The 277087-nt window shown below is 42.0% G+C and overlaps 24 protein-coding genes, 1 non-coding gene and 1 pseudogene across 49 annotated transcripts in view; 17 read left to right on the forward strand and 9 right to left on the reverse strand.

Annotated features, from left to right (window-relative positions):
* Positions 1-33031, reverse strand: part of hcn1 (hyperpolarization activated cyclic nucleotide-gated potassium channel 1) — a 54859-nt gene extending 21828 nt beyond the window's left edge. The window contains exons 1-5 of one of the 3 annotated variants that reach the window (XM_085926945.1): positions 32939-33031; positions 32177-32347; positions 23584-23664; positions 14177-14600; positions 209-370 (exon numbers count right to left, since the gene is read on the reverse strand). In XM_085926945.1, the coding sequence (XP_085783071.1) occupies positions 209-370; positions 14177-14581 (567 nt within the window). In that variant the 5' untranslated portion in view covers positions 14582-14600; positions 23584-23664; positions 32177-32347; positions 32939-33031. Of the gene's footprint in view, positions 1-208; positions 371-14176; positions 14601-20275; positions 20635-23583; positions 23665-32176; positions 32348-32810 lie in introns of those variants that run through there. The other 2 variants (XM_085926944.1, XM_085926946.1) reach the window with 2 other exon arrangements.
* A 2001-nt stretch (positions 33032-35032) lies between these two features.
* LOC147047982 (putative E3 ubiquitin-protein ligase HERC1) lies at positions 35033-60981 on the reverse strand. 7 transcript variants are annotated; one of them, XM_085926213.1, is made up of 80 exons: positions 60561-60975; positions 58589-59561; positions 58424-58519; positions 58174-58356; positions 57430-57642; positions 57237-57335; positions 57075-57171; positions 56860-57003; positions 56668-56795; positions 56412-56556; positions 56166-56337; positions 55728-55862; positions 55385-55550; positions 55188-55313; positions 54422-54658; positions 54186-54338; positions 53693-53825; positions 53413-53616; positions 53137-53340; positions 52749-52922; positions 52481-52595; positions 52240-52357; positions 51979-52165; positions 51610-51913; positions 51499-51532; positions 51377-51422; positions 51063-51301; positions 50815-50997; positions 50611-50731; positions 50283-50523; positions 50053-50219; positions 49726-49878; positions 49527-49624; positions 49346-49441; positions 49080-49247; positions 48766-49005; positions 48607-48690; positions 48182-48407; positions 47839-48094; positions 46764-47467; positions 46481-46694; positions 46172-46341; positions 45831-45914; positions 45456-45642; positions 45262-45392; positions 44825-45042; positions 44497-44756; positions 44375-44427; positions 44113-44307; positions 43715-43880; positions 43416-43650; positions 43107-43341; positions 42723-42988; positions 42495-42622; positions 42239-42366; positions 41917-42144; positions 41690-41817; positions 41410-41609; positions 41101-41215; positions 40900-41028; positions 40591-40689; positions 40343-40516; positions 39806-40090; positions 39670-39735; positions 39364-39489; positions 39151-39289; positions 38848-39029; positions 38620-38775; positions 38436-38558; positions 38188-38290; positions 37924-38093; positions 37578-37716; positions 37342-37511; positions 37080-37249; positions 36808-36973; positions 36661-36737; positions 36328-36580; positions 36049-36201; positions 35622-35927; positions 35033-35438 (listed from the first exon to the last, which is right to left on the reverse strand). In XM_085926213.1, exons 2-80 carry the CDS (start codon positions 59528-59530, stop codon positions 35253-35255), a joined length of 14244 nt encoding a protein of 4747 aa, XP_085782339.1. In that variant the 5' UTR covers positions 59531-59561; positions 60561-60975; the 3' UTR covers positions 35033-35252. The 7 variants fall into 7 exon arrangements, with proteins under 7 accessions (XP_085782339.1, XP_085782338.1, XP_085782337.1 ...); XM_085926212.1 differs by having other exon boundaries at positions 44825-45024; positions 46764-47491; XM_085926211.1 differs by having other exon boundaries at positions 46764-47491.
* A 1127-nt stretch (positions 60982-62108) lies between these two features.
* On the forward strand, positions 62109-64065 carry esm1 (endothelial cell-specific molecule 1). Its single transcript, XM_085926637.1, has 2 exons — positions 62109-62513; positions 63536-64065. The coding sequence occupies exons 1-2, from the start codon at positions 62189-62191 to the stop codon at positions 63763-63765; spliced, it is 555 nt and encodes a 184-aa protein (XP_085782763.1). The 5' UTR covers positions 62109-62188; the 3' UTR covers positions 63766-64065.
* Positions 64066-68064: 3999 nt separating this feature from the next.
* On the forward strand, positions 68065-90359 carry arhgap24 (Rho GTPase activating protein 24). 2 transcript variants are annotated; one of them, XM_085926745.1, is made up of 10 exons: positions 68065-68305; positions 71103-71309; positions 74649-74736; positions 84419-84541; positions 86489-86696; positions 86943-87075; positions 87154-87227; positions 87739-87860; positions 87924-89067; positions 89235-90359. In XM_085926745.1, the coding sequence occupies exons 2-10, from the start codon at positions 71118-71120 to the stop codon at positions 89512-89514; spliced, it is 2364 nt and encodes a 787-aa protein (XP_085782871.1). In that variant the 5' UTR covers positions 68065-68305; positions 71103-71117; the 3' UTR covers positions 89515-90359. The 2 variants fall into 2 exon arrangements, with proteins under 2 accessions (XP_085782871.1, XP_085782873.1); XM_085926747.1 differs by lacking the exons at positions 68065-68305; positions 71103-71309; positions 74649-74736 and adding an exon at positions 78923-80587.
* A 2055-nt stretch (positions 90360-92414) lies between these two features.
* Positions 92415-138813, forward strand: ptpn13 (protein tyrosine phosphatase non-receptor type 13). Of its 8 annotated transcripts, none has more exons than XM_085926433.1 (55): positions 92415-92430; positions 94438-94783; positions 95045-95106; positions 97962-98038; positions 98794-98965; positions 99748-99805; positions 99884-99964; positions 110498-110705; positions 115456-115575; positions 118378-118544; positions 119742-119807; positions 119890-120075; positions 120699-120786; positions 122019-122648; positions 125894-125986; positions 126065-126158; positions 127099-127315; positions 127641-127715; positions 127793-127961; positions 128039-128174; positions 128259-128397; positions 128497-128652; positions 128866-129048; positions 129178-129340; positions 129427-129811; positions 130023-130102; positions 130186-130239; positions 130316-130405; positions 130495-130602; positions 130691-130822; positions 131118-131518; positions 131802-131933; positions 132666-132759; positions 132830-132915; positions 133022-133196; positions 133316-133530; positions 133618-133716; positions 133876-134345; positions 134448-134580; positions 134677-134832; positions 134912-135083; positions 135166-135376; positions 135457-135539; positions 135705-135766; positions 135846-136001; positions 136070-136235; positions 136320-136507; positions 136579-136634; positions 136716-136816; positions 136999-137147; positions 137216-137306; positions 137429-137766; positions 137832-138047; positions 138151-138213; positions 138288-138813. In XM_085926433.1, the coding sequence occupies exons 9-55, from the start codon at positions 115461-115463 to the stop codon at positions 138363-138365; spliced, it is 7617 nt and encodes a 2538-aa protein (XP_085782559.1). In that variant the 5' UTR covers positions 92415-92430; positions 94438-94783; positions 95045-95106; positions 97962-98038; positions 98794-98965; positions 99748-99805; positions 99884-99964; positions 110498-110705; positions 115456-115460; the 3' UTR covers positions 138366-138813. The 8 variants fall into 8 exon arrangements, with proteins under 8 accessions (XP_085782559.1, XP_085782558.1, XP_085782564.1 ...); XM_085926432.1 differs by lacking the exon at positions 92415-92430 and adding an exon at positions 92701-92975; XM_085926438.1 differs by lacking the exon at positions 92415-92430 and adding an exon at positions 92701-92975 and having other exon boundaries at positions 136716-136810.
* On the reverse strand, positions 94454-109901 carry mapk10 (mitogen-activated protein kinase 10). Its single transcript, XM_085926443.1, has 14 exons — positions 109796-109901; positions 104271-104342; positions 103904-104073; positions 101923-102052; positions 101650-101708; positions 101146-101284; positions 100876-101041; positions 100212-100283; positions 98767-98949; positions 97469-97593; positions 97135-97161; positions 96447-96510; positions 95721-95798; positions 94454-94664 (listed from the first exon to the last, which is right to left on the reverse strand). The coding sequence occupies exons 1-14, from the start codon at positions 109796-109798 to the stop codon at positions 94522-94524; spliced, it is 1431 nt and encodes a 476-aa protein (XP_085782569.1). The 5' UTR covers positions 109799-109901; the 3' UTR covers positions 94454-94521.
* On the reverse strand, positions 138098-143193 carry ggt5b (gamma-glutamyltransferase 5b). The gene is made up of 12 exons (XM_085926442.1): positions 142940-143193; positions 141924-142051; positions 141763-141855; positions 141500-141695; positions 141152-141312; positions 140949-141095; positions 140752-140882; positions 140440-140627; positions 140278-140374; positions 140070-140174; positions 139878-139988; positions 138098-139800 (listed from the first exon to the last, which is right to left on the reverse strand). The coding sequence occupies exons 1-12, from the start codon at positions 143098-143100 to the stop codon at positions 139654-139656; spliced, it is 1665 nt and encodes a 554-aa protein (XP_085782568.1). The 5' UTR covers positions 143101-143193; the 3' UTR covers positions 138098-139653.
* Positions 143194-147436: 4243 nt separating this feature from the next.
* On the forward strand, positions 147437-161799 carry LOC147047988 (calcium-binding protein 2-like; annotated as a pseudogene). The gene is made up of 7 exons (XR_015067740.1): positions 147437-147958; positions 157860-157890; positions 157970-158125; positions 158589-158698; positions 158806-158880; positions 158999-159071; positions 160226-161799. The product of XR_015067740.1 is annotated as a calcium-binding protein 2-like (transcript).
* Positions 161800-164812: 3013 nt separating this feature from the next.
* LOC147047989 (uncharacterized) lies at positions 164813-173456 on the forward strand. The gene is made up of 6 exons (XM_085925554.1): positions 164813-165257; positions 168512-168936; positions 169181-171038; positions 171587-172195; positions 172419-172533; positions 172746-173456. Exons 1-6 carry the CDS (start codon positions 164917-164919, stop codon positions 172929-172931), a joined length of 3534 nt encoding a protein of 1177 aa, XP_085781680.1. The 5' UTR covers positions 164813-164916; the 3' UTR covers positions 172932-173456.
* Positions 173457-173573: 117 nt separating this feature from the next.
* brf2 (BRF2 general transcription factor IIIB subunit) lies at positions 173574-176224 on the forward strand. Its single transcript, XM_085925555.1, has 4 exons — positions 173574-173875; positions 173998-174057; positions 174130-174451; positions 174842-176224. The coding sequence occupies exons 1-4, from the start codon at positions 173728-173730 to the stop codon at positions 175605-175607; spliced, it is 1296 nt and encodes a 431-aa protein (XP_085781681.1). The 5' UTR covers positions 173574-173727; the 3' UTR covers positions 175608-176224.
* Positions 176225-176260: 36 nt separating this feature from the next.
* On the reverse strand, positions 176261-178850 carry prlhr2b (prolactin releasing hormone receptor 2b). Its single transcript, XM_085925556.1, has 2 exons — positions 178441-178850; positions 176261-176894 (listed from the first exon to the last, which is right to left on the reverse strand). The coding sequence occupies exons 1-2, from the start codon at positions 178848-178850 to the stop codon at positions 176261-176263; spliced, it is 1044 nt and encodes a 347-aa protein (XP_085781682.1).
* Positions 178851-182684: 3834 nt separating this feature from the next.
* On the reverse strand, positions 182685-187682 carry anxa4 (annexin A4). The gene is made up of 13 exons (XM_085925639.1): positions 187566-187682; positions 186031-186057; positions 185852-185939; positions 185421-185515; positions 184731-184844; positions 184558-184648; positions 184401-184480; positions 184240-184296; positions 184068-184161; positions 183387-183482; positions 183258-183316; positions 183057-183179; positions 182685-182924 (listed from the first exon to the last, which is right to left on the reverse strand). Exons 2-13 carry the CDS (start codon positions 186037-186039, stop codon positions 182868-182870), a joined length of 963 nt encoding a protein of 320 aa, XP_085781765.1. The 5' UTR covers positions 186040-186057; positions 187566-187682; the 3' UTR covers positions 182685-182867.
* A 338-nt stretch (positions 187683-188020) lies between these two features.
* aak1b (AP2 associated kinase 1b) lies at positions 188021-202564 on the forward strand. Of its 3 annotated transcripts, XM_085926416.1 has the most exons (21): positions 188022-188904; positions 190536-190654; positions 190941-191049; positions 191458-191600; positions 191791-191912; positions 191983-192064; positions 192755-192887; positions 193037-193140; positions 193380-193462; positions 193537-193697; positions 194101-194222; positions 194287-194616; positions 194763-194890; positions 194969-195141; positions 195214-195303; positions 195381-195476; positions 195569-195676; positions 195781-195945; positions 196489-196596; positions 200630-200651; positions 200844-200947. In XM_085926416.1, exons 1-20 carry the CDS (start codon positions 188742-188744, stop codon positions 200635-200637), a joined length of 2547 nt encoding a protein of 848 aa, XP_085782542.1. In that variant the 5' UTR covers positions 188022-188741; the 3' UTR covers positions 200638-200651; positions 200844-200947. The 3 variants fall into 3 exon arrangements, with proteins under 3 accessions (XP_085782541.1, XP_085782542.1, XP_085782539.1); XM_085926415.1 differs by lacking the exons at positions 200630-200651; positions 200844-200947 and adding an exon at positions 196782-196962 and having other exon boundaries at positions 188021-188904; XM_085926413.1 differs by lacking the exon at positions 200630-200651 and having other exon boundaries at positions 200844-202564.
* A 2459-nt stretch (positions 202565-205023) lies between these two features.
* Positions 205024-212430, reverse strand: antxr1b (ANTXR cell adhesion molecule 1b). Its single transcript, XM_085925645.1, has 18 exons — positions 212261-212430; positions 211297-211368; positions 211145-211216; positions 210976-211057; positions 210848-210881; positions 210644-210723; positions 210381-210449; positions 210227-210307; positions 210087-210147; positions 209775-209873; positions 208382-208451; positions 208204-208282; positions 208006-208101; positions 207851-207895; positions 207687-207779; positions 206436-206600; positions 205792-205872; positions 205024-205429 (listed from the first exon to the last, which is right to left on the reverse strand). Exons 1-18 carry the CDS (start codon positions 212413-212415, stop codon positions 205079-205081), a joined length of 1785 nt encoding a protein of 594 aa, XP_085781771.1. The 5' UTR covers positions 212416-212430; the 3' UTR covers positions 205024-205078.
* Positions 212431-214908: 2478 nt separating this feature from the next.
* On the forward strand, positions 214909-222798 carry LOC147047995 (bone morphogenetic protein 1-like). 3 transcript variants are annotated; one of them, XM_085925874.1, is made up of 20 exons: positions 214909-215098; positions 216172-216255; positions 216410-216529; positions 216599-216716; positions 216791-216969; positions 217039-217144; positions 217630-217754; positions 217842-217957; positions 218175-218277; positions 218334-218450; positions 218512-218657; positions 218753-218948; positions 219042-219167; positions 219710-219873; positions 219945-220125; positions 220191-220316; positions 220601-220728; positions 221144-221357; positions 221451-221701; positions 221796-222798. In XM_085925874.1, the coding sequence occupies exons 1-20, from the start codon at positions 214969-214971 to the stop codon at positions 221928-221930; spliced, it is 2865 nt and encodes a 954-aa protein (XP_085782000.1). In that variant the 5' UTR covers positions 214909-214968; the 3' UTR covers positions 221931-222798. The 3 variants fall into 3 exon arrangements, with proteins under 3 accessions (XP_085782000.1, XP_085782001.1, XP_085782002.1); XM_085925875.1 differs by having other exon boundaries at positions 219713-219873; XM_085925876.1 differs by lacking the exon at positions 221796-222798 and having other exon boundaries at positions 221510-221687.
* trnag-ucc (transfer RNA glycine (anticodon UCC)) lies at positions 219323-219394 on the forward strand. Its single transcript has one exon. It is a non-coding gene; the product is annotated as a tRNA-Gly (tRNA).
* A 126-nt stretch (positions 222799-222924) lies between the features above and the next one.
* Positions 222925-226251, reverse strand: trim69 (tripartite motif containing 69). The gene is made up of 6 exons (XM_085925877.1): positions 225578-226251; positions 224954-225049; positions 224481-224714; positions 223977-223999; positions 223785-223900; positions 222925-223569 (listed from the first exon to the last, which is right to left on the reverse strand). The coding sequence occupies exons 1-6, from the start codon at positions 226187-226189 to the stop codon at positions 223025-223027; spliced, it is 1626 nt and encodes a 541-aa protein (XP_085782003.1). The 5' UTR covers positions 226190-226251; the 3' UTR covers positions 222925-223024.
* A 152-nt stretch (positions 226252-226403) lies between these two features.
* LOC147047998 (calsenilin-like) lies at positions 226404-234246 on the forward strand. Its single transcript, XM_085925878.1, has 11 exons — positions 226404-226498; positions 227126-228715; positions 228822-228881; positions 229910-230072; positions 232335-232459; positions 232906-232975; positions 233061-233131; positions 233201-233308; positions 233591-233695; positions 233755-233817; positions 233893-234246. The coding sequence occupies exons 3-11, from the start codon at positions 228876-228878 to the stop codon at positions 233938-233940; spliced, it is 759 nt and encodes a 252-aa protein (XP_085782004.1). The 5' UTR covers positions 226404-226498; positions 227126-228715; positions 228822-228875; the 3' UTR covers positions 233941-234246.
* Positions 234247-234925: 679 nt separating this feature from the next.
* LOC147047999 (uncharacterized) lies at positions 234926-235825 on the forward strand. Its single transcript, XM_085926793.1, has 2 exons — positions 234926-235043; positions 235363-235825. Exons 1-2 carry the CDS (start codon positions 234999-235001, stop codon positions 235804-235806), a joined length of 489 nt encoding a protein of 162 aa, XP_085782919.1. The 5' UTR covers positions 234926-234998; the 3' UTR covers positions 235807-235825.
* Positions 235826-236812: 987 nt separating this feature from the next.
* LOC147048000 (uncharacterized) lies at positions 236813-239416 on the reverse strand. Its single transcript, XM_085926791.1, has 2 exons — positions 239269-239416; positions 236813-238899 (listed from the first exon to the last, which is right to left on the reverse strand). Exon 2 carries the CDS (start codon positions 238893-238895, stop codon positions 237330-237332), a length of 1566 nt encoding a protein of 521 aa, XP_085782917.1. The 5' UTR covers positions 238896-238899; positions 239269-239416; the 3' UTR covers positions 236813-237329.
* A 283-nt stretch (positions 239417-239699) lies between these two features.
* On the forward strand, positions 239700-245338 carry LOC147048001 (protein phosphatase PTC7 homolog). The gene is made up of 6 exons (XM_085925375.1): positions 239700-240231; positions 241380-241559; positions 241809-242007; positions 242596-242719; positions 242803-242932; positions 243052-245338. Exons 1-6 carry the CDS (start codon positions 240030-240032, stop codon positions 243108-243110), a joined length of 894 nt encoding a protein of 297 aa, XP_085781501.1. The 5' UTR covers positions 239700-240029; the 3' UTR covers positions 243111-245338.
* Positions 245339-245867: 529 nt separating this feature from the next.
* LOC147048002 (TBC1 domain family member 10A-like) lies at positions 245868-249592 on the forward strand. Of its 2 annotated transcripts, XM_085925371.1 has the most exons (10): positions 245868-245885; positions 246397-246548; positions 247121-247220; positions 247381-247488; positions 247564-247670; positions 247784-247898; positions 247970-248035; positions 248103-248292; positions 248362-248516; positions 248712-249592. In XM_085925371.1, exons 3-10 carry the CDS (start codon positions 247176-247178, stop codon positions 249102-249104), a joined length of 1179 nt encoding a protein of 392 aa, XP_085781497.1. In that variant the 5' UTR covers positions 245868-245885; positions 246397-246548; positions 247121-247175; the 3' UTR covers positions 249105-249592. The 2 variants fall into 2 exon arrangements, with proteins under 2 accessions (XP_085781497.1, XP_085781496.1); XM_085925370.1 differs by lacking the exon at positions 245868-245885 and having other exon boundaries at positions 245930-246548.
* Positions 249593-257117: 7525 nt separating this feature from the next.
* On the forward strand, positions 257118-259289 carry LOC147048003 (apelin receptor B-like). The gene has a single exon (XM_085925376.1). It carries the CDS (start codon positions 257133-257135, stop codon positions 258198-258200), a length of 1068 nt encoding a protein of 355 aa, XP_085781502.1. The 5' UTR covers positions 257118-257132; the 3' UTR covers positions 258201-259289.
* Positions 259290-262246: 2957 nt separating this feature from the next.
* Positions 262247-264207, forward strand: nfkbil1 (nuclear factor of kappa light polypeptide gene enhancer in B-cells inhibitor-like 1). 2 transcript variants are annotated; one of them, XM_085925372.1, is made up of 4 exons: positions 262247-262654; positions 262930-263042; positions 263156-263270; positions 263375-264207. In XM_085925372.1, the coding sequence occupies exons 1-4, from the start codon at positions 262381-262383 to the stop codon at positions 263956-263958; spliced, it is 1086 nt and encodes a 361-aa protein (XP_085781498.1). In that variant the 5' UTR covers positions 262247-262380; the 3' UTR covers positions 263959-264207. The 2 variants fall into 2 exon arrangements, with proteins under 2 accessions (XP_085781498.1, XP_085781499.1); XM_085925373.1 differs by having other exon boundaries at positions 263378-264207.
* Positions 264208-264549: 342 nt separating this feature from the next.
* atp6v0a2a (ATPase H+ transporting V0 subunit a2a) lies at positions 264550-271467 on the forward strand. The gene is made up of 20 exons (XM_085925369.1): positions 264550-265150; positions 266362-266440; positions 266508-266605; positions 266767-266904; positions 267109-267206; positions 267284-267410; positions 267494-267576; positions 267645-267738; positions 267806-268018; positions 268096-268246; positions 268329-268468; positions 268531-268688; positions 268759-268849; positions 268936-269054; positions 269131-269341; positions 269425-269544; positions 269671-269787; positions 270117-270234; positions 270354-270525; positions 270628-271467. The coding sequence occupies exons 1-20, from the start codon at positions 264983-264985 to the stop codon at positions 270728-270730; spliced, it is 2598 nt and encodes an 865-aa protein (XP_085781495.1). The 5' UTR covers positions 264550-264982; the 3' UTR covers positions 270731-271467.
* A 403-nt stretch (positions 271468-271870) lies between these two features.
* osbp2a (oxysterol binding protein 2a) overlaps positions 271871-277087 on the forward strand; it is a 7404-nt gene continuing 2187 nt past the window's right edge. Inside the window, exons 1-7 of one of the 2 annotated variants that reach the window (XM_085926557.1) lie at positions 271871-272527; positions 272907-273112; positions 276073-276326; positions 276425-276593; positions 276727-276835; positions 276908-276974; positions 277053-277087. The exon at positions 277053-277087 is cut by the window's right edge and continues 103 nt beyond it. In XM_085926557.1, coding sequence (XP_085782683.1) covers positions 272367-272527; positions 272907-273112; positions 276073-276326; positions 276425-276593; positions 276727-276835; positions 276908-276974; positions 277053-277087 — 1001 coding nt within the window. In that variant the 5' untranslated portion in view covers positions 271871-272366. Of the gene's footprint in view, positions 272528-272906; positions 273113-276072; positions 276327-276424; positions 276594-276726; positions 276836-276907 lie in introns of both variants that reach the window. The other variant, XM_085926555.1, reaches the window with a different exon arrangement.

The raw sequence follows: 277087 nt of genomic DNA on the forward strand, positions 1-277087 counted from the left end.
GGAGGCAGGGGACGGCCTGAGGCGAGCGTTTACATTCTGCGTCGCCTACGAGGCGCTCGGAGGGATCGCGTCACTCATTTTGACCCATCCGAAGAGGCGGGAAACAGTCCCAATGGACACCAAACACGAAAACAGCACAATCCACGCAAACAAATGTGCTAACATTTTTGTACCTTGTGACGAAAAAGAGAAAAAGCATGATACTTACAACCATACCGTTTAGCGACACCCAGCAGTCTGGCGGGAAGTCTTGGAGCAGAGGCACCAAGTACTGGAGGCAACCATCCCAATGGCATAGCAGCAACATCATGCCTATTAAGTTAAATATTCGTACCACAGCGCTTGCCAGGTCATAGGTCATATGGAAGATCTGCAAACAGAAGAAAAAAAAAGCAGACATTTTAGTTAGGTTGCTTCAGAAGCACAAGTGATTCAAAAATAAATAAATCTCAGGTTTGGCCACTTGAGGATTTGCTTGAGTTTGAGCTAGCGCGCTCGCAGATGTTGAGTTGTGCATAATTCAACATGGCCGCACTCCAAAACAAACAAGCTTCAAGAAATATAAATCCAGTCGCATGTGTAAATACTTCAGACGACTTCATTTTCTTGATGGATTACGTAGAAAGAAACAAAATTGGAGTTACAGACTCAAACCCTGGCATCACTAGCCACTATCTCATAATAGGCTCATAATTGAGAGCCATTTTTAATTCCAGGTTAGTTATTCCATAATTCCTCAAACTGTAATCGTTAAATATGGACGTAATGATCACTGATTGGTGCACTTGGATAATAAACCCGTCGCATTCCAGGATCTGCCGGGTGAAATATTTCCTCTAATTGCAATCTATTTTTAAAGTTGATGCTTTTCCATTTCCCCTTAAAAGAGCCCCTTTTAATTAATCACGGCTGAAAAGACGCTAAATTGAGCCTCTTTCCTTCCTTAAGTGGCCAATATTACATTCACCTCCAAAACGGTGCCCAAAAAATTAATTTACATCAAGTGATAGATTAAGACTTTTTTTACACGTGGAATTAGATAAGATACCGACCAATTTATAACACTTGAAACATGGACTTTATATCACTTAAGACAAATAAAATGTGAGCAATGCAGGTGGTTTTGAATCTTTTTGTGACTGTCCTGTAACCTTTCTGCAACAAAAGGACAGCAACCACACACACACCCAGTGAGGAAAAAAAGAGAGAGCGAGACTGACAGAGAGGAAGAAAGAAGAGATGAGAGAGAGAGAGAGAGAGAGAGAGAACAAGAGGGCTGGGCTGATGCTCAGATCCCTCCATGGTTCAACTCTTCCACTGGGACATACAGTGCGCTGCCCCGCAAGGCTAAAATTAGCCACTAGCATATGCCAGAGGAGAGCGCTCGTCTCCAATGCACCCTGAATCTCTTCGACTGTCTTTTATTCTTAATTTAGCAGAACGCTGTCTCTCTCTCGCTCTCTCTCTCTTGTGCTTGCTCACTCCGTTTGCCTTCACGTTCATCACTGAATGATGACTTGATGAGATGGAACAACTGACATAGAGAGAGTAGGAAAAAAAAAAACGAAAAAAAAAACAAAGAAGGAAATTTAGGACAGATATTCCTCAATGTTTTGAACTGAATTCCGAAACAAGAGAAGGTTCTTTGTGATTCAGTGTCATGGCCACAAATCTAAAAATTCAATCAATCCTTGTATTTTCTCTTGGCTAACGTACTTAAAGGCTGTTTAGCTCAAAGAAAATGGCAGTTGATTTATATGACAAAAGTCTTTCCAAGCCTTAAATAGCAAACAGTAAATACAAGTGTCAAAAGTTAAATGCTCATAATGGCCCTCTGAATATATTCATTTTGATCAGGGGTAATTAAAGAATGACTCAGTGGTTTGGAATTGATTGTTGACGCATCTGGTCTGGAGTTGAAGGGGGGAGGTCAAAATTGAGTGCACTACTTAAGAAAACCACTAGAGGCACTAGTTTGTTGCTAAAAATACACATCATCGTCTACATTTTTCTTCGCATAAAGATTGATTTATTGCTGTCATAAACGAAACAAGCACCTTTAAAAAAATATCGCTACCTCCGAAGGAATGCTTCTTCAAACTTGTTATCATTCCCCAAAAAATAAAGCTACGATGTGAATAAAATGGTAGCACCGCTTTGGAAGATTTACAGGTCAATGAAAGGTTGCATATGAGGCGACGAGAGGATTAGCTTGAAAAATCTGCAACATGTTTATCCTATCATTGTTATGTAAATATGTTCAGAAGAAACTAAATAAAAAAATAAATAAAAAAGAAACATCTTTAATGCAAAGAGATTCTCTGTAAAGATCTATTCGGATCAGACCAAAGTTCACAAGTGGGTGTAAATTGAGAGCGAGAGTAAGCTTCTCTTTCAGAGAGATTTTTCACAAACTTCCCAAGGATAGCTTTGCTGGAAAGCCTCGCAACCTGCGGGTCATCCTTCCCCGAGGACATCAAGGAAAGATGTAGAAACTCATTAGCAGCATGTGGAATTTGTTTAGCTTGCGGTTTTCTGGGTTCTAATAATAGCGAGAGTTCTACTTAACAAAGGGTTTTGGATCAGTGGTCTAGGTCGGGCCAGTTTGGTTATGATGAAGGTGTCCATTAAAGAGTTTTCACTTTGGAAACTGGGAAGCATTCATTTGTGGAGAAAGGCTAACGTTGCAAAAGTGATCTAGCTGGGGGGGGGGAGTCGCGTAAAAAAAAAAAAAAAATCAGTTTTTTTTTCATGAGGGTTCGTTAATCGGACAGAATGGTGAACGAGAGGTTAGTATGTCTGCCTCCGTATCATCCCGCCATATGAGCGGTGAAAATTTTCACCTGCAGCTCCACCGTGGTTGTTTTTAAAATGCTCTATAAATAAAGAAGAGACTGGCATAATTCATTATAATCAGTTCATCAAATATTTTTCAATAGTTCATTCAATGAATCAAATCGATATCCTTACACAAATATAACATTGAGAGGGAGCCAAAAGCACGGCCAACACCCCGGGCTGGCATGGGCAAAAATACAGGCTTATAGTGCGTTCGGCTTCGGTTTGACCAGGGGCAAGGGCAGAGGTCAGCATAATCCTCTAATACAGCAGAGACAAAGAGCCAAGATGTGATGTGATAGCAGCAAAGGGTCACACGGCGGTGCAGGCCGGCCAGCTCGCTCCCGTCGGGAGGACTTGCGCCAACGTAACGCATTGTCGGCACACAGTTTATATAAAATATTTTGTTTTTCTTCCCCCAAAAAAGCGAAAAAAATATTGATATAATTGTGGAAGACAATTAGCAAAGCATTCATTTATGCATTTTCAATCGGACATGAGTGACCTCTGCTTGAGGTTAGGGGGGGATTAGCGAGGGACTAATTTAAAAGGATTAAATCCACCATCCGACAGCTATTATGTTGAAGGATGAAAAAAAAAAAGGCTTCCGGCAAAATCTGCAATTCTGATGTTTTAAAGTTGCCATGGGAATTTCATTTTCTTGTATTTGCCTTACCACAAATGGCAGTATTTTTTTTTTTTTTTTAGTACATTTGTCTAATCACAATCATTTGTCAAGCTTAAGCATAAAGCATTGCCAGAACAATAACACAGAGGAAGGCTCGAGAGTTCAAAGCAACTTCCTGTTTGCTTAAGGAAACTACTTAGCATGCAAATGAGTCTGGGAAATAAAGGAAGAGACAAGACAAAAAAAACTCAAACTCCATCGACGTTGTTGAGGCAATGAAGCCCTGAGAGGAAGAAAGAGACTTCATTAAGAAGCAGATGGGTGATGGATGGTGGAAAACAAGACGCTATCTAACCGCCTCAAATAAAAGCGCAACATTAATATCATCTTGAAGAACAGTCTTGAACAAATGTTTGCTTTTTGGCATCCAGCCATGTATAATTTGTGAGTAAAATGTTCTTCAACAGAAATAAAACGAAGAAAGTCATGTTACGAGCGGAAAAATATCATCTACAAAATGGTGGCCATATACCAAAATGAAAGTTGTACTAAGCACATCACAGCGGCGCGGTCCGTTCGCTCTTTCCCGCCGCGTCACCAACTCGCTGTCTATTTTGGTCGTGTGAGCGTGATAACCTCGACACTTGTGTTCTGCCTTCATAATCTGCAGCGAGTACTGTTTCCGTGTAGTTTGGAGCTATTGCATTGGTAATGAGCGCAAGGCGCGGATTAGGTTTCGACACTGGTGGGCGGCATCCACAGGCAAGGAAAACCCGATGCGGAGGTCATAATGGCAGTAAAATCGATTAAAAGTAGCCTTGGGGTGGGCAACCTACGGCCTGTGGAACAGATATGTTCTTTTTTTGTGTGATCCCATGAAGCATTTTGAAACTCGTGATTTTGCATTAAAAACATAAACTTGCTATCGACAGAAAATGCTCATAATACAGAGAAGTTGTATCATTTTACAATTTTTAAAATTACTCACAGTTCTTTATTTTACTATGAAGAAAAAAGGACTTGCTTGGAGGATAATAGATGAATTTTCTTGTAATATTACGACTTTAATCTGTGACCATTTTTCCTCACTAGGCATTCGTGTTTTATTTATGTTTATTACCCCCAAAACATATGTAATCTACACTTTTGTTTGATGTAGCTTCATAAATCTCGTGTCTCTTCGGGCACCTGACAACTCATCGGCACAACGGGAAGAAAAGCGGAGAGGAGACAGATGAAGAGAGATTTGTGTGGACATATTGTCTCAAAAGCTGCCAGCAGGCCCGAGAACAACTGTTTTCCCACTTGACCCATTTTCTCACTTGCAATTGTTACGCAAGTTAGTTTCGGTACGACAGTTTGACAACATCATCATTCCAGGAAGTCAATTAGAGTTCTTTGTGCGTCATACAAAACGTATTGCAAATATACTCGACCTAGTAAGAGGTTCCTCCTTAGCCCATTAACAGACATTTTAGAATGTCAATATTAAATGTCAAATAAAGGTCAAATAAGTCACTTGAGGGAATCTGTAGAGGGGCGGATTTATTTTTTCCAAATCACACCATCTAATGAGGAAGAGCATTATAGAAAATGGATGCTTTGCTGTCTAATGTATGGAAAGTCATTTTATTTTAAGATGACGTTTCAGTACCATTTCCTCCTAAATTCTTATCCGTGACCCAGAAATGTCTCGCCGAACAAAACTTAAGCAAATAAATACAGAAGTGCTGTTTTTGCAAATATGTCTGTCACTGAGACAGAAGAAGAAGGGAATGGTTTGAGCCTAAGTTGTGTTTGTGCTAAGGAGGCAGTCTGGGTGGATTAGTGCCCATGTGAGATCAGGAGGGATTTGACTGGATTGCACAAGATGACCCGCTGTGCTCATGTTAACATCAGGAAGATGAACCCTTCCCGCCATCGTTTACACGGGAACAGAAGCATCCTCCGGGGGGAGTGCATGGGGGTCCCGCTGTATGACTCCAGTCAAAGTGGTGTGGATCTCCTGTCTACCCATGGGCAAAATAAGTTTAGCCATACGTATACATATTTTTATATATATACACATTGTAAAAAAAAAAAAAATGTTAACTTCACCTTAACTTGCCGGTAGATCTGTGTTTGTACTGAAACCCCGATTTAGTGAAATCATTTTTATAATGCGATCATTTCTATCGAATAGCAATTGATCGAATGTTGATCATTACCTTTGCATCAGGGCAACATAATGGCGTTTTGATTGGTGTAAACAGCTAACGAGAATGAATAAATGATGATGATCACAAGGGCCATGTTGGCAGATAAATGGAGGCTGCTTGAGCAAATCAAGCGCAACATTAACTCTTGGGAAGTGAAAACGCTAATAGCTAATAGGCGTCATTACGCGACGGCTGCCGAGACTAGCGCTACTCGTCTTAATCTGATAATAAAACAACGAAAGGCCCGTGTGGGGAATCTGTTTACAGTGCAAAGATCAGTAGGAATGCAGAAACCCCCCCTCGCTAACTTTGACCCCCCCTAGTCTTCACGGGCCAACCACCACCGTCGAACAAAAATAAACCAGATTAGCCTAATCGCCACACTTATCACTTTAGCCCGCCCTACCAAGACCATAGCTGTCATCCATCTGCTTACTGTTGCATGTACACTAGGAAACAGAATGGGTCGGGGTGACTCGGGATATCCCACAGTCAATTAATTCTTCACGATTTATGCTGGTTTGAATGTGGCAACAATGAGAGGTAAAAAAAAAAAAAAAAAGGTTTGCTTCAGATGAGAAAATTCAAATTTAGTAGCAATCTGGACCATTTAAAATGGACTCTAAAATGGTTGGGTTCTTTTCTGTCTTCATTTTTGTTTGCGGGGTTATTGCGGGAAATCCAGATTTCTTGCTCTGAAGTCATACACAGTCGGGGGCCTAACAAGAACATAAAAACGTGCGTTATTGAGCCTGCGAGCACAAACAAACATTTTCCCATGTTTTTCGAAGATGGGGAAAGCCTTCTAATTGGAGATTTATTACAATAATGATGACAAAATGCTATCATTGACTTTAGACACGGAGGGATGGATCCAAAATTAAAAATATATATACGCTAGGTTCAGATGCTAAAAATAAAGCAGCGGCTGCTGGACGACAGAGCAGATGTTGATGGAGTGTGACTGCTGAGGGCCTGCCGAAACACTTCCATCCCCGCAGGCCAGATAACAGAGGAGTGCATCCTTAAAAAATAACAAGCCGTACATGATTGCTTTCGTCCTTCCTGAAAATGTTGATCATTACGTTTCAAAATCAGTTTTTATCAGTATTATTTTTCTTTTGTTCACATATTGCGTAAGACTCTTCCTTCCCCTTGCTGTCTGTCTGTATCTGGCTCTCTCTCCTGACTGCTCTGCTCTTCGAAGCTAAATAACAGGAAACAAGAAACGGATACAGCAAACATTACACGTTGAAGGAGATGTATCGTTAAGAAATCTGTGCGAGATTGCAGGTTGATGAATTGCGCCTTCACGCAATTGTATTTGAGTCGCGTGTTTGACAAGAAAGTGGACCAGATTACCGAGTTAGCTTCTTGTGGTAGCCGCGCACTGGCTAGCTGCCATATGCTTGTCCATTTTGATAAAAGGAACATGCAATTTATATCATATCAAATTTTTATGACAATCTTTGACGCCAAGTTGTCAAATTACGCTGTTATGCTCGGCCAACACTCGGTCACAGAAACTCGAGATTTGGAAAATGTAGCTATCAGTATTTAAAGGGCCTGGCAAAAATGCCAGACTTGAATTGTATGTCTTGAAATTTGACAAATGTGACATTTTTGGCACAGCCACACAAAGGGCACTAGGGTTCAAATCTACATGGCTTCCAAAAAGAGAGGAGGAAAAAAATTGGAGTCTCTCAGGCGGCAAGCGTCTGGGATCTTCCGCCCCTCAGGGCCTAAGAAGAGTGAACTGCCCCCCGTCAGTGAAGCGAGGCAAGGCGAGTGAGAACGCCACTTGAGGCGCGTTATGTTCATCGTCACACAGGCGTGCGCTAAAATGCGGACGACAAGGGAGTAAAAAATAAATAAAATAAACGGACAAGAGGAGTCTCGAAACAGCGTTATACGGTACATGCGCCATAAATGCCATGAGACTGTAATTCTACTTAGTGACAGTGTGTCTTCATATCTTAAAGGGAACACAGCAGGAGGGGGAAACGATGGATTATAACACGTTTTCATAAGGGGGGGAAAAAAAAACAGGCAAATGTTAATATTTCTATTGATATAATTGGCGGAATAAGAAGATTATGCCATCACTGGCGGAGCAATTCTTGAACTAACTTGCACCACCGCCAAAAACAACATCATGTAAATGACACAATGTGCTGAATACATACATAGGACATTCGTCCTTTCCACACACAAATTCACTTATGTATATTAATTTTGGGGGGGATATGAACAAGAGACCATTTCAATTTTGCACAAAAAGTTGAATTAAACAATATGCCTTAACTCAAAACAACTTTGGAATACAGCAATGGCAAAGTATCATCCACCTAAGGCACTAAGTGTGCTTAATTTAGTTAGATTTTATACAAATATATCCAATTGTGCAATCAACAGATAAAATGTTTCCTGGTTTCATGAAACTTTGCGAGTTGACAACATACCGACCATGAGGGAATTTCGATTATACTTTGAAATTTGTTTCTTTTGTCATTATTCATTTTATGAAAAAATTGTCCGCCCTAATACTTTTGACCACAATCAGCTATTAACTTGACAGCGCATTTTAAGCTAAAAATCATTACGAGCGAAGAAATGCTTTGATCCGACTCGAAGTCATGTTGCGGAATTAAATATTCCAATAGTGAGTGAACACAGAAAAGGTTTTCAATTCTATGCGCTGAGCACCAAAGCATAACAAAGGGCCTCAAGTGAACCACTCAGTCCTAAAAACTCAATTATATTCATTCAAATAAAAGTCAACGTAAAACCAAGCTTTTAACCAGTAAGATGACAAGATGCAAACATGGTTGGCGTCTTTTGAAAAAAAACAAATGGCTGCTCGGCTCTCACAGTTGACACAGTGTAAAGAAGTCGATGCCCGTGGAGCTTCTGAGCACTGATGAAAAATGTACGACTGCGAAGAGTGGTGAGCGAGTCACAGTTGCGTAGAAGAGTGCTCTGCACCTTTGGACGGCACACTTACTCCCGTGCAATGAAATAGTATCCCTTTCTGCACTTTAAGCAAGCTTTCAGGACCAAATGGAAAACTTAACCGGGTAAGTGTAGCTACTCAGTAATAATGTCCCAAACACCATCCGATGATTCTACTGTTACATACATTTTTTTTTTTTAAATACCCAAAATGAAATTACCTGGCCTGGCACCTGGTATATTTCAGGGGAGGTGACAAAGCCCTAACAGTCCCCCTTCTAGCTCCGCCAGTGTGTGCCGTGAAAAGGAATTAAGAAATGCCATGAAGCTGCGTGTCGCTCGTTTGTACGTGTCGGTCACGACAATGAAAATGAGTATAGGTAAAGTACGTCATCACATCATTAAACTTGTACCTCCCGGTGAAATCAGACCTTTTGTTTGCTGTGACGCATGATGACGACGCCACCCGCCCACTGCAAACTTCTTCTTAGTGACACATTAAATACACACAAGCAGCTGCAGCAGCAGCAGCAGCAGCAGCCTCCGCTGTTTTGCTCCTCACGATGTCAAAATCTAAGCTAACGCACCAGTGAGCTTATTGATTGTGGAGGATTTGTCCGATTTTGTGCAACTGGTTATTGATTAATTATGTCTGGGTGAAACTAAGGTAAACAGATCATCCACCTATGTATGGCACTATGAGTGGGTTTTAAAAATGGAGATTTTAACAAGGCTTGATAGAATGAAAACATGCGTCAGTCTTGTATTTAAAAAAAAAAAAAAAAAAAAAGTCTTGAGTCTACTTTATCTAATGTACTGCCTCTGACTTGGCGGAAGTTACATGCACGCCGCTGATTGAAGAAACGAATTACTCGACGCAGCGTGGTTCCTCAGGAGATTTCAAACATTGTTTGTATTGATCTATGTTGCCTTTCGATTCAATCGCTGCAAGTTATTCGACTAGCTTGCTGTTGTTTGACTTCAAACTGCTTTTGCAAACAATGCTACTCCATGCAATGTAGGTGGGTAAGGAAATAAATTTGAGTACCAAATGTGGTCTTTTATGGCCTTACACCATCCTCTGTTATTTTTGTTAGCATTTTGTGTACACCTCCCGCTGCTGCTGATTGCAGAAACCGCTCTCGGCGATGTAGTTGGGCAAGCCGACGCAAATAAAGTAGCGCAGGTCTCGACCTCTGTTGCGTTTAATTTCACTTAGGCTAATCTACTGCCGCAGTGAGCGCGCTGCCAATTGCAGGAATGACTACTCAACACAATAAGTTCTGTCAAGGCAACGTAAATGTCGTTTGTATTGATTTATGTTGCCTTTCCATCGACGTTATCTTTCGTAGTGCCTCGTTGGCTATTAGAGGCAGTGAAGGTTGGCAGACGCATCCGTGGAGCCAATATGATGCATTTCATCATCTTACGTCAACCTTTCAATAACTGTCTACTTTCCGGTATGTTTATTTTCGTATAGCCTTTTTTCGTCCGTTTGCGTGCCAATCAAATATAAAATGAGCGTGTTTCACGAAAAGGGGGGAAAAAAAAAAATCTGTTGTGCGACCGAGCACGCACGTGCCACCCTGAGGCCATGCGGTTTGATAGATCCGCACGCAAACATGATGCATCGCAGACTCGCATACACTTCACACACACACACACCGAGACGTCGCATCCAATCACATCGCAGAAGAGGAAACACACTCTGTGTGTCCTGCCGCTAAATGGCATTTGAGCGGACATGCTAATGAGGCCTTGCTGCCTCTTCTAAATGTCACAGGCTGGCATGTGTTATCTATGCATTGTGTACTCTTGCAAAGATTCGGCGCGTCTGGAGAATTAATTGCATCTAGCCGACTCTTTAAATAGACCACCGACTGACCACATGGACTCTAAAAATGCTTAATTTAGTGCTGCCTCGGACTTGATCAAACAAACTCAAATATCAAATATGGTAGTATTTCTTGTTTTACGTCAATCTGTGTCACCTTGCCTTTTAATCTACTTAATTCATTATACGTTCTTATCAGATCACAGATTTTTGATTCCGGAAGGTTGTTTTTTTTTACGTAATCCTGCGGCAGAAGTTCAAACTATGACTACTGTGTACTTTCACAAGTTAACCCGGAGACTTTTTATGTTTGTTGTGCACCAACAACACGCTGTGACTGAGTCATGGTAAGATAGACGATCAGCATCTTCACCAGTGTGTTTACATAAGTATCCGTGTGTGTGTGGGAAGACAGTCAGACAATACTTCAGTGGAGGGCAAATGCAGTCGCTGTAATGCAGTTAGGAGTCATTTAGATACTTGGCTCAGCTAGCTCACATTTTCCCTTCTTGCGGATCAATTGACTGAGCAGCAGTAAATCTCCTAAATAGCGGCCAAAGATCTGAATCACCTTCATCCGACGCAGGCTCCTAAGACATGTTGTCTTGATGCAATTTCAACGCCAGTCTCTCTAAATCAGTCGTCAAATTGGCAACGATAAGTAATCCATTAGCCATCAACTATGGGAAAGTAATTACATCATGTGAGAGATGACAGCAGAGTCAGAGGTGAGAGAGTAAATAATGGAAATCAACTTGTGAAATGCTATTTTATTGGCCAATGGGGTATGCTACGAAAAGAAAAATGTTTTCCTAGTGCAAGATTTAGCATTGAAATGAGCTCTGGATGAATTCTTAGTGACGCAGATTATATTTTGGGGGTTTGAAGATAAACAGGAATAGATTAATTTTGACTTTCAATGCTGGCATAAAATATTTGTCGCGATGACATAGATTTTGGAGTACACAAGAATCAGACAGATTGAGTTTGGAGCTGGGAAAAAAAAATAGTAAAGCTTCTCCCTAGGGGGGCCACCAGACCAACCTGAGCCCATGCGGCTGAGAGGGAATATGGCAGCAGGCTGGATGCTGCTGCTGCTGCTGGTGGCTGCTATGAGCCAGATGTGGCACGGATAGCGTTCGCTACATTTACTAAACCTTTCCGCCCCGAAAATGAAAACGGCAACAAGGGCAGCCATTTTATTGAGGTGTGACCGAGTTAAGGTCATTTGGATCATTAGCGTTTCTTAGCGAAGCAGTAAGGGGGCAAAAGTGTCCTTGAAAGATCAAAAATGGTTTGTTAGTGGAAAATGATTATGTAAATGAGCAAATGCTCAAATTCAGCCCAATCATTATGATTGTACCACACTTGAGCGGTGCTTATGTTATTTTTTTTTTAGAATTGAAAAAAATGCTATTTCAAATCAACAAAGGGAGATATTATGAAAGGCAAGGAGAATGTTGATGCTTTGACGTCTTATCGCTCTGAGCCAAGCATGACCTATCATCAAAGGTGTTCCATTACAAAACTGTTTAAATTTGTCCTCTGAAGGCCACCGTGTCACCTTTGAAGTCCATCTGAAATACACAAAATCAGTTTCCAATGCTTTTCTGTCACTACCTTTTTTTTTTTTTTTCTCCAAATCCTTGTTTGTTTTGCTCAGCGTGCCGAATGAGCAGTCAACCGCTCGGCACGACCTTCTCTGCGTAAGCTGCAATTTCCCTGAGCCATCGCCATCGCCATAATTACGTGCGAGCAAACAAACAAATGAATGATGGGGCACACGCGTGCATGCATGCTGGCGTTCCGCTCGCTAACACCAGCCCACCGGCTCCACTCGGCCTGCAAACTTACAAGCATGACCGACCATTATTCTGGGCGGCGTTGAAAGCAAATCTCTGCATAATGAAGCTCATCATTTGTTTTGGGCCCCAACCTAATGGGAATTGTCATTCAAAACATCATTATTAATTTGAGATTATTCAGTTGTCAATTCATCGAGTTTCGATGAATCGGTAACCGGCTTGATACTAATTGTATTGCAGGCTACTATTACTAGATACTTTCTCCATTTTCTAAGATTACTGTGATGAAAATATCAAAAAAGGGAGCGAACGTGTTTCAGCCCTGCTCTGAGTGCGACTCTTGATGAGGCAGATGGAGCAAAGAGGTGGTGACAAAGTGAGGAAGGGGGTTAGCGGTGAAGGACAGTGACGTGCATGGCGGATGACGACTTATCGTCCACTTCGGAGTGGCTGACCGACCGACTGAATGGAACTGATGACGGTTCACTGCATTACAGAATGCGTTTGTTCTCCCTTTTTTAAGCACAAATCCTAACTCCGTACGACAGCTGAGAATTCTTCCACTCCCCGGTGCTCATAGCAGCTCCTGCGGATGTGTCAGCTCCGTTGATGTGTTGGCGTACAGGATGGGGGGGGGGGATATGACACCTTAATGCCTCCATTTTATTTCTAGCTGTATTCTTAATTTCTGTGTAGAAAACAAACACTTGCGAGGAGAATGTTCATTCATTCCCTGGTTCATTAACGATCATACTTGTTTGCGGTTGTGGTCTGTACCACTTCGCCTTCCTCCCACAGACTCCTAGTGGCTCATCTGGAATGCTAATCGGCTTCCCACATAGCCGGCATGCCTAGCACATGGCAACAACACGTTTCGAGGCAGGGGGAAAAACACACACCAAAATAGTCAGCTGTTGACCGTCCTTAAATTTGATCCTACGTTCATCTTGTTTAAACTAAGTGAGCTACCAAAAACGCAAAACTGCACTTGGAACGTGGTTCAATGAAAAATGTAACCGGTGTTCCGAGCACATACAGACAACTACGATGATCTGTTCCATGATAACATACGACCCACCCACCGCCTACGCAGCTATGCTATACCCTCAAACACAGCCTACGTGACGATGGCAAATACGAATGAGAGATGTAGCTCGACTTGGTTATATTAACATACACATACAAGGATTTATAGAATAGCATGATGCAGCACAATGGCCAATATGCAGCTAAGGTGAACCCCGAACAATGTTCAATGTCTAAAATCTGCCTGTTTGTCAATCAGTGACATCATGATTCCAGCAAGTTTTTCCCTACCCAAAATGATGACCAATAAATTCAGGAAAATGGGCTGCCTGGACTGTTTTTTTTTTTTTTAGCACTTTCTACTTCATCGGTTAGCATCACAGGAGCTTGAAATTGAACTCGCGCCCCAGTACTTTTATCTACGCAGACTCATTTAGTGCTGACGTTCAGCTTGGAAAATGGTTACAGACTTCACGCCGCAGCCTTTTGGACCTTTGGATCAGTGTTCGGCCATGCGCGACGTTTGCGCCATAAGAATGTCAACTCACGATGTCATCTGCATGATGACAACAAACGGTAACAGACAACGGACATGGTTGGACAAGGACAATGAGGATGAGCTTGGACTAGAAAAAAAAAAAAAATACAACAGAGGAATATATGCTAAACAGCAGTGGCCATCCCCTCCAATTAGTCCACTTCAATAAACGGCTCCCTTTTCCCATTGGGAAATGTAAGCCTAATTATCTCGGATGAGATACGCTAACGTTAACACATCTAAAAACGGGTGAATAAATGCCACCACCTCTGCATTTGACAGACGGTATTAGTTTTACATGGACCTCTGCATTGACCCCCCCCCCCCCCCCCTCCCTTTAAAAGGTTGAGTACTCACCTCTTCCCACTGATGAATGTATCGGATGAGTCGAGACAGTCTCAAGAGGCGCAGCAAGCTGAGGATCTTGGTAAAGCGGACGATGCGTAGAGCGCGCGCCGTCTTGTACACCTCTGAGTCGAAGCCTTTCTCCACGATCAAAAAGATATAATCCACCGGTATGGATGACAGGAAGTCCACCACAAACCAGCTCTTCAAGTAGTTCATCTTGATGACCTTAGGGTCCAAGATGATTTCAGAGCTCTCCTCGTTGACAATGCCCGTCCTGAAGTTCATGACCAGGTCCACCAAGAAGATGGTGTCAGAGGCCACGTTGAACACCAGCCAGGTGGTGGTGGTCTGCTCTGAGAAGAAGGTTATTCCCACAGGAATGATGATTAGATTCCCCATCATCATGATGAGCATTATCAAGTCCCAATAGAACCTGCAGGAGACAGGCACATGACACATAGTGTATGTTAGTCAACTATCGAAATTGGCAAAACACTATATTTTGTGGGAGGGGAAATGGCTGAAATATATTTTATAGTGTTTAATGAAAGCCTCCTTCAAAATAAAGGCCACACCATGACGGATGCGTTGACCCATCTTTACTTCGGGCAAATAAATTCCCAGTTTTAATCTTTTTTTATTAACTAGCTAAAAACAAAAACACCACAATGCACTTGAATTTTTATTTAATTTTTACATAACATTCATTGAAAATTCATAGAGCAACGCAAGCACTAAGCCCACATTTGAATCACATTTGAATATAATATTTTCATCAGATATGTCTTTCCTGCTTTAAAATGTTAAATTTGAAATAACTTTCCTCCAGTTAAAATACATTTTCTGAAGGTGGCTCTGGAATAAATGAATTATATTGCAACGACAACTTAGTTTAGGATGATTGCCGTTTTATTATATTACATAACAGCTTCCCTATAATTGGCTTAAAAAAAGAAAATCGCCTGTGCAGTTAAAAAAAAAAAAAAAGTGGCACAATGAACCTGGAAGAGATATTAACATTATTATCCTTTTGGTTTTCAGATTCAACAGCAATTTCCTTTTCATTTTTCTTGTTTTAATATTGCGCAACAGAGGTCGACTTAATAGATCATCCATTTTCAGTACTGTGATTGGTCGCCAGCCAATTACAAGGCACATAAAGACAAATGTAGTCACAATGTCAACTCTATGTTGACAAAAGCAAATTGGCCCATGTGATCTTACCATACTATCATCATTTTTTTTTTGTAGAATTAGGACAACCAGTCTCCATTATGAACATGATTTTTGACTATTTCTTACAGACAATAACTCAGCCCCGCAGGAAGAGAGAGAGAGAGAGAGCCCTCGGTCTAGGCTGGTAGCAATTCACCAGCCCCTCCGAGCGTCCCCGGATCGCCGATAAGGTCTGAAAATAAATGCTTTCAGGCATTCTATCTGGCGGTGACTAAAAACTCCCTTCTGACACCATCCTACAAGGGTGAAAATCGACTAGCTGGCTGGCTAGCTGGCAGGCCGCCTGCTTTTGTGCTGGCAGTCTGCACCGGCAGTAATGGATCTGTTTGAATTCATTAAGCCGCGACCTCGACTTCATAAATACCCGCAGATCGCGTGTCCGATAATTGTCTTCACTTAAAGCTAAACAGCGGCGCTGCAGGCCCTCCGGAATATAGCGGCGCGGTTATTTTTACGCCGGCCGTCACTGACGTGAAGTCTCTTCGTATGCGCGGCCTTGACTCGGCAAAGAACCTCGAGCCGGGCATCCAGGTTATTATTCTTACGACAAATCGCAGCCAAATGGGCCTTGGGCCTGACAGATGTGTTATTTGTCTTTTGCATGAAGGGGTGAAAGGTGTCTTTGGAAGAAAAACAACGTGTACAGTTGTATCGCAATAGAAAAGGGCTTTTTTACGGCCGCAACTAACGATTATCTTAATAAATCTGTCGATTATTCTTTTGGGATGAATCAATGAATCTGATTGAATTGCTTTGCTCACAAACAGTGCGTTATTTCAATTTGAGACTTCTTATGGGCGATAAAAGTCAACATAGATCAGGGAAGTCATGATGGTGCCAACCGATGGCCCTAAAAAAAACAACGAACTATACAACATTTGGTCAATCAATGGGAGGGGGGGGGGGGGAAACTGCCCCCATGTTGGATTGCTGCAAAGCCGTTTGGTTATTCAAGAGCTGGTCACCAAGCGTGATGATGCAGTCAGCCACAGTTAACAGTGCGTGCAGCTCTCTCGGCATCATTGAATTAAGCGCTTGCTTTAACACTTCAGCCGAGATACGCGTAGAGCAATGTGCCATGTGCCCAGTTAGGACTGCAGCGATACATTGAGAACTTACTTAAACATCAAGTCCAATTTGTAGTCGGATAATCAAGATCTACACACAAGCGGCGTAACCACCGACTTGCATTGTGCTGCTCATTTGTCAAGCAGCTCGGGTACGCACCGGAAAAACTTCAGTGGGGATCGATGGAAGCCAGAGACACCATTACCTGGTAACCGTTCCGGGAAAAAAAACAAAAGACTCTGCAGATCATTGCCACGCATGTTTTGTAAATCTCCTTTACAAGGCTTGTAGGAGATTTTTAAGATGCTACATGTACCTTGCAATTCTATCTAAATGGCACCAACACGGAATGAATGGATGAGGTCAACCTGTCAACATTCCGCCTTTAGAGGTAGTATCAGAAACATCACAGAGGCAAAATGTCACCTGTGTAAAGTCTCTTTTACGCTGCCTGTAAAGCCGGAATGTTCCATCTTTTTTGTGGGTTTAAATAGAACGTGGCAATGGCAGGACAGCGGTGTGAAATTTAACACCCGCCTCAATCCGTCAAGTTTTTTTCAATGTCACACCAGAGATGATGACCTCATCTACACATCGAGTTGCGGGGGTAATTTGTGGCTGAGTGAAATCAAATAGAGAAATGTCCCGCCTGCTTTAAGTTCTGTATGGAAGACAAAGACTCATTATTTATGTGTTTAACAATATTTCTGTGTGAAAGGGGCTTTAATCAGGCCAATATTTTGGCGTGAAAGTTCAAACGTGAGGATCACAACATCTTAGTTTTGACGTCTGTGTTGATCTCGGCCGATTATCAATCATCATTACTTTGGATAAATGCCAATGCCTCATTATAGGCCTATTACTGATGAGGGTCAATACTGTGCTATTTTTAGAACCACTAGCAGGAAGGCTTAGCTGGAGGAACAAGTGCATATGTTTGATAATGGGCCCGATACACCCTCTGCCAAGGCCACATCGAGTTAGCTTAGCCGTGAATAATAATAATATTGTCCTGTACGTTGGAGAAGCCATGTAATATTGGAATACTTGCCGAAAGAAATACACTTAGTATGAAACCACCTTCGATGCACTAAGAAGGCTTTTAAGGAACCACAACGGCGCCTCTTGAGGTGCCCATGCAAAGGTATACCGAGCCCTGCACGTGGGACCTCTCCAAAAACCTTCTGAATAATGTATACTACTAACTTGCCATTAATCTTTAAGCAGCCACACTGCACAAAGAATATGCTGTGTGTTAAATTTCAAGTGAAGGGATATACTGTAAGTCTTTATGGATGTTAGGACGTTTTTGTTTTCAGGGCTCAGCATGAAAGAAGAACACAAGACACTGAATGTGAAATGAGAGGAATAACAGAAACGGCCTACTTGAACTTCTCAGCCAAGACTTGGGAGCTAGCTAGCTGAGGAAGGCTATTTCCCGGGCGACTTCCCCCCACAGAAAGTGCCCTTTAGAAAATGTCATGGCGATGGTACGGAAGTCGGAGGGGGAACTGCTTTCCGGATTTGGGCCCATCAGTTGTATGGTGTTGATTTTCAGAATTTTCAGCAAAAAACGAGGCTTAAAATTAAGGATGAACAATTAAAAAAAAAATATATATATCTAGTATCTATCTAAAATACTAACACTAAAAACTGAACTAAAATTAAACATTTAATAAAACTAATAAAAATAGTTCTACAAACTGAGGTGTGTTTTAAAAAAAGTAAAGAAGAAATAGAAATTTGGAAAATCCCAAACTCTTATGACTCCAGTATGGCAAAACACAAATGGCTTTGGGTTTCCAACGAAAACATTTCCGTTATGCTAAAAACCACAAAGACAATTGGCCAAGTTGCACGCTTTGCCCATCTTCTAGCGGCATGGGTCAATCTCCTTACATAATGGTTTGTAAAGACCACTAAGCTTATTGACTGCTAATCCTTGACCACCACCAACGCTGTGCGTACACCGCACGTACGTCTCGGCTTGTCAAGATCGTCAGAGATCTTTGATAAACCTGCTTGCGTCGTATTCATGGTCAACGACAATTTACAGCCACAAAAATACCGACTGGAGGGTGGCAAACCTCCACCGAGGTTGAATAACGAATGCTAGCGAGCCGTGTTGTTTACGTTGACCCCTATGGACAATTTAGAGTCTACCAGTTCAACTCCGAGCTGAAGCACTCCTGCGGGCTTGCTCGCTCTGACTTCAGGACCAAGGACAGATCCCCGAGACAGGAGCAGGCTCCTTAGCATAGCAGAGCTCCAGGGATGACGGTCACCATTGAGCTGAGTCAAGCCGCACGGGTGACAGCACGCAGGACGGGGGCCCGGATGAGTGAGACACGTTAATTGGTGAAGTGGACCGTGAGACGGCCGCCGAGGTGCACCTGATTTCACTGGTGGAGTTAGACGAGGCGGTCGGAGCTTCAGTCAGCCCACAACACCAACACATACTACAACATAAGAGCAAGATCAATATATCTATATATCTACATATATGGAAGTGGGAAAAATTAAAACTAAAATGACAACTATGTAAATATTCAGGTAATCATTTAGAGTATTGTTTAAGCTTGTTCAAGTACTGTGATTTTAGTCTCACAATAGCAATCATATTATGTCTGTCAAGACTGATTACCTTTAGTTTTTAATCAAACTAAGACAGTTGACATGTGCTGTTACTTTGGTAAACAATGACCATGCAATGAGCAAACCAAGAAATGTATCACGTTCAAAAACATTTTGTCATATTTCATGACAAAAAACAAAAATATTTATTGTTGTTTTTGTCATTGTCATGAAAATTGTATCCAACCAATCAATGGAATAATTGATTTGAAAAATATTGGATCATGACAACCCTAATATACACATATAATTTATCTGTCTTAATATGGCTAGAAAAAACCTATTTTGAATAATAATAATTATTATTATTATTCTGATACCATGCGAATAAGATCTTAATTTTACAAGAAAAAAGTTATCGTACATAAATTCGTTTTTTTTTTTTATTTTATTTCGTTTTTGGACAAAAACATTTTGTGAGAAAAAGAAAAATACGGGCAAAACATTTCTTAACACTTTTTTAAAACAAAAGAAAAAAAGTCATCAATAACTCACAATAAAGGCATGCTTGTGACCGGAAGATTATTTCTGGGTGATACTCACGTGTGACTTTTCTTACGGCGGGGCGGACATGTGGATTTTCCCCCCTTCAGGTGTTTGCCCCCTTGCTACCCCACCTTTGCACACCCGTGGTGGATCAAGAGTGTGCTGGACCCAAGAGAAGCGGGGTACACCCTGGACTGGTCGCCAGTCAATCGCAGGTGCCAGCCACTAGCCTATCTTGCTGAGGATGTACTGTTTATGTATTCTGGCCCTCACCCCACTGGTTGTCCACCCTCAAAATGACATCACACCTGACTGCTAAAACTAAAAGAGACGCCACCCCACCCCCCCTCCCCCCCAAATCTCCTTGGTCCGTCGTCTTCCCGCCTGCCTTGCAGCAGAGCAATGTTTACAAGCCACGATGCTGGTGATGGTGCATCGGCAGGTAGAGAGAGTGGTGCCTACACGAGCTGCAATATGTGGCAGCACAAACACGACAGGCGCGCGCACCGCGAGCGCTTGAGCGTGTTTGTGTTGCGTCCAAGGACGTTTGTGCGATGCAGCAAAATGCCGCAATGAGACGCGCGCTTGAGTGCAAGGTGTGCACGAAAGCTCTCAGACCCACGGGTGACCGGAGCCGGGAGGGAGGAGGGAGGAGGGGAGAGGGGGTGCGTTCAGGTGTTTTACCTAAAATCGCTATACGGGTGAATGATCCAGTAGCCGGCCGTCTGCACCCGCTCCTGCTCCTTCTCCACCGCTTTCTGGCTGCCGAACATCCGCAGGGAGAACTTATTGACTCCGGGCTGCATCATAGCCCCAAATTGCCTCTGCATGAACCCGTGTTGCCTGGACGCCGCTTCCAGGTCGTCGAAGCCCACCATGGCCTCGTCGCGCTCCCCCTTAAAGCCCACCGAGTTGCCGTGCTCCTTGGTGTTCTGGCCGCCCGCGCTGTTGTTCTTCTGGATGGAGTCCTGCCGCTGGAAGGCGTTATTCCCGTCCGCCTTCTCCTCCTTGGCGCCGGAGAACGAGTTGGCTTTGTCCTCCATGGCTGCGTGCGCTTAAAGGAGGGGGGCCGGGGAGTTGGAAGGGAGCTCGAGCCGGAGAGGTGCCGCTCAGCTCTCCTGGTGTCCTTCACAGTGCTTCGGCGCCGCTGCTGCTCCTCCTGCCGCAAACACCGGAGCCCGAGTGGCCGAGAGCCCTCCCCTGCTCGCTGGATCAGCTTGCTTGGGTTACCGCCATCTACCGACGGGCCCCGGCCCCGAAATGTCCGCGCGTGCAACACACGCGCGCGCGCGCGCGCACACACGACGCTCGTTTCACTGCGGTTTCAACCTGCACAAGCTCCTGCCTGCACCTTATTTACATAATCATGATGGACAAGAGCCCCCCCACTCCCACCTCTCCAATTCACACATGACGCGTGCACCCATCAGCCATCTCTTAATACGCCCAGGGTAAAAAAAAAAAAAAAAATGTTGGATTTACATTTTAAAGCATGGAGATTGGTTGGATACGCATTCAAATCGTGTTTTACCAACACCAATGTTGCATCAAATAAAGTCAGGCATGTCGGTTTGAACAGGATTTTAACGCGTGATGAGACCAATGTCCACACTTTTTATGTAAAGCCAGCAATTTTTTTTTTCAATGATGTGTTGTGCAGCTTGTGCAATATTGAGTTTGCACTGGTGCACAACAGCGCTGCATCATAATGACTGCTAATATTTCAGTCTAAAATCGAGAGATTCTCTCGTATATTCAAATATGTTTTTTGCCATGAAAGGTTTGCATTAAAATATTCTAAAATACAAGAGTATGTAAATTAATAATAAGAAAAAAAAATCATCACCCCTTCCAAAAAATATATTACAAAAATTTGCTTCAGGTTTTTTTTTCAGGGGCATCACAGGCAGTTATGATTTGCTTCAGAGGGTCTTTATGATTGTGAACTCAAACAAATATTTGATGGCCTGTTACATATCACAACAAATTGATAATGATCTAGTTTTGGAATCACCGGCAATTTACATGGGGTCACTGAACACTCATATAATAACACACCACCTCTGACGATCAAAAAGAATGTTTCGTAGAAGCTAATGTTTCAGGCTAAGGGATAATGCTGCGACTGTCACTCACATCTTTATGAGATAAACTGGTTTGACGATGGGGGAATGTGGAGGGATTTGGCGGTAATAGCGTGCACTGGTAATAAATCAGGAGAATCAATTGCACAAGTCTCACCACACACACGCACACGGAAACACACACACACACACACACACACACACACACCGCCTCCATTTGGACAGGCCCCATACACACGTATTACTAATGTCCTTAATTAGAGGCTCTAATGACAGCGTTGGCCGACAACTCTGTCTTGATTTAACGCATGTAAGTAGTCCTTCATTACAGGACTACATCAAGTTTTGTCCCCATAGGTAGTCATGTTTTGTCAAAAAGCAATTTCCTCCCGTTTGTTGTTTCTTTAAATCACTGATGCTCTTTCACTTACAATTTAGCATGCTATGCTAGATGTTTTCTTTCGCCTCCTCGGAGGCTGTGATCGATGAAGCTATTTTATTTTTTTTTAGAATAAAGCGGTAATAGTCCTTTCATAATAGTAAGCATAAGTAACATCTGATTCAGCGCAGCTGGCTGTCTTGATGACCCGGCAGGATATTAGCTTGGATGTTTTGCATGCTTACTGCTGGATTATTATGTAATGATCCAAATGTTACCCTAATTGAAACAGACATCCCTTCATTTATTTCCTCCTGGTTTTTTTTCCCCCCCTCTTTTCGTTTGGTTGGATTAGTTGGGATGCCAACTGTTCAACCCCTTCTTGTGTAATTTCACTTCTACAGTTCATGGTACCAGTGAAGGGGAAGGGCAAGGCAGGATGGGAGGGGGCAGACTAAAAGAGAAAGATTGCATAAGATTTATGGCTTAAAGTAATACTGATATTGAACAATGTGCAAATCCCCCGATGTACGTGTCAGAGGACAACAAAAATATATTTATACGGTTAAAGAATCTCTTGGATTCACGGAACGTAAGCCTGCATTGGTATAAGAATCGATGGTGATTTGCGTGGAATCGATGATTGATTAATCGTGAAGAAATGGGAACAAAGATGAAGTGAGTCTCCCACTTTTTATGTTTTGACGTAAATAACAAAATATGTATACTTCATGGACAACTTTACTCAAACGTACACTATAACTAAATATTTGAACGTTTAAAAACTAAGGAAAAGACGCAACGAGGTCTGAGAGTGACAATTGCAACTGAGAGCAAACGTGGCCTCCCACGGCGCACAATGTTCCGTCCGCTACCGTCTGATTGGCCAGTCTAAAATTGCATTGTGTCTCTAAGATTACATCCCAGTCATCTCTGCTTACGCTCAATAGCTCATCTTGACATGAAGCATTTCATAGGCCTGCACTGGCAGCTATTACTTATGCCACAAATAGCATCCGACGCCAACAGAACGGCAGCATTGCGTTACAGCCCCGTAGCCCCTCCCCCTTCCATTATTTTTTTCTATTTTATTGTATTTTTTGCAAGTCATTGGATGTAAAGTCAGTTTAGAGGGGCCTTAAATCAATGCATAAATAAAACTATTTTTCTTGACGCACATGACATCTAATTCTCCTGTCGTCTTTGGACTTCCGCCCATGCTGGACTGGCTATTTTAATTAAAGTGTGATCGTAGCTGGGAGGAGAGTAGCGTTTTAATAGGATTGCAGGTTTGGTCCATCTCCAGGCCGAGGCCATGAGGCTATCACGGAGTGCAGGGGGATGAGGTTGGACGGCCACCAACCCGGACAAGAAGGTTGGCACCATCAAGAATTGTCGGAATAATATTTCATTATGATTTCTGTGTTATTATAGATTTGTGATTGCTGTGGAAAGTGTGTTGTGAATGGTGAGCAGGAGCGGAGGAGGCGAGGCTTGTTGCCTCTTTAAGTTACAATTCCAAGACTTACTGCGTTACTTTGTGACCAGAAGTCTTTGTCCAACTCGAGATCGTTTGTCTTCAGGAAAGACGACAGCAAACTGCCACCAGACTGTAGAAATAAGAAACATGAGATGCAAGTTATTGATCACCACAGCAAATTCTACCACAATCTGGTACATGTATGGTTTGCGCATTCATCAAAAGTAGTTAGCATTTAATCAAAAACACACCATGTGGTAACCGCGGTTATTTTTATACTTGCTGATAAATTAATAAATATCTCGCTCCGGCAAAGCACTATTGCTGTCCAAACAAAAATAATACGACAAATGTTGGCCTAAGTGCACGGCTGATCCAATCTGTCAGGCTAATAGCACCATCAAACAATTGAAGCGGGTGCAAAAACTCTCATCCACTCTTCACGGAAACGTCTCAGGTTGCTCGGCGAGATGCTGTTGGATCCAAAAGTGGCCGCGGCGGTATGGCATTAGCCTCAAGGGTGAGGTGGTCAAGTGGGCTCCACGTGTGCTGCAAATTCATTCGAGTGGGCACTGCTAATGCAATAAGCACTGACTGTACGTGTGTGTATGTGGGGAGAGACCTTCTCACATTCTTACCTCTACTTCAAGCTATCCAGTCGCTAAGGGTACTCTAACGACTTTAACCTAAGCCACAACCTAACCTAACGCTGCACAAATACATTAAACCATAAACAGCCCAGTTAAGAACTGAGGAGAAAGTCAAGACTGAAGCGATGTGAGGTCAGGTCAGAACCTGCACTTTCTGGAGTTGACAAAGTCCAAGACCTCAAGGGGTTAAGAGCTTCATGATGGATGGATGGATGGATGGATGGATGGATGGATGGATGGATGGATGGATGGATGGATGGATGGATGGATGGATGGATGGATGGATGGATGGATGGATGGATGGATGGATGGATGGATGGATGGATGGATGGATGGATGGATTGTTATGATAGTCGACATTGCTAAAGTTCAGATGCTAACGTGTATGAAACCAAACCAAAAAGAAAGCTTTGCGTTTCTCCTCGGGTGACCTTACGAAGTGCATCACGGAAGCGCAATTTGTTAACCTGACCTACATAAAAGTCCTTCGATGCAGCTGCGTGCTGACGACAAAGCCGCCAAGATTATATTTTAAGCAGGGAGCCCGTGATTTATCTAGCGCTACATGGTTAACGGGAGCATTAATCATGCCGTGAACTATGCCTCCCGTCTAATCTACAAACAACGCAGGTTGCTATGTTGAAGCCGCCGCATATTTAAATAGGCTGTGTTGTCTTTTTTTTATTTTTTTTATTGTTATTAGGTTGTGTACAGAAAAGAAGGCGCCATCTCTTTCGGCAAAGGGATGCGCCTCTATCTTTAATCTCGTCTTTAAATTCTCGCAATGTTAAAGGTGGTGTTTGTTGGGATGTTGATGTTGGGGCAACTATAAACAGGCTTTGTTACTTTTTCAGGTGGCGAGATCTGTCGAGATGATGAATTGTTATTTCCAGGGTGGCTTTAGATATGCTTTATTTTCATTTCGATTTTTTTCAATTGCCAACAAGATCAGATGGGATGCACCGTGACCCCACTCTTGCGCACGTGAAATCTACCAGGTTGCCTAAGAACTCGAATGCCATTGGCTTGGTCTGTAGTCAAATCTTTACCTGCAGTGCCTCGTGTCGCGGCGCTAGGCAACTAGAATTACATGTAAAGTATCAGGTGTGCCGGGCGCGGTTTGTAAACACATCCCATCTGCGGACGAAACTCGAGTGCTCCCACCTGTATTTGAGCCCATCGGAATGGCAAATGATACAGCGCAATGTCAGGTGTGGACGCATGCGGACACACTTGACAACAACTTTTATACCGCTATAAAACTTCACTCTCAATGTTAGTGAATGTCGACTTTGTGAGCGCTCAGCTGTGCTTGAAGTGCGTTTGCAGGGTAATGTTTGCAAAAAAATAAAATAAAAAATTGCATAATAAGATTAAAACAGGGGAAAAAGGAGGGGTGGAAGTAGCTATATTTAAAGCGTTTGCCCAGCCAGCTGTTCGTCGCGTGTTGCTCCGGCTACTTTTATGATTACGAGGGAGGATGGCGTTAGATAATCTATCATAGGATGTGTCATTTGCCCCGTTGTGAGGGCATGGGCCGAGGCGTCAAGATGACAGGAGGTGGAAAATAAATGAGGGCTTCAGATGAGATCTTTTGTATGCATATTGTACAGTCGTCGTATTTCTCAGCTAATGTTGTTAAAGTCTCAAGCGACACTCTGTGGAGTCTAGACTTTGAAGAGTCTCGACCAAAGGTCAAAGTGTTTAAGACAAACATTTTCAAAACTCAAGTGAGATAAAAAAAATAAAAATAAAAAAAAGTCGGTTAGCCTGTCCTGATGTCCTTCATTCCAACAACATTTAAGCTTATCAATCATGATCTAGCTCATTGCCAGTGTGACAGGAACACAGTCACGTGTCCCGCACAGCTGCTACTGTTGTTGTTGTGCAGTGAGGAGAACATGACTCGGGACTTTTCATGACTTTGTGCCAACATCCAGCTACAATACAAAAAATAAAAATAATAATACCGGGAAAAGACCAGTGCATCATTCCTCAACACTTGATCTCTTTAAAGGTGAAAAGTTGAAGTCGTTCATCAAGCTACCGAATGCTCTCACTGTGAGAAACTCATTTTCTTGAAAGCCTCCCCTCAGCCAGAACATCAGTCAGTGACAGTTTGCTGTCAGACACTTCTCTGGATTCATTGATAGATTTACATCAATGACATTAGACCGGGCAGCTTTTTTTCCACGTGTGGCGCACGTGACCGCCTGACGTAAGCGTACGGGCGATTCCTCCCCATCCGGCATAGCGCAGCACCCTGCTGTAGCGATGTAAAAGTGGGTCTCCAACACAACACGGTTCTAATCAGTGAGCTTGGGCCCGCCTTTGCGCGCTAAAGCTAGACAGATTAATTATCAAAATGGCAATTGCTCCACACAGCTGAAACAATTCGAGAGAAACGTCCAGAATCTGTCTGCCGTAAACACAGACAGAGAACATTTGATGCCTAGCTTGTTTCGTCTTCTTTTCATTCCAGCACCATGCTTTCAATTATATTGACTTTTTTCCCCCCAAAGATAAATATGAATATTTGTTTACTGCAAACATACAAGATCGGTACAATGTTTTGTACACTAATTTTTGTGTTGTCCATTTCTCTTGCTCACGAGTCTATATTAGCAGGTAGAAGGTGTTTAAATGTTTTTGTATTATCTGAAAAATGAGTTAAATGATAAACTTTCTGCTGCCCTTTTTAATTTATTCGGGGAGAAGCGCTGTGGTTGGAACATAGCACACAAATGAGCCCACCAAAACTAAGGACGGGAATGCACCAAAATAGATTTGGTACTAGTCAGCCTCAAAACATAAGCAGGATTTGACGTCAGGTTACCACGTCAAGCAAACAGAGTCACGTCATACCGTTGCTGCGTCAATGTTTGTTTCTTTTACGGGAAAGCTAAGTGAGTCATTTGCGCTGGAATCATTAGCGCAGTATCAAATTGGGGCACCTTGACACTGTTAGCTTTTGTTTTATTCATAGGGATGAGCTCAATGGACTAAGACATGGATTTAAAGCTTTCTACCATGTATCTTTTGGTCCTACATGGAACGATTACGCTTATTTAGAGAGTTTGACCACTTTGGGTAACTACGGACCACAACATTAGATGCAGCATTGATGGCGGACAGCAAACTCGATGCCATAACCGATTGAACACAACGGACTCAATTTAGACTCAAGGCCAATATGATCCCTTTCTGGATGAGTAGACGAGACTATAAATATATTATCGACATATTTGAAAGCTTTGAGACATGTTTCGGAAATATGAATAGACATACAGCATCAACATAATTTTTGAGCGAGCAAGTATGCCAACGACAAAGTGCTTTTGTTTTGGCGTGTTTGTCTTATAAATCCTGCATTCTGGTGCAACAATAATGGACTGGAATGGAAAGAAATTAGATCTGATGTAGTCATCAGGGCAGGATGTATGCCAAGTTCAACATCTTGTTTACTCTCCCTCACTGATCCAATTAATCGATATGTTGTTTGTCCTGGAGAGACTTCGTCTTTAGCATAAACAGAAAGGATTGACAGGCTAAAACCTTGACATTTAAAAAAAAAAAAAGCAGATGTATGGTCATTGTCAAGGATCTTGAATATTTACGATTGTAATAAAGTTCAACGTGACTCGATGACCTTGCAAATAATCAAGCTTTCCGACTTCTCCTTTGAGACTAACAAAAACAGAAAAGACCAGAGCGGTGTAACATGTATCAGGAGATAAAGACACGCTTAAGGCCTCCCACAATAGTGTTCTAAGCCAAAGACAATTATCGGAGACTGTTGTTTCAATAACCTGCTGTCAAGGTGCTGCCACGTCATTTTAAGGGAGAATACCTCATTATCAGTGAGCGCTCGCTGGCTGTTGTTTCGTCGCTAGTTGCCGATTCTAGTGGATACGCTATTGGAAAAGCAATGATGAAACTCATGGTGTTAGCTGAGCCAATCAGGCAACATTCCCTTGCATGACAATGATTAGCTCCTCACTTAGCCTGGAAGGTCACTTGAGATCTTAATGTGTTACCAAAGGCTTTAATCAAAGTGCTGTTTTGAGATACTTGACAATTTGACCATTTTTTATTTTATTTCACTTCTGCCAGAGAGCTGATGAGATCAGCAAAAATTCTCTAAAATACTAAGTATTCACTTGATTAGATATAACTGTTAGCAGAGTGACTGGCTGGCAACCTGTTCAAACCAGTTCTGCTCAAATGCCGCTGGGAAAGGATCCAGCTCATGTTTGACCCTAATGAGGATAAGCCGGAGAGAAAATTGATGGATGGATGGATGGATGGAATCAAGGGATGGCCTTTTATAGGTGATTGCAAAAATTTTTAGAAATAAAAATCATTAGCAGCCTTCAGTTAAGGCAGCTTTCACTCACTGTTAGAATTAGTGCTGTTAGTAGTAATCATGATTAAAAATATTTACACAGCACGCTACTTCATTTGTTAGGCTTTTAATGCAATTCTTCTTCCCTAAAGGAGAAAATGTGGACTAACAAATAACACTGGTCAACAAATTTGGGTTTTTTTAAAGCATAGATGCAAGTAAATCTGTTAAAAATAAATATTTTGAACCCATAGCTAATGCCAGTGGCCACATGTTGACTGATGGAGAAGAACCAGAAGATATTGCAGACAAGCTGTGAATCTCGCCCCATTCCAAAACATTCAGTAGCAAAATTCCGGTCACATCCTCAATTTCAATTTCACGCAAAACGTGTCCTGCGTGCAAATCCTGACTTGTTTCAAGCAAACAAACACTGGACCAGCTAAGATTGTTTGGTGGGTCCACCCGGGCTTAGGCCATGCCTGGAGTGTCTTTACGAAAGCTAGGAGGCAATTAGAGTGGTTTTCTGATGACCTCTAAGTTTGATCCATTTTTGTTACCAGACACCTTCAACTTCTTTGGCCCTTAGTCTTGGAGCTATCTGGCAGCATCCTGTGATGATGCCGCCGCATTGACTGTTGGATCACACTGTCATTTTCTCTCTATTTGAAATGTATCATCAAGCTTTGAGCGGAGTTTCTCTTCCAAGGTGAGGACGCGATGTGTGGTAATGGGTCGGAACCACAGGGGACTGCTACTATTTATTTATTTCATTTTAAGAAAATGTCAGCCTTGTAGGACTGCTGATGTTGCTCACTTTTAACCACCAGAAAGTGAACCGACATGAACGAAATGGAGAAGAGTTTCTGCTTCTGTATTTGATTGGACACTTGGCTTGCTAGCACCAAGAGTCCCCATTCTATATTTGCACAGTGACTGAGGTGCGTAGTCCGGCGACTCTACTACCCATCAAGGGATCAACGGAGACTCGGTAAATACATGACTAAAAATACTTGCCAATCCTTTGGGATTACTATGCTTAGCAAGTGGACACTGCGTATGGCACAAATCTGGAATTAGGCAGCGTAAGGCTGTCAACTGGGCTTCATCAACACCTGAATGACGGGTGAGGCCAAGGTGTGCTCAAATGAGTCAATTCACTTGACTCGTGCCAAATGGTGGCCTGAACTTATTTCTGGAATGGAAAAGGATGCCCACTCTCAAGGACATGATGGCAGCATGAAATGCTTGTTTGTTTCTACCTCAGCAGAATAAGATAACTCATTTATCAAAAAGCTCCGGTCAAAGATGTTACGTATCATTCATCTTAACGCATTCGACATGATGCATTAATAGGACTTTTTTTTTTTCCCTTCCACTTAATAAGAGTGAAGCCCATTAAACAACAACATGGACAGATGGCGTACACCAGATGTTTATGATTACCGGAAATGCGAAATGACAATTTCAACGTCATTAGCAAATAGAAAGCGTGGAGGGAGGGGGAAGAAATTCCTGTTCTTGGCTGTTAGTCAAAGTACACAGGAATGCCCTTCATGTTTTGATCCCATTGAGGGGCGGTGGGATTGCTGTTGATGTAATCACTGCTGCTTAAAAAAAGAGGGGGTGGTCTGGTCGTCCGAGGTCTCTTGTCCAGATGTTGTTGCATAAGAGCTGAATGAAACTGAAAGCGATGTTTAATATTGGCTTCCAAGCCCAGCGGATGTCCACTGCCAGCCGAGGAAGGTAAATCCTCATCCACCCCAAGCCAATGAGTTGTCCGTCCGGAAGTCAGATGATGTATATTGGCAAGCCCGCGACAAAGACGACCCCCCCCCCCGATAGAGTACACGTGTTGCATCATAAATCTGTCGTTTTATAAGTAGTTTATCTCCAATCATCTGCGAATCTGTCCTTCAAACGCTGTGCTTGAAAATGACCGGACTATGTTGAGACCCGAAGACACTCATATTACTTTAGCCTCTCTTACACATTGAGATCATGCAAAAACATATGATGAATCTGTATCAGCGTTTTCTTGTCAAACATTTTGGGTTGTTTTTCTGACCCCCTGAGATATCCTTGGCCCCATTGTGGAACAAAATCTGTATCAGCGTTTTCTGGAGAATTTTATGGTTTTGTCAAACATTTTTGGGTTGTTTTTCTGACCCCCTGAGATATCCTTGGCCCCATTGTGGAACAAAAAAAAAAAAAATCATTCAATTCAGCTATATTATTTGATGCCACTGCGTCACTGCAAAAAGGTAAGAAAATGGCAGCTCTTATAGGCAGTATAGAAAGAGGCTTTAGTTATATTTAACCAAGTGTTAAAAAACGGTGGCCAATGGATGATGACTGAATAAAATAGATTTTTATGACTAGCAGTGTCTGACTGACGACTGAAGGTCAGCTGAATGCGTCGTTAGACTGAATTATGATCATTTCAATGCAAGATATCTTTCATGACATTGTGAATGCTCAATGAACATCTCGTTTTATTACGTTGCCACCCATTCCCACGCGTTCGACCTTAATAAGGAAAAGTGCTACTGAAAAAGGATGATAGTATTATTTAAATCTCAGACTGCTTTGGGAATGTTTGGGAATGGGCATTTGACCAAACCGATATAGCCGAATCTTAATGGGGTTTGTGTCCTCTCTTGTATGTTAAGATAATTCTAATACATCTATTAATTCCAAAACAATCCACTTCATGGAGCCAATATGATGGCAGGAATATAATTTTTCTGCAGTGATTATTTTGTATGATGGCACTCATGGGAAATTAGCTTTGGGTAGCAATAATACATCTTAGGAGAGATCGAGACAGAAAGTACAAATTTAAAATGCCGGATATGAGTATGACAGATTCCCCTCGCCAGAAAATTTAGCAGACTGATTTCTAATCAAGAATCAATTCACTATAATTACTTTGATTAGTATTAACCAATCTATTAGAACATGATGCTGTTTAACTGAGCTGCTTTGTGTCATCTTGGCTTCATGTTTAACTGCTAATGAAAAAAAGTAAATTAATAATTCATTGTTAATTTCCTTAAATGATGGTTAGGGAAATTAATTATTGAAGTCTTCGAAAGCCTCCTGGTACTCCCAACATGGTAATAAAAACCGAAGGGTCTTCAAACTTAACAAGTTAAACAAGTGAACCTGATCCAAGTGCTCTATTGAATGCTTCTAGAAAGGTCCGGCCGGAGATCGCCTTCCTCCTTCAAACGCTGCCGTTGCATTATTTATCAAAGCAGTCTCACCGGCCGCCCCCCACAATGGCCGAGCACCTCGTAAATCCCACTTAAATCCCAAGACACACCTCAGCGCTTCGCTCTTAGGCCAATCGCTACTGACACGGCACGGCTAGGAAAGGTTACCAACTTGGAGGCTGCGGCGGAAGTACGGCACACACTTTTCTCAGGCTATGAGACTTGTTCAAGTTTCTTAAAGATATTTCTTTGTTGACTGAATTAGTCATTCAAAAATGTGAAGACAAAGCCGCCTTATATAGACTGCAAGTTTAAGATCCTCCCATAGATGTTCACATTTTGATCATGGGCCATAATCACATTTATTATTTCCTTCAGCTGTCAGTAACCAAGTGTCATAACAGTAGAAAACACAATTTTTGTACTCACTGCAATTGGCATCGCCGGAGACATCCACGTGACTTGGTTGGTTGATGGACATCATGTTAGCCAGTGACTCCGGCATTTCCTTTTATTGGATTTTTGGGGTCTCTCTGAAGTGGATTTTGTTAATCGTCTGTCAACACGCTGTTCCACTTGGCCCAGATTAATGCATCGTTTCTTGAAAAACAAATAGAATATTTGATCATTGCTTTGAGCAGTAGAATTTCATATATATATATATATATATACATATACATATATATATATATACATATACATATATATATATATATATATATATATATATATATATATATACATATACATATATACATACATACATACACACACACACATACATATACACACACACACACACACACACACACACACACACATACATATATATATATATACTTGTATGTCCACTGCCATATATAAATATATGTATTTCTCAATTTTAGCCTCTCGCCAAGTAGGACTTTTCGTGAATTATCTTTTCGTGCGCACTGGTACGCGCAACACGACCTACCCTCGAGAGTCGGTCTCGCGAGGGAAGTGAAGCGCGCATGTGGCAGAAAATGGACGTAAATAAACAAAGAGTAAATAATGTAAATTTAAGGCGACTTTGGATACTCACTCTAACGCCCGTACACTACTGAGTGCGGCGTTTCGAATACATTAATCAGGAAGCATTCAAAGGAACAACAAATCTACAGTAAAAAGACAGAAACAAAAGTTAGAGGCGGGAATGTCACAATTACTTACAGTAAATGTGGGAAATGAAAGAACAGCACAAATATGGCGAATAAAAAGCACATAATCAAATAAAATAAAAAACGGTACCGTAGCAATTAGCTTGCGTTTGTCCAGTACACTGGATACGTCACTAATTATGCTAGCCAGGTGTGCGCCGTAGCTCCGCCCACCCACCTAATCTGAAGAGTAGCAAAAAACTTTTGATTAATTCACGAAAAGCGATGTAGCGAAATCTCGATGGGAGATACACATTTTGAAGTGCATATTCAAAACACAACATTTAAAAGACCACAAAAAAAAACATTCTGTGCATTTTCAGTGTTATATACAAGTCATTTACATTCAGTGTTATTAATGGATTCCATTTTAAAGCATAAATAATTTGAGGTATCAACGATATTGTCTTTTACCATTTACATTTATGTATATGGGCTTTATCCATAAATATGTATTTATATTATTTATATATTTATATTTAATAATTATAATTATTTCTATATTTCTATATTTTAATGGGTGTTTTATTTATACCATAAAGAATGTGGTTCATATTTAGTTATGGTACTATATCCGAGTGAATGATACATATAACATTTTTTTAAAAATTGGGTGAAATGGAAAATTTTTAGTTTACACGTCAGGGCAATGTGTCCTATCTTCATGGGCATCGTGAAACAAGCACTAGCTAACATGTTGATGTTTTTTACGTTGTATAATCCTTTTTGGTTGACATGACGTACTCTGCTTTTGGAGGCTCAAAAAACAACATGATGCCATCATTAAATACCCTCAAAGCCTTTCATCAAGTCCTGATCTCCTTTTCGCGAGCGTCAGAACATTAGTTGGCAGTATGTCATCAGCGGCTGAAACTGTAGTCTGAAGTCTAAAGTGTCCGAGAGGTGTGATGATGGTCAACGTTCCGTCTATCATGTAAACAGAGATGGTGAAGTGACAGCCGCGGGGGTTTCAGGTAATGCGTCACATCACCGCATTACCTCAGCGACGTGTTGACCCAAAAGTCTGAGTTGTCCTTGTTTGGAAAAGTTCATCCAATTCCCAGTAGGGTGCTCTGATTTGGGGAGGGGGAGGAGATCAGGTAACCGTTTGCACTCAGATTATGAGACTATGTAGGTCGCACCTTTCTTTGACGAATTAAAAATTCAGGATGGAAAGAACTGCTTTGGTCTTTTACAGGAATAAATAGAAAAACAAAGGGTTACCTTCAATAAAACATCTAAAAAGCTGGAAAGCGTAGCTGAAAACAAATTCTATTATCGATGGATAAATATGCCTTTTACCTGTGAAACTTTCTGATAAGTCGGAATCCTTTGGTCAAATTCATTTCTGACTGACTCAATCTATTTCATTACAAGATTCAAATGAATTCACACTCACATTCATTTCTATAACAGAGATATAAAAACAGCTGGAGGCCATGTTGACATTTTCCCCAACACTGGCCTTTACCTGAGATTAGTGCATCCTTGTTAAGATGAAATATGGATGTTATATTTATCTCACACTCTCTTTCAGCTGCAAGAACGCTGACTGCAGGTTGAAATCTACGCCGTCTGTGTCGAAGCAGCTGGCAAAATAATATTAATAAGGTCTTCTCAGAACCACAGTATGATTAAAAAAAAAGAAATCTTACAATCTTAAAAGCTTGAAGATAAATTAACATTGCCTAAAAGAATCACATTGTGACAGAGAGTGGAAAATAAGTAGTTGTCACTATACTGTTACTTTATGAAGGTCGTTGTATTAATTCACGGGGCTGAACTGCCACATTCAATATGATGGACCGAACACAGCAATGGGCCAACCTGCTCAAGCTGTGGTCTTCCTCATATTTGATGTCTCCATCCATTTTCTTCCACATATATCTGGGGTCACATCATATTAAATTACATAAACTGTAATACATTTGATTAATGCACATGTTTGTTATATATGTAATTAATATGGAACGATCCCTATTTTCGACATGTTCGTTTTGGGCAGAATGGTGAACGAGTGGTACTGCGGTTCTGATGTTCATTGTTCAAATTTGCACGTCAATTAAAAAACAAACAAAAAGAACAAGCTAGAAGTAAGCAGTCTTTATTTTACAGTAACACTGCCTACATTGGACAGATACTTAAATTACATCTTAAAACAGGCACATTGATTCTGTGGCTTATATGATAAGAAATAGTCTATATTATATCAGTGGCTTCTCGATTCAAGCACTGCAATAAATACACAATACTTCACACAAAATGCAAAACAACAACACTCACCCATGGGGAAAATAAATTAAAAGTCAGTGCATATAATGGCGGGCTCAGTCCTCAGTGTCGGAGGTCTCTAAGGGCTCCGTGTTGTGCGTCAGCATGTAGTTGTCCATGTCGATGGAGGGACAGTTGTGTATGGAGTAGCGCAGACGTTCGGCCAGCACCGCCTGGCTTGTGTACGGCGGAAGGCGCAGCAGGAAGAAACACGTCTGGGCCGTCGGCAGCCCGTTGACGGGCTGGAGGGACACAGATTTATCTTTAGTTGACCCAAAAAGGAAAAATTCAGGAGAATAATAATAAAGTAATGATAAAAAATATACAATCAAAATGTACATATCTCAAAAATATTTCCCATTTTAGCTCATGTATTTTGTAATAGATTTTTTGGGATCACGCTTTATTTTACGGTTTTGACTCACCCGATCCACCTTGATGATCTGGAACTTCTGCGTCATGTCAGCCGGGTTGGACGGCAGCCGGGACCTGCCGGAGACGAAGCGTAGGAAAAGCACGCGCTCCTCGTTGGTGAACTCCTCCAGACTTTGCCAGAACCAAGCCACCAGCTGATGGCTCTCGGCGATGTCCCGGTAACGGACAAGCTTCTTTAGCGTCTCCACCGACACCTCGGGCAGTCCGCATACAAGCTGCTCCAGCTGCTGGGCGGTCAGCAGGGAGAGGAGCGGAACGGGGATGATGGCCGACATGCCCTCTCTGACCGACGCAACCTGGACAGATGCCAACCACGGACATTACAGTACGATCCAAAAATAAAATGCATTGCTGTTTAATAAGCAGGTGTTAAGAGGGGTTGGTGGGATTCCAGGTACTACTGTCTTTGCTTCAAACCTGAGAGTCCATTTCATGAAGTCTGTACTGCAGCGCTCTCTCCACATATTCCGTGCGGTTGGAAAAATTGAGGGAAATGTTTTGACCTCCCGGAACCACTGGCACCAGTCTGCCGTCTGCACTGTGGGCCACGAACGAATCCAGTGGGATCATCTTCACGACGAGATGCAGTAAGAAGAGAGAGAAAGGAATTTGAGGTTGAGACCAAAACTTTTGTTTCTAATTTTCCATCATTTGAAAATAAAAGGAACAAATGACACACAGATGAAGACTTCTCACCACATGGAAATTCTCCTCTGTAATGCCGCTGTTGTCCAAGTGGAGAATGCCTTGTAAGGTGCGAAAGGTGAGGAGGTCCACCTCCTCCAGGTCAGGCTCTCCCAGCGGCATGGAGCAGAGCTGCTTCCAGACCCACGGCGCTAGATGCAAATCTAAAGGTTTCTTGGTGCGAATGGCCACCGCCATCAGGATGCCCAAAAAGCGAAACTGGACCATGTGATCTTTGGAGAGAGCGGCCGGGTTCAGCAGGAACCTTTTAGGACACAAGATCAAACCTTAAGATTGGACATCCGGGGATACTGGGATTAAGGTCGGAGGAAAGTGCACCAGTACCTGTCAGTGTGACTGCCTACATCCGTAAAGCTGTTGGGTGTACGGATCAGGAGGTCCACCGCAGTAGACTGCAGCTCCTGCTCAAAACCAGTCAAATCAGAAAAGGACACTTTCAACTTGAGTTCCATTTTGTTTGTTATCCCTTACCTGGCACATCTCTGTAATGGTGTCGTCAAAAACTCCGCCGGCATCATCCGCTCCCTCACCGATGAGCTTGACCTTCCATGCTCTGGACGGTAGTCGTAGCTCTAGAGGGTTGAGGTTCACCACTTGCTTGGCAATTTGTACAAAGATGGGCTTGCTGGAACGCCCTCTGCAAGTTGGTTAGGAACAAACACAAAAGCATCAGGAAACTCCTCTATTCCTGCTGACTCGTGTAAACGCGACCTTTCCCCTATTCCCCCGACAATCGTACGTACCTTGTGGAAATACGTTTCACGGTGATCTGCGGCCCGTATGTCTTTCCTTGGGTCATCGTTCTGCCGATGGAGCGTACCAGAGGCAGAGTGTTGACTTTGGGTGATAGAAGACCTCTGAGCTCACCACGGACTATAGCTGTTGTCCCCGAAGTGTACCTCGAAGTAGACACCTGAATGAAAATGAAGGAAACAGTAAGACAAAAGTCAAGAACTGGATACAGAAGAGCAGGTCTCTTAAAGGGCCGATATGAAACATGATTACCATATTCCTGGCATCCAGGTTGAGCAGCCTCCACGACTTGTACATGAGATCAGAGAAGTGATGGAGCACCCTGAGGCGCATGCTGAGCAGATGAGGGTTGCAGCCTTTCAATGTGTTGTACTGGGGAGGGACACACTGCGGAAGACCTAGTTGGAAATTTACAGAACCACCTACAGAGGATTTAGATGTTAATATCAAAGCGGAGGTATTAGCAAGCGAGGAGTGTGATCGCACACCTGAGGTTTTAACGGAGGTAGAGGGCGTGGTCCATGCCGAGCTGTGGCAGCGCCCCGCCGAGATCTGTCGGATGTTCTTCCCCTGGAGGGATGTCACTAGTGTGGGCTCCTTCACCGGGTTGGAATGTCCCAAACCAAGCTGGAAAAAGCATGAGAGGACAGCAAATTTTATGTATTCAACATACAATTTTAAAAATGGATTCAAAACATGAGTGGCCAATCACGTTTTATTAGCCTTCATGTTAGCTACAAAGCTAATGTTGACACCAATTTGGTGCAGAGCTAATCCTGTATTAAATTTAATCTGGCCCTTGGCAGACTTTATAAAATGGGACTGCCCAACTACCTGGCCATCACTATTGCAGCCCCAGGCGTAGACGTCCCCAGTGGAGGACAGGGCCAGGACGTGTTCACAGCCTAGGGCCACGTCCTCTATGAAGTGTCCATCCAGGGCCGGAACCACCTGAGGACACGACTTGTTCTTGAGCATGGAGTCCGGCAAGCCAATCAGACGCTCTGTTGAATGAACAAAGCAAAATCAAAAATAGATTCATCTTTGTTGATCAAGAATGTAAAAAGGATTTTGTCTTTCTTTTCAATTTAGCTGTACCTTGCCCAAATGTGTACACATGTCCATCGCAGGCCAAAGCGACTGAGAATTGTGTTCCACAGCTGACCTTCTTTATTCCTTTATTACACAGCTGCTCCACTTTCTGAACACGTGAACGACAAACACGTAATCACTGTCATTTGAAGGTTTCCCAACTTTGGTATCAGGGACCCAAAATAGGCCACAGCGAAAATCAACTTTAACATTAATACCCAGCCAGAATATGCTAAAAGACATTTTCAACATACCTGAGGGTAATATTTTGCCGTTGAGGAGCCAGTCCCCAATTTTCCGTAATCGCCATCTCCGAACGCCCATACAATCATTCCGTCCGCAGACAAGACCAGAGTGTGATTGAGACCACACGACACCTGAAAAAAGATTGTCATTTAAGTCATCTGCAATGTTCAGATCAAAGCAAAACGTTTTTACCTGTCCTACATGGTAACCCTCCAAAGCGGCTACCCTCTCTGGCAGCATTCTGTTGGATGTTGACCTTTGACCTAGACGTCCGGATTCACCGCTACCGAAGGTAAACAGTTTCCCATCGGATGTCACCACAGCGGAGTGGCGGAACCCGCACGCGAGCTGTAACGAGGAAGCAAGGCTTATTAAAGAAAACGACGACTTGGACTAACTTTCGAATTAAATGCTCTTCACCTGAACGACATCTTCCCCCTGCAATGCCTCAATTTGCTTGGGTCTCCTCTGCCTTTCGGTGTTGCCGTGTCCCAGTTTCCCAAAATCGCCATCCCCCCAACTGAACACCTCCCCTGTCTCAGTCAGCGCCATGGAGTGCCCGTCCGAGCCGCAGGATGTCACCAGCCGGGTCACCACGTAACCTGCACACAGATAGAAATTGTCCGATTTTCTCATATCGTTTTTCAGAAAATCTATTTGAAAAAGATCCATAGCTTCCTTAATACATTTCCCAAATTTGTCCAGTTTAAAACAAGGTTTTACCTTGAAAGGCGCCGATAATCGTAGGGACATACAGATCATCTGAATTTCCTTGTCCCAGCCTTCCATACTGTCCTTCCCCAACAGCCAGCACGCCCCCATTGGACTGAACCATGAAAGTGCAGTTCTGACCGCACACCACCTAAAAGACAGCCAAAATGGAACGTTAGGAACTGCAGTCAACAAAGATGAGTACTCTTGGGAATGTTACAGTACCTGTTGTGTTTGTAGCAGAGAGGGTGCCAAAGTTGGCGCCGTGGGATTGGTCCCCATTCCTGCCAGTTGTCCGTAACGTCCGTTCCCCCACAGGTACACCTCACTCTTGCCTCCTCGCTGCCAGTCCTATGGAAAAATGGGGCATGAGTTAGCGCTTTGGTGTTGTAGCCAGAATAGCTTTCACAGCCAGTGATGTCACATTATTGATGCCCACTCTTTCTATTTTCACACATCTCCAGAGTCCCTTTGACTGGCATCCAGAAAACTATCCCTGCCGCTGAAAACAATTTTATAGGTATTCATTACCTCCGGTCGGGTGGTTGCCCAGGACATCAGTTGTTCATCCATCTTGAAGCTCCATTTACTGTTGTCCTGTATATCAGTAGCCAGTTGAAATAACTCACTTAATGATAGTCGTCTGTGTGTAATAATTGTTTCCTACCAGGGCCTTTGAGATTTCATCCTCATCCCCCTCCTCAAACTCTGGAACTGCAAAGGACTCTGGGAAAACAATGCCGCTGGCGATAGCCTCAGCACTGCGCACGGTGGCGGCGTAGGTGGCGAGCCAGTTCCATTCGGCCGGGCAAGATGGGGTGTTGGGGTTGGCGTGATGCGGTGGGCACGGGTAATGGCACAGGTACTCCTCTAGCGACAAACCGACAGCTAGAGAGGCCAGACTCTGCAGGAAGGCACTGTGGACTAGTTGGTCACCGGCAACTACGTGGGCCTGCAAAGATGAAGCGTTCATTAGACTGGTCTGGAAGAACTGTAGCACCCTTCTGCCCCCTGTAGGTAGGTTTTGGTACTACAACAATTGGTTCTGGGGGAGGAGAGTAGTATTTTGTATAAATGTAGAAATGAAAATCTGGAGGTCAACACACACTTTTAAATGAACAGGAACACATTCGTTGATTTGTATTTGCCGAGAAGTTATGTGACACTGTGCTTGAAAGGTTAAGAGGTCATAACAATTTGTTACCCGCTCGTAGGCATACTGCTCCTGCAGTAGCAGGGGCAGCCTCTCCAGCAGAACTGCTAAACAAGGAGCCCGATGCAGACCCAAGATGCTTTGGCTTCTTAGGACCATGCGGCAAGAGGCCAGCACGTGATTCTGAGTGATCCAGTCGGGGGTGCAGCAGATCAACAAGACATCCTGTGCGGGAAGCAAATGTGATTGACAAGTTGAGCAAAAAAAAATCATCTCAAGTGGTCATGGATTCAAATTACCTTTGACCTCCCGAAACAGGCGACAACACCCATTTTGGGGATCCACGTAGTACTGACGACGGATCCCAAACCTGTAACGGTCTGTAATACTGAACCATCCTGTAAGCACACACACACACACACAACTACAGTCTCTCCAGTAGACCGCGGCTTATCTTTTCCATCCTCGCTATATCACAGATTTTTAAGTGCGTGTCAGGCGATACTAAATTTAACGTTATGTTCGTCTATTTTGGGCGGGTCTTAAACATATCCACCGTGATAAACGGGGGTTTACTATAACTGCAGCGGTGACTCATCCTCTCTGACCTGTAAGGACCAGATGTTGAGCAGTCCTCCTATTCCTCCAGAAACCAGCGCCAGACCACTGGAGCAAAACGAAAGCGACTTCACCGCTGTGATGTGGCCGAGGAGGACAAACACACACTTTGTACTCTCCTGAAACAAAACAACCCTGCTGTTAAAATACTGATATGAATATGATTTAAATTTGAAGACGGCTGAATAGACCATGACGCTGGCGCTTTTATGCTGTCTGGAAGAGCTGTTCAACGTGGTTGGCTGAGTCACAGCAGCACTCGCTTGCGGCAACGTCCACACGTGCACGGAACCGTTCTGACAACCTCTGCAAGGATAAGAGTTACAGTCAAAAAAATTCTTTCTCCAAAATGTGAAATGCTACTACTGCTACCACTGGAATGCTCCTCATCATTAAAGATGCTGTCTTGACATCATGTAAGGTGTTTCTTTTTCACGTTTCCCATGAACCTCCATTTGAGCTAAGTTATCAGATTAAAGATCGGACGAGATGAAACTCACGCCGCCATCATGAGCATGGGGTCCGGGGCTCGGCCTGCGAGGGGACACCACTCAGCGACGTTGACCGTGCTGGAATGGCCGAGGGAGTGGAACGTCATCCAGGAGCCCCCCGAGCATCCGACGATCTTCACCACCTCCGACCTGCCCAGACAGAGCAGCATGTGCCCCGTCGGATCCCACTTGAGGGAAGTGACACCATCCTGCGTGTGCAAATCAACCTCAGATGAAATAACACATTCATTTCTTTTACCTTGACGCAGGGATGGAATGTAATTCACACCTGGTAGATGGGCAGCAATACTAAGGGCTCGTTCTCGTAGGTCTCAGTAGTCGCCAAAAGGACTTTTCCGCTGGGGTAGCCGACTGCAAATGGCTTTTCCTCACTGTGCCAAGCCACACACTGCGGAGCTGAGATAGACAAAAATACAGGAATGTTCAAATATCTTGCAAACACCTCACCAGAAAGGAAAACACCATTTGTAAAGCTTCGTGTCCTCATCTCCTCACCCTCCATCCTGTAGCAGTGAGTCAGCTCGGTGGTCTTCACGAGCAAGTCGAGTTCCTGCATGGTGACACGCAGCCAGCAGAGAGAGCCGTCCAGCCGTCCCACCAGCAAGCTCTCGGTGGGTCGGACTTTGTAAGCTTCGGGCTGATCGAGATGCCACAAGCTAAAGGCAGCGGCCCAACACAGCGCCGTGACCCGTGATGCCTGAGCCTCCGTGTGACAATGAGAGCCTGTAGACAGTCAACGTATCCTCGTTACTTACGATTTATAATCTTAATTTAAAATGTGCTACTTTTGAAGAGAACCCCTGTAATATATGTTTACCTCTGATGTTCATAATGGTGATGTGTTTGTTCTCCGGGGCAGCCAGGAAGTCTCCACCAGTGCTCCAGTACACAGGGGATGACTTGTGATGACATCTGCCTGCCCTCTCTGAGTTCTTGTCTGTTTTACTGCAAAGGCCAAAGAGTCACACACACAAAATCAAAGATATTTTACTTTTAATCTATTTTAAACATCAGGCATCCAAACAGGATGAGTAGTTTATTTAACTTTTATTTGAAAGTGCAACTTTTCTTACCTGGTTATGCAGGAGAAGGTGGTATGCAAATGGGCATTGTTCTCACTGACGCTCCACAACTGCACCACTTTATCCTGGGAGCAAGTAGCCAGCAGGCTCTGTTCACTGTTCCAGAAACAAGTGGCCACCTAAAAAACACAGAAAAAAAATAACAGCCAGGATTTTCTCCCATGATGCACTCACATAATTCAATTCCACTATGTTTATGTGATTTTGATCCACACACACCTTATTATAGTGTCCTTCCAGTCTCCTTACGGGACATTTACGCAGATCGCCAGCGAGGTCGCTGTAGGTTTGGGCTCTTCCGGGTCCGTCCCGCCCGGTTGCGGCCAAAGCTTGCACCAACCGCTGCGCCGCCCACTGGCGGTGTTGGCTGCTCAGCATGGCGGACAACACGCACGCCGCCAGAGAGTTGGCTAGCTCGAGAGGGCCCACTCTTGTGGCACGGTGGGCAGAGGGGCAGGTAGAAGACAGGCCCTGGTGTCCTCCATCTTGGTTAGAAAAATTCACCATTTATTTCTATTGTATTTATCAACCATTTGTTTTGTAAACATTGTGTCAAACAAGCTAACGGGGGCTCGTAAATATAAAACCTAGTAAATGACTCACCATGAGTCTCGTGTTCAACCTTGTCAGCGCTGTAGCAGTGAGCGCCCTTCTCGGTGAGCAAGGCCACAAGGCTCTGCGTGACCAGAAAGGACTCCGGGTGCTCGCCGCAGTCCCTCACCTGCTGCTGCTGTTGTTGCTGCTGCGTCACGGCGGACACCAAACTGACCGTTAAGCAGGTTCGCTGCTGCGCTTCACTATTGGGAATATTCATTCCTGTAGCCGCTGCCATCAGGTCCTACAAAAGGCAATATAGGGTCGTTTGTATTTGAGAACATTAACAACATCGACTACCAACTGTGGCATACTGACGTGAGTGCATATTTCCACCAGCTGCCTGTAGGCGGAGGGGCTCCGGGAGACTACGCTGCCTATAGCTGCTGTCAAGAAGCTAAGACAGCTGGAATCGCCGCGTTCGGAGGATGGCCCCTTGCCGTCCGACCGTCTGGCCACGCAAGTGTTCGCCCTGCCCGCCGCGGCAAGTGTCATCAAACGCACTAGGATGCGGATGTCTGCCAGACCCAAAGAGTCCAGACCGCCGGACGGGCTACCAAAGAGTGAGAAAGGAGGAGTAGCGACATATTAAACCAGAAAAATATCGGTGGACTTACCTGCAAGCGGTTTGAGAAAGGGCTCGCATCACCATGCTGTACGCTAGCAAAATCTGAGCCGTGGAGGTCACCCTTCTTAGCGCTTTCAGTCGGTCGTGAGAGTCCCTCAGAGACATGGCCTGCTGCCCCAGACTCAAGGAGCCTTTCTGTTCCACCACAGCATCCCCTAGTGGCGAAAAAAAAAACCATGTCGAATAATGGGAGTCTGGAAAAGTAGTGTACAGTGAACCCCAGCTTTGGCAGTTTCTTAGGAAGCAGTTACTTGCTGAAAAAAAAAAAATGTAGTTAATAAAAGGACTATGTCAGATATTTTAAGTATTTTTAGTTTTTTCTGTAAATTAGATCTCAGGATGATTCCCATGAAAAAAAGTGCAAATGATTGTATAAATAAAAACTACCTTTGAGATCGTCTCTCAGGGGGTCCACCGAGCTATAGACCATCGCCCCAAGCGGATCGGGCTCGGTGAAGGCGATGGGGTCTGGCACCAGCTTCTTTTCAGTCAAGCCCAGTGGTCTCAGCAGAAGCCCAAAGTCCTCCAGTCCCGTCAGTCTGTCTTGGACACTCTCATCTTGGTGGTTTATTTCCCAGTCGTCTGAGGAAAGAGGCACGCTGCTCATGCAAAACTAAACGATGGAAAGTATTTGAGTAAAAACACCCACCATCAGAAGTGCTGTCCAAGCGGCCAATCAAATCACTCGTCAGGCCTTTAATCCTGAAATAAATGAGGCGACAATATTGAGAAATGTACCAGTAAATATTGTTTCCTTTGTGTTTGCTTTACCGTTCACTCCTGGAGCTCGGATCGCCGGTGTTGGCGGCGAGGTACTTTTCCCTACAGGAAGTGCAGAGGAGGTAAAAGGGAAAGTTGGAGCCACACTCCCCTTTGAACCAGACGTCCACGTAAGCGCCGGTGCTGTCGTAGCCCTTGCGCGCGGCGCTCTGACCACAGCCGGGATGCCGGCGCTTGATGTGGTTGTTGAACTGTAAGGTGAGCGTGTTGCACAGCTCGCACTTCACCATCGGATTGTGTTCTTCGCCGCTCTGACGGGAAAAGATGGAGATTGTTTTATTTTAAAGCTTCGAGAGAAGAGGTTGCATGAATGTGCCACCTCAACTATGTGAAGCGTATCTCTTTCCAGGCTGAAGAAAGGAGTGAGCAGGTCCTCGTAGGTCTCCTCGTGGTACACGTCGTCCATGTAGCCCAGCTCCGACTCCTCCTCCGTGGAGAAGGGGTGAAACTCCACGTACTCAGGCCAATCGCCTGTGTTCTGTGGGTACAGCTGTGGGATGGGGTTCGGTGACGGCAAATCTGAAGATACGGGAATTCCTTTCAATTCAAACAAAGGGTAGAAAAGAAAATAAGAAAATAATCATCATTGTTTAACTGCATCGTAAAACTCTTGTTTGTGCTATGTTGTCAATAGCAACCAGTTTAGGGGAAAAAAACTAGTAAGTTGCTAGTTGAAAATTATTCCACACCAAAGTTTTTTCCCCTCAATGTTTAGGTTCTCTTTTAGACAGTAACCCAGAGTGGCTCAACTCTTACCTGCCCTCCGAAAAGACGTCCTCTGAGTAGGACCTGAACGCCGCCGCCGCCTTGCTGGAGGAGGTCTATTCCTTGTCAGGTGGACATCTAAGAAGTTCTCTCGCTCTATCCAGTCCAAACCGGGCAGCAAGCTGGCGATATTTAAAACAGTCGGTAATGTTTTATTTATAATAAGGTTTTCAAGAATTACTGACCTTTCAGTGGGTTGACTGGCAGGACGTTCCGGGCACTGCACTGTCTCGGGCCCGTCGGAGGACGGTGTATCGGGCTCACTCTCGTGTCTGGGCATCTCGGTGGTCTGCTGTTCATCCGTCACCGGGTGCTCCAGCATCCAGCTAGCCAAGACCTCGATGGTCCGAGAGTCCAGCTCACCTGCTAAATCTACAAGAGGGGATTTTATTTTATTTTTTTAAGTAAATTGAGGTCAAATACATTTTCCTTCGATCGGAATGTTTCTAATCGCCAACAAGGCTGAGGCCTTAGCACGCAAATGAAGGCCAAACCGTTGATGTGAGTGACCATGTGAAGAGGACAAGATGGTGGCACCTCACACAAAGCAATAGTAGTACCTGCTGCCTCCATGGCGCAGTAGATATGTCTCATAGTGAATCCCATTTCAAGCAAGCGGCTGGTGACAAACATTTGAGTCCGCTCTGAGAGTGAGGGAGAAAAAAGGAAAAGTGCACAAACAGAAAGAACTGAAAAGCAACTCCAAAGTGTTTCTGACTTAATATACAATAAGGACAAAAGTGGTAAAGAAAGTGAATGTCAACATGGAATTCTTGCCGGTGTGACAAAAAACATGCTAATTTTGAGGACCAAGCACATTGACAATAAGACCAACAGATGTGTCTCGTAACAGTGTCGTTCAAACAGAACAAAAGGTCGAACGGAAGGGACTTTTTCTTACCCAGGCTGCTTCGGGCCTGCGTGCTACATGGACCAGGTTCCATGAAACTGGTCTGCTGCTCTGTGAAGGCATCGCACGAAGCTGAATTGGCCAGGCTGAAGCAGGGATGCAGCACAGGCGGGTTGCTGACCAGTCCGGTAAGCGTGGGAAAGCGAGTTAGCACCATGTGTCTGAAATTAGCCACGACAAAATATGTGTGTTTAATGAACTGATTATCACATAATGATTTTTATTTATTTTTTTTATAAATATTTAACTCAGGAAGCTATCGATACACTATTGTAAGTAACCCCCAACCCTAACACTCACTGAAGAAGGCTGATGGGTAGGAAGGGGTTGAACTGATCAAGAGCATCCGTCTGCAGGTTGGCCGGGAGTGACGAGGCCAGCTCGGTGTTGGACGACGACGCGGAGGCTCGGTTGGACTGGCCGAAAATGGCGGTGCCTTCCGAGCCGACGCTGTACAAGGAGACAGAGCTGGAGGACTTGGAAATGGGCTGGGAGGTGGCGTGGTGACCTGATTCTGGAAAACAAAATATTGACAATGTTATTTCCGCCCAGCGTAAACTCTCGGAAGGTGGACCTGAGTTACCTTTGCGTTCTTTATCCTCTAGTCCACTCAGAGCGCCTTTGTAGATCATGACTTGAGCTCTTTCCAGGTCTGCCACAGACACTCTCTGTTTTATGGGACAGGGTCGGACCGCCCACTTGACCATGCTCTGCACCACATACTGCAGCACGGACCTCAGCTCGGCGCTCTCGTCCCATCGCTCGCTACCACTTTCATCGCCTTCGTCCTGGTCGGAGCTGGGACTCGATAAGGTGGAATTCGGCTTAGGCCCGGAGAGCAAATGCGACAACTTCTCGCAGCTGAAAACGACGGCGAGGGATTTCAAGGCGCCGATGAGAAGGTAGGAAACTTTAACGGCTCTGAGCTCTAAGGCGAAGGTGTTTATTTTGGTTTGAGATGGTTGCAGCCGTCTGGTTCCCTCCTCTTGGACCTTTACATGATCTTTGACGGACGTCTTCTCATCGTCTTCAACCTTCTTCCAGTCGTTTTCTGCTAAGCACGTGAGATCATCTACCTCGTCCAGGGAGTATTGAATCTCGCCCTCAGACAGGCTCTCTTGCGACAATTTCCCAGCAGTGGCCGTACGAGCCCCGAGCCAGCCTCGCTCCTCCAGCATCCCCATCAGGTAAATCAGATCCAACAGCACCGCCGGTTTGAGGCCTCCCAGTCGCGCCACATCGCAGCAGGTCGTGTCGCAGGGCTCGAGCGAAGCGATGGGAGTGTCGCTGGGTGACCAAGAATTTGCGGAGCTTAGTTATTGACAGAAGGGTTAGCGAGAAGCCACAGAGTCGACACCGGGATGGATTGGTGAATTTACCAGTGAAGGAGAAAATTAGTAAGATCAAGGGGAGGGGGAAAAAAAAGAAAAAAATGGAATAAAATAGTCACAAATGTTGTAAATGTTGATGACATTCAAATACTAGAGATGAGCAATCATTTTGGGAATTCTCAAATTGTATCTGCTAATGAGTGGTGGATATGTACATACTTCTTTTGTAAGAAAATTGTTGGGAGTGTAAATTTTTGTGAGTTTTGAGGTTGCAATTTTCAAATTCCTTCTATGCCCATTCCTATTATTAATCTTTATTTGAGATACCTGATTGAGAGATCGGCCTCCTCCCACTGCAGCTTGGCCAGTAAGCTCCTCTCTTTGAGGACCCCCAGCAGAACGGCCCTGCGCCCGCTGGGCTTGTGTAGACACAACCCTCCAGCCCGGAGACCCCCATCCACGCCTCCAATCAACGCCAACACGGGCCACACTTCAGTACACAAGGCAGCTAGCTTGGACTCAGACAAGTGGCTTTGATGAGGGTCTTGGAATGGACCATTTTGCTCGGAGGTTTGCTCGAGGCCTGTAGATGCAAGTGCCATGAGAAAAACCTTACAAAGGAAGTACTTAAAACTGACGAGAAGTTCCATAAACTGGGCTTGTAACCGACCTGGGGCGAAGCGTCCCAAGTGGTCCTCCTTCAGCATGGGTCCGATGAGCTCCAAGCTGGCATGGATGTACTGGTTGATGTGCGGCGTCCACTGATCGTATTGGTGGAGCCGCCGCAAAAGCTGTATCGTGGACTCGATGAGGGCGGTGTTGTGTGGGCTGCACAGCGGCTCGCCAGGTAGCAAGTTACTGGGCATGCCTCGCATCTGAAGGTCCCCCAGTGTCACCTGTTGTAAATGTAGAAAGTCAAGTTTCCTCCCATGGACAAAGTATATAAAAATATTATATTTGTGCTGTCCAGTCAAATAAATGTCAAAAGTATTTGATTTTCATTGCACTGTATTTGAAAGTTAAATTAATGTAATAATATATAATAATATACAATCAAGGAAATTTAGTCAAAACTCCATCCAAAATATTAGATACCTTCTCTCCTGGATTGCTGCTGTAGAATAAGACACAAGGGTACAGCTCAGAGGCAACCACACCCTCAAAGGCCAATTTTGGCTCCTGGCATAAATATACAGACAAAAAGAAACTTGAAAATGTTTACAGATCAACCGGAGTGACACTACAAAAGCAGACCTTGTCGTTTTTAGCAAACGATACAGTGTGAGCCTCCATGTCCAAGATGCAGGTGATGGTGTCACCCTGGGTGAAGGATGGAAGGGTGCGGACCAGCTCGCCACCATGATACAGGTTGCCGCTGTAGGCCCGATACAACCACATATCGGTGGTGGTGTGGTGGTTGTAATCGCGGACGGGCCAGCGTGACACGCCCACGCACGTGCCCTCGTTGCCTCGATGTTCTTTGGCGATGTGGAACTAAAGGGAGTGAGCAAAGTCAGGATGGGGAAAAATATTCTTTCAAAATATTCTGGCTGGGTAGGTGTGTTTACCTTCCAAATGAAACATCCGGAGGTGATGGCTGTGGTCGCCAGGCCATAACCTTTTCCACCGGTTCCGTGCGAGAGGATGTTCCCGCTCTCCAGGGAGCAGCATGTTATCTTATGAGGGTCGAAGGAAAAATCTCCGATAGGAATACATTCGTCGTTGCTGCCGGAATTCTAACACAAGAAAAGTACAGATTAGAATGTTTGGCAATCTTCTTAAAAAAAAAAAAAATCGTATCACACTCTTGAATTCAGAATTTTGACAGATTTACCTCAGAATCCTTTACCGTCGTCTCTTTATGGGTCATGTCGACCAGAGGCTCCTCCCACATGTAAACAGACATCAGCTGAAAGAGTTCTTTGACAATCTACAACAAAAGTAAACAAAAAGAAATTAAAAAAGTCAAACTGAATGAACATGAAACACGAAACTGCATATTTTCCATGTCCTACCTTCTGAACATATTCTGGTTCAGAACAAGCAGGCAACAGTCGTTCCAAAACATGGAAGGCCAGGAGTTTTGTGCGGAGGTTCTGGAAGCATGGTGATCCTGGTGAACAAGCAGTGTGAATTTATATAGAATTCATATACAGTACAGAAATGTAATTAAAAATAGAATTGTAACTTGGTATCCATTTAGAACATAATTACCTGAAGAGCACTTGTAGGAAATAATGGCCATGAGTGGGTCCACCCACTTGATGAACGAGGAGAGTGTTTTCATCACTCGTGATGACAACACCCGCCTTAGGAATACTAAGAAGTCGGCAAGCTGACATTCGAGCACTCGGCTGCTTTCTGATGCTGGAAAGAGAAAAATATCAAAGAATGGAAATCAAAAGAAAGAAAGGCAAATCATTTGTATAAATCTGCTAAATTAAATTTGAATATATAGTTATGATCGTTAGCTAGCAAGCAAACAACTAATTTCACTAACATATTCAATATCAAACCTACCATAAGCAATAATCACCTCACCTTTTAAGCTCAAGCCATCCTTCACAGGCTCGTCCATCCTCGTCTTTGCTCCTGCAATCTCTGCCGTTTGCTGCTGATGGAATGCGTGCAGTATGTTTTGGAGATGCTGGCACATGACCTCCATGAGAGATTGTGAAATCTCAAGAGGCAGCAGATCCTCACAGGAGCTGAAAGAACACGGCTATTTTGGTCACCATGGCTACTTCCTCCAAAGAAATTGGAAGTCTCACCTGGAAGTGACTGCAATGATCTGCAGCAGGCGCGTACAAGCCAGTTTGACGGCGCCACTCAGGAGTGGACATCCTGACGTGGAGACGGTGAGCCAGCCTTGGTTCATGAGGGCGCAACTGTTGTCCGTCAGCAGGCAGAGCAGCTCCAGGATGCCGCGCTTGACCACTAGCACCAGGTCCATCGGCTGGTAGCTAAAGTTCAGCGCAAACAAGGTGGCCAGCAGGAGGTGTTGACACGAACCTGAAAACGAATGAAGGAAGACATTACTGGCTCATGTTTTTTTTTTTTTTTTTTAAATGTCCACAAAATACATCAACTTTACAGAACCTGGATGTTTTCTTTCAAGCAGAACCCTCTGTCTGAGGACATGCACCACTTGTTGGTAGAAAGCCTGCGCTGCACATTGTAATTCCCGTTGCATGTCAATGGCAGCTGAATGGGTGCCAGCCTGCATGGAGAATATGCACGACTTATTACTCCAATAGTGACTTGCCAACAAAAGTGATTTCAGCATGAGCATCACATGTATACCGTGTAATGGCGCATCTCATAATGGCCCCCCGCGGGGGAGCCCATGATTTGCGTTCCCAGGGCAAAGCAGCCAGACAGGAACTGGAGCTGTACCGACTGTAACAGGGCGGGAAACTGCGGAGAGCCGCTCTTCTCCATCTTGGAAAGGAAAGGCGACATCTGACGGAAAGCCTCCAGGCGCATCTGACCAAAACAAACAGGAGATTAAGCTGCCTTCAAAACCAGCACAAATATTTCTGTATACATACCTCAGCCCGCTGTTGTTGCTGGAGGATGGCAAAGGCTATAGCTTTGGGATCAGCCTCATGACAAGCCTGGGTGGGCACTGTAAACTGGAGCGTGTTGCCACACACAAACTGGAGAGCCTGGTCCAGGATCAGCTGGGTGTTGTCACCAAAGTGGGTCGTGGCCGGAGAGGTCGGGCTGATGCACTGACGCAGGCGATCCCAAGCGTCTTTCATGACGTCCAGAGAGCAGAGAGGCAAGCCTTGGAAGGAAACAAAACACTGCGATTTTAACCAACTGGTTGAGAATATGAATGAATGAAATAAAACACACTTACCCATTTTATTCTTATATGATCCCAAAGTGGTCTTTGATTGTTCAGACTGAATGAGACACAACAATAAACAATACTTATATATCAAACAAAAACATACTTTTTTTTCCAAAAATGATATTTACCTGCTGTCTGAGACCAGAAGACTGTGTAGTTGCCCTGGAATGTCGATTAACGAGAACATAGTTTATGATAATTGGTCTTAAATAGAAATGAAATATTCAGACTGATTTTACCTGGTACTAGTGTTAGCTGCCTGACTCTCTTCCCTCTCACTGGGTTCAGCCCAGGCAGGTCGGACTCCCAGCAGTAGGAAGAGGCAGCGGGAAACGAGTAGACGACAGGTGGCGGGGAAAGGCAAGATCTCCTCCTCCGACTCTCTCCGGTTGTCCCACTGCTGTGTGGAATCAAGTTCTCTGTGGGGGCTGACCGGGCTCTCAACGGTGCCGGGCAGCGCGGAAGTCCCGAAGGACTCGTACACGGTCATGTTTTGCTGCACCTGCATGGCCTCACGGGTTGCCATGAAGGACTCCAGGACTTCTGTATAGACAGGAATGTTGTGTTTAAATCGACAACTAAAAAAAAGGGAGATCTGGATTTCTAACCTGTGAGATCTATTTCATTGCTGCCAAGTGATTCCTCCACTGCATCTTCATGGTCCTGGTTGTGGTTGGCTTCAGGGGGCGGCGGCACCTGAACCTCCCGGCTGCATTGACCTACAGACAGCCGTTCGCTTTCTTTCATCACGGGAGCTCCTAGCTCCTCTAACGCGGGACTCTGACACTGCGAGGTCTGCCAGTACCCAGAACAACAACGTTAAATATATCTGTTTATGATATTAAACATATTCATCCAAAAGGTGGTACCTGTCTGGCAGCGGCAAGCACTTGCGAGGTTCTTGGAGAGTTTTTGTGGGCCAACAGGGATATTCTGATTTTATAGACGCTTTCAAAGACATCTAACAACTTCTTGCAGGGCTCATATCTGAAAGAAAACACAGTAAATACTGTCTGTGTGTGTCTATATGATTGTAAACTGAGCTTTTTTTGACAGCGTTTTGTACATTTGTTGTCCGTGAATGCATTATGAGGACATTGTGTTACCGACCTGTCCTGCCAGCAGGATTTCTCTGGTATGCCCGTGTGCTTCAGAAGTGCTGCCAAGCTGCAGCGACAGACGGCCTCCAGCAAACCGTCACATGAAGATCCTTCACTCTCCCACTCTGTTCTCAACAAAGAATATTTTGGAGGGTTTTTAAAACTATCAATGTTTCCGGTTGGCAGACTACCACTGACCTGAACTGAAACAATGACTTAACTTGTTTTGGGGATATCGAAACCAGTTTTGTTTTTTTACAACTCAAATTACAGCGTACCTCTACCGAGAGCATACTCCTCCATCTTCTGCAGTAAGCACCCGGCAGGCCCTCTGGAGGATCCCAGCGCCACCTCGAGTAACATCAGAGATTCCTGAGTCAAGCTCAGCTCGGACAGTCTTGAATCGCTGCCGCCCAGCAGCACCGCTTCAGTAAGCCATGCCACACTGGAGTCTGGGGGACAAGTATCAGCATTATGTTACAGCATTTTTAAAGTATCTTTTTTTTTTTTTCTTCTACCTCAATAATTACTTTTTTCCTAAAAACAAAAAATGACAAGTATTCCAATAAAAGATGTTGTATTTGTTAAAAAAAAAAGGGTTTTCTTAGTTAATAGGACAACTATGTAAGTGGGGAAAAGGGGGAGGAATCAAAATATAGATCCTACCAAGCTCCTCATAATCCATCTCGAGGCCATTCCGGAGGAGCACATTGCTTAGCCAGAACTCTGAGGTTCTTTCCTGGGGGGAGGGCGGCAGGCCTTGCATCATCCCGCCAAGGCAGCGTCCGACCGCGAGTGCTACAGAGCGCTCTAAATCCAACAGCCAAAGCCATGAGCACTCCTCTTCTTCCTCTTGATGTTCACTCGCATCTAGATGATATGTAACTCGTCAGAATCTGTGTTGACTTTACTGAACAGCGTGTCAGCGCTAAGACCACAGACCTGAAGGGAGTGTTGAGAACTCAACCTCTAGCTCCTGCTCCTCAAGCAGGCCTGTCTCCGGCAGCAACCGGTTAAAACTGTCCAGGTCCTCTAGCAAGTCCAACAAATGGCCAAGCAGAGGCTGGACCGTGCTGAGGGGCAAAAGCAGCAACGAGTACATGACCTGACACAGCAGGCTGCCTGCCATGGAGTTGTACAACACCGCTGGACAACACAGAAGAGGGGAAAGGTTGAATATGATGGATGGATTTCTTTCAAATGGCCCCCGGTGTGTTCTTACTGTGCAGCTTCTTCATCATTTGCGTGTCCATGTAGCTGTCCTTTAACAGCTTGGTTGATCTCCGAAGCGTCTCTGCGGCGCATGAGAACATCAAGTGAAGATGCTCACTAAGAAGTTTGACACTGCTGTCGTCCTAAAAGGCAGCGAGAACAGCAGGCGTCAATGTGTGACATAACGTTAAGGCGACGGCTACAGCAGGCATGATAAATCTTTTTTTTTTTTGCGTAATTTAACATCTTACTTAATGTTATGTTGGGGGCATACCAGATTTTACGACAAAAAACATTCAATTTTTTTAAAGAAAATTGGGAAAGAAATTGAGGATTGAGTCGAAAACCTTTGACAATCAATTCATAAGAGATTACGAGGGAACAAAAATTACCTTATTTTTTCACTTATTAGAGGGGAAGAAAATAAATATGGGATTTTTAAGCAAATAAGAGCGGATTACTTTAAATAAAAAAAAAAAAAAAGCCATAACTGTAAACTGTACCTCGGGGCTAAAGTGGATGTAGCAATGGGCAAGCATGTGTTTGTGAAGTCCAGAGAGAAGCTGGTGAAAGTGCGAGGGAGGTTCAGACTCTCGTTGACTATCATTCAATAGCATCTTATCACTGTTTTTCTCCAATTCCCCAAATGCTCGTTCCTATGTGGACACACGCAACACTGTAGTGAGGCCCACAAATCACCCAGTCATCACTTTCAAAGTGGAACGGTGTTTGTTCATACCGTGTAAAAGCCAATACTGAGCAGAAGGGTTCTGAGAAGAACCTCCGCTAAGTGAAATGGGTCGTATGCTTCGGATGAGGAAGAAGAGGAGGAGGAGGAGGAGGACGGTCGGGCAGATGGGGCGGGCGTCAGAGGTGGTACCAAGTTCGCCACGTCTCCGAAATTGCTGTAGCCCAGCAGGGACGCCATGTGACTTTGGTCTTGGAGGCTGCTCAGGACCATGTCCAACTGCAGACGCTAGCAAATGCGCAAAAACGGTAAACACTATTATTTACAAATTAGAACTGAAAATGAATTTGATCTTATGTTAATACAATATTTTCACTTGGAGGGAAAAAAACGTTTTATTTGTCCATGTGTTGTGTCAGTTTGTGCTAGCGTGTTCAGCTAATACTGTGTTGAACTTTTGTTGACTTATGACTGTAATCTAATAAATTCAGATGCAGTCCCTGGAAGTAGGCGCCTAGGAAAATTTATGCAGAGATACATTCTGGCTCATTTTTCTCTAACAACTCTGAGTCCTTTGCACAAACAGAAAGAGACAGTGGTATGATTTTTTTTTGTCGAATCCAAACTATTCTAAAGAAAAATGATGCCTTTGGGATAAAGTGGACCAGAAATTTCCAACAAGCACACTTCAGTCTTCCCTGAAGGCTGTTTTAGCAGAATACTGGATAATTCCGCCATATTTCTTTCTTGTTGTACTTCATAAGGGTGTCCTACTTGTCCCAATACATTCTTTCATATAGCGCACGATTGCACTTACTTGCCCTTTGGAAAGAACATTTAGACTCTGCGGTCCCTGAGGTAGGAGGGAGAGAAGCAGCTCTGTGCGTTCCCTCAGTGGAGGCAGGAGCAGCGAAGCGCCGATGGTAAGCGTGTTCATAACCGCCTGTGCAGGTGGACACAAAGACAAATGGTTAAGCGCCTTATTCGTACGACGTCATGACAAGTCTGGCGTACCTGCTGTATGGACTCGGGCATGTTGGTGTCTATGAGTCTGAAAAGCAAGTTCCGGAGGGGCCTGCCCTGAGCCCCTAACACCATAGCACCGGTCCCCCCGGCGTGAGCCAGGGACAGATGGACGGACAGCAGCTTCATGCACAGCAAAATAAACTGATGATGCTCCCTGTGGTAACATATGCAGAGAGATTGAGAGCTACTTATGTGACCACATCCAGACTTCAGCGTCATTTTATGCTCAAAGCAAATGTATGGCACTTAAAGTTCCCATCACATAGCTATTTTTTTTTAAATGTTTGGATAACTCTTACCAGGTTTGCAACATCCACTGACATGCACATACCGTTTGGATAAGAATGGCGCCGGGGGGGAGTCATCCCCGATGCCGTCACAGTAGCTTTCGAGGAAGCTGCGCAAGTAAGCAAAGGTGCTCTCCTCCAGGTCCACACAGAAAGGCCTGTGCCATGCCACCAGCTGCCTGGCAAAAGAAACACAACAACACTTACTGACAGATTGGCCCCAACTTAATGTAAATAAAGAGGCGAAGCATGCTTGCTTCAAGTAATTTGTGACTCCCAGAGGAGGTTTACTGACGCTACTATATTTAAACATTCAAGCAAAACGGACAAGTCTACTCGCTAAATGCTAACATATATAGTTTTAGAAAATCTTTACAAAGATATTTTAACTGACACATTTGTCTGGAATGTTCAAAATGCGCAGGGAAAAAAACATGGCTCGATTGTCAGTATCTGTACACGGCACTTAAGAAAGTCTTTACCTGTCAGTCGGTACGGCAGTCCACGCCAGGCTGTGGGAAGTTCCTGCCGTGATCTGCTGAATGGACACCCCCTCCAGGCCAAGCACTTTTCTGGGTTTGGTAACGGGCGTGGAGGTGTGGCCTTGCCCACACTGGCCCATGGTGTTGTTGCCCCAGGCGTACACTTCGTTCTCTGCTTACAAAAAAAACAACACAAGATATGAGAGAAGAAGTCATTCAAGAAATGCTGGCGAGTCTTCATCGTACCGTGCGACAGTGCCAGACAGTGGCTGTCCCCGCATGAGATGTCGATGACCTTAGTGATGCTCAGGTCCTCGATGAATCGGGGTCTTAGGGAGGTGGTCTCGGATGACCCGCACCCTAAACACGAGCCGCAGCCCCATGCGAACACCTTGGATGAGTCACACAAACAAGCGATGATTAGTTTGACTTGGTAGGATGATTCCTAGTTGTTCTCTTCTCTCCTTTCACCAATTGAAACATGTTGAAGGCAGCTTCTCACCTGTCCCGCAGAGGTGAGCGCTAGAGAAGACTGACTTCCAGCGCACACTTTCCTGATGATGCATCCGTGCAGGGCTTCGATGATTTTGGGTCGATATACGCGGTTAGTGTCGCCGTGGCCGAGTTTACCTGCGAGGGCGACATCAATGTGAGGGCACAGCGACAACACCATGTTTGTTACGACGAGCATTACCATTGTCACCTCCTCCGAAAGACCACACGGTGCGTCCGTCCTGCGCTACGGCGATGGTGTGCGAGCTGCCGCACGCCACCTGCCCGACGCCGCTGATGTCCTTCACCAGTGTCGGCGTGTTGCGGCTCTGGCTGTCACTGTGGCCTGCGTGATAAATTTGGAAATCTAGCACAGTGTTGCTAACATGCTACAAGAGTTCAAATAAAGACTCGCACCAAGTCTGCCAAAATCTCCTTCGCCCCATGTGTAAAGCTCGCCCTCGTTGGTCACGGCAGCACTGTGCCTGTAGCCGGCAGACACGCACACGACAACCTGGAATAGAGGTGGGAAATTTTCAAAATGTAGCACTGGCCCATTTCTTCAGAAAGTTTGCTTACTTTTCCTGATAGAGGTCCTTGGATGATTTTGGGGTATTTCTGCGTAGCACTGTTGCTGTGGCCCAGTTTCCCGTATTCTCCATCACCCCAGCTGAACACCTAAAAAAAAAAAAAAAAAAAGGTATTTGGAAAATCTCAAATGGCACAGTCATCCTGATTCATCTCAACATATTCACAACAAATATTATCTTACCTCTCCCTCCATGGTGATGGCCAATGTGTGACCGTCGGACCCCTTGGAGGAAGACACCTTCTTCATGTTCCTGTGGGGCTCCAGCACCAGTTTCTTGGGCATGGACTGGTTGTTGGAGTCGCCTAGGCCCAGGCGGCCATAACTGCCTTTACCGCACGCCTTTACAGCGCCGTCCGCCGATACGGAGAAGGTACAGTACTGGCCGGCCTCGATCTAAAAGAGGGGCATGAACGCAGTTATTTCTGGAAACCTTTAGGGAAAAAAACCTTTAGGGTGCCACTATACTTTTCACAGTGAGATCTGAAGCCCCACTGTCTTGTGGTGACGTTTATGAACAAAGGGTCATTCATTCAATCATTTGTGTTAATACAATTTGTTTTGTGATTGCAATAAAAATAACAATAGTGTGAAGGCCTTCGCCTTCACACTAATGAATCGCATAGAATATTTATATTATTAAATATGGTGGCAATTCAGAGAAAGAGGTGGATCTTAACACTAGAACAGCTGGACGCGTCAATTGTATCTTGATCTTTATTGTCTGGTTACAGCCCACCACATAGAGCTGTGAACCGCTTTGCATATTTAATAATAATAATAATAATCATAATTATATATATTTAATCATATTTGCATATTATCGCCACCTACAAGACTGGAGGGGAATAGTGTTGCATAGGCCACGACTTGTTTAAAGATTCTTTTGGCCTTGGCAAAGGTCTGTTATAGTGTTTAAAGACGCACCATTTGGGCATCGCTGAAGCCCTGCGTGGGTTTGGGCACCAAGATTTTTTCTAGCGTTCCTTCCGCCAGCTGATGACTGCTGTTGCTGCCCCACACGTACACCACGACGGCTTCGCTGTTGGCGCCGGGAGAATCTGCGTCGGCGCTGCAGGAGCACAGGCAGAAGGATGCCAGGTTACAGATCTGCAAAAGATAAGTAGATAATTAGCGCTGGCAAAACTTTTGCTAAAAAAAAAAATTGCTTTTATACCTCCTCGAGGAGACAGAGGGCGGCCTGAGAGAGACGGCAAAGTCCGTCCTTGTCCTTTTGGAGAACTAGAATGTTGATGGCATCGCCATTGAACCCCTACGGGATAAATTGTTGTCACATCAGTGGCTACATTGAAATAATAGTCTTTATTCAACTGTAACCTACCGAAAACTGTCTCATCTGAAGGAGAGTTTGATGGATGAAATCGAATCCCACACCGGCTGCTTGGGAGGAGGAACGCGAAGACATAGAGGCCGCCAAAGCCACCTCTACCCACTCCAGGAAAAACTTAAGCGAGCCTCTTTGCATGGCCAGTCCGAGCAGCAGCTCCAACGCCAGCCTCCGGCCCGTCAGGTCGGCGCCGCCGCTCCCGCTGCTCGCCGATGTCTTCTTTAGGAAGTCGGCCACTTGTGCCAGGCAGTCCAACCCGACTGAGGGGATCTTGCTCTCATTGGCCAGGGAAAGCGACGGCAGGGATGCCAGCACGGAAGAAGCAGTGGCCAGAACGTCGTTGCACAGCATGGACTCTGGTTGTGCTGAAGCCGCGTACCTCCAGTTCTGCTGCAGTAGTGAGAAGAGCAGGCTCAAACCCGTCCTCACGCCCATCTCGATCAGAACATCTGTGCCCGACTTGACTTTGGGCAGCCCCCCAGGCAGGCACGGCTCAGAGGCCAGCTCAAGATGTCCGCATTCCGCGCTGTTCTCTGCGGCCTGAGAGGGAAGCTGAGCACGGAAATTATCATGGTACTTGGTGTGAATGGCGTAGAAGATCCTCTGCAGAGCCACCAGCCTGTGGTGGAGACCCTGCGTGAAGCGGGTCTGCGTCAGCATCCGGCGAGCCAGCCATCGTTGACTTTGCAGCAGCGCTAAAAGATATTCCTCCTTCTCCGCGGCGGCGCAGGACTCGCACTCAAAGTCCGGCAGACGAGGGCCAACGAGTTCCTGGACGGGCTGGGCCAGACTCACCACCTCCTTGTTGTGGAGAAGCTTGTTGTATAGTGCAGCCGCCCCACGCCTCGTGGCCGTCTGCGAGCTGTCCTCGGCCGCCCAGGAACTGTTGAGGTGTTCCTGCCACTTGAGCAACACATGGGTCTGACAGGGCATCATGTCTGATCATTATCTTCACCTTGACGAGCACCTAAAAGACAAGGAGAAACACATGATCTTGAGTGAGTGGATGTGGACGGAGATAAGTAAACTTGAGACTAAAAGATTAAAAAAAATAATAATAATTGCTGTTGATGAGCCAGGGGTCAAAATAGAAGTCTGGGTCATTGGCTTCATGGACCCAAAACACCACCTAGTGCTCAAAAGTGACATGACCCAAGAATACAGAGGGCTTCTTCACTCGGGCTATATCATTTCTAGTCTGGATAAAAATAACCAACAGTGATACCGTCAAGTCAGCTGGCAACCACCACAAGCTAAACTAAACCAGCTACTAAGCGTCTGGACTTGAAATGAAGCAAAAACATTCAAAGTCATTTCTTTCAGGAGCAAAATTTTAAAACCACAACTAATCATTGCGCCTTGAGACTTTCTTATCAGTTTCACCTTCAATAAACAAGGGAACACTTCTCAAGGTCTGACTACTATAATTCATGCATCCATTTTGTAAAGCTCTTGTCTTCAATCGGATTGCGGTTGAATTGGAGCGTGTGTCTGCTGACTGTGAGTGTACACCCTGAAAAATCACTCACTTGGTAAATACAGACAAATAATTTGGGGGGGTATGAGAGCCAAGAAAACTTGGGATTCAAACCAAGAACCTCAGAACTGTAATGCAGACGATGACATTTTCATAGCATTTCATCCCTTTGTAGAAGGTTGGATTTTTTTTGTGTGTGTGTTTTATAGGGTGGAGCACAATCTATTCAATAACTTTAATTGAAGGACGCCTTTACTGGGACGTGGGCCATGAGGAGGGCTGAGACAAGGTGGGTGGTGTGGGGAGCGCTGTTGCCAGGACAACTCCAATAAAAATGGAGCAGCAAATGAGATTGACTGTTTTATGCAGCATCATGAAAAGATGGGTGTCAATGTGCATCCGTGCTAATGACATTAGCCGACTTAATGGTCCAATATATTAGCATGACATGACCCAGCCCCACACACCGGTGACATTGCGGCGACTCACCTCGGTGACACAATAGATAACCGCGTCCCCGCAGTCCGAACTCCTCCGATTCCCCCCGAATGAGCTAACGCGGGGGCAGGGGTGGCTACACTGCGGCTGACGGGGCGAGCCAAACAAGCCGCCCACTCGGCTGGTCGGTGGCTGGGTGACAACTGGCGGCAAAACAAGCCCCTCTGCTCGCTGACGTCCTGGAGACGGCCGTGTGACGAAGGCGAACAACAAGCGCTGACATGTATATTAGCTTCGATACATTTTGGACGTTTAAGCCGCTGACTTGTTCGCTGGCTTGGGAGCACTGCCGGCGGGTCGTCGGCGTTACCTGTCCCGTCAGAGGGAGCTCCTACTCGGACAAAAATATCATCCCCCGGCTTCAGCCTTCTCCTCCTCCTTCTCCTCCCTCACCGCCTTTTCTTCTTCTTCGGTTGAATCAGCTGAAAGCGGCCGGCGTCGGATGATTACTTTACTGCCATCTTGTGTCTCATAAGTGTTTTACACTTGCTGTAAAACGATCATCATTGATAATCATCGTCATTATCATCATTCTGCTGGTTAATTGCTGAGTTTTATTTTAATAATGTCAAATTCATCACTCACCCACCTTTACGCGTTTAAATAACGGCGTAAAAACACAGCAGCAGTGTCTCCCTCCATTTTTATTACCATAGTTTACATTAGACATATTCTACAGACATCACCAAATAAAAAGATCACAAAAAAGTGAGTCATGATTACTGTAAGAACTTTTGCATGAACGGTTACAGTTGTGTGAAGAGGTTTGGAGTGCATCTTCTGCTGGAAGATTTCATTGTTATTCTGCCTGTCACCAAAGTAGGCAAAATACAATGACTTTAAAATAATGAACTGAGGTAAAAGTTAAATAATTACTTGACTAAGAGTAATTTGTATTCAATGAACTCACGTACTTAAAACTGCAGTTAACTCCTGTGTATTGGCAGATTATTCCTCTTTTTCAGCATTTTTCAAACTTATTTTGTATGTTTTGCATTTTTTTTGTACCCCGGTTGTACGTTTTTTGTGGAAAACATGTTGACAATTTATCCACGTTTTCTTCAGATTTTAGGCATCGTACAAAAATGAAAGTAACCAAATTTCCATGAAAAAAAAAGTTGTCCACCCGTGTTCTAGGGTGTACGTTGGAAATGTCTGACTTGCTTTAAGACTTTCTACTGTTTTTGATTTTTCTTCACTTTTGAAATGTTGCACATCCCCAAATGTTGTCCATGGGGGGGGCTGGTCAACAGCACCCTCTGGTTCAGTCCGTGGCACGCAGGTCCGATGACAGCGCAGTTCCCTTTGTCTCCCGCAAAAACAAAGCAAAGATAACTTCTACCATAAGGTCACGTGGATTTGAGTTCCTGGATGGCGACTCCACGCTAATCCCATGCATGCACTTCCACTGCCGGATCTCTAAAAGAGGAGCGGAATGAGGAAATTGACGAGAGCGAAGAGCAAAACAAACTTGTTGGATGCCGTGAAAAACTCTCAGGCTGATGCTCGCCTCCTCACTCCCACTTAAGTCTCAGAGAGAGGCAGCATCTCATCATCAGCATCACCACCACCGATCATCACCATCCTCCGCGCCTCCTCCTCCTCCTCGCCCGCCCGCCATGTCTCTGCTGCTGTTCACGGTGCTGTCCTCCCTGCTCGCCCTTGGCGCCCACGGCGACCCCGGCGCTCAAGCATGGGGGTCCGGCGTCAAGTACGCCGTCAACTGTCCGGACAGGTGCGACGTAGGGCGCTGCGGTCCCACGTTCGGCTGCGCACGCACAGTGCTGGATGACTGCGGCTGCTGCCGAGTGTGCACGGCCGGGCGAGGGGAGCATTGTTACCGCACTGTGTCTGGCATGCACGGCGTCAAGTGCGGACCGGGCCTTTTCTGCGAGTTCTACAAGGACGAGGACGACTATGGGGATGAATACGGCGTGTGCAAAGGTAACCTATCACATTGCACCAAAATACTGCAGACTGGAGCCCGTGTAATGACATATTTTGTTGTTCTGAAGTTAGACGTGCACGATCGCTTTATCTGTCTAACTTTATGTAAATGCACACAGGACACTTCAATCGATTTCTGTATTTTCAACGATTTGATTCAGCATTTTGAAAAAAATAAAATCTTATGTAAAATAGTCTAGGAAATGTTCCTAATATTTCAATGGATTGATTTTTTTCCATCAGTTGATCAACCAAAAGATTTTAGTCCAAATATTCTAACGGTTATAACATTTGATTCAAATTCAACACTCGAGCGACCCTCGTGGAGATAAGCGGTTCGGGAGACGAAAGGATGAATGAATGCGTGAATACGAGCATGTGAACTTCTTAAAAACAATCTAATGTGTTTCAAACTTTATGTTGTACAGAAAATAATGGATTGAACATATAAAGTATTTTAAATCATTCATTAGAAAACCATTAATCTTTTATTATAAACCAGTCTAAAATATTTAATGGTACAATATTTGTTTCAACAATCTTTCAGGTAATATTTTCATTTAAATAATTTATTCAAATATTTTGCTCCCCAAATGTTTCTAAAAACAAATTTAGTCCAAATATATTTTATTTCAAAATATTACAAAGCCATGAAAAACAGTTATCATTTTATTAAAATTTATTTTTAAAGATGGTAAAACATGACCTTTTTTAATGATAATTATAACAGTTTATAATGTTGTCATAAAAATATGATTCTAATATATTCTACAACTATATTGTATTTAAAGAGTTTTATCCAAATCATAGAAACAGTATATGGTATTTTAATATAAAACAATTTATACCAATATTTGAAAATAATGTATGTATACAATATAGCTTGCAGTAAGCACATTGTTGCTCTACCTTAATGCAGGTGAACCTGATACGTGCTCCAATGGCTTCGACATTGATCATTTGTGGTTCAAAAATAAATTAATAATTAACCTTCAGTATTATTTGTTTTCTCTTCCCAGACTGCCAGTTTGGCACCTATGGCATGGAGTGCCGTAAAACGTGCAGCTGCAAAGGCAGCCTGTGTGACAGGGAGACAGGAGCTTGCCTCACCCTACGATTCTTTGCCAAATTGGCCGGCAAGCTCAAGACGGAACCTCAAGATGGAGAAGAGGGTTCGGGAGAGGTTCAGTACTCGGATCAAGCAGCAGCAAATATTTCCGACGCTTCCAAGCGGCTCATCCCTCGCTGACCAGTGCATTCAATCATTCACTCAATCAGTCAGTCAGTGGATATGTAGCATTAACTTATAAATGAACAGACAGGCCTTATTTTATTATCTTCTTGACTGCATGTTGATTTTATTTATATGGTTGATCATATCACCTTTTTACTCTGAATCCTCCAAATGTATAGTGTGCCTTCAAGTGACGGACTAGGATGCATCATTTTTCATGGTGTCGCTGTACTATAATCAGTCATCCCTACTGTATTTGTACTGTATAAAAGATATAAACATGTAAAGACTGGTCTTACAATTAAATCCAAAATGGTCAAAGAGTGTTGTTGTTTGGTAATATGTTTCTGGAAGTGTCTTCTGCTGCAGCAAAACACAAATGTGCACAATGTTTAGTATTTTTACAGAATTTATGCATTCTAGTTTTTCCTTAATTATATATTGCTAAATGATGTGGGGTCCCTCAAGGGTCATATCTAGAGCCACTTTTGTTCTTCCAATATAGATGTTAACCATGGGTCAAGTTATTTAGAGGTTTAATGTTGACTATCAGGACTTTGCATATGACACACTATTATGTCCTTAATACATGAAAGAAATACTAATGGCATATAAACCAAGTAGTGCTGTGAGATCTGCACTCTCAAGTCAAACTGTGGAGCCCGGAGTTTGAAGCAAACATGGCAAAGAAGTGGTGAGCTCTTATGCTGCACATAAATGGAAAAAGCATAATTGGCCCGTAGTAAATAACAATAAATTGATTTACAAAAAAAATCCAGAATATTTGAAGTGCTAAAACAAATGTGAAATGTTTTGGGGGGGGGTTTTGTAGCAAATTTGCAAAACTATTCACAAGTTACTCTATTATTTTGGGTAAAATTTGCAGTAATTTATTTTTTTCTATAGTCCAAGTCTAATATTCAATACAAATATATCTAATTCAAAAAATGTATATACAGTGCTGTCTCACAAAGAGTACCTTATATTTCTTTCTAAGCAATAATGATGAAATTTCTATTATTGTAGGACCGATATATTTTGCTCTAAATAAATGTACAAAAGTATTAGAAACTGCAATATTTTATGCAAAAAAATATTCTCAAAGTCCAGGTGCAGGTGCATTTTGTGAAGTAGGACGTATATATGACAATAAACACATGGGCCTTAGGTCGCCTTATTGGTTGTTTACCATCAGCGTCAGTAATCAATATTTCAGCATATCAACAAAAATATTCACAGTATATTTTCATCACTGTCTATTTCCACTATATCCCAAAAGTACAAAATGACATAGAATCCAACAACGATGTTTAAAGCCTCACCTCAGACTCTTTGAACTCGTACACAAAAATGTTTGTGCCGCGTTCGGCGTGTTTATTTCCTGCACTTCCTGACACCTGTGAAAATGGTCCTTCTTCCTGTTGTTGTTGTGTCTGCCAGGCAGGAATTCAAGAGCAAGTGACACTCCAAAAAAGTAAGGAATTTTTGTCACACGCACAAGCACCAAAAAAGGTCCTGTCCTCTGTCCGTGGGAGTCACAAAAGGACATTTTTCAGTGACCTCTCCTGTCACCAAAATAAATAAGAGCTCATTCCAAACAAATGGGACATTTTGGCTTCAAGATGTCTTCAGCTCAGTTAGCATCTCAATGAATTAATTGAATTAACAGTATTTTGTCGTATGATAACCATAGAACAGGAAGTGGGAATCTGCAGTACAGCAAGATCAATGCTAGTTTTTTTCAGCCTATTTATGGCGTTTTGCATTGTGCATTAGCATAAAGCTAACATGTTTTCATTAAGACAAACGTATTGTTTTGGTTTTTATTCACCACCCATCAAACTGATGCTTATTGCACCATGTATCGCATAAGCTTTGATACGTAGGTCAAACTTAACACGAAAAAGACCGTTCTCGTTACAAAGAAAAAACATTTTTGAAATCAGCCTCACAAATTTGCTGTTGACCCTAATGGAAATACCTTGAAGAATTCCATAGAAAGGTGTCAAATGTGCTTGCAGGTACATGGGAGCAATCAGTGTCGGAGCGTTCTGAACGTTCCCCTCCATTCCCCTGAGAGGCGACGTTCCGAGGCCTCGCATCCAAACAAACAAAAGGAGCCTAACAAGGAAGGAAAATAACAGGAAAGCGTTGGTGAGAAATACCCTTTATGTGACTCCCCGAGCACGTCACACTGCCGCCCATGCTGAAACAAAAGGTGTAAATAACACTGATTTACTGCTAATACACGTCCTGCTATTTCCAGTCCGCCCCGCCTCCACGGGCTGTTTATACCAGCAGCAAACAATATTATGAGAACATTCATTTGTTCTCATTAATGAACCCTTTGGCCTAAAGGTCTCTGATTTGTCCGGGAAATGAAAGTAGAATAAGATGAAATAATATATATAGAGGCAACATATAAGAGACAATGTAAGAAATATATTTAAAAAATATTTAGAAATAAAGAAATCAAGATGGGGAATCAAATTTGATTGAGACAAACCTGGATGAGATGAAATGAAAGTAAAAAGAATGAAATGAAAAATGAAAGTAGCATAAAAGTAGACTAGTGAAGATCATGTAAGATTAGAACGAGTTAAATATGATGGCTAGAATGAGATTATATAAAAAAATACAATAAAAAAATACATTAAAGTTTGAAAAGACACGACAAAACAGGTTAAAATTAAATTAAACTGAATATGAGGGAAGACAAAATTGGACAAACTAAGTATTATTGTATAAAATCAGAGGAGGCAGGAATAATTATAGTTAAAGACAGTGTGAGGTCGAATAGTGGAACTAAAATGAAAAAATATATACATTACGCTGAGGCAAGATATTAGATAAAATACAATTTAATTAATAAAATGAGTCATAATATGATAGAAATAAAATAAACTGAGTTCAGACAAGACTTGTTCAAAATAAAAGTAAAAAAATGCATTTGCCCAGGGTGTGTTCTAATATAGTGGCATATTGTTGTGTGCTTATTTCACACTTTTATTACGTTATCGCCAAATTATTTACATATTGATTTATATTCTGTTTACCAAGAGTATTGATTTTTGGGTGGTCACTTGCTTGTGAGCAGAATTTGTAGGCCTCAGTTCCAAGTGCCCTGTTAGATTTTCATTTCATAAATTTATTAATATTGTGCATTACATGAAAAATACAACACTGCTATCTGCTGGACATGGTGGAGCACTGTGCCCATGCAACTTTATTATTTTGGATGTTAATTAAAACCTATCAAATTGTAATATGGGGAATTTGGATTAGTCTGAATGTGTATCTTTAAATGCATTGATGTAATGATTCAAAATTAATATCACATAGCAAGACAACGAGATATAGTTGAATCCTCGCGAGAACATGCTTTTGAACGCGAACATTAAGATGTAATGTCAAAGATTGCCACAAGAGGGTAATGTTACACCAAAATACTGCAATCCCAAGTAAGGTACACCTGACGAAAACTTGCTTAATTTTAATATTTAAATGAAATGTGCTGATTGATTTCGGCTTTATACACTTTTAATATACGTTACTAATAGAAAGGTAGAGACTGCTTATGGTTTTTTTTAACTTTAAGGCGATAACAAATAAGTTGCACTGGAATCCTGTCCACTGAGGATGACCCCCACAGAAGTCACCGGGGTCCTAACCCTTCCACTTGAAAGGCCATGAGAACAGAAGAACCACAGAGACCCTCTAAATTCCCATAGCCGCCATCTGTGAATATTCATCTCTTGTAATCTCATGTATTTTCTCCGTGAGGACCCCCAACACAAATCCCCCCCCCCCATCCACCCTCACTCACAGGCGGTTCTCATGGGAGTCACTAAATGCATCTCCATTTTGTTTACAATTTGTTATTCAGAGGGTAACTTCATGTTCCACATCCCACATCTTGCAAATATTTTAAACGTACTGAGAGATGACCTCAAAGATCAGCTGTCATTTGAATTGATTGTCAAAATGGCTGCTTTGCGTGCGGGCTGTATGGCGACAGCTCGCGAGTAAACAAGATGCTCTCTCCTCCCGTTGCTGTGTATTCAGCTGAGTTTACACCTAAGTGTCTTACGAAATGACCTCATAAATGTTTGCTTAGCTGCTACAACATACTATATTCACTACCGTAATGATGACAAAAGCCACGCAGGTAAAAAAATAAAACTACCTTAAATCACACAAAAGCTGCACATGATACCTATAAAAATAGATTTTGCTTAGGGATGCTGACGTCATGATGACTTCTACATGTCGGGCTGCAGCAAGTGTGTGTGTGCATGTGTGTGTGCATGTGTGCACGTGTGTGTGTGTGTGTGTGTGAGCTCCTCCTCTTGGAGCGAGACTCTTTCAGCATGCACACATTGTGAGAGTTGAACTTGTGGCCACATTTCTCCACACAGTGAGTCGGGGCAGCGACACAGTAAGATTGAACGTCATCTCCCATTTCTTCCTCCTCCTCCTCGTCTTGTTGTTGACAAGGGCTGTCATTCCACACTGGATTTATCTCGGAGAGCAACACCTGGTTGATTATCTGAAGGTGAGTGATATGCTCTGTTTTTTTTGTTGACGAGTACTTGGTGGTTGTGTGTCTCCTCCTTTTTATGTGTGGGAATAAAAAAAAGGTCAACATTTCATTAAGCTACCTTGCAGAGACGTTTTTTTTTAGTGACAGAAGGGTCTACTGTGGCTGCAGTTTGCAGACTGCACTGCCTCACACTCATGTAGAACTGCTAAAAGGTTTTAAATTTCTCTTGTACGTGCACATTTTTTTTTTAATCAAACTATATTTCTTAGTATATCCACTTGTTGCTTGGAAAGAATTTGCAGGGGATTTTTTTATTTATTTATTTGCAGGGCATACTCATTTGTTCCAAATAAATTCATTTTGTTTGTCCTCTAAATTAAATTTGATTTAATGATCAAATATTGTCTATAAATATAGGAATGCATGTTTTTTTTTAATATATTTAAAAAAAATATTTTGAAAAAATTGTAGTCTAGAAGAGGCAAATTATGGACAATATTTTATATTTGGTATTTTTATTTTATTTTTTTATTTTTGCCCTCTCATATATCTACAATGCACGTTTCTAGACAATCCAATTGTGTCACACTGGACATCTTCTGGCTTTTTGTAGTCCATTCAATGCACCAGTGGATGAAAGTGCACAAATTCCCATCACATAGCTTTTATTTACAGGATTTGTTGCAAGGCTCCAATAGTCCCCCTTCCACCTGGCATCTTCATGGAAAAAGAAAGGCACATGTCCCCCCTAGTGCCCGGAATATGTTTGCAGTAGTCACATCACAAGCTGTGCTGCTGGAAAGCTGCAGGATCAGGTTGCCTGTGTCAGCTGCCGTACTCTGCTGTTCCCAGATCATTTGGTAGTTTGCAAGCTACTTCCTGATTTGAAGCACTACCAATTTGATTCAAAAAGCAAAAGAGAGTAATGATTGCATTATCGCCAAAGGCTGCATTGTAGACGACGAATGGGGACCGAGCACATGTGATCCATCACAGACGCGAACGTTTATTCCTTTCAAGACGTTATGAGTCTTCACATCGCGTGCGCTGCTTGCAATCATGCAGTGACGTCACAGCGTGGGTAGTCGTGACTGATCTCGGACCAACACGATAAATCCATAATTTGTTCTCCCATCAGACGTTAAATCATGCAATTGTACTTAATGTGCTGACCAAGGTGAAAAATCTGTTCTGGTGTTATTTCTGCGACACTTCCACATGAAGTCAGTTCCTCTTTCACATCCGCTGAGAAGCAGGGCCTTCGCTCCACGCCAGAAGGAGCAAACTGTTCTCCAAGCTTTGCAGCTTTGGTAACCGGGGTTATATTTGTCTTTAACACATGTGGGTCACGGGGGCCCCACCGTGCAAGACTCAAAAGGGGGAGGAGAGATATTTGCAGCACTGACAAGCAATATGACGTCCATGTTTTCTGTACAATTTTGCTGTTGGGTGACCTGGAGCCAAATTTGGATTATAATGTTGAGTTCAAAATATTTGATTTAATTAACATCTTTTTTTTAGATGTTTTAATTTTATTGATGATTAAGTCATTATATACAGCCAATGGGCAATCATTAAAGATTAGAATATTGAAAATAAGATTTAATTATTTTAATATTACATGGTATTTCTTTTATATTCATATTTTATAGTATTAAATAATTAATTGTTCATTTTTATATTATACAATTTCATGTGAATAAAGTCTTAGATTGAGGACAGCAATATAATGAGTAAAATTATTTTATTACATTTCATGAGGGAAAAGTTGTATTTTACAAAATTAGAATGCGGAAAAAAAAAATCTTAATTTTTCTGAATGAATATGCGTTTTTTTCGGCGAAAGTGCGTCTGGATATAATTCCGCAAACGTCCTTCATACAAACCGACGTTATCTTGTTTTGGACAGCTTGTGCGGGCCTCTTCTTCTTCACACGGCGCCATTTTGGACCGTCAAAAGAGCTCATTGCATTTGACTCACCACAACCGAGTATAGACCAGACAGACTCTTGCCTTTCTGCCACACACAAACTGACTCACAGTCGTCTTCTCTCACGAAACAAGACGCGACGGAAGGGCACCCTGGACGAGGCTAAAATGAGTCCAAATTAGCCCCTTTCAAATTGCACCTTCAACGCCACAGCCGAGAAAAGGCCTTTTTGTATACAACTTTCTCTCCCCACGGCCACTTCCTGTGGTCACACAAAATTCCACGCTTTCATTTAAGTAGCTTTTTCACAAAACCTTGAGCAGTTCAAGCAACAATCGGCATAGTCTCAGCCAAGAGGAAGTCCATGGATCATCCCTCGCATAATTATTCCCAGAATGAAGAATTTTTTTGTTGATATTCCAAAGGGCAAGGAAAAAAATGTTTGTTTCCAGACTTGTAGAAATGGGCTCGAAACATAAAATGCTCTAACATAAACCATGTTTTGCTATTGTCCTAATATTTCAACTTTATTACACACTTGGATTTGGAAATCACCAAAGCAACACTTAACCACACTTTATTATTTTATTTATCTTTTTATTTGCTCCGTTTGGCACATTGCAATTTGTAAGCACCGCTGGGTTGCCGCATCTGGTCGTCATCTGGACCTTGTGGCTTGTTTGGCCTCACACCAAGCCCAGCTCAGTCATAGTCACGGAGGTTTTAATGCTGAGGTCAGCAGATTTTAACCAGGAGTCACTCAGCATTGCAGACCATGTGTTGATGGGTTTAAAATGAACGTGGGACATTCTGAAGTTTCATTCAACTTGAAACGACAATAGACACGTGTCATATTTCATGATTTTGGTCTCTTAACAGGTTTGAGTCGCCGTGATGGACGAGCAGTCCCATGGCAGTTCCCAGAATGGCGGCTTGAAAACCGGCGTGGAGGCCCACCAGGGTGTCATCAGATGCGGCTGGCTCAGGAAGCAAGGTGGTTTCGTCAAGACGTGGCACAGCCGATGGTTTGTTCTGCGAGGGGACCAACTCCTCTATTACAAGGACGAAGAAGAGAGCAAATCTCTGGTAAGTATCGCAACTCATTCATCACAACATTTGACAAATAATGTGCAGGGGAATCCGATAATCGAGTATTGGTCGATTAATCGAGTAATTTGTGAATCATATTGTTTTTGTTGCCCAAAGAATTTCTCAATAAAGTTTAGCTGCTTTCAAATACATGAGAAATATGAGAACATTTTGTGCTAGGGCTTGTCTTTCGAACAATTGTTTGACAGTCAGTGCATAGAATGTGTGCCGAGATTTCAGTGACTCATGCAAACAACAAGGCGACCTCTTTAGTGACTGTAACCAGGCAGCTGCTACCCGTGAGCATGCAAAGACTGGACTAAACAAAAAACCCAGACAGACACATTTTTGGTTCTCATGACAAAGCAAAATGTAGACTTCAATTCTAATTCTTTCCACGTGTTTAGTTAAACAACAATCTTGTTCTTTTTTTTTTAAACATGTGTCCTTTCCTGAAATAGATTTTTCCAGTACTTTCAATGCATCGTTTACTTATTTGCAAATCACGCTTATTGCGCAGTGAGGGAAAGTTAGCTAGCTAACGTGACTGTCCAAAGGTTTAACACGTTCATGTTAGCACAAAATACAAAATGAACGGCTTATCATTAATGTTAAGTAGGATGCTTAGTCAAATTTTGCTAGCAAGCAGCGGTTCCCAGTCATTATGTTATGCTAGTCAGTTCTTGGCTAATGGATTAGGCATTCGCTTGACAGATGCAGCTTTGACATAATGTTGTGTTTTGGTTTGGAGTCATGACCTTTATTTAAACAATGACGAGCAGACTATGTACCGAAGCATCTTAGGGAATCACTGGCGGCATTTAGGTATTTGACAATAACAACTGGCGAAAAGCCATTGTCGCCTTCAAGAGGTCGTGTTGTGTCCCGCGCGTTTGGGCAGCCAAACCTCTCCGAGCAACGTGTGGAATCCCAAGAATGGCAGCCCGATGGAAGCGCGAGGTCACTAGCATGCGTAGGGTAACGGCACGTGTGGGCTTAGCGTCGACATGCTATCTTGCCTGCCCTCACTCGTCCACTGAGTCGCGCGTCACTCGCACTCGGATTTCACCGCACGCAGACTATAAACAATAGTGGCATTCATTAGCCGCCGTGATCATTGCATATAAATCTCATCGTCGTAAATCTGTGCCAGTGAATTACAGTATTGTTCAGAAATGTGCTCCAAGTTATTATGTATTTTGATGGAAAAGATAACACAAATGAAGTCTCATGTAATGACGAGCTTTAGTACGACCTTGACATTTCGCCCTTGCTAAATGCACTTCTGTTTTCAGTTGTAACGCACAATAAAATGTTAACGCCGCCCTTTGACCTTGGGCGCTATCGTCATCAGCGAACATAGCTCCCATTAGCACAACCGCGGCGTGTATTACATGTATGACATCATCATTCACATCGCAGTCGGCAGAAGTGCGCAGATTTAAAAACACTATTTCCGCATTATTCTTCACACGTAGCCCAATTACAAACTGTCAGTGGGTCTGCGTGTTCTACAACCGATGAACGGAAAAGGCCAGCAGCTTCCTTCGTGTTCTGTTTTCTAAATCACGTTTATGACTTCAGGTAGGAGCTGCTGGACAGCTGTGGGAATTTTAAGGAATGTGCACAAGTGACTTGCACAGAGCTTTCAGAGTACCTTTTGAACAGTTGTACACACACACACACACACACACACACACACACACACACACACACACACACACACACACACACACACACACACACACACACACACACACACACACACACACACACACAGTATATATATATATATATATATAAACTTGGGATGTCCTGGGTTGATCTTTCAAGGAAGTACATCCATAAAAGCATAAACTCAAAAGAGCACTTTGGGCTTAATGACTTTTTTTTTTCTCCTATAATTTTAACAAGGTTACTGAGACACAGAGAGACATGCCGCACTCAAGCGTCCAATGAGTTCTCGTTAAGTCCATCAAAGACGTGGTTTTTGGGAAGGGCAAAGCCACTGCAAGGTTTTTTTTTACAGTCCACAGTGGATAGAAGTTATTGGGCCAGGACGAAATCTTTACTGTGTTTTGAGTTCAGTTGTAATTTTTCGACCACAATATTTTTGACGACTACTTTGCCAGTGACTGTTGAAAAGAGGGATTTAGGGAAAAACAAGAACTCACTGACATCTCAAGAGCTCCCACTGGGTTTGACTTCCTGACTCTGTAAGACTACTGAAGCTGGACGCCAGTAATTAGCAGATACCAAAAAAAAAAAGGGCTTAGTGGTGGTTATCAACTAGTCAGTGGCTAATGACCAATGACTTGCAGTTCAACAACTCTGTTCCTGTTTATGACCTGAATTAAAAAAAAAAACTTGGCGGGATTGATTAGCTTGCATCCTGAATATCATATATCTCAAGAAGGAACATCTCCTGGAGTGTGTATAACAATAGCCGTGCTGAAAGTCAATATGTAGCTATTACAAAATTCCTGACTTGACATTTTTTGTTCTATTTTCTGTAAATCTGGTTTTGGTGCAAACATGTTCACAAATTCTTCAGAATATTTCAGGAAATGGAATGAGATAATTCATACATTCCCATCACTCGGCTTTGGCAGAGTTCTGCCTTCAACTGTCCACGCGTTATGAAAACAGAACATCCCTAGCAAAGTTTCGCCTCCTTGTGTTTGTATTTTGGGGACATTGTCATTACAGCATTCCCCTTCTAAACCATTCTTCCAACATAGCAACAATATACAGACGTTTAAAAAAAATGGTTGGTCTTTGCGGTCCGGCTTGAGCACTGCAAACAAAAGGCCACCACGGGAGATGTCAGTGGGCGTTGTGGTTGAAAAGTATGGAGCAACCAGTACCAAAAGCCACACCCCCCAAAAAGCATCTTGTTTCCTGCCTGGTAAAAGTGCCACCACGATAAAAGTCCAATACAAAAAACATCAGCTCGTTTTTATAGACGACAGCCACATGAAACATCCCGGTTCTGTCCCATTTTTTTTTACAACCTTTTTGCTCTGAAATCACCTCGTCTGGGGCCTCAGGTTGGGTTTCCACTACGTCTCTGTTGTCACAGTTACGGCCCATTAAAGTGTCCAGAACCAGGACTCCCCTCTGATCTTGTTAATATTGTCACTGACCCACAGCTTGGCTTCATTATCATGAACCTTGCTAATGACCTCTATCGATTTTGGCACCCCCGGGGTCTTTTAAAACTCACACGTCAGTCCAAATGACCGTAAAGTAGGTCAAAACTTGAATTCTGATTGTTTGGGCTGAAAACACTCACAGCGTGGGATTGAAATGTTCCGTTTTGTTCTTCTTCCACAGGGAGCCATTTTCCTACCTGGCAACAAAGTCTTAGAGCATCCAAGCAGCGGTGATGAAGCGGGAAAATATCTCTTTGAGGTCATTCCAGGTAGGGAAAAAAACATTCCAAGTCATTTTATTGAATTTATGAAAAAAGTCATTTTAATGGAGTTTACTGACGAATGAAGGCCAAGGCTCATTTTGTTTCCAAGCGGTGCCATAATGGAGAACATGGAATACATACGTCACGGTCAATTGTCCCGATGCTTTCAACGCAGCACGGTGGGAGAAGTAAATGTCAAGTGTTAAACTTCACATCCCTGTCTCAGTATTGCGGAATTTCCTTACAAATAACTTGCGGCTAACCTCTGTTAGGGTTCTGATGCTACCTGAAAAGTAAAACAAAAATGGCCAGGTTGACTTTGTCTATCATTTTGGTATATGAAATGCAAAAATGCCAGGTCAACTTTATTCCTTCGATCCAATGCTGGTGTTTTATTAATATAGAGTAATCATACAACAGTCAGACCTATGCTAGCTTTTTACGCTAGCTGTTACAACATCCCTCGCGCTCTGGTTCTGTTTTGCCAATTCCCTGACACACAGCAACACTTTGACAAGAATTTCTAAAGTAATATTATGGTTGCTATATTTAGCTCCATGAGAAAATATTGTATATGTTAAGTGTATATTGTCTTCTTGTACTTTGAAGCTTTAAAAAACCAACAAAAAAAGAGATAATTGGGGGTGCGTTTTAAGAGTGTTTATGCTTCATTGGTCAGAGAAGTAAAACTTCACGAGGCCACACCCAGTGTCATTTCGGAATTAGGCTGAGTATGGCCCAATACTGCAGTCAGAAACATGTTGGTTTTTTTCAACAAGTGTGAGGCCAACTGAGTTTATACTGTGGTTAAAAAAGAAGTCTTCAGTCTCACTTCCTTCTTTCCAGAAAGTGTGTTCTTTCTATCCTGTTTTGGAATCAATATCACTGGTGAAAGCTCCAATGAACAAATTTGGTCAAATCTCTATTATTGATCAGTTCCCATATGTTGATCAATCTAATGTATTGAAAGTGACGTAATCTCTTTGACAATGGATTTTGCAAAGATGCAGGGTTTTTTTTGGGGCAAGGATTCCCAATAACATGGGCTTCGTCTTTCAACTTCATATCTGAACCTGTTAAAGCTTGAACATTAGTCCAAAACATTTCCACTGCACAGTACCACCTTGACTCAGCTTTACTTGTTTTGGCTTGGAACAGTTAGTTTTGTTTGGAATGGTGTGAAGGAGATGTGCCAACATACAATAGAGGAGAACGAGAACTCTGGTGTTTATTTCTCAGGAAGGCGATTCAGTTGATCTGAGAGGAGACTGCTGACCATAATGCTGGTAGTGTCTAGGCTAGGCTAACATTAGCATGTGTGGGTTATGTTTGTCATTACTAGCCAGCTAGCTTTAATGACATCAAACCTGCTCGACCCTTGAGTCAGAAGCAATGTTTGATGATTAAAAAGAGCAGTAACTGGTTTAGACATAAAAAAGCATCATTAGCTGCCATGTGTCGTCTTTGTCATTTTTTTTTTTTTTTAATATATGATGATTGAAGGCTTGTTTTCCGTTGCCTCCCCACATTCAGGTCCTCGTCGCTCAGCAAATTACCGCGACTGTTTACGCCATTTGGGAAACACGTCTTGTTATGAGGAACTGAATAAAGAAGTCTCAGAGAAGCAGGAATGAAAGGAAAAAGCACAACACATTTATTCCACTGCTTTGCTGCCGTGCAGAACACAGAACGGGAAGTGATGAGGGCGGGAGTGAGGCTGGGGGATATGTTGATGACTTTCCGAGAAGAAGGGAGAAAGTCGTACAGAGATGTCTGTTGTCTCGCAGTTTGATGTCGCCCTAGGCTGGAATCGCTGCATTTTTTATATTTGACTCTTATAGCAAAGTTTTGTCAAAGTTCCCCAAATTCACCTGCGCTCGCTTGTTTCCTCGCCCCCCTGTGTATGCTCCTCTCATCTTTCCTCATCTTCTCCCTGCATCTGGCTACGTGTTTAATGTGCGGAGTTCAAGGCAGGAGAACGTGGTTACAAGGGAAGCAAATATTTAGACTACAATCCCATTTCAGCCTTGATCCCGCCAATAACTGTCTGCGGGGCACCGATGCAACCGTGACATTCTAGTCGTGTTGAAACAAGCTAGCCAGATGTTGAGCTAAAGAAGGAAAACATGAGAAACGCATAGTATGCATACTGCACTTTTTCATGTTACATCGGATCGGAAGATTTTGAATAGATATGCTGCTTTTGCTTTGTTCTGCGTAAAAGGCAAAGTTACTTTAATGGCAGATCTTTGCAGGATGAAAGAGGCTTGACTTTCCCACATATTTTAATGCCGCATTGGAACATCTCACTGATGAGGCTTGTAGTCTTATCTGGTTCATCCATTCAGGAATGTCAGGTATCTGTGAGCAGGCAGTCTTCTTATTGCGACATATTGTGACTCCCCCTCATAATGGAGGGATGGATGGATGGATGGACTTGGTTGTTTTATTTCACACTTCCATCCATCCATCCATCCATCCATCCATCCATCCATCCATCCATCCATCCATCCATCCATCCATCCATCCATCCATCCATCCATTTTCTGGACTGCTTTGTCCCCACGGGGTTGCAGGCTATCCCAGCCGTCATCGGGCAGTAGGCGGGGGACACCCTGAACTGGTTGCCAGCCAATCGCAGGGCATACAGAGACGAACAACCATTCGCACTCACACCTAGGGACAATTTGGAGTGCTCAGTTGGCCTCCCAAGCATGTTTTTGGGATGTGGGAGGAAACCGGAGTGCCCGCAGAAAACCCACGCGGACATGGGGAGAACATGCAAACTCCACACAGGGAGGGCCGGAGGTGGAATCGAACCAGCACCCTCCTTCCTAACTGTGAGGCGGACGTGCTACCCAGTGCACCTCCGAGCCGCCCTCAAGTATGAGGGACATTCAAAATTAAATTATCCAAAAGAACCAATTCTCACTTATCAAGGTCTCCAAAAAGATGTGAGTCATTAGCACAGGAAGCATTCCCTGCTGCGTTGTCCCTGCGGCTTGATGACAAAAGTCCAAAGGTCTTGGCTGTGGTCTGAGTTCACCGTGTCACAAACGCCCCCCCTCCACTTCATTCCTTTCCCATTCCTCGATGCGAGAGGACTTTGTGGGTCACATTGCCGTGCGTAGGCGAGCAATAAAATCTGTTTACGGGGAGAGGTTGGAAAGTCTCTCCTGAGTTTTCGTTCCAATTTATAAGTCAGTTCAAGTATGTAAGCCTCGTTTTCTAAGAGCTTTGCTTGTGCAGGAATGACATGATAGAGAAGAGGGATAAGTAAAGCCGAGGGTGCCCTCTTGTGGACATTTTGGGTATTCCATTTCAGCCTTTAGGCAAAGCAAATGAAAGCATAAATCACAGAGCATTTCCTGCATTTTATACACAGTTGCTGTACAAAATACGCTTCTATATAAAATACACAATATCAAACAGTAGAAACTACACTGTCTTTAAATGTGAGGACATTTTTACATTTTCACAACTATACCGATGAGGTTTGATGTTTTAATTACGTAAGCATTCTCCCTTCGTAATAAAATGTGTGTGGTTCAGATTATAGATTGAAGCGCCACTAAAGTAATCAATCAAGTCTATCAATTACTCTGCCACTGACGTTTCAGTGTCACACCACGTGTGGATGAATAAATAAGTCACTCTAAATGTCTTACACACCCCCACTGAATTTTGTCAACATGATTGAAACCTGAGGTAAGCATAAATGGGACTTTAATTGCAATGACATTTTGCATTTTACATGCAATCATTATAAAAGTATAAAATTAACAAACAATTATTTGTGTACAAATCAGTCAATTTCATTATAATAATACTATGTACTGTTTTTTTAATTAGTATTAATTATCTATATTTTAAATATGGTACATTTTATAAATAGATTTTATTTTCATGCTTATTTTGGTATTGGTCTTGTTCTATATTAGATTATAGATATTTTATTTGTATTGTTTTTATTATTTTATGATATCTTAAATATATACATTTAAGAACAAATCTAAAATGGCTCATAATAATAATAATAATCATAATAATAATGTAAATTACAAAGTAGATACAGATACACATAAAACAAAGTAGTCAAAACCATTGAAATTTGGTTTCACCACAGTGATAATTAATAATTGCATGCCTTGCCAGCATTCCAAGCGACTTTAATGATGTCATACATGCATGCAGTACACAAGCAGTATGCGAGTTAGTGAGCTGCTACATGTTTTCTTGCGTGATGAACTGATTTAATTAGCATTCCTGCAGGGTGTCGTAAATCTGCAAGGCTGAGTTGTGAAAGTGATTTTTTTGGATATGCATGTGAAGTGTGTGTGGTGCACGTGTGAAATTTACAAGCCGGAAAGACACCGCCATATCTGGCAGCAACGGTTTTGTAACTCCAGCCGCTACTAATTAAGAAGGCGGACACGTGGCTTCAAGCTAACCTCACCTCGCATCATGTAGAATTATATGCTATCATATTTTGTGCATTTACAAAAGCACATTCTTTTTTATTTCTTGTTTTTTATTGTATTATTGTTTGCATTTTTAATTTCTTTTTTTTCTTATTTTTTATTTTATTTTATTTTTTTAATTTACTGTATTTTTTTTTGTTTTGTTTTATGATTCCTGCTTTCAGTGTAACAAAAAATGTCTCAGGTCAACACAATACGGTCGAGGGGGAAAAAAAAAATATTTCCTCCCATCCGTGTTCCGAGTGCATCTTCCTGTGTGTCGTGTGAGAAAGTGGCTTCCCTGGGAAGAAATGCTCGACGGGAAGTCCAGCTGGCTTACATAACATCCAAATTGAAGGGTTCACCATTTGACAGTCAGACTCACTGTCACTGCATATCTCTGAGTACGTATCAGGTTGGCCAGGTCACATTTTCGGGATATTTGTCCAACACTTGAATGTTTACACCGACAATACATAAACTGATCCCGTTGCGTAAATATTTAGACGTCTCCCTGTTTCCGTTATATGTCAGAATGCCGATAAGTTATTACGATGGATTAATGTTTTGTCAGTGTTTGGTTGTGAGTTTTGTTTATTATGTTGTCATGCAGCTCCCATTCACGGAGGAGGTTTGTCCTCTACTATATAAATGAAATGGTCCTGGAAGGACAAAATTAAAAGGGACCATTGAGGAGATTGAAAAGGGGCTAAGTGGGTCAGCAAGAACCTTCCTGGGTGAGCAAGAAAGCCCAATTTCTTACCCCGTCTTGGCCTACCAGTAGCAGCGGCGGCAGCAGGCTCGGAAAGCCCGCATGTCTGTATTTATAGAGCTCTGTGGATGAGTCATTTGGCCAAGCTCCTGCTCCTGGTCTGCCAGTTTTACAGGTCTCCACTTTGGGGAGGGCTGCTTGATTTACGAGGCGACTCCCTCCCCGCAGCCCTCGTTCCCGCCCTCCCCTCGCCTGCACCGGCTTCCAGCCTCCCCACCCCTCTTAACTTCCCTCAGAGACGAGCAACCGCCGCTCTCCCGAGGGGGGGGGAAAACAAAAAAAAAAGTTTCTGGGAAGAAAACGACTTCCTGAGCAGAAGGCAGACTACCCCGGGCCTGACCTCGCGTCAGCCGAACGCTGCAATGCAGTTTCTTCCACCATCCGTCGGGCTCGTACGTAAAGCAGGAGCTGTATGAAGACGTCAAGTTGCAAAGAAAGGAAGGGGGACACGAGGCGTGATCGGGCAAAGAAGCACCAGTGTTGTAGTAGAGACAGAAGACGGCGGATCTATTTGTGGCCAGGGATAGGAACCGATGAAGACGTGGGGCCGGTGGGCCGGGGGGCAACCACAGCAGCGACGGGGCTGGTCTACTCCTGTGGCCCATGGACCTTAACTCCAATCCAGGTTTGTCTATGAGTGATGTCTGCAGACAGGTTAACATTCAGCCGGGACTGTTTTATAGCTCATATAATTAGACTTTGGACTATTTAAAGTGACAAGTAGACGGATGAGCGGAAAGAATCCAGTCATATGTGAGGTTACTTTACCGACAAATGATTGTAGACTTTGCCTCCTACTCTATCAAGTGTGTCACGTTCGGAAAAATTGTTGAATTCCATATCCGTTGCAGCACGTGAGCATCCGATATTCCTGCAGCGGACATCTGCAAAACATGTACTGTGGAAATATTTCTATTGTCAGTGGAATTTCCTCCTCCGTGCAATCCGACAGTTCTGATACATTAAATTTAGAACAACAAGTGCGTCCAGCTGGTGTTTTTTTTTTTTTTTTGTTTGCTTGCTTTATGGAAGAGAACCATGAAAAGCAACGACTCCAAAATTCCATATCTTGGTTGATAGCACGTTTTCCAAACCAATCTACAAACCACATGATTGTGTGCGCAGCATGAACATCAAGGGGCTAAGTCAAGTGCCCTGAGGCTCTCCTTTATTGAATGGAGGTGTGAATTTTCTCCACTCTTGTTTGTGAAGTCTGTCAGTCAGATCTGTTTGTTCTGTATCTTAAAATAACATCAAGAGGAGCTGCTCATCACAACACTTTGCAATTATAAGCTCCTAAACCACACATGCGGCTTAAATGCCACTCGAGCGTGTTTGTAGTCCAAGTGTGCAGCTTTAAGAAGTTGCGCCCAAGGGCTAAAAATCCAACCTTAGTTTTAAAAAAAACAACAACATCCAGCTAGCTCATGTGTCATTTTGCATGTTCAGATAGATAAGAGTTTACACTAAAACATTCCAATACTATTAAAAAAATTTATTTGTTAAATTCTGTACTTTATTTTTCCAAACATACGTGATAGCTGCTACCTCCATTTGACTAGTTGGGAGATACAGACAGGACATAAAAGCTACAAAAAGTAAACGCCCCCAACGTGACATAAAAAAATGCCGTCCGTGCCAAAAACCGCCACTGAATGTCTGCATTCATCACCCGACGGTGACCCATTTTTTTTTTCCTGCTCTGATCCAACCGGCGCCGCTTTGCTCGGCTTTGTCAAAGACAACAAAACAAGGATGTGGAGCCACGCCGGCGGCGGTACAGACACGGACGGCTCTCTAGCCAAAGTTTGATTCTCACGTGTAAAAAAAAAAATTAAAAAAAATGATGGCGCAACACACACACACGGGTCGAATCCACCTGCTCTGCTCTAATCCACGTCAGTCGCTATGTGGCAAAATGAAGTTATGGAGCCTGCTGAGTAACAAACGTCAGATTTATCTCTCTTTCCATCACAATAATGTCCCTTCTTGACAGGGCCTTCAGTACCTAAAATCAATCCAGTAGATGAAAATTCGGACTTACCGCTCCTGTCACATCGCCAGACTAAAGTCATTACTCAACAAAACTGTGAAATTGATAATACATACTTCCTCCTTTTTTTTTTTTTTTTTACTGCTAATCTTTTACTTTCCCACGAGGGGGGAACTCAACCAGTGTGCTGAAATGCAACAATTTGTCACAATAAATCAGAAGGTTGTGGGACCTTTTCTTTAAAATAAAAAAAAAAAAAAGGTTCAAAGGAATTCTCCCCCCCCGTAAAAAGGCTCAGACTACCAATTTTTGGTATGCAGGTGTGCATCTGGCCTCGGGTTGTTATCAGTGCTGAAAGGTGATATTAGCAAGTATTACTTAGTGCTCCACGACTCTTCTCACGGGTTGATGTTTTTTTTTTTTTTTGTCAAATTAACACAAAGAGAAGGCTTTTTAAAAAAAAAAAGACAAAATAATATCAAGCAAGCTTTTTAAGTGTCTGGTCATTTGATTCCTTCGCAAGCTTCCGTCCAGACAGTTCCTATTGCTGAAGTGGCGCTTATATAATAGTGTATTTACAGCAGCCTTGGCAGAACACACACACACTCACACACACACAGTCTGTTTTTTGCCCGGCGTGAAAACAGAATGGAGGCTGACCACCCTTGAACGTGATGACCCCCCCTCACCCCCTCCCACCTGGACTGTCCCAGCAGCTGCAAAAGTAGGAAAACCACCATAGTAGATTTCAAGCCTGGATATCATGTTTTCCAGAAAAGATAATTATAACGTTTTTTGTTTTTTTGGGGGCACCATGATTGCATCTTCGCCCTTTAGACGGAGTCAGTCAAGCAGACCCCCCTTGTTGTTACTCATTGAGCATCAGATGGTAATGGATAGCCATTGTAGCTCTATGGGGGTCTGTGTTCTCCGGCAGCCAGCGTCTTTAGGGACTTGGGTAATGTTGCCTCGATAGCGACCATGTCGAACATTGATACCACCCACCTGGGGGGGGGGGGTCTCGTATTAGATGAGAAGAAATGTCCCATTGAGTGGAGACACCCAGAAGCAATAATAAGCAAGCATCCTCAAGTTAAAAAGTTTTTTATTCAACAGATCGACGGATCATTGAATGAAACATGGGAAAGCGAATAGATGACACCATAACGTTGAAGCGTTTGTTTGGAGAAGCATTATGGTGTGAATGGGCCTCCTCTGTTTGCTTATGGGGTTGCGGCTGAGATCTTCCCATTGTGCTAAAGAGAGGCGTGTGTGTTTGTGTGTGTGTGTGTTCGCTCACCAACCCCCTCTGCAAACCTCACCTCCTTGCCTTTCTCTTTCGCACCCTCTCAGATGTGCTCATTCCCCAGTTCGGAGCCGCCGTCCTCAAGTTAAGAATTCTCCAAAAATACATTTTTTTTTTTTTTTCTTTGGTAAGCCTCACCGGATGATGGAAATGGTACAGCATCCGAGCGTTCATAGTTTGCCTTTGTATGGATTGTCTCAGTTACTATCTTCGCCATCAGGTAATGTTAGTTGTGTCATATTATTTTACTTTATTTTTTCTTTTTTAAACAGGTTAGCTGAAATCAAAAGAGTTTAAATTCAAGCACTTTATAATGTCGGATGCTTTGGTTGTTTGTATTGACAGGTGCTGTAATGTATTTTTTAAGTCCCTTTGGTTCAGAAAATCGCAATTCTAATAGTAACGTTCCCCTCATTCTTTTATGGATATTATTATTGTTTTGTTTCTTGGCAAACATTCACAGGCTGAGTTCAGCCAAATGTTTTGGGCTAGCAACATAACCATTTATCAGTCTCCTTGTTTTTTGGGATGCCATAATTTATTCTCCATTTTTGTATGATTGCCAATGTTGTAGTGCTGTGGGAACGCTCATGACTATATTTGTGTTAGATTCTAAAATAATCTTTTTCTGTTTATGGGATGGCATAACATGTTATACTTTTTAGTCACTTTGTCTTCAAATGTGTTTAACATTTGCCAAAATTGTTTTGTTTTTGTTCGATTTTGACATTTTTCTTTCGTCATGTCAAGGAGTAAGAAAGTCCACTTACTAAAATTAATTAATCCTACATTATTAGTCTGCAGACTTGTTCACAATTCAATAAAAAGCAAAACAGTTTTTTTTTTATCTCAATCAAAGTTTAAGAGTGTTTGTTTTGGATTAAAAAAGCTTAGACTTGGAACATATGAACATCTGCACGTCAGGTAGGATGCATTGTGCTTGTCAAAGTAATGGGTTACTTTTATTATTGAAAAAAAAGTGCAGTTAGGAATTTTTTTTTCAAGCAGGTAACATTGTTTTGGTACACATACAGTACCATGCACAGCTAGCATGGGCAGTTGCTGATTTCTAATGGTACCATTGAAAGTTATATTGTTTTTTCAATGGGATTTCAATGTTCTAATCATATACTATGGTCTACTGTTTTTGACAACAGGGGGAGACAGAGAGCGGATGACAACCAACCATGAGACCTACCTCCTTATGGCCAGCACCCAGAATGACATGGAGGATTGGGTGAAGACCATCCGCAGGGTCATATGGGCGCCTTTTGGTGGAGGTCAGTATGCAGATACCCAGTTGGCAATCTTTACTCTAAACAGCTAACGACTGAGAGAAAATAAAAACAAAGTTGGTTGAGAACTTAGCTATCGAGCATGGCATTTGAACAAGGGTGTGTAGACTTTTGAAATCCACCGTACAGTAGGTTTCCCTGGCCTGGATTGAATGGATGCGTGCAAGCATAGATAATGTTGGGGGTTTTTAACTTTGGTGTGTCCACGGGGTGCTTGTTATGGGGCACACGTGCCGCGTGCGTAGGCGGACCTCCGTGAATACGAGACCGCGTTGGCCCCTCAGTTTGAGCTTTGACGTCTATCGCAGTTGACTGCTCTTGAAAGGGACGAGCCATTTGTCAAAGATGCCACTCGAAATGTGGCCTTTCTCTGCCAACCCCCTCTCTGTATACACACACACACACACACACACACGTTTGGGGCCTTTGACATTGTGCTGCAGCAGCAGATTGAGGCCCAACTGGCTGCTTCGGGTGCGATCGGGAACGGGCGATAACGGGGCTTGGCCGTCATGTCGTGTTGAATTCCCCCGGGCCAGCTCGTGGTCTGAATTTAGACTTTCTGGGATGTGCTGCCGTGGCCTCTCCTTGTGGATCCTTCCAGATTTACTGCACGGTAATTAGCGGTCGGCTTGTCCTTTGGGAACGTTCGCATGTTAACTTTGAACATAAGGCTTTTTTGCTCGGTGGTGTTTGTGGAACTCGCCTTCAAATTAAAACACAGCGGTGCCTCGTAATGTAAATTTTAAACTATATGTCGTGCTGTAATAGCGGCCTTTACTCAACTTCAGATGGAGGATGGCTTTTATTTGGACCTAAATTTGGAATAAAAGGAATGAAGAGAGGCAGACAAATAACACATTGTACAGTGGCCTCATTTTAAAGTTTACTCGGTTCACGTACTTCAGATCTTTAAAGCTTGGGCAAGGAACTTGTTTACAACTCTGCACTTTATCTGAGAGACTGTTTATTTGCCTAGTGTTTTGTGTTGACAACTGAGTTAGTTCACATTGGCACTTTGTGAATCGGTCCTATCTGTTGTATCCCAATTGAACAAGAACAACATAGCAACAACCCCAGACTGAACTCCTGTAGGTCAAGACATTGACATTGTAAATAATTATGAATCATTCATTTGTGCCGGGTTCATCTTCACGGACGCACAGGGGCGTCATGTGATTTGTGGGAGATTTTTCGAGACTCATGACTAGAACGTCTGCATCGATGACCTCCTTTTTCTTTTCTGCTCAAAACATTCCTTGCGAATCACTCGGCTGGACCTAAACTCTTTGTAAACAATCTTCCAAATCTGAAAGGATTCTTTTTTTTTTTTTTTCATGAACTTAAAAGATTTTTGTCGGTTAAAATGGTGGAATGCTGGCACTTAAAATCAAGTGCTTCCACTGTGTTGTTTTTCTCGAAATTCCTCAACAAGCGCTTCCTGCTTAAGTTGAGAAAGTGCGTCAACTTCAAGAGGGGTGAGTACAATAACAAGACATCATGTGATGCCGTAATAAAATATTCATTGATGATTTTGTGTCAAATAGAACAAGTTAGACAATTTGAGCCAATAGGCTTTGCTTGAGGAGGATAAAGAGGATAAAGAATATACGCCTGTGATGATTGTTTATTGTCTGTCTACATGTGTTGTTCCACCTTTTGTGTTCAAATTTCAATGACTTAAAGAGGTTTCAAAAATGTTTCATTCATTGTATTTATGACAATTGCCTAATTTTCAGACAGTTCTTGTTCAGTGTTTGGGAAATTCTCACCTTTACGTACAATTATACGACTCCCTGTGATTTCATAATTGAATTGAACTCTGTATTGAATACAAAATGTTGCTGTGGGCATGTCCCATCAGATCAACTTTCAGCTGCATGATTTGTTTGGCACAATTTTTACATTCATCTTTCCGGCATTACGTTGCAGGGATCTTTGGTCAGAAACTGGAGGAGACCGTACGGTACGAGCGTCGCTACGGCAACAAGATGGCGCCCATGCTGGTAGAGCAGTGCGCGGACTTTATTCGTCAGCGGGGGCTTCGTGAGGAAGGTCTTTTCAGACTCCCCGGGCAGGCCAACCTGGTCAAAGAGCTGCAGGAGGCCTTTGACTGCGGAGAGAAGCCCCTCTTTGACTGGTGGGCTTCTTGTCATGTGACCAAAAGTTAACACCTCGCCTTATCTGAGCAACGTCTCTCACACTTGCCGTGATAACCATAAATAGAACAAGTCCCTTGACATATAGAACATACTTTGTGAAATCTATGCATACACGTTAGACTTCCCGAGTGTCTCCAATAGCAGCAGATGGTCGGTCTTTAAAAAGAATCGCCATATCGACATGACCTCTTGGTATCATCCTTCATTCATTCTGTCTTTTGCAGTAACACGGACGTACACACGGTAGCGTCGCTACTCAAGCTCTATCTCCGAGAACTCCCCGAACCCGTCGTCCCTTTTCATAAGTATGACGACTTCCTGGCCTGCACCAAGCTACTCGGCATGGAGGACGACATGGTGGGACGGATGTTCCGAAGGGGTTGTTGTCAGTCAAATGTGGCGACGTGAGGAAGTTGTGCTTTCTGTGATCTGCAGGGTATGAAGGAGCTGAGAAAGCTGGTGGATGGTTTGCCTCCAGTCAACTATAACCTTCTCAGATACATCTGCAGGTAGTCACTATGATGAGAATTGTCTTTGTAGGAATACTATGTTAGTTAGCACTAGATTCCTAAAATTTGAGAAAAAATGTCACAATATTAAAAAACTGAAAATATTTAAATACTAGTATGTTTTGTACTTTTAGAAAAACAAAAATCATAATAATATGTAGGCAAAAAAGAGGAAAAATGGGGCTATTGGTTGTTGTATATTTGATGAGAAAAATAAATATTTTAAAGAGGGAAAACATTTATGATTTTTTTTTCAATTTGGGGTGAAAAAGTTACATTTTGAGAAAAATAACCCTTATATGAGAAAACAGTGGAGTCATTATTTTTGTTGCTGTTAAGAAAAACTCCCGATATTATGAGAAGAAAATCATAATATCCTGAGAATTAGAAATGTAGTGCTAGTAAAGGAAAAAAAAAATCCTAAAATTATACAGAAAAAAGATTACTTTTGTTTTTCCTTCATAGAATGAATGTTAATGTTATACGTTGTATGTTTGCATTGACTTGGCAGATTTCTTGATGAAGTCCAATCATATTCCGGAGTGAATAAAATGAGCGTGCAGAACTTGGCCACAGTGTTTGGACCAAACATCCTCTGGCCAAAATTCAAGGATCCGGTTGCCATCATGGAAGGTTCGTCTTGAAAACTCTCCAGAAGTTTCTGTGGCAAACAGTTGATTGTTCTCGTGTTGGCAGGAACCGTTCTGGTCCAGCAGCTCATGGCGGTTTTGATCGGCCGGCACGACACGCTCTTCCCTCGGGACGAGGATTGTCCCGCCGGCCCGCCGGAGCTCGCCAACAACAACAACGCGGAGTTGCCGAGGCGACCCACGGCCCAAGCGGTGGTGGCGCAGAACGTGGAAAACAACAACATGCAGGCGGGGCACCAGTGCGTCTGGGAGGCGGCGCTCGACTCTCCTTGCCGGCACGAGGACGAGCGAGGCTCCCCGCGCTCCGCCAGCCCTCGGAACATTCCGGGATGCTTCGACAACAACCGAAGCCCGCCGCTCACGATTAAAAAGAACCCCGCGTTCAGTAAAGGGAGCGGTATCGTAACTAATGGCTCTTTCAGCTCCTCGCCGCCCTCTTCGGATCCAATTCTGGACAAGTGTCAGACTTTGATGAGCGGCGGGAGCTTACCAGGGCGCCGCAACGGAACGCTGAAGGGCTCGGGCACAAAAATGGGCACCGGCGGCGTTACGGGGGGCGGGAACGCCAACGGGGTTCTTCGCATGGGAGTCTCTGGCCCCGACGCCGTCTCGGCGGTTCTGAACGGCCGTGGCGGTCTTTGGTTACCAAACGGTTGCGTCACGTTAAGGGAGGCAAACAAAGGTCCACGCGACTGCCCCAACGGGGATCAAACGTGTAACCAGAACCGTTTGTCCACGTACGACAATGTGCACCTGAACCATCAGAACCTCCAGCTGCACAACCACGTGGCCCATGTGGCGTGTCTTAGCAGCAGCTGCGAGGACAAGCAGAGCGTGGACAGCGCTACCTGGTCCACGTCCTCCTGCGAGATCTCCCTGCCGGAAAACTCCACCTCTTGCCGCTCTTCAACCACCACCTGCCCCGAGCAGGACTTCTACGGCTGCCATTACCAGGACATGGACGGCCCCGATCGGGATGGCGGTGGCGGAGGGGAGTCGGGTGGGGACGACGGCAGGGATAGCGGTAGGGAGGCCTCGGGAGTGGACGGCGCGGCGAGGAACGGCAGCGAGCCCGGTAGCAAGTACAGCGGAGGAGGATCGGGAGGTCACAGCGCACTCCATAGCCTGGTGGCCAGTCTCAAGCAGGAGATGCTCAAGCAGAAGTCCGACTATGAGGCCAGGATAAAGAGGTGAGCTAATGCTAATGCTAACTATTAATATTAGATTGCAAAAAGTAGGCCAATGGGCCAGATTTCCACTTGCTGAGTATAAAATTGTAAATCTATGCTGATCTAGGCTGACTTGAGGCTTCATCTTACCTCTGTCCTATGTTCACCAACCTCTGTCCAATTTCCAGCCTAGAGCAGCGCAACCTGGACCTGGAGTCGGAGATGGTGAGCCTGCACGAAGAACTGGACCAGGAGCGTAAGAAGTACACCATGGCGGAAATCAAGCTTCGCAACGCCGAGCGCGCCAAGGATGACGCCGAGCGTCGCAATCACATGCTGCAGAAGGAGATGGAGCAGTTCTTCTCTACTTTCAGCGACCTCACCGCCACCAGTGGCAACTCTGCCTCCGCTGCCGCCACCGTCGACCCCCGCCGGCCCGATCGCAGCAACCCCATCTGGATACAGTGAAGGTGGGTGGGGCTAAAGACTACAGAGTTTATTGTGATGGTACAGAACGGTATTTAGCGAGGAACTAGTGGAGAGGAACTTCCAGGAGTCTTCGCTTCCGTTAGCATATATAAATGATGACGTCGCCCGGGGTGACGTCCGGGTGAGACTAAATGTAAATAAAACGCTATTTAAATGTTTCAAAGGCTATGTGACACGATACGTACAAAACCATTGGTCCTCAGTTGTCTCTTGTCTTCTGCTCGTGTACATAAAGCAAAAAGTAGGAGGAATGCAGGTTTTGTGTATCAAGAAAAACAAATGCGCTATTTAAATGTACGTATGTAAATGTTCACACTGTATACACGCTTGCACTTACTTCCTCGTGCTTGTCCATGTGCGTCGGGTTCTTGACCAAAAAAAAGAAACAACAGCGAGTTTGTAGCAACGTTATGCGAAATTATTTTGCAGAAAACCAAATACGGTACGAGACCTGCTGCTGGTCATTGCAGGTGCAAAAGATATGTACCGATGCTAGGTGGCTACATGTTAGGATTTCTATGAATTGTACATACTGTATTTCCCTACCACCTAAGAAGAATAATCCCAAAAGTAATAATGGCCTCACTATTTCAACCCTGTTGATAACCAAAACAACAGCACCTATCACCGCATGTCAATTGTCATCTTTGTGCATCCCCCTCACTGGAAGACTTTTTTATTTTAATTGTGAGGCAAAGGACTGGGACTTTTGTGGAACAATCCACACACACACACACACACATAAACACACACACACACACACACACACACACACACACACACACACACACACACACACACACACACACACACACACACACACACACACACAAGATACTTGATACTTAAAGAAGTGATTATACAAATGATGATAATATGATAAATAAATGATGAATAAAAATGCATTGAACAAATGGAAATTGCTGTTTTTAACTCTTCTTTCAATGTTGCCTTGTTGACATTTTCTGTCAAATAAGTGAGAATGTGTATTTTTAACAAAAATATTTTGAGCACAGTACATAGAAAACAATCAGGATGTTAATATTTATTTTATGTTAACATTTATTCTAATCTATCCAAATAAATTAGCTCTAATATTTATTATAATTTATTTTTGTATTTACTTTATGCCTTATTTATTTCTATATATATATAGTATTTGATGTGTTTTTAACTTTATAATCGCTGATGTATTATCACGAGTAATAATAATAATATGAAAATAAAACAACTTTTGTTTTTCATGAGACAGCAAGGTTATTTGCAAAAAAAACTCAACAGAGAAGACCACACATTCCAAGATCAAAGCTTTTGTTTATTTTCAATCACATACATTACGTACTATTGTTTTGTTTTTATACATACACAGTTCCTTTAAAATGTGTTTGGAGTAACAGCTCTCATTTTAATCTCACTCTTTCGGTCTCTTTTTTTGAAATGTTGATCTTTTTGCAATAGTTTCACAATTTTATTTGCCCAAAGCTTTTGCAATCATCAGCGGGAATCATTTTTTTCATTTACTGTCAACCCAACAGAATGCTTGATGAAAAGATAAGAAAATCAAAGAAGGAAAATGGGAGAACATCACCTGATTCAGATGACCTGTACATCGTATGTCGTCAACTCTTAGTCAAGACACGTCGACTGCCCTGCGTCTACTTTTATTGCATTCTTGGATTGTTGTTATTTACAATATGACAACAAAACAAGCATGTGTCCAAAATGTTTTTAGGTGACAAATGAATAAATGAGAAGATCCCTTGTGAGAAAAATGAGGATTTGTCGCTGCTTTAAATCAGGGCTGGGGAACCTCAGATGGTTTATTTTGTTTTTACATTTTCGGGACTGACTAGATCACGTGATCCCACCGGGCTGTACATGGGCCGCAAGCCGTAGGTTCCGCACCCCTGATCTCTTTGCTTTCATTCTACATTTCAGTGTGACTAAACATGTCAACTTTTTTTTTTGGACAGACACATGCTCACACATGCACACACACACATACAAATGTGACATCTCATTGTCATTCCTAATGAAAGAAAAATCAACACAGGATTTATAGAAAGTTGCATTTTCTATTCCGATTGTGTTGACTTGCTGGTTTATTTCTCTCACACACACTCACACACGCGCATACACACACCCGAATCCTACAGAGATGACTAATGATTTGCTTCTACGTTTACATTCAGTGCCGACAAGCCAGCAAGGATCCAAAATGTCATCTTGTATGTACATTTTGTGTGCTGTTGTTGCCCAAAAAGATTTCAATATAAAGTCAGTGACATAAAAAAAATTAACATCATTTTTTTAATGAATAAATGTGAATTCATTAGAGATTAGTGTTTACATTTGAAATGTAATTCGAAATTCTGACTGAATTTAGTCATGTTTTATTTTTTATTATTAATTTATAATTGTCTTTGTGTGGAATATATTTTTAGAATATTACTTATCTTTAATTATGTATATTTTTATTGCTTTTTATTATATTCTTCTCATTTTTTAAATTTATTATTTCAATGACTTTATATATTTTTTCCCTTTTGGCCCAGAAAAAAAAAACCTACAACATTGATTAGTTTTGACAAGGTGAAATTTTTACATTCAGGGTGGGGGATGATCCATAAAATGGAAAGACACAGTGTTAAGTGTGTAATAGTTTTTAAAATCTTCCATAATGTGCAACAACAAAAATGACCCTCAGAGAAATGTGGGTGTTGGGGAATCCTCGTCATAATGGTGTCACCCTGTTTAAAGAGAGTCGCCGCGACCGACCGGGCCCTGAACTCAACACCGAGCTGTAATGTAGCTTATTCTGGAGACAGCACCCTCTAGCAGGTCTTTTGAGGTACTGCAGGTTTACGTCAATATGGACTTTCTAAAAAGGAGTTGGTAAGTCTATGACCATTTTACTTCATTTACCTTGATTAAGACAGCAAATATCGAACGTTTTAAAGTAAAAATTGGGGTGGGGGGTACAGTAGTTGTTGAGCCATGCCATGAGGTGAGTGATGAAGAACAGAAATGTTTTTACTAGCTGTTAAATCAAACTTCATTCCTCACGTTTGCTAGTTTTAAGGCAAAAATACGTCATGTGTTGCTGTGCAATGTAAAACACTATAGTCGAACTATTTGCCACCACCAAAAGGCACTCGCCATTAACCTTTCAAAAGAAATGTGTTCTCGAGGATATCATGCTGTCTAATAGTATTGGGCCAATATTACATGTTTTTTTTTTTAGCAATAATATAACGAACATTTATTAATACAGAGCAGAAAATGCGTCATAATAGTTTTTATGTATAGCAAGCTGCCTCCTGGTTTATGGGGTTGCTAATCGGCTAGCAGTGGTGACACTTAACTGGTTACCAGGAGGAAATATTGATATTGATCCAGTTCGAAATCGCAGAGGTCTCCCACGTTATTATCAATTAGAGGTAAGACAAAATATCGAAATTCCGACATATATTACATTGTTGTTCTTCAAGGTAACGTATCAATTAGCCAAGGAATACAATATTTCTCACTATGTCAATTAGAAGTGGGTCAAAATATCGATACGCCAATATTGTCATCTTACACGATTCAGTATTGATCATTCTTTGTTTTGGCGATCGTGATTGTTGTTTTAGTAAATATCTTTACTGTGTCTGTATGCTTATCCAAATGTATTTTTCGTTTTACATAACATTAACGCTTTGAAAAGGGCACTAATTAGTGTAAAGCAATTGGTATTCCAAGATTGTTTTGCACAGTAAACAACATGAAACGTGAGAATCAAAGCACTGCTGTGGCAGTTATCACTGCTCACCTTTTTACTCCAATAAATGACATGCAATGTGGTGATAGGCTCTTTTGGTGGAAATTGACTCACATCATCTAGCAGGCTCAAATGAAAGGAACGTTACAGCAAAAGCACTCTTGAACAGCAATGTTAGCCCCAGTTGACCACATCAGACCTTCAATAACATCTGTTATTGTGTTAGTGGATGTGAGACAGCCGGATTAAGCATACATTTTTGCAAATGTGGATTGAAATCATGCACAAGTGCAGCAACTGGCAAGAGCAATTCAGGTTACAAGGTGCATCAATAGTCCGAAATGATAAATTTTAAAAAATCATACATTCCAAAAGTGTCATTCTATGTTAATTAAATTACATTTATTTTAAATGTTTTATTTTACTTTATTTTATTACTCTTAATCATTTTTGTCAACCCTTTATAAACCCCAGTTGTTTAATTATTTGTTGGATTTTTATTAATTAATGTTTTTTTTTTTTAATTTGTTGACATTTTTATTTTAATATAAAAGAAGAATTGGTATTCAAACAAAAGGCTATTGCGCGCCACAGGTTGACATGAAGTAATACTTTTTTTAGAGTAATAAAATAAAGTAAAATACAAACTAAAAAAATGGTGACATTTTACCAAAATAAAACAAATCAAGAAGCTTCCAGCATACTGGCCGTTAGTCCCACTCCATGTGTCCTTCGGCTGTACACAATTACATTATTTACATGACATGGTGTGTTTATAAACACGAAACACAGCCACACATTTTAAGGGTTGTTTTAGATCAAACTACAGCAGAGAGGTCACATGATGAGTCCAAAGACAGGAGCGTATAAATGCTGTTTGGGGCCATTTGAAGGGGGACGGGGCAGCCAGCCAGTGTGATGCTTTTACGTTTAAAGGAGATGCAAGTCAAAGCCGCTTTTTGTATGCAATATACGTGGGCTAATATAAGCAAAGCAACTATAGGATCATCCACATAAGAGTATAACTTTAAATACCGCTGCTGTTTTTTTTTTTTTTGTTTAGCATGACAACGCGCAGGCTTGCTCATCTCTTTTTGATTGTTTCACATTTTCCCAATTTTCCGTTTGTTTTTCGATAGCGCCCCTCTACCCCTCTCCTTCCTTCTTCTTCTTCTGCCTCCTCAGCGGCGGAAGAAGGCGGGGTTGCGCAGGCAGGCGGCTAGTCACCTGCAGCACCCCAACGGTCCCGCCGAGGTCTCCAGGCTGCTATCGGTATCTGAGGCCAGGGTCTGGTCGGTGGACATGGACGAGATGTCGTTGATGGACGAGGACGGAGGGAGGCTCTCGCTGCTGTTCACGGCTGCACCTGCGCTGAGGGAAGCAACGGCGGCGCCGCGGTTATAACGTACCAGAGCGCCCTCGCTGGCGCTGGAAACAATCGTGCCACACAGATAAGGGGAAAAAAAGCACGGGACCCAAAACAAGGTGATTGGACGAGAACACATCACAGTGTGGTTATTGGGACTTGGGTCCAATGGGTTACATGGAGAAAACTAATAGCCAATAGCAAAGAATTAAATATATTTAAAAAATATTTATACAGTGGTATCTTGACATATTAAAATATGGGTGTTATAAGGGTCTCAGCCAGCTTGTCTGTAAAATTCATTTAAGAGATCCAATGCACAGATTATGTCATTAACTTGATGCATGAATTAAGCAGCAAAATGTTTTTATCCATTTCAGGAGGCAGCCGTTTTGCCACATGGTGTCAAAAGAAAATCACATTACAATGTCCAAGGGCTCAGGTAACTAACAATCACGCTTCATGTGTTTTCTGTGTTTGGTCTATGTGATGTTGGCAATCATTTTAAAAAATGCACTTAATAACACATTTCCAAATGTACGTATCCACAATTACGCTAACCCTAGCAGATTTAAAAGACATTTATGTTGAGGCATGTTTTCAAATGTTCACATTTTTAGCATTTATACATAAGTGTTTGTGCTAATATTTCCAAAATGTTGATTTTGGGGACTTTAGTGAAATGTTTGTGTTTTAAACATTTTAGGCCTTTTCTGTGTTTTTTTATTGTTCAGCTCTTGTTGCGTGGCAGAGTTCATGGGGCTCAATCATAATTTCCCCCAAAATTAATGAAAAATCTGGCCTGCACCCAATGTTTCCCAAGAACCCAAATCACCATACATAATATGCTACAACACACTATAGTAAATTATATGTGTTAGATAGATATAGATATGTGTTTGTCATATTTTGTTGCTTAGCATTTCATTTCGCATTTGGAAAGAGTAAAGAGGAAACAGACGGACAAGACAATGGGGTGTGTGAATATCAGAGGGTCCAGTAAGGTTGTATATAAAATTGACTTACAGAGCGATTAGGCTTATGCACTGAGAGTACCTGAAGGTGAAGGCTGTCCCTTCACTACGCCATTCTTCGTTCTCTCCTCAAAATTCATCACTTCTTTATAAATCAACTCTGTGGAATACAAGGAGAAATTTAAAAAATAAAACTACTACAAAAATATTCCAATCCAAATTATTCGTAATAATACAGTGATTTTCTAGGTACTCACAGGCACATAAATAAGTATAAAGATCTGCATTTATTACTGTTATCATCATTTGTATGGATATGGATAATTAATTAAAATAAAACATTTAAAAAGTGTACGAATGATCAAAACAAAATGTGAAAGATACTGTACATAATTTTTGGAGAATAAATAAATATATTAGAAAATATTATAATACAGCATTTATATTAAAATAATGAAAATAATAATAATAAACAGAGGACCTAGAAATGAGCCTTGTGGGATCTCGACATTAATCATTAATATTGGGATTTTTTTTGGTGAGACCAGAACTAAAAGATACAAAAGAGGCTTACTACTATTCATGTTATAAAATGCATTTTAAATTGACATACAAAATGTGTACAGAAAATATGAAAGGTAAGTTGTTTGCAAAGTGCTGTGCATAAATGAATAATTAAATAGCTCAAAATGTTGATAAAATACAGTTAATGACAGCAATATAAGAAAAAGGAACGATAACAATAGTAAAAAAATATCAATGAATAAAAGATTATCCGTAATTGGTTGAGTGGTTGAATGTGTCTGACCTTTCCACTCATCAATGGAGTGTTCTCTCTCATCAAGCTGCTTGTCGTAGATTTGAGGCGGAGGCTGTTAGAAAGAAGGTACGGCATCATTAATCATTGTGTGTCATTAGCAGCTCGTTAACAATGCTTATTTAATGCAATGTCTTTTGTACAAAAACGCTACAGCTCAGTTTCTTTGTAAGAGTTGAGATAGTTTGCAAAAACAAACCCATAAAATGTTTATGGAGGAAGAAAATAAATACAATTTTGTAATATATTTTTGGAGTTAAAATGTGATTTTTTTTTCTTGCTTTTTTAGTGTGTTTTTTCAAATCAGTTCATTACACGATTCTTCAATACTTGCATACATTATGAACAAACAGAGACAAAACAATCAATTAAGTTTTTTTTTTTTTTTTTTTTTTTTTAAAACATGTAAAAGATGCACACAAAAACATGCCGGGAAGCAAATACACATACAACCTTATTGATCTACTCAACTAAGGAGACAATTTTATTCATGTTTGATTTTGGAAGAAGACGATATCAAGTGGCTCCCTCCATGTAGAAAACAAACAAAGAATTCCCGCCCATTTCTGCCTTAAAATATATTTCCAGTCATGTCCGAGGGTCACTTTTGACATCCAATCAGCATATTTTGTCAGGAGAAGGGAGGGAGAGTTTTGCAGAAGTGGTGGTGGTCATTTACCATGGATATTTGGATGAGATCTCTGGCCTTCATCAGCATGAGGTGACATTAGAGAAGGGGGGAAACAGCAGAACAGGTGTTGAATAAGGCCACTCATATAAAGATATATACAGTCAGTTCACATCAGACGCAAGTGCATATATTTCAGTCATATATTTGAAAAGGGGAAAAAAAAAAGCCCAATTTCTTTTTTTGGGGGGGCTATTTCCCGATCTCGCTGTCATCTCACACGAATGAGGCACTGATATTACACGATACTTGACCCCCCCAGCAAAAAAAAACAAAAAAAAAACGCTTTTGGGGTGATGAAAGGGTCAACTCGAGGCCTACTCACCGCTTCCACCTCAGCTGGATCGTACCACACATTGATGTAAGGATGCTGCAAGGCTTCATCCACTGATATCCGCTTGGCAGGGTCGATGATCAGCATCTTGGATAGCAGGTCTCTGGCTTGGCTTGCTGTAATAAAAAGAATCAAAATGAATCCAAGGAGAATTTTTAAACGTGTGTATCGTGTGACCTCTAAACACTTTATATCAAATTAGGCTGCCATGCTACCCTTACACAAAATGACAAAAACTCCATCTAGTATACATTGTTCACATTTCCTAGCAAATCATCAAAATGGCCTTGAAATAGCTTCAGATCAGAATGGCTGATTTCCTATACTTTGTTTTATGGCAAGTCGTCCAACTTTTACCACCATTGTCTGCCTACTCATGATGATACAAAAATGACTTTAAAATGTCCATTTGAGGTCAAAATGCTTTTGACTTTTATTTATGGCATACAAAACACTCTTCATTTATGACTCTGATCTTCCCTAGAAATAACTACGCTACCAGAAGGACAAGCTGCAAGTGTAGGAGTTTCCTCCCACTGCTGCCTCTGCATGGAACTGACGGTAAATCTGTAAAATGATGCCTCTTGTTGCTCTCTATTTCATTTCTCTGTCCATCCCTCCATCCATCAATCCAGGCATCCCACTTCAGTCGCGGGGAAACTCGCCCCCACTTTCTCTCGCTCTCTTTGGAGTCTCACACGCTTCCTGTCTGTGACATTGATCTCCCCCATCTAGATTGATAAATATTTTAAAAGGCAGCAGCTTCAATGTCACACCAGAGGCATTTTAACATTCAACATTTTTGTGACATAAGAAAATCTCAGGCTGGTATCTTCACTGACTTGACTTATTTGTTTTTAGAAATGCGCTTTTTTTTTAGGTCTTAAGCTGCAAGTAAAATTTTGAGCTATGGTAAGCTAGTAAATGTCACAAGCAGATGTCTGGCATAAAGTGAACTAGTCTTCAAAAAAGAGGCCAAGTACTCGCCTCAAGCTTTTTATTTGCACTTGAAGATTATTATCAAATTATACATAAAACAAAGAGAATTACATGCATATTTAAGCATGCCATATCGCATTGCCTTACATAATTCTGCTAGCTTCATGCTAACATACAATGCAGAAAGCCATAGACAGGCTAATGAATCTGGCATTGATGTGTTGATGTATTTTATTAACCAGAGTTTCTTTTAAAAAATTGCAGGGTGTAGTATGATAAAAATGAAGGCTTTCATAAATCTATTTTATATTTTATGCATTTTTGTAGGTAAAAATTTGCTCTCCTCTCACCTTTCAATTTATTGTGCTCTGAGTCAGCAGGGAAGAGGCAGTCTGGGAAAAGTTTGGGAAAAGTGAGGCCGGCATACTTGGGCCGGTTCTCCACATAGTTCCTCACGGTGGGCTGCAGCTTCTTCATAAACTCCGGTGACGGTGTACCGAGCTGCTCGATCACTTTGTTCCATTGGTCAATGTCTGGTGCGAGATTAAGGTAAACACAAGCATACACACCACAGGAATATTCAAGAACATTTTTCGATCCAAAATAGCTGTTGATGTTCCAGGTCGCGTAATTACGCCTTCATGGTGAGAATGTCAATGTCGTCCAAACTAAGTGCTCGGGTCAACATGCTGAGGTGGCATGTTAAGGGTGGGCGGAAAGTGTTGGATGTCAGAAGGATACGGTCCGTCCCGGGGAAGAGCACTGTGCCTCTAATCACTTCTCCAAAGATGCAGCCCACTGACCACATGTCCACTGGGTTCACGCAAAAACACACACAAACTCCAATTACTGCCAAATAACCTCTGGAAGTTCTGCCTCACAGATCTGAAGTTTGGGGTTTGAATTTCTGCGAGGGAATTTCCATATAAAGTTCAGGTTGAAATTCAGCTGTAATTGAAGTGCTGAAAGCTACACTGACAACAAACCAAAGTTGTTGTTGTTTTAGTTTGCCTCCACCATGTTTATTTTTGAATTTCCAACTTACCTGTTGATATGTAAAACTTTCAAAGTCTTCTAAATCACGCTGCTTTGGTTAAATGACATTTTGTTTGGTTTGTTTACGAATGGTGCCAGAAAAGGTTCAATCTGTGCAATTGATTGTCAATTAATCATGTCAAGCAATTGAGGCAAAATGAAGCCTTGTCATTAATCCACAAATTTCGGAAATGCCTCCTAAGCACCATTTGTCATTATTTATTGAAATGTTGTGACGTCCATGCTTCCTTCACATGCACGCTCACACTCACACACTGCTGTGCAATCTCAAACAGCTTTTGGCCATCTTGAGGACGCAATTAAACCTTCCCCACAGGAGAGGCATCAGTCCAGGTGAGCGCCCGTGTTGAAATATTCATACGGAATACAAAATACTCTGCGACTAACTGATTATTTTTGTCTATGCTGCAGTGTTCATCAGAGAGGAAACAAAGCATCGCTTGAGTGTAACTGGGTTAGTTTTTCGCCTCAGAAACAGAGAGAGAACATAAGGTGAGTGTTTGAAAATATATGTGTATGCTATAAAAAAAAAAGTTAGATAAATATATAAATGTAAAAAACAAATGCAGTATAAATACTGTAAATATTTTTTAATTTCTTCTTACACAATTAAAAAGTAAAAAAAAAGAATAAATTTAGATAAATATATAAATGTATACTGTAAAAAAATGGTAAATATTTTTTAATTAGATTTGTTCTTACACAAGTATCACTAAAAACACACTTTAAACAAGGATACAGTCCCGCCCAGGGAAAAGGATTTTGTGGCGCACCATTTCTCCCATAATGCACCCCACCGACCATATGTCCACTGCACGCAACGAGGCGAGGGAAAAAGAGAAAAGGGGAAAATAAAAGGTTAGTGTTGACATCCAGGAGAGAAAGCAGTCATTAGAAAGCAGCGGCTAAATCAGAGTGCTAGGTCTCATACTGTAGCGCTAGTGCATTTTTGAGAGAGGGGGGGGAAGAAAAAAAATCAAGCAGAAATGGTCAAGCGGAGCTTTAGTGGGATTAAAACGTCAAGAAGTGTGCACGGTCGCGACTCCATCAATATGACAACGAGTCATTGTGTTTGCACAGCAAGTTTATGTTCTTCAGACTTGATATCGACTCCAAGGACAATTCTAAATATTGCGCTTCAGTCACAAGGGCTTTGTTTTGTCTCCCGCTGTTTTAATGAATATATTAAAGGCGTCTTGCAAACATAGCGCTGTGTTAGATGAAGCCATTTGCTGATTAAATCACCTCTATAATACAATCTGGGATAAGATTTATTACCTGTCTACAGACTGCAGTCCTGATACATTTCTTTGACATTTTGCACGATTTACTGAGCTACAATATGGGAATGTAATGGGTGGGATTGGCCATTGTTTTAATTTTATATAAAAAAATGTGCTCACCGTTTTCTTTGTAACCCATGCCCAAGATAACCTCCGGTGCTCTGTAGTATCTCGTCACCACGTAAGGGGTCATCATGAAACTAGTGCCGGCAGTTCGAGCCAGTCCAAAATCCAAGATCTTGAGAGTGCAGTCTGACTTTACCACTATATTGCTTGGTTTCAAATCCTACATGACAGAATGTTAAAAAAAAACAAAAAAACAGTTAGCTTTTTTTTTTTTTTTTTTTAGTTAGTGGCCAATGAATTCTGTTGAATTTGACGTTCTCATACCCTGTGAATAATGCCGGCCGAATGAAGATGTTTAATGCCACATAACATCTGGTAGAGCAGATAGGACATTCTCTCGTGGTCCAGCTCCATCTGGATCACCTGGCACAAGTTTGCGTCCATCAACTCCATCACTAGGTACCTGGGCGACATTTGGGTTTAAGCCTTACGACTGCTCAGACCACAATAAGTGTTTCATTTCACAATGTTGTTTTCAATTCATTCGTCTGGGATGTATATCTATGGGGCTGCGAGAGAGCAATAGATAGCAGATAGATAGGAAGGAATCAAATGCCTTATAACATTATCATCCATCTGCCTCAGATTACTTGACACGCACTCTCACTGATGACGTTGTCTTGTCACCGTGCCAAGTGCAAAAGCAATAATGAGAAGACAGTGATTAACACTGTCGGTCATGTAAAGGGAAAAATGCGTCGCCATCCTTCTGTGAAAATCGGCGATGACTTTTCATGGATGTGTGAAGGTGTTGAGTGCTGTACTTACACATCTTGGAACTCCTCTAATGATTTTTGTGGCGTGAAGACATTTAATAAACTGATAATCTGCAAGAGAAAAGAATTGGTGTGTCAAAAAGATCATCGGCATTTACAGTACAACAAACAACGTAACATAACGGCACAATTTTAAAATATAAATGTCGGTTATAAAATTACTTCATTTCATTTTCCCAAGGATTCAATATAGCTTTGTTGTGTTCACTAAATATTAAAAGGAAACATCCTAGGAAAAGAAATCAAATGTCAGAATGTGACTTACATTTTTGTGATTGACACATTTCATAAGCACCAATTCGCGGTATGCCCTTTTGGCATGCGTCTGGTTCTGGAAAGGTCTGCTCAGCTTCTTGATTGCCACGTTTCTGTCGAGAACAGCGTCATAACCCGCACTGTTGACAAAAACAGAAGAGTATGTAAAGAATTTAGAGTGACATTCAATAACAAACGAATGTTTTAAAAATAACAACACCAGAAACAAAGTGTCATTAAAACAAAAACTATTTTACAACAAAAGCTATTTCGCACTACAAAAATTAAAAACATATTTTTTTTGTGATAAATTCATGTGTGTTTGAGGATGACAGATAAGGGATTGGCTGCGTGTATGTTTTTATTTCTTTGCCTGTCTGTGGAGACTGCAGATCCGACCAGAGATGATTTGTTACCATGGTAACAGTGGAGCCTACATGTAAAACACGCACACACACACATTGATCCAGAAGGGATTTGAGTGAGGCAGTCATCACTTGGTGAGGCTGAGAGGAAGATGATGGCACAAGGAACCGGAGTGCTTTAAGCCTTCATCCTTTTTCATCCTCACGGAGTCAGAAGGGCAAAAAGATGTTACGCCCATTGGGTGTGTCACATTATTTAATACATATAAAAGGCATCACGTTAAGAAAACAGCTGTGATTAATAGCTCCACTAACGCGATGAAGACGTTTCACAGCCACACTAAAAAGAAAATGTCAATGTAATAAAAAATGGTAAATATTGTAATGTAATAGGACTAAAGTTGTATTATTATAGGAAAAAAAAACGCAACGTTACAAAAAATGTAAATAACAACAATAACAGCGCCCGATACCTGGTATCGATACTCACCCATTCCAAGTTAGTTTTGTGGAGTTATATAACTTGGAACATACTTGGCAAATAGACAAATTTGTGTAGAGTGAACTGCTAATATGCGGGGCATTACTGAAATAGCATGTTAATGCGCAATTGTGTTAATGACTAAATGAGATTACTTCGATAATGGATCCCGTTTCCTCGCAATAGGCCACCAGATATTTAAGCAGTTTTCAGGGAGGGGGGGCGATTTAGTTGGCTCGGACGCGATAATACCGTCGTCATATGACATCACATGACTTGACGACAGCTGCTGATCTGACTCCCTGACAACCTTCTTAAATTGGCCACAAGCCCAACCCTAGATTATTATTTAGCGAGCCGCCCGCGATGGTGTGTGGTCGATTGACGATGCAGGTTTCGTGCTCCCCCCCCCCCCCCCCCCCCCCAAAGCCGAAGCTCAGCAGTTGTGCTTTGAATTACAACGTCCAAGTTCGCTCGGCCGCCGTGCCGTTCGATCCCTCTTGGCTCGTGTATTATTCTAAACACAGCAAGGTTTTAGTGCCATGAATTTAAATGCCCCCTATGCTTCAGCAGTTTATTCAAACTAAAGTACTTTGCTAAATGCCACAAGAGTTTTTGTTTTAACGACATGTTCCACAACAATTCATTTGTACAACAGTGGATGGTAGGATTAGATACAACTACCAAGATACATTCAAATAAAATGATAAATTGGAATATTACATCTTGCATATTCCTCATTACCAACATTCAGAATCAGACCGATAGTTTCAGCATCACACCAAGATGAGCTTGTGTCCATAATTGGCCCCAAACCAAAACGAATTTTAAGCGACTTATTAGCCAAGTACGCCCAGATGACAGTAAGCATTTCCACCCTCAAAATTAAATTTTGCTAACACTTGAAGTTTAATTAACTGGAAATTTGGCCCATATATGCAGCTTCGTTCTCAACTATTGTGAACCGGTTGTGAACCCATCTCGTTATTGCCTTCGATGACTACGATATTCATTTGTATAATAAACTACGGTACTAACTACACCAAAAAGAACCATTAACCGCTAAACGAGACCTCCCAAAAGAAAATCACATCGTAATAAAAGTGTAAATGAACATCGTAAAGAGCAAAGCCAAAGCGACCTACCAGACAATCCCCTGAGCTCCGGACCCGATGGGCTTTAAATTCTGGTAACGTTTTAAAACGGTGAAGGTGGAGTCGCCCACTTCCACGCTGTAGAACTGGTTGTCCACTTTGCTTTTGCTCATGTTGTAATGCTTGGCGATATATGACACATCCACTTGTTTTCCAAAACCCTACGACACAGACCACAAAATGCAATTTTATATTAGTTAGAACAACACAACAAAAACATTCAAAGCCGTTTTTTTTTTTTTTTTTTCTAATTTCACATCCAAATAAAATTCATCATGTAGATTAGCGGCGAAGGGGTATAATGGAACAGAGTGAGTACTGTACCTTTTCTTTTTTTTTACCTTTAAGGGACACACACCTGACAAAAGGCTATCTTCACATCCAGGATCGGTTGGCTGCAGTTGTATAAGAAATGTCTGCTCATAAATACCTGCAAGATAAAACACGGCAAGCAGCTCAATGAGAAAAGCGAGAAATTGAGTTTCAAGTTGGTTGCTCAAGTTCGGGAACTTTACATCGTTCAATTTGAGTAAAGGGAATTCAGGTATTTCAGGAAAAGATGATAGTGACCCTCTAATTATGCCATGATTAAAGCTTTGCTGAATCCAAAGGGAGCAAGGCAGTCTTAAAAATGTCACGGCTTATTAAGATTTTATATTTGTACATTGGCCTGTTTAGACTGACCTTATTTCTTTTTTTTTTTTTTGCCAGTGGACAAAGTAACTGCAGAGACTCTACCTTCTGAAAAATTGCCGCATCGGAGCTGTAACTGTATATTTGGTGTTTTATCTGCTTTGGACTTGATGAGAACAGGTGGATGGGGAAAAAAAATCCAAACACAGATCATGACTTCCATTTCGTACTGCTACTCAAAGCATTAAAACCAGGCAACATCCCACTTGTTGCGCCTCTGATATTACCCATCAAGGTGTAAAAATTCCAAGATTGACGTTTTATCACTATTCCGTGTACAGAACAACAAATGGCCAAAAACTGGGCGAACGACGACTCTTACGTCATCTATTAATCTGCGCTACGTTAATCTGCGGCCATCTGTGTGTATATTTGAGTTATTAAACCTCTCCCAAGGCTCAGTGTTTGCCTTCTAGCAAACCGATGAGGACTGTGTACTCACTAGATCAACTCTCTGGCCAGATTGGGTCTCGAGTGCTGCTTTGGTTTTATCAAAGATGACACTCGGCGCTGTAGCATCAAGCGGCAATACATCACACTGAGTGCAGTATGACTCGCTGCCAGCGGCTTGAGTTGAGAGCTTTAATAAGCAGGGGGAAAAAAAGTAGCTTGGCTCTCCGTTTTTCTACTTGAATCGAGGCGGGGTGCGGACGATGCCCGGATATTGACTTGGAAATCAAAACGGTGTGGTTTCTACGTAAATCGGAGGAAATCATCCAAAATAAGCTGCAACTATGAGTTTGTATACGGAGAGAATCAATTGTGTGATCTTTAAGTGATTTGATTTCATGTAGTGTGTCTGGAGTGCAGTTTGGTGCTTGGTTTTGCATCATCTAGCTGTTTGAGAGATTTTGCAGTAAGTTTTGTACAAACAAACCCCAAAAATACTAAGATTACTAAGACTTTAAGATTGATGTTTTGAGGTTTCGAACGGCGCAAGTCTGCATAGGAAGATTTTGTGTTTAGTTACTGCTGCATTGGATTGCTTCAAATTTATTCTCTTGACTGGGATTATAACTATTAGCAGTTTAGTGATAGACTGCAACACATTCTGACTTTGATACAAATTTGCTGTCAGCTTTGGAACTGGAGGTGTAAGAAATAATTAATCGACAACAAATCGATTATCCAATTAATCGGGTAGTTGTTTTGATCCATTTTTTTACCTAAACATTATCCAAATCTTTTATCTTATCTTATATGTTTGGTTAGAATGCAATGATTTTTTTTAATTCACTAACATAAATGTAATTGTATTCGATTATTCGATTAATCAATGGAATAGTGATAAAATTCAGGAATTAGACCAGTAATGATAAAAAGCAAACAGTGATTTTTGTTGTTGTTATGTTTTAGGTTAAAAAATGCTATGTGTGTACTACTTTGTACTGCTTCGGTACGATTTTGCTTGATTTGATTGGGCGCAATTTAATTTACTGGCACTATTTATCTTAAAAGACCATTTTCAGGCCGAGCGACCCGATAATTCGATCTTCTCCGACACCGCCAACGTGCTGATTGTCATCCAAACAGACTGGCATCGATAATGACCACACCATGCCTCTCCCAGGAAGGACGTCAATAAAAGAGTAGGCTAATGGAGACGTGCACACGCTTTCTGACTCAGCACAGTGCAAGCTAGCAGTACGCACGATGACGACTCACTAATTGTTGGAGTTGATTTGGAAATGATTAGCCAGCAACGATGTTAATACGAAGATGTCACAGCCTTTTGTACATTGAGTCGTCACAAATGTCTCCCATCATCCTCAACCGTCCCTTTTGTCCCTCCCCTCGCTCCCAGGCTCCCAGCCTGGATGCAAACGCCTACATTGCCGTCCCCCCCCCCCCCTTCCCCTCAACCCACCCTTCAAAGCTCCATTGTGAGTGCTGGTTTCAGCAGCCTCTCCTGCAGTAACGCAGAAAGCGCAGTAAGGGGAGGGGGTGGAGGAGGCACCCACGGAATGGAAGTCTGGGAAACAAAACAGCACTGACTCATGCATGGGGAGTCTCCAACGCTCCCCGGCAGATTATTGAGTTCAGCGGTGATCAACCGTTTAACCGTGAAGCCGCCTTTGAAATCACATACAAACAAACAAAAACACCAAACAAAATGTTTCTCTTTTTGCTATGTTAAGTATGATAACAAAGAAGATATTAGTTTGAAAACAAACGTGACCAAAACAATTGATGTGGTACAGCATTTAGTAGAAATTTATTTTTCTTGATGCCATTTTGAATTTCATTGGGATCAATCCCCCTTAAAACCAGAAAATAGCCTGATAACCAACAAACTGATAATCAAAGCAAAAAAATGCATCGCAATTTATTTCAGAATACAATGTCAAAAATAAAAAAATCCCGTCAACCAGTAGCTTGAAACCCTTTGAATGGCCAATCCAATTATTCCAATTATTATTCATATTTTGACTGCTCAGCATTTAAAAAAAAACAAAAAACTAATGACCCTACCACAAGCACGAGTAAGAAAGGAGAAAGCTTTCTTTTTAAAAAAATAAATAAATCGGGAATTAATGTGCTGTCTTTAGACTTTGGACTATAAACCAAACAGATGTTCTGCAGCTTTAGATCTTGCGCTTTAAGCTGCTATGCACAAGCAAAAAAAAAAGCACCGCATGGTTGCAAGATTCAATCCACGTACGTACTCACACACTTGTGCAGCCATGTTTATCTGATCGTTAGGAATAATACCAAAGTAGGACTTAAATATTCGTTGTACCGTAGATAAACAGGGCCCTCCTCAAGGATAGTAAACTTTAAAGGAGATCATAATGAAGCTGCCCACTATAGAAATACCACCAAATCAATTTAATGAAAAAACTCATTTAGGATTTATACGGCAAAGTCAGAGGTGGAAAGTCTTATCTTCAAATCAGGATAAAGTATCCTGGAAGTCGATTAGAGAGTGGTACAAATGAGGTCTTTAACGATGTCAGGGAACTGTGGATGTTTGGCTAAATAGAAGCATTTAAAATGGAGTTAATTGGTACTCTTCTTGAAGTACGGAATTTTAAAACTAATATTTAGCGTGTCAAACTTGAGTCATAAAACATTTCACTGTATACGCAACGCTTTTAGCAAAAATGCACGCGTTCAGTGTGAAATTAAACAACCAAGTAAATCTTTAGTTATTTGCCTGCTTTAAAAATGTCATGACTTGGCAGCTCGGCTAGCTAAAGCACCAAAACGAAACTCTTTTTTTTTTTAAAAACTCACAAAGTACTGTCTTGTCGAATCCAAACGCTAGGCAGTGTTAGCTATGATTAGTGTTAGTTTACAGTGTGACTAGCATTATCTTTTGATACTAACAATGCTGCAGTAATTTTTGGCTAACTTGTCGACATGGGGCTAATTATGTTTGATCATGTAATGTGCCATCACAAACAAAACCAATAGTAAAACCAAAGACAAAACCAAACAGGACATAATCCTGTCATGTTTTTAGGCACATTTTCTTTCCAGAAAAATGCTTCCATATTGTATAAACATTTCGAAGGTGCGGTATAATGACCGCATCAGCATACCCGTAATCGCTTTACTTTTTTCCAGTGCCGAGTCTCCATTGGCAAGAATGCGTGCCAATCAATATGATTGTGTAAACATTTATGAAATAAAATTCTTAGCACTTCACTCGGTTTCCCTACACAATTCACCCCTCCAAAAACCATTGTCACGTAAAAGCTTACATAGAATGGTCGTAGAATTGGTTTAATGGTTAAGCGTGTTCCCTGCAGCACTTTCACATGAAGCATGAAAGCGCGCTCCTGAATTATTCAACAACACAAGGTCAAAGCCACTAAATCCTCTCTCGTGCTGTCTATGGCTCTTTATCTGTGTTTTCCAACATGGAGAATTTGTTGTGACACCTCAAAAACATCAGACAGACCCACAGCAATAAAATGACAAGTCGGCATTCCCTCAGAAATAATGCACATGAAGGCACCAAAAGGTCGTATCACAATTTGACACTATGTTCTAATTTTGGACGTCATCGGGTGTCGATATTTGATGCTTCTATATTTCTACTGTATCATAAGAGAAGACATGTTTTGATATATTTCTCAATATAATTGGCATCATGATACAGCGCTAATCATCATCTATGTTTCTAACTTTTTTTTATAGAAAGTATTTTCAAACAGAAAGCATCCTTGAGTTTTATTTGAGTCATGTGTTATATTGTCTGTCTACATGTGTTGCTGCACTGTTTGTGTTGAGTGCATTGAATAATTGTAACATGAATGCTATTTAGCAAACCTAAAGTCTAGGTTATGTGGTGACTACACAAAGTGTAATTCCATTTGAGGTTTACCTTGAGAGTGCACTTCAACTAGGAGCGGCATAAAAGTAATTGTTCAATAATTGTTGTTATTCATGTAGCAAAGACAGTATTTACAAGAAACAAGAAATTATGAACACAATCTTGATATTTCATCCTCCTTAGCAGTACATGTGTGAGATTTCTGAGATTTATATCATATTGGAAAGTCCAAATGTGCATGAATTGTGGCTACTGGTTAGCATACAAGTCATTTTTGAGGCTTGCATTGCGATACAGTATCGTAGCAAACAACGATACAGTAGAATATCGATATTTATTCATGCACCTTGTTGACACCACTTTATGTGGGTTCTAGTGGGATCTGGGACATCCCCCTCCTGTCCTCTTGAGATCCACTCATATTCTGCATAATGCACAAGGTATGCAGCTGACTTGTGTGTGTGTGAGAGAGAGAGACAGTGAGGGGGTGGGTGGAGTGGGGAACAAACTCTGCATGCAGGCCTACACAGAATGGAGCTCCTGTTTTGAAGAGCATCATCCATCCATCCGTCCATCAATCCCTTTATCTTGCGGCCATTTGCATGGCTGTATCAAATATGCAAGACAATTAGCCCTAGAGGAGAAAATGGGATGTTCCAGATTGATTTCTTTGGTGATGTGATGGGATTAAATGGCTTGATGCCATGCGGTAACACATTCCGACGACCTTGTTTTGCCTAGGCAGGGTGGACGGACTGCATTAAAGCAATTATATGCTGTTGTTGTAAAACTAAAATGAATTGAATTGAGAATGATAGTTTTTTTTTTTTTAACATTACCTCAAGCAGTAGATATTAAAATATTCCTTTATTAGTCCCACACGGGGAAATCGCAACGGTCCTACTTACCATTCCGTGCCAGCTGATAACGAACCAAGTCCAGTTCAAAACATCCCGACGGGAAGCGTTGCGGTTATCATGGCTGCAGGATCCCGACAACGGGAGATGGAAACTACTTCAAAAAAAAAAAAATATATATATATATAGATGAAAATTGAATGCAATGATTGAGGAAAAAACAAAAAGCAAAAATCAAGAAGCGAAGATTAGCTGATGCTGATTCACTCTTCCCCGGCTCACCGACACCTTGCAACCATTGTGCTGCAAGATGCTGGCTGTACCATTGTGCACCGGGAGGGAGGGTAGGAGAGGAGGGAGAGGGGGATGAATAAAGGGAGGGAGGGTGGGAGGTAGAGGGGAGTGGTTGCCATGGCAACGGGAGAGGAGCTCATGTGACGTCAAAGCCGAGCAGTGCGCGAGAGGGAGGAAGGGAGACCGACTGGTGCCGTCCAATTCCAACGAGCAGTCAGTCAGTCTATTTGTCCGTCTGTTCGCCTCATAGCGCGTTTGTCACTTTGATATGCAAATGAATCAATATTAAATATCAAATACCCAATTTACAAATCAAAATGCAAATGGTTCACAGGTTGTATTTGTATCAAAAGTGTATCAAAAAAGCTATTTGAAGTAAAAAAAAAAACATCTTTTATTTAATTGCAGCTTCATAATTCTTGCATCCATTGAACATCGTCTGCTTAAATTTCTTTCCAGGATGTCAGAATAACCTTCCAGAGCCGCCGTTTGGAACTGCCTCCTGCTCTCATTGACCTTTTACTTAAGGATACTTCAAAGCTTCTCAAGGTCCACCTCTTGAAGACTCCTGAACGAGATGATGTACTTACTGCATGAATCATCTTCATTAAGAGAGTGTGCTGTATTAGCAACTGCTCTGTCTGGATGTGGACTTCTCTGCTGTGAGGTAAGCTGCTTATAGAAAGTAGTAAAAGCAATGCTCGCCTCATGTTGGTTCTGCACAAATGATGCATTGATGTGCCATCTAGGCTATGGCAATACTTTCAAACTTTTAGAGTTTCACAAAGTGTTCCACAAGGAGAGGAGAACCAAAATGGCATCTAAAAGTGTCTTGACACTTTCTTACCAGGTGACATATTTCAAAGGTGGCAAAAATGATCCCCAGGGAATTTTGCGAATGACTGAGCTGTCTTTAACCTGCTTGGTGCCCCTTATTTCCGTCAGGCATCCATGCTCTTTCAAGTGCAAATTTTCCCAAACCTTGAGACATGAGACACTCTGGTCGGGCTTCATTGGCACAGATTCTCAACACTTACAAGAAATGCATTTATGTATGTGGCTAGTATGTTGCCAAGCAAAATAATCACAGATTTATCCTAGAACTGGACACTTTGTGTGTGTACGTGTGTGTGTGTGTGTGTGTGTGTGGGGGGGGGGGGGGGGGGGGGGGTCCAGAGGGCAGGTGGCAAGCTAAGTGGACGTCTGGGCCTCAGGGATGGAAAGGGATAATCCAGTTTTCAATTACATTAACTAATTTATGCGTCACTTTGATTTATATTTTTCAAAGACGTGTAAAATTTGCTCCAATACAAAATGTGATGGATTTGCACCAGGGTTTAATTCACACTTGATGGGTCAATCCATTTTTTTTTTTTTTTTTGCAAGTTTACCTTAATGTGTCTGCTTTTTACTGGTTTTAAACCTAATTGGCGTTTTCCTTCTTTTTACATTATTTTCGTCCAAAATTAAATGCATGTCACGTTGGACCAAACTTGATAAACATAACAAGGACTGCAGAAATTAATCTTTATTATGGGAGGAGGAAATAATTATTGGCTGGTGTAATTAGCTCTACAGGTCTCTAGATGGCGACAGGCGACAGCATTACGCGTGCGGTGGTAGTTCGGCACAAACGAGGAAGGAAGTATTTCGCATTCAATCGTTTCCTGATTGCCTGGCTGAGATTCTTTGAAATAGAAGCAATAAAAACGAAATTTGACGATTGTAAAAATACAGTAAAAAACAAAAAAAAACCATTGTAAAAATATGAAACTTATAAGTTGGTAATGTTTAATGTGACAGTTCTTCTGTGTGTTTGTGTCGCCATGGTAACACTTCAACGAACCCGGAGGGCCAATGGAAGAACTCGGTAGAAGTGTCTGGTTACTGCCGGTCAGCCCACGCGAACTGGGCGAAGGGAGGGGTTAGTTAGTCCGATCGCTTCCCCCAGCAGTTATGGTTGCTCGGACGGCCGTGAGCGAGTGACGCGCGGTGGTTCAACTCCATAATACGCGTCTCGTTGAAAGTTTGTTACCGAGAAGGTGCCTTTGAGGAACCGGGAGCGCAACTTTTTTTGCGGGATATCCCTATCTGTCTAACTGAGGAGAGCAACCTGTCGCCCGCTTGCCTGTCTGCTCTTTCCCCTCCCCAAGATGTTGCTTTGTGGATGGGATGGCGTCTCGTCCCGTTCGTCTGCGCACGTCTTCTAGCTCCCCCGGAGAATCAAATTTAACCCCCGGCGTGTCTCTTTTGTAGCGCTTCTGTTCATTGGTAAGTTTCATTTGAAGTATTCTCTTTTTTTTCCCCCGAAACGCGACCTTCAAACTTTTTTCCCCCCTTTAAGCGCCTTGCTAGCTGCTTTCTTGCTAAAGGAGGTACGAGCGCATCTAGTCCATTTTGGACTTAAATATTAACAATTTAATTTTAATCAAAACATGACAGCAAGGTCTTTTTGGTCAAATATTCAGTAAGGTGGTGTTTGCACCGAGTGGAGCACAAAACATGAAAATAACTTACTTTATGGCTGCTTTGCAACTTTGCTCATTGAGGGGGAAAGTAAGGATGGATAATTTAATGGAAAAATTCCGACAATTGCAATCTGCGGCTTTGTAGGGAAGAACGAGGTTTCCAAATATTCTCTTCCTCCATCATTAGCATTCAATCCATTCAATTGGTACAATTGCCCAGGTCAAAGTTCACGAGTGTTTGGAATAGTTTTCCAGGCTAAGGGATGCAATTGATGGACATTCCCGACTTTTTTGAATAAATAGGTTTTAAAGAAACCAATGCGATCCTATCTTTCTCTGCATTGGCAGAAACCTGGTATCAGATTGTTTCTTTTTTCTTGAGCCCCCCCCCCCTTCCCCCCCATTGCCATTTCACATAATTCAATTGTGCTATTTGAAAGCAAAAATAGTGTAATTGTGTCACTGGAACAACGCTGTGCCCATCCGATCTAATGAAACAATGTGTACATGCAGGTAGGCTGTAATGAATGTGAACCAGCTTGTGGGCTTTCCTATTTCTGAGTCACCACTTCTTGCTTCTTCTTCTTCTCCCCCCCCCCTTTAAATTCCCGCTACTGTTTTCTCCACAAGAGCCCTGACCTCACAAGACACAGCTGTGATTACTCTTAGCGACAGAAAGTGAAGTGTAGAAAGGGCTTTTTTCATTCAACAGGGCAGCCATTCTTGAAATCCCCTCACATGTTTATGAAGACAGTCTTTGCATCATCTTTTGGAAGCCTGCGTCGTCATCGTGTGTTCTGCATCCGAAGTTCCGCCACATTTTGTTCCAAAGTCACTCTCGGAAAAGCGGTTCACTCTAAGTTTGTTCTTGTTTTCCTGGCTCGAATCGCTTTCAGGAAGAGTTTCACCTCAGCAAATGTCTTTGCCAGCCAAGACCACACTTCTGACATTTGAAGGATATGAACACATTTCCGTTCCAGTCTGATGCGTTAAGAATCGTTCTTTGCGGAATTTGGCGTTGCTTTCTGGTAACATTATGAATGAACAACAGAAAAATGTTCTTTTAGTTACGTAAAGTGAAATATTTGGTTTTGTGATCCTTGTCACAGGTCGGAAGGTGGGAGGAAAGGAAAAAACTTCATGGGGTAAAAGGCCCTATCACGTTTCCAGGATTAGTTTCTTTTAAATCCTTGTGACCGTGGTCAAGCATCTGAAAGCAGTGGACTCGAGGGCTGTTTACTCGAGACTAGTTCATAAACAATCTGATAATAATAATAATAATAATGCCATTTTTGGACTCTATTTTGAAAACTGCTTGACTGCCTTAATTTCCAATGACTCAGTTGAGACATATTGGACTGCACTAGTTGGCTGCAACATGCAGAGACGCTCTTAATTTAGTCGCAATTTATCTGAGGGATGAAAGACGTAATTGTCTAATGTGTTTTTTGGTTTGTCTCCATCTAGACAATGCAATTAAATGCCAAGTATGACCAAGCCAGCCTCTTCTTGACAAGAACATAGCAATAAGAGAGCAAAAGTTGGCTCCAAAAAAAAAAAGCATAGCAGAAATCCCCAAAGTGGGTCAGCAGACTGATTAGAGGTTGGGATAACTATGAAACAGGCTCCCTTTCTCTCTATCCTGCTTTGGAGAAAAGAGTTAATGAGTACGGCCGCAATAGGCCTGCCATGTTTATGCAGGAATGCAGGTTATCCATTCTCTTGCGCAAGCCAGAAGAGAAAGCCAGCGAGAGGCGAGCGGGTTCCTCGCCATCTCACCCATTAGCCGTGAGAATGGCAAGCGCTGCTGTGAAGACTTGATTGTTTGGCAGGCCTTGTTGTTTCAACACGCTGGAATGTTTTTATCCGCAGCCGGGCCGCAGCGCAGGCCGGCTCGACTCTCATTGGACCGCGGCCCTGCTCATGATTGAAGGGGGGCTTTGGAAACAGGCGCCCTAAATAGCATCGGGCCTTCATTACCACTGGGTTAATGCTACGTTTTCTTTACCCTCGTAAAAAGTTAGAGCTGAACTAGTCTTACGGTAGGTAAGCTAGCAAGCCTCGTAAAAAAAATTCGCATGCCAGGGCCATCCTCAGGCAGCTGCAAAACAAAAATGTATCAAAAATAAATATATGAATAAAAAAAACTTCCCGTAAATCATGATGTTCACAAAGTTGTAAAATTTGATGAAAAGCTTCAAGCGCCGCTCGGCCCTGAGGACATTTGTTTGATACATGCCAGTCGGAGTCAAAGCTTGTTGTGGCACGCACACTTGAAGGTATTGTTGGAAGCCAATGATCCGAACTGCTTGATTACATTGACTGCTTGATTTGGTGAAGATTTGTTTCTTGCTTGTAAGTCACCAGAGAATTTAGGAAATCACCGTCAGAATCATATTTAAGGACACATCAAGACAGCTCTGATTAAAATTTGTTGTCGGAGAGTATTATTTTCAAAGTAGTTTGATTCATTTGATAATCTATGACTTATTAAGTGGTTCACTTCAGGACTTAAATTTTTTTTTTTTCCTGAGGTCGTGAGATTTTCTAAGATCTCCGACTGGCAAGATTTTTTGGAGTCTGGTGAGATTTGCTGAGGTCTCCCAAGGCTTGCTGAGATTTTCAAAGGCCTTCGGAGGCTCGCTGATGTCTTGGAAGATTGTGTGGATTCCATGGTGATTTGTTAAAGCAATATTATCCGTGTCTGGCGTGACATTATGTGCGATTGTGGTTTAATCTGTGACTTTCGAGGCGTCCATTTTTTTTCTTTTTTTTTATCTCAATGATCTAACATCTGCTTGCGGTCATTCTATTTCCAGCACTTTTAATAAGACTGCCATTGGCACAATAGCAATTGCTTCATTTCTTCCTTCCGTACTATACCACAAAGTTGAAGAGGGTATAAAATCACCATGCTGTTTTTTTGTTTTTTTTTTCTTACTGCTATAGGGAAGATGCACGTGTCCCTGGCAGAAGCCTTGGAGGTCCGAGGAGGTCCGCTCCAGGAGGAGGAAGTCTGGGCGGTGCTGAGCCAGAGCGCCGAAAGCCTCCAGGAGCTTTTTCACAAAGGTATGAACGTTGTATTTTTATTTTTTTATTGCATATCTCAATCTTCATACTCTAACTTGCATTGAGCCGCAGTTCTAACCTCTCTATTTGTTGAGTTCCCTGTGGTCCATAAAACTGTCGACCGCACAATTTTTGGCTTCATTCTCTTATCTGGCTTGAGTCGTATTTTCCATTTTTCGCTGTTCTCTACCTGCTTCGTTTGCACTCGTCGAAAAAAAAAAACCCATCCCATGCCTGTCGGGATAATTACAGATTGCTAAGAATAAGCTAAAAGTGCAACCCTCCCTATGGAGCCTGTTAGTCACACTTATTTTCGCCATAAATATTGTAATTACATTACTATGAAAACTTGCAATCCGGTCTTGGTTGACCTCCAAGTATTCTCACGTTAAACAAATTTGTAATTTAATTACAATTTACCCATTCAAGCACAAACATTTATCAAATTGCTCCCATTATACTAAGACATCAATTGAATAGGACAGCTAAACTAAAATGGATGCTGCCCGACAGGATTGGACCAAAACATTTTTTAGTCCGGAGACTGTGCAGGATATGAGTCAGCGGGCACCACAGGGCTCTCCTCTCTCTGTTGATGTTTAAAAAAAAAAAAGAAAAAAAAAATCTCAAGGTGGTGCCACCCGGTCTTCTCGTATGAAACTCCGCCGCACCTGATTATGTTGGCACACTTGGCCTGGTTTTGATGAGTCTGCAAAGATTCAGTTTCATCAGCGTCTGCCCTTAACCAGCCTGACTTTCTTTCCCTCCAGACTTTCAGTATAATACAGCACAGTACTCAGCTGGCTGCTTTCCGCTGAGTACCGTGGAGTTTTTACTCGTTTTATCAGTGTGGCCTGTTTTACGCTGAGGTGGTGTTTTTACGTCAAGGGGACCGTGCTCACATTTTTTACTTCCCCGATAACGTTGTGGTTCTTTGAAGGACCGGATTGGCCTTTTGGGATGCAATTTAAAATTACTATTGGAATTAATGTTAACAAATATGTTCCAATCAGAGTTTATTTAAGTGTAAATAAAAATTAATAACTGAGGGAAATTTTAAAAATCCGATCAGAAGTGTTACCAAAAAAAATCAAGGTATCAGGGAATTGATGTATGAAATAATCCCTTTATTCATTTTAAACGCAATGTTTTTATTTATTTATTTATTCTTTAAACAGTCTTAATCTGTAAAACCTAAAGGTTTTTAAAAAAAAAATTGTTATCTGTCCATCCATTTCCTAAACTACTCAACAGCTGACTTTGGGTGAGGACGGGCTACATCCCGGACTGATATAGACCCAAAAAAAAAAAAAAACCTCACTGTCATCCACATTTTCGTGTTTTCAGTTAATCTAAAAAAAATGTTTTTGGAATGTGAGAGGAAAACATCGTACCTTGAGTGAACTCAGGCCTTCATGTGAAGAACAGGGAATGTGCTATTCTCTGTTACAGTAATACAGCTAAAATAGTACAATGCATTTGAAACACCAATTTAATTCATTCACTACCATTGACGCAAGTAGACGTCAAGCATTTGTACTGAGCTAGCAGTGAATAAGATAAAAATACCAGTACATTATTTATACTGGCTAGAAAAACCGGTACTTTGATAAAATGCAATTTTGGCATTTTTCCTTTGTGAGATCAGATGCGCGGCATATATTGACATCATTAGATTGTCTCCCTACTGTTTTCACACAATGCGCTGATTGTTCCGTTTTACTGCCAGTTGGAGTCGACAGGAACTGATGCTCACTCAAGCGTACATGCACTGTATGTGTACTTGGAGTTGAGAATAGGTCTTCAACAATCAGTTATGAACAAGTACAAGCTACTTATATAGTGACATCAATAACATTGCACATTCAGATCCCTAATTATCTTGTATTTTTATTTTTTATTTTAGTATTATTATTATTTTTCATGTATTAGTTAATACCGAGGTTGGGTTCCGTTTGTGCATGACTCACCTTGTTGAACAATGGCTGTTATTTCTATTGACTTGTATGTAAACCACAGTACTGTTACAATGTTTATACAAAAAGGATTTTCTTGTACTAGTTGACCTTTATCTGTTTTGTGCTGGTAGTTGAACTTTATGTGACCATTTGTGATGCTCTTGTGTGCTTTCATTTTTGGGTGTGTTATGTTTTTTGCTGTTTCGTTGCACAGGTTTGTGTTCAGTGCTTGGACAGGACCTTCTGTCAAACGACATGACAACATTGAAACATTTAGTACGAGATAAAACTGCTTGTCAGATGGCCTCTTCTCACAATGACAGAGTGCATTGTTTTAGGACAAGCTGCAGTCTTTTTTTTTTTTTTTTTTTTTCTTCCACCCGAAAGAACGATCGCTCTAGTTCTGAACAGGAAACATCTATTTACATAGCAAATTCCAGCTTTTGGAAAGAAAATGTTTTAAGTTCATACTGCGCCTCTCCTGGGTTTTTTGTATCACTTGGAAGAAAAGAATTTTACAGCGCTGCTCAAACATTCCTTTGTATATTTTTAAAGCGCGCTCTGACCGTGGCGCTGGTTGCGGCTCGGTCGGAAAAAGTACATTTCTCCCGAAGGCCGTTCCTCTGCGCCTCTGTGCTGCAACAGCTATTTTCTTGCAGCTTGTTTGTTTACTTCCACCATCTTGAATTTACTCCGAAGTCTCATCCAGGCTACAAATGTTTGAGATTTAATGTGACAATCTAGTGATTTACGTTATTATTCCAACAGCTTGGAATTGACCTAATTGGATGCTTCCTGATTTTATCTCCCAATTGTGTGCCCCACCTCTCCCCTCCCTCCTCAGATCCTTCCGCGATGGGCTTCATCATCTCCCCGTGGTCTCTCCTGCTCATGCCTTCAGGCAACATCTCCTTCACAGATGAGTACGTCACTCAGCAGGACCTGAGAGCCTTCACCGCCCCTGAAGTCCTGGAGGGAAACACCCTGACTTCTGTCTCTGACATAGAAAAGGTACAAAAACATTTGCTTTGGAATTCTTTTGGTGTTTAGGATTCCAGTCATCACGTCAGAAGCCCGAACAAACACTGTGAGTAAGTGAGTGTTTGGCATGTGCCACCACAGATGGATTATATTTCAAACGTTTTACTACTTAACCACTAAAGTTTCTTCTTCTTATTTTTTTTTTTATGAAGCTTCTTTGGTGAAATTCCCTCAAAGCACCTTCACGTTTAATGACTCATAACACAAGTGGATACAGTTTCAATCTTAAAAGGCTGAACGAGGAAGTTCATTGACCTTAGACTTCTTAGAAGCGACTGAGCCTCTATGGGTTGCGGCGAGGGGGCGGGGCCACGGCTGGCCGAATTATTTTAACATTGAGCTTTCATTTTAATTTTTCAAAAAAGTTATTAGCAATATTTGATGATATATTTGTAATGATTCTGTTGATTCTTCTTCCCTCGTTGATTGTTTTGGGTAAACACTATAGCGTCTTACTGCCCTGCGAGGCCTGAGTTGCGGGGGCTAGTTTATTTTGAGCACACAATTTACAAATCTGTTTCCTTGGCCGATAAGACTTGGCCAATTTTGTGCATTTGTAACAGTTGACTGCAATGTCTTGTTTTGTTTTTTAAACCACACACCCCTCTGTTAGAGTGTTTGCCTCCGGTAGAGGAGCTGAAAGCTTGTATAACTGCATTCCCCTCTCCGGCACGGTCCCGCAGACCTCAACACACTTTTTCGCTGAGTCAGTTTTCCACCACTGGTCCCGTCGCTGCTCGAGCCTGAAGGTTTTTTTTTTTTGTTTTTTTTTTTTCAGGGCTTGAAACTCTAATCCACACTCATTATCACTTGCAGTGAGCTCCAAGTTTTTTTTCTCAATGCACCTTTCGTGTTGCTGTTTTTATTCAATGTCAACATTTTCAGAAAGTATGCCCCGGCCTTGAAAAGTTATGTTGCATTTCTTGGCCATCACAAAGTTATTCTTTCTCTTACCAAGACTAACATTGAGGGGAAGTAAATTTTCTTCCCAGTGCCGAGTAACAGGAGAAAGAAAGTGAGGGGAAAAATGTCCTCCATTTCCGTTTTGAGACTCGTGCACTTCCAAAATAGCTAGAATTTGACACTTTTATTTAGCTCTTGTGTGACCTCATGTTTTTTGTGGTCTTTTGTTGTTCTTCTTACAAACACAACTCTTCTCTGACGCAGATGCACATGTACTCTTTGGGGATGACCCTTTATTGGGGAGCCGACTATGAGATACCCCAAAGCCAGGTGAACTGCGGCCGCTTGATGACACACTATCACTTCCTCATCAGTTTGTGTTGTAACTTTTGACTTTTTTGTCTCCATCCAGCCCATGAAGTTGGGGGAACACCTGAACAGCCTGCTCCTCAACATGTGCGACGATGTCACAGTGAGCCGAATGTCACTGCGCACGGTGCTGGACATCTGCAGCAAACATATTCGAAACTCCACCTGTGACCCTCCGTTTTCGTATGTTCGGAAGCTGGTCCGCTTGGTACTCGGGAGCCTTTCCCAGGTATGTTCTTTGTCAAAGCAGCTGCGACCATACGGTCCTCCATGATATTCAGAAAATATCATTTATTTCAATAATCTCTCATTTAATTGGAATCAGATCCACAATTGAAGACGTAGCAGGAAATGTTAGCTTTCTCTCTTTGGAGGCTTGCTCACAAAAATTGTAACTTCCATGTTTATAATAACTTAGCATTAACAGAAAGCGAAAGTTGTTGTGGAATCCTGTGTAAGAATTTAGTTTCACTATTTTACAGCTATTTTTAGCATGTCGCAAATTTGTCAAGTTTATCTTCCGTGTTATTTAGTGATGAGACAATTTCTCACTGCCTTACCTGGGATAACATGTGTTTTACATAGCTGAAAACCAGCCAACAAACACCGCAGTGCAAAGCTTGATCTGGATTTATCAACATGAATCATCATGTCATGAAATGACCTTGCCCACATGTTTACAATTTTTTTTTTTTTTAAAGAAATTGGTTTCAGGAGTTTGCAGCCAATATTAGCATGTAGCTAACATACTGTTATCCTATGACCTCCTTCAATGATGTCATGATTTAATTTCGTGGTCTGCAGTAAACATTAAAAAATGAATAATATATTTGTGTTTTTGTTTGCCCTTAGCTGGACGGTCTGCTAACTGACAGAGAGTCTCTGCCTGAGCGGAGTAAGGAAATTCGGGAGAGGCTGAGAGGGAAAGGCTTGCCTTCAGGTAACGTCAACATAGATGAGCAAAAAAAAAGAGGCTCTATAATCCATTAATAACCTAAACATACTCTATGGACAAATCACAGTTGAGTTGCGCTTTTGCCAGTTGCATCCTCACTTTCCACGCAAAAGCGAGTGCAAGTTTTCGAGGACCGTTCAGGATCAGGCTTCGATTTCGGAAAGTATGACCAAATCCTCCCGGTGGTTTTCTGAGAACATGTTTCCAGGCCCACAGAAAAGGGAGAGGGAGCGTGCAAACATGGCCGCCGTCCCGATTATGTAAGCGTGGCATGGCATTGATTAGAGATGCATATTTTGAAGAGCCCCGAAGCCGCTGCTGCTCCTGTTGCTCTGCTGTTTGTGTCCATGTTTTGTTTCTGTGAATGAACAGTGGGCAGCTGCAGGGGAAAGAATCTCATTTAGATTTTTAGTGTCTTGCTTCTCAGGCAGCAACTTCCCCTTCTATGTATGAATGGCTGTTTTCGATTGACCTTAAGAATGAATTCGATTCTGTTTTGGGGCTTTTCTAGTACTCTTCTATGTTCTTGCGAAGACCAAACTTTCTAACAGCAAGTTTGAGGAATCCTGCTCAACAACATACTTTTTACTGCTTTACTTTTCAAGATACTTCAGGAACTGGAATAGAGAGTTATGTAATTACTGTAAGACGTAATTACCCCAATTAGACGCTATCCTTCTTAGGCCCATGCAGACTCTGTTACTAACCAAAACAGCAGCTCTTATCAAGGCATTTAAACAGTCTCTACAGTGTAATCCCTTGTGTAAAAGCATGCCTTGAAATCATTTTTTATTTCACAATTTTGAGAATAAACGATGACATTTGAAAAGCTCATTTATAATGTTGAGGAGCAATTTTTTCCTCATCTAGAAACGTCAGTGGCTAACCAAAACAGCAGCACTACAAAGTATGGAGTCTTGAATGAGGTCTCACTCGCATTCTTCATTTTGCCATCTGTGATACACCCAAAATAAAAACATGACAAACGTGAAAGAAAAAGCTTGTTTGAAGAGTGAATCTTTTGAGTGCTCACTTAGCTAAAATCTCTGGCTTACTTTTAGCGAAAGTAAAGCCAGCTTTTCAGCGCATTCGACTGTGGAGGTTCCTCCCTAACCCTTTTTCTCTGCTTTAATATCTGTGGTGAATATGTGAAACTGTGAGTATTTTGAGAACTTGTTTGATTTCGAAGTGAACCTTTTCTTTTGATGACTTTCTAGGAAGGAGTGCGGCCCCCAGGGTGCTGGAGCGCTACCGGGCCAGGTCTCAGGAGCAGAGCTCTCTCAACCGGGGTCTCAGTCGCTCCATGGGATCCCTGTCGGTGCACGACAACATGAGGGGGGATGAAGGGGCCGCCCTCCAGTACCCCCACTGTGACTATCACCCTGACTCTGATTGTCCCGGTGAACTGTGCTCCGCGCTCGTCTCACTCCACCACCAGCACACCTACCCCTACCTGCACCCCCTTCACCCCCAGCAAAAAGGCCGACCCGTAGAGCTGGACCGCAGGTCTTTACCCTTTCACCCCACAGACCTGAGGGCAGTTCAGACCAGGAAGTCCTGGGCGTCCTCCGTGGACTTGGCCTGCATCGACCCCGAGGCCCTTCGTTTCGGAGCTCTGGAGGACGCGCGGCGAGGCAGCAACGCGTTGAGCACGCAAACAGTCGGCAGGACCAAATCGCCATTCAACCCATCCAGAGAAAGGGACTCTCGTTGTTTTGATCTTGTTGCTTTAAAAAGCCGGAATCATCACCTCTCTACCCCGTCAGTCAACTCAGGCCTGCCCGGTACCTATGACCTCATCAAGGAGCGACAGAGGAAGCTGCAAATACTGCGACAAGCCGTTGATGGTGAGTCCATCATCTTGAACTTCAGTAACAATAATTGCTAGGAAATTAAGTCGGACCCGCTCAAGTCACACGTAATCAATCAAGCAATGCTTGTTGAGTTCCAGACTTAAGAAATCTAACTACCCTGAAGCTGGTTCAATTTAGCAGCATGAAATTTGGTTGGCAAGTCTATCATAACTAGACTCGTAACTAATCCTCAAGAACTCATTCCCGGAAGCACACAGGAAGTCAGAGATTTTGTTTTGAAGCTGCCATTTTCATTGATCTCCATTTAGAGTGCAGTAATAAGCATTTCATACATTTACACTCGGGGCTTTAAAATCAGGTCTTTCCTGATGTTTAATATTGGATCATGACTCATACAACAGCCCCTAACAATGCACCATTTCTGTCATCATGATACACCGACGCACCTATCATAGTCACACCACGAAACGTTGCTCAACCGGAACAAAACAATGCTGTTTCATCGAGAGAAATCTTCCAGGTTAATCATGTGACTCAAGTCTCATCACGTCATGTTGCCTTTGACTTGAAAGGATTACGCCATCTAGCATACAGGATGTTCACTGTACTTCTTGGTATTGCGCAAGAGCAAAACTATGCCTGGTTCATTAAGAGTGCAAATTGGTCAATATTTTTGTCATAGAACTGATGAGGAGTCCTCATTCAAACAAAACCAATGCAGACTGGCCCATATTTCGCTTTCACCAGGCCATAAAAGAAGAGACTGCGTGGCAGCGCCAAAGGGGAGGTGAAAATTACACCAGAAGGGGACGTCCATCTTTAACTGCCGCACGCTCATTTTTTTTTTGTTGTAAATTTAAGTTGACTTTGTGTGAGTCACTCGCACGGAGCTGTCCAAGTTGCTCCTTCTAATTACAGGCTTGCTTAATTCTAGCCTACCACACTGTGTCATACATGTACATGTAGCGTGTCTACGCCGCTCCCCCCCTTATGTTTTTTTGTTTTTGTTTTTTTCGTCAACGCTGCATATTCTTGTGAATTGCACAATTTGGGCCGCAACCTCTCAAGCACAAACAGCTCAATTGTCGAAGCGGGAGTGTTGAACTTTTTTTTTTTTTCTCAGCATTTACTAAGAAGTTCTTTGTGAAGTTTCCGCCAACCAGCTGGGCTGAGTCACATGTGGACAAAGACGTCTGCTGCCCATTTAGAGATTTCATTCTTCTCTCTTTTCATAATAACATGAACAGCCTTCGTTGCCGCTCGTCCTTCTCCTCCTCCTCCCTGTGCTCAGGCAGCTATTTTCGGCGCACTGGAGCCGCAACGCAGAGCCGTCCTTTTCTTCCACATCTGTGGCTTCTACTTCTGTCCCTCCCTTTCTCCACTCTCCTCTTCCTCCTTTGCACATAGTTTGCTTTATAGAGTTGTAACTTGGTACTATTGTCAAAAGTTGCCAAAATTCAAAAATTCCCCCTTTTTTTTTAAAAAAAAAAAAATGTGAGAGAATGGCTGTGGAATATTTCAACCTGTCAAGGTGGAAGGAAGGCTCTATCGCTGTCCTTCATCCCAAAATTCTTTGCACGCCGCCACTCCTGAAAACATTTTTCAACAATTTGTTAGAACCTTGGCAATGCTAACATAGCATTTCAACGTAAGGCTGTGACTGATATGATAAACGTGTGGATCGAGCCAGCTCAAATATGTCTTATTCCATCTTGAGCGTGGTGTGAATGGGGCTTTTTGCAGGGGGGGGGGATGTGTTCCTTGGCTTCTTCTTCCTTCTCCTCCTCTCACTCCTCTCTCTTGTTTCCTGCAGGAAAGTGATGGCGCAGCAGTGGTCAGTGCTCTCAGGTTTCACCCCCATGCACAGTGCATGAAGTCTGTCTGAACATGTGTGTGTGGCTCACTCTGGACTAAACATTGTGTGTGCGCATGGGCATGTTTATACCTGGTCGCTTTCATCTTACACCACCTCAACACAAGGTGCTTCAATCTGTTCCAACAAATCTGGACTCTATAATTGGAGTCATGTGTAGCGGATGAGGGAATTCCAAAGGTTATTGGACTTTTCCGGCACTAGGCAGCAGGTCATGTGGCTAAGAGCAGTGGCTGCTCCATTTAGGACAACACTACGGAACAGGGAACCTTGATTAAAGGTACTTTTGTCCAACAAGTCAAATTTGACTAATTGTCTGGCAGTGTGGCATGCTGACCCCCATGGAAAGATTGGAGTGTTTTTTGCACTTGTATGTCTTGAACAGATGCTGCAAGGGCTCATAAGTGTTTTACAAAGAAACCAATTTGCTATATTTAACTTTACACTAAGGGGGGGAGCCAATTTGACCTCCCCGCATCAAATTTCTGATTTAACGGGCAGAATGTTCCCATAATGAAAAGTAGGCATTAGTTTGGCACGCAGCTCAAAAAGGCCGTGTTTATTCAAGCATACTATACTGTACTGATTTTGGTACAAAGTACAGTTTTGTTTTTTGTTTTTTAATCTCGCAGCTCTTGAAAGCGACGAGCTGTAATAAATCTTTGTTTAATGGACGTGACATTAGGCTGAGACGAATTCTATTTTACAGTTTGGAGTGGCTGATGTTCTGCAAGACTTAATTACAGTATTTGAACTTTTATTGGCAACTATCTTGTTTGGGTTCTTTGTAGTAGTTTTAAGGAAAGTAATTGTGGTAGTAGTGTTACTTGGAGTTGTCATGGTAGTGGTGTTCAAAGTAGTAGTGTTGGTGGTTCTGCTAAAAGAAGTAGCAGTTAGCAATGTTTGTAGTAATTGTGCTTGTCCAAGCAGCAGTCGGTGATTAAACAGAAAAGAATGAATTGTCTGTCTTTGAGTTTGGCGTCCTTGCTAGTGAGATTCAAGGATCTCACAAGAGAAGATGTGATGTCAACAAAACCCAAAAAACTTGAGCAATGACTTGGGAACGCCACGCATTTAAGCTAGCTAAGTGATACTGAGGAGCAGGACTTTCAAGTTTTAACAAAGTCATTCGAGATGAGTTTGTTTCACTTAGATATGTACCAGATGTGCACTACACGCTCAGCCGGTGGAGCGAGACGTCGCATGACAGGCATGCATGTTTAAGCGCTTCCTCCATTGTTGATGTATACCAACATAATGATGAGAAACCTGTGAGAGCAGGATATATTGTTTTATTTAACCAACCACCTTTCTAGAAAAAAAACAAACCTGTGTGTGTTTTCAAGGAAAAAGCTGGTCTCTCTTCTTTGATGCTGGTTAATTTCTGTCATTTTTCCTTTCTCAGAACCAAATCTCACCCACCACCGGCACCACAGTGATTACAGTTCCTCCAGTGAAAGCCCCTCGGTTGCCTCTTCTGATCCAGACTACAGACAAGGTAGACAGTTAAGATGCCCGACGCACTGTAGACAACTTTGAGCCTTTTTACGTACCTATTTCCCCGTGTCATTTGCAGGGAAGAAAACAGCCGACGCGAGACGATTCGGATCACATCTGGCGCTTTCCTCGGAACATGACTCCCTGTCCATAACCAGTCAAAACAGGCACAGGTAAACACGACTTGACACGATACATTTAAAGCTTTAACCAGGAATGCCCCAGAAGTGTTAGAGTGGAAAAAAAATTCCCCAAAATGTCAAACATTGGCTAATTTCACCTACGTGAGCATTCCAGAATTAACTGTTTGTTTTTCTTTTTGGGGAATAAATTGCATGGAAATACATGAAGTTACCAGGTAGGTACAAAACAAAAACAGTATGCAACACAGCACTGTCAGAAAAAAAGGCAACTCAAAGGGGAACTTTTCCACTTGTGTAAACATTTTTGAAATGCCAACAAACATATCATCGATTGAGCAATGCAGTTTAGGAGCTTCCTGGATTATCAAAAAAAAAAAAATGTCATGCTGTGTCACCTATAACAAAACACTTTTCAACTCTGCTTTGGCAGTGTGAACCTGTCCTGGAGTAGTTTTGGTAGTTCTGTATTACGATAACAAATGTCCTCTGTCTCGCGTGAGGATTTTTCCATGTTTGACAACCCCCCCCCTTTGGCGACTGATAAGTGGCAGATAAGAGTACACACACACACACGTACTCAGCGAGTTTTTCACAGCGGGGTCAGCCCCCATGCTTGGCCAGTGAGGTCATCGGATGTAGCGTCCACACTGAGCAGCCTCTATCTCGCTAATCTTCTGGCATTATCGAGCAGAGCTGCCTTCTGCTTGCAGGAAAACAATCTTTTCAAAAGTTACATAGCACAACACCCTCTTCCAAATGTTCTTTCCTTTTTTATTTTAATGTTTCACTACTCACATATGTACTATTTTCATTTATTTTTAGTTCTCTGCTTCAATATAGTTTCATAGTTAACCATTTTATTCCCAGTAACCACAAAAAGCAAATTATTAGCTTTTATATGACTCAATTTTTGAAATTTGCCGAATGTTATATGTGATTGTAAACATCTTAAATCTTCTCCCCATTGTAGGCAATATGAAGGAGCAGCTGATGAAGGTTTAGCTGGAGCCGAGCTGCTCCTCCAGAAGCAGGAGGCGGAGGTGCAGCGTCTGCAGGCACATCTGGCCAACAGGTTGTCTCGGGCCAACATCTACACCTTGGATGACACACTAGCTCCTTCGCACGCTTCCATGCTGGACCTCCAGGACCCACCGTACACGTCTCCTATGCCGCTCCGTAAAGCCAAGGTCCTTGCTCTTCTTATTTTGGCTTAATGCAAAGTGCTGACAACGACATAATTCACAGTAGCCTCTGGTGATAATTGCAGCTGTGTGTAATGTTTTGGGTGAAGTCTTCGTTTCACCACAAACTCAATTAACTATCATTTAAGGACAAAAAATTATTGGCTGCAAACTGTGACCATGACTTCACATAAAGCTGAGAGAGTTTTATGACGCCGCCCACACGGAATAGCGGGCGGACCGCACATTTCTCGCTTTTCATAGCAATGCTTGGCCCCTGCCGCAAATATGAAATATTGTTTAATTTTTTTTAATGCTTTCCCCTCAACAGCTGTTTCACGGACCAGAGTTTGTGAAGATGTCCAGTGAGCCCAGCGTCGCCCTCACTGTTCCCTCTTCCATAATGGTGAGAATGTTTTTTTCATGCTGATGGAGCAAACACTTTTGATTATCCAGTAAGCAATTTATTGATTTTCATCATAGAAGCGTAAAGGTGAGGAAGTGCAAAGGAAGCTGAGTGTGGTGCTACTGAGCGGCCAGAAGCTGGAGCTGACCTGTGACCTCAAGGCCTCGTGTAAAGACGCGCTGGATATGGTGATCGCTCACGTTGGCCTGGTCGAACGCCATCTCTTTGGCTTAGCTTATCTCACAGGTCAGTGCACTCCTATCTGCCGAGAAAAAGAAAATCCAGTGTCTTACTTTAGCTAAAATCTCCCTCACTCTTCACAGAAAATGAGTTTTTCTTCGTTGATCCTGATGCCAAGCTATCGAAAGTGGCCCCTGACGCTTGGAAGAAGAAATCTGACGTGCCTTTCAACCTTTACCTCCGCATCAAGTTTTTCCTTGATGATGTCAACCTAATTCAGTGAGTTCATATGAAACTTTTTTTTTTTTTTTTTTTTGTGGAACTGTATAATCATGGTATTTGTATTTTTGTCTTGAATATCAGACATGCTCTGACCAAACATCAGTACTATCTCCAGCTGAGGAAGGACATCCTGGAGGAGAGAATGCGCTGCGACATGGAAAATGCCATCTTGTTGGCCTCCATAGCCTTGCAGGCGGAGTTTGGTGACTACCAACCTGAGGTACTCGATATCATGCATGACACATTTTTAGAATAGGTTAGGAGCAGACATTTTTGAAGTTTTGCTCACTATTTAACTTGATAAACTTTCCCCGGGCAGCAGCTTGTCGGGAAGGCGTACTTCCGAGCTGAGCACTACTTGCCTGTGTCAGTCTTGGACAAGATAGACCAGGCGACCATCAAGGAGGAGCTGCCAAAACTTCATAGGAACTACTATGGAGCACTAGAGTCAGAGGCCGAGTTTGAGTTCCTCAAGGTCAGTTAAGAGCAAAATGTCTTCGTTCAGTGGAACGTCAAAGCCATAAAGCTAGTTGACCTAGTTTTTGTTTCCCATATGAAATAATACATCGTTTTATTAGCTATATATAAAAGTACTCTTAAAATTCAGAGACCCACAGTAAATTATACTTTTTATTAATGCCATTTCTGGGAATTGATATATTATATATGAATTTTTATTTGTCCTTAGGTGAGCCAGAGGTTGCCCGAATACGGTGTCCATTTCCATCGTGTGCTCCCCGAGAAGAGGTCCCAGACTGGCATCATGCTGGGCGTCTACACCAAAGGGGTTCTCATTTTCGAGGTCCTGAATGGAAATCGTACCCCAGTGCTAAGGTTCCCTTGGAGGGAGACAAAGAAGATTTCGTTCACTGTGAGGACATTTTGTTGATGAGTGTAACCCTAATCTGGTTATAACACTTTTGGTTTGAACTTTCAACTAGCCACCTTTATTGTTCAAAACTGGAGCTTGACCTAACACAACTCTTTGCTTATTCGCCAGAAAAAGAAGATTTGTCTTCAAAACACATCAGATGGAATCAAGCACGTGTTCCAGACAGACACCAGCAACACATGTCAATATCTACTTCAGCTATGCTCTGACCATCACAAGTTTCTCCAGCAGATGAGGGCTCTCCAAAGCAACCAGGAGGTCCAGGACCTTGGTAGAAACAACACAAACTCTTATCTGCTTTTTAAATAAACCATCATTATTTCTTTATTCAATCATTTTTTAAATCTTTATTTTTAGTGAGCACACCCCTGACTGGCTTAAAGCATTCCTCGGATCGTCAGGGTGTGGTAAGCAGAGCTTTGAGCTCTGGCAGCCTGGCCCCTGCTCTGTCCACACACTCAAACCCAGAGCACCTGAAGAGAATCTCCTATTCAGAGGTGGCTCTCAACAAGGCGCCACCTGGCTCCTTCCTGATCCAGGACCAGCTTAACTTTCCAGGGTTCCATCCTGCAAAGGTACACCCTAATCCCCGGCCCATGAGCCGCTCACTTCACAACCTCGGCCAGACACTGGAGGCCTTGGAGCAGAGCACAGCGGAACGATATGGCGGCGGCCTGGATCGGATTCTCCCCGCCCAGCGCGCCAGTTCAGACACGGACTCGCTCTTGCACCAGAACAACACGTGAGTTTAAGTGATTTGTAACAGAAATACTCACACTCTGTACTTGAGTCTTATATACTGTCGTATTTGTTTACAACAATGATTGATTGCTAACTCCCACAATCCAGGGTTCTCTATTGAGTCTAGTGACCCCTAGTGGAAGAAACGAAATACTTAATATTGCACTTTTATTTTACTTACTTATTACTTTTATTTATTTATCAAAAAACAGTCCAGCCTGGAGTCAATTAGAGTCTAAAAGAGAATCAGATTCCTCATCTATAGAAGATGCGGGACAAGCTTATGTGATGGGTAAGTCACCTTGCAGACAATGAAATAAAAAATAAAAAAAATATATAGAGCGTTCTCAAAGGGTAATTTTCTGCCTTTTTTAGGGGTCAGTATGCACAACTCTACTGGACTGCCATCCACCCCTACCTCTGCTAGTGGTATGTTTTTTGTATTTATTTTTGTGCTCTATTCTTTGTATTCCAAACCTCATCAAATATTATTTTTCTTTAATAGATTCCCTGAAGAAAAAAGTCAACGCTTTGCCATCTCCAGAGAAACAAATCACATCTGTAAGCCTGAAGAAAGATGTGAAATATGGGCTCGGTAATATTTTTTTTGTCCCCCTCACATGCATTGTTATTGATGTGGTGTCATGTGATGTGCGTTCTTGACATCACTGTGTGTATGTGCAGGGTTCCAGGTGGTTGGTGGGGAGAACTCGGGTCGCAGCGACATGGGTACTATCATCAGCTCCGTCACGCCAGGGGGTCCCGCTGATGTTAATGGTCATCTCAAACCCGGTAGACCCACCTCACCTTTTCTTCCCCCTCAAATTTTACCAGTTGTGCTTAAAACGTCATCACACTTGCCACATTCATGTCATCACAGGAGATCGCCTAATGGCTGTCAACGATCTGTACCTAGAAGGGCTCTCTCACGCCGACACCATTGAAGTGCTCCAAAATGCTCCGGATGATGTTACACTGGTGGTTTCGCAGCCCAAAGAAAGACTCTATAAAGGTAACATTCCAAGTGTGATGTGGCCTAAAATCATTATTAATAAATATTCAGAGAACTTATTAAATAGGGTTCCATTCCATTTAGAATTTAGTCAGGAGTGAGGTCCCTTCCAAAATTTCATAGCCTGTACCATAATCTATCACTAACCTACAGTAAAAACAGCATTTGAATAAAATATACTTCCAAGTCCTAAATCTAAAAACAGTTCTAAAAAGAAAAACATTCCCAAAAGAAAACCTCATAAAGTTTTCCTCTATGTCCTATAATGCAAGTGTTCTTATTATTATTTATTCAGAATCTTCATCTGGCTCTTCTCCAACCAAGACCAAGTCTACATTAGCGGAACTCAAGTCTGCTCAGCGAGAACTGGACGTTCCATCAGCTGATCTTACGGCCTCTCGTCTATTCCCTTCACCCACCTTCCCAGCCCGACTCAGTTCCCCAACCTCCCAAGACATAGTTAGCAACAATCCAACCCTCACTTCCAGCCAAGTCCAGCAGTGTCTTGAAAGAGCAACTACCACACTTGTATCTCCAAATTCATCCTCGGATCCCCCGCCACCGGCGTTACCTCCCAAAACTCGGAAGACCAAACTCTTAGAAGTTCCTAAGCTTTCGGAGTATTCCGATGGAGGGGATTCTGACGTGGATGAGGAGAGTCCCTCCAAAAGTCAGGAGAAACTAATGGTCAATAAGGTACTTTCCCTTTTGTTGATTCTGGGGCTGGGCATAAGAATCGATCGATTTTGAAATGTTTGTGTCAGCAACATTGAATGCAATGATTCCATCTACTGATTTCTTTCTCTGTCTGCCTTCACTAATTAGCTGTTTATAACCAGCGGCTCTCATTGCATTTGACATGGCAATGCGAGGCTCTTTTGTTACAAACTGCATGTAATCCTTCTTTTCCTCCCCCACCTGCATGTCCCAGCTTGCGCTCATTCACCGTCATGCCTTCTTCTTCTTCTTGTGTTCGCAGGACTACCACCCAGAACATTTAAACGGTAATGCCTCAGGTGTCAGTAGCCTCCGGCCCGGAGACCTATTTGACATTGAGCTGTCGAAAAAAGACAGCAGCCTGGGCATAAGTGTCACGGTACTGTTCGGCAAGGTTTTCACAATCTCTTTCTTAAACCCCCTGTTTCCCCCCCCCCCCCCCCCCCTCCATCCCGCACCGCTGATCATCCATCGGTGGTGATTTTTGCCGGGTTTGCCTTGCTTCACTTTAAATGGATCGGGTCCAATCTGGAAGTGCTTGTGGGGATTCTGGACTGTCACTCACCCTGCATGCTACATTTATTTATTTTGAACTAACACATTTTTTTAAATTCTAACATTACTGGAAATATGGGACCTTTAGCACTTTGCAAGTACTTTATTGGCCAGGACTCATTCATGTAACACATTTAATAACGTTTGATGCTAGTGCTATGTGTTTGTGTCCATAGTGCAGTTTATTACAGTAACTTAAAATGACTAAAGCACACATCAACACAAAATGGTAGCGGAATAGAAATGATGCACTTTGTCAGCAGTGATTTAGATTCATTTTGTAGCAAGTGGCACCTTAGACCAGATTTAACCATTGATTTACAATTGCTAAACAAGAAAATGAATGTCCAAATTTCTTCATCGGTTGATTGACAAATAACTTTAATTTTGTTTCATTAATCTTGCATGCCAAAAAATTGTTTTGTTCAATCCGTCATACAATATGGTGCTATCATTTTAGTACGTTGTGTATGACTAAAATTCCACACACCCATCAATCCCCCCCAGCAAATATATCACTAGCATCTCGATTGGACTTAGTTTTCATTTTAGTTCTCATTTTATTCTTTAGGGGGGAGTGAACACAACTATTCAGCACGGCGGCATCTACGTGAAGGCCATCATTCCCAAAGGGGCTGCAGAACTTGATGGAAGGATCCTTAAAGGTACATGCAGATATCCTGTAGAAAATGGATGGATAGAATTCACCATTCTGATTGTTGTTGACGTTCTCAGGGGACCGTGTTGTGGCCGTTAACGGAAAGTCACTTGAGGGCGCCTCTCACCAGCAGGCTGTCGACGCTCTCAGGGACACGGGGCAGGTGAGTGACCATACCAGTTAGCATTTAGCTAGCTGCTAACTACAAGCGCTCTCTGCAGTTTTAATGTACTTATTGGGATGTCTAACTTTCTATCCCATATTATCAGACGGTTCATTTGTTGCTGGAGAGGGGTCACCCACCCACGGAAAGGATCCACGCACCCGTCACTCCTCAGTACACACCGCTGCACTCCAGCAACAGCAGCCTCCGAGACGCTAGCAAGACTAAAGAAACGCCACGGGACCTCAAAGACAAGCCGGAGTATAGTTTTTTAACGCCAGGTAAAGCAGCAAATTTGTAAACACAATAAAATAGGATACTATCGAAAATAGTAGCATGGAGCCTTAAGGCTAAACACAGAATAACTGTAACTTTTTCTTTTTAAAAATTGCTGCACCAGATAATGTGTTTGAGGTGGGGCTGGTGAAGAACGCCTCAGGACTGGGCTTCAGCTTCAGCCGGGAGGAGTACATCCCAGACGAGGCTCCGGGCTCCAGTATGGTGCGAGTGAAGAAACTGTTCCCCGGTCAGCCGGCTGCTGAGAGCGGCCGCATCAACGTCGGCGATGTCATCATGCGAGTCAATAAAACACCCCTCAAAGGACTCTCCCAGCATGTATGAGAACTTTCCTTTTTGATGGTTTCTAGATCAGGAAAAAAAAACAACATCCATTTATGTCAGAATTGTTTTTTTGGTGTTCAGGAGGTAATATCAGCCTTGCGAGGAACGGGACAGGAAGTGACGTTGCGCCTCTGTAGACCGGAACCGGGCGTTCTTCCAGAGATGGACACCTCATTTTTGGTGAGAATAACCAGCAAAGAGTTACTATAGTAAATTTCTTTTACCACTCTAAAGAAATAGAAAGTTGTTATTATGGTATTGTTGCTGTCATATGTCCAAGTTTATGCGGTCAATAAAGAATTTGAAAGGTAAATGTGTTTTGTGTGTATTTCTTCTCAGACACCCAACCCATCACCTCGTAAAGAGCCGCTTCCCCCGGCAAAGCCTGATCTCCCAAGGACCAAATCATGCCCTCCACAGGATGACAGGAGGAGTCAGACCAGCGTGGAAGTAGCCCTGGAGAGACTGCGAATTAAATCCAGTGACAGCACAGAGAATTTCCAGGAGATGCCGCGTTTAAAGAAGTCCGAAAGTGTGGAGGACATCCTGGACAAGTTGCAAGTCAAGAACCACGGCCGACGTAACAGCTACAGCGACAGCACGGACGGCGATGAAGAGGTAGAGGAAGCGTTTAGTCCTAGCGCTCTGGAGCTTGGCGGACAGACATGGGACAGCAGTGTCTCCCAGACCCCGAGCGGCAGCAGCTTGGGACTCGGATCTTATGGAAGCAGCCGTCAGCTGGACGACAGCGTTCAACCTGCTTTCTACTCGCCACAAATGGCCATGACCAGACTAGAACAAAGCAAGAGGTAACCAATCGAAAAAACGAACATGGAGGTCCTCATTTGACAAAATAGTTGTCATGTAAATCTAAAGTAATAATCCAAATGGATTACATTGTGTTCGGGCAGGAATCAAGGGTCCTCCCTCCACCTGCCGTCCTCCCATTCAGCCCCGAGTCCGGATCCACTTCCTCCTCCTCTGCCCATGCCTTTACACCACTCTTTGCCTACAAACGGTACAGAGATGGACGAACTTCTCCCGGTAAGGCCGTTGTCAACCACTGTGAAATAAAACCAAAATGAATCCTCTAGTTCTGGTTGAAGGTTTCATCTGTTGGATATGTGTCTGTGTTGACAGGAAGTGGAGCTGAACGTGTCACTAATGAAATCTGAAAAGGGCAGCCTTGGCTTTACGCTGACCAAAGGCAGTGATCACAGTTGTTACATCCACGACATTGTTCAGGATCCCGCCAAAAGTGACGGACGCCTCAGACCTGGCGACAGAATGCTCAAGGTCCAGAATCATTCATTGCTCTTTTTGTTTTTTAAATCAAGATAGTACCACTCTCATCTTGCGTGGCTTTTATTCACAGGTCAACCAGACGGACGTGAGCAACATGGGCCACACCGAGGTGGTAGAACTTGTGCGTTCAGAGCCTCGGGTGGTGAACTTGGTGGTGGGCAGGGTGTTAGATGGCCCTAAACCCTACATCGATGCCCACCTGCTGCCCGATATCTGCTTTCGAGACATCCACAAGCCGCTTGGTAAGAAGATCTACGATTCCAAATCCAACCGATGAAGTCAAACGCTTGTCAGTAAGAGATGATTCCCGGTACCTCCTTGAAGGTCTGGTGTTAGACGGCGGGAGCGACAGCGCGTACGGTCTCGTGTTTGTCAAGGACATCCTCGCAGGATCAGCGGCTTTGGACGAAGGCAGCTTGAGACCCCTGGATGTCATCCATTACATTAACGGTGCACCCACTCAGGAACTCACCCTCAGCGAGAACACCAGATTGTTGGAACTCTCCTGTGGTGACCTGACTCTTAAGGCCACAAGGTAGTGTGATGTATCCATTGAAGAATAATGGATTGTTTTTCAGTTGGATCTCATTTTTTTCGTTTCTCTCTCACTCAAAGGGATGGCAACCCTGTACTTCCTGGCAAAACTGTTTCTACACTCAATAGCAACGTCAGGGCCAATGTATCATCTGGCATAAATGGTATGTGCCGAGTTTGCCTATTAATTACAATTAATTTGTAAATAGACCCATGATATAATAGGGATATATCAATAAACGAATAAAAAAAGTTTTTGTGTGAGTATTAAAACCCCGTGTTGCAAAAAAAAAAAGGCCAATAGTTGTGACTGTTGTTTGTCATTCAAGGGTTCCGCACAACAGAAGATCCAATGGAGAATGAGTTTTTCTCAGTTCTGTCTTCTTTAGAGGTAGGTTGAATCCTCTAGAAAAAAAAAAGGTTTGTTTTTGATGTACAATGCGACTTTGTTAACACGTTTGAACGTACAGGAGGAGGTGATCAAGCTAGAGCTGGACAAGCCACAATCCGGAGGTCTTGGTTTCTCTGTGATCGGAGGTGAGCGAGGCATCTTCGTTAAGTCGATCACAGCAGGCGGAGTCGCGGAGGCCTCGGGGAAGTTGCAAGTGGGCGACAGGCTTCTGAAAGTAGGTTTTTTTAATGAAATCTTCCTTATGCAAATGAGCTTTTGTCTGAGGCTATTTTGTGTTGGCAGGTAAATGAGGAACCAATGACTGGCATCTCGCACACTAAAGCTGTCACCACCATTCGCAAAGCTAAAGGCCTGGTCCGCCTGATAGTGTCCAGACCGCCTGACCAGAACCCCAGCACTTACCTGGCCCATCTGCCCATCAACACGGACAAATGCAATGGAAACGCAGGTAACCAGCGTGCCTCGAGGTTGTCTTCGATAACACAAAAGCAAAACTATCATGGTTTGTAATGATCAAATATTTTCTTCTCAGAGCTCAGTGAGGACAGCGGGGTGAAGACCAAGTTGGGTAGTCCCCATAATTTACTCAAATCTGGCTGTCCGCCATTACCGCCGACAGACTATGACGAAGTCCCGCCCCATCCCACAAAGGAGAACAGTACCGAACTCTCTGAAGACACGGACTACGACGGGTCCTCCTTGCCCGAAGACTCGCCTGAGGTTCTCATCTAAGCCCTAAATGTTAAACATTTACAGATCACCTTTTAATTGCTTGTTCTTTTACTCCTTAGGGTTCCCGGAAAGTTGGATGGTTGGAGGAGAGCGTGGACGCCCCCAGCAATGAAAAGTAAGAGTTGGTTTTAGGAGAGTGGATTTTCGATGTTGTTTTTATTTTTTTTAACATCTCGTCTGTTGTTTGAATGGGCAGTTATCTGCAAATGAGCGCTGGCCAGCTCGAAGATGATGACGTCATCACGTGGGAAAGCGATGAGCTGCCCATTGAAAACCTCAATTCCCAATTCAGTACTGGTGACTATTTTATCATTTACATGTAATAAGAATAAGCACCAATTACTATTAGAATCCTGTGATGCAATAAATAAATAAAAATACAATTTATTTCATTATTATATCACATTTTTTCTAAGGATTCAACAGTTTTTTTCTTCATCATTTCATAATATAGTGTGTTTTGTTGTGCTTTGACGCAGACGGGCCGATCATCACAGAGGAAGAGATGACTTCCTTGCCACTGGTTGAGGTGGTCCCCGACGGCCAGTACACGGGTCTCAAGCTCAACGGCGTCGTGCGCATGATGAAAGGCCTTCTGGACCAGAAAGTCCCCCAGCAGGAATTTGAGGTGAGACCCTCTCAATAATCTCACTGATCTATGGATCCTCTCATCATGCTGGCGACACTTCCTTGTAGAATCTTCAAAATCTTCAACCTCTGGACGACTGTTTGGTTGGCCAGACAAAGGAAAACAAGAGGAAGAACCGCTACAAGAACATTGTCCCTTGTGAGTTCACACATTTGGGTAGAGGAGGGAACACACAGGCATCCATTTCAAGTGTTAAGGCAGTTATGAGGCCTTTTTTTCCTTTTTCTCCATTCAATTTTTCCATATTTGTTTTCCCGCAGTCGATACCACGCGAGTGGTGCTGGGCACAAATGGCGGCTATATCAACGCCAACCATATTAAGATGGCTGTGAAGGATGAAGAATTTGCATACATCGCCTGCCAGGGACCCTTGCCCACCACCATGGGCGACTTCTGGCAGATGGTTTGGGAGCAGAAGTCCAACGTGGTGGCCATGATGACGCAGGAGATCGAGGGCGGCAAAGTGAAGTGCCAACGGTACTGGCCAGACTCGCCGGGCACCACGGAGATGGTGGACCAGCGCCTGCAAGTCAAGTTGGTCAAAGACCAATACTTGGACCACTTTGTCATCCGGCTGGTGGAGGTCAAAGATGTAACGGTAAGGCCGTGGAAAAACCTGTAAAGAAGCGCAGATCATCTGACAACCCGAATGTTGTCGTCCAGACGGATGAAACGCAGCTGGTGACGCACCTGAACTACACGGGCTGGCCCGACCACGGGACGCCGTCGCAGCCCGAGCAGCTGCTCACCTTTATCTCCTACATGAGACACGTTCACCGCTCGGGCCCCATCATCACGCACTGCAGCGCCGGCATCGGACGCTCCGGAACGCTTATTTGCATCGACGTGGTCCTCGGTCTCATCAGCAAGGACGCCGATGTGAGTGGGACCGAATTTTTCATACATTTTGAAATGACATTATTGCTAATTTAATACATTGCAGTGTCAAAAATTTTAACAAAAGAATGATTTTCCTTTTCAGTTTGATATTTCTGATGTGGTACGAAACATGAGACTCCAGCGAAAGGGAATGGTTCAGACAGAGGTGCTCTTGACTACTGAGTAAATATGAAGTGTGACTTTTTTTCACGTCTTACGTATGTTTTTATGTGCTTCCAGGACCAATATATCTTCTGCTACAGGGTGATCCACTATGTCCTAGAATGCCTTCAAGATGAGAAGAACATTTCAGGATAGTCACTGAACACTAGCAGAAAAGGCCAAATCATGAAATATTTTAAAAATACCATAAATATGAATTCCACTCAACCCTGAAAAAAAATTATATTTTTTATTGTATATTTGCTCTTTTTTTTTATTTTTTTTTTTTAGTTCTCTTCCTTTTGGCTGCTACCCCTCACCCCTCGTGCAAAGATGAGAACTGCTGATTGTATTTCTTATATCGACCTATAAGAGAACACTATCGTTTTTATTTTCCAGATAAAATGATTACATGTGGACCAATGACATCATATTGTATGTGGAACAAAATTGTGACTATTTTAAATTTTTTTGTTTATTGATGCTGGAACTTGCCTTGACAGAATACTATGTCAGTATTTGCTCTTCTCGCTGCCTGAAGCTACGTGGTGAACTTAAATGTGTACATATTCATCTGCTGAAAATTAAACTAGATACATTTTAATTGTTCTGAGCCTTTTTGAAGTTTGAGTTCATTTATTTTTTTAAAGCTTATAAAAGAAGGCTGGTTTTCTATCCTTCCATCCATTTTCTGTAACACTCATATTTTTAGCTTCCGGAATGGTGGAGTAACATTCCATATGGACACCATGGCCTGACCTGACCCAAAATAATAATAATCATAATAAGAGTAAAAAAAAAAAAAAAAAAAAAGATTTCTTGCCGGTGGGTCAATTTTCAGACATTTTCCTGAGGTACTTTTGTATTTGCTAACAGTAAATGTGCTTGTGTGACTTGCAGCACAAGCAGAACGCCGTGCAACATCTTTGATACCTGTGGTGACAACATTCATGAGGTATGTTCCAATTTATAAAACTTTTCACTGTATTTTTTTATGTCCTTTTTCTGCACTACATGATGCTTAATGGGAAAGCAATTTTTGGTAAATGTGGCCCCAGCTCACCTAACTAGAAGGTAGCTGAACATAATTTCTCTGCTCCACAAAAAATCATGTCAATAAAGTTTAAATGAATTTCATCTTTCCAGTCCAAAGGCGCAAATGCTGACAGAAATAAATGCTGAATTAATAAAATGACCATTTGTACAATAACCATGTTTTATCATTTACAATGATTTCATATTTGTTAATTGGTTGTTCAAAAATAAATGTGATGTATCCCACTGCCAGTAAATACTAAAAACAAAAATTATTAAAAAGGCATCATAAAAAATAGACAATAGAATATCCACAAACATTCTTCTACAAAGTCCCGAAAAAATTCACCTGATCATTGAACCGTATTAGAAGAGAGTCTTCAAGGCAAAGTGGAAATCGTGTTCCAAATCAGTATCCATCTGCCATCCCGTTCTTCCTTGCGTCTGATTTGGCCATAATGCATCCTTTCTCCTTCTCTACTCCATTCACGATGTTAAAGAAATACTGCATTTGTCCAACTTGATGCCCAAGAGCTCTGAGGCCGTCGATTACAGACTGAAAGCAAAGCGAAAACGTATCAAGACTTTTATAAGTCATCGTATCCGATCGTCCAGTGCATTATGATAGCTCACCTGGTCAAAAGCGGGTGGAAAATTGACATTATTCTTAGAATCCACAAATACAATGGGAGCGTCGATCGCTTCTTTTAGACTCATTCCCAGCCACAGGTGATTCATTACAGACTAGAGGACACAGGAAAATATTTAAAAAATCAATAAAGGACACACACACACAAATATAATTATTAATGATATAATTAATACCAAGGCCACTGCACCGGTGATCATGCTTCCCCCTGCTCCACCAATCACAAGAAGCCCCCCAGATTTGGACTCGAGTATTGCTGGTGTCATCGAGGAGGGAGGCTGCTCACCTGAAACAACAAATTTTAAATAGCTCGATTATGTGGACTGTTCTTGCCAATCACGCTAGTTTGTGTCTATTTGTGTCTTCACAGAGCTGAAGATGGACCTCACCAGGCTTCAGTGTGTCTGCTTTCCCACAGAAGTCAGCCAGCTCATTATTAAGGATGATACCCGTACGTGGGGAGTAAACACCTCCACCGAATCTAGACCAAAACACGGTGATGACAAGCTTTATATTTCAGGATATTTTCAACAGGCGTCTCCTCACAGATGATTGATGGTGCTGGTGGCAGAGACGGCCAGTCCGTCTTCATCCAGCACGGATACTTGCGACGTTCCCGTGTGATCGGGTGGCGGCTTGATGTTGGAGTAGTACGAAGGCGGGTGAGTGCCGCTGGAAGAAATCATTGTCCTGATATGATCGATAAAGTCTGGATCTATCAGATGCGCTGCACTCTGGAAGAAGATGACATTCCCGAACCTATTTTACACTTTACTCATTTGTGAGGGCAGTCCTGGAATTTCTCTGACACCATTTTTGTACACAAATAATTATTATGCTTAAATATAAAATCCTAACCTTCTCGCTGTTGAAAAAAGGATCACGAATGCTCCTTCGCTGGCCATTGGCAAATTTGACAGCCTCTATATAATGGTGATAAAACTGAATTTTTCCTTCCCCATCCAGGGAATGTGGTCTCACGGAGAATCCTGTAAAAAAAAACACTACTTGAATATTCAACTTATTTGCTTAACTAACATGAAATGAGGAGAAACCTTGCATGATCTTGAGGATAAAGGCAAGCAGGGCGCCCCCAGCAGGCGGTGGAGGGATGTGCATCAGCGTGTCCCCCAGAGGAACTGTCCACGCGTCCACCACCCTTGTCCGGTAAGAACTCAGATCCTCCATTTCTAATGTCCCACCTATAAGATTGACGTATAGAAATACAAATATAGAATAATATTGTGGTGCGTCCTACCTGCGGCTTTAACGTCGTGAATTAAATCCAAGGCCATCTCGCCAGCGTAGAAAGCGTCCGCTCCTTTCTTGGCAATTGTCTCCATGCTCTCAGCAAGTTGAGGAAACTTGATTATGTCTCCTGTCTCAAGAACACTCTTGTTGTTGTTGCAGAAAACTTCACTGAAACACAGACATTATTCCAAATTTTAATTTGCTTTATGATTTAGAAAAAAATAATGGAATTAAAGTCATTCATGATTTTTTTTTTATTTGGGTGTACTTCCACAGTCAGCCACTAGATGGCAGCACACTATTTAGTTTGACACTTCATTTTAAAGAAGAGAGAAAACGGAAAGTATTTCAGTACCAGAGGGATGATTGTTCTATTCTTCTTTTCACATTGGGTATGGCAAGAATCTTCCCCAAGTGAGGAGGCACCTGAAGGCCCTCTCTGGCCAATCTTACAGGCTCCTCGAAGAGCTTGGACCACGGCAGCTTGCCGTAGCGCTTATGAAGGGCTTCGTAGCCCCGCAGCTCACCGGGAACGCCAATCCACTGACTACCTTGGAGAAGACAATCTCGGAAATGGTAATCCTCATGCATATTTACCAACACACATTTTGGAATTACCTGCCATCTTTTTGGAGCCAGTACAGTCATCTAACAGGTTGCTTTTAAAATTGCGTGGGACAGTCTCTCGGAAGTTATAGACCGTCACCTGACCTGGAATAAAAATGCCCCGCAACCGCATCATTGACAAGCCGCTTTGTGAAATTCTTGTCAGCACCGACCTGTTTTATTTCTAACCGTTACTACAGAGCCTCCACCGAGTCCCATGCTCTGAGGGTAGACCACGGCGGTGCACAGGAGGGCCGCGATGGCGCCGTCCACTGCCGAGCCACCCTGCTGCAGCACGTTCCTGGAAGACATTCAGGTATGCGTGGGAGCGTTCATGTGTACACACCAGTAGAAGGACATAAACCATGCACAAGTTTCAATTGTTTGACAGCATGAAGTTAAAATGACTGGATATGTGAAATATGTCAGATAAGATCATTTATTCTTAGAATGAATTCTCATTTTTATTCAATAATTGACATTAAATGTAAATATTTCTTGTCATTTATTTACATTTCTGACCATATAGCAATCAATCTAATTAATTCCGCAACTTCAATATGAATAAAATCCAACTCACAATCCAAATATTTTCCTATCTTGTCAGTAATCAATGTAAAATTATGGAGAGATGTATCGCAATCTAGACGCACACATTCAACTAAACACAAATGTAATGACGGAAATTTAAAGTGACTCAACAAGTACTTGGCAAAGCCAAAAATAAATCACACTGTTTGCCAGTCAATACTATCACAGTGACAATTTCTGCTGGGTTAAACAAAGCTGAAAGTCGACTTTTTCATAACATGGTGAATAAAAAAAAAAAGTCTACACACCCCTTCCCTGTTCAAAGGCCAGTTTTTAAATTATTTATCTTGGTTTAAATTGTTTGCATTTCAAAAACTCAGCATTTGAACAGGGGGGTGTAGACTTTTTATACCCAGCGCATAACAGCAGCATCATTTAACTGCCCGTTCTAATCTCAGTTTGCATGTTGTGAATACCTCAAGTAGCGATATGAAGTAAGCAGCATATTCATGCGGGCATTATCTATCTTCTCCAATCTCTTAACCTGCTTATCACAGAAACTGCTGACTCAGCAAAAAGTGTACCGCAAACTATTGCGACGAAAGCCATAGAAGACCACAAAAAAAAAAAGAATTGAAGCGATTGAGAATTTACTTACTTGCCAACTTGAGAGCAAAGCAGCGAGTCTGCTGCCACGGCGGCGTGCCGGAATCCGCCCGAGCACGGCGTGAACATCAGAGTGGCCACGCACACGCACACGAGAGCCACTATGGATAGCAGCGTGCTCGCCAGGCAGCAGCACCATTTGGACTTGCCCATCTCAGTCAAAGGGCAACGCAAGGTCACTCACTTGACATCTGGCTGCTGCTCCTGATGATGCGCACTGAATGAAGTTCCTCATGGGGTTGTCACGGGAACATGCACCACTTGCACTGCCTGGCTCCACCGCTTAGGGACTGTCAAGAAATGTTTCTCTTCTACCACTGCGATTTTTCGTCTTTGGTTTTCGACTCGGCAGGAGATTTATTTAGATTTTATTGTGTTGACCCCTTTTATCTGCATTGTTTGAACTACCTTGATATGTCTGATTTGTACTTTTTGTTCAACACTTTGTATGCAGCTGTGGTTGGTTTTAAATTGCTCTATGAATAAAGTTGAGTAGAATATGGTGTGTGTATATACATGTGCACATGCAGACATACACAAAACTATAATAACAAATAACTGCAACCAATTCCTCTCGCCCCCTAGAGCAGGTGTAATTTAATGACGCTCCCTAAGTGACCCCAGCCCCCCTGCTGCTGTCTTGTTCCCTCCAGTCCAGATGGGCTTGTGTAAACCTTGACAAGTTCACGCAGTCTTTCTTATGTCAGATCATGGACATCCATGTACGGGGTCCACGTGTGCTATGTCCATAAATGGTAACGTAGATGTCATCAACAAACTCACTTGTGTTGTTGCAGTCTCTCAAAGAAAATTTCAGCCTGCTGACTTTTCTATCTGTGTATCAGGCCACCTCTTTTTTTTTTTTATTAGATATTTATTCATCCACTCCAAAAGTCAGCCAAATGTTTTTGCTTGTGTGTCAATATGTGCGCATGTGCGTGTGTTGTTATAAGACTGATGCAAAAAACACTTTGCAAGTGAAAAAGGTTGTAAGAAAAAACTATTTCAATTTCCATGCAGTAGTTAATTTCATTTCAATATTTTCTTCATTTCTACAGTATTTATGCAATATTTTGAGCTAAACTTATAAAGAATTATTTTCATATTAATTTAAGAAAATGTAATGTTCTGGACGTTTAAATTAATTTTAGCTTTGTATTTATATTTTTTCACTTTTCAGTTGCAATTCTTTTGACTCTTTATTAAAATAATTACTTTATATACAATGTTTTCATATGATTTATTCATATTATTTCCTATTGTTATTCTTCAGAACCAAACACGTTATTTAAATAGTTATTTTTGAAAAAAAAAATAAAAAATAGAATACTTTTATATTAATGGCTATTTAAGTACAGTGCAGTCCGTTAGTCTGGTTGTTTCACATATGGCCACAAGGGGGAGACGTTGAATACATTTCTCATTATAGCTCTCGAACACAATATTAAATATTGCGGAATGTTTTAATGCACTAATGCTTGTATATTTTCAAATTTTCTCACCTCTTGAAGTCAAGTTAATGCCATTTTAAATCACGACCTTATATTTATTAAACCTATAAATATATATTACTATAGAGTAACACCCGTATAGGAAACATGTATGTTAATGCTTATGAAGACTCGTGACTCTTTCAAACTATATATGTATAGGTGTGTATATATACATACATTTAAATATGTGTATATTTATATACTATATACATGTTTAATAATATATATATTATAATGATACATTCTATTATTTTAATTTTTCCCATTTTTATATTTTTATCTATTCAATGAATAATTATTGTAATATTTTTCCTAATCAATTCATGTGTTTTTTAATTGAATGGGATAAATTATGACTGCCGAGTAACCCCAAGGTATTACTACCGTGTGCATCATTTCATTCATGACTGTTACTTCCTTCCAACATTGAACATTTGAGAGGGCAGCACAGGAGCTTAAACATCTCTCCTGCCTGCTCTGTACCTAATAATAGTGCAGCGTTAATATTTTCTAGCCTGCGTCATGCCCACCCACCCGTGCCACTCTCTATTCACTCCATTTCTATGTGTGCCGCCTGCACCTTTTAGTGCTCTTGGCAGCTGTCACTCAGTCTCTTCGGGCTCGGCCAATCCTTAGACGGCCTTTTATTCTCAATAACTGCCAACAGGGTGTTATATTTGCAGCGACAGTCCATTAAAGTATGCATTAATTATAAATATGGATGAATTATTTGACATACTTTGGTCACGTTTTAACCTATCTGGCCTTGTGCAAGTTTGCCCAATCTTGATTTATACGGTTTTCTGATCTTTTCATATTTTAAGTGATGACAAACAAGTACAGGGCTTCTGATTGGACAATTTATGGGGTTCCTAATGAAGTGTCCCCCGTAGGTGAGCTACAGTGCATATTCCACCCACTAAATGAATAATTATTAAATGAATACCTCTATCAAAACAATACAGCATGTCATACATTATGTATGGGCATCATTATCAATCCTTCCTCGATAATTGGATGCGCTTCATCCGAGCTTTCAGTTCATAATCAGTCTGCCGATGACACTGGGGACTTTTTAATGAACTTGCAACTTCAGCCAAAGAGTTGGCCAACGTGTTGGGAGTGGACGTCTTGTCTTCCAGCTGTAGCTCGCATAAATATTTTAGATTTGCTTATTAATCTTTCAGTGTAGCAAACTGTGCCGTAGCACGTGTCCTAGCTGGGTCAGGGACCCCAATGACAACATCTTTAGGTAATCCGGGACGTTTGAATATTTGATGATACCAAATATGGATTTTTTAAAAATTGTTTTATTATGTTTTATATGATATGGAAATAAAGGGCATTTCCAGGCTTTTCCTTACATGACTCTTGTGATATGCAGTAGGGGGAAGAGTTGTAAAACTAAGGAGCCGTGGAGGAAGTCTGCTACACTTGGTTTATTTTCGAAAAATCTATATCATGTTTACTCTAGTTGATGAGCTCACACTATGAATTTATTTATTTCTAGTTAATCCTCCAAACGCGCCTGTGTTAAATGGGCCACCCAGCTCCCTGAGGCTTGCTCATCTGCAACAAGTCTACCAAAAAAAATCTCAAATCTACATAGAGAAAATATTGGTCTTTTTTTTTTTTTTCTTCCATCAAAACATAATTTGAGCCACCAGGCCACAGGGGGCAGTGATAAGGAACGGTAAGGGAGCAGATGATTTAAAGTAGGCGACTACTTGAGATGCGGTGGAGATAGTCATGCTCTCCCTGAAGCGCAGGAGACACAGATGTCAGAACGCACACGTTCCCCTGGGAGCGGTAGGCAAAATGTGCTCAATTCACACTTTTTCGCTATCAAGCTCAAGTCTTAATTGCCCCCCCCCCCCCCCCCCCCCGCACACACATACACACATATACACACATGAACATACTACACTCACTGCTTTTTTTTTTTTTTTTTTTGCCCTGCATGGACATCTGCTGCGGGACTTAAATGACCCTGGGTGTAAACATGGCTCTGTTAGCATTCTCATGCAAGTCTCCATTGCAAATGTGCTCTTAAGTAGTGCAAAGGCACTTCTCATTAGCGGGCGTGAACATTATGCAAACCTAGCCAGCGACGTAAGCCAATTTTTTATCTCATAAGCAAAGAAGACACTTTTTTTTTTTATTGCATAAGTACAAAGCAGCTAAAAAAGACCCCCCCCCCCAAAAAAAAAATTATCAGCCCTAAGCAGACCAAGCTTGAAGGATAAGAATGAGTCAAGTGTCGTTATTAGAGCATGTGTGATATGCCGATGAGGATGTTAGACAGAAACCACAATTTTCCACACACAAATAAAATAGATTTTTTTGTTAGTTTGTTGACTTGTTGAATCGCAGTCTATTTCCTGGTTTGTTCCTGTGAATTCTCCATTTAGTCTTCTCTTCGGGAGGTAAAATGCATGTTCTATTGGGTTGAGGTCCAGTAAATGGCCTGTTTTCCACTTTTACCCTTTTTTGTTGTTGGCAGTGTGTTTTGAGTCATTATTGTGAAATCGGTGAAGCTTCTCACAATTAGTTTTGATGCAATTTTCTGTAAATTGCAGGACAACATGTTTTTCTACAGTTTTTAAAAAGTTTGTGTATTTTTTGTTCTCGATGCATTCATTGTATAAGTGGGCAAGTGCTGGCTGTCACTGAAAATGAAGTGTTGATATCATAAACTTATTATCCAGAGAGACTGATATCAGCGTCCCCCTTCACTGAGAGCTGTAGTGGATTCTTCTTTTCATTCTTGTGGCAAATTACGCGCGTGATAATCCGTGGTGACGTGGGTCCCTTTTGGTGAACTCACAGCGTGGACTGTGTGAGTGCGCGCATTCAAAGTTGGAGCAAGTGTGAGGGAACAGTTCCCTTGCAATTGTCCCGGCGGCAGGTGGTCCATCCAACCACCACCCGCGTGGACGTGGATCCAGCAGCCGGCTGATGTTCCTCACGCACCCGCAGCTTCATCCGTGACAAGTGCGACGTGAGAGAGCATGAGCTGTTCTTTGCCGAAAAGCGAATCTGCAACGTCCCTACTGAAGTCCGCGGTGCTCCAGCACAGATCCACACAGAACGGCCGCGGTGGGCACCAAAACCAACCCGACCAGAGAGGAACCGACGCCGGCCGGATGGACGAGGCGAGCGCTAGGAGACCCCTGTGCCGGCCCGGCCACGTAGAAAAAAGCCCGGAGGACGTGAAGCGCAAGACGCGCACAAAGTCCGTCAGGTCCAAGCAGTCCGGAGGGCACGGGGGACGCGGACGGGACTCCAAAGGGTCCCCGTCTGCGGGTAAGGAAGAGCGGGACGACACCGACTACTTCTTCGAGACCGCCAGGAAACCGGTGAGCGGCTCAGCCTCCAGCTTGAGCTCGGACGCCGCCGCTGCCAGTACCGCCCCGGCTACGAGTCGACCCACCTCCGGCCGGAGGTCCAAGAGGCTCAGCACCGTTTCGGACTATGATGCAAGCCTGCACCCCATCGTCAAGTCTGTTTTCGGACAAGTAAGCTTGGACTCATCACAAACATGCAACAACACTTTAAAAAAAAATGTTTGGAAACAATAGTGCATGTTAGGTTCATTAATTTAATTTCATTAAACATGTTGGATTAATTGCTTGTTTGTGGGTAAGGCAGCACGGAGCCCTCGTGGTTAGGATGTCTGCCTCACAGGAGATGTTCTTGGTTTGAATCTCGATTTTATTGCTGTTACTCCGGCTTGCACATTCTCAATGAATGACTAGTTTTTGGGGTGCAAAAGGATAATTGGTTTTACCTCGTAGCTGTGAGGTCTTGACCACCATAATTTGCCATCATACATCAAGTAAAATGGCTGAACCTGACCAAAATCACAGTTGGCATTACTTCACGTTACTAAGCACTGCACATCTAGTGAAAGTGGAAAAACTGTAGTGAGTTTTGAGGTTCCTCGTATTACATTGTATTTGATTGAACCGCAAAAACATGGTATGATTGTCAAGGAAGAGGCAGATTGCCAAAAAAAAGCGGAAAGCGTGGCAAAACTATTGGCCTACAGTTGTCCGCTTGTGAAAACTAGCAAACCTCGAACAGTGTGCGACACTTCCACGTTGATTGCAATGCATTGGGTCTTCTGTAGATCCTCATGAAACCCGATGTATTCCATTTAGGATGACATCCATCCATTTACTGTGATTGGCTGGCCATTCCGGAAAATGGATGGATTTTGTTTCCATTGTATTTTCAAGTGAAAATGTCACAAAGTTCCAGTCTGAAGTTGGGGTGGGGGGTCATGTCCAGTTGCTCCTCATCCCATGTGGCCAGTTTGAAGTCCTCCAAATGGTTAGAGACAGTCAGGTCAGAGAATAATAAAGAAAGAGGGTGGACAAAAAAAACAACAACGGTACAAACGTGCAATGGGGGAAAAGTGAGGAAATTAACAAGGGAGCAACATTTAAAGAGACATCTCCCAAAAGAGCTGAAAGGAGGAGGTGCTAGCACATGGATGTTTTTGTACATCCACTTCCTTGAAGTTCTTTCCAAATATCAAGTAGTTGAGTTACTTCAATTGAAATGAATGGATTTGACCAATTCTAATGATTAGTGCTTTGACGCTGTCACAGGTGCCCATTGTCATCATCAAAAAGGTCAATGGTAGAGCACGGAAGATGCGTCTTCTCCTCGACGGTCCTCAAACACCTCCTTCAAATGAAGCCGCCCTTGCCGTGCCCTTGCTGTCTTATTACTCACCAAAATCGACTCATTTTTTTTTCTCAATGGGTCACCCTATACATGGATGAGAAATAAATAAATAAATTGGAGAGGAGACAATTACCTCCATGCACACTAATGTGTTCCAGAAATAACTCATGTCTCGCGCTCAATCCAGGCCAGAGCTTCAATCAGTCTCAGAGGTTAGTGCAGAGATGTTCTCATTACGCTCTCTGCATGAAATCTCCAAAATTTATGACGTCTTTCATCCACATCGGAATGAAAAAAAAGATTTCTGTGATAAAGACGCGAGGCTGTGTAAACTAACTGGACACTTCATTAGGTACACCCGGAGAACTATTAATTGACTGTAGATCCAAGAGATGACACTTTTCGACGCTTCTATAATTTCACATCTGGTTTAAATGGCGCCATTTATGATGTTGCGTGCTATTGTGTAAATGTAAAATGGTTGCCTCATTGTGGCACTTTAGGTCACAGATCCCTCTGGTGTATTGTAGCATCACAATGAGGCAGGCTCCCATGGTTTCTCCAGTAACGATAAAATTTAAGTCATGATTTTTTTTTTTTTTGGAAAGCATGAAATAGAACCTATTGATGCATAAAAACCAAAAACTCTGACAGTCAGTCAACCACGGTGCTTCTACACTGGATACTTTGTAATTGTGCTAGCGTAGTACCTAATAATGTGGCCAACGAGGCTAAAGCTGTAATAAGCACAACTTTTACTGTATAATGAACTCACATCACCGAGGTCCATCTCGTTGACATTTATATACTACTGTATACGAGATGACCTTAATTCTTAATTGCCAAGCAACAAGAGTGAAAACGAGAAGACTGCACACACACACACAAGCACGCTTGCACACACTCGTCCAGAGCTTCAAGCGGACACGTCAGGGCGATGCAGCACAACAAAGTTTCTTTTCATAAAATAATTTCTTACGTAACGGGAAGATCTGCATACATACGAAGCCAACAGAGCAGCCAGTGGAGGAGGCTAAAAATAGAACATCAAGACCTGAATTTGAAAGACTGGAGGCGGCACACAGTTTTTTTTTTTGTTTGTGTTCTCTGAACTGAAAAGGAAAAAAAGCAACCCTTCATGAGGCGCTCATTGAAATGCTTGCAGTCACAATTTTAACCTTAGACGCATGACTATATTTGTTCCCCTAAATATTCCTCATCATCATACGTAGTTAGATACAGCACAAGTATAAATAATTTTTCTTCAGTTTTGTCACTGAGGGAAATAAAATGGTGATCAACCCATTGAATGCAGTTCCCTCTCGATTTAATGGCTGGGTTGCAATTAAAACACTTCAAATATTTCCAAAATATGACTTATTCGGATTATTTTATTATTATTCCAACCCTGAAAAAATAAAAATAAATATACAGACATAAAATAATATACATATAATACCACATATAATAAAATACCCAAATAAAGCAAATTTGAATGCAATAAATACATTCAATAATATATAAAAATGAAAAAAGTAAGAAAAAAATTAAATCTGCCAAGAAATGTGAAAAAGACCTAACAAATAATTTTTAAAATATGTACACTTAATTGAGATAATACCTATTTACATGGTAGGAAATATATAAACAGTCACTATACAGTGAGATTAATTATGTAGGCTCTGAAAGCTGCTTTTCGTGTTAACCAGCAGAGGGCGCAAGATTCATTTGAACTACTGTATGTCTGCCATATTACCTCCAGCTATGTAGCCATTGAGCGTGAGAGGACAAATGATGCAAGAACGGGAAATAAATGGGACAAAGAAAGCCACAAATGGTTGACTTTGTGCAATGTGGATGATTCTTGTGAACAACGTCAACACTCACTCGCTTGCTCCATCGTGACAACGGTGACTGTGATGGGAGGGGGAAAAAAAACATTAGCTCCTCACTTGCTTGCAGTGTTGCAGTCACTCATGCTGATTCACCCTGTCACCTGTTGCCCTTTTTCCCTTTTCTTTTTTCCTCCCCACAAATTTGTCTCCATCCATCCTCCATGACCTTGACACCTTACAGAGGCCAGGAATGATTCTGTCATCCACAATGCTACGAGTACCAATAGTCTCGTGTTACGCGGGCTCCCTCTAGCGGTATATAAAATAACCACATAATTACTGTACATATCTACTAATAATGATTGCGTTAAAAACAAAAGAGAATAAAAAAATAATGAAATTTGTAACTGCACAGCCTTTTTAAACTATCTTTTTGATTCAGTATAGTATATATTTATTTACTTTTGAAGTCGGCTTACTCTAATAACCCATTTTGGGTTATTTTTGACCTAACAAGGGTGAACAAGTTTACTTTTTCAGAATAAAATGTCCGCCCCTTATTTAATGATCATGGCCTTCTACGTTACTGTAATAATCTAATCGTGTTGCTTGGAATACTCAGTATGAGTATAGGATGAGCTGAGTGGTGATTTATTTTATTTATTTATTTATTTATTTATTTATTTATTTATGTATTTATTTATTTTTTGCATGTGTAAGGGTGATGCTGGGAAAGAGGCGAGCATCAGCACAGCCAGCCCAGCATATGCCTCCAGTATGTCTCGAGTGTGAGGTGCTATTTTTAGAACCTGGTGGATATTTTTGTATCCACGCTCGGCATGAAAAAAAAACAAAAACACGTTTGGTGTAAATCCTCCCTTTTTGTCGCACATGAGGATTAAGCTGCGAAACGGATGCGCCCGGGTGCACGTGGTTACAAATGATGCTAAATATTTATGCATTTTATATGTCACTTAATTTGTATTATTTTTTTTTCCCTGTGATTACATTTTTTTAAATAATATTTTTGCATAACATGTTTGAAAAATTGCATCAAAATTAATTACAATAAAATTTAGGGGAGCTTTAAATTGTATTTTCATTCATATTTTCTTTTTCCATTTGAAACAGTTGATTTATTTATTTTTAATTATTGTATTGTTTTCGTTCATAAAATACATTTAATTAAATGCCATCTCATTTATGAAACTATAAAGTAAACTGTAATTAATTCATTAAACTATTCACCTCAATTTTAATTAAATTAAGTGCTATCTCGTTAACCAGACACCATATCTTCGTTAAACTCCCTCTTTGTGGTTATGTAAAAAAATATTAAAGCATTGATACAGAGTTATGTAAATGAAAGTGAGACAAGGATGTGAAAATGTGTGTGTGGGGGGGGGGGGGGTCATGCAATCGGAGACGCACATACACATGCGCACACACATAAACTCCGGCTTGACTTGATGAGAGCTGACGGCTCGTGTGTGACGTCCGATGAGTTCTGAAGTTCACAACGAGCCTGCGGTGCGAGGCTGCGTGAATCATCCAGTGAGCAACACATGCACGCACACGCACACACATACAAGGCCAATTGTACTGAATGGCAGACAGAGTTCAAATGATTGCAGTGTCAAAGTGTTTTGTTTTTTAGGCAGAAGAAAAACAACATAAATGAATAATTAAATTACGGAATTAAATCAATTGTGCATCATGATGTCATGCTTTGTTGCCAACTGACAATGTGCAGTTTCTTCCAGTGTCCACGCCTTGGCCGCCAGAATGCAGTCAAAGATTTTTAAAAACTAACTGAGCCAGTAAGATGCTGTAAAATAAGTGAAGTGTTGTTTTGCGATTGTCTGTCTATATGTGTTGCTGCACCGTGAGTGACACTACCTGTTGCTTCAATGGTTTTGATTATCGCAGCATCAATGCTAGTTTCGTTAGCCCGTCAAGGGTGTTTTGTATAGCGTGTTAGCCTAAAGCTAGCAGAGTTTAATAAGTTTGGTGAATTCTCTTTTGTTTTATGTTTATATTCGACTTCAATTGTATTATTGTAGTGGCAAGATGTTGTTTTTGGACCTGTGGAAGGCCTTGGTGGTCAGGATTCCGGTTTTGCAAGATATTTAGTCATGCATTCATCCTGCTGGCTAAGTAAAAGTGCAGGCTCAGCAAAAAAAAAAAGGCAAGCTTCAAAAGGGCCCATCATGCCGTTTGCCATCATTCCGCTTCGATAAACGTATTCATCATTATAGCTTGGTGGGGGGGGGGCGGAGCTAAGCATACTTGCCTCACAGTCAAGAGTCTTTGTGGTCACATCTCAGCTCAGGTCTTCCTTGATGGACTTTACATGTTCTCCTCGTGTCTGCCTTGTGTTGCGCTGGGTATTCCAGGTTTCGTCCTCATTCCACCAACATGCTATAAATTCATTGAAGACTTGACATTTCCACTGAAATCCATCCATTCATCCATCCATTCATCCATTTGGACCTGTTTTAGGGGCTGCTTAACACATTTGCTAGTTTTGAGGAAAAAAAATGATGACCAATAAATAAATGTGTGTTTGCAAGAGAGTGAGACTGAATGATTCAGGCCAACTTATCTTGCTCGGGAAAAATCTGAATAAATCCACACAAATTTTGTGCGTGTGTTTGAGGTCGGAACAGCTGCGGCATCTCTTTGTGTGTATATTTTGGTGTCAATCCAAGTACTTCAAGCCTAAATCATGACTTTGCCATATCTGTCTGTGTGTGTGGATGGATGGAGGGAGGGATGGAGGGATGCTGGGGCTATAAAGTGGGGAGAAGGAGCAGAAGAGAGGAATGGTTTATTTTTAGATCTCGAGCCTCACATGAGTGTATATTTCTGTGTGTGTGTGCGCTTGTAGGTATCTGTGCATTTTGGATTAGCCTCTGCGGCATCTTGCTCCGGGGAAGGTAATATGCTTGTCCGAAAGAACCTCTTGTGTGGAATTTGCATAGATTTGGAAGAGCGTGGCAGAAAGAGAGAGAGAGAGAGGGAGAGGAGGAGGGTTGAAAGAAAGTGAGTGAGGGAGAGCAAGGGAAGGAGACAGGGTAGAGGGGAGGGAGGGATGCAAAGACCGTCGGAGAGAGGATGGAATGATTAAGCCATCTTTTCCACTCCCGCCGCTCGCACCTCCTCGCTCGTCCGTCCCCACGTTCTTCCGATCCGTTCTTTGTTCTCCTTCTCCCTATGAAGACCCCCTCCAATCCATTTCCTCCTCTATCATCTCTCTCCTCTTCTCCCCAAATGTCCTCTCCTGTCAATCAATGAAGCAGTGAAATCTTCTTCCTCTTTCCCAATCACTCCCCATTCCAATGCATGCCTGGAGAAACACGCGGACATTCATGCACGCGCCGCCGTCACACACACTTAGGGGGAAAACATAAGGCGTTTGGGGATTTTTGCAATGGGCAACTCTGTAAAGTCGCTCAAAATTTTCACCAAGAAGGTAAGCTCTGCTTTTTTAGCTGCGGGTTCCTGCATGCTAGCTCACCCTAAACTCCCTTCAAGTGACTGGACTTTGACGACGTTCCATCCGTGTCGCGTTTACTTGGGAGGAAATAGTGGCAGGATGTACTTTGTGGAGTTTGACTGTTGCATGCATTTAGTCTTTTCAAAAGTAGATATGAATCGTTGCTTCATGAGGCCAACCAGTGGATTGTGTCAGTAGTGGAACTTTTGCCATGACAGTACAGTAGGACCATTCCAGAATGCTTATTAACTATATGATCATAGAAATGTTCTATTAGATTGTTATAGAAGTTGGAAAAAATGTTTTGAGTAACATAAAGAAATGTTAAGAGGCATCCAAGTGTATAAAGAAGTTAACCTGTTGCCCCCCCGCCCCCCCCCCCCCCTCACACTTTGGGGGTCAAATTGACGCATTTTAGAGGTTTGTTTTTTATTCGACAGTAACATTTTAACGTTTTCAATAGTTATGCTAGTGCAAATGGAAGTTCACAAGTTAACGCTCCTGTTATGTTACGGTTTAGAAACTAATATGAAAACAAAGTTGAAACCTCATGTTATGTTACTGGTTAAACGGATCCATTTTAAAGTCACAAAATTTCAATTCATAAATAAATAAATAAATAAATAAATAAAACATTTAACCCTGCTGTTATGTTTATAGTCAAATTGGCCCATTTTAAAGAAACACAAAATGTTAAACCTGTTGTGTGTCAAATTAACTCACTGTTAAAAAAAAGTTTTCTGCTAATGCTAAATGCTACAAATAATGCTAACACATTTCATCATGTTACCATGGTTTAGCCATATTGCAGTAAGCACACAAACAATTGTCCCACTTTTCTAAATCACAATGACTTCCATTTGCTTTTATTTTGTCGTCCTCTCAGATGTTTTTTTTTCCTAGAAATTGCTTCAAATCTTGAGCTTCCACTGGACAGTAACATAAAATTGAGATATAAACGTGCATGTTAACAAGCTTAACAAACAGTGCAGCATCTGTTGTCTTCATTGCAATTGGCTGCCCAGTGCATCCCTACCAGCAGCAGCTGCACATTGTTGACCTAAAAATAAATAAATAAATAAATAAATATTACGATTCAAGTCTCCACACATGACTTTTTCTTTTGACTTTTTTTTTTTTTTTTCTATTTCTTTATGCGTGTTATGTAACTGTCCGCGTGGCTCGGTAGTAATTTTCTGGCACGCTGTATCCTCGGCAAACAGCCCCAGCGCCATGCATCACTTGCTCAGATTAGCCAGTGGGCATCGAACCCCCCAGTAGCGCTTGGCTACTGCAGAAATGCACAAAGTAGCTGCGTTTGCACTGACATGGTAGCAGATGGAGTGTGAAGGTCATTTTGAGTATAGAATAGGTGGATATGCGCTTTATATGTTATATACCGGTGTAAAGATGCAGGAGGTCGGTCGGCGCTCTCTCGGTAATTGGTCGTGACAGTCGCACGATCTGAAGATGTGATCGGTGATGTCACATTCTATTTTCAGGCTTTTTACGGCTACGGTTTGTTTGGATCCGGGGATAACAAGGAACCGTCCTGTTTTAATTAACCTGTGGATCGCTCTGTAATTGGGCCGACTTTGCATGAGAGCCTGGTTAGCCCTCGGGGTTGGTGAGCTTAATTGGTGATTAGGAAAAAAAAATGGCTGGCTGAGCATGAAAGGCATCATCTGGACTGGCCTGAAAATTTGCATGAAGTTTAGGTGCATTTTTTTAGGTCAAGGTTGATCCGAGTTGATATTAGGCATCTCTGTGTTCATAAATATTAAGTAAAGTAGTGAGTTAAAGATTATTTTCATAGTCGATTAATTTTCGTTGTTGTTGTTATTATTTTGTCGATTAATCGATGAATCAAATGTTGATGAACGACAGAGGTCAAAGAATATTTACAGACAACAAGCTGACATTTTGGAGGATTTGGGCAATTGTATATAAAAAGAAATTATACCTCAACGTTTCATTGATTATGAAAAACCGATTAGTTGTCGATTAATCGATGAATCCTTGTACAACGAGAGTTAAGTAAACTAGTCAGACAGGCAGTGGTGTTTCATTGGGATGTTGAAGCTTTGGAAAGGCTGTCATGGGCAATTTGTCATCTGTGAAGTTTTCTCGCCTTCGGAAGAGAAAATAAGAAGTAAAAAAAAAAAAAAAAAAGCACATCAATGTATATCAGACCTCCTCCGCCTCCCTTCCCTGAAGTTTACGTTCCATAACGACTGACTCCAAAATGGCAAATAACTGACAGACTCGAATAGCTCATCCCTCCCCCCGCGTCGACTCAAATTGAGTCTCCCGTCTTCACCTCACCCGGCTCCTCAATACCGATTTTGCTCCAGGACCAGAAGAAGAACTACAAAGCGGTGCAGTCCTCAGAGGAAGGGGGCTCAGGGGGGGGCTATCTGGAGCCACTAGTGGCCCTGGCCCAGAACGGCACCAACATGCACAACGTGCTGGGGCCCGCGTGCATCTTTCTACGCAAGGGCTTCGCCGAGAACCGGCAGGCTGTACGTAAGTCCGGAAACTAGCACGTGCATGCCTGCTGAGAGAAAAGCGTGCTGTCAATTTCTCACTGTCACAGCACCTAGTGTGACCTAAAAAAAAAAAAGGGAATTATATGTATTAATAGCCAGTTACAGGCTATATAATGTATTATTATAATATGTGTGATTTGTCATTATGTCATTTGAATGCACAATTGCAGTTGCAAAATAAATTCAAACAGTTCTTTATTATATTTACTAACTGCATTTAATTCAATGTTTTCTTTTATTATATTTTTATTGATTTGAATAATGGTTTATTGTATATATTTTTCATTTTTATGATTATTATTTTCTCCATTTATTCCTATTTCTTTATACTGTCCTTGTTATTGACCATTTAGGCCACTCGGGGAGCAACACAGTCAATTTGGGCTCAGTGTTTTCAAGTATAGTTATTGTTTCTGGAAATATTGTGCTTTAAATGCTTCAAAATTGCAACACAGTACGACACTTTACCTGCAACTCGAGGGCCGTGTCGCCAGAGCAATGACTCTGGAAATAGTGGGATGTTGTAAATGTTGCTACTATTTGTATGATGATGTCATCATCTTTCACTTTATGGCTTTGCGAACGTGCCTGCGCTGACTCTTGAGCGGTCGCTGTGCTGAGATGGCGGCTCTTCTTTTTTGGACACGATGGTTGCACTTGTCACAAATGTCAAGTTCAGTAATAAAATGCTAAACCTAAAAACAATTTGGAGGCAGCACATTATACATTAGATTGTATGTTTGTGGCGTATGGACACCACTAAACACGTTGATTTGTTTATTTCCCACGCCACATTTGTGTTCTGGTGGGCTGCTAATTCTCCCATGTGATTCCCTTCCAGGACAGAGAGCTGCGGCCAGAAGAAATGGATGGTAAGCGACAGCGACAAAAATAAAATAGCCTCTAGTTTTAATGTAATTGTGTAATAATTACACTCTGATATGCTCCCAGAGCTGCGTGAGGCGTTCAAGGAGTTCGACAAGGACAAAGACGGCTTCATCGGCTGCAAAGACTTGGGCAACTGCATGAGGACGATGGGCTACATGCCCACAGAGATGGAGCTGATTGAACTTAGCCAGCAGATCAACATGAATTGGAAGTGAATTTGTCAGCCGGGGCCTGTCAATTTTTTGCGCTCCAAAAATTTGGATTATCTTTAGATTTAAAAGTTAAATACAACTGAACTGTACTTAACAAATATACTATAGTGGGTTCAAAAAAGTTTTGTTGACAATATATTCTATGCGCCCGCACTAGTCCAAACATGATGTTCTGATTAATAATGCATTTGTGGAATTGGAATTTAGCAGCAAAATCTGGCTGTTTTTATCCATCTCTGGGGGCGGCCATTTTGCCATTTGCTGTTGACTGAAAATGACAACGCCCCCTGAGTTGGATTTAAAAGAGGTGGATTCTTCTGCTTTATTTATATACCACAAATGCAATGATATTCAGAAAAACCTGACTTCCCCTTTAAGTCACGTAGAGATGCATCTTTTTATTTAATTTAGTACCACTGGTCCACTGCATATTTATGTACTGTACAACTTTATTTTTTTGTCTTCCACAGTGGGCGGACATGTCGACTTTGAGGACTTTGTTGAGCTAATGGGGCCCAAACTTCTGGCTGAGACCGCAGACATGATCGGCGTGAAGGAGCTGCGGGATGCGTTCAAAGAGGTCGAGACATTTCAATTATTGAATCATCCATTCATCAATTGTCTTTAGCGCTGGTGTTCTATTTTAGGTTGAACAAAAAAAAAGTGACGTAACTATGTCGTTTGCAGTTTGACACCAATGGCGACGGTCAGATCAGTACTGCAGAACTCAGAGAAGCCATGAAAAAGCTTTTAGGACAGCAGGTATGAGTCATGTAATCATAGGCCATTTTATTAGGTACACCCTCACCCTCGCCAAAAAATAGGTCAATCAAAACTGAACAAAATTATCTTCATAATGGCAGACATTTGACGTTTTCAGGTTGGCCACAGAGATCTGGAAGACATTTTACGAGACATAGACCTCAACGGAGATGGACATGTGGATTTTGAAGGTATGACATCTTATTTCTTCATATAATAATAATCAAATGCTTAAAATGTCATCTTTTATTCTGTGTATGAGGGATATATGCCTTTTACGTTTTGAAAAGAATTACTGAAATAAATTCCAATTTCCACTCGATTTGAATTTGCTGAGAAGTACATACTTAGTGTATGTACTGTACATATACACTTTATTTCTACTTAGCTCACATCTAAAGCACACACCGTCTGTGGGGATGAACGGCGCCAGTGTGTCTGTCAGATTATCTCCATGGGGATTATGTCACCTCAAAGATTACACCCCCACCACCACTACACACACAGAGACGAGGATGCATATTTGCTGTGAGGGATGAGAATATGTGCGTTATGTTTTTTGATGAGTAAATGCTACAGTGCAGCTTTAGTTCATCTGAGCTGGTGTATACATTGTGTTCATATAAAACATTTCAATATGCCAAAGCAAGACTTGAGCAGAGGTAACAGTTTGCCCTACTCATTGAAATATTGTTGCAATTGTGTCAAATATGGATGACATAGAATTCTGGTCAGGAGTTGCATCGTAGTCGGAGGGCCATTATGACAATGCCTTATATGACATACAGTATAGGCTACACAACAAACTGAGGGATAACTAATTTAAAAAAATAAAATAAAAAAGGTGATGTGATAAAAATTGCTAGCAAATTTTCTACTTTTTAAAAGTGTTGACACATGAAGTCCATGTGCAATTTGTCTTTGCGGGCCACATAAAATGATGTGGCGGGCCGTATCTGGCCCCCGGGCCTTGTGTTTGAGACCTATGGTTTAAAGCTTTAAGGAGAAGCTTTATGTTGATGTTCGCTTTGCATTGGTGGAGATAGGACTTTTTTTCTTGGAGGAGGGGGCAAGGATTTTTTAGGGGGGGGGGGGGGCACAAAAATAACTGACTATGAGAATGTTTTAGTGTAGTGTTCCCTCGCTATAACGCAGTTCACATGTGTCATTTTTCTAGTAAATGGAAAAAAATATAAACGACAATAATGAAAATAGGAAATAAACATTTATTATCATGGAAAAAAATCAACCACTTTGTAACCCCTGCGATACACAAGACAATACTACACTATTTGACATTTGTCTTCATCTCACTTGCTTGCGCCGCTCTGCCTTAAATTGGCAGAATTCGTGCGGATGATGTCTCGATGACTTGAGAGTGTATCGCTGACCTTTACGGAGAAAGAAAAATCACATCAAGGCCGGCCCTGAAACTGCACCGCTGGAGTATGACGCCCGACAAGCACATCAAGTCAACACGGTTGTTTTTTTTTTTCTCCTGCTGTTCCTTTGAACACAAACCGATTTGTTTGGGACTATAAATCTTTCTTGTTTTTTACAAAAAGAATAAGCACATTTTCTTCTGGTGCTAATGTGCTTGTCAAATTGAATAAATCGATCTGACAATTCCGTGTAGCGATTTAGATGATGTCATCCACCGAGAGCCTACGAGAGCGTTTGAACTCACTCAGCTGCCAATAAAAAAAACACGGAGGCTATCTCAGGTTATACGTGCACACCATCAGCTGAACGACGGAATAACAAAGCGAGGTTTAAGGATGAAGGCAAAAACACTGTATGGCAATATCTCGGTGTGGTCTTGTCAAAGAAGTGTCATTGTGGGGTTTTTTTTTTTTGTACATAATCTTCTTCCTTTCCAGACTGTAGATATGTTCCCATTATACTGTCTTTTGAACATACCTTGCGGTAATTTTTTTTTTTGTGATGTAACTTCATGTTCTGGATTTCATTTCATTGTAAATTCTGTGTCTTTTTCTGTGTGCATTAAGATTTCCTAACACGAGTTGGACAGTGCATAAAAAATCTAGTACACACATACCTTTGTTCAAATGTCAGTTTTTGTCATATGAAAAAAAAGAAAAGCCAAATTGTTTCAAAACTTTTTGGGAAAAATTTCATTACAATGAAATGATATATCTTGGCAATTGAACAGGGGTGTGTAGACTTTTTATATCCACTGCATCTACTGTATGTACAGCTGACCTGAGAGGCAATTTAAACATTCCAAACTGATTCTGAATATCATTGTGCATGAGTATCCAGATTATTTTTTTATTTCATTTTACCAATTCCCAAAGGCACATACTGGTGGCAACGTGAGTTCGGTTTTTTTTATTATTAGATTTTATAATTATACCGTATTGTTGGTTGTGTTTTCTTTGTAAATTAAGAGGCAATTTGTGTCCATGTGTGTAATTTGGATGAGTAAAATGACAGAATGTCATATGTCATGAAATAATCTGTCATTTAAATCATTTTCTACATATCAACAAAGAAGCAGCATTTGTTTCTTTATGCGCAAAAGCCAAAGAAAGTTGACAAAACTACTATTTGACTTAAGTACAAGGTATGCAGGATGTTTATATTGATAAAAGAAGGGACTGTTAATAAATGTGCATGTCAAGTGGAGGTGTGAAATCAAAAAGGGAATTCTCATACTTGTTTTTAGCTGTGTGAAAACTATGCATGCCAAAATCAATTTGTAGCAGATTTTCTGGTAGAATAAAGGTTTTTATGACATGCGAAATTTGACCAGTGTGACTTGTTGACGTCTGCGAGGCACTGGGGCTTCCAGTTGTACTCAAAATTATTTATATTTAATTTAATTTAATTTAAAATGATCTGCCTTTTTTTTTTAAATTAAAAGTACTAATTGTATCAGTACGTATTATCTGTATCAGTGACTACTCAATAATGAAATGATTTTTATGGTTATGTTTGTTTAGCAATAAATGCTAAAGCTAATCTAGCTAACACATCTGTGCACTGTGTCACATTGTTGAATTTAAATAACTTTGGAAATGTTCACTGTTTGATGCCTGCTCAAATCCAGAGAGACTTCCAATGCCAGATCCTCCAGCGGGAGCCCTCAGCCCAGAGGGCCCATTGGCCATGTTGCTCCAGAACCCCCCTCAGCTGGAAGGGGCTTTGTGATGTCTCTCGGGAGGGAGCGTTACTCTTTGCTCACGGGACTGTCATCTGATGTCGACACTCCGGGGAGAGAATGGAGCATCTGTATTTTGAAGACATGATATTGAGATAACAAGCTAAGCCGCAGTGTCGAAAGGAACCTTTGTCTTTTAGTGCGAAACTGGAGTGATATTTTTCTAGCAAATCTGATCATGACAAATGTAACGCCATCATCTTCACTCCTTAATCCAGCTGCACAAATGACAATAATTGGGTCGAGTTCCCATGAAATTAAATTCTGCCCAATATAGTCGGTTGTCAAGGAAAATTGCACAGCTCTTCTGTAGACCCACCAGGAATATGATAAGCTTGTATTCACTATCAAGAGAAAACTTCAAATGGCCAAACAAAACCTTCAAACCAACCTTTGATGCTGAGAGTAAAACATGTGATAATAACCATAGAACCATAAATGGAATGAGCAATGCAATTCATTTCATATCCATTATAGACAAATTCAATTTCTAGATTCCATGTTGAATCTGGGAATGACTCATAGCGCACACCAGAAATCAGAGGCAGACATCTAGTGGCCATAAAATAAAACATCATTCGTTGAGAAGCTTCCAAGGTTTAGTGAAGACTTCAAAATTCACATAGGTGTTCCTTTTTTTTTTTGCTGCCCCGTAATTAGTCACATCACATTTGATTGGTTCATATCTAATAGCTTGTATTGTTTGACGGTGCAGTCAGGAGATGCACTCTTGCATCACTTCAGTAATCTGCTCAAGATTCTATAAATAAGCAACAGGGCTTCAGGAAGTGGACTGGTGACTCAACACATGAAATAACAGTACAGAATGCACCGTTTGTGTTTCAGGATGGAAATGATTACAATGACATTTCAGCAAATCATTAGTGTGAAGGTGAAGACCTTCACACTATTGTTATTCCTGTCCTTTATTATTATTATTATTATTATTATTATTATTATTATTTTACTTATTCTGCCTACTTTTTCGGCGTTTAACTACTTCCACATACTTCAACCTATTCACTCCGTTCCACTTTTCACTTATTCCAAATATTCATGACACGGCTGTTCACATTTTCTTCATTCAAAAAATTTTCCGTTTTCACAAAATTCACAAATTTCCGGCAATTTTTCCCCATTCATTCTTAATGGCAGATTCAACATTTCACATTTACGTTGTTCCAGTTTGAAATTCACATCATTCAACCCATTCAAATCACATTGGGGACATTCCCAAACTTGGCAAATTCAAAATTTTCACATATTCACGTTTCAAAATTTCACAAAATTCCACAAAATTCCACAAAATTCCACAAAATTCCACAAAATTTCCTTTTTCACTTCTAATTTTAACATACTTCAACCGATTCAACTCGTTCCAACTTTCAACTGTTCATCTTTTCCCTACCTATTCCACACCTTCCCATTCAGCAAAAATTTCACATTTTTCAAATTTGAAATTCAACCAAATTCTGCAAAATTTCCTTTTTCCACTCTAATTTCCACATTTTTCAACCGATTCAACCCATTCCACTTTTCAACTCTTCATATTCTTCCTACCTATTCCCCAAATTCCCACTTAACAAAAATTCCACATTTTTCAAATTTGAAATTCAACCAAAATTTCCTTTTTCCACTCTAATTTCAACATTCTTCAACCGATTCAACCCATTCCAATTGTATTCACTATGTTCAACTTATGCATTTTCGCTAACTTTTTCAATTTTTGTCCGATTCAACCCGTTTCAACATTTATCTCCGAGAGTGACAACTAGACGGCCGTATATTTCGTTTCGTTCCAAATTTCAAAACTTTTTGGCGCAATTTTTTTTTTAAATTCCCATTCATTCTCAATGGGGATTTATAATTTGCTCTAACTTCTACATTTTTCAACCGATTCAACCCATTCCAACTTTCAACTCTTCATATTCTTCCTGCCTATTCCCCAAATTCAAACTTACCATAAATTCCACATTTTCAAATTTGAAATTCAACCAAATTTTCCGAAATTTCCCTTTTCCACTCTAATTTCTACATTTTTCAACCGATTCGACTCGTTTCAACTTTCAACTCTTCATATTCTTCCTCCCTATTCCCCAAATTCACACTTACCATAAATTCCACATTTTCAAATTTGAAATTCAACCAAATTTTCCGAAATTTCCTTTTTCCGCTCTAATTTCGACATTTTTCAACCGATTCGACTCGTTTCAACATCATTCTTCGGCATTCCCCGAGTATTTCTTCAACTTCTTCACCTTCACACGCAATTTCCTCAGGAATTGCAAATTCTAGTTTTTATTGCTATTCAAACATGCCGCATATGTGATTTGCTTCTGTGTGCAACACAAATATACTGCAGAGTGGAAATTGAATTTCCTCTTATTATGAGTCTATAAAATTCCAGGCCCCTCTAACAGTATTGGGACTTTGTTGTAGACATTTTGGTTTCAAAATCTACGGAAACACAGATCACCCGCAGTTTTTTTTTTACTTATTTAGAGCAAACAAGTTTTGTTTAATTTTTAATTGACAGTTTGATCATTTCACAGTACAGTAAGCAACTGAATCCAAATATATAATTGGAGTGTCTCGCCTTTAAGAATGTAGAATTAGATACTTAAGTGGATGAGTATTAATGGTGAGTGAGTGACAGCCGTGGTCCATCAACATAAGTAATTTGTTAATCTGGGGGCGGGGCTTCGCTTGAACCCAACCCCCCCAATCCCATCCTAACCACGCCTACTCCAACCCGTCCTAATGTCCGGCCGGTATCGCACTGTATTTGTGCAACTTTTCCTGGAGTGGCTGGTTGGTCACATCTCAGCCGCTTTGTAACTTCAACAGCCAGTATGTCGTTTCTGGAGCAGCCCTGGTGTCCGACCAGCGTCCAGGTGACCGTCCTCCAAGCCCGCGGCCTCAGGGCGAAGGGCAAAGGCGGCACCAACGACGCGTACGCGCTCATCCAAATGGGTAAAAACAAGTTCCAGACCTCCGTGGTGGAGAAGAGCGTGGCGCCCGTTTGGAAGGAGGAAGCCGCTTTCGAGCTGCCGCAGCAGGGCACGGGAGGGGAGCGAGGCACGCTGCACGTCCATGTTCTGCACAGAGCCCTGGTCGGTCCGGACAAGTTGTTGGGTCAAGCCGTCATCGATTTAGGACTGCTCGCTCAGGATAAGAGCCGTAACAAAACTGAGTGAGTACAGTCACTTTGAATTGTCACATTGTTTGGTGCCGGCCGCAGATTTGGAAGAGGAAGCAAGCGTATCATGCTCATCTTTTGGTGTTGTTTTGCATCATTTCAACGGTGCGTTTTAAATTGCACTTTTTTTTGTTGCCATCATTAGGGAATAAACTGGTTAAATTTAAATGGAAAGATAGAAATGCATTTGCAATATGCATCCACACATTTATAATACCGATCCACAAATAATTGATGAAGTGCTGCCGCTACAAAGGAAAAGACAATCAATGACCTAACACAAGTTGATAAAACAGCTTAAAAAGTCGATTTTTCATATTCAATGACATCACTTCTGAGATGCTAATCACCCCTGATTGTTAAAATGAGTGAAAATATTTTTTTTATTTCTTTCCCCAAATATTTCTTCATTCAAGAGAGTCACCATTGAATTGGTTATAAGACGTCTCATTTTTTGGAAAATAGTATTTTCACTTTAAAAGTGAAGCATAGAAAGTGTTGTGTTATGCTAAGCTGCTTGTAAGTAGTTTATTCCGCCACCATGTGACTGCCTGCATACCAGCTTTTTTTCTGACTCACCTTCTTATTACTCTGCTTGAACGTATTTATCACTACAACCTTCTCCCATCATCGTGGTAGTGCCTGAAATGTTTTTTTTTTTTGTGATCTGTTTGCAAATACGTCAAACATGCCTTGACTGCGAGGTTTTACATCGGTCCAAGGCCTCGCATTCCTTGCTGCTTTATCAGTAAAAAATAAACATTGGATGACCCGCAAGGTCATTTTTGACAAAAACAGCACTGCTGTAAAGGTTGTCCAACATGATTTCAAAGATAGCCTAATCATAACCACGTCATTTTGTGTTGATAGTAACTTGGCTTACTTGATCAATAAAGTAATGTAAGCAAAAGATGGACTTTGACATGAAGCAATTAAATGGACTGTGCTTGCTATCAGTTTTATTACCTCTACCAAGTAGATTGTTTTGATTAGTTTGGGTGCAACTTCCTGATTTTCTTTTTAACTAGGCATCAATTTATTTTCCATTCAATATTCAAAAAAAAATTCCTTGTTGACTGTTTTTCTAGAGGTCAGCACTGGTTAAGACTTGGTTGAGTTTAACACTGGATGGGCCTTGCAGAGCCAGGAAAATCATTTTCAAATGTTGACTGTGTGGTTTCAGCTATGTGAAACATACTAGCAATGTGACTCAGCTTGGGATGTGAAAGGAATTTAACAATTTTGAGGGAGGCACCGGGAGAGAGACGTTCTCTTAGAGGACACGTTATGGAAAATTGACTGCTTGCATGTAAATAGTTGGCTCTCTGGTGTACCTTAATCGTCGTGTATATGAGAAATTACACAAACGCCTAAATTGTGCCTATGAGCAAGCTGTTGTGAATTTTGCAGAGTTGTGTGAATTCTTCATATCTGCCAATCTCTGATGCTTACAATAATATGAAATATCCTGTTGGGAATGAAATATCTATCTTGTTTCGAATGAACACTTAGGTCCAATACGCTACTGTAGTTAAATGTTAGAACGGGTGGTGCTTGTTCTAGAAATAAACATGGCTGAAAAGTTGTTTGGGGTGTGCGCTAATGTGCATCATTAGCCTAAAGAGCATATCAGTCCTCCCAAGTTAGGAGAACTTCTGTTCTCTTCAGCTCCACCCTGCCTCTGATGTCCAAAAACTTTTACTGGACAAAGTGATGGCCTGCTCTGATAAGGTCCATTCACTTTTTGCTACATGGACACTTATCACTGCTTAGCTGACTCTTCTCCCGCTCGCACAGCTGTGTGCGCTGTGATAAGAGGTCTCCGCCAGAGCGGCCATTGTTCTTATCAGGACTACATGCTGCACAGGGAAGGATGTATGTGTGTGTGTGTGTGTGTGTGTGTGTGGGGGGGGAGCACAAAAAGGAGAATGCTTGTTGACAAGGGTGAGTCATGCGCCTCCACTTTGCACTCAAGTGTCAGATGAGTCGGCTTGAAGCCATCTTTGTCACCCGGGCTTGAAGTGAAGACTTCCCTGGCCTTTTTTTTTTTTTTTTGTGTAACTTCCTTTGTGTTGCAATTGGAAGTCAGGTACTTCTCTCTTTTTTTTTTTTTTTTTTTTTTTTTTAAACTTGTCCTTGTGTTAGTTTTCTATCAATGAAGGGAGGTCAGTTGTTAGTATTTCTTCACTATATTGGAACAGTAAGCATTTGTATATATATATATATATTTTTTTTTTCATAACAAATCGTATAGCAAACGCTGGTTTAACTCCTGACCATTTTTCTTCCTTCTTAAATAAAATGCAGGGTATTGTTTTACTGGAATTTATTTTGATTAAAAAAATATAAGATCTTTGCAGTGTTATTAATATGATGCCATGTAATACATGATTTTTGAGACACAGCTGTTAGTTTTTAAGATGACTTTTTTAACTTTTTTGCTCAACACTGGCCTGCAGCACCAAAATACCAGAGAGAACCCCTGCATAGACACACACACACACACACACACACACACACACACACACACACACACACACACACACACAAAATGCCTTCCTCATTTCCCCAGGAATCCAGATTTCAGTTAGAGTTGTTTTTTCAGATTTATGCTTGATAAGCACTTTTAATGCTGACTGGGTTACTTTGTGATTTGTTTCCCTCCCACCCCGAGACCCCCTCAGAACCATCAGTCTTACTATTGTCTTGTCTTTTTTCTTTTTAACATAGAAAAGCTTTAGATTGATTTCAGAAATGGTAGAATGCTGCACAAATATGCTTAAATGCAAACTTAACAATCAAAGCATTCATTCAAACTCTCCATGGTTGGTGCAGTCGAACGACTGCTCACTTTTACCTCCTATTTGAAAACTTTCCTATTTGAAAACTTTCCTATGAAGTCACTTTCCATTTGCTAGCAGAATCACAGTTGCCATAAATAAAAAAAAAATGGAAAAGGTAAAAACTGTCGTATGCATCTTGTTTCCCTCTTTTTGGACTTGCTCTGATGACAAAATAACTTTCAAAGATCGATCATCCAAATCTCCGAGTGGAATATAAGACCTTCGATCTTGAGTCTATATGACATCATATAAAATAATTTTGCTACTAAAGCTTTGCCGTGTCATTTAAAAGCATGACATGGTTGTCATTTACACTCACCCCCCAAATTCAGTCTCCTCCTTCTGTGTTATTGAGATTTTTTGATCCAATGTTCTTTTAACACAAGTGGTTTTTCCTACACACAGGTGGTTCAAGTTACTGGACAAGAGCGGCAAGTCGGACAAAGACCGAGGCGAGGTGCTGGTGGACATCCAGTTCATGAGAAACAACATGACGGCCAGCATGTTCGACCTCACCGCCGTGGGCAAGCCTCGATCGCGTCTGGGCAAGCTCAAGGACAAAGTCCGGGGCAAGAAAAAAGAACCGGATGCGGTGGCGTTGTCGTTCAGGCAGGTCCTCACTGACAGCGAAGAAGATGAAGAGGAGAGCGTAGATGGGGGAGCAGATGCGGGCGAAGAGAAGAAGAAGAAGAAGGCTAAACTCAAATCTTTGTTTTCGCACAAGTCCAACTTGCAGAGGAACATGTCACAGTCCATGTCCGTCCTGCCTGCCAAGAACTCCTCACTGAGCGGCAGTTTATCATCTGGGCTCAATGTGGATGCCTCGGAAGGTCAGTAGGAACATTTTCATGGATACTTTGACTTCAGGAAATGAAATTGTGAAAAACATCAAAATGTCGTGAAAAATAATTGTAAACTGTTTGCTCAGTCCACGTGCTAGCATGCTACTTCCTGTTTAGTCAAGAATGCTACCATGTTTCATTCCATTGTGACTTAAAACGATGAAACGAGGAAGGAAACAAAATGAAACCAATTTCGTTAGTATTTGATAAGTTCCACTTGTGCCTTTTACAGGTAAGAAGAAGTTCAAGTTCATGAAACACAAACGCTCCGGCAGCTCGGACAATAAAGAGGCGTCTCAGAAACGTGCCGCTGTGGAAAAGAGCAACCTGTGCATCAATGGGAGTCACGTTTACTGCGAGGAACCGCTGCCTCGCACCACGCGAATCGGATCCAACTTCAGTCTGGCCAGCTCGGGACACGGATCTATGGAAGATGTTCCGGAAAGCTCCCCGCCGTCTGTCGAATCGCTTCCTGTGATAAGGCAGTACACACCCTGGGAGGAGGAGGAGGAGGAGGAAGAAATGAGAAACGAGGAAGTGGACACCAAGGAGGAGATGAAAAGGAGAAAAGAGCATGCGGAGAAAGAGAAGGAGCAAGAGAGGAGAAAACCAGAAGAAGAGGAGAGGGAAAGCGATGAAGAAAAGGCCAGAAAGGAGCAAGAAGAGGAAGCAAGAAGACAAGAAATGGAGAAGATGAGACAGGACGACGAAGAAGAAGAAAAGAAAAGAGAGGAAGAGGAGAGGATGAGACGAGAAGAACTGGAAAGATTAGAAGAGGAAAATATGAGACGAGAGGAAGAGGAGAGGGTCAGAAGAGAAGAACTGAAAAGGTTAGAAGAGGAAAAGATGAGACGAAAGGAAGAGGAGAGGATGAGACGAGAAGAGCTGGAAAGGTTAGAAGAGGAAAAGATGAGACGAGAGGAAGAGGAGAGGATAAGAAGAGACGAGCAAAAGCAATTAGAGGAGGAAAAAAGAAGGGAAGAAGAAGAGGAGAGGCTGAGAAGACAAGAACTGGAAAGGTTAGAAGAGGAGAAGTTGAGACGGGAGGAAGAAGAGAGGAAAAGACAGGAAGAGGAGAGGCTCAGAAGGGAAGAAGAGCAGGAACGGTTAGAAGAAGAAAAGCAACGGGAGGAGGAAGAGGAGAGGCTGAGAAGACAAGAACTGGAAAGGTTAGAAGAGGAGAAGTTGAGATGGGAGGAAGAAAAGAGGAAAAGAGAGGAAGAGGAGAGGATCAGAAGAGAAGAAGAGCAGGAACGGTTAGCGGAGCAAAAGAGACAAGAAGAAGAGAAGCTGAGAAGACAAGAACTGGAAAGATTAGAAGAGGAGAAGCTCAGATGGGAGGAAGAACAACGCAAAAGAGATGAAGAGGTGAGAGAGGAAGAAGAGGAGAGAATGAGGAGACAAGAACAAGAACGATTAGCTGAGGAGCAGCGGAGACTTGAAGAAGAGAGGAGAAGGAATGAAGAAAAGGCGAGAATGGAAGAAGAGGAGAGAATCAAGCTGGAGGAGATGGCCTTGCAAGAGAAAATTCGAAAGGAGGATGAGGAGCGTGCGAGACGGCGAGAAGAACTAGAGGAGCAACGCAGACTTGAAGAGAGAAAGAAAGAAGAGAAGGCCAGAGAGGAGGAAGAGGAACGAGTGAGGAGACAGAGAGAAGAGCAGGAACGGTTGGAGGAAGAGGAGCGAGTGAAGGAGGAAGAAAGGAGAAGAGAGGAAGAGGAGAAAAAGATGGAGGAGGAAGCTCGAGAAGCCAAAAGAAAGGAGGAAGAGCTTGAGGAGAAACAAAAAGAGGAAGCGCAAAAGAGAAAACTTGCTGAAGAAGACGAACGCCAAAGGGTTGAGAACGTGACGAAGGAAGAAGAGCAGAAAAAGTTGGAGGAGGAAGAACAGAAGAAGAGAGCCGAGGAAGAGAAGGAGGAGCAAGAAAGGCGATGGAAGGATGAAGAAGAAGAGAAAAGGAGGGATGAAGCAAAGAGTGATGTTGACAATGTACAAGTGAATTACTCCAATCCGTTTGAAGAAGTTTCTAATCATCCCTTTGAGGACAACAACGCAGCTTCTAGGTCAGACCCAACAGTCGTCACCCAGAGGTCAGTGTTTCCATGACGACACAATCAAAAAAAATCTCCTTTCCCTTAATTGTACTTCAACTATACACACTTTGTCAATCAATAACATGCAATTAAATGTAGTCGGTCGTTTGATCAAATTGGATTGAATCAAGGCGATGTTCTTCCGAGTAGGAACTTGAAGACGTAAGAGAAAGTAGTTGGCGCTAGATGAAAAAGATATTCAAGGTCTAGAGTCATTCAAATGCGCAAAGGAGTGACTTCCTCGTCTGGGTTAGCTTTGCCGTCGCCATGGCAACAGACTCGGTACGTAATCCAAGCTTGACGGCTTCGTAAAAATTGCATGGCTTGTGGTGGCATCGTCGCCCGTCTTTCGCCGTGACCTCTTTAACTGTTAGGTCAACAAGGAACGACTCCAGTGAAGGTATTTTAATTATTGCTCATTTAAAGGTCTAAAAACGAGACAGGTTGTTTGGTAAAAAATTTTTGCGGAAGGGAAAATAATCGTATTCACTTGAGTCGATCCGTCCCAATACTTATGCTCACCTAAATGTACTTCTCTTAACCAGTTTGCAACAACCTGAGGCTTCAATCACAATCGCTCAACGTGAGAAGCGACCAGCTCCTCAGCCGCCCGGAAGAACAACCAGACGGGATGAATCGCCGACGATTACCGAGCAGGTCAAAGACAAGGAGGTGAAAACCGCCAGTGTTCCGCCACAGCGTTCGGTCCAGACCATCCCTCCTCGAAGTAGATCTCCCACAGATGCGCAAAAAAATAAAGGTCCAGCACCGTCAATACCGAGCACCGAGTCCAAGCCCGACCCAGAAGCGCACACCTTAAATCCATTTGATGATGACGATGAGAACGAATATACCGATGACGTCTCCTCTGGTAATCGCACTCCAGTGTCATGGCCGCCACCCGTGTCCCACACTCCCGATCCAGACGCCAAAATCAAATCTTCTAAAGTAGCCCGTGCTCCTGCACCTCCCGCCAAGACGGCTGCTGTATCAAGAACGCAAAGTAACACTCGGACTTTACCCGACGACACTAAAATCCAAGCACAGACTTTGGCGCACCGGGAGAGTCCGCCGAAAGAACCTAAGCCAGGAACGCCACAGCACGGGCGGGATGCAGGCGGGAAAAAAGAAGCACCTCCAGCACCGTCGCGCAGGTGAGTTCGAGAACGCACGTATGGAGAATCTTTTCAGCTATGAAGATCCCTGCTGATCTCCGATATTTTTTGACATGTTAACATTGTAAATAAATAAAAATAAACATAATAAATTCATATGTAATTTAATAAATTAATAAATAGTGTATTTCTAATAAATATTGTAATGTATAAATAATAAATATTGTTTTGGATTGTCATTGTTTATTTTTGTCCATTGCAGACTTCATCCTGTGAAACCGCTCAGTGCTCAGGAACAACATCCTGTCGTCACGGAGGTCCAAGTGGATAAAAAGAAAATGGTGGGAAGTGTTGGTCAAGTTGAGGAGAACACAAAGGTAACTCCTATTTCATACTGTAGGAGACATGTTTTGCCATCATTTAAATAAAAGTATTTGGGGACATTCCTCTGCCAAAACACTTGAAAAAAAATCAAATTTACTGCATAAATGCTCACCCCCTCCCTGTCCAGGTTGCAAATAAATGACGTAAATTCTGAAATGGAATTTCAAATGGATTGATTTTGTTTCGTTGGCGATTCCCATTGTAGGTGAAAGTCGGGCCCTACTCGATGCTCACCCGGGAAGAACTCATCTCTCTGGTGGTAAAGCAGGAGACGCAGCTTCAGAACAAAGAACGAAAGATTGTCGAGCTGGAGCAGTACATCGACAACTTACTCGTGCGCATCATGGATGAACAACCGAGCATTCTCTTGTCTATGAAAAAAGTCGTCTAGGTGGGTTTGGCTTTTTTTTTTCCCCCCCCTACTTTTCTCTGCACTTGAATGATATTTAGCCGAGTGGAAAATGAAGACAGTTCTTTGTTACAATCGAGCAGTTATTGACTGTATTAAATGTTGCCAACATAATTCCTATCTTAAGAGCAGAAAAAAAGCTTCTGTTTGTCCTCTTTTGTAAATGTTTGCCTTTTTGATGGTTCTAGCTCTGCATTTGTTACATATACACGTCTTCTTGCACTGATTAAATGTTTACATGTTCCAAAAAAAAGCACTTTACTGAGCTTGCGTTCGAATCTCGACACTGATTGCGATGTACTGTTGTAAAGTATTAACATATCTGAGACTAAAACAAAACGCCAAATGAAGTGCTGTTTTTCTCTTTCCTAATTCTCACGCGTGTTTGGATGATGCTTTGTCTATTTTCCAACTGTACAAAAAATATATATATATTTACTGTACAAGAATATTGAATCATTTTTAATTCCCAAAATTGTTACAAGAATAAAGTATTTGCGATAATCAGTCTGGTTCTCTTTATATTGAATATAATCTTATTTTATAAATACCTGCTTTTTAAGAAGTCCGCGTGATGATAAGCGGTTCGGATGATGATGATGAATGAATGTAGTGACGTTTGCATATATATTTTTTTCCTTATGAGGGCGGAACCATTGTCTTCTAACGTTGTTTCTACCCGGAATTATTTTGATGACTACATCAGCGTCTCCTTCCCGATTTTGCCGGTGTGTTTTGTGAGAATTTATTAATTTATCACGGCGGTAAGTAACACGACATGTCTGCAACGGTTTTAAAATGTCCCCGCTGCGGCTCGCCCAACATTGTGGAGGACGATCATCACACTCAGCGTCAGAATGTCTGCGTGGACTGTGGTGCTGTGGTGTCCGAGGGGGCTCTCACCCACGATGTTTTCGAAGGCTCGGGTAAAAACCGAACAATTAACCCTTTTATACAGTTGCTTTTTTTTTTGTTTGATGGTGTTTCCATAACAATGCGTTTAATATGTTTTTATTGCGGCCATGTGATGCAAATGATTACTTTTCAGATGTCAGCTACAGCCGCACAACAGCTGTTGCTAAAAAGCCATGTTTAAACCAGATAAAAGGTGAGCTTCTTTGTTACTCGATTACTTTGTACCCCATTTTGAAATGTTCTTTTACTTTTCAACCCCACGTAGGCCAGCAGCAACTAAAAGCCCTCTGCAGAGTCCTACGGGCCAACGATGAAATCGAGACCTTGTCAAGCACGTATTTCGCGCAGGCTTACGAACACGAAAGCTTCCTGAAAGTCAGCCTGCAGAAGAAAGAGTGCCTGGCCGGCTGCTGCGTGCTGGTGAGCTGCAGGCAGCTCAACTGGCCCGTCACCATGGGCACCATCGCGTGCTTGATGGAGGCAGACATTGTGATGATGGGTGCCGTCTACCAAGAAATGATGAAGGTTCTCAAGGTCGAGGCACCACTGATCAACGTCAGCGATGTGATGGAGGCTCATTGTCAAGAGTAAGCATGCATTGTGTTTTATTCGCGGCAGTTACGTGAAGAAACATAACCTGTGATGTAACATTTTATACATTTGGCTCAGCAATAATCGAGTATTTGTGCGATTAACTTGGTTGAACAAGGGCTGCATGTCAAACAATGTGGATAAGGAGCCCTTGAAGACCCCATTTGCCGAGTGTAAGCGCAATTGAAATTCAATTTTCCTCAAGATTTCCATTTTACGCAATCAACTTTGCCAGCCAATGTTATCCCTGGTTAAGTGGTTTTATTTGTTTGTAGTTTTTACATGTTGAAATGTTAAGTCAACCTCTGCTTGTATAGCTAATTGTTGTTATGTGTTGTGTTTGGTACAATACTATGTCATTATTTTTTCCCCCCTCTTCCTGTCAGGTACAAAATTAGCTCCCTCGACGTGCATGAAGACCTTGCCGAGGACCACAAGGACTTAAACAAACGAGCCTTGTCCCTGGTAGAGCTGGCCGCCGACTCCTGGATCCTGACCGGCCGCAAGCCCGTTCCCTTAATGATGGCGACGGTCTACTTGGCCTGGCAGTCCTTAAACCCCAATCACGTTCGCATCAAAGTGTCACTGGAGAAGTTCTGTCTCATTGCCAAAATGAAAAAGAACCGGGTCGCCGCCAAGAGAGTGGTTGAGATCAAGGCGGTGCTTTGCAAACTGGGGAAGGAGATCCCTTGGGTGACGGATCCGGTAACGTCGGAAAATGTGGTTAAACACGTGGGAGATATCGTCAAGAACAGATTTGCTCTGCTACGGAGGGCTATGAGGAGCCATGAGGACGCCTTAAAGGAGGAGAACCAACTCTGCTGCGAAGAAGCAAATCCTTCTGAACCTAAAGATCAGACTCCACACGCAACCACTCGAAATTCTAAGCAGACTGATGAGCCAGGAGAGGATCAAGAGAGTAATCAAAATCCAGAACCCAACTGGGGGAAGAAGATGCTTTTTGCGCCGCCTTGTGTGATTCACCCTAAAAGACGGAGAATGGCGCTAGAAGGGCTTAAAGATGTGACGGGTGACGAGGAGATCTCGGACAGCGAGATTGAGTCTTACATTCGCACCCCGCGGGAGGCCAGGGAATTTGCGGAGATGCAGAAGGCTTGGGGATCACAAAATGAGGAGGCCAAATGTGAATAATGACAACTGGAGCTCCTGAATTATGCAATTGCACTTTTCAAAAGAACAGACTTTTTCTTTTTTTTGTAATCATTTTCCTTAATTGGTCAAGACTGTAAATTATTTGTTTAGTAGAATTTTTATTAAAAAAAAAAACACACACACACACACAGAATAAGCAGTGATGTGTACAAATTCATTTTAATGTCAATCACGCAACATAGCTCCGACTGTCGTAATGCAGCATTCATTTTATACAATTATAGTTTACACATAAAATAAATCAATACAACAGAACACATCACAAATTAGTCGCAATAATACAATCTACAAATGTTGAATATTTTTATAATCGATTATTCTATCGCATCGCTCAATCAAATAAAATTGTGTTTAGCATACAAATCAATTTCCCCATTTACTGTTAGTGATTAAAAATAAATGACAATAAGCCGCAAGAGGTGATTAATGGGGGTCACATGACTTGACAAATTGAGGAATATTGAAGTAAGTAACCTGATTTCTGTGCAGGCTGTGAACTCTACACTATCCTGAGTTTGATGCAGGCAGCTCACAGAGAAGCTTTGACTTGAGTGTGAATGTCCATCTCCAAATGTGACCTTTCAAATATAGATGATAATGAATGGATTTGCTTGTCTTCCTCATCACGGGACTTATAAAACCACACCGGCGGCGCAGCGGTTGACCGGCGCTCCGACGCGGCTTCCGCACTTGAGCATCTTTCTCAGCTCGCCGCGGAATCGGTCGTGCAGCCACGCGTAGAGGAAAGGGTTACAGCAGGAGGAGCTCATGGCGCACAGGTGGCAGAGCAGCTGGATAAGCAGGAAGAAGCGTTTGTTAATGAGACGGATGTCGATGTCTCGTAGCATGTTGAAGACATGAATAGGGAGCCAGCAGAGAGCAAAAGCGGACACCAAGAGGGCCACCAAACGGAAGATCTTCCTCTTGCGGGCTTGTTGGGCGCTGGCCTTCTCTTGGGTCCGGTGACCTGGCGCCACGCACTTTTTTAGCTTGACCGTGATGCACAAGTAAGAGACAAAAACGGCAGATAGGGGCAGGACGTAGGTGAGCAGGAGGGTGGTGTAAGCGTAGGCCCGCCGTTCCTTCTCACGGCCCAGCCAGAACTCCTCGCAGATGGTGAAGCCTTCGTCTTTAAATTCCACGTGATAGGTGTGGCTCACCGCCGGGGTGACTAGGCCGCAGGATATTAGCCAGATCCCGGCGAGGACGCACACACAGGTGGCCACGGAGGTGCGCTTTTTCAGGGGGTGCACCGTGGCGTAATATCTGTAATTTTGGAAAAAAAACATTTTACTATGATTTTGTTTCAATGCCCCACCTAAAAGTTCATATTTTGTCGGGATTTAACCAAAAACTGGAATGAATTTTTTTTTTTTACCTGTGAGATTCCACTCTGAAAGAATCATTTCTGCATGCATAACCGCTTAGGTTTTTAATGAGGGCTAGAAATATACACACATTTGTGTGAGATTGCATTGAGCTCACACTGTGATTTAAATCCCCAGGCAATTTAGAGGATTGCCCAATTTGTCGAAATATGCTTATGCCAAGGACAAAAGCCGGGCGTGTTTAAAATGTGTAATTAGAGGAGGCGAACATCATGTAGCTCAGATGAATAGCACTGACAAGTTATTTTGAGAAGAAAGAAAAAAAGATTTTTTTTTTTTTCCTTAATGGTGTTAAAAAGCGGCGACTGTGCTCAATAGATGTATATCATCAACGTTGAGTGCAGGAACGACTGCTTGGTAGAAATATACGATACAATGCAAATGCATTGCTCGTGGTAATGGATTTTTAACAGCACAGAACATGAAGGACACAAGATAAAAAAAGAAACGTCCGTTGTAAGATCACTGGAATCAACATCATACTGCATATAACAGGAAGTGTCTGATCCATCAATGTCACCATTAGGTGTCTTTGAGGCTTCATTAAAAAAAATATATATATTGATTTTTTTTCTTTTTCCATTGAACTTTGTTGATGGTGATAGAAATGATTATTAGTCAACCTCAAACATTGTACAAAATACATTTTGGGACATCTAGAATCAGAATTTATCATTAGAATTAGATGAAAGGAAAATAATAATAATAATAATAATAATAATAAATTATATTTATAACGCACTTTATATTCGGAGGAATCTCAAATTGCTACATGGCAAGTAAAAACTTTTTCGCAATATGCAAAAATATGAATTTTGGTTTTATATAATATAAACCATGACTAGACTTTGATATTACTTGTTTTGACCGGTTATTACGTTACAGATGGGAAATAATAAGTTAAGATATGTTTGAAAGGGAGAAAGAAATTGAAATATTTCTGGAATTAACAAAAAAAACGCAAATTAACACAGAATCCTGATCTCAGTATTCTTTAACGTAAATCCTCTTCTTAGTTGTTTCCTTTTCACGAAGACTCGATACCCGGTGAATACTGACAATATTGCATATTTATTATTCGCTTTAACAGTTCAACCATAGATGTCAAACTCAAGGCCCGGGGGGCAGATACGGCCCGCCACATCCTTTTATGTGGCCCGAGTCTTCACTTTTAGAAAAATTCTACGAATTTTTAGTACCATTCATCTTTTTAAAATATTTGAAGTTTTTGCTAGTCTCGGATTTCCAAACTAATTCTTTATCAGTTTGTTGTGCAGCCTATATATCATAACGGCCCTCTGAAGGAAACTATGACTATGATGGGGCCCACGACAAAAATGAGTTTGACACTTCCGATTTAGACCCCATGAAGACACAAATTCCAAACAGATTTTCATCTGAAGCCAAAGACCGTAGACTCCCACCTGTCCACAGCTATGGCGGTGAGCGTGAAGACCGAAACGTAGACGGTGACCGGCTGGATGAGGTACACCAAGTAACACATGAAGCGACCGAAGACCCAACCACGGGGGTTGAAGGCGTACGCCAAGGTGAAGGGCACGCACGTCACGCACATGAGCATGTCAGAGAAGGCCAAGTTGCCGATAAAAAAATTGGTGACGTTGTGCATCTTGCGCGCTCGACAGATGACGTAGAGTAGCAGGTAGTTGCCGAAGACGCCCACCGCCACCACCAGAGCGTAGCACGGGATGATCAAGGGCTTGAACGTCTGCAGCAAGGCCACGTCAGCAAACTGCGAGCTGCAGTTGCTGGAGTTGTCATGCACGGCCACCTTGTAAATGTCTCTCTGCGTGTTGCTGCCATTCGTCTCCATGGTGGCAAAGCCGTCACCGTCCTGAAAAGATGCGCTTTCTTGAAGGAAACATCAAATAGAAAAGGTCATGAATGAATCCAGCTTGTTAGGAGGAAACATCTTAAATGATCCAAAAGACATTTTTATGCATTAATATCAAATGAAAAACTAGTCATGCTTTTAACAACAACTTCCTGAAGACAGGAGTCGTTCTCTAAAAGTGCAAATGGAAAATGTCAGTTTAAGTTCAGTCAACAATGTTTAAGCATTCTAGTAGAGAAAAGGATCGACCTTTGCAAAGTTGATGTCGTACATTATGGAATCAAATGTGTTTAAAACACCACAAACAAATTGTAAAATGTTGCCGTTGTACTTAGGAAGAAGTTTTTTTGTTGTTGTTTTTTTTAAGTAGCAACCTTGGAATGCATGCACCGTACAGTAATCATGCAAAATATTGTCGATAGTTTTAAAAATGTAAAATATATATATATATATATATATATATATATATATATATATATATATATATATATATATATATATATATATATATATATATATATATATATATATATATGCGTCCTTCATATTTGTCACCTATATATATATATATATATATATACAAATGTTTTTGCATTTTTTCTTAAATAGAAAAACTTGTTTATTTTTTGTGAATAGTAAGAACCAAAATCAATACCTTATTGTTTTTTTACCATCCTTAAAATACATGTAAATGAACGACGAGAGATGTTCCACGACAAATGCAACATTTATAAAAATGTGAAGATAAAGTAACCTTTTAATACATAAAAAAAAATACATGAAATCATTTTAAGGCCAAAATCTCAGACAATGCCCTGATGAAGAGCTCGAGGTCAAAATGGAATTTAATGTACAGTATTGGCAATCTTCAATTTCAAGTGTTGACCTGGTTTTACATAAAATAACATTTTGATATAAATAGCCACAAACTGAAATAGGAATTATTTCAAACTCAACAACCAAACTGAAAAAGAGAGTGTTTCTATTGCCCAATACATATTATTTTGAACCTTATAGAAGTCCTATCAAGATATTAGCACCCATAAAAAAATGAATGAAAAGCTCAGCAACTTACCTGAGATGAGTTCAACTCTAAGTGCAGATAATCACTGCGCGTCGTTTCTTACTTGTTTCAACCGACACTACCTCTGATCACACTGAGCGAGCTTGTAGAAGAAATTGCTGGAGAGGAGGCGGAGAGAAGGAAGGGAGTCTATGGGAATGACAGCTAGCCAATAAAATGACAGATCTCCTTTAAAGATTCATGAGACGGCCTGACGTTGAGCTTGAACTCTTTGGTTGGTTGTCAGCGTTACCGATGAGTGATGCAGCGGTTGCCGTCCAACTGCTGGCTGGCAAATATTGGCAACTGGTGCCAGCTTTTATAAATATCTTTTTTAAAATATCAAAAAATGTATATATATATATATATATATATAATATATCTATAAATTAACTACAACTAATAATGTAACAGACCAATTAAATTTTAATTAAATCTAAAAATGAATTCATGAGACAATCTACAAAAATTATACAAAATCATTAAAATCATGAAAAAAATCCATAGACAAGCTGCACTGGTCTATAAATCGCAGGGTTCAAAAAGAAGCGACTTATAGTCCGGAAAATACGGTATAGTCGCCACATCTGAGGAAGTCATGTCTTCATTATTTGCACCTTTCTTTCCACACTGCATGCATCTTCCCCCTGAAGGTTTTCAAAATCACATTCATGCATCGTCCGTCACAGATAAAAAAACTAAATAGCTTGAACTCATCCATCTTTCTTCCATGTTGACATATATTCACATTCATAGTCACAGTCATGCCCGTCGTATTTAATGAACCTTAGGTCGCAGCCGGGAATCGGGCCCGGACTCTCAGAACTGTAAGGTTGCCCATTTTTGATACTTAATACTTAATTAGTCTGTATCTGACTGTTTTTAATGAAATTTTATAAATAATATTGGCCAATGGTCGGATGACCCTTTTTTCACTTTCCATTCGAAGCTTCAAAAGGGTTAAATGAGCTATTGTGCTGTGAGCAACAAACGTGCACTTCATGAAGTGAATGAATGACATTGCTCTTCTGCTTTCTCCACAAAACTTCTTTCTTTTCTTTCAGTGGGTGGAAAAATGACAATAGGTAAAGATTGTCTCATTGTACTCTCCAACTTAAGGTAAATGAGCCGTGCGCACACACAAAAATTATAGAACAAGGCACGAGGGAAAATGTGTTGATATTGATTTATGTTAATGAGTTCACCTGATTTCTTTTTTAAATTAGGCAAGATTAAAAATAAATCACTATTGATTTAAAATATTGAATTGGATTGAAAATAAAATAAATGCAATGACAGACATGTCACGGCACATTACAATTCTGATTTTGAGGTTATCTTCACAATTGTGACACTTTTATTGAATAAAATAAAATAAAAAATCCCAATATATGTATGCATATATTTAAAATAAAACTCAAGCTCTAATCATGCCACTAAATATGACTTGTTCGAAATATTCTCTGCAGCTTTCTTCTTTTGCTATTCCTCCTCACAAAGAATCCCCGGCACATTCTGTACACGTCGCCTTAGGGCACTCAACAAAGATTTACATTAACCACATCTCCCGAAGCGCAACATCATGCGTCCTTCATATTCGTCACCTTCCCCTCCCACTGCATGCAGAATAGAACTGATTCACTTTCCTGCAGTTATGAAAATCAAAGAGATCGAAATTTCGTTTCCAACTATCCCACGGTGACAAGACATATTACATCACGGACAAACAAAACATTCAAGTAACAACACAAAAAGCTGACTTTAAGCGAGAAGGTGGGAAGGTTGAACCCACAACCTTTGCGTTGAGATTTGACCTTTCCATCTGAGCCATGCCACCCTGTTAAAGTTGTTAATTTATGTGAAGACTTATGTAAATTGCAATGCATCCTATACATGCATCACCACCTATGTTTTTTAATTCATAAATTAAATTAGAAGAGGAAAAGAACAGCAATTTACATTATTATCATACATTATTTTTTGTAGTCTTGAGTTGAGTGGTAATTGTAGAAAATATGCAGGCTTTTTTTTTGTTTTCACATCTTGAATGCTTGATCACAAACTTGTTTTTTTTTCTCCGTAACTTTAATAGTTACCATGAAACATCTTCAGGTTTTTCATGAATAGCAATATGAAGAGAGAAAAAAAAAAAAAAAAACATGGCTTTGCAACATAAAACAAAAAAGATAAGTGCCAAGGTTCAAGAATGTTGGAAGATTTTATTTTCCCATATTGAATAAGGTCATTGTTTTCTTTCTTTTTTTCTATAAAGCATCACAGTTGCAAAGTCATTAAGTGGCAAGGTTGCATATGAGTCATTTCGCGTTAAATCACCATAAGTTGTGTACTTTGTCAACAAAAGATGACAAAATCGTTTTGTTTTTTTCTCTCTTCTACTCTTGCTGCTATATTTCAGTTGTGTCAGTGCCTCGCAGTGGTTAAAACGACTACATCGTGTTTCCCTGACAACTCCCGACTGAAGACGGGAGTTTGGGAATAGGGACCTCGTCCTTAACTTAATTAGAGTACACTTTACTGTTGAAAATTGCGGCTAGGATCCTGTTAATGTAATTGAGAAGCTGACTCAACCAATGAAGAATGGCTTCAATTAAACAAATGGACTTGAATGGGCGGTAACGAGACAAGAAGCCGATCACATTTGTCTTTTTGCGTCAGTGAAGATGCGGAGGTGCATAGTGGAGCTATTACCATGCGTAAATCTTTTAAGAGAAGAAAAACACGGACATGTGTAAAAGGTCACTGGTCTTTGGTTTAATTGGTCTTCGATACAGTAAAACAAGGCACGGCTGGTCAGTTGAAGTTGAGAAATGTAAAGGCTGTAGGAGAGGATGGAAAGGAAAGTGAGTCATCCACGCACGGTCGCGCTGACGACGTGCTCCGTGGATGGCTGATCTTCCTCTCTGGAGTTCTTTTCACTCTCCTCCACACAGTTCCAGAAGGATTTTGCGGTAGTCACCGGAGGTATCTCCCTAAGAAAATGAAAAGATAGCTAGCTTAGCAGGGACAGCTAGCACCAATTCACCAATGCTAGCTAGCAAGCTAACATTGGTGCATTGGCTGACTAAATGATTGATAAGTTGTCTGACAGTTGAGTGTCTCACCTTAATGAATGAGTGTAGCGACTTGCCGTACATCTTCAGGAACTGCGCCTTGATGTCCAACATGTCAATCTCGGCCCTTGACACCATGATCCTTATGAGCACACTGTCGGTGGTGCCCAGACCCTGGCCATACGCGTACAATGTCAACAAACATGTCAAAATGACATTTTTAATCATCCCACTGAAGCGAGCGATAGTCACCTTCATTGATTTGTACAGACGTTCGGCAAAGAAAGCGTGTTTGTTCCTGATACATTTCACTGGATGAAGACAAAACAAAGTCAATATTTCTGATAGACGGAAATACCGAGAGTATTATCGGTGACACACCTATGGCCAGGAAAACATCCTCCAGGCAACCTGACATTTCCCTCTTGATGCTCTCCTCAATGTCTTTCCCGGAAATTTTTTGGTACTCTTCGAACACTGAACAAAAAGAATAATAAGAGGCGTGTTAAATAATACAATGCAAGTATTCAGTGCCCAACTTTTTCAATGTTTTATGTTATAGTCTTATTTCAAAATGGAATATAAAAAAAAAAGTGCCCACAAAATTACTTTTGATTTGAAAACCACTATTTTATGTTGTACTGCGATTGCCACGAGATGACGACTAAGGACTACTTTTGTCTAAATGACAATTCATTTAAACACAATGTATTTGCAGCAGGTTGCCACCAGATGACGCCAAAGTAAAGCTTATTGATTTGGTCTTGGAACAAAAGCAGTGAATAGGATAAATTTTCCGCAAATAATAGAGAATACATTAAAAAAATACTAATAATCTGCGGAAAGGCCAAGTTGCGTACTCCCATTTTGGCAGTGATTTGTAGCCGTAGCGAAGCTCAAACTAAATTCGGCCGGATGGTGAGGATCACTGTACAGCCATTTTTAAACAATAAAATGTGGAAAAGTAAAGTGAATCCATTCCAGATGCACTATGAGTGGCACGCAAAAAAAGCAGACGGCTAATGTACAGAACTTGGCATTTTTACACTTGTGCAGCAATACCTCGTAACAGATGCTTCTGGTTCCTGACACAGAGCACGGTCAGGAATTTCACCTCGTCCGTGCCCCATCGAGCCTCGCCTGCCTCGTAGATTTCCTACAAGCGTAACATCGATCATATTTAGGACTTCATTTTTAAATACGATTTGTCTAAAGACCGAAATAAATCCTTTACCTTGGCATCCAGCAACGCTTGGGCCTCGTTCACTGTGTCGCTTTCATCACGTCCGGCCTGTATGAGACAAATTGTTTTTGTTTTGTTATGTAGGTAGCACCTGTTCGCAACTCTGCCACACAGTCGAGAGGTTCTGGGTTCAAATCTTGGAGGTATCTTACCGTGAGTAAAGAGACCAAAACTCTCTGGAACATTCCTGACGTGTCTCCACACACGTCCTCCTCCAGGTTCTTGCCATATTCTGACAGGACACCCCAAAAAAAGAAGAATTTCAGTACTACCATTTTCGCACTCATTAATGGGACGATTGACACTCACGTTTCTTGTAGGCTGCATTGATTGTTTGGATTTCAGTATTAGACCTGGAAGCCAGAATATCGGTCAGGCACGCCTCCTCTGTTCCAGCCCCCTGTTATCACACAATATATGTTTTTAAATTATTATTTTTTTTTATTGATTAGCAGCATCAAGCTTCCCAAGTCGACTCTGACCTTTATGGCGGTTTGCAGCTCATAGGCGTCATACACAGGCGCCAGCATGAGCAGACCGAGCACAACACAGCGGAAGTTCCCGCTCAGCTCCGAGGACAGCTCGTCAGCCAGGTCCTGAGGAGGTTTGGAAAATTTTTTTGCTTTGCTTAGCTTCAGATGTTGTGCTCTGTGTCTGCAGTGTGGCTTGCTAGCAACGTGACTGCCGTGACATTTTTAGATGACGCTGAACGTGAAGGTAAACTACACACATTGACTTCCAGTAGATCTTTGTTTTAACAACTATGGCCCAACTATTTTTCTGTGATGGATCCTCTTTAAATCTGAAATGAATTGGAACCTATACGTGTCCGTTTTGTGAAAGGCATTAAAGAAAAAAAAGGCAATATGTGCCTGCCATTTGTTTTATTGATTATATGGTGCGATGATCCTTCCTGCAGATTACAACACTCTCATTGTTCACGTTACTTTTCTAGGATCCATTTCTCCTTTTTACACGCTAATGATTAACAGTCACGTTAGCGGCGCCATGGCAACGAAATTCAAGTCTTGCATGTGGAAGAAAAAAAAAAAAAAAAAAAAAGCACAGCGCGGGGAATTAAGATGTGAAAACAGATGTTTTGCAACTCTCCAGCTGTCTCCTTTTGTTTCTTTGTATAATTAGGATGGGGACAATATTTTGTTTATGCTCACCTTCCCAACCGCCTGTTTAAAGGCTTCCTTGATGCGCTGCCTTTGGGCGATAGTGCGATGGGCTAGTACCTCAATGACGACAGCCTCATCGGTGCCTGGGAGACATTTTTTCTTTTGTTAAAAAATAAGACAATGATCATTTTCAGTGCTTCGGGGTGAGGTGTTTTTTTCCCCGTGATTCGGTCACAGAATCAGGGAAAAGCAAATTGGCCTCAACATAGAAAGCATGTGTCAGAGTCAGGCGAGAAGGATTAAGCTAATAAAATTAACATTCCCATTCATATAGTCGCCGTCACAAACAAGCCTGAATGTTTGCTACAATGCATAGCTGTCATATAAATGGGCCTGAGCAAGATGGAATTTTTGACTTTGTCAGAGAGTAGGAGGAGTTTGTTTTTCCATGGAAACACACACTATTTTGTGAAACTCACCAGCTCCCTTCATAGCTTCGCGAAGTTTCTGGGCGTCTGCCTCTGGGTCGAATCCAGCTGCCTCTGTCACTGTTCCGCGTTTTCCAATCTAGTTGTTAAGAAAGAAAAAAAAAAATTGAAAAAAACCCCAACCCCATATTCAACGTGATTTTTTTAAACAAAAATAGCAGTAGACTCACCGCTGCCATAGTGAGATGAATAGAGAGCTGCAAAAAAAACCAAATTTAGTTCAGTTAATAACGTGGTAGCCGTAGCAACGGGTAGTATTGTTCATAGTGACCCTCATTAACCTCCAGCTCAATAATTCATGTCCTTCATCGTCCCATGGAGGCTCTTGCGTACACCCGTTGACGGGTTTTCCTGGTCCCAGCTAATCCCATTAAGAGTTTTTTTTTTTCTCTTTTGTTTGAACACACCTGTAATTACATCAACCGCAGTACATAGCTCACTATTTCCTACCCATGTGGATCTTCTTACACGGAAATGGCCTCATGATGTCTACCCATACTAGGTTGTTGACCTTTGTAGATTTCATTTCATTTATCTGTCAATTTAATTTATCACACCACTTATTTGCATCTTCCACCCAATCACAGGGCACAATTCAATTTTATTTAATGAATATTTTTACGGATTATACTGCCTCTACGCAATCAGAGGGCTTTTTTTTATTTGTAACTATTTTACTGATGACATTCTCTTCATTCAGTTGACATAATTTACTTGAATTTGTATTTATTTGTAGTATCCTTCCATCAAAGGGAAATTCAACAAGACAAATATTATATGATCAAATACTGTTAGGACATTATTCTATTCTACACTTTCAAGAGGACCCGTGGGCTGCCACAGGATCATTTGTGTGTCATCACACATTTGACTGTGTGTACATACACACATGGGTGTGTGTTTGCTTTTTACACTACTGGTACTATGACTAGTATTCAGTTTATGTCCCTCTGTTTCCAAATTTCTCAATAGGGTTATGGCCGGGTGAGCTGCAGCCCCTTGAAGCTGCCCTGTTAGGGGTGGAGGTGGAGTACCCCAAATTAGGTAAACCTCCCACAAAAGGGCAATTCAAGTCTGCAATGGGTCACACAATGTTTTTATCATATGGAAGGAAGCATGTAAAATTTGCACAAAAAGGCTGGAGATTTGAACCTACAATCTCAGAACTGACAAGCAGTCATGCTAACTACCTTCACTTTATGCTGGCTGCTCTTCATTTCAGTCATGCATTCTTTCTTGTATGATCAGATCTATTTATGAATTATGGGCGGTGTGGCAGTGTGTGGCACATCTTATGTAATTACGCTGCACTTACTGTATAACTGAGAAGCACAGCATAAATTATATGAAATAAATAAGGTCATATTTGATTCATGCACTCGTCATCATAAAACAATACTGCAGTATTGTGCCAAGAATTGTGCAAGATTTGGGAAATTTGATCAACGCATAAATAACTTTAGATTAACTTCCCAACTCCAAAAGGAATTGCTCTCACTAAACCGAGTTGAATAGTTGTCGCATGATGGGTCAAGACTTAAAAGACAACCCGTTAACTTGTGATCAAACTGGGCACACCCAGAAGTCATCGAGTGCGCCCACCGTTCCGCAGTCTCAACTCTATTGCGTCAAATTCAAATCTTGCAAAAACTGTTGTATATTGCTCTTAACACTTATCACGCTGCAAACGGAACAAAAGTCCTACCTGCGTCGATGACGGTGCAATCTGTATGACAGCCAAAAGACAGCGTAAACCAGGAAACTAAAGGTTTTTATCACTCAGATGGCCCAAAGTCCCACCTACTCGGTGTCTTTTTTTTTTCTTTTTTTAAAAAGCATTTGCCTTGTGCAGATACGTTCAAGTACCGCAGCAAAACAGGAAGTCGTGGTTCCGCTCTCGCTATTTCACAATACCGACATATATTTCTTAGAATTCCATATTCACAAACAAATGGAAATACGACTCAACTCTCAACACAGTTGCATTCAAGACATATTGCATATTAGTCATTTTCATTACCTTGAAATAACACAAAGCGATGTCAGCGAAACCCAATTACCAGTGGTGTTTTCTGCTGTCACTCATTTACCCTGAACGCCACATATGACCTCATACTCGATGAGGGAGGAGACTCTGCAGCTGCGTATGCTGCACTACATTACCCACAATCCCATGCGAGCCTTGAACGGCAACAGCTCGGGATGTTGCGATATCGCTGGCAGCCAGAGAACGCTGTGGTTGCAGAGATTGAAGCATAAAAAACCTCCGGACGCTCTTTATTCATTTTTAGGAACGTGTCACGTTTTCACTTTGATTCCAAATAGTGTTATCGACGAGAAGCGAAGCAAGATCTAAAAAAAGAAAACAAATAAATCAGGTTTTATCGTCAGTAGATGTGATTAAATGGCTACCAGCGAGGCTACGTGCCACCGAACGTCCGCACAGCTCGACTGAGGATGGAAATATTGGTCGAGAGAGGCAGTTTTCCTTCGTACTTGAAACCCCTCAACAGAGGATAACACGGATAACCTCAAACGCGAAATGTCATAGCGTGCGAGGAGCTAGCATCCGGCTAGCAACCAGAGATGGAAGAGATGTTTTCGTCGGATGAAACGAGCTAAATAGCTACAAAAGGGGAATTACTGTATGTTACCCGGAGGATGCTACTATAGCCTCCCCTGCTGCTGTGTAATTCACTTACATAATAGCTAGGCGCAACCGTGTTCGGCGTGCCAATTTTCATTCTACCATCAAAATCTCTTTCGGCGTCATCGACACTGTTATCCGTGTTTGGATGCTACAAAACCAAACAACGACAAAGCATCCTTCTTAAGCATCCTTCTTAAGCCACGAATCCAGTATCCTGTCGTTTTTGACGCCATGAGGAAGTTCTTCGATTCCCGTCGGGAGTTGGTCAGCTCCGGACCAGGTTCTGGAGGAGGTGGTAGCAGCTCCGGGTCCAGCCACGCCGGGGGGAACTTCATTGGGCGAACCTTCACTGTCGGCCGCCACCAAGTCACCGTGGAGGAGATCATAGCCGAAGGTGATTGGGGGCATTTTGTTACTCTCTTGCATGTTGTTAATGTTTAGCAATCGAGGCACACATTTGACTTTTATCACCCTGCATATTCATGTGAATCAAAAATTGTGAAATAAATTGCTGAGCCAGAGAAAGCCTTGTGCATTACTGTCAAACATGTGAATCATCTCAGTCCTTTCACAGTCACCAATAAGAATGTTGATCGACATTTAGTAAAAACAGTGGACGATGTCGACCACTTAAATGCATCCTCACATCTTTTCCTTGTGTCACTCATTCATTACCACCGCAACCTCTTCGACTGACAACAATGCTACTGACAAGAAAGAATTGCACATTCTAAGTCACTGAGAAAATCTTCAAACCTTTTAAAAAGATCAAATAGTCCATTACTTGACAAGGAGCTCTCGCAACAATCATTATTGATGATGCATTTTGATGTGTGTGAATTAAGAAGCTTTTAATTCCTTTAAATGCAAGAAAACCTTTGTTTTTCTTGTGCTTACCCAGTGAAAAGTCTGCCTGCCCCCTGTACTGATAATATTGATGATGATATTGTTGCCATTTACGTGTAAGTGTACTTATATGGTGTGAAGTTTGGGTCTGTTAACACAAAGCTGTTCTGTTATGTGCATGGCAGCAGGTGGGTAGACAGGATTAAAAAATGTAGTAAATGATAATTTTACGAGTTTCAATTTTAGTCTGGATCAAATGCTCTCGCTGTATCGGATCCAGAGCCTCAAAACTGACTTTCTATGGTCTCGCTTTTTGAGTTAAACGACCCAAGAAGCGTGCTCCATCATCGATTGCGAGAAAGAAACTCAATTAAAAACTGACTAGCGAGATAATTTCATTCCGTGCGACTGAGGTGGGAGGATAAGACAACATAAAATCCACTTTGCCTGCTTATGAGATTAAGACAGTATAAACATCTATTTTTCCATGTAAATTGCACTCCCTGTGCACTCGTAAAACATAGGGAGAGCCAATACCAGAGCTGGAGCATAAATATCAACGTGCCAATTTTGTGTCGTTTGCTACGGTCAAATCAATACTGCGTGTTCCTTAATATTAGCTGTCGGTTTACTTATTTTCGATGCAGAAGTGGATTGCGTCTATATTTAGCCCCACTTTTATTCACTTGCAGTTGCAGGTAATTTGTTGTATGAAATGAAAAACAGGAAACTTAATGTGTTGGAATGTTTCATTTGGGACACATCGGCCATTGTACTGTGATGTCACAGCAACTGCAGGGGTACCTAATGTTGTGTCCAAACCTACTGTACATTTAGCAACTACATGGCCATCTCATGCACTTTTAATGCACCACAGCGCTGTCGTAGAATTCGGTAAGCGCGTAACATCAGCCTGAAATCGAATACGAGCGATCCGGACCGTAGGGCGCAAAGTGAATTTGTGGTCTGAGCTGCAGCAGATGGTAAGGCCGCCATGTCGGCCTCGACACTATATCAAGCCCGCAGCAAAGACATGACTAATGCATAACACTGTACAGGCCTCAAACGTTTTATTTGTCCTGACCATTTTGATGAATTTGAATGTGCTTTGAATGCCTTGATCAAAATCGGACAAATACAGCGTGCAGTCTGGATTATTGTTTGCGTGTGTCCTAACAGGTGGCTTTGCCATTGTGTTCCTGGTGAAAACAAACCAGGGCGTACGATGCGCCTTGAAGAGGATGTACGTCAACAACGAGTACGACCTGCAAGTGTGCAAGTGCGAGATTCAAATCATGGTGAGTGGATGGAAATTAGACGCAAAAATACGCCTGCCACTTTTTATATATTCTATTTATATGTTATATCTGTCTATGTATATATACGTGTGTAACGGCTGAGGAACGGAATGTTAAGTTTGGAGTGAGATGTTTTATCTGCCGGGCTCCGCCCTCCAGTGTTTTCTTTTTCAAAACCAACTTGCTCACTCGCTGCTTCCAAACATTCTTGTTGCTCAAAATTGGCACGTCCCCCCTGCTAACTTCCTGCGAGGTCACGATGCCCTTTTTGTGTCTCGGCTTGCAGAAGGACCTCGTGGGCCACAAGAATATTGTGGCTTATCTGGACTCTAGCATCACAGCCATGGGGTCGAGGGACGTGTGGGAGGTCTTCATACTGATGGACTACTGCAAGGGTGAGTTGCCTCGAGGAAAATGGGTGTGGCTGTGATAGTGTAACTTTTCCTGTCGATTAGAGTTTTGTGACAATAGATTGTGTTTTGTTTCGCAATAAAGCTTCTTCATTGTGTTCCAGTGAAGTCATTTTTCTGTTGTCGCTCCCATTATGTCTTTAATTAATTTGTATTTGAGATGACGGGGTTAAAATTTGGAATGAATGATAAAATACAAAATCTTTCCAGAAGTATGTACTTCTTTTCTACAGTCAAGTGAATGGAAAAAGCTTTTTGTTAGCCGCTGAGGGACCCTCATGAAGCGTGAAGAGGATATTTTTATCAGTGTGACCCACATGGACGCACTTGTAAATCACCATGAAGACAATTTTTTTTTTTTTTTTTACATATGCATCCTGCTTATTTTTGCAGGCGGCCAGGTTGTTAATTTAATGAATCAAAGGCTGCAGACGGGCTTCACAGAAGCCGAGGTGCTTCAGATCTTCTGCGACACCTGCGACGCCGTATCGCGCCTGCACCAGCGCAAGACGCCTATCGTCCACAGAGACCTTAAGGTGACACATTGTGAATTTTCTTGCACTTTCTATTTTTGGGTGTCGCAAAGACTCACTTAAATCGAATGGGCCGCCATGTGAATTTTTCCCCCCCCCGCTCCGTTCATTATGCAAAGTGCCAGATAAGGTCAATTACGAGTTTGATTGTCGCCTTTAAGTGTGTGTCAAGTCTCATCTTTGATGTGTCTAGGTGGAGAACATCCTCTTGCACGACAAAGGTCATTACGTGCTTTGTGACTTTGGCAGCGCCACTAACAAGGCCCTGAGTCCACAGACAGAAGGCGTGGCAGCCGTGGAGGAAGAGATTAAAAAGTGAGTGTGTTATTACTTTTTTGTGAGTCACGTGATCAGACTTGATGCAATTATTATTTTTTCCCCTCAGGTACACCACCTTGTCATATCGTGCACCTGAGATGGTGAACCTCTACAACAACAAGATCATTACCACCAAAGCAGATATATGGGTTGGTAATGATAGTGAGGAATTTTGTGACAATGATTTGGGGAAGAGACATCAAAACCTGAAACCGGCGCAACTAAAATATGACATAACACACGCCAATTTTCACTTCCCAATTGGCTATCGTTCGGTTTCAGGAAGTTCGTAGCTTAGGACAAAATTGCTGTCAGTAATGTTGACCAGGCTTAACATTTTAGATAATCTTCAAGAGACACCTGTGATGGAACAAGACCAAAAAAAAAAAGCTCAAAATTAGGTTTGTTTGTGTGTGCTTTGCTTTTGATTCCAAATGGCTTTGTTTCATCGTTTCCTCTCTGAACGATTGCTCTGGTTGCATTGTGGCACTCGAAAGGTAGCCAGCCATGCATTGAAAGCAGCCACTGTACTGTAGGATCTATTTTTAGACTTCAATGCAGTCGGACCTGGAATTTCTCCCCCTTCTGGACACCCAAGGGCGTGTTACCCAATAGCTTTCGTTATTAAACACAGAGGCTTTGCCATCTGGGATTATAAAACAAAATATGATAGCCTGAGCTTCTGTCAACATTACTTTGCAACTAATACAAATTGTGCATTGAAATTAAACCAGTGTGATGTATTTGACAAGCTAACCGATTCTTGTTTTGATCGCTCCTTTCGTCTCGGCTTGGTGTTTTTGGTGTGATGGGGCGTGCATGTGGTGTTCCTTTTCCAGGCGCTGGGGTGTTTGCTCTACAAGTTGTGCTTCTTCACTCTGCCCTTTGGTGAAAGCCAGGTGGCCATTTGCGATGGCAGTTTCACCATTCCGGACAACTCCCGCTACTCTTACGATCTCCACTGCCTCATTCGTTAGTCCTTCTTAACACTTTTATGATTAAACTGTTGTTTGGCAAATTGTGCTCTCACAAAGGCATGGATTTGTGACTCAGTAGCTCTGCTCTTCTTTTTTTTTTTTTTCATAATCTTACTCTGACAGCTCTGTGTCATGTTTTTGCAGGCTACATGCTGGAGCCTGACCCAGACAAAAGGCCAGATATCTACCAGGTGTCCTACTTTGCTTTTAAACTGGCACAGCGGACATGTCCTGTTCAGAACGTGAAGGTCTGTTATGGGTTTTTTTTTTTTTAATTCTGTCATCCGTGATTGATTTTATTCACATGCTTTTTATATTGAGCGTGACCCACTAAAGCAGATAATTCAACATTATAAAAAGGTACCAATCAATCCACGTGATAACATCATGAGCACCGCAAACTGTCAACTGCCCACATTGCTTTTGATTTAATGTTCCGCTTTGACAGCGTAAATAAAGATTTCCTTCTCCCTCCCTCCGCATCAAGAATTCTTCAATTCCTTCCAAACTTCCTGAGCCAATCAAAGCGAGCGAAGCTGCTGCAGCCAAGAAGAGTCAAGCCAAGCCTAGGTGAATTTCACATTCTCGGATTGCCTTTTGAGATGTGCTAATAATTTGGAGCTAACGCCCGTCTTTGTCACCAGGCTGACAGACCCGATCCCAACCACCGAAACTTCGATCACCCCTCGCCAGAGGCCCAAAGCTGCTCATACTCAAGCCGCCGCTGGCATCCTTCCTATTCAGCCCGCTGCCCTCACGCCTCGCAAGCGGGCTAATCTCCCCGCTGGGGCAGCTCAGCCTGTTGGTAAGTGGCAGGACATTACCCATATTTGTCACAGAGCAGTAGAATAAAGATTAATTCTCGAGTGAACAGGATCAAGAACATGTGTCAGAAGCTGAAATTAAAGGCAGTGATATGAGAAATTAGATTCTCTCTCCTGGTACCCTAATGTGCTACTCGGGTTATGTTGATGGGAAAAAAAAAGTAGGATTCATCTATACTTTTTTTTTTTAACCTCACTCATAACGAGAAAAAAATTGGTTGTGTTCCTACTTCACCCAGACTGCTGTAAAAAAAAAATGGTAGAAGAGAAAAAAGGAACTATGCTAACTATTAGCTTATTTGCTAACTTAACTCTACCCATTATTTTCACTATCTCCCATGCATTTGCCAACATGCAAATGTCCATGTGTGCGATCTCCCACAGGAGTCAGCTTGAATCTCTCGCAGCCAGCTGCGGCCCTCCAGTCACAGAAGGCGCAAACTTGTGCTTTGCCTCTGGTCCAGTCACAAAACAACTCCAGCCAAGCAGTAGCGGCACAGAAGCAGGTATATAAGAGATGTGGAATTTTGGCCTTTCAATGGCGACTCACGTAAGTGTTGTGCTGTACAGCCTGCTTCAGCTGCAGACGTTGTAGCACCCGTTTCCAAGGCAGATGTCCAGCCGCAAGCCCAAGCGCAGCCGTCCACAGCCCAGCAAACAGCTCCGCCTCCGTCCGTGGCCAGCGCCGCCTCACAACAGGCGCCGCAATGTCCGTCCAGCCCGGCAGCACCTCAGCGTCCCGCTCGACGCAAGCTGCCCGTTCAGGCTCAGACGCCCGCAGCTCAGCCGACGCTCAACAAATCCGCCGCCGGCCAACCGCCGGATGAGCAACCGCAGCAAACGAGTCAGCCGTCCGTCGTCCAAGCTCAGGCGGCTGCCACGGAAGTTGGAGCTGAGACGGTAATTTGTGTGTTTCATAAAAACACTATTAGCCGGATTTAGATTGAAATGCTCAGTAAACATTTGTAAATGAAACAAGTAGACAATATGACACAAGATTTTTTGGGACCCGGTATTCCACACGCGATTGATTCTTTTCAAATCAGACTCCACCCGCTTCCCCGAAGACAACGAAGGTGCAAGGCCACAAACGTGTCCCAAGTGACGTCACGGTGAGCACCACCAATGGAGGCAACGAAGACTCCTCGCAGGCAGCGGAGGAAGACATTGTCCAGTAAGTCATTTCAAATCCTGGAAATTGAATCCAGTTTCCCCTCTGTCTTCTGTTTCAACTAGTTTCTTTTGTCTCTAGGCCTCAAGTTGACTCCATCCAGCCTCATGGCGATCTCGTCCAGGACCAAAACAAAGTCCCCGCCTCCAGCGGTGACATCACCTCGCCGCCCACATGGAACCCGTTCGATGACAATGATAGCTTCTCAGGCTTCATCGCCGAGGAAATCAAACCCAAGGATGCAAAGGCTTCGGGTAAATTTTTGCCTATTGACTCGAACTTGACATTTTTGGGTTATTAAAATTTTGGGTGGCTGTGGGTGGCAGACTCGCCCTCAGAGTGTGAAACGCCATGTGGAGAGCTGATACCGGGCTTGCAGGCTTCACACGAGGAAAATACAGAACAAGACTCACAAGGTACCCGTTACACAAACACATAAAAATCGATTTGGCTCCTTTTTTTTACGATTTGCATTTTATTTTGCTTATCTTAGCTGAACGACCGTCAGCCATTGTTGACACGGATTCAGGAGCGTCACTGTTGATCGTCCCAGATCCATTCCATACCCTTGAGTTGTCCAACGCACCAGGTAACTGTGTAAAAATAGACTCCCAAAATATGCAGAATGAATAAAAATACAAATGATAAAGATTTCTTCTTGAATTTCTTGTCTTTTCTCAGAGAAGCTTATTGAAGGACTCAAATCTCCAGACGTGTCTTCACTCATGCTTCCCGACCTGCTGTCTTTGTCTGATCCTTTTGGAAGTTCTGTGGAGGACTCTGCAAAAGGTAACCTTTGTTTTATAAATCCAGTCAGGATTACGGAGGTAGTTGCTAACGACGCTGGGGAAAACCATCTTAACGTTCTGCCTCTTTTTTTTTTTTTTTGTCAGATCACATCACTGCAGACGCCTCTCTGCTGGGCTGTTCTCTGATCTCCGGTGCATCCGCACCTCCGGCTGCCGTAAGCAGCGCCGCCTCCTCGGTATCCTCCGCTGTGTCTGCTTTAGACGAGTTTGGTCTGCTGTCTGGAGAATCTGCACAGCCCAAAACAGCAGGTAGGTGTGTGTGACATTGCCCAAGAGATTCCTGCTTTGAGCACATGAGAGATGGATGACGAATTGGAACCTCTTCATCGGTATGGTTTGGAGTTCATGTGTAACTGCAACGACAATGTCAGCATTATCTTTGGAAATGCGGCGTGCGCGTGGAGAAGAAGCGGAATCATCGGCGTGGCACAAGCGCCAGCTGCCCTTTAAACGTCAGCTCGCTGAACGAAAGCGTTTGACTTGTCGCCGTCTGAGGCGACTGTGAATCACAACAGAAGTGTCTGTCTGGCCACCTGCCGCGTGCCGCTAAATCAATGCGCTGGAGGCGCCGTAGCGTGGCGACGACTCATCAAGCCGCCTTTGTGCGCTCGTTGCTGCAGTCGCTGCTAATTTGAGATTGCCGTGTGTGTCGAGGAAAGACAGGTGTTAATTGCTGTCGGAAGCAACCGCAGCTAATTTCCACGTATTTTGGGAGAGAAAAAAATCGGAATATATGCCAGAGCTTCTGTTCTGTCCATTTGATCCTTTAATGCGACGACGTGTTTTCTGCAGATTCGTCTCTCCTCATTTCCGACTTTGAGCCCCAGCAAAGCGGCGCCGAGGCGGCCACAGAGGACGAGTTTGACCCCATCCCTGTAACCGGACGGAAGAACTCCCAAGGTAAGTTTCCACAAAGACTTCAAAACTCCAGGATCCACCGCTTGCGCTTCTCTCACTAAGAATGCTCTATCAAGCTCAATTCTACTTTCTCTCTCCTCCGTCCTTCACCCTGTGCCTTTCCCCTCCCCAACTTGTTTGCTCGACCGCCCCTTTGCCCCCTCCCCTCCCTTGTCTCTTCCGGCCAGTTTCAGGAGGCCACTCGCGCAGTAACAGTGGCGGCTCTGAATCCAGCCTGCCCAGCTTGGCCCGCTCCCTTCTGCTGGTGGACCAGCTCATCGACTTGTAGGCCGTAGCCCCCCCCCCCCAGCCCCATTTTCCCGCTCCGTAGATGTCGTAACACTGGATTCGAGTCATGCCGTAGCTCACTTCCGGCTTCCATCTTTTTCTCGTGCGTGCTACAACCCCCCCCCCCCCCCCCCCCCCCGCCATCCTTGCCCAGCTCCTTTATTGGCATCACCATCTCACCATTCTCTCAACCCCCCCCCCCCCCCCCCCTTCTCCATCTCCAACTTTCATCCTTTCTCGAGCTTAACCTTTGAATATTACATGATGTCTGATAGCGAAAACTATAGCTCATTGTCGTCGCGTACAATAAGCCTAGTGCTAAGTGGTCGTAGTTCATTGTGCACAAGTGAATTTGTCGTCGTTTGCCTTGAACAGATTCTCCCCCTCCTTCCCTGTTTGATTTGCACATTTTAAGAGCTTGAAATTCACTTCTTTTTTTTTTTTTTAAGGCATGCATATCCATTACATATCCATTTTCCTTTCCCCTGACTGGTGAATGAAAGATACGAAACCACGTTATTTTCACAAAGGCGAAGCAATAAAAGTGTTCTATTATCAGAAGGCAACAAGTTTTACAAACAAGCCTTGTTTAGCACCTTAGCTTGTCCGTCAGGCATCCAGATTTTAAAAAAAAACCTCAAAAAAATCTAGAAATTCAAAGCTTTGCATTTGCAACTCATTCCCCCAGGGAGATATAATTGAGATTTTGTCATAGAAGCCTCCCCAATTCACAAAAGTGAAAACCACACCAGTTGTTCTTAAGAATTAAGACTTCCAGTAACAAGGAATAACTTTGTTTTATTAAAATAACAACTCTAATCTTTTAAAGAAAAATTTATTTGTTCTTATTACATCATAAAGTTGTAAACCTAAGTTTTTCTTACAATTTGCTCTTATTCTCAAAATATTACAACTTTATTTTAAAAGTTGTGACTCCTTTTATTATATTAGGCCTTATAACATTTTTCTAGTAATATGACTTTATTCGTCATATTACAGATTTTTTTGTAGTAATATTAAGAATTTATTCTCTTATTTAGTGACAAATTATGAATTGTAACATTATGGCCATAATTTAGTAAATAATTTTTTTCCATTAATGATAATTTTCTAACTTTATTTCTTATTTCATTTCCTTTGTAACCCTCAAATGTATGTGCATAAACTGCTTATAAATTGTAAAATTACTGTGAAAAAAAATCAAGCTTTTCCTAGTGCCATCAAATGATATGTGAACAACAGAAAAAAAAAAAGACGACAAAACAAAATCTTTACTGGCCGCTATACTATTCTATGAATATTATCTTCTGGTTTGAGGTAAGTAATAGCTTGCTATAAACTTGTCAATGACAATGCAGGCAATCTAATAGCGGTTAGCAGTGTGCCATATCAATTAGAAGACGCCTGTTTCTACATATGCATTAATAGATGAATAATGAGTAGCGGATAAATAGTGCAAATGTTAATATTCTTTGGAAAATCAAATTCTCCATAGTAGGAAATCATACAAAAAAATGTAAGCATTGTATTGCACTATATAGTATGTTTATAACTAGATATATTTTCCAGCAACATGATCAGGACATTCTAAAAATATGACGGACGAATAAAGCTGTATTTAGTCACCAAAACTTTCAAATTCACCATAATTCACCCGGTTTATTTAGTCCATAGGTTTTCCTATTTTCTAGTAAAGTATAGAATATAATCCACCCAGGATAGATGGATAAAAATGCCATTTCAACCAATTTCACATTTATAAAGCGAGGAGGTAATTTACTAATGTCACCACAAGGTTGCGCCACTAGCACTTCTAATACATTTAAGTAGTATATAAATAAGATATAATATATTTGATTAAAGGAGACGCATATTGCCATGTTTCCACAATTTTAAAGCAATTCCTTTCGACTGGGGGCGGAGCCAGACATGACGAAGTGAGCAGACTTGTTAACGTTGCCAATTTAGGGACTTTGTTGCTTATGTGAAGTGACCTTGATGACCTCTGCAGTTACTATTCCCCCTGGAAATGGATTGGCAAACCATCTGCTGACTTGATGGGGAGACACAGAACTTGCTAAATAATCGTCCCCTTGAAAGAAAAGTCAGTCTATTCTCAACAAAATTCAAACAAAACAAAATGACTTTTCGTAGATATTCCTGAGTATCGGTGGGACATTTAATATTTCTTCTCATTCATTCCCATTTTTCTTTCACTCATTCAACACATTTCCGACATTCCTCCCCATTAGTGTAAATACATTAATCAACCCTTCCCCATGTACATAATAAAGTCACTGTCATATAGCTTTATTGTGGATATATACATATATGATATATGAATTTGTTTCCTGTCCATAAATGTTAATACAGATAGAGTGTTAGAGAATGAATGTAAGAATTGAATATTAGTCTTAAAAATATCTATGACATATATCCATCAGATGATATTGAAAGAATATATGAATATTTCATTCTTCTTTGTGGACTGTGTGTGTGTGGGGGGGGGGAGAGAAGGAGTTGTTTTTGTGTTTCTCTGATGATACGTGATATGTTAGCTGTGGGAATCCTGTTCAGTCCTCTGCTCCTCTTCCTTTGTACAAAGCGTTTTCGTGTGTTTACATGGACATGATATGAAGGACTATATTTTTATTCCAAAAAAAGAAAAAAGAATTTTCTTGCCAGGGGGATTTTATTTTGTGTGTTCGTCCTGTTTTCATTTTCTTGACCACTCGGGGGTTTGAAAAATGTGTGCTTTAGTGTAAATTTTTGTTTGGCTTTGCTAGTTTGAGTTGTTTTGGAAACGCTTGGTAGTGTCATTGGATGGTTGTGTTGGTGTCTTGTGTGCGTGTGTATGAATGTGAGTGAGTTCCTTACTTGTGTGTTTGCTCCAAATATGGCGAGGGTTACTTTTCTGAAAGCACAGTCTTGTTTCAGGTGGAAAGACTTTGATGGTCAAAAACACTTGCAGGAGGAAAATGTATTGTATTGGTTCACACCGGTGGAGGGGGGGGGGGGACCTAATGGCCGCCATGAAAAATCTAAAAACACATTAAAGCTTCAAGCAGTGATGTATGAGCCTTTGCACCCCCTTTTTCTTGGCAAATCTTCAAAATGATCAACAAACAATATCCCAATATAATTTTTTCCCCAGTCGTTTGCAGTTTGAACCTATGCAACTCCCTAGCTTGGCGCTAAAAGCACGCAAGCGACAAGCAGGCAGTGCGATCCACGTTGAAGCAGAAAGGCCGTCTAAAATGTCAGCTGATGTTTTCCTCAAGCCCTCCTTGCTTGTGTTCATGGCCCCCAAACCCGCATCAGTCTGAGCTGTGCTATCTTTTCTTGTGCCCCTTCTATTTTCTGTGACATCATTCGAAAGGGATGGCCAAATAAAATGCAAATGTGAACGTCAGCATGCGGGCTGGTGTTTTGATTAACACGTATTGTCATTGTTGTCTTTTATGTTGTTTCACATAAGGACAAAATATATATTTTTTTGCTGTTCACGAATGAACGTAAATAACGAAACTATCATTTGATATCCTCATAAAAAAAGTAAAAGTGTCATATAGACCGACCTTTTTTTTTTCTTTTCATCCACAAACATAAATCCCAAATACAAATATTGTAATTTAAAACATTTATTTGCAGAAAATGAAAAATGGTTCTCCTGATTAAAAATGTGCCTTGGCTCAAATAAATATGAAATTCTGTGTTGAATGCACTAACCAACATTTATTTCATCCAGAAAGCTGATTCTTTCTAATCAGGTAAGAACAAGCATCCAGACCTCTTAAAGTGACAGTTGCTTTCTCATTTTGTTTTCTTTTTCTCCATTATTATCTTGCTGTTTTTCTGTTTTGAGTCATCTTTTTTTTTTTTTATTTTTTTTTTATTTTTTAGAAGAGTACACAAAGATGCTGACTCTCCAGCTTACCTGTATCTTTTTTTTCTCCACACAGACCAGCAGGTGGTGCTGTCAAGTAACACACAAGAAGACGGCGGCGGGAAGGTGACATCTGTGCAGGTCACCATGGAGACACAGGAGAGGACCACTGAATGTATACCTCCCTCAAATGAGTGGAGCGGACCCTTCCCTGAAGCAAAACCTGCCGATCAACGCCCCAGCAGCCCCCCCACGCCCGACATCTTTCTGCTGGCCCCTTTCAAAAACAAACGGACGGCAAGTAACACCTTTTTTGCCCCCCAACTACCCGAGTCGGCGCCTGATGTTTTCCTCCAGGCGCCGTTCGGCAAGAGCAGGGAGCACGTGGAGGTCGTCCCAACCCGCCCCCTGGTCCGGCCGACGCCTCTGCCGCAGCAGCCGGTAGCCGTGCACCGCGTGGTGTCCCGGGTGGGCCGGCAGGCCGCCGTGGGCTCGGTGGCTGTGGGGCCTTTGTACTCGTGGACCATCGGGGGGCGGAGTCTGGACGACCCGTTTAGCGCTGCGCCGTTTCAACCCAGGTGCTCCCAACACAGACCTTGATTAGCAGACCAGTTTAATTTTGTGCAAAAATACTGCACTGGAATTAGTCCGATGGTGATATATTTTGACATCTTTCTCAAACGGGAAATGTATTCACTTTCTGTGCTAGTTCCAACTAAATTCTTCATTGTTTGAAGTGTTCAACATTGCCATTAGCATAAGTTGACAAAAAAAAAAAAATCTTCACAGTAATATTTTATGTTTTTGAGTGTCACTTAACCAAACCCAGAAATTTGGTGACCTGCGATTGGCTACCTTTGGCCACGATGATGTCATTTTCAGATGTCCGCAAGTGGCAAAATAAATAAAAAAATGCTGCTTTTTTTTTTATTTTTTCATATTCCCAAATTTTCACAATAATCCAAATGTGTCCTTAAGACTAGTGGGGGCACAGCAAATATATGCTTTGATTTGACTTCCCCCTTTTTCGTTGACCATTTTTGTAGTTTAACTGCAGTAATTTACGAGGGCATACTGATACGTTTCACCAGTGAAGGTCACTACCGCGCTCATATGTCATTTGTGTGTCCCGCTGTGTGCAACATTTTACTACTTCAGCCACAATGCGACCTTTTGAACCCCGAGCGGTCAAATCCAGGTCCAGAATGAAAAAAAAAAATAATAATGTTAAATAATATGGTACTATAATTGAAAATTATATTTTTGGCTTTAAAGTATGCACATGCCCAAAGTTGATATATTCTTAGCTGTGGCCTTGAGTCATGCACCAAAGAAAGTTGTCAAATGTAGTAATACTAATCCAAAAATTGCAGACATTTTAAGAGAATTTCTACTTTTGAATATTGCAAATGATTCAAACTAGAAACGCTTCGATTATTTCGGGCTCATTCCATTTGCTTTAGGATAGTCTGACTTGACTTGGAACCTCCCGGTACAACCAATAACACATATTGTGTATTTGACGAGCAAAAAATAATACTGTACTAAAGTTATCTTGTGTACTTTTGTCTATGCAATATCTGTAGTTTCTAAAGCGACTGTTACAAAGTGTGTTCTATTAAAAGGGACGTATTCTAAACACACCAAAGCTTCCAATGTTAGCCTGTTATTCGGAATTTTAGAATGACTGAAAACACTTTTCTCCCTTGTGGTTGGGAGTGCAACATTTAAGGTCAAATGGGGCGAGGGGAGTAAACATAAAAATGCAGCCCAAGCTGCTTCTGTTTCATGAGCACTTATGTCAAAGCTGATGCGCTATTAAAAGAAAGGCAAATCCTGTATTTGAACAACTAAAATGGAAACGTACAACGACTGTGAAAGGTGATGCGCTCTAGTTGAGCCAAGTACACATCAAGTGTCACTCACGCAATGTTGCATTTTTGGAGGGTGGAGACAGCACATGGAAACATTTTAAACTGGAGTTAAATCATGAGGACTTTGGATGGAGGTAAACTTTTTAGACTTTGTGAGCTTTCAACACAAATAATTTGCCACCCAAACATCTCTAATCATTACAAGAGTAACGTGTTGAGTTGGAAATATAATTTCTGTTGATCCTTCTTCTTCTTTAGAACTAGAAATGAATTCTATACATAGCTAGGAGCTTGGACCAGGGCTCCTCCTGTGGACAGTGGTAATGTGATCAAAGTGACTCCTAAGACAGGTAAAAATAAGTTTCTCAAATTTCACCATGACATTTATGAAATATAAGTGCACATTGAATAGATTCAAATGTCTGCTTTTGTCTAAAGTTTTTTTTTCTTCTTGTCTATATATAATTGTAAGGGCTGCATTGTGTTCAAATGTGTACAACGTTCCAGAAAATAGATTTTGTGAATCCCACAAATGAGCTTAAGTGACATGCTCAAAACTGAAAGGTCAGTCAAGTGGAGTCGGGAGTAAGGGTAAGTCAATTTCTGTTTTGTGTGTACAATGTGTGTTTTTATAGTAACTCATGAAAATAATTTAATTCATCAAAAATAATCACTAACTAAAATAAGAACTGGTACTTTTTACTGTTTTTTTTTTAACCATGCAAGCCTGTCGTTGATAGTTTGCATCATTGATAAATTCATATATGTACTATACTCAAATCAACAAATTTAGCATCTCATTAAAAGCAAAACCACCGTTCAAAAAAATAATTAATGGAAATACTTGACTTGATTTTATTGTCTGTTTCCTGCATTTTCCCCGAGACACGCCTCACATGAGGTACCGGACTTTCCAAGTGAATAAAAAAAGCATATGGAAAAGATATTTACATTATTAGGATTTATTGTCAATCCACTCCACCTTTGTCATTACTTCATAGGAGATTGCTCCCTGGAGTTCTCCTCCACATAAGAAACAATATGCTCATTTATACAGGAATAACCTTTTCTTTTCTTTTTTTCAAAGAATATTCAATATTAATAATATTTGCATGGATTTTCATTCTACATTTCACTTTTGTTTCCCATACTGCATTTCTGTATGTTTATTGATTAGGATTTGGGTCGTGATGACTTTGTAGGAAAAGCCGTTGAGACAAAGTCCGGAGTGTGTGCTTTCCAAAATTTTAAAACTGACCCCAAAAAGCAAAATTCAGACTACTGGTTGTTATGTCACATCTTTCCTAAGTTGGAAATAATTGTTCCCAATCGGTACCCAAAGCTAATAAATAATCGTTTAGTTTGTTTTGTAATCCACCTCTTCATTCTTTTGGCAACTGTTATATTAGCATGCTGATGACCAATTCCATCTTGGATTCATCACTTTTTTTTTTTTTTTTTCCAAGACTTCACAAACAATTTTTTTTTCTGTTTTCGAAGAACTGCAGAACGACTTGTCAAAACTATTTCATAACAAAAACATAATTTCTGTGTGTGCATTTCCCCTTCGTTTAAATGAAGTAGGCATAAATAGAAAAACAAAGTCATCCATCAACACTTTTAAGACAGAAGGGAGCAAGCATGTCGAGAAACAACTTTTTCTGAAGTCATCTATCACAACTTCCAGACGCCGCGTTGAACTGAGCCTCACAGAGATTTTTCCAGACCGACAAACCACAAAAATCTTGTGACGTCAAACACAATTTTTTTTTTTTTTCTTCAATGCTGTTAATGACAGTTTGAGCGGTTTATATCCTGTTCCCCTCTGACTCATTGATTTGAATGAAGACGATACAATAATTATTAGTGTTCTACACCTTTTATTTAGTTGTAGTTTCCACAAAAAACACAAAGGGGGTAAAACATGATGGGACATCAAATATTATGTATGAATGTATTAGGTGATTCCATTGACATATTTACACCTGAGAGTTTACCTTTGTGGAATACACGTTCAAACAAACAAAAGCATATAAAAATAGAATATTTACCATTTTTCAGGCACTTTCATAGTGGCAGTGTTTATTTGAGTAGACTAACTCAATTGTCGTTTTTAAGTTAAGTGGATAAATGGATAGAGAAGAAAGGCTGTCGTTCAAGTCAATACTGTTCTGAATCAACGTTTGGTTCCAATTGTTTACATTGGGCCAATTTGGTTTAGTACTTTCCCAAAACCTTAAATCCAAATCTGGGCCAACCCCCATTTCCAAAATGGCAAGCTAAAGTAAAAGCCTCTAAACAAGATTAAGCAATAAAATGTACATTGCAATGTGCTTAAGTCTAATATCATGAAAAGAAATTAATTGCACATAAGCCCTTGTATTATACAAAACAATAAATGTTCCCTAAGCGTGCTTCTATCTGACTCGGGGATTCATCAGTAGTCCTCGTGGCTAGGCCGCGGTGGCGGGCGGGATGGAGGCGGAGCTCTACATGGTGGCAAACCCTGAGGCGGCGGCGGCAGCATAATGGTGGGCGAAGGTGGCGTGGAGATGGAAGGCAGAGTTCTACAGGGAGGGGGCGTGTAGGAGGGTGGCGGAGGCGAGCGGGGCAGTGGCGGCAACGTGGCGGTGGGTGAAGAGGCAAAGTCGTCAAAGTCAAAAACGTCCACCGACGGCTGACGTTCTGAGCTGTAGGGCAGCGTGTAGATATGCGCCGAGGGGTGACGGTAGATGGGGTAACGAGGTGCCGGGTAGGATTTGGTCCGTGTGAAGTTGATACACTTGCCCTTGAATCACAACAGTGGCACAATTTTAGGGGATTGTTCACAGTATAGCCCGACAAGAAGAAGAAGAAGCAGCTGCTGCTTGACTTGACACATGGAAAGTCACATAAAATGCCTTCGAGAGTGAGTGAGTGTCTCGGAAGAAGAGAACATTCCTGCCAACTCCGCCACACTGCCGACGGGAACTGGAGGAACCGTTTTTGTTTAATGACTTCTGCAGACTAAAGTGCTCCAGAGGAAAATCATTAAGCTTTTTCTTTTGTATTGATATTAATTAGCTGTTAGCCGATTCATGGTAACATGCGGTCAGATTTCTTTCCAACTTTTTATTTATTATTATTTTTCCCCTTTTGATAACACCTCACCTTGTCTCCGGGATGAGGTCGCATGATTGACACTCTGTCATATCCTCGTCTCATGTAAACCCACAAAGCATCCAGTTTGCCCTGTAAAAGATGACACACATTTACAGTAAATTGACAAAGTGTGTTCAAAACAACCCTGTAAATCACAATCACTCTGTTTGCTACTGTCATGACATTACTTTGAATCTGACTGGCAACTGCTCCACTTTTTTTTTTAACTTCCAGATGTCCCACATAGCAATTTTGATTATTGGCATACGTAGACACTTTTTTTTGTTGTTAGGTTTAATGACAGCTGCTGATAACAATTCCATAATTTAGGAGTGAGCTCAGTTTACGTCTGCTTTTTATTATAGCTGACTGATAAGGTCCAAAGGACATAGTATTAACTATTTCCTGGCAACCAAAATACATTTGGCCTGGATTTAAAAAGGCATTCCAATCCTTTTCAGTTCCTTAGCCATCCATGTCATATCTTTCTTTCTTTTTGGAATCAAGCATGAACAGAAACAAGGCACTAAGTCGACAATATTTTTTTTTTTGTACTTGTAGTCTAATATTTTGGTTTGATTATCTAGCGATTGGGAAAATTATATTCAATTGTGTACTGTGCATTTAACAGCAGCCTGAGCTAATTTGAGTACCTTGATGGGAGAATACCACTTGTGAGGGTGGACGGGTCTTTTCATTTGGTAACGTGGTCGCGATGGAGGTGGCTCAGGTTCCTCTTCGGGCATCACAACTCGAGCGTTCTTGGCTTTTTCCAGCTTTGCGCCCTCCTCGGTCGAGCCCTTATCACCCCAGCGGACCTGAAATAAAAAGGAGGGGGATGAGTTAGCTATTTTGGTTGTACAGTACAGATCACAATTCGACCAAAGAAAACAAATTTTAATGAAGAGTGATGTCAAGGTGACCTTGACAGTCCATTACGCAAACTGTACAACTGCCACAAAGAAGTCATGAAAACTTCAACCTGGCAGAAAAGCTTTCAAACAAAGACTTGCATAGTTTCCATCGCTCTGTTTGCGAGCTTCTAGAAGACCGGACTCTCGAGACTTCACCCCACACGTGCTTTACTGCTATCTCCTTGACTTTCATCATGGACTGCAGATGTGAAACGTGAACCTCTTTAACCTTTTGGCCACATTCATTTGTGCAGTTCAAGCGCTTGGCAGTTGAGAGACAGTCTTGCTGTCAGTGGTTATAAAGCAGAGCAGTCAGAGGTCATCTTTTTGACCTTACTGGCAATGTGTTTCGTTTTCCTTTTTTTTAAACAAGAAATAGTTGGTAAATGCAGACAGATGCTGAGAATGCCAAGGACAGAAATTAATTTAGGCTTGTTAATAGGTCATGTACTGCATTTCATTGGCTGTAAGCAGCATGTGATGACATTGGAGCAATCTGATTGGATATTGGCAATGTTGTGTCAATAATTTTACCTTTCTATTAAATATTGTGGAACCAAATGCCTGATTGGATCAGCTTACAAGTGAGGAAAACTGGCATCAAATTATTTGAATAAAATGCTGGAGGATTCATTGAAATGTGGAATTGTAGAATGAATAGGATGAGAGCAGCAAGAAAGTATGATGAATATGGAAAGAGCAAATGTCAGGACTGAGGTTAACAGTCGGAATCCGTTGGGATAGCTGAAAGAATGACATGCGTTGATATAACGTCATCCTTAATTTGGGATGCATCCCTAGGAAAATGTGGAAAAAGTCAACTCGGAATGTGAAAAATGTCTCCCAATATGTTCTGAATAAATGGAAGATTTTTGACGTCATGTTTGGAATCGGTTGAGAAATTTGAATGGACAAGGTTAATTTTTTTTTAAGTGTTTCCATTCATTTGGGTCTCAACAATGTGGATTGTCCAATGATTGTTTTAAGTACCTCCATCCTTTTAATGCCTCCAACTCCTCTGCCTCCGTAGTATGAAGCATCCACGGTAGGCCACCTCTTCTTGTGAAAATCGTCCTCGTCGTCCTAGACCAAAAAGAAAACTTGTTAGCAGGATCAAGCTAAAGTCATAAATCCATTTTTTAAAAATCACTTACAGAGAAGTCGTCTTCTGTCGGTGGTGGAGGTGGCTCATGAATAACCTGCATGTCAATAATAAAAAAAAAAAACGGGAGTAACGTTGGTAAACACTCCACAGATAATATGAGTGTACCTAATCATGTGGCCATGAAGTGTAAATCCATTATCTTACCACGGTGCAGCAGAGAGGCCAAAACCACCACAGAAGAAGAATGATAAGCAGGAGCAGCAGGATAAGGAGAGCGATGGCTACAAAAGTGCCGTCAGACTGGCCAGAAAAATACATTTATACATTGACGCCATTATTTATCTTTGTTTACAATTCATTGCAGTCATTTTAGGGAGCTGACTGAATGAAAAATTTACTCACACAAGTGACAGCGGTAATTGTGACAAAGCTGGAGATAAAACTCAGGCCGTTGTTCATGCTGACATGAAGCGTGGCGGCCCTGCGGAGAGAAAAAAAATAGATTAACGCCGTCGTCTAACGGTTTTGGTGGTAGAACCAAGCCCTCCTGTAGCTGCTTTTAATTTAGTATTTCACTTACGTTCCTTCTTCTTCCAAAATGGGAGCTGGGCACAGCAGATAGGTGTCTTTCACCACCAAAGGTCTTTTCACTGAAGTACATAAAAGATCATCCCAAAGTTAACAGATGCCTTTCTGAAATCATGAAGCCATCATGAGTTTCAAGGCTCAGCACATTTTTTGGGGGAAAACTAAAATTCCTGCACTTCCTCACTTGCAAGTGAGAAAAAAAACCCCCAATGAGCAGTGCTGTGGTTTATTTACACTGGCTAAGACGACGAGTGTCAAATGTCCACGCAAAAACGCCGGCTACTCCTCGTCGATGGGATCTACATTCCCTTCTCGGATATCTGAGAAGGCTTGAGCTTTAAACCAGCTGATCCTAGGCAGAGTGAGGAGGTGCTGATGTGGTATTTTTTTTAGGGGGGGGGGGATTGGAGTCATTGCATGGCTTCAATTTCTGTCACAATGAGGATTTTGGCCGCTGAATGGTATTTGAAAACCAATTTTATTGATTCAGTTCTATTGTTAGCTTGGGGAATTTTAGCTCGCTCAATTTCTTAGTTAAGGACGGTCTTTGTTGACTCACTTATTGTTTAGCTATTTACATTTATCGTATGTAGCATGCTTCACTGTTTCTTCCTCATTTTAGTTGAGCTGTTAAATTGATTCACACTCACGTCTGTATAAGGACTCAGCCGCGTGAAACTTTAAAGTGTCTCGCCAAACTCCTGGGAAATCTATCTGCCACTTCTTGGTTGTTTTCTTTTTAACCAGACATTTGCTATGCAAGGAACTTTGGCTTGGTTTGGCTCATCATGGCGAGGATTTATATAAGACCTGCCTAAAGGCGTTTTTTTTTTTTTTGGGTGGAAATTTTAGCTAGTCTGAGCCAAACCATTTTGCACGTTTAGGTATGGTCTGAACCCGCTGCCCTGAAGCTCATTAAAAGCTATACCGTATTTTCCAGACTATAAGGCTCACCGGACTATAAGCCGCACCTTCAGTGAATGGCCCATTTTAAAACTTTGTCCTTATATAAGGCGCACCGGACTATAAAGCACACCATTAATGCATCATGTCAGATTTTTAATCCAAATCAAATCATTCTCAATTTTATCTTTTATATTTCAACTTCAGACACAACAAATTACTTTATAATCACAAAATAATGATCCATAGTCTTTTTGATTCATGATTCATAGTCTTCAGCGGGCCACTTATGATTGATTTCATGACACAATGCTTCGAGCCAGTTTAAATTGAGGAATTTGGTCCATATATAAGGCGCACCGGACTATAAGGCACACTGTCGGCTTTTGAGAACATTTTAGGTTTTTAGGTGCACCTTATAGTCCGCAAAATACGGTATTAGACACGCCCAAGATGTGTGTGATTTGGAGCCAGGTACTTACTAATAGTCACTGTGTCGTTGATGCGGAAGCTACAGAGGACTTTCTGAACGTCGCGGGCGTGAAAGAAGCCGTTTCCTTTGATTACCACCTGAAAAGATTCTGTAAAATATCATCAAAAGTGATTTACTTGCTACAAGTGGATTCATGTTTTCATCCTGCGTCATATTGGCAGGATTTTATTCCTTCTCACCATGCAGTCTTGTGTATACTTGGTAGATTTACAATGAGAATTGACTTTGCGGATATCCAGACGACAGGAACAATATTAAGTGAATCATGAAATCCTAAAAAAAAAAAGAATTGGAGCTTTACCTCCTGCACAGATGCTCGAGGGCTCAACGGCCAGAATCTCAATGCATGACCTCTTGAGGATCTATAAACATAAAACAGATCAAATAACACAACCAGAAATACGTCCGGTGAAATAAGAGAGTCTGCGATGTGACTTATACCGAGTCAATGACAACATGCAGCGCGTGAAAACCGTCGGTCACGGGAAAGACGTGGTCCTCGCTGTCGGCAATGGTTGACAGCTGTGGAGAGATTATGATGATGATTTTTGAGACTTTTTTTTTTTTCATATTTCATATGGTCCGGCTTGTTCACCTGGGTCTCATTGAAGTCTTTCACTCCCACACAATAAACAGTGGCACCCAACTGGCGCGCTCTGCCAGCCTGAGTTTATGACAATCATCAACAAAAAAGAGTGGGGTCAAAGGTCAGATAACTAAAAGTGCAGCTGTAGGGTGCAAACAATGCACACACATTTCAAAAATGGGGCGAGATGTTAAAAATCAGTCATTAGGAATTTTCTAACGGACTTTGCTAACCACAAACCTAGCAGTCTTAACACAGTATAAGTTTCTTGCCTCTCTTTGAGCCAGATCGAATTGATTTTCCCTCAATTCACCATCAGTCAAAGCAATAATGACGCTGGCTGTCCGGTAGCCTAAAAACAGAAAAAAAATTCATATTAGCATAACAATCATCTGCATTACAAAAAGAAGCAGCTAAATTTTTGGTTCATTTAGCTATAACTGATGAAAAGTGCCTGATTAAAAAGCAAAACTCACCATCCCCCGCGCTGTAGTAAATTTGCTGACTGGCCTAAAAGAGAAGTCAGCAGAAGGACATTTAAACGAAATTTACTCCAATGTACGGTTATCAGGATTGTTTCATCTATCGAAAAATAAAAAATCACCTTTGACAAACCACGGTCCATGTTAGTGTCTCCACCCGGGTGGACCATGCTGAGATTCTCCAACCCGGCTCGTATTTGCTCTCTGGATGGAGACCAAAAGAATGTCAGAAATAAAACACAGAGGCCAAATTAAAAAAAAAATCAACAATTGAGTTGTCTAATGTAGCACCTGTCTTCTGTCAGCGGCATGAGAATTCGTCCTTCTGTTGAAAAGACGATAAAAGACATCCGTAGCTGAGGACTGACAGTAAATAGAGATGGTTAAACACTTTTTAATTTCTTCCAGCACTTTTTTCATCTGAATAGTTTTGCCCAGCCTACCTGATGAACTTGTAAGCCAGGTGGTCCACAAAGAAATAAATTTCATTCCAGTAATGTCGCACACTTCCAGATCTGAAAATATGGAGGGCAAAAATATGATCAAGAAAAACATGACTTTGATGATAGTTGTTGTTTTTTTAAGACTACATCCTGATTTTGCATAAAAAAATAAAAAAAAGTCAGTAAATCAAGTGCAGCCTCTTTCCGCTTCTGTTTTCATTTATCATACTGTGATGCGAGTCTCGGCGCCGGCCGGCCGGCCAGCGCAGCCAAAACGTTCTTTGGAACAGCTGGCTCACACGGAGAAAGGGTTCGCTGGGACTAAGACGCGTGGCTGCAGTTGGACAACACAAATCCCCGTCCTGGGTTTTTATGAGCAAATGAGCATCTTTGATTCTCATTGCTTTGTGCTTTCTAAGACTTTGCTCATAGTGCTGTTGATTGATTTGCGAGAGACGTCCAGAATCGAGGAGTGTTTATTTGACATGAAGGCATTCATTTGAGACACACATTTCTAATTGTTTTTTTTCTTAATCGTAAATATGGGACGTTTAACATTTTGATTGTCATCTCCCTAATGGAGCTCAGAGAAAAAATGTCATCAAATGTCATGTCATTGACATGTTAGCATCAACAATTGTGTCCTGATTTCGATCTGACCTAAATAATATAATCGAATATGCTGTCATATGATTCATCTGACACGACTTGTTTTGATTCGGCTCGACTTGCTGACAGTTAAACGGAATAACTGAAACGTAAAAACCGACTCTCTCAAGTAGATGGGAACACATAAAAAAAAAAAAACGCTGACTCGTGCATATTTAGTTCACATTAGATATTTTTGTTTATATAATAAAAAAATTCATATATAGACTAAGACACTTAAAATTTGATTTATGTTAGAAATGCTGACAAGTGTTGTCTTTACATCCCATCACTAAGTAAGAAGTGAAACACTCACTTGTCTAAAACAAAGTAGAGGTCAAATCCGCCGTAGCAGGATGACCCGGCTTCTCTCCCATCATGGCTCTGTCCCGCAGTGCCGGCCACCAGCGCCACCACAACAATCCCCACTTCCACGCAAAGTAGAACCTGTCTGCACCAGCACCGGGACATTCCTCGGAATTAAAAAAGAAAGCTTCGTCCTACGTACGTATAGCTTTAGGAGAATGTAAACATGAACGCACTCCAGGTTTTATCTTTCAACTTTAAGCACGCACGCAACCCGTCATGCTGTGAAAGTATGAAAGCGTCTGGAGTCGGACTCTCATCTCCTCAGCAACAGATGTGAGCTGGAAGAAGGTGGAGTGAACACTTGGCTGTCCTCCTTTTTCCTCCGCACACAATCCCGTCAACAAATAAGTGCCATAACCTCACGCAACGTTGCATAATTCTGACACATATTTTATCATGTCGTGTGAAGTTTAATTTTGTTGTTGTTTTAACAATATTGCACAAGGATAATAATTGGTATGGTGAAAAAAAAAAAGGAGGCAAGGGATTATTTACTTTTTTCAAGTTGTTTTGTATTTATGGCCCATAATTGCTTTCCCTGCAAATACTTATTTGAATTATGACTAGTGCGTAAGAATATGTTGTCACATGACACAAGGCAAGCATTTGTACTTACTGGTTTTTATTTGATTATTTCACTTTTATAGCTGCGATGTTTTTCTTTTTTTTATCTGTTAACTGTTTGACAGATATTTCAAACTTTCCAATATAAAATTAGAGCATTTTCTCAAATGTTCTCAAACTGTACTTCAATTCTTTTGTCTTAACTCATCCCTAGCCTTTAGCGTCACCTAGTGGTAAACACGTCAATTGCAATCCACTTTAGTCGTCATTTCATTTGCACGCCTAAGTTGTTAATGAAATCGATTTTTACAACTTTTAATTGATTGAAAAATTGACAACTTGAGAAACAAAACCCTTTGGTCGAAATGAGAAAGAAGTGTAGAAATAGATTTAAATCCAATTATATGCATTTTTTAATTAATATGTTAATTAATCAATTTTAAATGGGCACAGTGGGCTAGTTACTTCTGAACCCTAAGGATTAGCCAAATCGTTTTAACGTTTTATCCGAATTGCTAATTAGCAGCCGGAAATCGGCAACCAGCTGAGCTAAACCTGTCTAAAGCAATTACCGCTATAAAAACCACACCAAACGCATATAAAAGTTATTGAAACAGACACTACAGCTAATTTCCCCCACTAAATTAATCATAGTTTAAAAACAAATGTGACACACCCATGCAAACTGTCCTGTGCCACAAGGTAAAAATAAAAAAGCAAACTAATCCAAAATATGAAATTGTATTTTTTAGTCAGCACAGGGGAAAATCCATAAAAAGTGCCTTCTCAGCAAATAGATTATAATGAAAAACCGATGCTGTTGTTTTGTACTCCACAGCTTAACATCTGTTTACATCTCTAGTAGTCCCCGTTCCAAGAGCCGGCCGGGAAACAACAGATGTTAGTGATCATTTTGGGACTACATTTTATTTTCTGTTAAATACTACAATTTTGCTTCTACTGTCATCAATTAATATAAAGTAGTCTTAGAAATGGAAGTTCCTCTGTATTTTGGTACATAAGAGTTCCATAGTGTCTTCAAACCCAAATTATAAAGTTTATGAAGACATCCTGTGGCATGTCTCGTGTGCAAAGCATCTGACAGTTCCTGACCGGGAAGAATATTGCTGTGTCCCTATTTATCTGACATGGCTTTTGTATGATTTTCATTTTCCTGCTTCCCAAGCTCAAGGAGCTTATCAAAGGGACCCGACAACATGAAATTGGCCGTGACGGCCAATAAAAATACGTAGTCAATTATGGAGTCTCACGCTGTTTTGGGGAGTTCCTTTCCACTCGTGACTTCCTCTAAGTTCCAAAACACAGTAGTCGCCTGGAGATTGGAGGTCACTGAGGCCAGGCCTGTGAAAATGCCTCTGGCTTCAAAAAATCCACTGCTGAGTTGATTCTCATTTACACTCACCAGTTGCATGAATGAATTCACCGGGGGGAAAAAAAAATGTCTCGTTAATTTATTTTTTTTTTTTTTTTTTTTTCCATTGCTGGGAAAAATGACATCTTTATTCATGCAGGATGTCCAATCCGAATCAAATAAAATACAATAAATCAATCATTCTAAAAGACAAAATTAATCACACAGCTGCAGTCTCCAAGACTATCAAAATGAAATATTTTCCCCTCTCCATTATGTTTGTCAGACATCCTCAGGGGATGAATAGATTGACATAGATTTTCGGGAAAAGAAACGACAGCCTACGTCATAATTCAGTCATCAATTAAAATGATTCAATTCAATATTTTATTCAGTATTTTGCTCCAATTCTATTATTGTCATTTGAAACATTTGTTCTGCTTGCATGTCATCTGACAATAGGTGAGTGACATCAGACGTGTGTTCTGCAATGAAGGCTGGCATGTGCGTGTGCGTGTGCGTGTGTGTGCACTCGGTCCTGAATGTCCACTAATCTCTGCAGCAGAATAGAGACCTGAAAGAGAGAGAGAGAAAAAAGAGCTCTTAAAAAAAAATAATAATAATAATAATCACATTATCAAGGAACTTCTGACGTCAACTTTTCTTCATCAGCAATCTACGTTCTATTTGATTTCTGCTTGATTTTTCATTTTTGAATAATGCTCTTTGCTTCTGCATTCCTATTTTTGTTCAGTTTGCGGGTCTGTCATGCGGCTGATTGGGACTACGCAGATGCAAAACTTCAATACGTGGATGATGAGATTGATTACAAGGATCCCTGCAAAGCTGGTAAAAACATTTGCTCTCATCTTTGTATTTCATTTGTATTATTCTTTTTTTTTTTGCCTTATTGCAACCTTGTATCCTGCAAAATGGTTGACATTTCTGCTCAGACATTGCGTACTTTAAGACTCACTCTAATATGGGTATATGAACTCATAAAAATACATAATGATAATAAAACAATGTTTTCTCTCATGGAGCTATTATCTACTTTACCTCAAAATGCAAAATTGAATGAGATCTTCTGGATTGAATTAGCACTATACATTTACAATGTGTTTTGCAGTCATACTGAAATGCACCACGTAATATTTAATATTTTATCACTCTCATATAATAGAAAAATAAATACATTTTGATTAATTAATCAATTATTTGTTTGTTTATCTCACCAATGAATTGTAAGCAAGTTAACATTCAATAGATCATTTAAAGGTCTAATAATGAATTTGTCAATTATGGAGTCTGGAGTTGTTTTGGGGTTCCTTTCCACTCGTGACAGCAGCACTCCTCTGCACAGCAGTTGCCAGGAGACTGGAGGTCGCTGAGGCCGGGCTGGAGCAGCGGTAAAACTTCTTCTGGTTTCAAGGCACATTGTGCGATTGACAAAAAACAAAAAAATGATGCCTAACATTTGGATGAGTGAATTAACTTTGGGAGAAAAAAAAAGTCCATTATGTCTTTTCATTGTGGATCTCCTGCTTTGCAGAGGTAGTTAAGGCACACTGCAAATGGACTTATTGCTCTCACGAGCGCAACGTGACGTCTTTATTCTTTCAGGATGTGTGGTCACATTAGTGGAAATAAATGTTCATCACAATGTGCACTCACTGAACCTTCTGTGAGGGGGCAAGTCTGGTGCTATGTTGGAAATTCTGCTTTTACAAAAATGATTGGAGTTTAAATGCATTTTTATGATTTTTTTATAACACATTTATTGACTGTACTTTCCTTTTGAAAAAATCCAAAACTTCTGTGCTTGAAGGACATCAGCACACTGAGTGGTCTTTCAAATATCTCGATTAAATGTGTCTATTGATGGCTCTGTAATATAAATGTTTTTAATCTGTCCTCTCTAGCTGCCTTTTTGGGAGACATTGCCTTGGATGAAGAAGAGCTCCTCATGTTTAAAGACGCCTATAAAAGAGAAAGTGCCGCATCAGGTATCGTCATATTTAAGAAAGCACCGATACCACAATTTTGTATGTCTGTAGTTTTATTTAGATTTGAAAAAAAAAAAAGTGATGTAATGTCAGTATCAAATCTCAGTGTGTTGATATGTTGTGAATAAATTCAGTTGCTTATCCCTTTTTCCAGTTAAGCGGAGCTACCGTCAGCATAACAGCGGAAGCAGGAGGAGGAGGGCAGCCACCTCCAGATCCGAGAGGATTTGGCCCGACGGCATCATACCGTATGTGATCAGCGGTAATTTCACTGGTAGGTTCCGGCTGAGGATGACTTCCACATCTTGAAGCGGTCAAACTCTGATTCAGAATTTCTTTGCAGGCAGTCAGCGGGCCATTTTCCGTCAAGCCATGCGTCACTGGGAGAAGCACACTTGTGTAACCTTCACGGAGATGACGAGTGAAGAGAGCTTCATCGTGTTCACATACAGACCTTGCGGGTGAACTGAATGACATCTTAGGAATCCAAAGTGAAAAGCGAGGCAATTAAAAATGGCATCGCCCCCCCCTACAGGTGTTGCTCTTATGTGGGACGGAGAGGCGGCGGTCCTCAGGCCATCTCCATCGGGAAAAACTGCGATAAGTTTGGAATCGTGGTACACGAACTCGGTCATGTGATTGGTTTCTGGCACGAACACACGAGACCAGATCGGGACGAGCACGTGAGCATCAACAGAGACAACATTCAGCAAGGTACTTCGGGATAGTTTGAGTGCAATAAAATGAACCTGACTATGTTTTGGTGACTCTGCACATTCATAGGACAAGAGTACAACTTCCTGAAAATGGAACCGGGCGAGGTTGACTCACTTGGTGAAGTTTACGACTTTGGCAGTGTCATGCATTACGCCAAGAATACCTTCTCCAGGTTTGCATACATTTCGAAAACATTTACGCCAACTTCACATTGTCAAGTATTTATCCCGATTGGCAATTTTCTCAAATATTTATATCCGTTCAGTATGTGTTTTTTTTTACCCCTCCCATGTGGCTTTTGTAGTTTTTTTTTTTTTTTTTGTTCCGGGTCATGTAGGCAAGCCAGGTTAAATAAAAGCACAGCAAAAGTAGGCTTTGTTGAATAATTTGAGCTGGAGTGGCTGTTTTGTTTTTTTTTTGCCTCTGGCATTCAGGGGCACGCTCTACTGAACTGGCTGGCAAAAGCCAAAAGCCTCCATTCAGAGTCCTGTGTTTGCACATGCCTGCCATTCATGAGCGTATCGCCATGGGAACCGCATGAGCGAACACACTGTGAGATGAGCAAAACGATTATCAATAAATCAACAAGGGATTCTACATAGAAAGACATTGATCGCTCTTTTGGTAATGACTTTTTTTTTTTTTTTTTTGGCACAGAAGTATCTTCTTGGACACAATCCTGCCTCGTTATGATGTTAACGGAGTGCAGCCCACTATTGGACAGAGAGTCAAGCTTAGCAAAGGGGACATTGCACAAGCACGAAAACTCTATAAATGCCCAAGTAAGATGCATTTCTGATCCTTTTTTTTTAAATAAAAAATGAAATCTAATTGTCAATTTTCATACAAATGTTGTGTGCTTATAACAGGATGTGGGGAGACTTTCCAAGAGAGTGCTGGAAACTTTTCTTCCCCTGATTTCCCCAATGGCTACTCTGCGTATGTTCATTGCGTGTGGAGAATTTCGGTTACTCCTGGAGAAAAGGTGATCAAAATAGTAATAGAATAAATATTTGGAGATGAAACGTGCCTGATAGTGTCAGTTATGTATGGCTCTAATAATTTTTTTTAAGAGATTACACGTCAGAATTCGAATAGGCTGTGAGCATGAATATGTAATTATTTTTATCTCCACAAGAGGGCGACATTACTCAGTCTAAAATAAGTGTACAGTATTATAGCAGTCTATCCTTTTCTTTCAGATTGTTCTGAATTTTACTTCCATGGATATCTTCAAGAGTCACTCGTGCTGGTATGACTATGTGGAGGTTCGAGATGGCTTCTGGAAAAAAGCTCCACTGAAAGGTATGAAGCTGAAGATAAATTTCGGATTCTTGACTCATCTTCATTTGCTCTGTCAGGCCGTTTCTGTGGTGACACCGTTCCAGATGTCATCGTCTCAAGTGACAGTCGACTTTGGGTTGAATTTAGGAGCAGTAGTAGCTTGGTGGGAAAAGGCTTCTCGGCCATCTACGAAGGTACGGCGGCGACACTCGTCATCTTTCAAGTTGAAAATGTCACCCGCCCATTTCTGTACAGCCGTGTGTGGCGGGGAGGTGCAGCGAGACAGCGGCCAGATTCAGTCCCCCAATTATCCCGATGAGTACCACTCCAACAAATTGTGTATTTGGAAAGTCAGAGTGGCAGAAGGTTATGAAGTGGGTCTTTCCTTCCAGTCGTTTGAGGTAAAGTCCAAGAAAGAACACACAGTTCTCGAACTTTGGTGCTCTTTGTTGTACCTGCATGTTATGCGACGTCTCATTTTTAAAATCTTATTGAGCTTGAGAGTCACGACAACTGTGCCTACGACTATGTGGAAGTGAGGGACGGCGACTCGGCGCACAGCCCGCTGCTCGGTCGCTTCTGCGGTCACCACAAACCGGACGACATCAAAAGCAGCACCAACCGACTCTGGCTCAAATTCGCCTCGGATGTCTCGGTTAACAAAGCCGGGTTCTCCGCCAGTTTCTTTAAAGGTTTACGTGCCGATCATCTCTCTCCCCCCCCCCCCCCTCCCTCCTTCTTTGTAAAGCCAAACTAGAAACAATTCTCTACTGTTCACTTTTCAGAGATGGACGAGTGTTCCCAACCCGATAATGGCGGCTGTGAGCAGCACTGTCTGAACACTTTGGGGAGCTTCAGATGTGTTTGTGATCCTGGTTATGAACTGGCCACTGACAGGTCAAGTTGCGAGAGTGAGCACCCGACTCCTAATAAATAGCAGACACTGAGATTGTAGGAAATGAAAAGTTTGCAGCGTTATTTACAGTAGATGGCGCTGTTAATCCTTCGCTTGCTTTGTAGGCTTCGGTAAGAGACCTGCAAATAAAGTATATCTAGATACAGCGCAGCGTTGGTGGTATAGTGGTTAGCATAGCTGCCTTCCAAGCAGTTGACCCGGGTTCGATTCCCGGCCAACGCAGGTCTCTTTTCAAACTCCCATTTTGGGATTTGATTGACATGTTTCCAAAAAAAGAAAATAGTAGTTAGCCAGATTTACACTAAAATTCAGGAAGTTTGCAGGAGTTAGAATCTGTCCTATATTAGGTTCACCACAAGAGGGAAATATTTCCATGCCATGGTCCTTTATTTTGTTTGAAATTTACTATCCCATTTTTCTGCACCAGATGAACTCAACAACCTCAATATTCAAGTATCAGCGGTTTCATTTCATGTGATTACCTTATTTAGCCAGCAACAACAACAATAATCTTAAAGTAACATTTCCTTCCATCAGCAGCAGCCTGCGGCGCCTTCATCACTCAAATGAACGGCTCCCTCACCAGCCCCGGGTGGCCTAAGGAATACCCGCCCAACAAAAACTGTGTGTGGCAACTAGTGGCACCCATCCAGTACCGCATCACGTTAGTGTTTGACGCCTTTGAAACCGAAGGCAACGATGTAAGTTTGAAAGAGAATATTACACTATATGTGTTAAAAAAAAACACACAAATGAAATTTCCCCTCATCAGGTGTGTAAATACGATTACGTGGAGGTCCGCAGCGGCGCCAGCGCAGACTCAAAGCTTCACGGGAAGTTCTGCGGGGCGGAGAAACCAGAAGCCATCACCTCGCTGCACAACAACATGAGGGTCGAGTTCAAGTCTGACAACACCGTCTCCAAGAAAGGATTCAAGGCTCATTTTTTCTCTGGTACAGTGACCAGTTTGAAATATTTGTCATTTTACTCATCATAATACCGGACTGTTTTTTTGCAGATATGGATGAATGCTCGGAAGAAAATGGCGGTTGCCAACATGAATGTGTCAACACCATGGGAAGCTACAGATGCCAGTGCCGCAGCGGCTACATGCTACACGATAACCGGCATGACTGCAAGGAAGGTGCAATTCAAATTTTTCATACCAATATTAATTTATCCCTTAAAATGATGTCAAACCAGCAAGTTTTCCATAACACCGTATGTGGCATGACCTTGACAATTTTTATTGTGAAACCTTCAGTGATTTTGATGGTATGATGCAAAACAACCACAAAAAACACACATTTCCTTTGACATCTGGCAAATGCAAAAATACTGCTAAGTTTAGGAGAAGAGGAAATAACGCGGCCGCTAAATGACGCAGTGCATTACGTTGTTGTGAAATGTTGTCTCGTCTTTTTCCAGCGGGTTGTGATCTCGTGGTGAACGGCGCATCAGGCACAATCAGTAGCCCCAATTGGCCTGATAAGTATCCCAGCAAGAAAGCCTGTACTTGGACTCTGTCCACCACTCCAGGTCATCGGATTAAACTTGTAAGGGAAAAACTGTTACACTAGGAGTGTCAAACTCATTTTTGTCATTGTAGTTATACTTTCCCTCGCAGGGCCATTATTGGCAATGCCTTATATTATTTACAGTATACGACACAAACTGATGAATAACTAGTTTTGAAATCTAGTAATCTAGTAAAGACGGTTCAAATAATTTAACAAGATGAATGGTAATACAAATTCTTAGGAATATCTCTACTTTTGAAAATGAAAACAATTTGTAATTTTAGTAAAAAGTCGATGCAAAATGTGTTTTCTCGGGCCACATAAAATGATGTGGCGGGCCGTATCTGGCCCCCGGGCCTTGGATTTGACACCTATGCTGACTGTCATTAATCGCATTTTCATAGCATGCTTTTATTTATTTTTTTCATTCTCCTCATTAAAAAAAACTCAGACCTTCAATGAGATTGACATGGAGGCTCATCTGGAGTGCGCTTACGACCATTTAGAAATTTTCGATGGTACCGATACCCGTGCCCCGAGACTGAGTCGCATCTGCGGTACCAAAAAGCCGTCTCCTGTCATCTCCGGTGACAACACAATGTTCTTACGTTTCTTCTCGGACAACTCTGTGCAGAAGAGAGGCTTTCAGGCTTCATATACAGCAGGTGATAGAAAATCATCAAATGTTTTCTGTATGCTACGTTTTTTTTTTTTAAACAAGGCTTCTTTTTCACCCTCTAATTTTGTGGTTGCTCCAGAATGCGGAGGAAGCCTTAACGCTGAAGTCAAAACCAAAGATTTGTACTCTCACGCACAGTTTGGCGACAACAATTATCCCGGAGGCTCTGACTGTTTGTGGGTCATCTCCGCTGAGAAAGGTTACGGAGTGGAGCTACTCTTTCAAGTTTTTGAAATCGAGGAGGAGCCCGACTGCGGGTACGATTATGTCGAACTCTACGACGGCGCTGACATCAAATCCCCGAGACTGGGGCGATTCTGTGGATCCGGGGTAAACTCCAATTTAACTTTGTAAACAACCAACTTGCCTGAGAATAGACACTGTGTAAAAACTCATCTCGTTTTTTTTTTTTCCCCCTCCATAGGCTCCAGAGGAGATCTACTCGGCTGGAGATGCCCTAGTGATAAAATTTCACTCGGACGACAGCATCGGTAAAAAAGGTTTTCACCTGCACTACACTAGCACAAAATTCCAGGACACTCTACATGTGAGCAAGTGACCCTCAAAAACCTCAAATCCCAGACTTAAAGGCAACCAGTTTGTCTGCCACACCCAGTCCAGCGTGGAATCTTAACCACCAATCATCTGTTAGAGTGAAGCCAAGCAGACAAATTACATATTTACTTTCTTTGGATCAACACTAAAGACTCATTTAGGGGTTTTTGCCTGGTAAGGATTTCAAATGCAGATTTGTTCTATTTTATTCCTCTACTGTGTCACTTTGTGTGTGAGGTCACGTGATCACTTGTGGTGATTGCACTCGAGTTGTATTTGATGTTTTTTTTTTTTTGCACATAGAATTTGTGGGAAGTGGGAGCCACAATTGCTTTACTTGAGATGCACTCAAATTCTTCATTGTGGAGATAAAATGCAAGCTTTTTACTTGTATAGCGATGCCAATCAAAAATATTCAGATGCATCTCAATAAATTGGTAGAAAAGTTCATTTACGTCATTAAAGTGAAACTAATGAGTTAGGTTGGACGAGGTCAATTTCTAACTACTTTCTTTATTCAATATTTTGTTTTTTTTGTTTTTTTTAATGTCCTAATTTTTTTATGGTGAATTTCAGATTTTCCAAAGATGTGATCAAATGTAATAATAATAAATATAGGTGATAATAATACCGTGAAATATTCGATTAACATTTTGAATTGAACGACATAAATAAACTTAAATAAAGTTTTCCACCATATTCTAATTTATTGAGATGCACAAGCTTTAAAAACGCTTTGTTTATTTTCATTCCAAGTTCTAATTTTGTCTAAACCTTCAAATCCGAACAGTGTATGATGTAGCTACTGACGGAAAATGTCGTAGTTGATGTCGTTGATGTAAAAATAAATCTGACATTAGTTAAAATGTCAAACTGTCTTTGTTAACATATATATTTTTTTATATATTTTCTGAGTGCTGAAACACACTATATAGCTCCATCAATAAAATAATGAACTCACATTATGAGATTAAAATATTTATTACATGTATTACAAATACATAAGTGTCCGTAGATCCCGTCTACAGTCTTACGAAATAATCCAAAATCTACTTAAGTGTCACATTCTCTACAAACCCCCAAAAATTCACAGTCATTTTAAATCTTTGGCAAGAAAACTTTAAGAGGCTCATTCTCATGCACTTTATCCAGAAATCCCAAATTGAAGTATGGAAAGAGTGTCTCACTGAACATCTCCCTGAAGGTATACAGATGCGTCATGGTTTCTGCATTGTAAAAGGACACCAGACCTCTTTTGTAGTCCAGGTACACCCCGATCCTGGCCAGCGGCTCCTCCAGGGACAAAACAGTCGGCGGGGACGTACCCGCCATGTACTGTATACCGTAAGAGAGTGAGAGGGTCCAAAAACCGTTAGCCGGAAGAGCTTTGATGACTCCTTTTCTGGGCACAGACTCCCGGGCCACGCCAACGGTCCACACGGTGCTGCTGTAGACTTCGATCTCCCAGTAGTGACGGCCGTGGGTGAAACCTTGGCTGGCGAGCAGCGACAGGGCGGCGTTGAACCTGTGCGGGTTGTCCTCCACGGCGTGGTTAAAGGTCTGGTAGCGAACGCAGGTCAGTGACGAGCTGAGACTGAGCCAAGGGTTGGCCGTGCTGGAGTTGAATGTGATGGCCGCGGGAACTAAAATGACAACATGTAGGTTATTTTTAATTAATTAATTTATTTATTTATTTTATTTAATTGTCACGGGCCATATTGTAGTCATAGTATTAAAACATAAAGTCCATGTGTAATTTGTCTGTGCGGACCACATAAAATGATGTGGCGGGCCGTGTCTGGCCCCCGGGCCTTAGGTTTAAATGATCAATTATTTGCTCAGGTGTGATCTCCAATACCCGGGTAGATGTTTCCTTTCATGGATTTCCACACTCTGTACTGCAGGGGCCCCGCGAATCGTCCTTCGCACAGACTGGGAGGTGTAAAAGCCGGCTTCTCGAACTTGAGCGAGGGTCTGCCAACAAAACCAAAGAGACGTAATGAAAACAAATCCCCGACAGAGCTCACATGCGTTTTCTCACACTCCTCACCTCTGTAGCAACATTTTGATGCTCTGGAATGAAAAAGAAGGCGGGAAGAGTAGTGATTAGTTTTGTTGTATCTGACATGAGAGAAGGTTTTTTTTTTTTCCACATGACATCAACGTCTGCCCACCCAGTAGGAGCTGGCGGGACTTCCCCCCTACACCCCCTTGTCGGTGGACATGGACCGGACCAGTGGCTGAACTGAACTCCTTATCCTCCCGATCAACGAGTGAGCTCATTGGCCTACATCCTGTCCAGCAGAGAGTCTTTTGTTATCGGGAAGCGGGAACTACTCGACCCTTGAAATGTAGCGTTTGGCTTCCTTCAGATCGTGCGCAGACTTGACAGGAAAAGCCAAACAGTCCCACCCAGCTCAGCTCAGTTCAGTCAAATGTTTTTATGTCTACACTCGGCTTCAAAATGAAGACCTCAGCATTTTCCCTTCATAATCACCTCCAGAAGCTGACTCAATGCAAACTACCCGACATGGGGAATTCCGTTTGACTTTACCCGTAGTAGAATGAAGGGGTCCTGCTCCCTCAGTTTGTCTTCGATCTCTTGAAGGGCTCTTTGCAGACGAGAGATCTCCACGCACAAAAGAGCTTTGTGCTCGTCCAGACGGATCAGCTCGCGGCGCTCCTCCGTCTTTAGCTTCACCTGCAGCATCTTCTCCTCCTGGTAGAGGAACTGGTGCAGGTCGCTGAACTGAGCCTCAATGCGCTGCTTCAGGTCAGCCGTGTGTTCCTGGTGGGTCACGTACGCGGACACAAAAGTTCCAGGACTGATGTCAAACCTATTTTTATGCCCAGTGCAAGTTTAGCTCAAAACACGTTTGAACATGGATAGTGTTTTCTTTCTTGTGATAGGGGCGTTTGCGCCGTTGTGGGAGCAAACACAGTTTAATTTTCGGACACATTTTTTTTTTTATATCTACAGGATGATTACGAGAACCTGCCATATTAAACTGAGTGTTTTCTTCTGACCTTAAGATTTTTGACTTCGTCCTCAGCTTCCCTGTCGCACTGCATCGCCGTGTTGAGCTCGGCTTTGAGGGAATCCATGGAGCTGTTCAGAGATGCCTGATTGGATAAGTAAGAGGAAGCCTTTAATACCAAAGGAAGATGAGGTGAGTTTCTGAGAATTTTTCATGTTTGCAATGAGCGTGTGAATGCTGTACGTTACAGCTGCTCTCTGATTGGTCGGTGACCAGTCGGGTGGAGTTACATGACTTAAGAGTTGAAAAACTTAAGGCATTATGTCATCAACATTTATGGATCATTTCAGAGTCTTCAGTGAATTTAACATGGCTGATTTTTAGGTCTGGGAAGATGCCGGGGTACGGAAAAAAAAAAAATCGACGCAAGGATGTGGAGACCAAATATCGGAACTGTCAAGCTGACTCGCTAGCTACTTCGCTAATCAACAAACAGGTGAGTAAACAAATAGTCTTCAAGATTTTTCACTTTTGTTGCCTTGGCGGTCATCTGAAACTCAACTGAGTGCATTTTTTTTTTTTTTGAGAGGAGACTAATCCAATATGCACAAATAGTTAGCGCTGGAATGTCAAGAAACAAGTTAGAAGTACTTTTCAGTTCTGGTCATCTCACCCTGTACTTGAGCTCCGCCTCCTGCACACACATCATAGTGTGGTTCCTGTGCTCCTGGGAGATTCCACACACCAGACACACCAGCTCCTGATCTTCCTCGCAGTAAAGCTTCAGTTCCTCTCGGTGCCTGCTGCAGCGCGGAGCCGGAGCTGGTGCCTGCTCTGTGTCGGCCAGCCTGGTTCCGCCGCCACCGTCGCATTCCTCCAACCCGTGACAGTAGCTCTCCACAATATTAGCCACGATCCGATTTGGCCTGTAGCTCCGCCCGGGGTAGACCTTCCTGCACTGGGGACAGGAGCCCGATTCCCCTTGGCAGTGGCCCCTCGGTCCAGTCCAGTAGCTCTCAATGCAGCCCTGGCAGAAGGTGTGATCACAAGGCAGAGAAACGGGCTGCTTGAAGAGATCCAAGCAGATGGAGCAGGTCAGGTCTCTACTGATTCTATGCGCTGAGCTTTTGTTCACGGGTGTGATCGCAGGTGGTTGGCGCTTCTCAAAATCTCCTTCCTTGACCTTCCAGCTCTTCCTCTCTTGTTTGGTTCCTTGGTTAAGCTTCTCCACATTCTGTAGATAAGCAGACTGGATTTTCTTCACTTCTTTCTGATTCTTGCTCATGTCTCTGCCGGACTTCTTCTCTCCGTGGCCTCTTTTCCTGTTGACTGCGGAGAAGTGCGGGGGTGTGCAGAGCGGGGTCGAGCAACAGCCTCTCACATCCGTCGATAGTGAGGGGGGGAATCTCCTCCTCCCAGTTGACCGCCTCCTCTCTCCAGACAGTCACAACATATCTCCGCCAGGAAACCGAGGCGGGATAAAAGCACTTGAGCCGCATGTCTGGGCAGCCGCTGCGACAAAGCTCCAAACCACAAACCCTGTTCGTCGGCAGCGGAAAAATGTAAATCTGGGGCGGTTCAAGATGAAGACAATGTAAGATTGGCATCAGGTTCAACTAGTAGCAACAAGTTGAGCTTCACAACATGGACATTCCGTATCTTTCCTTTGTCCATTTTTATGTCACGTATCTTGAAGGGCTCGGAACATCTTTCTGTGCTGTGTTATTACTCGCTGACACATAATGACAGGCCAATGGAGGAAAAGTGGCAGTCAGCATGCGTGTGTGAGAAGTTGCTCAGTTCCCATCCTGTTCCTCGTGCGTGGGAGTACATTGAAGGGCGGGAACGATATTGTTTACTGGGAGCCCAATGGTCATTAAACGTGTCACCAGGAAATATATTTATTTGCCGTATTTGAGCGCTACAAGTCATCGGAGACAAATGAGGATGATGACTTTGTTCCCATCAAACGTGTTTCCAGCTGTCATCACTCATAAAACTTCAAATGATGTCGCATTTGGTGTCACACAAACCGTTTTCACATGCTGTCATTTTTATTTGGTATTTTTACACTTGACAGGAAAGGGGGAACAATGCTGGATTTTTTCTGGGGGCTTTTTAAGAAGTGTCAAATAGTGCTGTGTTTCTTCAAATCTTTTTATTTCATTTGTTTTATGTTGAATTCTGAGGAGTCATTTTCAAAATATAATTTCCCTCACAGTTATCTCAATGATCGCATTCCTGTCGACTCTCCTTTCTCTGCTGCTCCAAGTTTCCAAGGAAACAACATATTTTGAGGTATGCTATTGTTTTTTTTTAATTGCCTTTATTCTGCCTAGCAACAAGCAGCCACACAAACAAGTGTTGACCAGCAAGAAGAATCTAAGAAATTCTTTTGTTTGACTGCATCAGGTTGTACATATCTGCACATTTATATTTTTTGCTCATTTATATTTTCCGTTTGTTTGTTTTTTATATCTTGTGCAGTTTATCACACAGAAAAGAAATTGTAACAATTACTGTGTTAGCATACCTATGCTATTTTATTTCATTTAAGACTTTAATATTTTAAACTATATAAACTATAACGACATCTAGTGGACAAATAATTTATTGTCTTCAACATTTTAATCTCAAAATTGTGAGGCAGACATCTCTGTTTTGCTTCATGACATTAATTTGTATGGAAATTTTGATGTTTTATTGGCACACATCCAACAACCCCTTCAATAGTCAATTTATCTTGAATGATTAAAATAATCTGCTTTATAGTAAATGAAGAACTGCATACAGCTAATTATTCCGTAACCTTCTTAAGGGTGTCTGATAAAGTGGGAAAGAAATGACAACTTTAGAGCTGTTAATTAAGTCAGTGGACAGATTATGGCTTCGGAGTTAATTAAAATAAATGATTCGTTTTCCTGTGCGCTTCACCTCGCAGGTCATTGCGGTGTTATGGGTTTTTTTTCTACATTTTGAGCAAATTGCTCAAAGAATACTCAGCCAAAAAGTAACATTACAAGCAATTTTTCTGTCATTTCAGAGATAAACATTGCTAAAAAAAAAAAAGAACATTGCCTCCAGTGTTCAGAACAATGACAGTCACTTTTTAATAAAATCCCATCTTCCCATGAGTTTATAAATGAAGAATATTACTTCTTAATCCTAAATCCTTTTTTCTCATTGGATGTTAGTTAGAGGCAAAGAGCCTGTGCAGAAAGTGTTAAATATAAATAAATGCTTTGTATTAAATATGGTTCTAAGAAATAAAAATGACTGACATATTTGTGGTATGGCCACTGAGAGTGCAAATGTGTTTGCAAGCTGCATGTGTGTGCATCAATGCAACATTTATGCAGGGAAGGCGAAAATAAAAGCAGCACTGTCACACGCGTGTCTGCATGCATGCACATCCACTGCCAAACTCTGAAATTGGAGGCGAGTCTAAAAATATCACCAGCGTTTCCATCAGGGGAGGCGGTCCCATGTTGGAGATCTGGAAAGCAGCTTTAGAAATTGTCTATGGCATTTTAGAGAGCTTCACATTGTTAAGTCTAATATTGAAAAGTTTGACTTTCACAAGTAGGAGAAACTTTAATGTTTTCTTTTCAAGCATCATGCCTGCAGATATATTAAAAGTCAATTCTTTTTTTTTTTTTATTTCCTCCGAGAGGCACGACTGAATTCAGACCTAATCTAATTGGATTTCATAACATACTGTATGTCACCATGCAAACATTGCAAAACTCTCCTCCCCCCGCCCCCCTGAATCCTGCAGAGCTTCAATCCATCCATCCTATGCTGAACTCAGGTGAGTGAGCAGATGTGCTCCTCCTCCTCCTCCTCCTCGTCTTTCTTCCACAACTCCTAATTCCGCTCCTCGCTCTCTTTCTTTTGTTTTTGCATCCAACTGGCAGCTCACCGAGGAGAATCTGTAGAGCATCACAACAGCAAAGCGGGAAACAACCACCATGCAGGTACGTTCATTTAAATGTATATGTTTGATTTTATCCAGATGTTGTGATTTTTCTGCAATTATACCACAACAGCCAACGCGCGAGTCCGCCCTTTATTTAATAATACATCATTCAAATTGATTTTGGCTCACGTTTTATTATTTTTCAACCACAGGGAAGAACAGCTACAGGCATGCTGACAATATTTTATTAGAATTTTTTTGTAAGGGGAAAAAAACTGTTTAAAATGCTCTTTAAATGCATCTTTTCTTATTTATTTATTATTTATTTTATTTTTATTTTGCTGTATCATGCAGTACATAATATTTGCATGCAGGTGAATATTTTTTTCACAGTTTTTAATGTTTTTTTTTTTCTTTGTCCTTTCAAAAGCTTCTATAAATGGTCTAATCTTTTATTGATGGAATTTTAAGGAGTGTGAATAATTGAGCGAGGACACGCGTGTGTGCTCCGTCACCCTCTTCTTTTATTCAAACAGAAAGGAAAGCCAAGCGCCTCGCATTGTGCAATATTTCGAATTCATGTGCATTCAAAAATACTTTGGTTGCATTTTACAAACAAAATAACGCAACTCCACAAATAGATTTGCCAATTTAGTTGAGCCAAATTAAATCACTGACAGATTTGATGATGAAAACCTCACAGAAAAATTGCTTCTCAGCTCTCTTTAAAATTCAGACACAGTGTTCCACACTGACTTATCCCTGAAATATTCATCTGGCTGCAGAGCCCCCTGAATGTGCTCCAGTGTCAGGTGACATGATGAAAATAACAAGAAAATGGGTTATTTTTAGAAGTGCTCTAGACACACAATGATTAGATATCTACAGCATCATCAGATCACATTTTCTCTCTTAATGTACTCAGTAGCAAGGTGCTAAGGGGCGGAGTCATACTTTGAAAATGGAAAGTCATTCCTCCAGCAAATCAAAAGGAGAAAAAAAATGACTTAGTGGGAGATTAGTGTGCAACAGACATGTCTGAAGTCAAACCATAATTAAAAGAAGTCTATTTGTGTCTCCCTTAAGGCACAGGGCAAGGAGGTGGATGGCGGTCTGCTGCCTGATGGGAAAGAGCCGGCCGGACAAGCTGAGGGCTCAAAGTGGGAGAAACCCAAGTTCTCACGAAAATCTCTCATGAGGTGCTGTCTGGTCAAGTGGATCATCGCTAGCACCACTCAACAAGGACCAGGTAGAAAGAACGATTGTCAAATCGTGACCCAATAATTAAGAATAATTGAGAGAAAAAAAAATAAATAAATGTGTGCATTATATTTTTGAACAATGAAAGCCATCTCTGTAAATAGTATCTGGACTGGTACAGTGCATTATTTGTCACTACTTTATTGCCATCTACTGGTCAACAGGTGGAACTACCACAGCCAATGTTAATGAAAAGATTGAGGATATTCAATTGGACAGTTTCTATGTGAATAAATGGGAAGACATTTGGGTATTTTTTTCTTTTCTTCAAGAAGTAACTTCTGTTGATTTATTAGTTGCCATACTGTCTGATTTATATATAAATTTTTCAGATAGAGTAGAAGGGAAAAGAGCAGGACTACATCAGAACTCAAGTTGCATCAAACTGACGCGGTATTGTTTTTATTTTACGAGTTCTTCACTTTGGATTGCTGTGATGATGTGTTTTCTTTTCTCTAACTCGTGTTTGAGTATAGGTCATACTGTAAATCTAATTCTTGTTTGGGATTTTGTGCTCCAAAAAGCTCGTGATGATTAAAATATTAAGGGCTGAGGATTGATCCTTGTGGCACACCGCATACTAAACACTAGATTTTTTCTGCCCAAGAAACCTAGCTTCCCCCAAAATAATCAGCAAATTAGCATATGCTGACAGTAGGGAATCCTCCAAGCCCACAGGAAAGTTTCCACCTCAAACAAAAAGAGCTGTCCATCAAAGACAATATGTTACCTCTTAACAATTGATTTGCCCTCTGCTACTTAAACTGAGTCCATTATGTTATGCAGAGTCATCACTTTTGTCCCTCACTTCCCCTTTTCTGGTCCGTAAGCTTGTTGACAAACACATTCAAAATATGGAACACGCTAAGCACATGGATGTTGGGCGGAAAGTTACAACGGTACCGACACGCCTGCTGTGCGTACCGGCAGTACTTTAAACAAGCGGCCCCCGTTAAATGTGTTTTAAGCTCAACGGTATTGACAAGCTGGCTCCTTCACTCTTAAGTGCTGTTCAGATATCCATAGCATCAGCGGATATGGATCATCGCTTTTTTTTTTTTTTTTTTTTTTTACAGCTTTGCATCCAGATGACTGAGCAAATAAAGCTGAGACTAATCCAAACCTCCCTAACATACACACATAGGTGAGAAGATATGGTGGTGGGTAGTCACCACTAGCGATGGAAGCTAGTTTTAGCATCATGTGGGGGGGGGGGGGGGGGGGGGGATCAATGCTTCTCATCATCATCATCGGGCAGCATGTGGTGGTAGAATCCTACTTTAACTTTGCCTCTTTGGACTTAGATTGTCTCCTAATGAGTCTCGCTTGCAACTGCTGATGTCTTCACTCCAAGTTGCATTGTCAGATTCTTTTTTTAAGACCTCATCGCCAAGGCTTACATTAAGTCTATTTTTGTTTTTTTATAAGAATCAGTGAGATGCCATGATGGGATTGGATGGCATGGAAATGATCGCAATGGTTGTTGTTGCCGGGATGTTTTATTCTGTGCTTAAACAGTTTGGGATGTGTGACCCTTTGATGCAGGAAGGTAAGAATATTCGGTTGCCTGTTTATGATGTCATCTACCAAGAAGTGGGTCAAAATAATCGACTACATATTGTTAAATGGGGTCAGGGTATATTTAAATGTGTTTTTAATTTATGGTCATCATCTTAATCTCTCTCCCCCCGGTTTTGTCTCTTCCCACTTTCCATTTGTGTTGCGCTCCTTGTAAAGATGGTGAGTATTTATGTTACAGGAAATGGAGTTTATTTTGGCACTTTTGACATAATCCTCCCTTTTCATGATGGACATTTTGAATATTAAAATACAGTGGAGAAATTTACTTGCTTACTTTAGCAGTGTCTGTTCTCGATTTCTTAAGTGAGAATAATAAAACTTGCATTCAAAGTGTCCAAAATGAAAGTCTGTTAAAAATAATGCTCTGAATAGTTGTGAGTTATTTTCTTTATTCCCCAGCACTTTTTTTATTCAACATTTTTTTAAATTAATATTATTTTATTATTTTCACTCTCATTTTTTTTTTTTATTGTATTTTTAATATTATTATTTTGGTATGTCACACTTTCTTCACATCCTTACTCTGTTTTGCATCCAGATGGAAAGCAATTCCTTATTTTGCTTTCCATATTTCTCCAATAGAACCCCCCCGCACCCCCCCTTCTGGATTTTCCTGTTATTATTGCCGTGTCTTCACGTTCCTCCTTTTTTTTTTGCCTCCCTCTGGCAGACAGCAGCGACTGTGACCTCGAGCTCTCCATGGTACGTCATCAACCCGAAGGCCTTGAGCAGCTCCAGGCGCAGACCCAGTTTACCAGGAAGGAGCTTCAGTCCCTTTACAGAGGCTTTAAAAATGTAAGAAAATTGAGCATAAACCTAAAAAAACATACATATTGTTCCACATCTGTTTTTCCAAGGTTTATTCCGTTTTTCTGCACTGCTTTGGAGCTATCATGTTAATTTCTAGCGTCAACTGTTGATGCTAATGCATATGGTTGGAGTTGCAGGTTTTAGTGCACTTTAAAGGAGGTCAACACAAATCAAAGTGGATACAAAGACTACAAGCCAAAATACATTAAGGATGCGTGTCATGACTTGTGGTCAGGAACCGTCCCTGTAAGCAAAACCATGTTGCTTATACAGTGGAACGTTTAATGCCTAACGAGAAGACTCTATTTTGGGTTAGAGATGTGTTCGCTGCCACTTTAGGTGCGCCCCCTGGTTGTCATGGTAACAAAACAAAAAAAACATCTTGCGTAAGCTCAGATCAGTGAGTGGTTCATTCATATTTTCACAAATAGGAATGTCCTAGTGGGCTTGTGGATGAAGAAACGTTCAAGACCATTTACTCGCAGTTCTTCCCTCAAGGAGGTAATTGGCAATTTTGATTGACTTTTTTTTTTTTTTTTGCATCATACTGAGAGCCGTTTGTCCATTTTGACGCCTCGCCCCTCAGATGCCACCATGTACGCTCATTTCTTGTTCAACGCTTTTGACATGGATCGAAGCGGCGCCATCCGATTTGAGGCAAGTCTTTTCCACTTTTATTGATACATTTTTCCGAATATTTATCAGCTAACCAAATGACCTCGGCAGGACTTTGTGCTGGGCTTATCCGTGCTACTTCGAGGTTCGGTGACAGAAAAGCTGCGTTGGGCCTTTAATCTCTATGATATCAACAAAGATGGCTACATCACGAAGGAGGTTTGAGAAATATGCATCTAATATTGCTCAATTTCAGCTTTGGAAAAGTCTACACACCCCTGTTCAAATACTTGTTTTTTTGTGATCAAAAACTATTGTGACATATAACTTGCACAACTCAATAAAAAAAAATGGAAACAAAATGTGGTTGCATAAGTGTGCACACCCTTGCGCACCCACAGTCTTTACAAGTGTGTTTACAAGTGATATAATTCAACCACCAATTTTTGCATACACAAAATAAGAAGAAGCACTTCATTGTGATTTCTTATTTCCTTACAGGACATGTTGGCAATAATGACTTCCATTTATGACATGATGGGCAGGTACACCTTACCGAGCGTACGAGAAGATTCCCCATATGAACATGTGGAGAAATTCTTCCAGGTACGCTGACTGTTTGTTCGACTTAAAACAAGAAGTCCATGGAAACAATTATTTTCCAGAAAATGGATCGGAACCGTGACGGCGTGGTGACCATCGATGAATTCATAGAAACTTGCCAAAAGGTAAAACCAACAATTGCAGTCACCTTTTTCGACTTATGCGCATCACACTTAATCAATGTTCTGTCTCTGGAACAGGATGAGAGTATTATGTCTTCCATGCAACTTTTTGAAAACGTCATCTAGCTTCAGACGGAGGAAAATGGAAACGCCTCGGCCTACCGTAAACCTTTAGAAATCACCGTAGGTTTTCTTTTTCCCCCCCCAACTATAGTAGCCGTACTCGACTGCAGAGAATACTACGTGCCAATTAGAAGTCAGTTAGGACAGGAAGGCTTTATTTTTATTTTTCTAAATTATATTAGATTTGTATCATTTCTTTGACAAATAAATAATGACACTTCATTCAAATCAATGACAATGTAATGTTTTCTCCGTATGATTTAACAAATCCAAGCTGTTAATCTAGCCATAGCCCTACTTTGTCGCCATCTTGTGGCATCTTTTAAATGATAAAACCTTTTTTTAGGTTACTTACAAATTTATACTTCTTATGAAACACAATTTTATGCAGTCTATGTTGTGACAAAGGAGCTTCACATCGTTAAATCATGTGAACAAGTGTGTGTGTCTGTCACAAGTTTCCCCTCAGAGGAAATGGGATCTTCAACACTAAAAGGAAAAATGGGGGAGAAAAAAAAACTAAACAAAGACAGAGTTGAGTGATTTCACTGGACAGAAATGTCTGTTAACAATCATCTCTGTTGTTTAACATCCTCTGGATGTTTTTTCCTTTCTTGTGCAAAACATGCCGTGCAATCTGGTTCTTAGTCATTGCTGTCTGCTGTGTCGTATAGAATGAATCACAGGCCCTGAAGCTACTCAAGCACTTTATGTGATTATGAAGAAAGCGATTCAAAAAGCCAGCTTGTTGTTTTTCCAATGAAGGGGATGTCAATACAAACCTTGTAGAAAAACATCTTTTTTATCCTAATTGTCATAATATGCAATTTAAACTAACTTTACCGCTAAAAGCATGTGAGTAGAATTGCATGTTGTTGTCGACAAACAAACACGTTCGCTTACGTGCTGAATAATGGCACATGAACGTTGGGAGGTCAGCAAAAATCATTCAACCTGTACTGTATTATTCATCTCGGGCCAATAGGGACACGTAGGGGGAGGGGCTTAGCTCTTGTTGGTATGGAATTAATTATGAACACGGCACCTTCTGGATCAAATGGATGGGCCTCATCAACATTGCATCAGAGCAGGACTCCACTGGAAAGGTAAACACATTGAATTGTTCTTTGATTTATTTAATTTTTTTTTCAATGTTTTTGCATGTTATTGACAAAGTAAATAAATAAATCATATTTTACCAGCCCTAGTACTAAATACATAAATCTCGAGAAGTCTTTTCATTTATTTGTAATTCTACTTTTTTTTTTTTTTCTCGAAACTACACACAACTGTGAACCCAGTGTTCAATAATTAGATCGTGTAGCCTTTACTTAATGCCGTTTGACTAATTTGACTGTGTCCCTTCTATTATTCAATTCAGAAGAAAATAACAAACATATTATGACCAACAATGTATGTTTTCAGGACCTTCAAATTGTGATGACAGGCCAGCAAAAGCTTGCGTCACTGTGGCTCTTGTTGCTGCTCATCGTAGCGCTGTGCCCAGCTGCTCAGTCCACTTCCAGTAAGCGTGGCGGAAAAAGCAACAAGGCGCCCGCCTCAAAGGGTCACGGCCTCCCTAAGAACGGCCTGAAGTGGGCGGGGACAGCGGCGGCCGGCATGCTAGGCGGTACCGGCACCGGATATGGACTAGGCTTCCTCGGTAAGCCCAAGCAGGGTTCCAGAGGGCCCGTCGGCCACAAGAAGGAATCCAACGAGCGCTATAACGGCCAAGGTCAAATGTTTCGCAATCAGTCGAGGTGGAGGGCTTTTCTGAAAGCAGAGGCGCCTGCGCATATGAGTAACCGCTTCCTTATGTTGGGACACACACTCACCTTCCTCTCAGGGATTTGTATGAGTGCACTTTGACCTGGTGGAAATAGAATAAAAGTTTGCAAATGATATTCTCTGTTGATTCATGTTGTGTAATTTCGATCAAGGGCGGAGGGAGGAGTGCTTAAATTCAGACAGACTGTGTAGCTCGATTAATTTAAAATAACTTCAAGGATATTTCGTTGGTAAAATGTGTTTGACTGAAAAAGGCGAGTCACAAAACAGAGAAGTGAGTCAAGAGATAGGGATTTGAGATACTGAATTTATTTGATAACATACACTTTTACAGCAAATTGTTATACGTTAGTATCATTTGTTGGCTGGGGGGGTCCGATTAATGCAACTGAGTTTGATGACGTATTTATACAGTATTCCAATTTTAAAGGAGAAGTGCACTTTTTTTCCATATGGGAAACACAAACGTGTGGAAAATACCCAACATTCATTTAAATTTAATTTAAAATGATGACTGATTTGTGAAATTTAAAAACACATAAAACAACAAATGAAAATGATCTACTACACAAGTTACTGCACAATAAATCATTGCCGGGACCTGACAAACTAGTCAAATATTAAAAATGCACAACTGAGATGGAAAGATGTCTTTTTAAAAAAGTACATTTTCTTCTGTTACAACTTGACTCTCATAACATAATGCTTATCTCATATTATGGTAACCTTTTTTTTCCTTGAATATTTCAATTTACATCTTACAACTTTTTATCCTTGTAATTTCAGTGGTATTTTTTTTTTTTAGCATGCTCCAGTTACAATTTGACTGAAAACATTTGCATGATAATTCCCAGAAAGCAGGCGCTCTATTTACACAATACAGTGCACACCCTGTTTACACTCAGCAGGTGAAGCTTTGGTGCATTATTACTGGTTATAATGTATAAACTGCCATATAAGTGAAAAAAAAAAAAAAAAACTACATACCAGTTACTCTATTAACAACATTAAGTGCAAATAAAAAATGAGATCGTACTTGTCAAAGTGTTTTCATGAAGACACGCGGGTTAGTTTTATGCTGAATGTGTGTGTGTGTGTGTGTGTGTGTGTGTGTGTGTGTGTGTGTGTGTGTGTGTGTGTGTGTGTGTGTGTGTGTGTGTGTGTGTGTGTGTGTGTGTGTGTGTGTGTGTGTGTGTGTGTGTGTGTGTGTGTGTGTATACGTGGGGTACTGTTAATCAATTGTTAGGTGCCGTCTCGGTTACATGATGTTTTTATATACGATGCTGTTTATATAGCGACTCTGATCAAACCTTGGAAATGTTAATTTCCATTCAAGGAGTGTTAGTGAATTTCACCATTCTGCTCCTTGTTTGAAGTTAGCAAGGTTTGCAAAAATGTAAAGACAAACAGAGCTCACCTATGAAGGTGAAAGTACCTTTTAGAAAGTCTAATATGTATCCCTCTAACTTTTTATCAGTAGTTTACATAGTCGTTGACATAATATGAGCCAGAAGGTGCAAAATTCATTCTTGAGGATATAGAATACATTGGACCAGCATTATTGTGTAAACACGTGCAGCTTTAATGGCGGGACTAACTTTTTTTTACTGGAGTAGAAGCATGCTGGATAGCATCATGAAGAGTGATGGAAAAAACTGTACCACCCCGGAGTTTGGCACCCTTTGAACCTGAGAGTCAAACTTGCGTTTCTCCAGGAAGCGCTCGGAGTAGACCATGTAATTCTCCACGCAGCGCCGTGTCTTCATCTGTTCCACCAGAGATGGGTAGCCGATCTCCTCGATGCTCACTGTGTCGTCGTCTTCTTGGATATTTCCGGAGGAGTTGGTCTTCTGTTCCTTGAGAAGATCCGTTCTGTTCATACATTTGGCCATGAACGCGTCATAGGTCTCGGCTCTCGGCGGCGGTTTGTAGACGTAATCGCGGCCAAAGTCCTTCTGGTCGGTGGATTGCGACCCGTAACGGCGGTACATGTAGTTGTTGTAGTAGGCCTCTTCCTGTGGGTTATGGAACGAGAAGTGCGGTCGAGGGAAGCGCCCCAGTCCGTATCCTACCGCCATCCCGGCTACGGCGCCCACGCCCGCCGCCATGATAGCCTTCTTGGCGAAGCCCGTAGATTTGGGTTTGTAACCCATACCCTGCACGGAACGGGAGAAGGGGGACCCTCCCATTCCGTGACCGCCGTATCCGTAAGCGCCCCCGCCAATGTGGGGACTCAGGATCTTATTGTTTGGGTTTCCTTGTGGATAGCCGAATGATCCCCCACCCCCGGGATACTGGTTTCTGTTTGGATACCCCCCTGCAGCTGGGTAGCCTCCTGCCACTGGGTAGCCACCCCTGTTAGGATAGCCCCCTCCGGCCGGGTAGCTTCCCCCGGCCGGGTAGCCACCCCTGTTTGGGTAACCACCTGGATTCTGGTTAGGATATCCTCCGGCAGGGTATCCTGGGTTGCTACCACCTCTGCCTGGATACTGGTTGGGATAACCGCCTCCAGCTGGGTAATTGCCCCTTCCAGGGTTTTGGTTGGGGTAACCACCTCCTGCGGGGTACTGGTTGGGGTATCCACCGGCAGCTGGATTACGGCCTGCGGGGTTCTGGTTTGGATAGCCGCCAGCAGGGTTCTGATTGGGGTATCCACCGGCAGCTGGATTACGGCCTGCGGGGTTCTGGTTTGGATAGCCGCCAGCAGGGTTCTGGTTAGGGTATCCACCGGCAGCTGGATTACGGCCTGCCGGGTTCTGGTTAGGGTATCCGCCAGCGCCTGGATAACGACCTGCGGGGTTTTGATTTGGATAACTACCACCAGCTGGATAACTACCACCAGCTGGATAACCACCGGCATTGGGTCGACCGGGATTCTGGTTGGGGTAACTGCCGCCTCCCGGATAACTTGATGGGTTTCTATTTCCTGCTCCTGGGTAATTCCCACCAGATGGGTATGGATTGGTGTTCCGGTTAGAAGAGCCTCCTGGATTCGAGCTGGACGGTTTGGATTGCGAGCCCCGGTTAGTCGAAGAAGAGCTGGAAGATCTCCGGCCACTGCTGCTGCTGCTGCTGCTACCGCCCCCTCTTCTGGCCCATGTGGAATCGGTGTTTAGCAGACATATGATGAGAGAAGACAGCAAAGCCACCTCGACCCATCTCTTCATCATGGCCCTAAGAAGAAAAGGAGCAAAATCACTGATTTGAAATTAAATAAACACAAATACTAACAACAATGACAAGGCAACAAATGACATCATGATACTGGGCGGTAATTGATCATCCAGCAGAGACAGCGACTTTAACCTAATAGTATTTTAGCAATCGGCTTCCCCCCCCCCCTCCTCTCATCGTGTGCTTGACTAAAACAAATCATGATAAACCCAAAACAGAATTTACAAATGTTGGCGAATATATAATTTTCCTTTTCAAATAAATCGGCAACAGGCAACTTGGCCGACAGCAATCAACCATAAGAATAAAACAAATATGAATAACGGAATTGGCTTTGTCTAGACTATGGAGAATTATTATTGCGTTTACCTGAATAATGTCCCACTGAGGAATAACGGCTAAATACGGTTATTCGTCGTTAAATGGAGAGATTACGCGCTGTTGTCCTCCGTGTTCTTTCGCTCCGTTATGCGCTGTGACCGTGAGGGTTGGGTCCTGAGCTGCGGAGCACTCGTTTTTGTACACACCCTCAACCTGACATTTAAATAAAGCCAGATACAACCAGTTACCAGGAAAACAATTGTGCTTGCTTATACTCTTTTTGTGTGAAAATGCTCCAGAATAATTTTTGCGATTAATACAACGTGAACATTTTAGAAGGTCATTTTTATATACATGTTATTTTATTTCTTCCTGTGACGCCCAGTTCACAAAACAAGCGCATCTGTTACTCATGCGCAGTCGTGCGGTCCAAAGCTGGGCAGAACCGCTAGCCTCTCTCTCATTGGCTGATGTCACCATGGCTGTGACGTCATGACTGGAAACTGACAAGATTCCCGTATGTACTCGCGGTACATCGTGGAAAGATGTCGGAAAGGAGAGTAACAAGTGGAGGAACCGCGGACACGAAATCAGCCATAAAGCTCCAACGTCGCCGTGTTTATTGCTAGATTTTAAATTAAGTAAGTAGCTAAATTAGTTATTCCTAGAAGTGGAGTCGTCTGGTGTGCATGGGAGGCTAAAAACGTTTTAATCCGAAGAAGAGACTGAGCGGTGACTGGCAGAGAACGACCGCGTGAGAGAGCTTCAAACGGGCAGGGGTGCTGCTTCGGCTTGTCGTTGAAGTGGGGATGTTATCCGTACTGTCTTATGGCAGACTGGTAGCCAGGGCTGTCCTCGGTGGACTCTCGCAGACGGACGGGCGCGACTACAGCCTCGTTACCGCCAGCTATGGCTTCGGCAAGGACTTTCGAAAGGGGATTCTTAAGAAAGGGATGTGCTACGGGGACGATGCCTGCTTCATCGCGAGGAACAAGAGTGCCGACGTTTTGGGTAAGATCACTCTCCGTTTGTAGGAACCGGTCTTCATGCTCCGGTTGTACCCGCTTGACCTTCAGTGGTCCGTCGTCCACCCCTACACGTGGACTGACCTCACGATGAAAACACAACAGCCTCCACCCCCTCCGATCACACGGCCTGAACATTATCCCCAAACTTCAATTTTTCCAAATGTGTCACTTTCAATCGTATACATTCACTATGTGAAATTGACCATAATTTATTGTTATGACATGTTGTCGAGGTGCAGTTTTGACGCCGTAAACCAAATGACCTTTCACCTAGATACATTCGGACATAAAAGCGGTGCAAGATAATTCACCAAATCGAGTCGGAGGGTGTATATAAACTCATATGAAGACTCCCAATGTGTAAATTAACACAAATTCGAAACACTGTGATAGAAAACAACAAGGTCAGAATGGTCGAGCATGGAGGCGGCCATTTTGCTAACAGTGACGTTAGCCTCTGTTAGCTTGGCTGGAATTGGCTTTTGTCCCACAGTTGTTTTGAGTAAACCAAACAGTTTTTCATGCCTTTCCGGGAGAACCACCTAGTAGTTTCAGTAGTCATTCAAGGGGGGTTTCCTAAATGTTTCACTCAGAATACTGTGTGCAAATTTCCCTTTAAAGCTAACACGTTTGCTCTTTAATAAAATTCAGGGGGGGGGGGGCTGCATCAATTCTGCAACTGAATGTAATTTAACACTTTTGTGGACATGAGAGGGGATTATAAACTTCTAAGACCGTGATGTCACATCAAACAAAGAGCAAAATATTAAAAAATGTCAATGGTTTGCATCAGCCGATCTCCGGGAATTCAAATAATGTTTGTATTTCTGCCTTTGTGATCTAAGAGGTCTTAGTTACATGCTTTTCATTGTTCTATAATGTTCTTAAATAACTCATTATAGTAAATTTCTTGGCTTATCTCATTGTCCTGGACTCACGCTTTCTCCAGTTCACTCCATCCTATGAGGTTGATTTTTATTTTCACCTGACAGTAATCGTACCTTGTAATTAACACAAACCTTTTGACGGCCAAAACAATAATTTGTGTTATTCAATTGAGCTTGTGAACACCGGCACATTTTTTTTTTTCTCTCTCAAGATAGGTGTGCTAATTTCTCGCTTGTCTCATAGGTGTAGCGGATGGCGTGGGTGGCTGGCGGGACTACGGCGTCGACCCATCTCAGTTCTCTGCCACGTTGATGAGAACATGCGAGCGTCTAGTGAAGGAAGGTCGCTTCACTCCGAGCAGTCCAGTGGGCATCCTGACGTCTGGTTACTATGAGCTCTTACAGAACAAAGTCCCCCTTTTAGGTAAGTTACGGTCTGTTTCACACATTATGAGGATGTACATTTTGTGAAACCAAAGAGAAACTCAATCTAGCGCAGCCCTCACACTTGTTGAATAACCAGTTTCGAATTCATCGCGAGAGTAATGTGTGCTTGAGCTCTGCAGCCGAATGCGGCTCTGTTTTGACCCCCAAGGCTACAGTCGCTCAGCAGCATAAATAATAATAAACACCTCAAGGTACCGATAAAGATTTTGCCGTTTTTCTTTTTTAGGCAGCAGCACAGCCTGCATCGTGGTGCTGGACCGACGGAGTCACCGGCTCCACACGTGTAACCTCGGCGACTCGGGCTTCCTGGTGGTGCGCGAAGGCGAGGTGGTGCACCGCTCGGATGAGCAGCAGCACTACTTCAACACGCCCTTCCAGCTGTCCATCGCTCCCCCCGGGTCCGAAGGGGTGGTGCTCAGTGACAGGTGGGCGGCGAGACCCGTGTGAGGCACGGTGAAAAGAAGTGCGTCTTAGCTTTTGTTGTGCTCAGCATCTGCTGTCTTCCTTCACACTGAATACGAGGGAAGGAATTTCACTCTGTAGGTATCGATTACAGGAAGTGGGCAAGCGTTCTTGTTCCACATGACCACAAATTCTTCCCCACCGTTGTGCTTGAAATGTGCAACTTCAAAACAACGTTTTGTCTGTATGCTCCTATTATGGCGTGCTCTACAAAATGGCTACCCGACCATGTCGTTTTAGATTTTGGCAAATTTGTATTAGCTGAACTCAGAGTCATACGGCACTGACATTAACCCATCAATGGATTCCCATTAAAATTAATGGACGCAACTGTCCAGTCCAACCACAGAGTCGAGTTTCCCTCTCACAGATGAACCACACGTTCTGGAAATAAATATGCGGCTGTGACATCAGCAAGACTCCCTAGCCAGGACTGCTACCATGTCAACAGTTAGCGTTAACAAAACACCGTGTCCAAGCGACCTCCTCCTTAATAATAGATACGAAGAGCTTCGGTTTTGAACTCATTGGCCCTGTTTTCCCCTTTTCAGTCCAGAAGCTGCTGACAGCTCCTCGTTTGACGTGCAGCTCGGTGACATCATCCTCACCGCCACCGACGGCCTGTTTGACAACATGCCCGATTACATGATTCTGCGGGAGCTCAAAAAACTCAAGGTGTGACGTGGTTTTTAAATCGGCATGAAACATACAGCACAGATTAGATTCCCTCCTAAGTATCGTCTCGTCCTCTTCTTCAGACCAGCAACTACGAGAGCATTCTGCAGACGGCGCAGAGTATAGCAAAACAAGCTCACGACCTCGCCTATGACCCCAACTACATGTCGCCGTTTGCACAGTTTGCATGTGACAACGGTCTGAATGTAAGAGGTAAGCGTGTCCCTCACGTGCACCGAGAATTACGTCGGGTTATTGAGGCGCATCTCATCACATGACCACCACACCATCCACAAGCGCTTGAAATGTATTTGTCTGGTTTTCTCCCGCAGGAGGAAAGCCAGACGACATCACGGTGCTGCTTTCCATCGTGGCCGAATATACAGACTAGGAAGCGTGTGCGCTCGAATGTGCGTTTGGCGCCACGGGGGCTCGCGCTCACCCCTTTCCCGTCCGCCCGACTCTTCCTCCGACACGACGCCCATCGCTTCCATCCATGTCCGTTTCGTTTTCGTTTGTTCCTCCGGCGTTGTCAAAGGGAAATCGGGCAGCTCGGATTCGATCCACGTTGACCCGCGGTGCAGGAGAAGCCCGACGTGGCACATTAAGGCATCCAAAGACGAGTAAGCCGGGCTTTGGAGGTTCTCTGATCGAGAATCAAGAGGTTGAACTTGAATGTGTTTCTGTAGCTCCATTTGAGAGAGGTGGCTTTGCGAATGCGCAGGTTGAGCTTACCAGCTCGGCCCTCGGAGGGAACTCAACAGAACCTCCGTCGAGCCGACACGCATCGAGGTATGGGGCTTGTAAATAGTTCTGAGACTGTCTTTACTTTTGGATTTGTTTCTCTTCGACTTAGTGTGGCGAGTGATGCGTTCACACATACGCTGAGATAATGTGGTTGGGAAAAGGGAGTAAGTGCGTGCGTTTGAGTGAGTTCCAATGTGTCACGTTTGATAAGAGAAACGTTATAGCATCTGGTCATGCTCACGGTTGCTAACATAGGTCAAGGGTGTGAAGATAAAGAGATGTATATTTTTTTAAATATTGTTTGAAAGTCGCTGCCCAGATCAAATGCTGTATTTCCTCCTATAGTGGTTTACTCAACGAACTGCCAAGATCGTCAGATCTTGTGGGCGGGGCGTTACATTTTGAAAATATTAAAATGATGATACATTTTATCCACACATTTTTCTATCATATTGTTTCCCAATTGAGACGGGGAACAACAGACGAAAAATCTCTCTGCACACCTCGCATTTAAAAATCACATAGACGCAAACAGCCTCTGAGCTGAACTTGCATCTTTTGGTTAAACATTTAGATCCACTAACATCGATCAAATATTAGCATTTTATTTTGTATGTGCTGTCCTGCAAAACAGTATTGCAGAATGTTTTTGCAGTTTGATTCAGCAGAAAGAAAAAAAAAACGCTTTTCACATAAGTCATTAAAAATTAGAGTCATGCTTATTTTGGACAGTGGTGATTGTTCTTACACCGCCACCTAGTGGCACAATACTTTGTAAATGTTATTTAAGGTAAGGCGTTTATTCCTTCCAGTGTGTGACAAGGGTACTATTTGAGGAAATATGGTATGTTTGGTTTATGGAAAAAGTTGTAGCAACTATTAGCTGAGGTTTTTTTTTTTTTTTTACTTTCTGTTGCTGCTTTTCTTGTGTAATTTGAATATAAGAGTTGAATTACATGAACATTTTCACCGTGGTTGTGTGCGTGTGGATTTTAATCCCTTTCCGTAATGTCTTGACCGTTTCAACATGATGACATTTTTTTTCTTAATATATTCATCAGAACGCCTTGTGGTTGTAAACACGCAGCAATACTGTACACAAATTCTGCTCAAAATTTGGTGGGATTGATCAGATCATGATTTTTTTTTGCTGGAGGATTTTGTCGTTCTTACATGCGATTTGGTTGTCTGTAGAGCTTGTGCAGGACAGGTTTTTGAAACCAAAGAACGAAAGCCATATAGAGTAGAATGCATATATAATATTAGGGACCTTGCTCTGTACTGTATGTCTAGCTGTAAGTGGAGACCAATAATGTCACTGTTTTATGTATGTTTATATTCTAGTAGGAGATGTACCCGTCAAGTGTGAGGGGGGGGGGGGGGGGGTAGATTATTTGTCAGTGCTTTTCTCTTTGCATGTTTTCAGTCAATCCGTTTTGCTCCTGTGTCTTTAAAATGTATGTCCTGGGAAAAAAAATGTAACTTGTATGCAGGCAAAGGCTGTGAAATTTTAGCGTGCGAATGAAAAGGGGAGAGCACAATTTAAGCCTTACTTAACACATGATCCGTCATCAAGAGGCCTTCCCTGTCTTTGCAAGCTTGTCTCGTCCATGTTGTTGTTTGTTGTTCAATGCGGTCTGCATTCGTCCAGTTTGGGAGGGGGGGGGGGGGGGTGATGTTTGTTCTCCCCATCAACGCAAAGGTGCTTCTGCCATCTCTACGACTGGTATGATTGTCCATTTTCCAACAAGCGATATTTGTATGGGTGAATGAACTGTACATCTGTTTGTCACGGTGTAACAATGCAAATCTAATTTATGTAAATATGTTTTGAAAAAAAAAGTACAATATTTAAATAAACAAGTTATAGTATTTTTATTTATTATTATTATAATTAAAGGTATTTATATTTAACAGAAAATGACTTGATTCATTATTAATAGCTCAATTTTAATCTGCAAAATTCTAATTTGTAAAACTTTTTTAAATGTAAAAAAATAATATTTCCCAAAATTCAGTGCTGCGTAATTCATTGTCTTTGTGGACATTCAGTTGACACAAATCTTCTTGAGGTTAACATTAGGCTGCATTGGTCATGTAATCTGGTTACCCAAGCAATTACATAATCACTATTTGTTAATTGGGTATTTTGCAATTATGTTATATGTCTTAGTTTTTGCTTTATACATGTGTTTGGTTAAATTATTTGTGAAATTAATTATTAATGAATTTATATTTTTTAGTTTCGTATCCTTAATACAAATGACTCAGTCACCCTTTTAAAAAATAAAATGTATCGATAGATTTAACAGTACTGTGACTAATTATTGTAAAACACGTACTGGCCACACGAGGGCAGTCTTGCTTGTCACAGCAAAATGAGGACCTTATAGAAGACATTTAGGACCCGTTTTATTGCGTGAGTTTGTTTGATAAAAATTCAACAACTTCCCTAATTCTTTTCTAAACAACAATACTAGTTTACCGCTTCCGATCGCGTTTGTAAAGCTGCAGTGCGGCATTGAACCTAATGGGGGCAGTAGATAGTTGTTTTGTTGTTCCTACTAAACGTGCTAGTCTACATTCCTGCTGACAGTAGCAGAGATTTTGCAACTGTACCATTCAGCAGACAGGTGTGTGTGTGATGCTAGCAGGTTAGCTTGGAGTCCCCACACACCTTATAAGCTCCATTAATATTTTCGAGGAGAAATAATGACGCTAAATCCACAATGTGACTTTTAAATATGGGGGCTTAACAGCAAAAAGCTTCCCCACTAGCATCCGTAGCGAGTTAGCATACCTCAGGACAGGAGTTAGGCTGCATGGAGGTTTATGAGAGTTAAAAATAAGACCAGTATTATTTTCTGCAGGAGATAAATGTTGACTAAATGGCAAAAACTGAGATGGACGATGGAGAACTTGACTTTCAGGGTAGCGCCGAGCAGCTGACAAGCAACGGGAGCACTCGGTCATTTGGCTCGGATGCGGTTACACTGGACTCGGATGCCACTGACACGTCTGGGGAGAAAGAGGTGGACAAGTACGGCTTTACTGGTGGAGCCCAACAGTACCCGGGACTCCAGTAAGTCTGCCGATCCGATCGTAGAAATATCAATGGCATTAATGGTCAAAATAACTTGATCTAAATACGATCGTAGAAATATGAATGGAATTAATGGTCAAATGAACTTGACCCAAATACGGTTATAGTCTGAAATGCATGCTGAATATTCAATTTGTGTTGTTTGTTGGACAAATAGTCGTTATTCTGTTGTATGAATGGCAACAGGTGTGTACACAGGTAATTATACTGCATGCACATTATTAGGTACACTTAATCCATTGAGATTTTTATGTAAGAGCTGCTTTCACAGAGACAGTTATGCAATTTTTAATAACTAGATGGTAAAGTGAGGATTTGTAGCAGTACTGTAGTGAAGTTAAATATTGTAGGGGAAAAGTTCAGGAAACTTGATTGCTGATGATGACCATTGCTCTGCTGGATTCATTTCCTGTATGAAAGAATAAGGAAGAGATCAGGCATTTCTAACTTCACAGCCTTCCTCATTTAGATGTGACAGAATACTGTGAATAAAGTGAGGAGAGTTTTTTATTGTCATTTTAATTATTTTGGTTTGATTTTTCTCTTCACAGTGTAGAAGAAATCCCCACAGAGGTGCTGAGACAGCGGGAGGCCAAATGGCTGGAGATGCTCAATAGCTGGGACAAGTGGATGGCTAAAAAGCACAAGAAGGTCAACAGTGCAATCAAGAGTTTAATATGTCCCGGAATTATTTGATCTCAATTTTAGATATACATGTCGACTATTGATATCAGGGATGGGTCAAACTAAAAATGTCCACACAAAATTGTCATTATTTAACACAGTAAAAATGACTCATTAAATTCGACAGGTGAAAGAACGCTGTCAGAAGGGCATCCCGCCATCGTTGCGTGGTCGTGCATGGCTCTACCTCACGGGAGGCAAAGTGAAGGAGGAACAAAACCAGGGCAAGTTCCAGGTCAGCTAAACATTTCTCGTTTTGTACAAATAAAATGTGTCGCCTTATACACATTTGTAAAACTTGTGCCTTCAGGAACTGGACAACCAACCCGGAGATCCCAAATGGGTGGATATCATCGAGAGAGACCTCCACCGACAATTTCCCTTCCATGAGATGTTTTCAGCTAGAGGAGGACACGGGTAAGCATAAATGAAAACTGTTACTGTCATATAATTGACCCTTGTACAGTATTGTAATAAATTGTCAATATTATACTTCCTATTTCACATTTATCCATGGTCAATTTATTCAGGCAGCAAGACTTATTCCGTGTGCTCAAGGCGTACACGCTACACCGTCCCGAGGAGGGCTACTGTCAAGCTCAAGCTCCCATCGCCGCTGTGCTCCTCATGCATATGCCTGCCGAGGTAAAAACCTCTTTCATTTCAAGCACTTGTGTGGTCCAGCATTATGAGAAAGTCTTATTGTTGTGTCCTAGGATGCCTTCTGGGTCCTTGTGCAGATTTGTGAGAAGTATCTTCCTGGATATTATAGTGCAGGACTGGTAAGAATGCACACTCAGCAGTATTTTAACAACAACTGTTTCAATAGCATGATGTGGTCTCCTGCAGGAAGCCATCCAGCTGGACGGAGAGATCTTGTACGCTCTGCTGCGTCGAGTGTCTCCCGTGGCGCACCGTCACCTCAAGCAGCACAAGCTGGAGCCCATCTTGTACATGACCGAGTGGTTCATGTGCGCTTTCTCTCGTACGCTGCCTTGGGCTTCCGTGCTTCGCGTGTGGGACATGTTCCTCTGCGAAGGTAAGATATGAGTCTTTTTTCCCCACAGCCACGTGTTTGTGCATATTGAGTCGTCTCTCTGCTTCTCAGGAGTGAAGATTATTTTCCGGGTGGGTCTGGTCCTACTCCGATGCATGCTGGGGTCTCAAGAGAAGGTGAAAGCCTGCCCGGGTCTCTACGAAACGATGGAGCTCCTCCGGGCCATACCGCCACAATACATGCAGGAGAGATTCCTGGTGCAAGAGGTAAAAAAAAAAAAAAGATTCTTATAAGAAAATATCCTAAGAATGACATGTACTTGACATGCAATTTTATTTTCCTTGCCAAAATCTGCCCTTTTGAGGGACTTTGCTCCAACTCGAAAAATTCCACATGTAATTCATCACAATTCCCCTGATCATGGTCGTTTTTTTCTTTTGTCCCCAAACACGGTAATTCAGACTATTGACCTGTCTGTATCGGAGAAAGACATCGAGAAAGAGCACCTGGCGCAGCTACGGCGCTGGCAAGAGACCCACGGCGACCTCAGCTACAGATCCCCTCCCAGGATGCACGGCGCCAAGGCCGTCATGTCCGCCGAGCCGCCGGCCCGGCAGGATCTGAGACAGCGGCCCACCATCATTGTGGAATCCTCCTCGGAGATGGACGGCGCCAGGGACACTCGTAAGGCCAAAAAGGAGAAGCGGAAGAAGAACATTCTGCCCCCGCCGCCGCCGGCTGAGACGAAAAACACGTCGCCCACTCTCGCTGTCCCGTCGCCGCTCCTGCAACCGTTGAGCTCGCACGCGTCCAAAGAAAGCGTGAGCAGCGCCGAGCACGACACGTATTTGTAGCACGGTGAGCACGCCGAGCATTCCTTGACGCTGATTTTATTGAAATGGGTTTTCTTTCTTTTTTTTTTTTTTTAAACACTCGTGATTCTTAAAATGTGTAGAATTTCAAAGCACGACCATATTTTGAGAATACATTTCGGTCCTTTGGGAAAGTTACCGAAGTCTTTAAGCTAGACATCAAGGATATCCAATCTGAATGCTGAAACGGGTTTCCAGTCACCTCTTTTAAACATGTAATCCCTTGAATGAACTACAGGTGGCGATGACGAATAGTTTGCACTTTTTGTTTTGTTTTTGATTTTCCCCCTGAGGTTTTAGCAGGCAATAAGAGGATGGAGAGCACCTCTGAGGTGTGCGTGACTTAACATGCTGACTTGAAACTGCTACTGCTGTTATTTACTGCAAAGAAACAATCTGTTGCATCATAGCGGGAAAAGATAGACTTACTTGCCACAATATTAGGTCTATCTTCTGATAAAATGAACTTATATATATATTGACTATACATAGGTAATATTGCAGATTTTTTTTTCCATAAAAACGTTTTCATATTAGAAATTAGTTGTCTTGATGTAGCTAATGTTGTGTCCAGTAGGTGCCCATGCATCACTACACAACATTGCCATCAAATCTTTTTGATTACTACTTTGCCAACCTCAGTTTTAGTCTCTGAACAGCTGTTATACATTTATGAGTGCAAAACACCTTCACACTACTTTGACTCCACCTCTTTAAATGAAGGGATGTTGTTGTGTTACGAAGCCAAAGATTTTTAAGTTGGGTGTGTAGTATCTGTCAAACTAGGAGTGCTTATATCATGTTGGGAATGAAATGCGTGAAAGCAAAATCAGGCATGCTGGCCATAAAGATTTTGAAGGACTATTACTAGAAAAAAAAGAAAACAAAAACACTAGCAATGGGAGATTGTTGTTTGCTGGTGGTGTCAAACACTTTACGTCCCACTTTTTTGAGTCTGATATTTAAAACGTGTATTTTTATATAATCCTAATGCAATGAATGTACAGCTGTTTTTATTTACAATGAGGTCAAATTGTTTCTTTTGCACTTACGGGGGCAGCAATTAAAAGTAAGACATTAATTTATACGATGATTGCTAGGGTATAGGATACTTGTTTGAAAATTGTCATGTATTTTGATCTGAAATAAATTTTATAAAAGGGAGGAACTGTGGTGTGTATTCGAACAGTTCTAATATGTTTTCTTTGTGTTCACAACAAAATTGTTGACTATTTTAGAATTCATTATTCTGAACTTTCAGGCACAAAATGGAAAGCATTCTATTATCTATAGATGGCGCCACTGAGCTGCTACTTCAAACACTTGGGAGATTCCAAGACAACTCACTAATGAATAGTTTAGCCACAAATTTGTGTAATCCAATAATAGAGCTGCAGCTTTGTAAAACAGTGTCAAATCCATTCTATGCGAGATTTTTCTTGCCTGATTTGATTATGGACACCGGCCTCCATCTCTACACAATGCCGCCATTTTATCCTAAATTAAGACAATGAGACAAAATGGCACTCACACAAGGAGCCCAGGCTAAAATTCAATGGTACAGTACACCCTGTGTTGGTTAACATTCACACGCTGCCCTCGTGGCAAGGCACGTCCTCGGACACCTGTTGCTCCGGCTCTTTCAGTCCGTTTAGGAATTAGCATCTGAAATGGGGGAGGATTCCCACAGTGCCGTTCATTGCGCCACACTTTTACGCTGTTTAGCTTCACGTTTTGTCTGAATGATGAAGATCAGTTGCCTCAAATCAAATCGATCACGTACATATATGTGGTGAGAAATATTTTGACACATGCAGCAGTTCGTACAGTTGATGGTGTAAAAATGATTTTCTGGCCCGTTCAAGAAGCTCCTGAAATTCCCAAATGGTGAGTTCACAACTCATTTTTACTACCATTACTAATTTAGCTTCATAACAGCCCCAATAAAAAAAAAAACATAAGCGTTAAGTTGTTGTTGTTTTGTGCTTGTTTAGGTGCAGATGGCTGATAAACGTCGTGGAGAAGGCGGCCATATGTGTGAAGCGTCTCGAAGATTAAAGTCTGGGCTCGGTGAGCTGCTGCAAAGCTCATCTCAAGCTTTTTGGTAACAAAGTTGCACCTTTTATCCCCTCGTGACCTTTCTGCGCCCTCTACCCAAAAGGGGATTAGAGGCCTGGAGGTTCGGGACAAAAAAAAAAAAAAAAACAGGACGCAATCCCATTTTTCTTGTTAATAATAAATGATTGTATGCAATTGTGTATGGCTAACGAGTCAATATTTCAATTTTTTGGGTAGATAATCTATATCCTGTGGAGCATGTGTGTCTTAAGACCTTGTATTTTTCCATGTTTGGTCAGAAAAGACAAATTGAAGGTTGAGTTGCACGTGCGGGGCAGGAAGCGGAGTGGTAGCTCAGGTCATCGGTGCCACAGATGCTCTTTCAATGTACGATGACCAGGAAGCGCGTGTGTCCTTTAATGGTTTTCCTCAGGATAACAGTAGCTGGCCAAGTGTATCGTCAACGTCAGCTTTTTTTTTTTTTTTTTCTTTTATTAAGATTTGTGATAGGATATGAGACGTCGTTGCCAGGATCTCCCTCTTTTATATGAATGAAATATTTTATTTTTTTCTGCTTGGCACACTCGCCATAGTTATTGTTCTTGTTGAGGCTCCTTGAAGTGGTCCAGCATGTGTGCAGTGCAAGGTTCATGATCGGAATTAAAGTCGGGAAAAATGTGATTAAATAAATAAATATTTTAACTTTTTTTTTCATCACAATTCAGGTTATTTCTTCATTTTCAAAATTGTCCAATCCGTATTCAGTCTACCAGATTTTTGGTGCATACAGCCATTCCGCTTTAATAAGACAAGATCTTGTTAGTTGGAAACTTTTTTTTTTTTTTCCTAATTTCGGTGGGAAAGAAAAGGAAACAGCCGTCGCCTGTTCCATTATCGAACTTTTGCTATCATCAAACTTTTATTTACTAGACAGGAAATATCAGCAGAAATGGAAAGAGTTGAAGGTGCAAAGTGCTTTTTCATTTCCACCTTTATTACGAATATATTAAAAAAAAGTTAATTATAAAACACTGCCTTTAATAACAAGTAACAATGTGTGTGGTCACATATTTACAGTGCTTCCTTTCTCATAGACAGAAAAAAGCGGAAAATTTGTAAATCACTATGAATATACCTGTCATCTTTTTCCCTCCCTTTCTGAATGAAGATGTTTTATTGTGACACATGCAACATTTTATTTATGGCTTTTTTGTTGAGTGTGTGTTTATCTATTCAACGGGGATGTTTGTGAGCTTGCACTTAATCTCGTACTGATCTGAAGTCACTTCCTGCAATTGTTGGGGCACATCCCCACTGTCCCCTCTCTTCCCGTCCATCTGAAGCCCCTCCATTACTGATGAGAAAATGGTGGTATGGGGGGGGGGGGGGTTGGAGAGGAAACACAAAGAGTATTAAGAAGACGGAGGGGAAAAAAAAAAAAAAGCGAGAGTCCTGTGCTGGCCCTGATAGTGGGTCAACCAGTTTGCCTTGTGGCTTGATAACAGTAAAGTCAACATGGGGCAACAAAGATAACAAATTTTCAGATTGATTCATTTACCTTTAACCATTTATCTGGAAACTGTATTGAGAAAAAAAATCCACAAACATAATATAAAGTGTAGACTAATTGGAGCACAAAAAAAAATATTCTTGTAAAATAAAAATTAAATGAATCTGTTAAACAAGCTACACATATACATGTCAAGTCAAGTCAAGTGACTTGACTTGACTTGACACATATACATACATCAGATCATGGAATTAGTTTTATTATGATGTTTTTGTGTGTGTGTGTGTTTCCAAGTAAAGGATGTTCATCTCATCCCAGGCTGACTTCATGGCCTTATAATTGAAACTAATGACAAAAGCACATGGGAGTCAGGACCTCGGGGTTTGAGGTTACAATAGCTTATTGTGTTTCAGACGCTGTTACACACTCTTTGTGTATGTGTGTGTGTGTGTTTGTGTTGGATGCGGGCGTGTATTTAGAGAGCACGTGCGTTCTCATGCGTGAGCCTTGAAACTGAACACGTTCGAGTTTCGGAACTTCTGAAGCTCCATAAAACAGTTCATGTTATATACGGAGTAGCACATTCGAAAGCTTCCTAAATCCTGGTGAGCACTTGAAAATAATTCACAGGCTGTTTGGATTTCTTCTTTATCACACTTTCCCACGTGAATAATGTATAAAGGAAAAAGTATTTTTTGTTCCGACCAGTAAGCTGTTGCCATGCATGTCTCTTTTCTGCAGGTTGTACGTGATTCTCCTTCTTTTTGTTTGGGACAGGAAGTGACAACAACGCTGACCCTAAACGCCGCCTGTGTAAACAAGCTCAATTGATACAAGTCGCTTCTGATTCCAAACTTTTGTCACGTAAGGCCTATTTATAATTTTTGCCAAAATGCTATTGGGGGATTTCCATCTCCTCATACTTATATCAGATAAACATTTCATCTAGGCTACTTCTGGTTTAGGAGACAACAAGAGGGAAAGCAGGAAGGTTGCTATCAACACAGTCTCCCGGCCAACCTCCAAACAGAAGCTCGACCTCCATGTGTCACTTCACCCCCCCTCCCCGCCTCCCAGTAAGGTGAGCAGCTCATCAGGAAAGGCTGCCATAGCTCAGGTCTGAATGTCTACTCGGGGTTACGTGGTTCATCAGGTCAGACAAACACGTTGTGCACATGTGCTTGACGACCTCAAGGAAATCCACAGTGATGGCATTGTTCCATTGTAGACAATAGTAGGTGAATCGGAGTTCGTCTCAAGTCATCAAAATTAAACACTTTTGATGGGTTCGTTTTTAAATACTTCGGTTAAAGTCAACTCAACTGGTTACACTCCAGTCAAGGCGTTTGTCTTTGAAACAATGGGTACATTTATTGTATCTAACAAAAGGTGTTAACATCTTCTGAGTCTTACCCTTGAGGCATTTGCGTCTAACAAGGTTGTGTCAACTGCCCGATTTTGGAAACGAGTGTGGGGAGAAGCCAAAATGTCTGACAGCGCTAAATTACTGGTGCTCAAAGTGTCCGTTTTGGCAGCATTCATGTTAGATGTCAGATGAAAGCAAGACTTTTATCATTTAAGCAGGGTCTGCTTTGGAATATATGCTAATGAGACTTTGCTAGCATGCTAACAGTTCATACGCTGAGAGACGAACGCGTTAACGCCAATCGCTTTGAGCTTAATATTAGTTCTGTATTTTGGTACAATTTCTAATTAAATTTGATATCATGCTGTATTGATATCAAGTGCAAAGGCAGATACAAAAAGAGTACCAGCAGTTGGAATGCTAACATTTAGCTAGATAGCAATCTGAGTGGAAAATGTGCTAAGTCTAATTAATTAAGCCAAGCCTAATGAATGAAGTCACTGACCATTTGTCCTATTGTGCATGACTATCACTACATTTTAAAGCGGCACCAAAGTTGCTGCTACATGCTAAGGATTAGCGACAGGTATATATATTCGTCTGATGATATCACAAAATGCCTTGAGGAACCAGCTGTCTCTGGTCCCTATACTATTTAGCCCCCCCTGCGAAGTCTGTGACAGCTTAACACACACATCAAACAACTGCCGCACCACCAACACACACCTCCTTAGTCTTTGGGTGTCACTGGTATCACCAAAAACTGGCCTTCAAATATACAAGTTCTCGATAAAAGATCAAAGATATTGGCTTGGTGGCAGACAAACTCACACTGTCTGTTTTTTTTTTTTCTCAAACATGTCTGTTATTGCCAATTGATGATGGACACGGTTGAAAAATGTCAAGAAATCCTCCTCGGTGTGTGGTTTCCAGCAAAAGGCCACACATAGAGGCAACAATAACAAAAAATCTATTTGTGGGCACAAGTGGACGCTTAGGTCAAAATAACATCAAGTTGCTAGTAGAAACAATAATAAGGTTTTAAATAATTCCAAGGGGGAAACGATCTGGTAAGAGTAATTTAGTTTCCGTGTTTGATCACAAATCGTATTAAATTCTTATGTCTAATTACCACATCTGTAATTGTAGTGACAAAGAACCAAACAATGCCTACCTCCACAGTGACCTAAATAATGATCTTCTTTTTCCTCCCTACCAACACTTGGCTAAAAACAGCATGCGGTGCCACCAAAGGGCAGATGGGAAGTTCACTTTGATTTATTTGTAGCTTTTTCCTGTCAGGATGGACACACAAGCAGGATAAGACATAAGTTGGCTGGAGTTTGATATACACAATTGAATTTAATACCTCAAGTGTGCGTCACAATTAAAAAAAAAAACATTTTTGGTTTTTTTTTTTTGGTGTGTCCCGGGAGAGTGGGGAAAAAGCAATGGAGATGTGAGAGCAAAGACTTGATATAATGAGAGGAAGGTGGGCGCACTGGGGAAGGACGAGCGGCCGTGAAGAGGAAGAAGGGATCAGTGCATAGGGTTGGACATTGTTGAGTGATACAGTAGTTATGTCTAAAAGTCACTGGGTCGGCGCCACTGCTGCCAACCCCCCCCCCCCCCCCCCCCCTACGCTGACTTGTGGACTGAGAGGGTCCATATGGGACAGCCCAACAGACATTGACAGAGGAAAGGAAAAATGGTGCTTACACATAACTCCAACTTCAAATTACACTGGAAAAAAACCAACATTGCAGTTAGGGTGAAAGAGAAAAAAAAAAATCCAGACTTTTAATTATCAGATGATGAAACTGTCACGGTTCAAGATTTGTTCTTGAGTTTTTTATTGCTTTGAATTGTTTATAATGTGTAAAATAGATCAATAGAATAGAAAATGTGGAAAAAATAATTCTATATTCTGATTTTTGCATCTAGTTTGCACCTAAATCACTGTTACTTGGTACATCTTGGAAAATTTGGACCAAAAAATCCAACAAATTTGTCATTTTGTTGCAGATATGACACCCATTTTTTTTATTTTTTAGTGTTATCATTGACTCTGCTATCAGTATACATAATGAGCATTAATGTCAATTCCAGGCTCGATTACGTGTTGGTTTGAGGTGGTGCATGTCGGAACACGTCCACAGGCAGTCGTGAGGTGGCAGATGAAGAAGCTGCAGTATTTGGCCTTGAGCTCAGGTATCGTAACGACTTGGATTGATATTGAAATGATGATGGAACACGTCATGTCTGAACTTGTCTTGTGGCTGACTGTCTAAACATGTCTACATGTCTTTTTTCGTGGTCTCTGGCAAAAAGACACAAAAGCTTTTCAAACATCAGCTTTCACTTTGCTGATTAAATAAACCTTTTGTTGATCTCAATTTGTGCAAGAGAAGATGAAGACTCTTCTTTTGTGTTGACAAAATCCTAATAATGATTTAAAAAACGGTTATAATCATCTTTTTTTAATTCATACTTATGAACTCAAAAGTTATAATAATCTAAAATCTAATATGTGAACAGTATAATATAATCTTAGTCAAGGTCTGTCAATTGATTTCGCAATAACTGGATGAATCAGATGTAGAAGCTTGTTTCTAATTTCATACATTCAATTGATGAATTCAAATTATTCACACAATTCAGATTTTAATATCTGTTTTGGTTCATAATACATCAGATAAGTGCAAATGTGTTGATTCTTGTTTTTCATTTTTGTTTTGTTGTCCATCTTGTTTTGTTTGACTTTTTTTTTTTTAAATAGTATCTAATTACATTGAGTTACTTTTCAAGTCAGTCAAATTTAACAAAAGCGTAATAGATGCATGTCATTTGCTTCGCCATGTTTCAGTGACTTACAAATAAGTAGGCTTGCTTCCACTGAGAGGGAGGTTGTGTTGTGGTGGAGAGGCGAGGGGAGGGGAGGGGGGAGGGCGTATCCTGGGAGGGTTCACAACTCAGCGGGGGGGGGGGGGGACGAGCGGGTGCGTCGTATATAAGATCGGGCCGATCACACGGGGCAGCAGCAAGTCACTCCACCGCCAGCCGAAGGCAAAAAGCCATGGAGCTCACAGGCAACCCGTACGATTATGAATACGAGGACGAGTTTGACAACGACACCATGTGCGACTACTCGGAATGGGCGCCGTCCTACTCGGTCATCCCGGTGCTCTACATGCTCATCTTCATCCTGGGCTTGTCGGGCAACGGCGTGGTCATCTTCACCGTATGGCAGGCGCAGGGGAAGCGTCGCGCCGCCGACGTCTACATCGGCAATTTGGCCCTGGCCGACTTGACCTTTGTGGTGACTCTGCCCCTGTGGGCGGTGTACACGGCCATGCGCTACCACTGGCCCTTCGGGGTGGCCTTGTGCAAAATCAGCAGCTACGTGGTGCTCCTCAACATGTACGCCAGCGTCTTCCTACTCACCTGCATGAGCTTCGACCGCTACCTGGCCATCGTGCACTCGCTGTCCAGTACCCAGTTGCGCACCCGAGGCTACATGCGCGCCTCCCTCGCCGCCATCTGGACGCTCTCCAGCCTCCTGGCCGCACCCACCCTGCTCTTCCGCACCACCCGGCACGACCTGGGTAGCAACCGCACATCCTGCGCTATGGACTTCAGCCTGGTGAGCGACAAGAGCGAGGAGGCCAAGTGGATCGCCGGCTTGAGCATTTCCTCAACCGCCTTGGGGTTCCTGCTGCCGTTCCTGGCCATGATGGTTTGCTACGGCTTCATCGGTTGCACCGTCACGCGCCACTTCAACACCTTGCGTAAGGAGGACCAGCGAAAGCGACGGCTCCTCAAAATCATCACCACGCTGGTGGTGGTCTTTGCCGCTTGTTGGATTCCCTTCCACGTGGTGAAAAGCGCTGACGCTCTCTCCTATCTGGATCTGTTCCCGGCTACCTGCGCTTTCCTGCGCTTCCTGCTCTTGGCCCACCCGTACGCCACTTGCCTGGCGTACGTCAACAGCTGCCTCAACCCCTTCCTGTACGCTTTCTTCGACCTGCGTTTCAGGTCCCAGTGCCTCTGTTTGCTCCACCTCAAGAAGTCCCTGCACGCCAGTCCGGCCGGTTCCTTGTCCTCCCAGAAGACTGAGGCCCAGTCTCTGGCAACCAAGGTCTAGCGCGCCTGTAGGACTCCACCATTGCTCGGTGCTTACTTAAAAGACTCTCGACTCTGAACTACTGACTTTTGAAGAACTTTGAAGGGACCAAACGTGAAGTAGACCGTGTGGAATGTATCCCCAAAAAGGCCCGGGTTCTCTTTTTGTTTTTCTTTTTTGGGTGGTCTTGGACTCAAGTTTTACAACCCAAGAATGAAATGTCATACTTTTTGTTATTCTATCAAAGGTGGTAAAAGTATTGAGACAGATACTTGTGTTAAAAAAGGACTTTGGTAAAAGTAGAAGTATGATTGAACTTCAGTACAGACTCTGAAATGTACAAAAATGAATGTTGAGTGTCATTTTTAACTACTATTTGGATAACTATTGGAAAAAAAAAAAGCTCTCATACAAACTAGTTCCCCTTTTTTATAATCATGTTAGCTAGCTAGCATTTTATGCTATCAAAACAAAGTGCTGCCGTTGTGAACAGACTAACAAAACAATAAATTAGCTTATTATAACAGGAAAAAAATGCATATTAATTGTAGTTTTTTTTAAGATTTAACACATTACATTCACTTTTTATCATTCTTTCATGGCAACAAACAATTCTTTTCAATAATTCCTTTGTCATTCATGCTCCAATATTGCTGCTTTGACCTTTTTTCAGTCAGTAAAATGTGTCTCTAACCTGGTCTTTTAACTAAGTTACCTCCCACCAATCCATTTTTTATTTGTAAGCACTTGAGGTGTGACAACCCAGCAAGACGTCAGTCATGTCTGTGGCATTTCCAGCCCGCGGTGTGTTACTACAGTCGTGTGTGTGTGTGCATGGGTATGAAGTGTCAGGCTCTGATAAGTGTGGTAAGAAGAGACGGGGGGGTCTCGAGATGCAAGGAGGGGGTCTAGACAGACGGACAGATGGCAGCTGACAAATGTTTTCAGACTGCCTGAACTGAGAAGCCAATTAAAAGGTGACTAGTTTGACAGGCAATGTGTGTGTGTGTTGTCAGCCACAATGTGTTTGATCCTGACAAAAATATGAATTTGTGAATATTTTTTTACATGTGTTTTATTTGTCTATGATTTGTAATAAAAGAAATGCAAAACCCCAAAGATCCTGTCTGAGTTGTGGTTTTTTTTTTTCTGGAATGTATTTTCTCCCCTCAGTTGAATGTTTGCTTCTTCCTGAGGACGCATTGGTGAGGGGGAGGCGGTGGCCCTTCCATTGTGTGGTACGCTCCGGTTCCAAATCAAAGTATATGTCTGCAGGAAATGCATGTTGGAGTTCTGTTTCCCCCCCCCGTAGAAAGACATGTTACTGCTCCTCTCGACTAAACAATCAACAGTTCCCCCCAAGTTCTATAAACATCTTAAAGTCAGGTTTGGGAAATCTAAATGAGAATGTTAATGACTGTGGACGGTATTGAGCTTCTTAAAGACATAATCAGGGAGACAGAAGGAGCAGCCTAATCCAGGCGGACTGCTTTGTAATGTGGGAGTGGACACTGTTTACTGACTAATAGCTATAAGTCGGAATCAAAGAAAGGTCAAAGGTTTTTAGCCATGGCTCAGAATGTGGCCTGTAACTGAAGAATCTTGGGTTTGATCCCCTTAATTGGTGCCTGCTGCTCATGTGTATACAGTTATGTTATGCAAGCACAATTAAAATTCTTAGAATCCATACTGTAGGTTTCAAACATGAGGCCCGGGGGTCAGATTTGGCCCACCACATCATTTTATATTCTAAGTAAGAGAGGAACTTCTCAGTCATTTTATACATCTAGTACAAGATGAATGTTCCCTTGTAGATTCATCATCTTTTATTGGCGAGGCCATTTCAGCTCTATTTCACTCGAGACGCCGCCCCGTCAAAGTATCCCTTGACCTTTCCGCATCAAAGCCATATCCCGCTGCGTAACATAACCGCTAGAGATTATTTTCACGAAGGGTTTTATGAAGCGTGTGTGCTCATGTTACGTTAACACTAAAAGACATTTCACGGCGCGTGGACACTGTAGCGTTACCATTCGGTTTCTTTGATGCACTTTTACTGCAGAGGACCGTTCAAAGAAATATTTTTTTTTGAAGCAAACGTTTTCATTCGTTTGTGATAATAATGGTTGGATAAATAAATACTGGGAGAGCAGGAGAAGATTAAACCTCGCTAACCAAAACAACAGCACCTACCAAGTATAATCAAAACTCTATAGGAACCAAAGTGGAAAGTTTCTATTGATTTCAATGGGTGGCCGTGCTATTGTTTGTTTTGCAGTCAGCCCTGCCGTGGGTGGTGAGCGCGTGGCCCCACTACCATAAATCCAAAGCCAATAAAGCGGCTAACGCAGAAAATAGACACAGGAAACACACGGTATTTCTCCTCTTCTCCTTGACAATGGAGGAGAAACTCAACCGGACTTGGAGCCCGGGCCGGGCCTAAGGATGACATTAGTTGAGCGTCTTTGTGGCGGGACCTCGAGCTTCCTGCCGTGGAGTGTCGAGAGCGTGCACGGGGCAGGAAAGACAAAAGGCGGGTCAGCCAGTCAAGGTTCTCCCGATCAGGGATATCCTCTTTTTTTAAGGCCGTTTTGCAGGCATCTTGAAGAGCAGAAGTCTGTTTTTTGCAAAGTAAACGCCCAAAAGTGTGAGATAACACCTCAAGTAACTAATCAAACATCTCTTTCTTCCCCGCCTCTCAAAGGCGCCATCGTTAACGGCGACACGTCGTTTCCGAGGCTGAGGAAGGAGACCGGCTTTTTGAGAGAGACTCCGGAACTTGGCCTTAATGCCAGTGTCCCTATAAGCACAAAGCGCCTCTTGATCCCTTCATCTCCGGCCTTCTCTTCAGGTCCTAAAAGAAGCTACTGTGACCTGCGGTGGGCCCCGATACTGAGGAGGCTCAGCTGCACGCTCTTCATTGGTTGCAGGTAAAGAACCTAGCACAGTGATGCCCAAGATACAAAAGATAAGCCAGTGGTTCCCAAAAACTGTTCTGTGGGAAATTTCAATTTCATAAAATTCATCTGAAAAGGACTTTCTGATCATGTAATTTTTTTCAATCTATCTATGCCAGCGACTGGCAGAACAATTGCCACCAGGCATAAAAGTGTTTTTCCTCTTCTTGAAGATAGTAACATGATTTTTTTCCACCTCTCCTCAGACTGTGTGTTTTTCAAAATATTGAACTATGCAGGAGCAGTCGGTTGACTTTGTAACGTGACGGCTTCCTGGCAGGTGGCATTTTGAAAGGAGCCTGGGGCGTACAAGGAGCCCACAGAGACACAGAGGGGAGAGATGATGCATACTGAGTAAGTCACGTGGAATCTGCCACATCTTTAGAAACAAATTGCATGTTTATTAAGTGCCGGAAGAATTGCAGCCTATTGCCTTGAAAATGGAGAGTGGTGGTTATAGATTAAGGAAAAAAAAAAAAGATTGAATGACAGTGGCAAGGCAACCTGAATTTGGATGAAAGGTGGAAAGTGCCGTTAACTACGACAAAAGCGGTAGATAATCATACTATAACTGTCAAACATTTGTTTGATAATCTCTCATAGGCCATAAACAATCCAATGAAAAACAGTATGTACAATGTGACCACATATTCCCAGTTGTGGGAAGTACAAATACGTACTTTGTTATGGTTTCTTAGTTAAATTTTTATTTTAGTATTTATTTTTCTGATCATTTGTTCTTCTTCCTGCATTTCAAAAAGGACAATACTTTCTGCTCTTTATTTTTCCAAATTATAGGGGTATTACTTTTTTTTACCCTCAAATCATGACATAATGTAAATGAGACAAAAGCAAAGCCAACCGTGGTAGATTGAGATAGTGAGAATTTATAAGTGCGAAAACAGGACAACGGCGACACAGAATAAAATAAATCAGAGCATTTGATTGAGCAACTGAAAAAGATTAGGAGACGCAAGCGACTCCCTAATTTAGATACAATATTGCAATCAAAGAGTCAATACTGACATCTAGCGGCAGTAGTACGCACGTTCCGGAACCTTTTATTTGCGCGCTCTTGTTTCTTTTCGAGACTTACTTGAAGATGGACAGACGTCGTGATAGAAGCCTACTTCCGCCATTCGCAGCGGCTACCGGAAGTGTCTTAGCGACATCTTGCTACCAAATGGGCTATGACTTGAAAGTTCTAGTTGTTTATTGAACCGAATAAATTTAACACACTCAGTATGCTGACTAAGACACAGAAGCGGCTCTGGAAGTATGTCGAGGAGGGCAACCTCTCCAAACTCAAATCATACCTGCGGAAGCATCAAGATTTGGTCGTGAACTTCTCCCAGGGCAAGAGACAGAGGAGCCCGTTGCATCTCGCCTGTCACCTGGGTGACGACGCCGTAGTTCGGCTTCTGCTCAAGCATGGAGCCGATGTGCTGCGGGCCAACAGGAAAGGAGACACGGCGCTACACGTCGCCGTAAATAGAGCTCTTGCACGCGGAAGAACAGGTGAGCTAGAATAGAAATAGTGAGGCTTATTCGAATCGTACCATTCTGTAATTTAAATAAAGAAGGGCAAAGGCGGGGGGCAAAAACATGTCCTTATAAGGTAAACCTCTGTTCTGTTATCACCTGGCTATTTGGTATCTGTGATGGAAAGTTACTGCCCTGTATCATTTGCATCATTACACTGCTCAGCACCACAAAACTTACAATCAACCCACACTATTTATGATGATAGGACTCAGTAGACCCAAATTTGATGTGTCTTTTTCTTCCTGCAGCTTATGACGACCTGGTGGTACCTCTCAGAAAGAGTTGCCCAGAGGCCATGAACGCTTCAAACATGGCTGGCGTGACTCCACAGGAACTCCTGGATGGTTTCAAACACTCCGAGGTAGCATCTAGTTCCCAATTCACATAGAGTTGGAGTTCATGTTTTTACAAATGCATGACTGGGATTTTTTACGGGTACTGGACAAAAAAAAGAATCTGTTCCATTGGTTTCAGCCTTCTAGACCGGGCCCGAGTGGTCGATCTCACGGTGATATGGAGAAAGACTGGATGGAGAAGCTGTTTGGTGAATGTGAGGACGAGTTCTACGAAACCTTTGGAGTTTATGACGGTAAAATGTAGCTTCTCTAGCTGTTTATCTATACAAATGTTTAACTGTTTATTTTTTTGATAGTTTTAGTAGTCATAGTTGCTTCTCGTGTGCCTGCATGACAGCAGATGATTGGATGACCGTCGACGAAGACGAGGAAGACTACGGCGACTGGGCCGAACGCATCAGAAGAGAATATTTTTCGAAGAAGCATGCTGAAGCTCAGAGACTGGCCTCCTCGTCATTTAGCGGGAAGAAGAAGAAGAAGAAGAGTAATCGAGAAGAAGAAGAGCAGAGCTACAAGGAGTTGCACGCCAGGCTGCAAAAGGAACACGAGGAGTATTTGTCTCGCGCCGCCCGCAAAGAGGAAGAGACTCGCCAAAGTAAGAAACGCCACTACGAACAAATGTGCTCGGATACATTCCACAGCGAAGGCGGCGCTAAGCTCCTGAGCTACGACGACATCCCCTGGCCGACGCCGCGCGGCACCGTTGAGGAGATGGTGGACATCATGCTGCACGGCGTGGATCGTAAGGACCCGGTGGCATTCCGGAAGGCCCTGCGCAAGCAGCAGACGCTGTGGCACCCCGATAAATTCGCACAGAGGTGCGAAGCCCGACTAGACGGGAAGGACAAGCAGCGCATCATTGACACGGTGACCGCTCTGTCGCAACAACTCAACAGACTGGCTCAGAGCCTGAAGTCATGACAAAATTCTTGGAGTTGAAGTGGGTGTTCTATTCTAGCTCCTGCAGAATTATTATTATTATTAGAAGTCATCTTTTATATTGACTTCTTAACTTCAAATGTTTCTGCCATTAAAGCTTGAATAATAAATGTTGGTGGTGCCAATTTGAAATAATATTTATACTTTAGGGCTTTGATGAAACAGTCTTATGTTTCCACTTTTTGCAGGAGCTGTTCTTCCTCTATTATTAAAAGGAATCATTATGTTGTAGCGCAGTGTTTCAATGGTAACTTGGGACTATGACCTCTAGAATTAAGTCATGGATTTTTTTGTTTTGAACATTTTTATGTTTTGTCCAACAAATGAGTTCCTCGGGTCAAAAGTAGACAAAGGTCTGACACAATGGATAAAACCATCAGCTGGAACGGATGTGCTGGTTGCCAGGTTTGCAAACGGGCACGCTGTTATAGCAACTAAATCGTATAGAAAACGATAGAGATTTCGAAAGAACACGTCACTGTCATATTGATGATACCAAATAATAATAAAAAAAAGACAGAATTCTATCTTTAGGTTTTTCATTTTGCAGTTTATCTTCCGTGGGATGAAATACAGCGAATCTGGCAACCGGGCGGCCCCGACACAATCTGTGTCAATTGGTGGACCGCGGTGGTGCGAATAAAGAAAGGCCCGAACCCATTTCCCAACCGTGACGTGCTTTTAACCTACGTGGAGCTGCAAAATAGATCGAAAATTGGATTATATCTCTTTAAATCCGCCCGTGGAGCCATTTGTATACACGGCGGTGCTGCGCTCGTTTTGAAGGCATCAAGTGACAGGTGTCGAGATGTAGCGGAGATGAAGACCATCTCGACGTACCAGGGAGGCTTTTGTATTCATTTCGATCTCTTTTTGTCCCATTAACAACCACTAGACAATAGAAACGGAACCGCAAGTGGTGCTGCAGCATGGGGATAATCCCAATTCACAATTAATCCTCTTGCTTAATTGGCGAAGGGCTGCACAATTGCGTGATGCACCACGCATGGTGATTGAGTTTGTTATTAAAGACACAATCAACGACAGCGCCACGTTTTTCAAGATGGTGTTCCGGAGTGAGGAGATGTGCTTGGCCCAGTTGTTCCTGCAATCCGGTTCGGAGTACGACTGCATCAGTGAGCTCGGTGAACTGGGCCTGGTCGAGTTTCGAGATGTAAGTACTCACAATAACAAATATTTCAATCGGAAGTGTTTTGCAGGTTTTCTAGCATTCATCGAAGGTGCACCTGCATGGTTGTAGACCACAATGTATACACGTCATGTATCTGCTAAATCAGTGATTTCCTGCTAGTTAGTGTGCAGAACCAGGTTTGCTGTGGGGAAACTATCAAATTAGACTCAATTATTTCCCACGGAAATATTTTGATTTAATACACGCATCAAGTATTTGTCTATGCCAAATAGTGACAGGCAGAATAATCAAATATCCTTCCAATAGATCGCAGAATGCATGTCGATCCCACATGTTGCCAATCAAACAACAGAATTTTTATTAATACAGACCCAGATTTCACACTGAGTAATCTAAGCAAAATTCTGAATAGAGAGTATATAAATATTTCAGTATACATCATTGCTTTGGTTTATAAATGGTCATAATTTAAATCACACTGAGTAATCTAAGCAAAATTCTGAATAGAAAGTATATAAATATTTCAGTATACATCAGTGCTTTGGTTTATAAATGGTCATAATTTAAATCACTCAAATAATCTTTCCGCTTTGAAATGACTAGAAATGGAAATGAATTCCATCGTTTCATCTTGTGTGCACCTTGGCCACTAGAGGGCAGTGTAATACAGCTATTATAGGAAAAGTTGAACAAAATGATTCAATTTGTTGTCGGTTTTCGTGTGGATGATGAATACTGTACGTGCCTGTGAGTATTATGTTGTCTGTCTACATGTGTTGCTGTACTGTTTGTTTTCAAGTATGCATTGTTTAAAGGATTATAACTACCACTTCAATTTGAGTCTGTCTACGCCGTTTTGAATGACACTAGCTTGCATTTGTAAGTAATGTAGCTTGATCACATACACAACATTCTATTTGTTTTCTTTTTCGAATTGCCATAATAATTTTGCGGAATTTAACCTGGTTTTTAATCTGAGGAAAGCCACGTATTGCTAAATCAATAGCAAGAGCGTTACCATGACGACCAGGGGTGGATGCTGAGCCGTGCAACTAGCCAGGCTTTGTGAGCTGCTTGTAAGATGTAATTATTGTAGGCAATGTAAATTATTTAGATGTGTACTTTTTATTTTTGCACTTTCTATGCAAAAATCCAACTATGATGAGTGTGCTTGTTCACTGACCTCTTCCCTCTCTGAACACCGTGAACCCGTTTGTCCGTTCTGGTTTTAGCTCAATCCCAGCGTCAGCTCCTTCCAGCGGCGCTTTGTCAGCGAGATCAAAAGATGCGAGGAGATGGAGCGGATTCTGGGTAAAGAAGTCACCTGGGGTTCACTTTTGTAATAGGCAAAATAATACTTCTTTTCTTTTGCGGCCAGGTTATCTTCTGAGGGAAATCCAAAAGGCTAAGATTGCCGTTCCTGAGGAAGATGAGAGTCCACTTGCGCCTCCGCCAAGACAAGTGTTGGAGATCATGGTCAGTGTTGACAAAAAAAGAGAAATAAAGCCATCCCACATTCCATTCCTGCCAAATTTGTTTGTGGACCCAAAGAGAGGTTTGCGGACAGTGTAAGATTTCAGTCCATTTTGGGAGAGTTTGTTAGCTTTTCTTAAGTGACGGAGGTTGTCGTTTTTCAGGAGCAGCTTCAGCGACTTGAGATGGAGCTGAGCGAGGTGGCGAGGAACAAAGAGAAGCTGCGTAGGAACCTACTAGAACTCATCGAATACACGCACATGCTGAAGATCACTCGCAACTTCATACACAGCCGCTCCAGAGTGAGTGCTTGTTTATGAAGAGAATTATTTCAGGCTTTTATTTTGGAGAATTTATGGCTAACAAAAAAAAAAAACCACGTCACCATCAAAATTAGTTATTGGGACAGTTTTTTTTTTCTGAATTTATCATTTGGAACGTGACAATATTCAAATGTATTGACATGCGTGACATTGCTAGGTGTTTTTGTCCCTTTGCATTTTTAGCATGAGGCTCTTGGTCCTCAGTATGAAGAATTCCCCTCTATGGACACAGACTCGGTGTCAGGCTACACTGGCATGCAAAGACTCGGAGCCAAACTTGGGTGAGCTGCCATCAAACAAGTGTGGTTGTATTTTTTTTTTTTTTATAGTGGCTTAGCTCAATGTGAATTGCTTATAGATTCATCTCGGGCCTCATCCAGCGGGTAAAAGTGGAAGCCTTTGAGCGTATGCTATGGAGGGTGTGCAAAGGTTACACCATCCTCAGTTATGCAGAAGTGGAGGAGAACCTGGCCGACCTCGATACGGTGAGCTCATTCGAAATATTTCCATCTATTTTTTTTTTTTGATGGCGTGAAACAACACATTAACATTCTCTGGTTTTTCATAGGGTGAGATAAGCAAGAACGTTGTATTCCTCATCTCCTTCTGGGGGGACCAAATCGGACAGAAGGTTCAAAAAATCTGCGATTGGTAAGTTCTACATCACCAATTCTTCGATTAAGTTTGTTCTTCTCCCACGATCTCACTGTGTTCCTCAGCTACCACTGCCATCTTTATCCACACCCCGAAAACGACGAAGAGAGGGCGGACATGTTGGACAGCTTACGAACGCGCATCCAAGACCTCAATAATGTAGGGCAGCTCAGATCTTCAAGGTTTGGAATCAAAGGCGGTGATGCGCGAGCTGTTTCCCTTGCAGGTTTTGCATCGCACTGAGGACTACCTGAAGCAGGTTCTGCAGAGGGCGGCGGAGTCTGCGTACTCTTGGGTCGTGCAGGTGAAAAAGATGAAAGCCATCTACCACATCCTCAACCTGTGCAGTTTCGACGTCACCAACAAGTGTTTGATCGCTGAGGTGTGGTGTCCTGTCAGTGACCTAGCCAACCTGAGGGGGGCGCTAGAGGAAGGCTCGGTAAACAAACCACATTATTTTGTTGTTGTTTAGCTAGCTTGACAAACGTATTTGGTTCCATACCTTCTCTCCATCAGCGAAAAGGCGACGCAACCGTTCCATCATTTGTGAACCGCATCCCGAGCGCCGACACCCCTCCCACTTTAGTCCGAACCAACAAGTTCACGTGTGGATTTCAAAGCATCGTGGAGGCCTACGGAGTCGGGGACTACCGTGAGGTCAGCCCAGGTAAGTGCTACTACTCGATAACTTTATTTGGACTAAAAAAAAAAAAAAAAACATCTCACATATTTGTTTTTCGAATTCTCAGCGCCGTACACCATCATCACGTTCCCCTTCCTGTTTGCCGTCATGTTTGGCGATTTGGGCCACGGAGCGGTGATGAGCTTCTTCGCGCTCTGGATGGTGCTTACAGAAAACAAACAAACGAGGAAACGCTCCAGTAATGAGGTGAGCGTTTACAACCCGATAATTTTTTTTTTAATTTCCCAATAACAAACATGACTCTGCAGATATGGGCAACCTTCTTCAACGGACGCTACATCATCCTGATGATGGGGCTGTTCTCCGTCTACACGGGCCTCATTTACAACGACTGCTTCTCCAAATCGCTCAATATATTCGGCTCAGGCTGGAGTGTCAAGGCCATGTTCACCAGTCAACAATGGACGTATGTTATTGATTGATTATTGTTCACATAGGTTTGAAATATGCTAATAGGAGTGTCCGGCTTTTTTCAGGAACAAAACACTTCAAACAAACACTTTGCTCACATTAGATCCCAATGTTAGCGGAGTGTTCACGGGCCCGTACCCGTTTGGGATCGACCCTGTGAGTAAATGTGAAACTGCTTATAGAAATCGTCAACTTATGTCTCATCACGTGGTGAAATTTATTTTTCTTTTTTCCCGCCACAGATATGGAGCATGGCGGTGAACCGACTGTCCTTCCTCAATTCATATAAGATGAAGATGTCTGTGGTCATCGGGGTCATCCACATGACCTTTGGTGTGGTTTTGAGTGTCTTCAATCATTTGTGAGTCACTACAAATCTTTTTTTCTTTTTACGAAGGGACATAATTATCAGCGTGTTTTTATTTTCCCCCCCTAAGGCACTTCCAACAGAAGTATGATGTCTATCTGCTGTTTCTCCCCGAGCTGCTCTTCCTGCTCTGTCTCTTCGGCTACCTGGTTTTTATGATCCTTTACAAGTGGTTGGCCTTCTCGGCGCGGGACTCCAGTCAAGCTCCCAGCATCCTCATCCACTTTATTAATATGTTCGTCATGCAGGGCAAGGACGTCGCTCCTTTGTACCCGGGACAGGTAACGCTGAAAATTGTCTGACTCGACAATAATGATTATTATTACTATTGATTTTTTTTTTTTCACGTATATTCCCTTCCCAGACGGGGTTCCAGATTTTCCTGCTTGCCATCGCCATTCTGTGTGCTCCCATGCTGTTGCTAGGAAAACCTCTGTTCCTATACTGGATGCATCGCGGAGGCAAAGGCCTACGCAGGCGCAGGGTAGGTCTTCCCAAGGCCTGAATTACTAAGATCCCCACAAGTCATTTGCTAAATTGTGCGTCCAGACAGTCTAACAGATTGCACATTGACCATTTGTCCAAAAGCATCATTGTTTACGTCTGGCAGGGCTACGAGAGGGTGAGACGCGCTAGCGAGGATGACAGTACAGCTGCGCCAGCTTATGAGGACGATGAAGAGGAGCGACTTGATGAGATGACCCACAGGGACCTTCGTCCCAGAGAGGTGAGAGAGACGTCACACCGGTTTCCTGTTATTGCATATTATTTGTGGTATTTTTTGTTCGTATCAGTGCTTGAGCTCTCGCTATGGGTAAAAATAATCCCATTTCCAATTTCAATTTAATGTACATTTATATAAATATTTATATATATTTATATATATAATATATATAATTATAATTTATATATATTTTATTTATTTATTATATGTTGATTGTATATAATAAAAAAAAATGAAAAAAAAATATTTCTCCTATGTTTTATTTTTTTACAGACACGTTTTGCCCTTCCCTGGTTTAAAATCAATTGTTTTTGTTGCGATTTGTGCTACAGTTTGACTTTGCCGACGTGCTCCTGCACCAGGCCATCCACACCATCGAGTATTGCCTGGGCTGCATCTCCAACACTGCCTCGTACTTGCGGCTCTGGGCTCTCAGCTTGGCACACGCGCGTAAGTGCAGTTGGAGCACCTTGACAAGCAAAATGCTCACTTTTTTTTTTTTGATTGATAGTCGGAGAGGTATTCATCAAATAGGGGTGGGGGGGGGGCTGGCTGTTGTGTGCTTGCAGAGCTGTCTGAGGTCTTGTGGGATATGGTGATGCGTCTGGGCCTGAGGATCACAACCCGAGTGGGGGTAGTCTTTTTAGTGCCTGTGTTTGGCGTCTTCGCTCTGCTCACTGTGTCCATCCTCCTGGTCATGGAAGGTTTGTCCGCCTTCCTCCACGCTCTCCGATTGCACTGGTGAGCTAACGTCATCATGTGGTCATCTTCTAAATAGAATTTGTAATGGCTGTTTGACCAAAATTCCTCAATTTAAAAATGACTGCTTCATGTTTTCTTCAGGGTGGAGTTTCAGAATAAATTCTACCACGGGACAGGTGTCAAGTTTGTACCCTTTGACTTCTCGCTGCTGCCCTCGGTTTTCGAGCAAGACGGCCTCCTCTAAATTGGTGAAAGCTCAAGTGGGAGTCGGCCTTTTTAACTGGAAGGGATGCTGCATACACTGGGACAATTCTCACTGTGAAAATGACAAGGAACCCTCAAGACGATGGTAATTCACTCTCGTAGCAATCTTTTTTTTCCCCTTCCGTGATGAAAAAAAAAATCCTACCTGCTGTGCTGACTGCCTTACTTCTCCACCCAGCAAAAAAAATCACAGGTTCTAGAATTGTTACTGATGATAAAATACAGTACCATCTGTATATATCTGTATATCGTAAAACTCCCCAAGGCACACCAGCGAGTTTATGTTGTGCTGTGTGTGACCTACACTGGATTGAAAGTGTCATACAGCACAATGTACAGTAACCATTTCTAAATTCACAACATAGTGCCATACAGATTAATAATTTGGGTGCACCCGTTTCTCATCATTTTATCAAACAAGTGAACATCTCTCTAGCAAAGAAGCACTTTTCAGAAATGATTGTATAACAAATTTACGTTTATGCTTGTGACGATGCCAAATTCAAACAATATATTGGCTGTTTGCTTATTATTCATTCATTCATTTATTTAAATGTAACCTTCCCTGTTATATGCAGAACGAAAATGCAACAATTGCTTATTGTATATGTTGTTATGGTTATCATGCTATTTATTTAAACAACTCTGTATAAAAGTCTTGATATTTTGCCATTTTGCTGTGTTAAATAAAGCTTTCAAGACTCACAAGCAAATAAAACGATGTACTGCGAAACATTTTATTTCAATAATGGCACCAATTATATTGCATATTCAATATGTATTCAATTTTCATTCATTTCAATAAGGAAAGGTGATATGAGATTCACGTATAAGAATCATCACAGGATGATTTAAAAGCATATATCAATCCACCATCCTCCGTAGAACAGGGATTAATTAAAACATATTTAATATTTGTATACATTTGAACAAAAACGTAAATGTTTACCTTTTAGAAATTTTTCTTATATGGTAAGTGTAGTTTTCATTACTAGATTTATTTTTCATTTACAAGAACATAAGCTGATAAATTAATGTTAAAAATCATGAATTAATTTAATTGTAATAGTTTTTATTTGAATGCGTCATATCAATACCGTATTCTGACAACGCTGTCGCAAACAACCCTGCATCATTTCCATGACGATCTACTATCCCGACTTTTAAAGTTTATATTTGAAAAGGTGCTTTTTAAATGAATCATGAATATATTTCGTCCCATTATAATTCAAATAAGCTTGAAATTTTCATATTTTCAATATTCTTCGACACTTTCTTTTTATCCTCTTTAAACCTCTTTTTCTATACACCTGCTACCATCATTATATGGCAACGTCGTGAGCTCTTGATTACATCGTCAAAGTGGTTAGTAGAACGCCGTGTGTACGTCCACACCGGACATTTATGAAAGTTTCTTTGGTATGTTCACAACTGGCGTGAGATAATCATCCTTTCCTAGGGGGACGTGGTTGGCAGCAGGCGTGTTCTTTGACAGTTCGTGCAGTCGTCGGACTTCCAGCTGCAGGCTAGCTGCGGTTAGCATCCGGTTAGCTTCGCCGCACAACTGGGCTCATCTGGACGGGGAAGGTTAGGGCGTTTTTGCTCCGAGGAGCTGCATGGATGAGCTGGTGAGAAGTTTGCCCTCCCCGAATCTCCCGGGGATGCAACTACCGCGTCTGGACACACACAAGGGCTGGTTGTTTAAATGGACCAACTACTTGAAGGGATACCAGAGGCGATGGTTCGTCCTCAGCAACGGCCTGCTGTCCTATTACAGGTATCGTAAAAGTAACGGGACTGTGTGAAGGTCAACATTCCACTGGATTTTGATGTCCTAAAAAATGTAAAAATAGTTTTTACTTATTTTATTTAGAGGATGGATGTTAAATAGTTAGGTAAATATAAGCCATTTAAATTGTTTATTTGAAATATGCGTCTGAAACATTTTGTCATGCTTCTAAAATTGTACAGGCAACAAAGGTGAAAATTATGAACAAAGATAGATTGAGAGATGTTTTGTAATGTGGGAGGAAGTTTGAATAGTTTCGGGAAAAAAATAATAATTCATCATCTATCCATTAAACGAATGCAAATGTGCTGGAGCTTATTTCATCAATTAATTATTATTATTTTTATTTTTTTTGTCCACCCTTCAGAACCCAGGCGGAGATGGGCCACACCTGCAGAGGAACCATCCCCCTGGCGGCCGCTCAAATCGAGCTGGGCGATGCCTGCCACTTGCTGATAACCAACGGAGGGCGGAGCTATCACCTGAAGGCCACCTCTGAAGCGGAGTGTCAGCACTGGTTATCTACTCTGCAGCAGGCCAAAATCAACGCCAACGCTCTCATACATCACTCTGGTAAGGCTTACAGTGAGTCTACGTGATATTTAAATGCCTTGATAATGTTGTTTAATGCATATGGATTAGACATCTAGAGTATTATCCCTCTGCCATCTGCACCACCTACCCTATGCAAAATAGCTTGACACGATGCCAGGTCAATTTAAGCGAGAGGAAACGTCGATGAGTGTAAAACACCTCGATTTAAAGAAATATTAAAGGGACCAAAGTCTATGTTGTTGGTTTTTGCTCAGGGGGAAGAAATCCGCTTTTTTTTTTTCAATATCGTCAATCCATTGTGGAGCAATCTGTAAATAAATGCATCTTAAACACCACTTTTTCATCAGCATAATTGATATGCCTCATCTTATGTTTTGGTGTGAAATGGAGACAAAAAGTATATTCTAAAACGCCAAAATGTGTCCATATACATGGGAGAGTTTCAAATGTTTTTGTTTTTTTAATCTCTCAACAAGCAAGTTCAACATCCTGAAAATGACAGTATGAAAAAAATACTGATATTATTTCATTATAGTTTCATAAATAGGTCATATATTAATCACCTTTACCCAATTCAAATAAGACATTTAGATCAGATATTCATTACTAGATTTGCTACATCAGATATTTTAAAAAAATGGGGAGTCTTTTAGACGCTTTAGGTTTTAGATAGTAGACAAGGCGTTATGAAAATGCTTCCTCTTATTTTTAGCCACAATGTGAACCACCAAACGGCCTTCAGGCATTCTAAGTGTGGACACAAGAGGGCAGTGTTGTCCAAGAAGGACCTGTTAAGGGCGAGGAGCAATACATAGAAACATATCATCTTGTCATCCACAAGGCCACCTAACGTTATTATTTTTTTTATGGGATGTTTGCTCCTGACATGTAATGTCCTGTTATAAAATCAATTGAATATACTACTGTGATGTGAGTGCCACGATGACGTACACTCTCTCGCACAAGCGCCTCCTCTACCCCTCTCTGGTTTGGTCCACTATGACGACAGCAGGGATGAATAAATGAATGACCTTGCTTTAAGCGCCGCCTCCCCTTCTGGAAGCGCAAGAGGCAAAAAAAAAATGAGAGAGAGAGAGCAGGAAGATTTTCATTCAGAATATTGTTCAGCACTCAAGCTGGCAATAAGGCGGGATGAGTGCAGACTCCCCATTGAAAGTCACCTTGTAAGTAACCAGTTAATTGCTGCTTACTGCTCGGAAAAGATTAAGGCTTTAAAATAGAAGCTGTATTATCTGTGAGTGTTTTCATGCATGTGGAATTGCTGCTTTTTGTTTGCATTCACGGACATTTGAATACAGTAATTAGCCAACAAGTCATTTCTTTAAAGTTGGAGATTTTTTTGCATGAGTTCCTCATTGTATATTATTTTGTTTATTGCTTTAATATTTCAGTAGTATTTGATTTGGGGTTATTAGATGCATGTACTTTTGTACTGATTACATTGACAATAGATACTTTAATGTTCCCACTTACTCTGGCCAGTTTCGCATCAATCAAACTCCCTTAATAATGAATCGCCTATAATACAACAAAAGAGAATGAGGCTATTGTGTGTCCCTCAAAAGGGAAATTCAGCATTTAGAAGAAGAATGTAAAAATAAAAATATGTATATACTGTGCATTTAATGCATAGGGAACAAGGCAAAAAAAAAGACTTAGAGATTGAAGATATGATAACTGCACTGTGGTTACGCTGCAGGAAACCTTCAGCTTGGTGGAGAGTCCAACTTTGAGTTTGTCCTCCCACACGTGTCCATAGTAATGCTCTAGCTATCAATTGTGGGTGTGTTTGCGTTCGTGAGTCACCAATGACACCCAGAAGCAACTCTCCAAAGCATTTATACCTCTTAATCATATATATTTCCACTTCACGATAAATCATATGAGATTAATCCCCCCCCCCCCCCCCTCGCTCTATATGGGTCATAAATCTACTCCAGGCATTCGAAGGGGTTTTCAACATTTGCCTTATAACATTCCCCCTTCTATTTATTCATGTTCTTTGTCCTTATTCAAGCCTTTAGAAAAAGAATAGTTTGTCTCCGACTAGGTCACCACTTAGTGAGATCCAGACTAAAAGTCCAGCCCACATGTCCTGCCCTGCTTTTAAAATCTCTGTGACTGATGGAGAGTCTCAGAGAAAGAAAGGGTGGCGGCAAATTGGACTGCGTCATCACCCCCCATTTCTAAAAATAGCCAAGCACAGGCTTATGTTTCCAGGGCAACCGTCTTGATTCACAGCTTCCCCCTCATGTAAAAGGATGGAGTGTCTGGGATGGGCGGTGGAGTGTTTTCATCCACGCGCCTTGTCCCGTTAGCCTCCTCTCAAGCAAATAACTAGGGAGCGGTGAAATATCATTTAGGGTTGTAGCAGGAGAACAAATTTCACTTAATTTGTCCAAAAGTTTTTATGTTGCTCATCTAATTATGCCAATGACAGATAGTGACAGGCAGAACAATTAAATGCTTTTCCATTTTGTTGTTTTCCTCCATCTTTTAAAGAAGTCAACCCAAACATTTTCTTTGTAATATGTTCTGTGTAATGTTTCCACCTGTTTTTATCCCTCTCAAGGGGCGACCATTTTTAGACTTGCTGTCGACTGAAAATGACATCACAGTTAGCACTTAGGTCACAACCAATCATGGCCCAGCTTCAGAAAACTGGTGCCCTGTGATTGGTTAGCACCTGAGACCTGCTAAGTGTGATGTCATTTTCAGTTGACAGTACTTAGCAAAATGGCCGTCCACTGAGATGCATAAAAACGAGTGAATTTTGCTGCCAAACTCATATTCCAAAAACACAATATTAATCAGAATGCTATGTTTAGATTATTTGGGGCACATAAAACATTGTTGTAAAGTAAAAAAAAAATGGGGTTGACCCCTTTTGATTGGGCATTAGGATCAAGTGCAAAAACTGTAGCAAATGAATGTTGTTTTTTGTGATCTGTGAGCAGATGACTCAGGAGATGAAGAAAGTCCTGGCCCGCATGACGCTCGAGCCCTAAACCAAGGCGTGTTGAAGACATTGGCCAGTAAGCTGGATGATCTAAGCACCTGTAATGAGCTGATCGGAAAGCATGGCGCCGCCCTTCAGCGTTCCCTCAGCGAATTTGAGGATCCCCGCGGGTGCGTCAACGGCGCAGACAAACTGAAGACCGTTAACGAGCGAGCCGCCCTCTTCCGCATCACCTCCAATGCTATGATCAATGTGAGTCTGAGCCTGCAGCCTTCCTCATTATCTGTTGCTCTCTCCCCCGGGCTGGGCGCGGAGGGGCGTCTAAGTTCTGTGTTGTGTTCTCACCTCAGGCTTGTCGTGACTTCGTGGATGTAGCGCAGTGTCAAAATAGGAGGTGGCAGAAAACCCTGCAGCATGAGCAAGAACAGCGTCACTATCTGGAGACCACCATTGAGCAGCTAGCCAAACAGCACAACAGCCTGGAGACGGCCTGGAGGGAGAAGCCCACCTCGTACACAGGTGAGAGACACAATGAAATCCAAAAAGTGGAAGCTGCTTTTTTTTTGTGATGATTCTTTCAGACGACCATTGTCCTTCTGTTCTTTAGTATACACTCACTGATATCCATAAAGAAATAACATGCTGTGTGCAGGTGTGCAGAGATCATGCGAGGTGGACGGGAGTGACGAGAATGATGAATTCTTCGACGCCATGGAGGACGCGCCTTCATTCATAACGGTGAACGCGGAAACCAAGCACAGGTGAGATTTTGTGTCTGTGCTAAATTGATTTGTCTTTCTGTTGTTCTTCACCAAAACAATTCTTTCTCTCAGGCGCTCAGGGAGTAGTCAGAGTATGATGAGTGGCGGAGTCCCCAGTGACTGGACCTTAAATGAGAATGTAGGTGGCTTACTTCTTCTTCGGGCACACGGAAATCAACAAATTGCAGCCTCTTGTTACCTATTTTTATTTTTTCAGGACACCTCAGACTCGAACCACATGCAGCTACGCAG

This window comes from Syngnathus leptorhynchus, chromosome 12, assembly GCF_054491065.1.
Source record: "Syngnathus leptorhynchus isolate UIUO chromosome 12, UIUO_Slep, whole genome shotgun sequence".
NCBI classification, from domain to species: Eukaryota; Metazoa; Chordata; class Actinopteri; order Syngnathiformes; family Syngnathidae; genus Syngnathus; species Syngnathus leptorhynchus.

Bases quoted from the DNA above. Each gene is read 5' to 3' on its own strand.
- LOC147047982 (XM_085926209.1), bottom strand. From the start codon at position 59,530: ATGATGCCCTGTCAGACCCATGTGTTGCTCAAGTGGCAGGAACACCTC. The intron at 50,998-51,062 runs GTATGTATACAG...TGTTTTGGTCAG, and splicing joins AGCAACAACAGCGGGCTGAG to ATGCGCCTGGAGGCTTTCCG. The intron at 49,442-49,526 runs GTAGGACATGGA...CTTTTGTTGTAG, and splicing joins AACCAGAATATGTTCAGAAG to ATTGTCAAAGAACTCTTTCA.
- esm1 (XM_085926637.1), top strand. From the start codon at position 62,189: ATGTCTCTGCTGCTGTTCACGGTGCTGTCCTCCCTGCTCGCCCTTGGC. The intron at 62,514-63,535 runs GTAACCTATCAC...TTCTCTTCCCAG, and splicing joins TGAATACGGCGTGTGCAAAG to ACTGCCAGTTTGGCACCTAT.
- arhgap24 (XM_085926745.1), top strand. From the start codon at position 71,118: ATGGACGAGCAGTCCCATGGCAGTTCCCAGAATGGCGGCTTGAAAACC. The intron at 87,228-87,738 runs GTAGTCACTATG...TTGACTTGGCAG, and splicing joins CTTCTCAGATACATCTGCAG to ATTTCTTGATGAAGTCCAAT. The intron at 87,861-87,923 runs GTTCGTCTTGAA...TCGTGTTGGCAG, and splicing joins TCCGGTTGCCATCATGGAAG to GAACCGTTCTGGTCCAGCAG.
- mapk10 (XM_085926443.1), bottom strand. The intron at 97,162-97,468 runs GTGAGTAGGCCT...ATGCTGATGAAG, and splicing joins ATCCAGCTGAGGTGGAAGCG to GCCAGAGATCTCATCCAAAT. The intron at 95,799-96,446 runs GTCAGACACATT...TGTATTCCACAG, and splicing joins CTCCATTGATGAGTGGAAAG to AGTTGATTTATAAAGAAGTG.
- ptpn13 (XM_085926433.1), top strand. From the start codon at position 115,461: ATGCACGTGTCCCTGGCAGAAGCCTTGGAGGTCCGAGGAGGTCCGCTC. The intron at 128,175-128,258 runs GTGAGTTCATAT...CTTGAATATCAG, and splicing joins GATGATGTCAACCTAATTCA to ACATGCTCTGACCAAACATC. The intron at 137,767-137,831 runs GTAAGGCCGTGG...GTTGTCGTCCAG, and splicing joins TGGAGGTCAAAGATGTAACG to ACGGATGAAACGCAGCTGGT.
- ggt5b (XM_085926442.1), bottom strand. From the start codon at position 143,100: ATGGGCAAGTCCAAATGGTGCTGCTGCCTGGCGAGCACGCTGCTATCC. The intron at 139,989-140,069 runs GTATTAATTATA...TGTGTCCTCTAG, and splicing joins TCACCGGTGCAGTGGCCTTG to TCTGTAATGAATCACCTGTG. The intron at 139,801-139,877 runs GTGAGCTATCAT...CTTTGCTTTCAG, and splicing joins TTCCACCCGCTTTTGACCAG to TCTGTAATCGACGGCCTCAG.
- LOC147047989 (XM_085925554.1), top strand. From the start codon at position 164,917: ATGTCGTTTCTGGAGCAGCCCTGGTGTCCGACCAGCGTCCAGGTGACC. The intron at 165,258-168,511 runs GTGAGTACAGTC...TCCTACACACAG, and splicing joins AAGAGCCGTAACAAAACTGA to GTGGTTCAAGTTACTGGACA. The intron at 172,534-172,745 runs GTAACTCCTATT...TTCCCATTGTAG, and splicing joins AAGTTGAGGAGAACACAAAG to GTGAAAGTCGGGCCCTACTC.
- brf2 (XM_085925555.1), top strand. From the start codon at position 173,728: ATGTCTGCAACGGTTTTAAAATGTCCCCGCTGCGGCTCGCCCAACATT. The intron at 174,058-174,129 runs GTGAGCTTCTTT...AACCCCACGTAG, and splicing joins ATGTTTAAACCAGATAAAAG to GCCAGCAGCAACTAAAAGCC. The intron at 174,452-174,841 runs GTAAGCATGCAT...TCTTCCTGTCAG, and splicing joins ATGGAGGCTCATTGTCAAGA to GTACAAAATTAGCTCCCTCG.
- prlhr2b (XM_085925556.1), bottom strand. From the start codon at position 178,850: ATGGAGACGAATGGCAGCAACACGCAGAGAGACATTTACAAGGTGGCC. The intron at 176,895-178,440 runs GTGGGAGTCTAC...CCAAAATTACAG, and splicing joins ACCGCCATAGCTGTGGACAG to ATATTACGCCACGGTGCACC.
- anxa4 (XM_085925639.1), bottom strand. The intron at 184,297-184,400 runs GTAAGATACCTC...TGTCTCATACAG, and splicing joins TTTTGGTCTCTTTACTCACG to GCCGGACGTGATGAAAGCGA. The intron at 184,162-184,239 runs GTAAAGGATTTA...TTACGCTTGTAG, and splicing joins AAGCGTTGCTGGATGCCAAG to GAAATCTACGAGGCAGGCGA.
- aak1b (XM_085926413.1), top strand. From the start codon at position 188,742: ATGAGGAAGTTCTTCGATTCCCGTCGGGAGTTGGTCAGCTCCGGACCA. The intron at 191,050-191,457 runs GTGAGTTGCCTC...TTATTTTTGCAG, and splicing joins ACTGATGGACTACTGCAAGG to GCGGCCAGGTTGTTAATTTA. The intron at 195,304-195,380 runs GTACCCGTTACA...TGCTTATCTTAG, and splicing joins TACAGAACAAGACTCACAAG to CTGAACGACCGTCAGCCATT.
- antxr1b (XM_085925645.1), bottom strand. From the start codon at position 212,415: ATGTCCCGGTGCTGGTGCAGACAGGTTCTACTTTGCGTGGAAGTGGGG. The intron at 209,874-210,086 runs GTAAAGCTCCAA...GATATTTTACAG, and splicing joins CTCGAGCATCTGTGCAGGAG to AATCTTTTCAGGTGGTAATC. The intron at 206,601-207,686 runs GTACTTAAAACA...TTTTTATTTCAG, and splicing joins GAGGCATTAAAAGGATGGAG to GTCCGCTGGGGTGATAAGGG.
- LOC147047995 (XM_085925874.1), top strand. From the start codon at position 214,969: ATGCTCTTTGCTTCTGCATTCCTATTTTTGTTCAGTTTGCGGGTCTGT. The intron at 215,099-216,171 runs GTAAAAACATTT...TGTCCTCTCTAG, and splicing joins CAAGGATCCCTGCAAAGCTG to CTGCCTTTTTGGGAGACATT. The intron at 220,317-220,600 runs GTGCAATTCAAA...GTCTTTTTCCAG, and splicing joins CCGGCATGACTGCAAGGAAG to CGGGTTGTGATCTCGTGGTG.
- trim69 (XM_085925877.1), bottom strand. From the start codon at position 226,189: ATGAGCAAGAATCAGAAAGAAGTGAAGAAAATCCAGTCTGCTTATCTA. The intron at 224,715-224,953 runs GTCAGAAGAAAA...GTGACCCACCAG, and splicing joins ACGAAGTCAAAAATCTTAAG to GAACACACGGCTGACCTGAA. The intron at 223,570-223,784 runs GTATTGGAGATC...TTGTCATTTTAG, and splicing joins GAAAGGAAACATCTACCCGG to TTCCCGCGGCCATCACATTC.
- LOC147047998 (XM_085925878.1), top strand. The intron at 233,696-233,754 runs GTACGCTGACTG...ATTATTTTCCAG, and splicing joins ATGTGGAGAAATTCTTCCAG to AAAATGGATCGGAACCGTGA. The intron at 233,818-233,892 runs GTAAAACCAACA...TCTCTGGAACAG, and splicing joins TCATAGAAACTTGCCAAAAG to GATGAGAGTATTATGTCTTC.
- LOC147047999 (XM_085926793.1), top strand. From the start codon at position 234,999: ATGGGCCTCATCAACATTGCATCAGAGCAGGACTCCACTGGAAAG. The intron at 235,044-235,362 runs GTAAACACATTG...GTATGTTTTCAG, and splicing joins AGCAGGACTCCACTGGAAAG to GACCTTCAAATTGTGATGAC.
- LOC147048000 (XM_085926791.1), bottom strand. From the start codon at position 238,895: ATGATGAAGAGATGGGTCGAGGTGGCTTTGCTGTCTTCTCTCATCATA.
- LOC147048001 (XM_085925375.1), top strand. From the start codon at position 240,030: ATGTTATCCGTACTGTCTTATGGCAGACTGGTAGCCAGGGCTGTCCTC. The intron at 241,560-241,808 runs GTAAGTTACGGT...TTTCTTTTTTAG, and splicing joins GAACAAAGTCCCCCTTTTAG to GCAGCAGCACAGCCTGCATC. The intron at 242,933-243,051 runs GTAAGCGTGTCC...TTTCTCCCGCAG, and splicing joins CAACGGTCTGAATGTAAGAG to GAGGAAAGCCAGACGACATC.
- LOC147048002 (XM_085925370.1), top strand. From the start codon at position 246,355: ATGGCAAAAACTGAGATGGACGATGGAGAACTTGACTTTCAGGGTAGC. The intron at 247,489-247,563 runs GTCAGCTAAACA...TTGTGCCTTCAG, and splicing joins AAAACCAGGGCAAGTTCCAG to GAACTGGACAACCAACCCGG. The intron at 247,671-247,783 runs GTAAGCATAAAT...CAATTTATTCAG, and splicing joins TCAGCTAGAGGAGGACACGG to GCAGCAAGACTTATTCCGTG.
- LOC147048003 (XM_085925376.1), top strand. From the start codon at position 257,133: ATGGAGCTCACAGGCAACCCGTACGATTATGAATACGAGGACGAGTTT.
- nfkbil1 (XM_085925372.1), top strand. From the start codon at position 262,381: ATGCTGACTAAGACACAGAAGCGGCTCTGGAAGTATGTCGAGGAGGGC. The intron at 262,655-262,929 runs GTGAGCTAGAAT...TTCTTCCTGCAG, and splicing joins TCTTGCACGCGGAAGAACAG to CTTATGACGACCTGGTGGTA. The intron at 263,271-263,374 runs GTAAAATGTAGC...CCTGCATGACAG, and splicing joins AACCTTTGGAGTTTATGACG to CAGATGATTGGATGACCGTC.
- atp6v0a2a (XM_085925369.1), top strand. From the start codon at position 264,983: ATGGTGATTGAGTTTGTTATTAAAGACACAATCAACGACAGCGCCACG. The intron at 269,342-269,424 runs GTAACGCTGAAA...TTCCCTTCCCAG, and splicing joins CTCCTTTGTACCCGGGACAG to ACGGGGTTCCAGATTTTCCT. The intron at 269,788-270,116 runs GTGAGAGAGACG...TTTGTGCTACAG, and splicing joins GGGACCTTCGTCCCAGAGAG to TTTGACTTTGCCGACGTGCT.